The sequence below is a fragment of the Paroedura picta genome, chromosome 15 (genome assembly GCF_049243985.1).
Source record: "Paroedura picta isolate Pp20150507F chromosome 15, Ppicta_v3.0, whole genome shotgun sequence".
Lineage (NCBI taxonomy): Eukaryota > Metazoa > Chordata > Lepidosauria > Squamata > Gekkonidae > Paroedura > Paroedura picta.
Genome location: NC_135383.1, coordinates 29,854,513 through 30,133,370, shown reverse-complemented (window position 1 = coordinate 30,133,370; position 278,858 = coordinate 29,854,513). Strand labels below are relative to the sequence as shown.

The 278,858-nt window shown below is 49.0% G+C and overlaps 3 protein-coding genes across 13 annotated transcripts; 1 reads left to right on the top strand and 2 right to left on the bottom strand.

Annotated features, from left to right (window-relative positions):
* The first annotated feature begins 2,593 nt into the window (after positions 1 to 2,593).
* NOS2 (nitric oxide synthase 2) lies at positions 2,594 to 61,182 on the top strand. Of its 6 annotated transcripts, XM_077312409.1 has the most exons (28): positions 2,713 to 2,823; positions 8,888 to 8,961; positions 9,175 to 9,344; positions 11,525 to 11,606; positions 12,254 to 12,379; positions 13,198 to 13,346; positions 19,302 to 19,464; positions 22,466 to 22,557; positions 22,646 to 22,787; positions 23,339 to 23,478; positions 24,603 to 24,777; positions 25,813 to 25,914; positions 26,652 to 26,846; positions 28,166 to 28,248; positions 29,452 to 29,596; positions 30,217 to 30,321; positions 30,534 to 30,583; positions 36,835 to 37,009; positions 37,510 to 37,642; positions 38,433 to 38,511; positions 39,610 to 39,788; positions 41,967 to 42,130; positions 48,319 to 48,529; positions 48,930 to 49,017; positions 53,123 to 53,244; positions 54,294 to 54,442; positions 58,190 to 58,384; positions 60,777 to 61,182. In XM_077312409.1, the coding sequence occupies exons 3-28, from the start codon at positions 9,235 to 9,237 to the stop codon at positions 60,903 to 60,905; spliced, it is 3,483 nt and encodes a 1,160-aa protein (XP_077168524.1). In that variant the 5' UTR covers positions 2,713 to 2,823; positions 8,888 to 8,961; positions 9,175 to 9,234; the 3' UTR covers positions 60,906 to 61,182. The 6 variants fall into 6 exon arrangements, 5 of the variants coding, with proteins under 5 accessions (XP_077168526.1, XP_077168525.1, XP_077168524.1 ...); XM_077312410.1 differs by lacking the exon at positions 8,888 to 8,961 and having other exon boundaries at positions 2,703 to 2,823; XM_077312408.1 differs by lacking the exon at positions 2,713 to 2,823 and having other exon boundaries at positions 8,830 to 8,961.
* A 1,476-nt stretch (positions 61,183 to 62,658) lies between these two features.
* Positions 62,659 to 98,592, bottom strand: LGALS9 (galectin 9). 6 transcript variants are annotated; one of them, XM_077311312.1, is made up of 10 exons: positions 98,158 to 98,592; positions 88,267 to 88,355; positions 86,527 to 86,737; positions 82,893 to 83,012; positions 81,683 to 81,718; positions 79,793 to 79,828; positions 71,712 to 71,759; positions 70,463 to 70,551; positions 68,531 to 68,693; positions 62,659 to 65,553 (listed from the first exon to the last, which is right to left on the bottom strand). In XM_077311312.1, the coding sequence occupies exons 1-10, from the start codon at positions 98,185 to 98,187 to the stop codon at positions 65,407 to 65,409; spliced, it is 969 nt and encodes a 322-aa protein (XP_077167427.1). In that variant the 5' UTR covers positions 98,188 to 98,592; the 3' UTR covers positions 62,659 to 65,406. The 6 variants fall into 6 exon arrangements, with proteins under 6 accessions (XP_077167427.1, XP_077167426.1, XP_077167422.1 ...); XM_077311311.1 differs by lacking the exon at positions 98,158 to 98,592 and adding an exon at positions 93,477 to 94,269; XM_077311307.1 differs by lacking the exon at positions 98,158 to 98,592 and adding an exon at positions 91,698 to 93,037.
* Positions 98,593 to 109,940: 11,348 nt separating this feature from the next.
* On the bottom strand, positions 109,941 to 278,291 carry KSR1 (kinase suppressor of ras 1). Its single transcript, XM_077311439.1, has 20 exons — positions 277,976 to 278,291; positions 239,901 to 240,041; positions 163,738 to 163,885; positions 161,329 to 161,794; positions 157,240 to 157,244; positions 152,913 to 152,973; positions 151,084 to 151,167; positions 148,077 to 148,138; positions 147,863 to 147,972; positions 144,095 to 144,263; positions 142,288 to 142,329; positions 140,873 to 140,927; positions 138,124 to 138,172; positions 133,178 to 133,560; positions 129,726 to 129,822; positions 126,906 to 127,039; positions 120,772 to 120,903; positions 119,183 to 119,318; positions 118,351 to 118,484; positions 109,941 to 114,283 (listed from the first exon to the last, which is right to left on the bottom strand). Exons 1-20 carry the CDS (start codon positions 278,114 to 278,116, stop codon positions 114,205 to 114,207), a joined length of 2,628 nt encoding a protein of 875 aa, XP_077167554.1. The 5' UTR covers positions 278,117 to 278,291; the 3' UTR covers positions 109,941 to 114,204.
* Between the last annotated feature and the right edge of the window lie 567 nt (positions 278,292 to 278,858).

Genomic DNA, 278,858 nt, shown 5'->3' with positions numbered 1-278,858 from the left:
GACAAACAGAACTGGAGCTGAGGTGGGGGCAGTGGACGGACGGATGAATCCTTGCTTGAGGTTTTTTTCCAGGAACTCCTGAAGCACCTGCCGTTCTGGTTCAGAGAGTGCATACAACCTCTTGACTGGTAAAGCAGCCCCTGGTTTGAGGTCGATCCCACAGTCATAGTCTCTATGCGGGGGAAGACGATCTGCTCCTTTCTCCTCAAACACATCCACATAATGTGTTCGAGGAAGGATGACCCGGGAAACTACAGACCTCCGCTATTTGCAAAGCTTCCTCAGACAGCCATTTTGCTTTCTTGCATTTCTTTTTCTTTGGGATGGTTTTAGTTGTTACCTCTTGTACAATGTTGCAGACCTCCATCCATAGTTCTTCAGGCACTCTGTCTATCAGATCTAATTCCTTAAATCTTTTTGTCACCTCTACTGTAGATTTGTTAGGGATATGATTTAGTTCATACCTGAGTGGCTTATTTCTGGCCCTATTTTCTTCAATTTGAGCCTAAATTTTGCAACAAAAATCTGATGATCTGAACCACAATCGGCTCCTGGTCTTGTTTTTACTGACTGTATAGAACGTCTCCATCTTTGGCTGCAGAGCACATATTCAATCTGATTTCTGTGTTGACCGTCTGGTGATGTCCATGTGTAGAGTCATCTCTTGGATTGTTGGAAAAGAGTGTTTGCTATGACCATTGAATTCTCTTGACAAAATTCTACCAGCCTGTGCCCTGCTTCATTTTGTACTCCAAGGCCAAACTTGCCTGTTATCCTGGTTATCTTTTGGCTTCCTACTTTAGCATTCCAATCCCCCACGATGATAAGCACATCATTTTTTGGCGTTGCTTCTAGAAGGTGTTGTAGGGCTTCATAGAACTGGTCAACTTCATCCTCTTCAGCAGCAGTGGTTGGGGCATAGACCTGGATTACTGTGATGTTGAATGGTTTGCCTTGGATTCGAACTGAATAAAATAATTAAATTAAATTAAATTTTATAAATGGAAAATTTGGGCGTATTCTGAAAAGCAACTCCTATGCAATGTTTCCCCTTTTTGAGTAAGAAAAACCTTATCCTACAAAGTCTTTTAATTTACTGCAGAACTTGTTTTCTACCTCACTTTTTGTATTTTCCTACCTCTCAGGTGGCAAAAGTTTAAAATACCTGTTATATTATAGCAGTGGGGTGCAGCATTTTCTACATCTTTCTCAAGGTCTGGGTCTATTTCCAATTTTCCTTATAGAAAATTATATTGATAAATGTTAAATAGTACAATTTTATACGCTGACTACAGCTTCAATATTTATTGAAAGGTTACATTTCTCCCCTCTCCACATGGACACAATCCAATCCCAGGCATGCCAGGGAAGTGAAAATGCCTTTCCCCGTCTTAGTTGCCATAAATGGTCTCTATAGCTGGATGAAGGGGCTGCCCCGGCCCTGGCCAAGCGGACCCCCCTGCCCCTCTTGCTTGGGATGGTCCTGACTCCTCCTCTCCCCTTCCTCTTCGCTGCCTTGTCCTCTCCAATAATGCTCCCTGATTCCCACCACAAAGATTCCACGCATAAGCCTGGGCTGGTCTTAAAGGTGCCTCAATGGGATTCAGACTTTGTCCCGCTGCCTTAGACCAATCTGGCTACCCCCCACCCCCGTCTGCCCTCTTCGTGGTCCTCCTCCCTCCTCTCCCCTTCTGTAGCCAGGATGTTGACGGGAGGGGGTTGTAGGACCATCTGTCTCCAGACCCAGTTCAAGGTGTTGCTCTTGACCTTCAAAGCTGTGCATGGTTTGGAACCCTCAGTACAGGAGATAATCCTGCCAGAAAATGTCATATAGATGTGCTTATTGGTTGTGAAAGTTATGTTCTGTGACAGTGATTATGTGACTGGGCCCTGTAATCCCTCTGGAACCTCGTAAGAGGAAGAGTTGGTTCTTATATGCCGCTTTTCTCTATCCAAAGGAGGTCTCCCCAGCAAGCTATTTGATCTTTTAGGCTAGCCGTCCTGCCTCAGATCTTAGGTATGAAGAAGAGAAGATGAAGAAGAGTTGGTTCTTAGATGTCACTTTTCCCTACCCGAAGGAGGCTCAAAGAGGTTTCCAGTCGCCTTCCCATTCCTCTCCCCACAACAGACACCCTGTGAGGGGGTGAGGCTGAGAGAGCCCTGATATCACTGCCCGGTCAGAACAGCTTTATCAGTGCTGCGGCCAGCCCAAGCCCAGTAATCAAACCTGGCTGGCCAGATTAGCTGTTGGCGCTCCTAACCACTACACCAAGCTGGCTCACTAAGCAGCCAGTCTCCTTCGCTTTCCTCTTTGACTGGCAACTCACCAGATCAGGGCATTCCTGTGATTCCTGTCATCATTCAGAAGGACCCATCTCCCCCCCCCCCGGTTGTTTCCTTTAGCACTGCTTTGGCACTGGCTGCCTTCTAGGGCACTCTGCACAAACCAGCTGCATGGCACAACTCAGGCACAACTCCTGTAGACCTGTTCTCCAAAAGAGGATCACCCTGCAGAATTTCCTGGGTTGCTCAAGGGAGGCTTGGGGAGGGAGGAGGAGTTGTAGGATCTGTGTGTCTCTGTTGTTCCCCCCAGCGTCACATCAGGAACTGCAGCAGGCCGGCCGGCCAGCCCGTTGCTTAAATCATTAAAGAAGGGGCTACCCCTCCCCGCACCCATGCGTCTTCTCTGCCTGCCACCCTGCACCAGAGTATAAAAATGCACCTTTGCCGGAGGAACCGAGCGCAGCCAGAATTCAGGAGTCAGACACTTGGGTTGCCAAAGAACTTCTTCTCTCCCTGGGGAAAAGTTGCCATCCAAGCAAGGTAAGGAGCGTTTCCCCTCCGGCTGCCAGCTCAGCTCTTCTTCCAACTGGGGCAAGAGGGTAATTCCAGAGGCCGGCCTGCGTTGCCAGGCAGGAGAAAGCTGAGCTATGGATCTCTCTCCTTTAACGCCTGCCTTTCAAATGTTGCCACAGTCTCTGAGGGCTTCCTGGCCTGTCCCACAAAGTCCCAGATGTGCTCCGGTTGTTAAAAGCGGCACCCGGACTGCCGGGGGCTCCCTCCTAGGGGCAGACTGGCTTTGGGAAGCCTCGGACTGTCTCTTTCCGCGCAGGTAACTCAAGGAAGGGCTAGGAGTGCAGGGTGGGGAGGGGGGCCTCTCCGCAGACGCTGACCTGTGGCCACTGGGTGGACCTTCCAGACAAAGCCCTGGGATCACCAGCCAGAGGGAGGCATTTGTGGAGCGCTTTGGGCAGGTGCTTTGTGTGCTGCATTTGCAAGCAGTGTCCTCCACAGGATTACTCTTGAGCAGATGTGCTGAGCATCACATTGTGTGCTGCTTTACTTTGACTGGGTCTTGCCTGGAATCAGTGGAGCCCAGGGACAGAGCAGTGTGGGCTGGATGGTCCTGGGAAGGGGGGTGGGAGGGTCCATTGCTGCCTGTGGTTTCAGTTAATCCAACCTTGAATAAAACTTCGTTGGTCTGAAAAGTATTACTTTTATTGTCGATCTGATTAATACCATTTTGACCACAGCATTTAAAATATGTTAGCTTTAATAATATATATATATGCTTCTGCTAAATGCAGTCTCCATTCACTTGAACATGCTTATTCATTAGTGGATTAAATTATAACCCTGTATTTTAATTTCTTTTATATTTAGTAATCCATGAACACACAGTACAACATAGCTTTATCCTTGGTAGGTTTTTTTCCCTTTCAAATAATATAGACTCTTTGCTCCAACCTCGGCTCAGCACATGTGCGCACACACACACACACACACACACACACACACACAGAGCAGAGGGAAAAGAATTTTAAGCATGTACTTCATCCAGAATCATGTAATTATAATGAGTGAAAGAAGAGGAATTTGATGAACGATTGCAAAGGAACTGGGCCCTTCTTTTGATGTTTTCAGAATGTTTGGATGCATGGTCTTCCTTTCTCCCACCGGAATCAGTGAGGCCGACAATGTCCAGATTCGTACATGTAAGACCAGAAGCCCTGAGGGGCCTTGTCCACTTGCCTGTTTCCAGCAGTGAGGAGCCCAGCAGGCTTCTGGGAAGCCCCACGAGTTGGTCAGAAGGACAACAAACTCCCCCTGCTCCAGTAGGGCCTCCGGGCAGCTGCCGTTCGGGGACCTGCCCTCCTTGAATATACAGCTTCTGGATGAATCTCTTAAATATGGTTTAAACCTGGATTGTTTAAAATGCAAAAATAATTCTTGTTTGACTTTGTCTGCTCCATCCTATGAAGTCATTTTGAACAGAACTGTTAAACTTTATCATTTCCCATTTCCCCTCTGCTGCAGAAGAAGCTCAGTTTTAATCCCATTCATCTAGGAGGGGTCTTTTTTGCCAATTTGACCAGAGCGGCAGGAGCAAAGAGGGCATTAATCCCCCATTTCCAAGTCAAAATCATTCTGACCCTGAGACAAGCACCAGCCTGGAGGCGGATAATTTTGATCCTGGGGGAAAGTGGTATGGAGGAAAGGGCTGCAGGGCTCCCCCCCTGCCTCTGACCCCCAGGTGGAACGGTCCGCCCCGTCCGACTTCGTAGCACAAAAACAGGCCCTGAATTCCCCAGTTAGCTCAACTATTTGATTGATTGATTGATTGATTGATTGATTGATTGATTGATTGATTGATTGATTGATTGATTGATTGATTGATTGATTGATTGATTGATTGATTGATTGACCGCCCACCTCGAGGGCTCAGGGCGGTTTGCAGAAAACAGGAAAGGATAAAATTAACATATGGTAACAGGTAACAGTAACAGTACTAATATTATAACAATAATAACAAGATCATAATAATAGCATTATAAAATAGAAATTGCGAGAGCCTCAGCTCAGCTCTTACTGGGACCCAGTGGGTTAAACCGATTAGTGTTGGTTGTTGGGGGGGAGCTTGGGTACCAACTGGAAGTGGTGGTTTGGGTCGCTCTCAACCAAATGCCTGGCGGAGGAGCTCCCTTTTGCAGGCCCTGTGGAACTGTTTGGGTTCTGTCAGGGCCCTGATCTCCTCTGGGAGCTCCTTCTACCAGGTGGGGGCAGAATGGAGAAAGCTCTGGCCCTGGTTGAGGTCAAGCGGGCTTCCTTGGGGCCAGGGACCACCAGGAGGTTGGATGTAGTAGAGCGCAGGGCTCTCTGAGGAGTGTAGGTGGAGAGGCGGTCCCTCAGGTATCCTGGGCCCAGACCGTGTATGGCCTTAAACTAGACATTGTCCTTGTTGCATTGCATCGTTGCATCTCCCCCCACCCCAATATCCCAATTTCTCCAATGGTTTGTCCAAAGTGGTATTTCACCAGATTTCATTTTGGGTAAGCAAACAAATCAAACCAACAACATTTTACTCAAGGTGCTGTTGCCAAAACGGGCTTGGACAGGGGTGGCAGGCAGGAGGGCTCCCACAGAGCTTGGTGGCCACTGGGGTCAGGGTGGTATTGCAGGCTGTGGCCAGCTGGCCTCCCCTCACTCCCTGGTGAGCAGGAGGCCCGTGAGCATGCTAGCCTAGTCATAGGGGCCAGGGGACTTGAGAGTGTGCCGGGCTGCCAGGGCCAGCACTACACCCATGGCAAAGCAGGTGGCCAGGAACCTTGGGAGCTGGGCCACCAGGGTCTGCACTGCGCCTGTGGTGAACTGCAGCTGGCCGCCTTCCCTGCTCTCCAGCTGCCAGGAGGTTTGGGAATGTGGACAGCCAGTGAGCTTGGCTGCCAGGACCAGTGCAGAAGGTCACCTCCTCCCCTTCCTGTCTTACCTTCCTCTTCCTCCTCCAAAGCTCTTCCTCCTCCAAAGTGCCCAGAAGAGGCATAGAGGAGGAGGATAGGATGGAGAAACCCCATGATTAACGTTCTGTAGGGGAGTGCCCTCTCCCTGTTGGGGGCTTATCTCCCACTAAGGGCTCATGGTTCAGTTTATGCATCATTTGCACACCACCCCAGCATCATCTTAGCTAAAGATAAGCTTTCATGTGCATGCACACTTCTTCAGATATGTTGAAACTAGAAATTAAGCCCGCTGTGCTGTAAATACAGCGGGCGCTAGCTGGTGTAGTGTGGGGGTTCGGGCGACTCTCCGCCAGGGCGTGGGTGCCCCCGCAGCAGCCAGTCCCTTTGGGGACTTCCTCCCCTGTTCCCTGGCCATACTCCCGTGGGCGAGGCTTGCTGGCTGTGGTCGCCGTTCCCTCCGGTCGGCACCAGTGCCGCGGCCAGGCCACGGGGGGCGCGTGGGCAGCAGGGCAACGGCGGGCGCAAGCAGGCCAGGGCGGAAGTGCGCACATGTGTGGTGGGCGCTGGTGCCAGCGCTCCACCTCTGGCGCGTTGGGGGCCGCAGCCAGCACTTGTGGGCAATGCAGCGGCCAGGCCTCGGGGGGCCACGTGGGCGGCAGCGCGACGGCGCAGGGAAATCCGCACATGCGTGGTTGGGGCTGCCATCGTGGCGGCAGCGACGCGGCCCTCGCAGCCTGGCCAATGCAGCCGAAACAGCAAAGCATAAGTAGGGGCAGGGAGAAGGCTTCAGGGGCACCCCAAGGGACGGGGGGGTCGGGGGGGAAGCACGCAGTCGGCTGCGGTCGGTGAGGCGGCTGGGGAGGAGCAGCGGGGGTAGCGGCCAGGTCCCTGGGCGGGCAAGGGCTGTTGGTGGGTGGAGAGAAAGCAGCTTTCCCTGAGTCCAGCGGTGTGGGGCGACCCTCCTCCCCGGCGGCCATCCCGGTCCTCAGCCAAAGTCTTCGGGCGACTCACCGTCTGGAGGGCACAGCGGTGAGGATGGCGGGTTGGGAGCGCGGTGTTCAGAAGACAGACCAAGTAGCTAATGCCACTCTGAGGCTCCTTTGCGGCTCCTGATTCGCTCCTCCGAGTTTTTATTCCGGACAGCGCCCGCCCACTCTCCTCCCACTTAGCCCTTAGCCTTTTATTTAATACTGCGGAGCGGTTTACAGATGGAAGTTACCAGTCCTTACATATAGGTAGAGGGTGAGCAGCAAATTAGCATACAACATAATGGAGATGTTTAGCAGAGTTAAGAATTGGGTGCTGATTTGTTGCTCACCTTCTAACTTTATGTATGGACAGGTAATTTCCATTTCATTGTATCTGCAGAAGAGTGTGTGGACCCAAAAGCATGTCATTGGGGTAGAACTTGGTTGGTCTTAAAGGGGCCCCTGCAGGACTCAGACCTTGTTCTGCTGCCTCAGACCAGCTTGGCTGCCTCTGAAGTCCTTGCTGGGTGGCATGGCTGACCAGAAAACAGACAAAATGGGATCATTTCAGCATTTCGTGAAAAGTTGAAATACAGTTTTTCAGAGTAAATACATTTGATGTGCCTGGAGATCTCAACAGTGTTATAATTTTGCCTCTCTTCTCATTTCTTTCAAATTAAGAACCAAATTGGTGATGCTAATTTTCATGGAGCTTTTTATGCTGTTTCTAAATTTTGTAATCAATCAATCAATCAATCAGTCAAATAAACAGATCTCTTGCATTATTTGGATGCTTTTTTCACTCCATGTAATCTGCCTTGCATCTCAGAAACAGAAAGAAATTTCCAAGCTGGCGATGGCAAAAAGCTTTATTCAGAACTATCTTATAAATGACCTTTATGGACCTTTGATACTAATAGACCCAAATTATATTACTTAAAATATAAAATTTAAGGTATATAAAATATAAGAATTAGGTTGAAGACTTTGTTTGTATCCCTGAAAAAAAACCCAATTCAGAAATATGTTTACCCAAATAAGTTTGGGTCATCTCTGCTTGCATCTCATAAAGGCAGCCATAACATTTAAAATAATAAATAATGAAATTGACTTTAAAATTTCTGTATGAAGTTTAGTGAGTTAGATCCTTGGGATTTGTTCCACTAAGAGCGATTGTGCACGGCACTGGTTTCTTCCAGTGGGACAGCCACTGGTTTCTTCGGTTTCTTCCAGTGGGACAGCATGCCCCGCTGGCTCCCATGTACTAATGGAGGAAACCCTGAGGTTGTACCTGAGCACGCCCAGCTCCAGGGTCTGCTGAGCCTCATCGTGGTGGTGGCAGGAGGGGGGGGTTCACAGCACAAAGGTGGGATAGCGTGTTTCTTCATCGTGAGGGTGAAAAAACACCCCCATTCAACTCTGTGGCACCACAAAGTGCCGTGGAACCGAATGGGGCATTTTGTGTCCCTGCTGGGACATCGTAGGCGGGAGGGGTGGGGGGGCCAGGGCCCACTTCTGAACAGAACTGTTAAACTTTCTGCTGATACAAGAGGATCCGCTGGAGGAAGGCCCTTTGTCCCCTTGGCAGGACCCACCTGTGACCTCCTCCAACTCCCTCTGTGGGAACAGGAGGCAGGCGTTGGCTTGGGGAGGTCCTTGGCTCGTCTGAAATCACTCGAGAGGCATGAGTCGAATAGCAAAAAACCTTGCGGGGTAGGGGGGACCACACCCGGTGACTTCATGAAGCGTTCCATTTTGTAAACGGAAATAGGGACATGCATAGGAAACCCTTTATTCCCATATCAAACAGGATAGTGTAGTGCCCCCCACCCCACGCCACCTTTCCCACAGACACAAGGGGATATTGGCTGGCTGAGTTTGTTTCCTCTTCTGTCCCTTCCCCCAAATTCCTTTTATTTTAGGGGCAGAACAATGTAAGCTGCAGACTGATCCACACAGCCAGTGCGAGGCTTGTGCAAGGGCTGGTTCTCCAGGGATCCATTCTGAGGGAGTGAGGGGATGTGCTAATCCACCTTCCCCAGAACAGCCTCAGTGGCTGGAGCCCACACAAAGGATGAGGCTGGGTTTATTTCCTTCATTGATATTCCATCTCTCTCTCCAAAAAGGCTTACATTGTGCTCTGCTCTTCCTTTTTGTCCTCACAACAACCCTGTGAGGTAGGCTGAAAGAGAGAGTGGCTGGCCCAGGATCCAGACCCCTACCTCCTGCGGGCCCTCATCTTCAGGCAGCCAAAGGCAAGCTCTTCCTCTGCTGGGGGGCAGTGGGCAACTTTGATGGAGGGGCGAGTCCAAAGCCAGAGACTTGGGGTGCGTTTCCATTCCGGTCCTTGGCTGGGACTCTTTGTGTTGGTTCCAGAGCAGCCTTGCTGCTGAGACTGAAGCATTTGGGGGAGGGGGGGGACAGACATTTCACCGGCATAAATGTAATCCTCCCCCTCCCCCCTTCAGGATTTCTACCCCACGTACGGCCAGTCGGGGAGCAGTAACAGCCCACCTGAGAGTCAGGCAATGACCAGCCCCTGGGCATTCTTTTCTAACCCCGGCAGACATGGGCGTGAAGGAGGGAAAGAGATTAACAATAACACAAATATGGAGAAACCAGAAGTGAACGTTCCCAGGTACGTTTTTTCTACTTCAACAAAGTGTGTTGCTTGGTTCAGGCTTGAAGCATTTTAAATGGAGATTTGACCAATTTGTGGAGAAGGGATCCGTCAGCAGGAATTGGCCACAAGAACTCAATGGAGCCTCCCTGTCCAGAGGCAGCTTCGGAATCCTACTTGGTGGCTTCTTGGCTGTCTGATGGCAATTGGAAGCAGGGCTCTAGTCTAGACAGACCCTTTGTCCGGTTAAGCAAGCCTGTTCTGATCTTAACTCTGCAGGCCCTCCTTGGGAGAGAAATCCTTTCTGAGAGCCCTTGAAAGCCCAAGCAAGCTCGATTGGTGGGCAGCCCCCACCCCGTCACAATTACCCTTTGAACCCCCAGCTCCATCCTCTTCTCCTCGTTTAGCAGCACAGTTGCTGATCCTATTCTCTGAGAAATCTCTCTGTTAGTCTCAAGGGCATCCCCAGGCATGGAGCACCCACTCCATCCGGAAGATCCCTCCTGAATGCAGGAGCTGAAGGGAGCTGCTCAATCGCATCCACCTGACAGTTGCAAAATAATACCCCGCCACGGGCTCCTGAACCTGCTCTCAGTCAGGCGGCATGTTGTGCCATGTGCCTTAATGCGTGACTTGTGGGGCAGCCTAGAGGAAGCATTTTGGGGGCATAGGAGGCTCTGGTTGAATGGTGTGGGGGTGCCCATTGCAGGGGAGGGTGCTAATTGGGGCAGGCACCCTGGGTCCTGAGCTGCTCGGGGTCCCGTGGGCATGGTGGCTACAGCAGGAGGGACTTTTTTTTGGCTCAGAATGGGAGCTGATGGGCCACTGGCACTTTGGGCCTTTTCAAGGGGGTGTTCCTGTGCTGGAAGCACTTAGGGAGCCACCTAACTGCCCCCCCCACACTTCCTGCACACCCCATTTTCCACTGCTGCAAGGATTTCCACCCGAGAGCTATCGGTGTGCTGCAGCGGTGCAGCTGTGGGGTGCTAGTGAGGTAAGGTGACCAGATTTTAACATTGGTAAAGCAGGACACCATTGAGCAGGGGGTTCTTGATTAAAAATTTGGTCTACACGGAGCTCCTGACCCTGACCAAGTAGACACTTTCCTCATTCCTGGATTTGAAAAAAGAGGATCAGATGGGTGGCGATTCTCTGGTTCGTGAGCTGGATGCTCTTGTTGCTTCACTCATGTAGAAACTGTAATGGCCGATTACATGGATGAAGTCTTGTGTAGACTGGGAAAATGGTGAGTTCTCTTATTGTCAGTAGATGTTTGTTTGTCACTATAGTAACACATCTCCTAGCTGAATAAACTGAGTAACTATAGTTTGACTTGACACAAAAATATGTATTAACAGATTGCTATTTAAGTTTCATTGGATTGGTCAGTCCTTAGATGTTGCATCTATTTCTGAAAATACAAGCATGTTAACAAGCCTTGTTTTCAATAAGATTTTTGTGAAGCACAAGTTGGAGGGTCCACAGTGTGGAGATATATTGAATGTGTCCGAATCGTCTGCTCTTTCATTGTCTGCTCAGAGCCAGAGTACCTTGAAATGAGTTCCAGGAAGAATGGAATGTCCCCAGTTTGGACCTCCCAGTATGGGCAGTGCCAAGGTGCACGAAGGGCGAGCCAGTCCTGGCTCCATGGAAGGAGATATCGGGCTTTTCTGCACTGGTGCTTTCCTGGGCTTTCACAGTGCACCACTGTCCATTTTTCTCCCTGTTCTGCATTTCCCTTGCTTTCACGGAGCACCTTTGTTGGGTTTAATTTTGTATTCTGCATTGATTTCTCTCCCTTCAGCCCTTGGTTTATTTTCTGTTTGCTATTTCTCCTGGTTCTTTTCCAGTGATTTTGCAGCAGTTTTCCCCTTTGCCTTTAAAAGTATAAAGATTTCCTCAGATTCCCCCATCCACCTTTTTTTGCCCCTTGGAGGCCACTCCACCATCCACATTGTGTGGTGACAGTGGTCTCTCCAGGATGGACATGTTTTTTAAAAAAGGAGACTCAATTGACCAACCATGAGCTTGCATTCATGAGCTTCATCCCACTGTCCTTTATTCTCTTTGCAAAAGCTTCCCCTTCTTCTTTTGCCCTCCGTGGCTCCCAGCATTAGGCTCTTCTTGTTTTGCTGAATCCAAGCAAAATTGATGCTGTACAAAATAAATGTTTTTTTCTTACTCCCGTTTCCTTCTAGTGCAGTTAAGCAGGAAAGAGCTGTGTTAAATACCCATAGCAAGAAGCCAGATGAGATGACGCATGATGCAACTTCCAGAGAAGTAAGTCGAGGTTTGGGTGCAATCCTAAACAGAGTTATTCCCTGAGCTCAAAAAGATCCAGCTCTGCATAAGACTGAATGGCCGGGCACTCCCAGAGCATGATTTTAGAAGAAGACTTGCTCCTGACTTGCTCCTTTAGACTTGCTCCTAAATGAAGCAACCCTTAGCTGCATGTCCATTTTCCTGATGATGCACCATTATGGCCGTAGAAGCAGCTCTGGGGGTATCAGTGGGTGTGGTGTCCAGAAAAGTGGGATAATCAAGAATCCTGTCTCTTTTACTCCCACTCAAATCCCACTTCCTTGATTTCTTTGAATGTGGGGAAGACATGGACTTGTGATAAACTTGTTAAACCTAGTTTAAATCTGGTCTCAAACCAGTTTAGATTTGCATCACACTTTATTTGAAATCTCTCTTTTGCATCTTAGCAAGCTTGACTACACTATAATTTGTTTATACAAGAGAATCAGTGGGCAGGTTCAGATCTCTGGAAGGCCGTGAGCAAATCACTATTTGGCCTAATTCACAGGGTCATAGCATAGATAAAATGACAAAACCTCACTACCATCTCTAGCAGAAGGGCAAGAACTAGATCCCAAGGTGAGAAGTAGATAAATAATTGGTATTTTGGTTTCTTGTTGGCTCAGAAACCTCCTCGAAATGGTATCATCAAGCCAAAGAACCAGATTTCTGGGTGTCCAAGATACTTAACCATTAAAAACTGGGGAAATGGAACAAGCCTACAAGACACGCTGCATCACCAGGCCAAAGAGGTAAGAGCAAGTGAGTCTTCCTGGTCCCCTTTGGCTTCTGAATATGCGAACATATAAAGGGCTCATTTGGAGTCTGCCTCATACTGAATCAGATCATTGGCCCATCAAACTCCGTTTTGCCTACTCAGACTGGCAGCGGATTTTGCTCAGAAGAGGAGCCCCCCTCCGGGAAATAATCGATCTCTCCCTCTGAACAGGAGAATTCCCGGAGGGATTAACAGAGGCAGTGTTATGTTCGTTGCTCAAAGAACCATCCTTGGCTCTGCAGGAGCCTGCCCACTACCGCCTCTTCTTGCATCTGGGGAGGTTAGCTGGAAGGGTTGCTGCAGACCAAATACCAGCATTCCTGGAGGAAACTTTAGCCCTTGACCCATTTCAGTCGGGTTTCTCACCTGGACATGAGTAGAGACAGCGCTAGTCTCCCCAAAGTGATCAGGGCCCTTCTGCAGGGCCTGCAAAAGGGAGCTCTTCCACCAGGTATTTTGGGGCCAACGGCCCCAAAACATCTACAGGTGAAGAGGTCGAACCTACCGAGGGAGTGTCAGAGTTACTGTCGTTGTAATGTTGTTCTTGTTATTCTAGTTGGTATGTTATCATTATTGTTATATTGATATTGATATTGTTCTATGTAAACATTCTAAAATGTTTTATGTAAAACGCCCAGAGCTGTAGGGAAGGGCAGTATAAAAATCTAAACAAACAAACAAACAAATAAATAAAGAGGAAAAACAGAAAGGCTCGGAACACAGGTCAGTTTTAGACCCTGCTCACTGCTGACACCAGCCATGGTTATCCGTCTCTCTCACATTCCCCCATAGGCTCTTAACTGCAAGACAAAAGTTTGCCAGGGATCCCTCATGAACCCGAAAGGGTTGGTCAGAGGCCCTCGAGATGGATTCACCCCTCCAGATGAACTCTTACCTCAAGCAATTGAATTCATCAGTCAGTTCTACCGTTCCTGCAAACAGTGAGTTTGATTCATGCTTCCTTTGAACTTTTCCTCCACATTAAGTTTTGTTACTGCAAGGTCCAGTAGATGAAAGCCTCACTCATCAGAGAGGAGGCCTTGGTGGCTGGTGACCCTGGGGGTCACCTGGGGGCATGGCTCAGACAGACTCTCATGTTGAAGCTCAGCCCGGGACCTCCAGGACTGATTAAGACCATTAACTGCCTAGTTACCTTGACATGCTACTACATGGAAGAACAGATGGTATTCAGCCAGAAGAGTTTGACTCTACAACACCTTCATGTCTTCATCACGAGACATTGGAGGAAACATCTCAGGCCTTGGAAAGTAGCTACTAGTGGTGTAGACAATACTAGAAACACCCAATGTCTGTCTCAAAATATTCATGAGACTAGGGTAGAGTCTGCACTTACTTTGTTTATTCCATTGTCAAGCCTGTTGAATTCAGATCACTTTGAACTTGGTCTTCCTCTTTCCGCTCTTCCCATTGAAAAGGGGGGGGAGCCAAGCCTCTTTCTTTCTTTTCTTGAAGGGGGGGAGAAGAGCCAAGCAGGGAGCCTCTTTATTTTTTTGGAGGGGGGGGGCGGGAGAGGATCGAAAAAGGCAGAGAAGGGAGAAAAAATCCAGGACCCACAGAAGTTGAGAGAAATTAGTTGCTTCTCCTTTAAGGAAAGCTTGTCACATGACCAGGTGTGACCTATCAGAGGTTCTCTACCATGGAGCTTTCTTTCCCAATCCGGATTTGAAAAATATTGAGTATTAAAAGCACTCTAAGATATTGCACAATAAAGGTAGGGTCACTCCGGATCAATCCTTCTTGCTGCAGAAGGAAAATTTAAATCGCCCAAAATCCAAACGGAAATCGCATTCTGTGTAGAGGGCAGGGACTGAATCGACCTGGGACTGGAATAAAAGCTCCGTGCAGTTTACACCCAGGTTTGCTTTCCTTTGCTTTTTTAATGACAATTTTATGTTGTTTTGTAGTCAAAGGCTCATTATGCACGGTGGTAGCTACTCCGCACTGCTGCCGTGCCATTCCCCGTGTACGTACGGGGGCTGGGCGTGCAGGGCTGCCCTAGTGTAGCGTGTGCACACGTGTGTTGCGCCAGAGCCAGGAAGCCTGGGATGCTGCCAGCCACAGTAAGCGGCAGCAGCCAGGGAGGGGAGGTGGAGAGGGGCCGGGGGAGAATGGGGGGGGGCTGGGCCCCCTCCATACGCTATGGCGGAGGCAGGGGATAGCCCCTGCCGGCTCTGCAGCTCCACAGAGCCCACAGGGGCGTGTGGTATCCCTGTAGGGACACTGTAGGTCGGGGCTGGGCAGGCCGAAAGGCCCAGCGCTGTCCATTATGCACAGTGCTGGCCCGCCTCAGCCCCTGCCATCGCCCAGCGTATCCAGGAAGCTGCGGAAGTTCCCGCGTTTGCATCACATGGGCCTTCCGTAGCCCTGGGCCAGGACACACCCGCACTGGTGGGGGGGGGCGGAGAGCATTATCGGGAATTTCCCCCTAAGTACTGCCGCCTCCAGCGCGGGCGTTCTTCCCTGTGCATAATGAGTCAAACTGCCTCAAGGAGAACTCTGGGGAGGGGGCAGAAAAATCTCAATAAACAATTGTGCATCTCCTGAGATGGCCTAGGGGGCAGCTGCAAGGGGTAGGGGGTGGTGGCAAGCAAACATTCTCATGTGGACTCAAGCATCCCATTCCTGTCCCGCACTGCAGGGGCTGAAAGTAACAGAATCCAGGAAATGGGGTGGAATCCTGTATCCGTTTTAGTTAGGGGCACAGATGTCTCAAATGGGGGGAGGCAGGGGTGAATCCAGGGAATGAGTGGGGCCAAAGGCCAAGATTCAAAGACTGCTTAAATATGAATCACGAAACAAGCCTTTAACACTTAGGAATAAACCTATCACAGCTGACTAGCTTATTAATTGGAAGAAATACTTATAGCTAACTAATTAATTAGGAAAAAGCATCATAGCTAACTAGTTTATCCATTAGGAAAAGTGCTGTCTATGTGGCTGGGGGGGAGGGGGGGCTGAGGCATGAGGTCACAGACAACTTCCTGTGGCATGGCATCAGTTCCTAAAAAACTCTGGAATTGACTCTAGGAACTGCCAAAAACACTATAGTAAAACAGTAACACCAGTTGGTCACCAACTTTTCTTCAGGAAGTGATGTGATTCTTCAAAGTAGGCTAGCAATGGTTAGCCCAGGGTCATCGAGGGCAATTCTGCACTAGCCGTTTCTCTCCAGGATGCCGCCGGTGCGTCTCTTTCGGTGTCCCCCCATTTTGGTGGTGGACCCAATCCACCCCAGATCTGTGCATTCCGACAGACACAGCCGGGGTGTAAAGGTTCTGCTTTGGGGGAGGGGCGGTGTTTGCATTATCTCAATCCCACTTTCCTGCAAATTAAAAAATGCTATTTTCGTTGTCTTCCTCTGGAACCTTCATTTGGAATGCACACCTAGAAACCATTAGGTTCTCTGCACTGAGGTTAGTTGGGTTTATTCTCAAATTCTACTGCAGAAAGGGAGGACATCTTATAGACCCAGCCCTGAGACTATTTAGTAGCCCTGAGACTATTTTGTACGGTGCCAAAATCTGGGGTTGGAAGGAAGAGCATTACGCTCTGCCACTGCCAACTGGCTGGTGATCCCTGGCCCCAAACAAGCACATCAGTCCTCAATGAGGGCCAGAGCTTTTTCCGTCCTGGCCCCCACCTGGTGGACAAGCTCCCTGCAGAGATCAGGGCCCTGCCCGAACTCCCAGAGTTCCGCAGGGCCTGCAAAAGGGAGCTCCTCCACCAGGCATTTGCCTGAAACCGACCAGAGGTCCCCCCCACCTCTGACATCCCCTCCATGGCCTGAACCAGTCTGGCCTCTCTAGGGGGTTTAGCTACGTTTCTGTTCTTGTCATGTTGTTATTGTTGGGATCACTGAAGTTGTGTTGTTTAGAACCACTATTGGATTGTTATTGTTGCATATTGACTGTGTTGTATGTTGACTCGTTCCATGTATCCACCTATGATGTTGTATGTAAACTGCCCTGAGCCATATGGAAGGGCAGTATAGGAAGGGCGGTATAGGAATCAAAGAGAGCCAGTTTGGTGTAGTGGTTAGGAGTGCGGACTTCTAATCTGGCATGCCGGGTTCGATTCTGCGCTCCCCTACATGCAACCAGCTGGGTGACCTTGGGCTCGCCATGGCACTGATAAAACTGTTCTGACCGGGCAGTGATATCAGGGCTCTCTCAGCCTCACCCACCTCACAGGGTGTCTGTTGTGGGGAGAGGAAGGGAAGGTGACTGTAAGCCACTTTGAGCCTCCTTCGGGTAGGGAAAAGCGGCATATAAGAACCAACTCTTCTTCTTCTTCATACAAACAAACAAACAAACAATTTCCAGCCTAGAAACTATTCAAAGTCTTTTTCTTAGGCCTATCTTAGTCCTTCCAACTGGGACATCAGCAGCTCTTATGAGAGCAGAACCTAGCCTGCCCTCAATTAGGGCTCGCATCCATCTGGCCATTGTAAAAGCATGGAGGAAATGGAATCATGGAATATCAAGTTCAAATCTACCTAGGATTCTCTGGAACTCTACCGAGGAGAACACAGGAACACAGCAGACACACTGGCTTTCTGAGGGGAAATGTACAGTTCATCCAGCAAATAGTTTCTGAGGCAGTTCAAACAATTACCTATGTATCTATTAACAAGAAATGTTATAAAGTTTAAAAAAACCCTCAGCAGCCTCTCTAGGAGTCTGTATCCCATGGCTAAATGTGGCTTCATGTTCAGGGGTGGGTGGGATGCTCAAATAGCCTGTATGGGAGGGGGCAGAGCAGGATGAAAGGGGTTCTTAGGGGGGCAGTGGGCAGTCCCTGCATGTTCCCACCCACACCCCCACACCCAGTTTCCCATTAGCACCCACACCCTGCCCCACATCCTCAGGGCCTTTTCTGGGTTTTCTGTACAAATCAGCCACTGAATAAATGTGGCTCCCAATTTCTAACTTTCTGGGCACAATCTGGATGCAGTGAGTGCCTCAGACAGGCTGGCTTTCTCTGCCTTAATCCCACCTCCTTTGACCTCTTGTGGGCTCATCCTAATTTAACCAGCTGAAAGACAAACAAGCTTTGCTGTCTCTGCCACAAGAACCATGTCATAATCTTTTGTCTCCTGTTGTGTCTACCCTAGGGGATCTGGCCTTTACAGGCAGCTTGTTTTGGGCCAGGGGCCTTGCAGTCCCACAGGGATGAAGGTAGCTTGGTGGCAGCGATCTCTGCTGCCGTTCCTGTCCAGCCTGAAGGCGGCTGTCCTGGAGCATCCATGCGAGGCTTCCCCCACCGTCCTCTGTCCCCCCCTCAAAGCTGCTGGCACCGGAGGGCTTTTGCCCACTCAAAAGTAAAACCAAGAGGAGAGACCTCTCTACAGCAGGGCAGCCAAGACTGCTGTAAAGACAAACAAACAAACAACCAAGCCAGCAGAAGCCCTCCAGTTGCCCCAAGGGTGTGCCTGTGAGCGTGGGGGTGGCGACTGCAAAAAGATGGTAACGCACCACTGTCGGGAGGGATTTAGAAATTCTGCACATGGCATGAAACCTGCTACTAAAACATTTTAAAAATGAAAAATCTATTTTCAAAAGATACTGTTAAAAATGTATGAAACACTTGTTCGAAAAAGTATATATATACACTCTCTCTACCTCTGTTGGAAGACCAGCTCGTCTAAAAATGAAAAGTCCAATAAATTCTTGACTTGTCTTGCTGACAACTTCATTTCCCAGAAAGTGGAAGGGGCAACCAGGGAATCTGCTGTTTTAGACTTAAAGGTAAAGGTAAAGGTATCCCCTGTGCAAGCACCGAGTCATGTCTGACCCTTGGGGTGACGCCCTCTAGCGTTTTCATGGCAGACTCAATACGGGGTGGTTTGCCAGTGCCTTCCCCAGTCATGACCGTTTACCCCCCAGCAGCAATCTGGGTACTCATTTTACCGACCTCGGAAGGATGGAAGGCTGAGTCAACCTTAAGCCGGCTGCTGGGATTGAACTCCCAGCCTCATGGGCAAAGCTTTCAGACGGCTGCCTTACCACTCTGCGCCACAAGAGGCTCTGTTTTAGACTTAATTCTCACCAATAGGGAAGAACTGGTTGACGAGGTAAAAGTTGTGGGTGTGCTTGGTAGGAGTGACCATGTGATTTTGGACTTTATGATCCTGGGGAATAGGAAAGCCGTAAATAGTCACACATACAGGCTGGACTTCAGGAGAGCAAATTCTAGCAGAGTAGAATCTGTGGTACCATTTGAACATCTGAAAAATCTATCACAGATTATCAAAAGAGGTTATGTCTCCACATGAACTATATTTTAAGGCAAATGAATAATTTAAAGATTTATTGGCTCATATAAATTATTATATTCAAAGGTTAGCACACACAAGGTGTCTACACCACATGCAGAAGAGTCACAGACTCTGCAAAAGTAGAGGGTAAGGCATTCATGCATACCTACAGAGAGGAACTGGACTGATATTCTGTATAATCCACCTGGGATCCTAGTGGGAAAGGCAGACTATAAGTAAGGAAAATAAAATTTAAAACCACCCTAGAGCCTTTGGGAAGGGCAGGAGAGAGAGAGAGAGAGAGACATCTTAATGATCTCTAATGCAGCAGTTTCCTATTGGAGAACTGGCAGTACTGGGTCTGATTGGCTGCTAATCTAAGGTTCTTCTCAAAATGTCCCATCTTTAAAATGCAGTTAGGATGCTCCCCAGCATGTGCCCCACACCACTGGATGTGCTTGCCTTCTAATGGACAATGCTGAAGGTCTATTTGGTACTTCATCCACTGTCCCATCAGTGCATCCACCTGATTGTTCTGGTCATTGCTTTTGAGAATGATACCAGCCTGACTAGTCAGACACTGCTCATCAGCACCTGTTGGTTCTTTTTTTGTCCCCAGATCCCAGTCAAAGAAGCACCTATCCCGCCAGGAAGCCGTAGCCAAGGAGATTGAAACAACAGGGACCTACCAGCTGACTGTGGAGGAGCTTAACTTTGCAACCAGGGAAGCCTGGAGAAATGCCCCAAGATGCATTGGGAGAATCCAGTGGTCCAATTTACAGGTGACTGACAGTTGAAACAACGGGTCAATTTGACATTGTATTGAACGGAGTGGAATGGACTGTGAAGGTGCTGGTCACAAGTGCATGGGTTATGTCTGAGACATAAATGTGCTCTACCCAATAATTAAGGCAAAGCATGAGAGGCAGTAGAAAGTGCCACCTAATCACAGCTGACTTCTGGTGACCCTGTAGGGCTTCCAATGCAAAAGACATTCAGAGGTCGTTTGCCATTGTCTGCTGTTGCATGGAGACCCTGGTCTTCCTTGGTGGTCTTCCATCCCAGTTCTAGCCAGGATGGCCACTGAACACCTGTGAAACTGCCTTGTAGTCACTCAGACCACTGGATTATCAAGGTCAGTGTTGTCTACTCTGACTAGTAGCAGCTCTCCAGGATCTCAGGTAGAGTTCTTCATAACCCCCACTTCCTGTTCCTTTTAAAGGCAGGTGTTGAGGTCTGAGCCTAGAACCTACTGCATACAGATCAGATACTCTACCACTGAGACACAACCTCTCCCCTAATGTCCTCCAGGAAATGTCTTTAAATCCTTCACAGTATCCTGTTGGCACTGGGTTAATTATGCCTTGTGTGAAGAAGTCCATCTTTTTGTCTCTCTAGAATCTAATATCAACTTTCTAAGATGCCTCTGAGTTCCAGTGGTTTGAGAGTGGGAGCGTGTCCACTTACTCAGCACCATATATAATTTTATTAACATCTATCACAACTCCAGGTTATGGAACTTCTTAGAGAAGGGGTCACTTCATAGAATCATAGAATCATAAAAGAGTTGGGAGGGACCTCATGGGTCATCTAATCAAACCCCCTGCACTATGCAAGACACTCACATCCCAATCGCTCATCTACTGTAACCTGCCACCCTTTTGCCTTCACAAAATCAGCCTCTCTGTCAGATGGCTATCTAGCCTCTGTTTAAAAATTTCCAAAGATGGAGAACCTACCACCTCCCGAGGAAGCCTGTTCCACTGAGAAACCGCTCTAACTGTCAGGAACTTCTGGATGTTTAGATGGAATTTCTTTTGAATTAATTTCATCCGATTCATTCTGGTCTGTCCCTCTGGGGCAAGAGAGAACAATTCTGCCTCATCCTCCATATGGCACCCTTTTAATTACTTGGATGGTGATCAGAGCCCCTCTCAGTTGTCTCCTCTCCAGGCTAAACAGACCAAGCTCCCCCAATCATTTCTCATACGTCTTGGTCTCCAAACCCCTCACCATCTTTGTTGCCCTCCTCTGGACACGTTGTAGTTTGTCTACATCCCTCTTCAACTGGGGTGACCAAAACTGAACACAGGACTCCAAGTGCGGCCGAACCAGAGCAGAGTAAAGCGGTACCATCACCTCCCATGATCTGGACATGATACTCCGTTTGATACAGCCCAAAATCCCATTTGTCTTTTTATCCACCGAGTCACACTGCTGACTCATGTTCAATGTATGGTCTACTAAGACTCCTAGATCCTTTTCGCACATGCTACTGCCAAGACAAGTCTCCCTCATCTTATATTGGTGTATTTGGTTTTTCCTACCTAAATGCAGAACTTTACATTTGTCCCTATTGAACTTCACTTTATTCGGTTTAGCCCACTTCTCAAGCCTATCAAGATTATCCTGTATTCTGTTGCTGTCTTCAGTTGTGTTTGCTTTCTCTCCCAGTTTAGTATCATTTGCAAATTTAATAAGTATCCCCTCTAATCCCTCATCGAAATCATTTATAAATATGTTGAACAACACAGGCCCCAGAACAAATCCTTGGGGTTCTCCACTTGTCATTCTCACCTGACAGAATTAGGATCCATACCACATTTTACCAACTTGTCAACATGAATATCATGTGGAACCTTATCAAAAGCTTTACTGAAATCCAGATATATGTCCACAGCATTCCCCTGATCCAACAAGGTAGTCACTTTCTCAGCTTGGAGAAAAGGAGGTTGAGAGGGGACATGGTAGCCCTCTTTAAGTGTTTGAAAGGTTTTCACTTGGAGGAGGGCAGGATGCTGTTCCCATTGGCTGCAGAGGAGAGGACATGCAGTAATGGGTTTAAACTTCAAGTACAACGATATAGGCTAGATATCAGGAAAAATTATTTCACAGTCAGAGTAGTTCAGCCGTGGAATAGGCTGCCTAAGGAGGTGGTGAACTTCCCCTCACTGGCAGTCTTCAAGCAAAGGTTGGATACACACTTTTCTTGGATGCTTTAGGATGCTTAGGGCTGATCCTGCGTTGAGCAGGGGGTTGGACTAGATGGCCTGTATGGCCCCTTCCAACTCTATGATTCTATTTGATTTGATTATATTCGATTCTAGATAAGGTTGGTATGACACGTTCTTGCGAAACCCGTGCTGAGTCTTAGAAATCACAGCTCTCAGTTCCAGCTGCTCAAGGACCGAGTGTTTGATTATTTATTCCAAAGTTTTGCCAGCTACAGATGTCAAGCTGATGGGTCGATAATTACCCAGATCCTCCTTTTCCCCTTTCTTGAAGAGGGGGACAACATTTGCCCGCCTCCAATCGTCTGGCACCTCACCTGTTCTCTAAGAAGTGTCAAAAATAATGGACAGAGGTTCAGAGATGACATCTGCAAGTTCTTTTAGTACTTATCTGAAACATTTTAATTCAATAAATAAGGGCTTGCCTACCAAAGTTTATACCAGAATAAATGACAATGACATCATGAGTAGAGTCACACCTTTCTAAAAACCCATCAGTGGATTTAGAATTGTGTAATTCTATTTAGGATTGCATTAAGGGTCATTTAAGAGCTGGCACATGCTGGATCCACATGTGGAGCATCATATCAATGGTTTCCAATGGGATTACGTTAACCACACTAGAAAACCAATTAATATGGCATAACAGTAGCACAACAGCCTAACAAATTTGGATGAACCCATGGTATTCTTTCTGTTCCTGAACAGCCTATTAGTTACTCTCCTTGATGCTGACCCCAACCTGGAACTAACATTTTGCTCCCCATCTTAGGTATTCGATGCTCGTAGCTGCGTTACTGCCAAAGAGATGTTTGAGCACCTCTGTCGACACTTGGAGTATTCAACCAATGGTGGGAATATACGGTAGGTGAACTCCTTTATCCCACATATCCATGCTCTAGGACCATGAGCATGGATTTGTAGCATTCCTGCCCTCTCTCTCTCAAAACAGGTCCACCATCACTGTCTTTCCCCAGAGGACTGATGGGAAGCATGACTTTCGTATATGGAATATCCAACTCATCCGTTATGCCGGCTACCGAATGACCGATGGGTCCATTGTGGGAGATCCAGCCAATGTGGAGTTCACACAAGTGAGTATTAAAACAAAGAACAACAGAAATAAAAGCCCATGAAAAAAATGGGCTACATCCCTGGGGACAGTTTGTAGTAGCCAGCCAGACCCTACATTTGAATCTCCTAGTATCCCAGGGGACTTGCACAGAAGCAAAGAGTGTGTGTGTGTGTGTGTGGGGGGGTGATAACTGGCTGTTGTCCCCAGTTCCTTGGAGTTTGGAAACCCCCTTCCTGTTCCTACAGCTAGAACAGGGTTCACAGTCGAGGGATGATGTCAGCTTGCATCCTTGTTGCCACGAAAACCAGCCCCGCTCTAGCCATTCATGCAGCCCACTGGTTCTGGCTCCCCCATGTGACCACTGCCATCCATGATGGCTCCTCCCATCCTCCCTCCCATTCAGGGACAGCACAAGTTGTTCCCAACTGAGTGTGGAAGATGGATCTAGAGACAGGCGTTGAGCAAGGATCTGTATAAATGCCCCACTTGGGAGCCCCCAAGGAGTGAAGATTCTTCTGCCTCCAGCCAGAGGGAAGCAACAACTGGTTACTCCCCCTTCTCTGCTCTCAGTTATGCATCCAGCTTGGTTGGAAGCCCAAATATGGCCGCTTTGATGTGCTTCCATTGATTCTGCAAGCCAGCGGCCAAGATCCAGAGCTATTTGAGCTGCCGCCAGAGCTCGTCCTTGAGGTGTCGATGGAGCATCCCAGGTAAGTCGCTTGGCTTCAGATGACAGCAACTGCCCCTCCCCCACTGGCTGGACCAAGATGAGGATCCTGGCTCCTCCAACCCATTTGCTTTGTTGCCTGTAGCCAGGGCAAAACTAGGTCAATTTAGTCTTGGAGGTCAAATTGAGCTGAAATTAGCCCAAGTGCAGGAATGCTGTGCTGTGAAATGTAGACCCAAAGAGCTGCTGGCTTTCCTTGCCCTGAAGTCCTGGCGGGCACCGACTGCGCACTCTTGCGCTCCTGCCTCCCGGTTCCTGTGGTGGAGAGATCAGCCAGACTTATTTATTTATTATATTTACTTCTTCCTCCTCCCCTCCTCACGCAGTTCCCCCTCCAGTCACTAGCCCTGCTGAAGAGGCCTGTAGATTTCCTCCGTGAGCGTTAGAAGCCCCTTGACCCCTGTGCTCTTTGGGAGATGGGTGTCGTTTCTGGCTCATGCCAGCGAAGGGTGACCCAGCTGACCGTGTGGAGTTTATTTTTATGTTACCCAGGTTTTTGCCCCCTGCCTGTGCTTGGTGGCTCCAGGCAGCTTACGACTCTGCATTTTAAACATCCCAGGTAGAATCCCCCATGCCTGTGGCCGGGAGGGCATCGCAGCCCCGGCAGGTGAAATGCCCTGTCAGTGCCTTCTTAACACTTCCAGGGATGGTGCCCTGCTGGCGTCCTTAGGCACCCACCCTGGAAGAGGCACAGGCAGGCTGCCTGGCTAGCTGCCTCAAGGGGTGGCGCCCGAGGACCGGGACTGGCGCACAAGGCCTGGGGGAAGAGGCAGTCCTTGCCATGACCTTGCATTGGCTTCAGAAACACACCCGGAGCCAGCAAAGTGTCTTTCAAGACAGGCCTTCACAACAGGGAGCTGCAACCTGGCACAGCTGCAGGCCTTGGGTTGGAGAGCCCGTTGCACTAATCCCTTTGAGTCCATGCTGTCCGTTCTCACATCCTGCAAGACCCTGCTCCCAGCTCTGCTTCATTGGTCTGCGAGATGGGGGGCTGAAAAGTGACAGCATCGGAGCAGGCCAGTGCAGGAAGGGGGGTCTGCGGGGGGTGGGGGACGACCCCAAAGGATGATCCGGCACCAATGCCCTTGGGTGTGATTCTTCGGCCAGGTACGAGTGGTTTAAAGAGCTGGGCCTGAAGTGGTCTGCCGTGCCAGTGGTCTCAAACATGCTCCTTGAGGCTGGCGGCTTGGAGTTTACAGCCTGCCCGTTCAACGGCTGGTACTTGGGGACTGAAATCGGGGTCCGGGATTACTGTGATGCTCAGCGCTACAATATACTCCAGGTAACTTGTTGGTTCTGAAGACTAAAAGAGAGCATGAGACCAGGACACGTTGGCACATCCTGGGCAGGGTCCTGTTTCACAGGGTGGTTTCACAGAGGGCAACAAACGGAGCATCGATCTTGACTCTGGGCACTGGCATTTGGGAGCCGACTGCTGCTGTCCCCCGGGGGGGGGGGCCTTGAGTCTCCATGTCTTGCGGCCCCCGACAGGCCTGCCCTCCGCGGATCAGCCCATCCCGCCCCCGAAGCTGCCCCTGCTCAGAGCCAGCACTACAGCCACGAGCTCCTGCCTGGGGGGCCACACGTTCAGCCCTGGGGAGGAAAGAAGTGTTGGGACCGATGCCCACCCCCTTGCCTGGGAGCTCTGGCAGGCTCCTGCTGCAGAAAAGGGGAAAGGCTGCTCTGGGCACCCAGAAGGTCCCCCTGGTTACAGCCCCCCTCAGGCCCAAGAGGGACAACCGCCAACACCAAAGGCTGGAAAACCGCCAAAGTCTAATTGGCCCCAACCCAACTCGTGATGCAGGACTGACCTCAAAAGAGCTGGGGGGGAGGGGGGCCTCTTCTTCCTTCCTGTCTCCTCTGTGCTCTTCTGCTGGCAAAGAGGGATGGGGGGAGGTTGTCAATTCCAGGTGTCTCCCCCCCCCCCGCCCCCACATCCAGGGTTCCTGGTCTCTGGAAAAGATGTGTTATGGTGATGCATGTCTTTCATCCGTTGGCTGCTTTGGTGTTCCTGATGAGGACAGAAGGGGGGGGGGGTTGCATGCAGGCAGGCAGACAGACAAAGAGCTCCTGGGCTGTTATTGTTTTGGGTTGTTGGATCCTCCCCCTCCCCCTCCCCCTCCCCTATGCTCTGGACTGGAGCATCAATGTGCCATGAGTCAGGAAAAAGGGGCCCATTTCATAGCTGATGTCACGGAATGTTCTGTAACATCACAGAGGCAGGGGCTGGAAGCAGCATTTGGGGCCTGGATGCCTTTTCTTTTGTGGTGTGCTGCTGGCCCTTGAGAAACAAGGTCTTGCTTGTTGTCCTTTGCAGGAAGTGGGGAGGAGGATGGGCGTGGAAACAAGCAATCTCTCCTCCCTCTGGAAAGACAGAGCCGTCCTTGAGGTGAATGTTGCCGTCCTGCATAGCTTCCAGGTAAGGGGGAGTGGAGACGAGGGCCCTGGGCTGCTCAGAGGCAGAGCACAGGCTTTGCCTCTGGAAAGTCATAGAATCAGAGAGTTGGGAGGGACCTCCGGGATCATCTAGTCCAATTCCAGACAGAATGCAGAAACTCACAACTACCTGCCCACCCACATTGATCCCAATTCCAGGTTTCCCCCCCCAAAACAAACAAACAAACAAACAAACAAAAACAGAATCCCTGACCAGTCTGGCCTGGAGGAAATTTGTTTCCTGGCCCTCAAGTGGTGATTGGCATTTCCCTGGGCATGCAAGAAAGAACCTCAAGAGCCAGGCTTAATCCCCAACCTCACCAGTCAAAAGATCTCATATTGCAGGCTGCTATGAGGACTGATCCTGCGTTGAGCAGGGGGTTGGACTAGATGGCCTGTATGGCCCCTTCCCACTCTAGGATTCTGTGATTCTATTCCTCTGGGATCTAGGAAGCTGTAGCCAGGATCAGTATTTGTCAGGTACCTTTGTAGAAGACACCTTTTTGGAAAAGGAATTCCCTCTTTCATGTGCAAGGTGAGGTTGTACCTTTTAGAAGTGTGGGATTGGTGCAGTTATTTAACTATGAATCAGTTAAAAGTTTTAGCCAGTACATTCAAATGTGGGTGTGGTCAGGAGAAACCTGGGAAGTTGCCCTTCCAGTAACGACTTGAGTAGATTTGCATTAGCTTGGCCTCCACACCTCCTGTGCCTTCTTCCAGAAACAAAATGTCACCATAACAGACCACCATTCTGCCTCCGAATCCTTCATGACGTACATGCGGAACGAGTACCGGGTGCGTGGCGGGTGCCCGGCGGACTGGGTGTGGCTTGTCCCACCCACCTCAGGCAGCATCACCCCTATATTCCACCAGGAGATGTTGAACTACGTCCTCTCCCCTTTCTATTACTATCAGGTGAGCAAAGAGTAGTCCGGTTTCAAGGGGATGTTCCTTCTTGGGAGGGATCAGTTCAGGCTGGTAACTTCAGGGGCAATCCTGGGGACGAAATGGATTGTTCTATGTAGATTTGTGAAGGTTGTTTTAGACCTTTGGGGACAGAGTCCAGCACAGGCCAGGTTGGTGCTGTCAGTCAATAGATCTCCAAGGAAATCTGGGGGAGCTCTGGGGAATGGCTGTGGGGTCCCAGGGGACTCTCGGGCTCCTGTGGGGGGATCTCTCATTTCCCTGCTGAGGCAATGCCTGGAAGAGGCAGGAGAATGCTCTGCTTTGGGACCAGCTTCCTGCATTGCTGCCAGGCCTTTCTAGAATCACAGAATCCTAGAATCCTAGAGTTGGAAGGGACCTCCTGGGTCATCTAGTCCAACCCCCTGCACTGGGCAGGACACTCACAACCCTCTCGCTCATCCACTGTCACCTGCCACCCCCTTGAGCCTTCACAGTATCAGCCTCTCCATTAGATGGCTCTCCAGCCTCTGTTTAGAAATCTCAAAAGATGGAGAACCCACCTGTTCCACTGAGAAACTAACTGACAGGAACTTTTTCCTGATGTTTAGACGGAATTTCTTATTAAGTAATTTCATCCCATTGGTTCTGGTCCGTCCCTCCGGGGCAAGAGAGAACTCTGCTCCATCCTCTCCATGGCAGCCTTTTAAATACTTGAAGATGGTTCTCAGATCCCCTCTCAGTGGTCTCCTCTCCAGGCTAAACAGACCAAGCTCCCCCAGCCTTTCTTCATATGTCCTGGTCTCCAAACCCCTCACCCTCTTGGTTGCCTCCTCTGGACACGCTCCAGTTTCTCTCCTGGTGGGGTTGGCAAGGCATCCGGCATCTCCAGGCGGGGCAGGCCCTGTTGGGCCCAGGGATTTGACAGCCACCCAACGACCACCTGTCCTTATAGTTTCCCCAAAGGCTTTCTTTTGTCACAAAGGCCCCTTTGGGCTGCCTGCACCAAGTGTGGTTGGCGTCTTTTGGCGTCCAGCTTTTTGAACCAGTGAGCTGACCAGAGAAGTGTGAGGCCCCTCCTGCTCTGGTAGAGCCCCCCCCCCCGTTTTCACACCTGGCTGTGAATTGTGACGGGCCCTTCCTGTCTAACTGAGTCTGCAACCTTTTCAAGACGACCCATCTGTAGCAAGCAGGAGCCCAGGTGGAGGCAACCCCAAGGCCTGGGGGAACGGGAGGAGGCAGACCAGAGAAGCCCCAGTGCTGGGCTCAGGGGCAAGGCAGAAGTCAAGGGCGGGGCCTGAAACGGCATCTGACTCCCCTTCCATCCCAAGGTGGATGCCTGGAAAACGCACATCTGGAAAGATGAGGAACGGAAGCCGAAGAAAAAAGAGATCAAGTTTTGCATATGGGCGAAGTAAGTTTCCAGAATGGCCTGCACAGTAAGTTCAGCAGGGCCAAGTTCGGCGGGGTGGGGGTGGGGAATCAGTACACTTTGGCCTGGGCCAGGGGAACCGGTGCTGGACTCCAGGCTCACTTCCTGCTGGGACTGATGTCTGGCATTTCAGAAACATTCTCTGTCCAGGGCTTATGTGATCAGGATTGAGAAGGACCCAGTTCAGGGGCCATTCCAGAGAATTGCTACCTGAGCCCTGCAATCCAGAAGCAAGTTAAGTGCAACGATTTGCATTTAAGATGATTCAGTCTGGGATGCTCAAAATGGCCGTCTCCTGCGACTGGGTTCCAGCTGTGGTCTGAGGCCTGCCACCTCTGGGCAGGGGGCTCACAGATTCGGAGGGGTCGAGTCTGCCTCTGGGATTAGGTCAACGTATCACTTGCAGCAGCATCAATAGATACTCCCTGTAGTTGCTAAAAAATACACTTCATGTTCAGAGGCTCTGATTACCTCTGATTATGGCTCCAAGGATAATGTTGCATGTCCATTGGAGAGGTTGGTCTGCAGTCCCTGTCCAGGATCCCCTTCAGATGAAAGTTGCAGGTTCTCCTCCGTTCTTGTTTGTGCAGCGCCTGATTCGGACCTTGGTCTGCACAGAGAAACAAGACGAAACCATCAAAAACAAGCCCCTCAGAACAAGGGAGAGGGTGAAACCACATAAAACATGCATCCAACAGTTTAAAACAGTGCTGATAACAACGAGCCGCAAGGGAGTGGCGGGCTATAAATATAATAATAATAATAATAACAACAACAACAACAACTGTCTTCACAGAATGACAGAATCCTAGAGTTGGAAGGGGCCATACAGGCCATCTAGTCCAACCCCCTGCTCAACGCAGGATCCGCCCCGAGCATCCTAAAGCCAAAGAGAAAACTATAAAAGCGCCAAAAGAGATTTTTCTGCGATGGTTGTGTCCACACAGCCTCACTGTGGAGACGGCTGTTGAATGCAGAACTTCTCACCCTTCCGGTAGGAGTGGGACGCAGCAGCTCAGGCTGGGCCCCCAAGGAAGCCTCACTCTCAGCCCTTTCCCTAAGCGGCTCAGACCTCGAACGCTTCTCTTTAAAGATCAGAAGAACACTAGCTTCCTTTTTACAAAGACTCAACTAGGATTTCTCCCCATGATAAATGACCAGGCCTTTCTGCCTCTTCTTTCCCAGGGCTGTGCTTTTTGCTTCCTCGCTGATGCAGAGGGCCACAGCTGCAAGGAGGGAAGTGACCGTCCTCTATGCCACAGAGATGGGGAAATCTGAAACCCTGGCCCACCATCTGGGTGATCTGTTCAGCTGTGCCTTCAATTCCAAGGTAACTGGACTCTTTCTCCGAGACAGTAAGGACAGGGAACACACAAACCCTTGACACCTTTTGTATTTTGGAGGGGGGGGGGGATAGAATCCCAGTTGATGGCCCTATTCTCAACCCTGATGCATTGGCCAGGATTTCTGGACAGAACAAAATACATACTGAGCCTTCAGGGAGGGCGGTATATAAATGTGAATAAATAAACAAACAAACAAACAAACACATGTCCAATCAATGTATGACTTTCCTTGGTAGTTGGAAAACTGGTTCATCTAGCAGGCCATGGATCTGTGGCCTGGAGCATAGAAGCGTTTTCCACCACCTGAGCTTGTTGGCACAGAGAAGCCCGGGATTGAACCTCGCGAGGTCTGCATGCCAAGCAGGTGCTCTGCCATGGAGCGAAGGCCTCTCTTTTCTGCAGAGTGTTGGCCAGTCTGGCTCCGTCTGCCCTCGTCTTATTCGCAGTGGCTCTCCAAGGTCTTGGGCAACATCTGACCTCTGGAATGGGGGATGCAAAGGAAGGACTGAATCTGGGACCTTCTGCCCCCTGTCCAAAGAGTACCTGCTGTTCTAAAGTCTCTGGGATGGGATCCACTCCTTATGAAGCCTGTCTGTTCTTCTAGGTCATCTGTATGGATCATTACAATTCAAGTGACCTGGAGAAAGAAACTCTGCTTCTGGTAGTGACCAGCACTTTTGGAAATGGCGATTCACCAAGCAACGGAAAAGTAACGTTTTCCATACATATAGGGATGTGCAGTTTGGTTCGGTTCAGCTGCTTCCGCGGTCATTGAAGCCCGAGGCATCGCGTAGGAGGCCAGCGAACCGAGCCAAGGCAGCCGAACCAAGCCGAACCGCACACCCCTAGATTCATTTTGCTTCTTGTTGTCAACGAGGACTATCAATTCAGCTTAAACAAATCTCTTTATTTCTGTTTCAGAAACTGAAGAATGCTCTGTTGACTATGAAACAACTGAGTAACAAATTCAGGTAACTTTGGAGGGTCTTACATTTATGATGAGATAATTTGGGGGGGAGATTGCTCCAAAAATTGTTTTTGGAAGACGTTTTTCTTCTCGAGGAGGCTTTATATATTTATATAACATGCAAAATTTATAAAGTATAAATATCATTAAATGTTTAGCTATAAATACACAATATTTAAATATTTTCCTACAGTCTACTATAGAATCATAGAGCGGTGAGGGTGCATACTGGCCATCTAGTCCAACCCCCTACCTAAAGCATCCAGGATAAGTATCTGTCTACCTGTTGCTTAAAGACTGCAGGGGGACCATGAGGGGGGGCTCAACACCTCCTTAGGCAGTCGATTCCGCTGCTGAACTACTCTGACTGCGAAAATTTACTGTGGGTCCTATTCCCAGCTGCCAAGAGGACCTTCCCTGCCCTCTCCTAAATGACAACCATTCAAATACTTAAAGAGGGCTATCATGTCCCCTCTCAACCTCCTTTTCTCCAGGCTGAACATTCTCAAATCCCTCAGCCTTTCCTTATAGGGCTTGGTCCCCAGGCCCCGGATTCTCATCGCTCTCCTCTGAACTCTCAGTTTTGTCCACGTCCTTTTTGAAATGAGACCTCCAGAACTGCACACAGGACTCCAGGGGCTCCAGGTGTGGTCTGACCAATGCAGAATACTGTGAGATTATAACATCTTGCAGTTTTAATGTGATGCCTCTGTTGGTGCAGCGCAAAACTACATTCACCTTCTTTACTGCTCTATCACACTGTCTGCTCATATTTAACCCAAGTAACCCAGGATCTTGTTCACACAAGCTGCTCTCCCATCCAGTAGTCATGCCTCTCATTTTTGGAATTGCATCTTGTTCTCATTTGCCCACCTTTCCAGCGTGTTCAGGTCTCGTCGAACTCTATATCTTCTGGGGTGGCCACGACTCCTCCACAATTTGGTGTCCTCTACAAACTTAATGAATGGTCTCTCCAGCCCCTCATCCAGATAACTGATAAAAATATTGAAAAGTACTGGCCCCAGTACTGAGCCCTGTGGCACACTCACTTCCCTCCAATATGATGGATTACCATTGACATCCACTCTGGGTGTGGTTTTCTAACCAATTTCCTATCCGCCTAACCAACTGAACGTCCAGTCTGCAGTCCTCCATTTTACCCATCATAACATCATAGGGAACCTTGTCAAAAGCTTTACTGAAATCCAGGTAAACAACATCCACTGAGGTTTCACAATCTAGTAAGCCTGTCACTTGGCAAAGAAGGAAAGCAGGTTGGTCGGACAGGACCTGTTGGAGAACCTGTTGTTGACTACCCTGGATGAATGAATTGTTGTTCAGATCAGTGGTCCCCAACCCGCAGCCCGTGGCCCGCGGCCCAGTGGCGGGCCGCGAAAGCCTCGGCACCGGGCCGCGCCTCCTTCTTCCCTCCCCCCCCGAAGCGAGAAGCTCGCCAGGCCGCGAGCAAATCGGCCGCCAAAGCAGCCCGGCAAGCTTCTCGCTTTGGGAGGGAAGAGAAGCTTGCCGAGCCGCAAGCTAATCGGCCGCTTTAGCGGCCGATTTGCTCACGGCCCGGAGGGGCTGGGAGGGGAAGCCATGGCCGCCGGCATGGCGGCGGCGCAAACGCGCGTACGCGGACTGCCACCCACGCGCGTTTGCACCCCTGTTGGGTGCAAACGCACGTGTGCGACAGTCCGCGCATGCGTGTTTGCGCTGGGGCTGCCGCGCGTGCGCGGGCCCCCAGGCCGCCCTCTCCCACCACTTCGCCGCAGCAGTCCGCGGCAAGCAGAAGCTTGCGGACCGCTGGTTCAGATGATCTCCCCCTTTAAAATCTGCTCCATTATATTCCCTGTAATTGAGGTCAGACTCACTGGCCTGTAGTTTCCCAGGTCATCTCGCCTCCCTTTTTGAAGACTGGGATAACATTCACTCTCCTCCAGTCTTCTGGCACCTCTCCAATCCTCCAAGAGGTCTTACAGATGATGGACAAGAGTTCTGCAAGTTCTCTAGAAAGTTGTTTGAGCACTCTCAGGTTGAACTCATCCAGTGCAGCCAGGTGCCTCTCGGCAACCACTCTGTCCGTGTCAACCCTGACACTACTTTGCCTATTACCATCCCTAGATGTGCCCATATTCATCTGGGAAAACACAGAGTTTCTGCTTTTTCTCAGTCCCCTGTCAAATCTCTCCATCTTCACTCAACAGCAGGCCTGTTGCTTCATTTACCTTAAGTTTGCTCCTCGTATATCTGAAGAAGCTTTTCTTGTTCAACCGAATTTCCACGATCCAGCAAACCTGTTACTTGGTCAAAAAAGTAAACCAGGTTGGTCTGACAGGACCTGTTGGAGACAAATCCATGCTGACTTCCTTGGATCACCAAATTGTCCTCCAGATGTTTGCAGATTGCTCCCTTTAATATCTGCTCCATTATCTTCCCCACAACAGAGGTCAGACTCACTGGTCTGTAGTTTCCCGGGTCATCCTTCCTCCCTTTTTTGTAGATCGGAATAACATTTGCTCTCTTCCAGTCCTCTGGGACATCTCCAGTCCTTAAAGAGGTTCCGAAGATGATGGACAAGGGCTGTGCAAGTTCTCTGGAAAGTTCTTTGAGTACTCTCGGGTGCATTTCATCCGGACCAGGGGATTTGAACTCATCCAGTGCAGCTAAATGCCTCTCAACAACCTCTCTATCCTTGTTAACCTGCCACCCAGACACTATCCTTTGGCTACGGCCACCTCTTGATGTGCCTAAACACTTTGACCTGTGGGAAAAAACAGATGTAAAATAGGCGCGCCTGAACCTTCTTACCCTTGTTTCCATTTGACCCATCCTTCCCAGTTGGGGCATTGCTCTTTATTCTCCTCCATGAGAAGCCTTGCATTGGATGTCCCCTTCACCTTGTAGCTTCAGTTTCAATCAATCATACTTTATTACAGTCATTGGCCAAATTAAAAATAAACCTTTAAAAACACATTACTTAAAAAACTCAGTGATACAATAAAATCTGATCCACAACATTAAAATTAGTACAAAACGATAATATATTGCCACATGTGTTCCCAAAGCCCTTTTCGGATTCGACAGATCAGCCATACATTCTTGGCAACCTTCCATGTGAGCTTCTGATTTTTATCAGATAACATGATTGACAAAAGAGTCCTACTTTGACCAAGATAAGAAGCAAGGATGGCATTAATAAGAGCTTCTCTGATCGTATGATAGAGCCTACAATCAAAGAAAACAAGCTTTAGGGATTATATTATTTGATTTTTAGCTCACCACTCTTGGCAACGACTGATGATGGGTTACAACAGTGTACATAACCCCCCCCCCAAAAAAAAACCAACAACAACAACATTAAAACTACAAATCCAACAAAAGGAGTGGCAAAATAGCAACCGTCCACTTCGAGGTTCACTGGTGTTCTAGCGCTGCCTGAGAGGGGCCCTCACTCTTCCTGGGTCTGGGCTCAACCCAACACCTGGTAAACGAGCTCTGTTTTACAGACCCCACGGACCTTTGACAGCTCCACCAGGGCCTTTAGCTCTCCCAGGAGCTCATTCCACCAGGTCAGGGCCAGGATCAAAAGGCCTGGTCAAAGCCAGATACGCTTCCCTTGGTTGAGGGATCACCAACAGGTTAGTACCTGCAGAGTGAAGGATCCAGCGGGGGACATAAGAAGACAGGCAGTCCCTCAGATAGCTGTCACTCCACCAGGATCTTCCTGCCATGATTTATCTATAAATGTATTTATTTATATATGTTTAAACCACTCCTGGAACTACCGGCTCGTGGTGGTTTACATGAATCTAAAAACCCATATCACAATAAGATCCTGATAGAGCCCCAAGCTGATGGTAAAAACACAACAATGGGATCACAAATCCCCCAGGGTACAGTTACAGATATATCCCGGGGGCTTTATGGGCTGACACAGGGAGGGAGCAGTTCTTCCTAACCCAGCCTCAACCGAACACATGGTGGAGTCTTGCAGGCCCTGCGGAATTTTGAAAGTTCTGAGAGGGCCCTTAGCATTTCCAGGAGCATTTCCAGGAGCTCATTTCACCAGGTTGGGGCCAAGATCAAAAAGGCCCTAGCCCTGGTCAAGGCCAGGTACACTTCTCTGGGACCAGGGACAACCAGCAAATTCCTACCCACAGAACAAAGAACCTTGAGACAAGCGGTCCCTCGGATAAGTGGGGCCCAGGCCACGGATAGCCCTGAAGTGAAGTACCAAAACCTTGAACCAGATCAAGAAGGTGATTGGCAACCAATGCAGCTGTTTCAGCATAGGCTAGACATGGGCCCTCCAAGATGACTTTGTGAAGAACCTAGCAGCTGCATTTTGCAACAGCTGTAATTTCCAGATCAGAGACAAGGGAAGGCCTACTTAGATTGAGTTACAGGAGTCTAGCCTGGAACTGACCATTGCATGGTTCACCATGGCCAGGTGGTTCGTGGACACCTGGTAGTAGCTGATCTTGGCCTAGGTGGAAAAATGCCACTTGGGCTACCTTCGTGATCTGAGCCTCCATAGGTAGGGAGGCATCAAAGATCTCACACACACACACACCAGTTCCTGGCCGCAGGTACAGCCACAGGCAGGGGAGAGGAGGGAGGCAGGGCAGGGGAGATGTGCTTCCTGGTCCTGATTTATACAGAAAGGGAACTGGAGACCCCCTGGCCAGATTACATTTGATGGCTTCAGGCAGCTCTCAGAGACAGAAGTGGACAAGTTGCTGGGATCAGTGTGGGTGACCACTTGCCCCCTTGATCCCTGCCCATCTTGGCTGCTCCAGACGGGTGACCAGAGGATAAGAGGCCCTCTGGAAGAGATTGTCAACCTTTCCCTGACTACTGGGGAGCTCCCAGAGGTGCTGAAGGGGGCAGTGGTTCACCCTTTAATGAAGAAACCATTGCTGGGTTTGCAACAATCATCTCCAGACTAGACGTCTTTAACTCAGTCTATGTAGGCCTACACTTGTCCCTGGCCCAGAAACTGCAGCTGCTGCAAAATGCAGCTACAAGGGTCCTCACGGAAATATCATGGAGGACCCATATCCAGCCTCTGCTGAGGCCTTTGTTGCCAGTTGTGGCCCAGATCACTTTCAAGGTTCTGATGTTAACCTTTAAGGCCATTGGTGGTCTGGGCCCCTCATACAGTCAGTCCTTGAGCAGCTGGAACAGGGAGCTGAGATTTCAGCATGCGTTTGACAAGAACAATTCATGTCAGACCAACCTTACCTCTTTTTTCGATAAAATGACTACCTTGCTGGATCAGGAGAATGCTGTGGACATAGTTTTTCTGGATTTCAGTAAAGCTTTTGATAAGGTTCCACGTGATATTCTTCTTGACAAATTGGTAAAATGCGGTATAGATTCTAATTCGGTCAGGTGGATCGATAACTGGTTGACAGATCATACCCAAAGGGTACTTGTTAATAGTTTAGCGTCCTCTTGGAGAAGAATTACAAGTGGCATACCCCAAGGATCTCTCCTGGGGCCTGTGTTGTTCAACATATTTATAAATGATTTGAATGAGGGATTACAGTGAGTACTTATTAAATTTGCAGGCGATACTAAACACAACAGAAGACAGAATCAGAATACAGGATGATCTTGATAGGCTTGAGAAGTGGGCTAAACTAAATAAAATTAAATTCAATAGGGACAAATGTAAAGTTCTGCATTTAGGTAGGAAAAACCAGATAGGGCCAAAAGAGACAAACACTGGCACATGACTTGAGAAAGCAATGTTGATTCTTAGTAATTATAGCCATCTGCTCTAGCTGCTCAAGTACCAAATGTATGATGATTTGTTCTAGAATTTTGCCAGCTATAGACCTCAAGATAATGGATTAGTAGTTACCCGGATCCTCCTTTCCCCCCTTTTTGAAGATGGGGACAACATTTGTCCACCTCCAATCTTCTGGTACTTTCCCTGTTCTCCAAGAATTGCCAAAAATTCTGAAGGCTGTGAAATTACATCTGCAATTACATCCTCATTTTTGTCCTCTGTATCCTCTTAATTTTGTCCCCATCCTTTTTGAACTGAGGTTTCCAGAACAACTATCTATGGTTTGTCTTAAGTGTCTCCCATTGTGACCCTACTTAGAGTATAAGCTAGTTTTTAGCTGTATAGTACTTTAAATGTTATGGCTCCTGACCAAGGAATTTTGGGAATGATTGTGCTCTTGTTGTATCATCACCTTCTTTTGATTCCTCCTGTCAATGCCTTTTTTTCTTTTGGAACAGATATGCTGTATTTGGCTTGGGGTCAAGCATGTATCCAGAGTTTTGTGCCTTTGCCCATGCTGTTGACCGAAAGCTTGCACAGCTGGGGGCCTCTCCAGTCACCCTGATAGGAGAAGGAGATGAACTTAATGGACAGGAGGAAGCATTTCGTACCTGGGCAGTTAATACATTCCAGGTAACTACAATAACCATGACGCAGTGCCCATTGCCAGTTCATGCAGACATAGGACTGGAAGAAACCAGCAAGTCATGAGGTCTAGTGATTTTAGGGGTGAAGTCCTGGGACATTGTTTGTGCTCCAGAAAGGATTTGTGTAGCATTGACCCCCACTGAGTGAAAGTGAAGCACTTGTCAAAAATTTTAAAACCTGCCTTTTTGTTCTTATGGCATTAAAAATGGTGTTAAAATGTTGTAAAACAAACAAATAAACAGTTAACTACATTAATGAAAATGGCAGAAACAACATGTGAAAAAAGAAGCTAAAAGGTACATATTTGCATGTCGCTGCTTGTGCCCAGCTTCCCCTGGGTTAGGCCTGAAAGGGATGAATTGGGACATCACCTGCCCCAGCAACAATATGGGGTTGTTAGTAGATGGTAGAGAACACTATTAGTAAAAACAGCAGCTTATTAATATGCATTTTGACTCCCATCATCTCCTCTGGTGTCTTAAAAGAATGCCTGTGAAATTTTCAACATCCGTGGAAGACTCAGCATCCAGATACCCAGAGGGTTTACTTGCAATGAAACCTGGGATCCCAGAGATTTTAGGACTGTGCATGACTCTCAGCCACTGGATTTGGGGAAAGGTATGTTCTCCTTCACACATATACAAACACTCCTTTTTCCCAGGGTTCGTTTTTTGGTTTCAACCAATGTGAGGAGCACAAAGGGGAGACTTTTATTCAGGCTGTACCCTGGCTTTAGAACAGCCAGCCATTGGGCCCCACTCCTGCAAAGACTGCAGCGCCTGCTCACACTCGTATATTGTTCAAGATTTCTATAAAAACAGCATCCCTTTAGGACCTTCTTTTCCCTAAAAGAAGTTGTTTTTTATACACTGCTTTTCTCTACCTGAAGGAGTCTCAAAGCAGCCTCCCCTTTCCTCTCCCCACAACAGACCCCCCGTGAGGGAGGGGAGGCCGAGAGAGCCCGGAGATTCCTGCCCGGTCAGAACAGTTTTATCAGTGCCGTGGGGAGCCCAAAGTCACCCAGCCCAAGGTCACCCAGCTGGCTGCATGTGGGGGAGGAGTGGGGAATCAAACCCAGCTTGCCGGATTAGAAGTCCACCCTCCTAACCACGACACCGAGCTGGTCCCTGAAAAGCTGTCCTGAACATGACTACAGGAAAGGGGAAAGGATCTGATTAACTGACCCCCATCTGATGGATGCACGGGGTTGTGAGCATGATAAACTCAGTCCCAGATTCACATTTCCACCACTAATCAGGGAGACCTAATTTGGGCCTGCATTTCTTGGGCCCCACCCATGCGATTGCAACCAACGGGGAACACACTTGTGCCTATGAACTCGCAACTGCAGGAGGTCATTTCGGTGATCATTTAAGGTTCAAATAATGTGTTGTGTTTTTCTTCCTAGCACTTGGTGACATACATGGGAAAAATATTATTCTCACAAAACTCAAATTTCGGCACAATCTACATAGTTTACAGTCCAGGTATGCCACCTTTTAGGATCTTTACCTACGGGTCATCTTGGGGGACATACTGGATGTTTTGCACAGGCCAGCTTGACTTACAAGCTCCTGTTTCTTACATGTCTCCTCCCTTCTTGGGACGGAACTGTGATGATGCCTTTCCCTGACTCAGCTGGCAAAATATAATGGAAATATTACCTGAAGTGGTGGTGCCTGGTATAAATAGCCACAAAAGAAATAAACCCTCAGTGAAAAGGCTCCTTCCCAAGGGCTCAGAATGACCTGAAAGGGGAACCCAAAAGGGCCTCTGAGAGCATGCCCAGAGGGAGGCTGAGCAGCCCTGCCCTAGGACTCCCAGGCGCGAGGAAAGCACTGGAGGGTTTAAAAACAACAGAGGCATTTAGCAGTGGCTCCAGTTGACTGTAATCAATATGATGTATTTTGGATTGCCGTTAAATGTGTAGGGCTGGATCCACATGTGCACACAGAGGTTTTCAACTCTGGCAGCTCAGAGGGCATTTTGCGCTGCTGCAGGAGTGAGGAAGTAGGGGGTGGTTTATGTGGAGTTTAGATATGAGGAAACCCACACAAATAATCTATGGGGTCTGTAGTAGCCGGTGCTTCCTGTCAGTTGCTCCCTGGCTGAAGAGGCCCCTGTCTCCTGCCCCTGCACTGTGTCTTCCAGCTCTTTTGCATCCCCATTCAGCCACCTCTGTTTGCACTTTCAAGAAAATGCTCATTTTTAAAGGGGAGGGAAATTTGAGTACAGAAATAACTGAGTCCACTTACAGTCAAAGACTGTGTAAAATGAAGCAAAATTGTATACAACTTTGAAACTTTTGAGGGCGAGTTATGATATTCCCAAGGACTCCATTGGTCTCCATTTAAGGTTCTGCATGTTCAATGGTCTCCTTCATTCCAATGAAAGATCTAGTTAAAATGGAGATATAGCTGGCCACATTTTCCATAAATGGTCCAGAAGCCTTCAGAAAAGCTGAGTCTCTGATTCTCTCCTCCAGTCCTAATTCTTGAAAAAATGCATCCTGGCCCTTGGTCTCCAAAGGATATCTGGAAGCAGTTCAGGACTGGGTGTGTCAGGTTTTCTCCTTGTCTTTTCAGCCGGGCAACCCTCTTAGTTGAGCTTTCCTGCAAGACTAATCAGGAAATCCACTATCACCCTGGAGACCATCTTGGGATCTTCCCTAGCAACCAAAAGGCCCTTGTTGATGGGATCTTGGCCTGTGTTACAGATGCCCCTCCACCTGACCAGATCATCAGACTGGAAACACGCTGTGATGGTACGTTGGGGCAAGACTCTAGGGAGGGAGGGGTTCGTGGCCAGTGTCCCTTTGTGTCCCTTGGGAGATTCAATACTGGCTTGCCGAGCAGGAGGGGGAGGTACGGTTCAGGGTGATTGGCACAACTGGCGACGAGACACTGCGGACAGGATGGACCCAGCATGTTTGTTTATTAAAACGTTTATTCCTCGCCATCCCTCGAGGTGCATGGCTGTTGAAATGATGGAGCATCTGAGCCCCATTTCATTTGCTGGGGAGACTGAAAAGGGGACAGAGGTCTGTGCAGTGGGCAAAGTGAAAGAGTGTCACTCCCTTTGGGAAGCCAGAGCTGCCAGCAGTGCTCTGTGCCTCTCAAACACCCATTCCCAGTGAAGGCCGCATTTTAGCATTGCTCTCGCTCTGAAGGGGCTTTGTGTTCCACCCTGACTTCGTCTGGGAGCCAGAGCTGCAAGGCTAAGGGTGTGTTATCATTATACTGGTGTGTGTGTGTTGCTGGGACAGCAATGGCAAACAAGTCCTGCAGCTTATTAAGGTCAATGTGAACAACAAGGAAAAGCCCCCGTCAGTTCCCCCCAAAGCACCCTTTCACCTTGGAAATATTTGCAGGGGAATGTTCCGTATGGCCCTAACAGCTTCTGAGAAGACAGGCTGTGCTCCACTCAGCCCGCCCACCCTCTCTGGGGTGGTTTTGGACCTGTGGAGAACAGTGGAGAAAATACCCCAGCCCAGATCTCTGCCAGGGAAGCTTGCTGGGTGACCCATCCGTCCCACAGGGGTCTTGTGCAAGTTATATTGGGTCAAGGAGGGATGCCATAAGCAGCTCTGGGAGGTATAAATCAAATAAATAAATGCCAGAGAATGTTTTATTGGGCAATTTTTTATTATACTCAAAAAAGAAAAAGAAAAACTACAAAAGCACCTCTCCTGTTCAGCCAGGTCTGGGGCTGAAGTTGACTGGAATTAGCAGTTGGGATCAGTGCAATAGGGGAACCGGAAAGTCCCAAGAAAAGCACCTGGCTTGTTAACAATTTGGCTTTGCTCAGTGCAAAATCTCTCTCTTGTGAGGTTCTGTCAATTACTACCTAGAAGCAGGCTTCATTGAATAAAAATATAGTCAATATATTTATTATCTGCCATCTTGATATTGTGTTTTAACTATGTTTTTAATGGGTTTTTAGGGGATTTTACTGTTTCCATGGATTTTTGTAAACCGCTGCAAAACATTCGAGAACGGTGGTATATAAATGTTCAGCCTGGAATGTTCAGCCTGGAGAAAAGGAGGTTGAGAGGGGACATGATAGCCCTCTTTAAGTATTTGAAAGGTTGTCACTTGGAGGAGGGCAGGATGCTGTTCCCATTGGCTGCAGAGGAGAGGACACGCAGTAATGGGTTTAAACTACAAGTACAACGATATAGGCTAGATATCAGGAAAACGTTTTTCACAGTCAGAGTAGTTCAGCAGTGGAATAGGCTGCCTAAGGAGGTGGTGAGCTCCCCCTCACTGGCAGTCTTCAAGCAAAGGCTGGATACACACTTTTCTTGGATGCTTTAGGATGCTTAGGGCTGATCCTGCGTTGAACAGGGGGTTGGACTAGATGGCCTGTATGGCCCCTTCCAACTCTATGATTCAATGATTCAATGATTCAATGATTCAATGATTCAATTATTCAATTCTATTAAATATGAATATGAATATGAATATATAACCTCTTTATTGAAAGAATAGTGAATTGGTCATCAGGAGGCTCTTTCTAAGACTAAAGATAATATCTCTACAGCCCCCTTTATCTACCCTCCACCCCACGGTTTTGGCTTGAAGGCATTTTCCTGACCAAATGGCTGGGACAGATGCAGGTGCCAGAAAAGTACCAAAGATGGTGGGAAAGATGGTTGTTTCCACATTATCAAGCATGAGACCCCCATAAAACTCTAGGCTGGCTACCTACATTCACACCTATGCTAATCAATCAGCAATGGATCAAATGCTTATACAAGATTAAAAGCCACAGAGATATTCAGATAGGACAGGAAACAACCTACAGCAAGGCAGGTCAAGCAATACAGGCAATACATGGTAAAAGCATGTAGAAGCATACGGTTTGACATCCCCAACTGTCTTCCTGTTTGGGAAACCCTTCCTTTTTTTAAAGTCCATCTCTGGTCCCCCTTCACTTCCAGGTGGCTACTGGACTGCTGACAAGAGGTTTCCAGCCTGCACCTTCTCTCAGGCCTTGACGTTCTTCCTGGATGTCACGACTCCTCCATCGCAGCAGATGCTCAGAAGGTTTTCCCAGGTGGCAGGAGAAGAAGGGGACAAGGCCAGGCTGGGCATCCTCTGCCAGGTGAATTGGGATAGAGCAGACAGGGCCCCAGACCTTTGGCTGTTTTCAGTGACTAATGGAGAAACTAGAGTTTGGTGCTTAATTAGAAGACTTTGCTTTCAAAGCACTTCTTGTGGCTGATTCTTCAGTCCATACAACAAACCTGGTCAGTAGGCCAGTGCTGTTCTCTCTGTACTGCTGGTGTGGTGGTGGCTGAGGCTGATGGGAAAAGAAGGCGGCTTGCCATCTGCCCAAGGCCTGGCAGGGACGAGATGTGTGATGCAGCGGTAAAAAAGGTGAATGCCATTTTGGGCTGTATCAACAGGAGCATCACATCAAAATCACAAGATGTCATAGTCCCATTGTATACGGCACTGGTCAGACCACACCTGGAGTACTGTGTGCAGTTCTGGAGGCCTCATTTCAAGAAGGATGTAGATAAAATTGAAAGGTTACAGAGGAGAGCGACGAAGATGATCTGGGGCCAAGGGACCAAGCCCTATGAAGATAGGTTGAGGGACTTGGGAATGTTCAGCCTGGAGAAAAGGAGGTTGAGAGGGGACATGATAGCCCTCTTTAAGTATTTGAGAGGTTGTCACGTGGAGGAGGGCAGGATGCTGTTTCCGTTGGCTGCAGAGGGGAGGACACGCAGTAATGGGTTTAAACTTCAAGTACAATGATATAGGCTAGATATCAGGGGGGGAAATTTCACAGTCAGGGTAGTTCAACAGTGGAATAGGCTGCCTAAGGAGGTGGTGAGCTCCCCCTCCCTGGCAGTCTTCAAGCCAAGGCTGGATACATACTTTTCTTGGATGCTTTAGGATGCTTTGGGCTGATCCTGCGTTGAGCAGGGGGTTGGACTAGATGGCCTGTATGGCCCCTTCCAACTCTAGGATTCTAGGATTCCATGAGATCTGAACCAGAGACCAGGTAGGTCACAGCTCACCCTGTGAACTGGAACACTACATGATCTTGCAGTTAAACCCGTTTAGTGTCAGTCACATTCCTTTGTCTATTAAAAACTCAAAAGAAAAGGTGTCCCTCAGTTGGGCCACATATTTTTTCCAAGCTCATCACTTAAATATTTTCAAATGAGTAGTCGTGTTGGTTTGAAGTAGCACAATAAAATCAGAGTCCAGGAGCACCTTTACGACCAACAAAGCACCTGTGTGACGAAGAGTGCTTGCACTCGAAAGCTCACGCCTTGATTAAATCTTTGTTGGTCTTAAAGGTGGTACTTAAATATTTGTGTGTTTTCTTAGGGCCCCCCCAGGTCCCAAGGACGGCAATAAGAACAGAACAAATCAAGCCACGCATTGCTCAGGAATAACAACACTAAAACAAGAACAAAGTAACAGTTTAAAAACCATTTTTCAGGAAACTACAGAGTCAATGAAGCAATACTAAAAACAGAAGCCTGTCAATAAGTCTAAATACATATAATATAGATAATCATATCATAAACCCTGCCAGAGTAATCATTAAATGTATTTATAAATATAATTCACTTCAGTAATTGTAACTGTATCTTAGTAACTAAGAGCCTCTTGTGGCGCAGAGTGGGAGGCAGACGACATGCTGTCTGAAGCTCTGACCATGAGGCTGGGAGTTCAATCAGCCTGCCTGACCATGAGGCTGGGAGTTCAAGCCGGCTCAAGGTCGACTCAGCCTTCCATCCTTCTGAGGTCGGTAAAATGAGTACCCAACTTGCTGGGGGGTAAACGGTAATGACTGGGGAAGGCACTGGCAAACCACCCCGTATTGAGTCTGCCATGAAAACGCTGGAGGGCATCACCCCAAGGGTCAGACATGGCTCGGTGCTTGCACAGGGGATACCTTTACCTTTATCTTGGTAACTGATGCTGCATACTTTCCCCTTTGTATTGTGATCAGTATTTGTCAGGAAGACAAGTAATTTGTTTTGCCTTGATCCATGCAGTATGGATCTTAATTCTGTCAGGTGGATCGATAACTGGTTGACAAATCGTATCCAGAGGGTCCTTGTTAATGGTTCAGCATCCTCTTGGAGAAGAGTGACAAATGGAGTACCCCAGGGGTCTGTCCTGGGGCCTGTGTTGTTCAACATATTTATAAATGATTTAGATGAGGGATTAGAGGAGATACTTATTAAATTTGCAGATGATACTAAACTGGGAGGGGAGCAAACACAACTGAAGACAGCAACAGAATACAGGATGATCTTGATAGGCTCGAGAAGTGGGCTAAACTGAGGGGCTTTTCGCACGCCTTCAAAATCGCACAATGGTTGCCAATTGAAAACGCTATTGATTTGCCGTTATGCACAACGTCGTTGACAATCTGCCACACACCTGAAACCGATCCGCAAAAAGCGCTTCGTTGTAGCGCCTTCAGGGAAATCCCCAAAAGTGGATTCACCCTCCGGAAAGCGATACACTCCTGCAACCAATCTGCAACACTAGCGAAAAAGACCTGTGCGTTAACATTGTTGTGGTTTCTACAAAGTCCCTCCCCCTGGCTCTCTCCTCTGATCTTCCGGCGAAGCGATCGCCATTTTTTTTTTCTCCGAGCGAGCGGGGATAAACGCACCAGCGAGCCTCTTTCTGTTTAGAGGCTTCCCCGGCTTCAGTCCCTCCCCAGAGTCACTAAGCACAAACACAGAGAAGCCCGTTTGCTGATGTATTTTCCCTTTATTTTTTACACTTTTTTCGGCCAAAAATCGGGCCCATGAGGGGGGGGGGAATTTTTTTTTCACTCGGAGGGAGTGTGGCAACGATGAAATGACAGCTCAAACACACCAGGCAGCTGGATGGGTCTCTCCGTTGCAACGAATCAACACAGATTCGTTGCAATGGGTGTTTTTTTTTTAAACTTTCTTAAAGGGAAAGGGGCTGTTTGGGAGCATGCTAACGGCCACCCATTGGCTGCGTCTCCCCCCCCCCCACTCAGGTGTATCCACCCCTTCTGGATCGCGCTCCGATTTTTCCCTGCCGCCCTCCTTCCCCGTGAATGGAAGCGGCTGGCTTGTGGCTACTGCTGCCTCCCGGACGGTCCCTGCCAGTGTGCAAAGAGCGAGCTTCCCTCCGAGCATCGTTGCTGGAGGTTCCTGGCTGTGTGGCCGCGGAGGCAGCGGCGGAGGGCTCCGGGAGGAACGAGGCGGCGAGCTTCTGGCCCGCTTCCCACCTCCTCGAGTCGCCTAACCTTTTGCATCCGCCACGCCTGGGCGAGACTGCCGGCCGAGGTGCCCCCGGCAAGAGGACCGTACGAGCCGGTGCTTTGGCGCGGGGGAGCCGGAGCCCTGCCGCCCTGGGCCCGACGCTCGGACGCTAAGGAGTCTGCAGAACGCCGCGAGGTGGCGGCCCGGCCTGGAGGGGGGGCGGAGAAGCGGAGGAAAGGAGAGGCGAGCAGGCAGACGGAGCCCCCACCCCGCCGCCGCCGCCAGCGCGCGCACGCGTGGGTGTGGGTGTGTGCGCGCGCGATTGGGGGGTGGATCTTGAGTTGCTCGCATCCACCATCTCCAAAATGCCCGGACTGCCTTCCACAGATGGATATATTTTGAGACTTCCTTTCGCAGCGCAAGGCAAGGCGGTTCGCCTGCTGGAGGCGGCCGCCAGTGACATCTCCTCGGGGGAAGGAGGGCTCTGAGTGGAGGGCTCTGCTTGACGGCCAGGGGCGGGACGAGCTTGGCAATAGCGCTTCCTGGCTAGCGATTTTTGCCGAGACCGGAAGCCTGTGGGAAACGCTACAAAACGCAACTGGATTCCACTACAAAGGCAGGTATGCATAACGACGAATTCCACTATTTTAAATGGCGATTTTTCATTCAGCAACCGATTTGCTACAAAGATCCCGGTGCGGAAAGCCCCTGAATAAAATGAAGTTCAATTGGGACAAATGTAAAGTTCTGCATTTAGGCAGGAAAAACCAAAAACAGCAATATAAGATGGGGGAGGCTTGTCTTGGCAGTAGCATGTGCGAAAAAGATCTAGGAGTCTTAGCAGACCATACATTGAACATGAGTCAGCAATGTGACTTGGTGGCTAAAAAGGCAAATGGAATTAGGGGTTGTATAAAATGGAGTATCGTGTCCAGAGCACAGGAGGTGATGGTACCGCTTTACTCTGCTCTGGTTCGGCCTCACTTGGAGTCCTGTGTTCAGTTTTGGGCACCGCAGTTGAAGAGTGATATAGACAAACTGGAACATGTCCAGAGGAGAGCAACAAAGATGGTGAGGGGTTTGGAGACCAAGATATATGGGGAAAGGTTGGGGGAGCTTAGTCTGTTTAGCCTGGAGAGGAGACGACTGAGAGGGGATCTGATAACCATCTTCAACTAATTAAAAGGCTGCCATGTAGAGGATGGAGCAGAATTGATCTCTCTTGCCCCAGAACAACAGACCAGAACCAATGGGATGAAATTAATTCAAAAGAAATTCCATGTAAACATCCGGAAGACGTTCCTGACAGTTAGAGCGGTTTCTCAGTGGAACAGGCTTCCTCGGGAGGTGGTGGGTTCTCCATCTTTGGGAATCTTTAGCAGAGGCTGGAGAGACATCTGAGAGGCTGATTCTGTGAAGTCTCAAGGGGGTGGCAGGTGACAGTGGATGAGTGATAGGGCTGTGAGTGTCTTGCATAGTGCAGGGGGCTTAACACTAACATCTATATGTGCCCTAGAGGGTTATGGACTGGGATGTCACCAGTTTACGGATGACACCCAGCTCTACTTCCTAATGGATCCCCCCCCCCCGGATACATTTGCCAGCTGTTTGGAACCAGTGGCTAGATAGCTCAGGGAGGGTCACCTGAAACTCAACCCCTCCAAGATGGAGGTCCTGTGGCTGGGAAGAAGAGAGCAGGATCAGGAAGCGCATCTCCCATGTCTAGACAGGGTGCAATTAATACTTGCACCAGTTGCTAGGAATTTGAGTTTGACATTTGATGCCTCCCTTTCTAAGGAGGCTCAAGTCACTAAAGTAACTCGGACTGCTTTTTTCCATCTTCGCCCTACCAGCGCCCTACCTGTCCTTGGAACACTTCCAGATTAGCCTTCTGTAACTCGCTGCACACGGGCCTGCCTTTGTCTTTAATCTGGAAGTTACAGCTAGTACAAAATGTGGCTGCCAAGGTCCTCACTAGGACAACTTGGAGGGCCCATATTCAGACGGTGCTTTGTCATCTGCACTGGTTACCAATCTGTTTCTGGGTAAAGTTCAAGGTATTGGTATTAACCTTTAAGGCCATACATGGCCTGGGTCCCACCTACCTGCCGGACCTCTTGGTTGCTTATGGCCCCCGCAGGGCCCTTCGCTCTGCAGGTATGAATTTAGTGGTTATCCCGGGCCCCCGGGATGTTCATCTGGCCTCAACCTGGGCCAGAGCCTTTTTGGTCCTGGCCCCAACCTGGTGGAATGAGCTCCCAGAAGAGCTGAGGGCACTGCCCAAGTTGTCAGGGCCTGCAAGACGGAGTTGTTCTGCCAGGCATATGGTTGAGGTCAGGACAGAGTCTCGGTATTCCAACTAAGGATTCCACCCATGGTCTATTAGATCAACTCCCACTCTCACTGGGAAAGAACTCGGCCACTGGTCTGAACAAGGTGGGATAGAGTGGGGCTAAGAGAAGGTGTTCACGTCCGCCTTTCTTGTTGCTTTGTTGTTGTTACATTTGGGAAGCTTTTATTGGGGTTTTATACATTTTAATGTTTTATTATGTAAACTCCTGCGAGATCATTTGGGGAACGGCTGTAAATAAACAAATGAATGAATGAATGAATGAATGAATGAATGAATGAATGAATAGATGACCCAGCTCTTTGATTCAATGATTCTATGATTCCTTGGAAAACATTGTAAAATATTTCTATGGAACTTCTCCAGAACAGTTCCAGATCTTGGGTATGGAAACATAACTTGAGCCAGATCTTCAATGGATTTGTGGACATGGGAGCAGTGCAGTCGGCCAGTGGGTTCTTCACTGCTGCCAGTTGTAAATATCCCTTTGAACCCTACTTAAATGCTTTTCTATGTTCTACGACCATTAAGTCACCAAGATATATCTTAGAAGTTAAAAATAGCAAGATACAAATAATTATTAGAGCTTGATAATTAATAGAGTAATTGAAAAGATCAACTTAATAGCCATTCTCTGTCACACAAGACGGGGATGCCTCTTCTAGGATGGCATCTTCTTTGAAACTGTAGAAGTATTGCCCATGACTACGTTTTGCCCTGCAGAGCTTGGAGGAATATAACAAATGGAAATTTCACAACAGCCCTACCATCTTGGAAGTCCTGGAGGAGTTTCCATCCATTGAGATCTCCACATCTTTCTTGCTGTCTCAGCTGCCTTTGCTAAAACCCAGGTACTACTCAATCAGTTCCTCACCGGACTGGAAACCCAGGGAGGTTCATCTGACGGTTGCTGTGGTCACCTACAGGACCAGAGGTAATTGGCCCTTCTTACAGGGAGGTGCTCCTTCAACAGCTGTGTTTCTTGACCAGGGTTGCCATTCTCCAGGTGCCAATCTCCAGACAACCAAGGTCAGCTTCCCTAGAGAAATGGCTGCTTTGCAGGGGGGACTCTATGGGATTGTGCTCTACTCGGCTTCCCTCCTTCCCCAGACCCCCTCCTTGCCAGCCCTCAAATCCCCAGGAATTTCCCAGATCGGAGCCAGCAAACCTGGGTGTCTCCAGACATGGGTTGGAAGGACACAAGCTCATGTTGGGACGCTGAGAGAATGACAGAAATCACCTGGTCAGTTTTTTGTCCTGATAGGGCCATGGATTTAGGATTTAGCTGATATTTCAGGAAGATGTGAAACTCAGATTCTGTCTTCTCCTCTCAGGCGGGAAGGGTCCTGTGCACCATGGGGTCTGCAGCACCTGGCTGAACACTGCCAACCTGAAGGAAACAGTCCCTTGTTTTGTGCGCAGGTAAGAAACTAGGGAGGAAGTGACCAGAAAACCTATCCAGGCCCCCATAATATAATATCATTTGACTGTGCTCTGCTTTAAATACAGGCCTTTGAATTATTTATTTAGTGGCTTTATAAGGTGCTTCTCCAGGGCCCTGCCCAAGTCAGCATCCAAATAAAACGACATCATGAATTACAAACAAAAGAAGCCAGTGGCTTAAAATAACTACTGAACACCCCCAAAATATCCACAAAATAGACTTTAAGCTAGAAGGAGACCTTAAAACCATAATTCTTATTAGCCTTCCTCCAAGTTCATGTATTTTTATGTTCTATTTAATTGCCTTAAATGTTTTTATATATTTCAGTGCTATTTAATATTTTAGTGTTCACTGTCTTGGGAACCTAAATTGGGTGGAATCACAGCATAGAATGGTTTTAAATAAGTACATACTGTATTTGCCGGCGTATAAGACGACTGGGCGTATAAGACAACCCCCCAACATTTCCACTCAAAATATAGAGTTTGTTACATTACATTACAGAACATGTCATTGTCACCATTGTACGGCCGCAGCACCTCCGCCCCGCCCCTGCATCTCCCTGTGACCAGCACTAGTGCGCAAGTGCGCATGTGCAAGCTCTGCATAGACAAGGGGCGGGCCGGAGCGCCACTGCTTCCCGCCGAGCAGAACCCGGCGTATAGGACGACCCCCCCACTTGGAGGCAAGTTTTTCAGGGGGGGAAAGTAGTCTTATACGCCAGCAAATGCTGTAAATAAAAGCGTAAAAAATCAAGCTGCTTACATAAAAGTCTGAGAAAAATAAATGTTTTGGCCTAAAAATTCATAAGGGAGGTGTCAGGTGAGCTTTGTGACTGTGGCTGGAGGGGGGGTGGGACGTCAATATGAACAGAAGGCCCAAGGGGTCTGCATACAGAGTCCTGGAGCCCCTTCACCTGGCCCATGGGGGTTGTCCCCAATTCCTTACGCTTTTTGCCTGCAGTTGAGCTGTCATCATTGTCAGGAAAAGCGGCTTAGAAGCGCTCAGCTGTGTGGTTTCTGAAGCTTCCTTGGGCCAACGCCTTGCCCTCAGTGGCAAGACTGATGGGGGGGGGGGCATGTTGGTCCAAAGCAGCAGGAGAAATTCAGAGTCCAGGGGCATCTTTAAGACCAACAAAGTTTTATTCAAGGTATGAGCTTTCGTGTGCAGGCACGCTTCCTCCCTCAGATACAGTGTCATGGAATGAAAGTAATCAGTTCAAATTTATAGGTAGAGTGTGAGAGTAAGTTAACATACAGCATAATAAAAATGCTTAGCAGGTTCCAGAGATAAACAGGAAAAAATCAGTTATTTGGATTTAGAATCATAGAATCATAAAGTTGGAAGGGATCTCCAGGGTTTTCTAGTCCAACCCCCTGCTCAGTGCAGGATCCCACAACTGCCTGCCGACCACAGTGACCCCAGTTTCATGCCCCATTGATCCCCAAGTATTTGTATTAACTTGAGATTGGATTGCATGGGCAACATTTGGTCACAATAAAAATGTAAATGTCTACATCCGTTCCACATAATCTACTTCTGGAGCGTGTCCTCCCCCTCCTTGGAGGAGGAGCGTATCTCATGGCTTAAGTGCCACTCAGTGGCAGCTGCCCCGCCCCTGAGTGCCTCCTCCTTCAACCGGCTTGCTTGTCTGTCCAGCAGCCAGCCTTCTGTCCCCCACCCCTGACCACCCCTCCTCCTTCTACTACCCTCTGAGGCCTGGAGGCTGCAGATCCCTGCCATGGGAGAGCTGCCCCTGCCAGTGAGTTCCCTTTCTGGGGGCCTCCAGCTTGCAGCCTTTACAGGCCTTGGGGGGAGGGAGAGGCCATCTGCGAGTTCTTGCACCCCGCCCCCCCCCCTCAATTTGGCGCCTGTTGTATTCCTGAATGCAACGGCCTTGGCCCCTAGTCTGTAACCGCTCCTACGGAACCCTAATGGCTAAGAGGGAGGAGAAAGGGGCGGGTCCTGTCGGTGATAAAAACTCGGAGGGGCCAATTAGGAGCCGCAAAGCTCGCAGTGCGCCTCCCCATTAGCCACTTCGCCCGTCCTGGACTGGCTGCGCATATGGTTCGCCACTGGGAAAGGAGCAGGGTCTGTGACGCGGCGACCCTGCTCCTTTCCAGGCGGCAAACCAGGGACCTTGCCTGGGGAGGGGGATGTCAGGAAAGGAGCAGGGCTGCTCCTTTCTGGCCGCTGGGGCAGGAGCCTTGCCGGGGGGGGGCTTTCCGAGCCTCCCCACCAGCCTTCCCCCCAGGCCGCGATTGCGGCCCTCGCCGCCACTACCGCTACCAGCTGCCCACCATCGCCGGCCTCCTTGCGCCCCTGCCCAGACAGCCAGGACAAGGTAAGCCCCCCCGCGGCACTCCCCCCACACCCACACACCCACCCTTCCTGCTCTTTGACCTCCCCACTGGCCCTCCCGAACCATCGCTGCTCCGCACCAGTTTCCCCCCTCCCAACAACCTGGCCACCCACAGAACTCGCTGCCACGCTCCCCCCCACAGCTGCCGACCCACCCGTCACTGTCTTCCCCCCCCACCGCTCAAAACCTGCCACCCCCATGGATCCACCCACCCATCGCCGTCTTCTCCCGACCCCCCCCCACAGGTGCCCCGCCCTCCACCCACTCTCCGCCATGCACTCCTCATGCTCCCCCCACTCCATCGCAGAACCCTTGCCCCACTCACTCATTTCCGGAGGCTTCGGCAGACCGCTGGGACAGCCTCAGCCCGTCATTGCTGCGGCCAGGCTGCGCCTAGGGCCGCCAGGACGTCCCTGCGACATCCGCGGCATCTGGAGCCTTCTGGCGGGCCCTGGCACAGCCCTGTCCTACACGTGGTGGGGCTGTCCCTGGCCATGCCAGAAGGTCAGGGCAGCCTCGAGAGCCAGCCACTGCAGCATACTGCCGGGCCCACGGACAGCCTCACCACATCCAGGACACGCCGACGCTGCCTCTAGGCCTGCCAGAGCGCCGCAGGGACCTGTGCTGCCAGCCGCAGCACAGGGGACTGTCCCTGGGCCTGCCAGAACCCACAACGTGATTGAGCGCCCGGCTGCAAGCTTCTGGCAGACCCAGAGGCAGCCCCGACGCGTCCTCGCCGCACCAGGGTGGTCCCTGGCCCCCGCAGAAGCCCACAGGAGCCTGCACAGCTGCCCAAAGGCCCAGCCTTCTACCTGGCACAGGGACAGGCTTGCTGCGTCATAGATGCCCCGGCCGAAGTCCCCCGGACGCTGTGAAGATGGCCGGCCTTAAGGGGAAAGTGCATTGTCTTGGGCTGGGCAAGTGCCACAGGCATTTCCCCCTGGCCGTGGCCACCTCAGCACAGCTCAGAGCCAAACCAGCCCTCCCTGCCCCGTATGGTCGCCAACTCTAGGTTAGGTAGTCCCTGGAGACCTGGGGGAAGACCAGGGAAGGGAGGGAGCTCTGTTGGGGGCTTAATAGACTAATATAGCCCTTCTGCTCCTAATTTATACTGATTTCCCTGCCGTTGCTCACAGGCCAGGTTCTGGCCCCCTGGGCCATACGTTTTGTCATGTCCGGGCTAGAGGTTTGTGGGTTTTTTCATAATGAGGCTGGGAATTCATATCCTATGCTGAACAGGGTTGTTGCTATGGTCTGTTATCATCACCCAAAGACAAAAGGGCAGCAGCAGAGGGGATGGTCTGGCAAGGAGGACCCTAGAAAAGTGGGCAGGGGGCGGGGCAAGACAAAGCAGACTGGCAGAAATGTTATGCACAAGGGAAAAGGTGGCGCCAGGCAGGCTTCCAGAGAACAGGTGGGGGTAAAAGTGGTCTCGAAAGAACTGGGGGGGGGGTGAGGGGGGGGATGCAACAGAACAAAAATTGTATGCAGAAATCAGGGGACAATATGGGGCCTTTTCCTTACAGGAAAAACCCATGCAGGAAAAGCCCCTCTGGCAGCCCTGCTCCCCCAGGGCACATGTGGCTCCCAGACCCCAGGGCATCCATGCGGTGAACCTGTGAGTGTGTCTCGTGCAGTGCGGCCCAGCTTAAGCCCTCCCTCATTCCCACGCCCTGAGCAGCTCACGGGTTCTCCGCTTTCTCTGGTTTTCATATTGGCAGTGCAAATGGATTCCGGCTTCCAGAAGATCCAGACCAACCCTGCCTCCTGATAGGCCCCGGCACAGGGATCGCTCCCTTCCGAAGCTTCTGGCAGCAACGTCTCTACGACCTGGAACAGAAGGGTAAGGGGCACCTCTTGTTGGGCTTGATGGTGGCCCAGTGAAGCCCAGGTTTGTCAGTAGGGGCCAGCGCACCTGGGACTGGGGCTGAAATAAATCAGTATTTAAACCAGTAAACTCTGACTTAGAACCCCATTGAGGTCCCTGTCTTCTCAAAGCTCTGGCCCCCAGTTTACCAACCTGGGACTGGCAACTCCACCCCCACCCCACCGTGGGCGAGGAGGGATCTGGCAACCCTGTTTAGAACTCATTTCTTAGCACAATCCAGACTGGGACTGGCCTACCAAGGGTGGGCTGGTTTTGCTACTCATAGCAGTTGGGACCAGGAAAATGGCCTCCCTTCCCCTCCACACCCTCCATCCTGATCTGAGCCGGGGTACCCTGAGCCTGGTAATGAAGTTGGAAACGTTGTGGTGAACCTGTAACTCTGGTGCCCGTCCCTTCCACCTCTGAGTCCGAACACCGGCCTGTTCAGTTTGCTACTCCAGCTGGCTGAAAATCCCCGGCTCACAGGCTCAAGAGGGGTCCTCTTGGCCACTCAGATCCTCTAACCAGCCATGCCAGGGAGTGTGAGGCAGGCCCACTGACCCTCATCCCTTCCAAGTGGGGTCAGCTGGATGTATTTAAAGGGCCAGGGTATTTTCTGCTGCACACTCCGGAAGGTCTTCATTTAATGCCCCACTCTGCCAGCCTCCTCGTTTGGAGATGACTGGGGTGCTGGGCCTTTTCTGTTGTGACTTTGGGACACCCTTCCTTTCTAGATGTTCACCTTGCACTGGTTGACATTCTAGACACTGCGTGAAAACCTATTTATTTTCCTCAAGTTGTGGGTTTTGTTTTCCCACTCTCTGATCCTGAATAAAATTATTTTATCTGTTGTTGCTTGGTTTTAGATTTGCTTAAAGTTTTCATTTTTCTGCTTTAAATAAATTGCCTTTTGGCTTGCCAGAATTTTACTGTTTTGGATTTATTGTGTTCGAATTGCTTATAGAAGCTGCCTGGTTGATGGGTGGGATAGAAATGCTTAGAAGGAACAATGCTGCCTGTTTTAGGTCTCAAAGGGAGAGGCATGATTCTCCTGTTCGGCTGTCGGCGCTCCAGCCTAGATCACCTGTACAAGGAAGAAACCCGGGAAATGAAGAGGAAAGGAGTCCTCCAAGAGGTCCACACAGCTTACTCCAGAGAAGGTGGCCAGCCGAAGGTGATGCTCATTTCATGTTCCTTTTACGGAAAGGTATCAGCGCCCAGGAGCAAAAAAACATGTCTTGTGTTTCCTAAGAAGAGCCCTGCTGGGTTGGCCCAGGGATCCATCTAGACCAGCGTCCTTTTCCACACAGTGGCCCCCTAGTTCAGCTGGAGGGTCAAGAGGAGTGGTCCTCAGCCTTCCTAATGCCGCGACCTTTTGATACAGTTCCTCATGTTTTGGTGACCCCCAACCATAAAATTAGGCAAGTGTTCTTTCACAGAAATTAAGCCAAAGCTGACCAATGGCGTGAAGATCCATTGATCATGATTGTATATAAATTGGGTTTTTCCCGGGGTTTCTCAGTTCAGTTCTGCCTCTTGTCCCACCATGCGGATCTCGCTCTTTTCCGCTGTACCAGGCAGATGAATGCTCTGTCTTGATCTACCAAGAGAGCCAGTTTCGCGTATTGGTTAGGAGTGCGGACTTCTAATCTGGCGAGCCAGGTTCGATTCTGCGCTCCCCCACACGCAACCAGCTGGGTGACCTTGGGCTTGCCACGGCGCAGATAAAACTGTTCTGACCAAGCAGTGATATCAGGGCTCTCTCAGCCTCACCCACCCCACAGGGTGTCTGTTGTGGGGAGAGGAATGGGAAGGCAAATGAGCCTCCTTTGGGTAGGGAAAAGCAGCATATAAGAACCACCTCTTCTTCTTCTTCTTCTTCTTCTTCTTCTTCTTCTTCTTCTTCTTCTTCTTCTTCTTCTTCTTCTTCTTCTTCTTCTTCTACCCTGCAAGGCTGTTGTATGGATGGACCCCCCCCAGCCAAGCTGCTTGCCCTGCTGCAACCTCTGTGAAAGGGTTGTTTGACTCCCAAAGAGGTCCCGACCCCCAGGTTGAGAACCACTGGTCAAGAGGCTGGGCCTCCCCTGGGTGTGGCCTCCTGGGTGCCAGCTCCTATCTTGTATGAGGAACCTGCCAGCCCTTGGGGATGGGATAGGGTTGCTAGCTCTAGGGCAGGAAAACCCTAGAGATTTTCTCTAGGGAGCTGATCTCTGTAGCCTGGAGATGAGCTGTAATTCTGGGGGAGCTCCAGCTCCCCCCCCCCCCCCGAAGGCTGACTTCCCCAGTGAGCTGAGAGTGTTGCTTGGTTTATGCACAAGGCAGGGCAAGATTAGGAAAAGGACAAGAGGCCTTGAAGAGCTCTCAGTTGGGCGCTCCTCCTGTGGGGCGGCTGTGACCAGAGAGCCACTTTGCAGACAGCCAGTTGGTTGACCCCCCCCCCCCCCCCGCTTCTGCGCTTTCCTCCCTAACTGTCCCACACAGCAAGCAGCTCCGGGGTGTCCTGCGGCCCCACCCGTGGGAGTCCTGCCTCCCCGGCCCTCTCCTTGGTGTGCCAGCAGGCTCAGCCCACCCTGGGTCGTATCAGTGTCACAAATACGTGCTGTGCTTTGCAATCCCACCGCGTCCTCTGTGGTGATGCCGGCACCCGCTGAGAGGTTTGGATGGGCAGCGTTTTTGTGCATGCCCATTTCTGAAAAACTCTGACACCCACATGCTCCAGCGGCCTTCAAGGGATTCAGGCAGGGCATCTGGCTAGTCTGATTGCCACAGTTGAGCAACCCCCAGTCAGTCGCGAAATGTAGGTGGGGGAGACGACACCTGGCATCCACTGATGCCTCCTGCAAACGTCCACACAGCAGCCAATGGCCCTGGCCCTGGGAGTCCTTTGGCAGCCCTGCCCGGAAGCCTCACCCTGCGGAGGGGCAGGGAAGAGGGCCACGGAGAGACTGCTCAGGCAGTGCTCTTGGCTGTCCATCCCCCGCGGCCCCAAGCTTTTAGCGAGAGGCAGGACAGGAGACACATGCCAAGCTGGCCCAGGCCTTCCAAAGGCTCGAGGGAGGAGTCCAAGGAGGACAGAGCAGCCCTGGCTCTTGCAAAGGCCCCCTGCTTCTCTGGCTGGCTGATTCCTTCACTCAGAGATATTTAAAATCATGTTTGTGGTTTGTCCTGATGCTTTTAGCAACCCGCTCCTCAAAATCTTTCTGCATGCCTAATTATTGACTTGCCCTTCTTTTGCCAGAGCTTGTGGTCCCTCCTCTTCAGCTTCCCCTCTTGACTTTTCTTAGCTTCTTTGACTTGGCAATGCCTTTCCTAGCCTGGACTCAATTAGTAGGCTGCCTAAGGAGGTGGTGAGCTCCCCCTCACTGGCCGTCTTCAAGCAAAGGTTGGATACACACTTTTCTTGGATGCTTTAGGATGCTTTGGGCTGATCCTGCGTTGAGCAGGGGGTTGGACTAGATGGCCTGCATGGCCCCTTCCCACTCTAGGATTCTATGATTCTATTCTATGATTCCAGTGCGGTGTTAAAGCGTCCTCTGTGGATTTAACTCCCCTGTATTTACCTTCCTGTTTCCTTTCAATGATTTCTCACATTTTTGCAAAGACCTTCTGCTTCTTGTTTGCTTTTAAGCCCCTTGCTGGTGTGCCAGAAGTCAATGGGTGGCACTTTACACACACACACACTTCCTGAGCTGGCAGGGGCTGGACTAGATACCCCGCATGATCTCTTTCTAAAACTGAGACTAAATGAACTTTCAAGAACCCGCAAGATCCATAGAATCCCGTTTGAAAACGAACACCTGCAGAATCAATCCTGGTATTTGTTTTATCTTCAAAGGTGTAACCAGTTTCTTGAGGATTATCAAGGCAGACTATAGAATTAAACTGGTTCGAAACAGTAAGCAAGAGGTGTTCTGTCCAGCCGGGCAGCTTTTTGCTGGAGTGCTGAGAAACAGGAACTATTCTCCCCCGTCCCTTTAAGAGAGAGGATGCTGGGAATTGTAGTAAGCTAGCTCTTTCCTTTGTTCCCCAAAAGAGATTGGAAGATAAGCCCAATATCCTGGCTAACAGCCAAGGTGGGAAAACGCCCCTTCCCCTTTCTGTCCAAACTCTGTTGTTAGTCTTCAGCCATCCACAGCAGATGGACACCCCCTCTCTTTCACCAGTGCAAACTGGGAGAACTCCTGCCGTCATGTAAGTCTGCTACTGAGATACCCAAGTAAAGGGATCTAAATGTTTGTGTTGCGTTGAACACTTTCTGCCAGCATGTGAGCTGTGGGGCAGAAAAAGAGGCATGGGAGGCCCCCCTGCTCCAGAAAAGGTCACCTGTGGAAGGTGAGCTGTTGAGCCTCTTGTGGAATGACACGGATGTGCCACTTTCTCTTAAACTCAGGGGAAAACGTCCTGTTATCTGGGGCTTTATTTTGTGTATTTAAAATTGTATTGTTAAGTTGCGATCTATATGTTGCTTTGAGGCATGGGGGAAAGAGAGAGAGAAGTATTTTAATCAAAACAGCAGTCAAAATGTGGGCAGCCTCAGCCCAGGGGGAATTGGTGGGTGTCTGTGGCCTTCTGCACATTCGCCCTCTCCAGCCCTTCTAGGAGCAGTTTTGCTAATTAAAAACAAAAAAGTGGGGAGGGGGGATGAGGAGGTTACAGAGAACTGAGTAGAGGACCAGGGGTGTTATTGGAGGAGCAGAAGAGCAGAGTCAAGGCACTTCTCTAAGAGCAGCCAAAAAATGCAGACCTCTGTTGATCTGTAAACATGTCTGAATGTGCACCTACTTAGACAAGGCTGCTTTAAAAAATTCCAACCATCAGGCTGTTGGCATGTCAAGAATTTGGGGTCTTGGCCAGGAAGGGTCATGGCAGCTCAACACTGCTCCCCTCAGATAATGCAGCCTGGGTTGCTCCTCTTTTCCAGGTCTACGTCCAAGACCTTCTTCGGAGCAGACTTGAGATGGAGATCCACAGGCTGTTGTACAAAGAGGAAGGCCACCTCTATGTCTGTGGAGATGTCTGCATGGCCAGGGATGTGGCACGGACTTTGAAGGAGATGTTTGCGGAGCAGCTGGGCCTGACGGATGAGCAAGCGGAAGACCACCTTCTTCAGCTGAAGGTACATTGTTCTGATTGCTACCAAATCTAACCCAGCAGACATTTCAGTTGAAGATGTGGAGTTCCAGTGTCTGACATCACAACCCTGTTTTAAGGCAGGGCCACCCAGTGCTTGATTTCTGTGAGACTCTGGGCCATTCCGCACCAGGATCTATGTACCAAATTGGTTGCGGGACGAAAAACCGCCATTTTAAATTGTGGAATTTGTCGTTATGCATACCTGGCTTTGTAGTGGAATCCATTTGCGTTTCTATTTTTTCCCACAGGTTTCCGGTCTCGGCAAAAATCGCTAGCCAGGAAGCGATATTGCCAAGCTTTGTCCCACCCCTGGCCATAAAGCAGCCAGTGGGCGGCCTTTATCATGATCCCCAAAAGCCCCTTTCCCTTTAAGGAAGTTTAAAAAAAAACACATACACACACATTGCAACGAATCTGCGTTGATTCGTTGCAACAGAGAGACCCATCTAGGTAGCAGGTGGTGTTTGAGCTGCCATTTCATCGTTGCCACGCTCCCCCCTGAGTGAAAAAAAAATACCCCCCCCCCCTGTCATGGGCACAATTTTCGGCCGAAAATACAGTAAAAAATAAAGGGAAAATAAACCAGCCAACGGGGCTGTGTGTTGTTTCGTGCTTGGTGACTTAAAACAGCTCTGCAGCCAGGGAAACCTCGCTGGGTAAACGAAGGCTCACCGGTGCGTTGATCTCCGTTCGCTCGGAGAAAAAAAAATGGCGATCACTTCGCCGGAAGATCAGAGGAGAGAGCTGGGGGAGGGACTTTGCAGAAACTGCAACAATGGTAACGCACAAAACTTTCCCGCTAGTGTTGCAGATTGGTTGCAAGAGTGTAGCGCTTTCCGGAGGGTGAATCCACTTTTTGGGATTTCCCTGAAAGCGCTACAATGAAGCGCTTTTTGCGGATCGGTTTCAGGAGTGTTGCTGATTGTCAACGATGTTGTGCATAACAGCAAAACAGTAGCGATTTCAATTTGTAACCATTGTGCTATTTTGGACTTGTGCGGAATGGCCCTCTTTGTTCACTCCAAGAAAAGCAAGCCTTCCTAGTAAAGTTTCTTTATTAGAGCAAAGCAAGCTGCTGCACTTAAAGCATAGTTAGAACTAACATACGGAGTACCAGAAGGCACATACAGGGTTCAGGGGTGGCATCCGCCTTCCTGCGAACGTAAAACAGATTCCCTGGCAAGGAAGTCACAACAACCAAAGGGACATGGGAGGGAGGAGGAAGGTGAGGAATGTTAGGGCATCTGGCTTGCTTGGGAAACTACAAAGGGAATTCGGCCTTGGGTGTTAGCTGGGCCTGGGCAATAAATCTGGACAGGACCACATGCTTTTAAATCGTGGCTGAAATACATGTGGGATTCTGACCATTTCCCCCTCTTTTGAGGACGTGCCCTCCATCATGTGTGCCCTGCACAGGACTCCATGCAGTGTGGTTCAAGCAGGGATCCACAACCATTTGGAGTCTGTGGAATTTTGCGTCATGGTGGTGGGCACTTTTACAAAATGGCTGCCGCAGGAGATGTGGTCAACACACACACACACACACACACACACGAAGAAAGGGGATAGGAAATTTAATCGCACACAGAGAAAGCCCAAAGGGGAAAGAACACATGCGCAGAAGAGGGCCAGCAGAGGCAAAGGAGGATGGAATGCAGAGAGAAGACGCCTGTGGGGAGAGGGGCTGTGGGGCTCGAAGCTAATCCATAGATCCTGTTTCTAAGCTCTTGGCTCCTTCTCCAGAGCAGAGGGGAGGAGTCAAGTGGAAAGTACGTCATTTGCACGAGGGCAGACAGTCGTTATGACATGTGCAGGGGCAGACGAATGAGCCTGAGAAAGTGTCGTTGATGTGGTGAGGTCTGGTGATCTGGGTGCATGTGGTGGCAAAGTTGGCATCTGGGTCTACTGCAAGCTCTGGTACCAGTGTCCATTTTCAGATTAGATGTTGCATTATTGTGGGTGAGTTGTTGTTTGAGATTTGGAGACTGTCTGTGTGTAAGAAAAAGTTTTCCTCCTGGCACTTGGGAAAGAGAGCAGTCATTCTCCAGGAGAGGAGGTTGCAAGGGGCTAAGGATGCACTGAGAGCTGCCTGTGGCCACCTCTGGCCTTCTGTGTGCAAATGTCTCTTTGGGGCCTGTCTGGTCACCGGTTTTCTCTGGATACCATTCTGGCTTTGTTAATGTGTTTCCTGCCTTCATCAGGTTTTACTTTCCAAAAGATTTGTTGTGGTGAGAATCTCTGTCGGTGGGACTGGAGCAGGTGCGGCTGGAGCAGAGAGCCTGGCTGTACATAACAGACCGTTAAGGACGGGGGCGGGAGGATGACGGAAGCAGGTGTGGGAAGGTTCTTTTTAAAGCCTTGGCTTGTTTTTACAGAGACAGAAACGCTATCACGAAGATATTTTTGGGGCTGTGTTTCGGCATGAGAACAACGCTGACTCCGAAGAATCAAAATCCAACTTCAACACAACCATTACAAAATCCCAATCACAGCTAACCTTTTAGCCATACATTTTGAACGTGAATTCTTGTTTTATACTTTGGAAGGCCAAATTCTGCTTTCCTTCCAAGATTAGTTGCCTATATGGAATGAATAAGCAGGATTTGGCCTTTTAAAGAAAGTATACCTTATGTTATTTAATTCTATTTATTCTGTACATTCCCTCTAGTGTCTGTGTATTTTAATAGAAGTTTAATAGTTAAATTTACTTTAAAAATGTGTATTCTTGGATACAGTATTGTAAATTTATTCCTTTACTAAAAATTGAATTGTTAGCTGAAATCAGATTTCTGTTTTTTTGGAATAAGGAAAGTCTTATGCGGAATATTGATACTGGTCTTGCACTGTGCAGAGTGGTGTTGGGATGCCATGAATCCAGGGCTCTTCAAGGCTCTAGCCCGATGCGCATCAAATGCCATCACCTCCACTGTATTACCCCCCTTAAGACTTTCACCAGGATAAAATAATGGCTCCTGCTGCATCCTGTAGGGCCATTTCTTTTCTTCCAGCTCATACCAAGAAAATAAGGAACCTTCAGCGTTGGCACATCAGAAGCAATTCCAAGTGTTCAGCCTCCCCTCCTCCCAAACGACAAACCTGAACTGCTTTTCTCTGGCATGAACCGGCCCACTCCACGTGGTTCCCATCCATCTCCTTGCACAGCTGGAGGACCTAGTCTCTAGGACCATCCTGAACAAAATCAAAGTGGAGCATTAACAGGCCAGACCAGAAACCAGAGTCCTCAGTATCTGTGCTGCCCTCCCTCCCCCTGCCCCTCTTTTTCCCTGCTATTCAAGAACCCCTGAGGGTCTCGAGGTCTACGTAATCTGTACCCCTTCGCAAGTTGCTGCTTCAGAGAGAGGCACCCTTTCATCTCAGCATTTGTGTCAAGAACATGGACAGAGATAGCCTAACACCTACGTATAGATGGGCAGTTGAGGCAATGGAAATTGTTTTGCACAATGCATAAGTAGCCCGTGGAACTCACATCTACAAGGTGTAGTGATGGCCACCAGTTTAGGAGATCTTCAAAAGGGGGTTCAAAATTCATGGAGCATCAGTTCTTCTGTGACTATGATGGCTCAGGGGAACCTCCACATTCAGAGACAGAATATCCATGTACCAGTTACTGGAGTTAACAAGAGGGGGCAGCCGGTAGGCTTTCTGGGACCCCTGCTTTAGCCCGTGTGGGAAAGAGGATGCTGGATCAGATGGGGATTTGGTCTGGCCCTGCAGAACTTCAGCTTGTTTGCTGCCTGGTTCCATTTCTGTCTCACTCTTCCTCCAAGACGTTCTGCTCAAATTGAGCCCCACGTCTCCTCTTCTCTGTGACACACAGTCTGGCTGGTGGCAGAGTGTGATTTCTTGGCCATGGAAATGGTTTCCCCTCGCTCTTGCCCAGCACAATTGTTTACGGTAGTTCGGTCTCTGACTGCCCTCAAGGACAGGCACCAACATTTTAGTAAATTGGATTTTAACTGTCCGGCGTTAGCAAGCCTTTTTGTGGATAAAGTCCTGTTGCTCCGCTGGGTCCTTCCCGCCACAGTTGATACAGGAAGGGGACTGGAGGCCGCCTTTGGAGGCGACGTTTGATGGCTTCAGGCGGCTCTCTCTATCCGAAGTGGGTAAGTTGCTGGGCTCAGTGAGGGCGACCCCTTGCCCCCTGGACCCCTGTCCTGTCCGTCTTGGCTGCTCAAAGGGGGCAGTGTCATGTTCCATGACCAGCACCACGCGATGGATGAGGTACAACAAGCCAAGGAAATTTAGAAACCCATACGTAAGTATTTATTGTAAATCCCTACGATAGCTAGACTAGTATACACAAACAGTCCAAGACAAGGGGTACAGGCCATTACATGAGTTTTTATACTAGTAGACTTCACCTAAAAACAGGTCAATTGACCAAGGAACACATCAGGGTTACATCCGGAATAAGGTGGAGCAAACAGCATCCATGCCTTTTATGCAAATGAATACAGCCAGCGCCATCTGGCATGACAGCATCCTCACACTATTTAAAACAATGATCCATGAGACATAACAGGCCTTGAGGACCATGGCAGGAACTTTATCACATCAAAGATTACCTTAGTTTCTAAGCAAGTGGGCAGCTGGCATTCCTAGGATTAATACAGGATTGTAGCAAAGCGTTTCCAAACATAATAAAAAGGTTAACAGCCTTAGCATAATGACAGGATTACAATCGGTAGGCACTTACCTAAGAGCCATGAAGAATGAGACATTTCAGAAGTTTAGCTACAATAATCAGTCCAGGAGTTCTCCAGAGGAAAACTATCCAATTCAAGGTCTGCAGAGGGCTCTCTTTAATCACAGACAAACAGACAATTCAAACAATCTTGCCTTGGGACAAGATTTACAACTAGCAGGCAGTTAATTCAAAAGGTCAATTTACACATCAAACAGGCTTCACTTATCAGACCACATTACTACATTCCAACAGATGGTTTATAACAAATGAATTCCTAGGGATGAAGGGAAGTACAGATAACGGTTTAAGTAATCTACAGACTCGGAGGGAACAGAACTCCTCCGAAAAGCAGTTAAATTTCAAAACAAAACATCAATGACTGTATAGTTCCAGGAGAGAACTGGAGAAAATGGCATAGACATGACTGGCGGCCAGTGGATAGGGGTATTATCAATATCAGGGATATTATCAATATATCCCTGTCGATTGGGGAGTTCCCAGAGTCCCTGAAGCAGGCACTGGTTCGTTGCATCTGCAGGACCCGTCCAGCTACCATCCAATCTTGCATCTTGTGTTTCTGGGGAAGGTGGATGAAAGAGCCGCTGCAGACCAGCTCCTGGCTTTCTTGGAGGAAACTTCGGTGCTTAACCCATACCAGGCTTGCCCTTGTCTCTGGCCCGGAAATTGCCGCTGGTGCAAAATGCAGCTGCTCAGGTCCTCACAGGAACATCTTAGAGGGCCCATATCCAGCCTGTGCTGAGGAAGCTGCATTGGTTACCAGTTCCAGCCCAGATCAGGTTCAAGGTTCTGGTTCTGACCTTGAAGACCCTTCTCATGCTGGGACCCACATATCCTACATATCCATGGGACTGCCTGCCACCCTATGCCCCCCTCGGCTTTATGCTCTGCAGGCACTGACTAGTTGGTTGTATCCAGCCCCCAAGAGGTCTACCTGGCCTCAACCAGGGCCAAAGCCAGGGCCTTTTTGGTCCTGGCCCCAACCTGGTGAGATGAGCTCCCAGAAGACCTGAGGGCCCTGTGGGAGCTTTCTGCATTCTGCAGGGCCTGAAAAATGGAGCTCTTCCGCCAGGTCTATGGTTGAGGCCAGGGAAGATCAAATGAGGCATTTGGGCCAGACTATCACCTGGTGGTGGGCCACCAACATCCGTAAATTGCCCCTGTGGTGCAGAGAGGAAGCTAGTTGTTTGGGGTGGGAGGATAGGTTTTTTCACTGGGGTATATAATTTTAATGGGAGATTATAATAGTATGTATTTTATGTGTGGTTATGTAACCCACCACAAGATGGTTTTGCTGATAGCAGCGGGCAATACATTTAATAATATAATAATAATATATAAATTCAGATCTGCAGTCCATCACCAAGACCTCTAAAATCCAGCTATTCCGATGTTAAGCCCCATAATCCAGCCAAATAAACTCTCAGTTTGAAACTGGTAAAGAATATTCAGATGGTAGCTTCTGATCTATAAGAGATATGTGCCAGAGCACCTGTTCAGGAATAAAAGGATAGGTGTGGGCTGAGTATATGTGTTGTGTATGTTGTGTTCCCTGCAAGGAACAAGCTGTGGAAATAGCACAGCCACAGATGAGTGGGGCAACCAAACCCTGGAACATCCCCCTGACACAGCATTGCCAAAACTGGTCAATGAGAGGCTGGAAAAAATTACTAGTTCTGCTAAGACTACAGGATTACCCAATGCAGGGGGGATGGTCTCCCACATTAAAAAAAATCTTGTCCAGTCATCTCTAGGGCATTCCAGTTTCTGCAGGCAGGGCCGGGCTTTCCTAGAGGCTAACTGGGCTTGGCCGAGGGCCTCAAGATCAAGAGGGGCCTGGATTCCACGTTTTTTATAAAGGTTGGTACCAATCACAACATTTTTCATTTAACATATTGATATATATCACAGTAATGATGTATTTTATTATCTCTCATGTAATTTACAAACTTCAAAATGGGAGGTGAAAGGGCCCTTTCCTAAGTGGAATAGCCGAGGGCCTCTTTTCATGTAAATCTGCCCCTGCCTACAGGAAGGGTGGAAGAGAGGAGGGAAACTCTCAGTCTCCATGATGGGCAGCCTAAAATTTATCCTGGGAGACGGTCCTCTCGAGGCCGATGAGGCCCTACTGGCAGCAACACTTTGCCAAGAGCAGGTATCTTTCGGGTACAGAAAGCGAAGCATCAATCCATCCTATTTCACAGGGCATACAAACACCACCACCACCACCACCAACAACAACAACAACAACAACCCTCTCTCGAGGGAGAATGGATCACTTAAGCCCGGACTTCACTCAGCAGAACATCCCCCTCAATTTCCAGCCGGTCTATCTGCTGGAGGTTGGCAGCTCGGTGGTAGTAATCAAACTGATGCTGCCCATTCACAGCCACTCGGAAACACTGCTGTTCACACTGGATCCAGATCTGAAAAGAGGAAAGGGGGAAGAATTGCACTGCATTTGAATCATAGAATCATAGAGTGGGAAGGAGCCATTCAGGCCATCTAGTCCAACCCCCTGCTCAACACAGGATCAGCCCTAAGCATCCTAAAGCATCCAAGAAAAGTGTGTATCCAACCTTTGCTTGAAGACTGCCAGTGAGGGGGAGCTCACCACCTCCTTAGGCAGCCTATTCCACTGCTGAACTATTCTGACTGTGAAAAACTTTTTCCTGATATCTAGCCTGTATCGTTGTACTTGTAGTTTAAACCTATTACTGTGTGTCCTTTCCTCTGCAGCCAATGGGAACAGCATCCTGCCCTCCTCCAAATGAAAACCTTTCAAATACTTAAAGAGGGCTATCATGTCCCCTCTCAACCTCCTTTTCTCCAGGCTGAACATTCCCAAGTCCCTCAACCTATCTTCATAGGGCTTGGTCCCTTGGCCCCAGATCATCCTCGTCGCTCTCCTCTGTACCCTTTCAATTTTATCTACGTCCTTCTTGAAGTGAGGCCTCCAGAACTGCACACAGTACTCCAGGTGTGGTCTGACCAGTGCCGTATACAATGGGACTATGACATCTTGTGATTTTGACGTGATGCCCCTGTTGATACAGCCCAAAATGGCATTTGCCTTTTTTACCGCTGCATCACACTGCCTGCTCATGTTTAGTTTACAATCCACAAGTACCCCAAGGTCTCGTTCACACACAGTGTTACCTAGAAGTGTATCCCCCATCCAGTAGGCATACTTTTCATTTTTCTGACCCAGATGCAGAACTTTACACTTATCTTTATTAAACTGCATCTTGTTCTCATTTGCCCATTTTTCCATTGTGTTCAGATCTCGTTGAACTCTGTCTCTATCTTCCGGAGTATTTGCCAGTCCTCCCAATTTGGTGTCATCTGCAAAACTGATGAGTAGTCCCTCCACCCCCTCATCTAGATAATTAATAAATATGTTAAAAAGTACCGGGCCGAGCACCAAGCCCTGAGGTACCCCACTACTCACCTCTCTCCAGTCTGATGAAACACCATTGACAACAACTCTTTGAGTGCGGTTCTCTAACCAATTCCCTATCCACCAAACTATCTGAAAATCCAGATTGCAGTCCTTCAACTTATCCATCAGAACATCATGGGGAACCTTAACAAAAGCTTTACTAAAATCCAAGTAAACGGCATCAACCGAATTTCCACAATCCAGCAAGCCTGTCACTTGGTCAAAAAAGGAAACCAGGTTGGTCTGACAGGACCTGTTGGAGACAAATCCATGCTGACTTCCTTGGGTCACCAAATTGTCCTCCAGATGTTTGCAAATCGCTCCCTTTAATATCTGCTCCATTATCTTCCCCACAACAGAGGTCAGACTCACTGGTCTGTAGTTTCCCGGGTCATCCTTCCTCCCTTTTTTGAAGATCGGAATAACGTTTGCTCTCTTCCAGTCCTCCGGGACATCTCCAGTCCTTAAAGAGGTCCCAAAGATGTTGGACAAGGGTTGTGCAAGTTCTCTGGAAAGTTCTTTGAGCACTCTCGGGTGCATTTCATCCGGCCCAGGGGATTTGAACTCATCTAGTGTAGCTAAATGCCTCTCAACAACCTCTCTGTCCATGTCAACCTGCCACCCAGACACTATCTCTTGGCTACTGCCATCTCTAGATGTGCCTAAACCCTTTGACCTTTGGGAAAAAACAAAGGTTTTTTCCCAAAGGTCAAAAATAGGCGCTGAGCCTTTCTGCTTTCTCTGTATCCTCTGTTAGAGTTTGTCCATCCGCACCCAACAGTGGGCCTATTGCCTCCTTTACTTTACGTTTGCTCCTCACATAACTGAAAAATCTTTTCTTGTTACAGTGGGCTTCCCTGGCCAATCTTAGCTCACTCTCAGCTTAGGCCTTTCTGATGATTGATCTACAGTGCCTAGTAACCTGTAGGTACACTTCTTTAGAGCTCTGTCCTTCCCTCCATTTCCTGAACATTTTCCTTTTCTTTCTTAGTTCCTCTTGAAGTTCTCTGTTCATCCAAATAGGCTTCTTAGAGCTCCTGCAGTGTTTTCGTATTTCTGGGATAGTCATTGATTGAGCATGCAATAGCTCTTGTTTGAGTAGCGCCCACCCTTCACATGCCCTTCCAGCATTCTCGGCCATGGTATGACACTCATCATGTCTCTGAGTTTATTAAAGCTTGCCCTACGAAAATCCAACATCTGCATCTGGCTACAAGCTTCCTTGGCTCCCCATCTCAAAAGGAATTCTATGAGGACATGGTCACTTCCCCCTAGGGTCCCCACCTCCTTCACCTCATCCACCAACTCTTGCCTGTTGGTCAGTATTAAGTCCAGTATGGCTGAACCTCTTGTGGGTTCATCTACCATTTGATAAATGAAATTGTCAGCCAGGCAGGTCAGAAAGTTGCATGACTGAGGACGCTTCGCAGAGTTTGTTTCCCAGCACATTTGGACTTCATGCACTGGTCAGCTGAGCTGTCATCCCTTCCCCCAAGATTTAATCTTGTCTAGGACTTCTAATAAAATACTTGGTATTAAACAAACACTTGTATCCTGCTTGCCTTGAAGTATCAACTCCAGTGTAACAACCTTGAGCTGCATTTATCGAGTCTTGCAGGAGCATTTCCCAAGCCACTTTCCCACATGACATTCAGAAGCATTTTTTACCCCTTTTGCTGTTGCTCTTGGTGCATATGCAGGGAAAATGGAGAGGCATGGGTTAGCGCATGTGCAAGGTGGGAAATCTCCTGTGGGAAATCTCTGCTGTTGGAAGAAGTCTCCCACGTGAGCTGCAGGCTCAACTCCCCACCCCATCTCAGCCCAATGTAGCAGTAGGGGGAAATACAGTCTAAAAACAAAAGAAAGCATGCACAAATTAAAACCTGCGATGAAATGTAGATGGGCATTTGCAATTTCCCGGAGAAGTAAGTAGAAGTAAGGAAAAGGGTTTCCCCACGTACTGTGAACGCCTGCTCCGGGTGTAAAGGCATGCTCCCCCGCAGGTGGCGCTCCTCCGGCCCCCAGCGGCCACTGAACTGGGAGTTCCGCACGATCACCTTCTCCTTGAATCGGGGGTTCAGGTGGAATGCCGTGTCTTGGCCCATCTTCAGATTGATGTGGAACCTAGGCGACACGAGGAGAGAGTGTCGGGGTTGGGGGGCACACGGGGTTGGGGGGCACAAGAGAGACCCTTCAAGAAAAGTAGAAAGAGACAGACTTTGGGCACAGAGTAACACATTACGACATGCCAGGTCTACTCTCATGGATCATGGAATACACAGGAGTTAGCTAGGTTCCCTGGTAAGAGTACTCTGGCCTTAAAAGACTGAACTTGGCAAATCTCCAGTGAATGCGTAACTGCCAGATCCTCACTCTGTCTGGGTCAGTCTCGTCTACTTAGGCCATCAACTGCTCTCCAGGGTCCACCGTATGAATGAGACACTGAAGATTTCCTCGATCTCCCCCTCCCCCAGCAGCCCTCGACTCTTGCTGTGTAGGCAGCAGGGGGGAGAAGCTCTGCAAAAATGGTCAGTGCTCTGACATCATGACATCACTTCCAGCGCAAACTTGAAAGTGACTTCTGGCCACTGGAGCCATGGACACCTCGATGTTTCTGCCCACCCAAGCCTCCTAGGGCAGTGGTTCTCAACCTTCCTAATACCACGACCCTTTAATACAGTTTCTCATGTTGTGGGAACCATACAATTATGCAAGTGTTCTTTCACAGAAATTAAACCAAAACTGACCAATGGCATGAAGATCCATTGTTCGTGATTGTTCGTGATTGTATAGAATTTTTTTTCCGGGGTTAGAATCATAGAATCATGGAGTTGGAAGGGGCCATTCAGGACATCTAGTCCAACCCCCTGCTCAACGCAGGATCAGCCCTAAGCATCCTAAAGCATCCAAGAAAAGTGTGTATCCAACCTTTGCTTGAAGACTGCCAGTGAGGGGGAGCTCACCACCTCCTTGGGCAGACGAACGCTCTGTTTCGATCTGCCCCACAAGGCTGTTGTGTAGATGGTGCCCCCCCCAGCCAAACTGACTGCCCTGCCACGACCCCTGTGAAAGGGTCATTCGACCCCCCAAAGGGTCAGAACCCCAGGTTGAGAACCACTGCCCTAGGATCTTCTGGCAACAGACTGGAAGTACCAACCATAGTTCAATATGTCAGTTTAGAAGGAAGAGAACAAACCATATTTCATTTTATCTAGTTGGGATGTGATGAAAACTGATGGTATCTCAGTCATCAGGATGACTCCAAGAGGAAAGGGGTGAGGAAGCCGCGTATCCTGCAGCCATGGCTTACCTGCTCTCAGGAGCCAGAAACCCTGCTGGGTTCATGAGGACTGAATGATGTTTCTTTCTTAAGGGTTTGCTGGATTCTTGATGTGAAACACATCTCCTGGCGCACCTCCTCAAACGACCCATGGAGCACGCCAGAAGATGGGGAGGGCCCAGCCAGTGGCTGCTCCAGACCTGGGGGCCGAGCAAGCCGCTGTGCAACCAGTGAGGGATGAGGCAGCAGCGGAGGCCTAAGAGGAAGCAGGAAGAGGAAGGGGGGAAATGGAGTGTGTGCGTGTGTGTATGTGTGTTTGTTTGGGGGGGAGGGAGGGAGGTTGGGAAAGCAACAGGAGGGGGGAAGGGAAGCGATTCTGTGTGTGTTTTTGGGAGTGAGGGAAGGGGGAGGAGGTTGGGAAACCAACAGGTAAGTGAGGAAATGGGGGGGGAAGGGAGTCTCTGAATGTCTGCGTGTGCGTGTGAGTGAGGGTGGAGGCAGGAACCAAGGAGGAGGTTGGTGGCAGGGAAGGGAGGGAGGGTCCCTCACCCAGGGCTGCTATGGGTTCCACATGCCCTCTGACCGCCAGACTTTTACGAGAATTTTTTTTTACCTGCTAGCTCTGGCAAGGACAGTTCCTGACACTATAACAGATCTGGATGGGAAAAGGCCTCCGAAGAGCGAAGCTTGATACGGCAAAGACTGTTGGAAGAGGAGAGGCAACAACTTAGATCAAATTTTTCATTTGTTTCCATTTCAGCCACCCCGGCCTGAGGCTTTTTATTCAGACTGAGAAAATTTGAAAAAACTTAGGCAACCAATCAGTTTTGAGTAATCATAAATGTATAAACTATATTAATAAAACATTTGAAGAAAAAGAACAAAGTTTATAAATGACCATGACCATGATGCTGTGCTACAAGGATTTAATGTGCACAATAAGATTACAAAATAATTCAGCAATATAATTACAATAAACGTTTAAGGATACAAAACTGTTGCCATAAGCAGCCACTATTATCCAAAAAAAAGCATTGTACATTTCAGAAATTTGTGATAGGAGCAGTAAAAATATTCATAGTAACATACACCAGACAGGCATCTCGAATAAACACCTGTTCTGTTTCTTCTTCTTCAGCCACACCTTGCTCAGGCCAAACTGATACAGACAAGCCGTATTCACACGGAGCAATGCTAGTTGCCAAGCTAACCACTTTGAGCCAGTACAGGTGTGAGGTTAGCTTGGCATTCTACATATGCTCCTGCCTGTTGAAAAAGGAAACTTTATGTCTGTGGCTGCTTATACCAACAGCTTTACACAAAGGCATGCTGGCATCATTCTGTCTTGCACGCCCTACGGAGTTATATTGGGAGAGGCAGTCCTTCGGGTATGCCAGTCACAGAGCAATTAGGGCATTAAAGGTTATAACCAGCACCCTGAACCTAATCAGGAAGCAAATTGGCAACCAGTGCAGCTGCCTTAAGAACGGCCGTGGATGGGCAGATCAAGATAAGCCAGTCAACAGCATTCTGGATTGCTTGTCATTTCCAAAGCACAGCCAAGGGCAGCCCTGCACAGAGCCCATTGCAGTAGTCCAGCCTGGAGGTAACCATGGTATGACATAGAAAAGGAAACACTGACCTCGGCGCTGTGGAAACCTGTTTGTCCAACAGAAGCGAGGGGCCAAGTCGCACCCCCAGGCACACAGAGTGTCCCGGACTTTTATTCACCGTTAGTGCCACTGGCTGTAAAAGATTCACCATGATCTAGAATTCTCTCTGTCGCCACCAACCATTCCAAATGCACCTCCTACAGACCTGGCTCACATCATCACACTGTTGGCAGGATGCAGATCACTTACATAAATTTGTGGCTGAAAATATGGCCCAGGTGGGAAACCAGCACCCTGCTGTTAACAGAAGAGAGATAATGTTTCTTAAAATCTTTTATAAAACTTTTCTACTTAACAGTATCCTTAGCAAAAACCATGTACTGTTCCAAAATTTGCAATGTCCCCCACCTTTTAACTTTTCAGCAAGCTCTTCTTAACTGCCAGTGTTAGTTGCTCTATTTTTGCTTGGAGGCCAATCAGGCGTTTCAAGAGATTTGTTTGTTTGTTTGTTTGTTTGTTTTATATACCGCCGCTCCCCAACAGGTCTTGCAGCAGTTCACATGATAAAACATTAAAATACAACAAAACCCAATAAATTACCCAATTAACAATTAAACAGTAAGGCAGATGTGGTCGATTCCTCTGCACCCAATCCTAACCCGCCTCGTTCAGCCAGAGGCCACGTTCTCTTCCCGTGAGAGTGGGGCTGGTCTGGTCCCTTGGGGATCCCAGTTGGACTCCCGGGACTCTGCCCTGGCCTCAACCGTACGCCTGGAGGAAGAGCTCCGACTTGCAGGCTCTGTAGAAAGTTGGTCACTCCAGCAGGGCCTGCAGCTCTTCTGGGAGCTCATTCCACCGGTTTGGGGCCAGGACCAAAAAGGCCCTGGCTTGGGTCGAGGCCAGGCAAACGTCCCGGGGGCCCGGGACAACCAGTAAATTCATACCCATAGAGTGAAGAGCTCTGCAGCGGGCATAAGCAACCAAATTGTCCCGCAGGTAGGCAGGACCCAGGCTGCATACGGCCTTGAAGGTTAATACCAGTCCCTTAAACTTGTCCCGGAAACAGACTGGTAACCAGTGAAGATGGTGAAGCACTGGCTGAATATGGGCCATCGAAGGTGTTCTAGTGAGGACCCTAGCAGCCGCATTTTGTACCAGCTGTAACTTCCGGATCAAAGTCAAGGGTAGGCCTGCATAGAGCAAGAAGTCCAATCTGGAAGCGTCCAATCTGGTTGCATGGATCACTGTAGCCAAGTGTTCTGAGGACAGGTCAGGCGCTAGTAGCCTGGTTTGGCGAAGATGGAAAAAAGCTGTCAGGGCTACTTTTGTGATCTGAGCCTCCATAGAAAGGAAGGCGTCAAAGGTCATTCCCAAGTCCCTGGCAACTAGTGCAGGTGTTAATTGTACCCCATCCAGGCATGGGAGGCATGCTTCCTGCTCCTGTCCTCTTCTTCCCAGCCACAGGACCTCCGTCTTGAAGGGGTTGAGTTTCAGGTGACCGTGCCTGTGTCATCCAGCTACTGTTTCCAAACATATCCAGGGGGGAGTCTGGTCAGCCATCCATTAGGAAGTAGAGTTGGGTGTCATCCGCATATTGGTGACATCCCAGCCCGTAGCCCCGAACCAGCTGGGCTAGAGGGCGCATACAGATGTTAAAAAGCGTGGGAGAAAGTATCGCCCCCTGCGGAACTCTGCAAAGGAGCTCACAGGGATCCAACAAATCCCCCACAACAACCCTCCGTGTCCGGTTCCGGAAGAAGGAGGCTAGTCCCCTAATCCCAGTCCTGGAGAGGCGTTGACCCAATAGCTTGTAGTTGACCACATCAAATGTGGCTAAAAGCACAACAGCGGAACCGCCTCAGTCCAGCTGGGGCCGGATACCATCCATCAAGGCAACCCACGCAGTCTCCACCCCATGGAAGCTAGACTGGCAAGGGCTGAGGGCTGAAATTCCTCCAAGAATACTAGGGGCTGGTCTGCTGCGGCCCGCTCTACCACCTTACCCAGAAACACAAGATGCAAGACCGGGTGGTGGCTGGTGGGGTCCCGCGCGTCCAACGATGGTTTTTTTCACTAAAGTTTTTTCATCTGAGCAATTGTCTGAGCAATTGTTTGCTTCCCATGGTACACATTGGTGTTCTCTTGCTGCCTCTGGTCAAATAGGCTAGGAGGTTTATTTAAAAAGCCAAAAACTCTAGGATTCCGTGGTAATCATCTATCCGCAGCCATCCCTTGAAAGAGATTCGCATTCCATAACACACGGTCACCATTAAGGTGGCACTAGCCTAATAAGCCCAAACTGCTCCCTGCAGCTCATTTTGTCTTTATTTTGGATGGAAGGGGTAACAAAGGGGTCTGCTATTTTAGACTAGATTTGTACTAATAGGGAAGAACTGGTTGACAAGGCAAAAGTTGTGGGTGTGCTTGGTAGGAGTGACCATGTGATTTTGGACTTTATGATCTTGGGGAAGAGAAAAGCTGTATGTAGTCACACATACAGGCTGGACTTCAGGAGAGCAAATTTGAATAAACTTAAAGTTATGTTGGGTAGAATCCTGTGGTCAGAAAAACTTAAGGAGATGGAAGTCCAAGAAGGTTGGAAGTTTCACAAAAGTGAAATACTGAAGGCACAATAGCAGATAGTTCCCTTGAGAAGGAAAACGGGGAGGAAATTTTAAAAAACAGGATGGTTCCACAAACAGCTTTTAAAGGAATTGAATAACAAAAAGGCTTATTTAGGAAATGGAAGGAGAACCAAGGAGAACCAAGGCTTGTAGGGAGAGTGTTAGAAAAGTTAAAGCTCAGTATGAGCTTTGTCTAGCAAGAAACGCTAAAAAGCAACAAGAAAGGGTTCTTTAGTTATATTCAAAGTAAGAAAAAGAATAGGGACATGGTAGGACCATTGCAGGGACCAGAAAGGGTCATTGTAACAGGTGATGAAGAAGGGAAGGGGGAACCCCCATATTGCCTACCCTATGCTTTGTGAGTCAGTTCTGACTATGCCTTCAAAGTGGATGCTTATATTTCTAATAAAGAAACTTTAATTCAAAGAGTTCACTTATTTAGAGTTTGAAGTCTCTTGAAGTGAGGTGGTAGTCTGCACTCAGGGACCCGTGAAGGATAAGAAAAAGAAAAAGGAGAAACATCCCATGCCACGGTTGTCAGGGACAGCAAAGGAACTGGGCACACCGGTCTGGTGTGATGTGAAGGACGTCCAACGGCTGGTCATCCGCAGGCATGAACAGTGTACCTGGATGTGTAGACGATGGTTGGTCATAGCGCCCAGGTTATAGGAGAAGCTGGATGCTACCACAGACCTACTTGCTACGATGTGTTTGGGAAAAGGCAAGAAGGTGCCAGAGGCCAGTCAGTGGTTCCTGGGGGGGGGGGACTCTGCAAGGAGTGGGACAAGGAGTCCTGGTAGAGCTCAGAACCAGAATCTTCCAAGCCTGAAATCTCAACCCCTTGGAAGGACACCGGGAAGTCAACCGCAGGAGCGGAACAATCCGCATCGCCGGACGTTGCCTCAGGATTGAGCTCAAGAACAGGAGCGTTGGAGAGGGCAAGGGCGCACCATCAGGGTCAAGATGGGACGGGGGCACCCCAGGACCTTCTGGCCCAATCACAGGTTCAGTGCGGGGAGACCAGAAAGCTTCATGCTGTTTCTGACGGATCTGTTGACAAGTTGGCTTCTTTCAGCCATACTGGACTTAATACTGACCAACAGGGAAGAGTTGGTGGATGAGGTGAAGGAGGTGGGGACCCTAGGGGGAAGTGACCATGTCCTCATAGAATTCCTTTTGAGATGGGGAGCCAAGGAAGCTTGTAGCCAGACGCGGATGTTGGATTTTCTTTGGGCAAACTTTAATAAACTCAGAGACATGATAAATGCCATACCATGGACGAGAATGCTGGAAGGGAAGGGAGCATGTGAAGGGTGAGCGCTACTCAAACAAGAGCTATTGCATGCTCAATCAATGACTATCCCAGAAAGACGAAAACACTGCAGGAGCTCTAAGAAGCCTATTTGGATGAACAGAGAACTTCAAGAGGAACTAAGAAAGAAAAGGAAAATGTTCAGGAAATGGAGGGAAGGACAGAGCTCTAAAGAAGAGTACCTACAGGTTACTAGGCACTGTAGATCAATCATCAGAAAGGCCAAAGCTGAGAGTGAGCTAAGATTGGCCAGGGAAGCCCACTGTAACAATAAAAGATTTTTCAGTTATGTGAGGAGCAAACGTAAAGTAAAGGAGGCAATAGGCCCACTGTTGGGTGCGGATGGACAAACTCTAATGGAAGATGCAGAGAAAGCAGAAAGGCTCAGCGCCTATTTTACATCTGTTTTTCCCCACAGGTCAAAGGGTTTAGGTACATCTAGAGATGGCAGTAGCCAAGAGATAGTGTCTGGGTGGCAGGTTGACATGGATAGAGAGGTTGTCGAGAGGCATTTAGCTGCACTGGATGAGTTTAAATCCCCTGGGCTGGATGAAATGCACCCGAGAGTGCTCAAAGAACTTTCCGGAGAACTTGCACAGCCCATGTCCATCATCTTCGGGACCTCTTTAAGGACTGGCGATGTCCCAGAGGACTGGAAGAGAGCAAATGTTATTCTGATCTTCAAAAAAGGGAGGAAGGATGACCTGGGAAACTACAGACCAGTGAGTCTGGCCTCTGTTGTGGGGAAGATAATGGAGCAGATATTAAAGGGAGCAATCTGCAAACATCTGGAGGACCATTTGGTGATCCAAGGAAGTCAGCATGGATTTGTCTCCAACAGGTCCTGCCAGACCAATCTGGTTTCCTTTTTTGACCAAGTAAAAGGTTTGCTGGATCGTGGAAATTCGGTTGATGTTGTTTACTTGGATTTTAGTAAAGCTTTTGATAAGGTTCCCCATGATGTTCTGATGGATAAATTGAAGGACTGCAATCTGGATTTTCAGATAGTTAGGTGGATAGGGAATTGGTTAGAGAACCGCACTCAAAGAGTTGTTGTCAATGGTGTTTCATCAGACTGGAGGGAGGTGAGTAGCGGGGTACCTCAGGGCTCGGTGCTCGGCCTGGTACTTTTTAACATATTTATTAATGATCTAGATGAGGGGGTGGAGGGACTACTCATCAAGTTTGCAGATGACACCAAATTGGGAGGACTGGCAAATACTCCGGAAGATAGAGACAGAGTTCAACGAGATCTGAACACAATGGAAAAATGGGCAAATGAGAACAAGATGTAATTTAATAAAGATAAGTGTAAAGTTCTGCATCTGGGTCAGAAAAATTAAAAGCATGTCTACTGGATGGGGGATACGCTTCTAGGTAACACTGTGTGTGAACGAGACCTTGAGGTACTTGTGGATTGTAAGCTAAACATGAGCAGGCAGTGTGATGCAGTGGTAAAAAAGGCATATGTCATTTTGGGCTGTATCAACAGGGGCATCACATCAAAATCACAAGATGTCATAGTCCCATTGTATACGGCACTGGTCAGACCACACCTGGAGTACTGTGTGCAGTTCTGGAGGCCTCACTACAAGAAGGACGTAGATAAAATTGAAAGGGTACAGAGGAGAGCAACGAAGATGATCTGGGGCCAAGGGACCAAGCCCTATGAAGATAGGTTGAGGGACTTGGGAATGTTCAGCCTGGAGAAAAGGAGGTTGAGAGGGGACATGATAGCCCTCTTTAAGTATTTGAAAGGTTGTCACTTGGAGGAGGGCAGGATGCTGTTTCTGCTAGCTGCAGAGGAGAGGACGTGCAGTAATGGGTTAAAACTACAAGTACAATGATATAGGCTAGATATCAGGAAAAAATTCTCACAGTCAGCTTGTGGTTCAGCAGTGGAATAGGCTGCCTAAGGAGGTGGTGAGCTCCCCCTCACTGGCAGTCTTCAAGCAAAGGTTGGATGCAGACTCTTCTTGGATGCTTTAGGATGCTTAGGGCTAATCCTGAGTTGAGCATGGGGTTGGACTAGATGGCCTGTATGGCCCCTTCCAACTCTATGATTCTATGATTCTTGGTTCAAGTCCACGCAGACATGATCGACTGTGGACACCTCTACACCAACAGGGCAGAGAGAGCGCCCCATGTCAGGACCTTCCTTGAAAAGGAGGTGTCTGAATGGTATGGGGGGCTGTTCGACATGGAGGCACCGGAACTGCTGGAGTATGAGTTGTTCATGCAAGCTCGGCGTGCCCACTTTGAAGACCTGCTGCAGGCGGATGTGGCCCTGGAGCAACTCCAGAGCCTGGGCCAGGGAACCAAGACCATCTCCCAGTATGCCAGCAAATTGCCTCATCTCTCAGAAAAAGTCTATGAATGGAAAGAGGCATCTAAAGTGCAATTTTTCTGAGAGGGTCTGTGCAAGGACTTGCTGCGACAGTGTTTGGGTCAGTTGTCCCTGGCGACTCTGTTGGTTTGCGCCCGCCTGGCAGGCAGTCAAGCCCCACCTGTGCATCCTGGAGACGGTGGACGCCCGGGATGAATAAATGATTGGGATGAAGGAATAGAGGGGTGCTTATTAAATCTGCAGATACTAGACTGGGAGAAGGAGCAAACACACCAGAAGACAGAATCAGGATACAGGACAGGCTGGAAAACTGAGCGAATTTTAATAGTGAAAAATGTAAAGTGCTGTATTTAGGTAGGAAAAATCAAATGCATCATTATAGGATGGGTGAGACTACACCCATTGTCTTGGTAGTAGTATATGTGAAAAGGATCTGGGGGTCTTAGTAGACCATACATTGAACATGAGTCAGCAGTGCGACTGTAGCTAAAAAGGCAAATGGGATTTTTGGCTGTATTAAAAGAGGTACCGTGTCCAGATTACATGAGGTAATGTTACCACTTTGCTATGGCTAGACCTCACTTGGAGGACTGTGTTCAGTTTTGGGCACCAGAACTGAAGAAAGATGTAGAGAAACTGGAGCATGTCAAGAGGAGGGCAACAAAGATGGTGAGGGGTTTGAAGAACAAGATGTATGAGGAAAGGTTGAGAGAGCTTGGTCTGTTTAGCCTGGAGAGAAGGTAACTAAGAGGTAATATGATTTGTTGTTGTTGTTAGTTGCGAAGTCATGTCCGACCCATCATGACAACCATCTTGAAGTGCTGTCATAGAGAAGATGGAGCAGAGTTGTTCTTTGTTGCCCCAGAGGATCAGACAAGAACCAACGGGTTAAAATTAATTCAAAAGAATTTTCGGCTAAACATCCGGAAGAAGTTCCTGACAGTTAGAGCAGTTCCTTAGTGGAATGGGCTTCCTCGGGAGGTGGTGGGTTCTCCTTTTTTGGAAGTTTTTAAGCAGAGGCTGGATAGTCACCTGACAGAAATGCTGATTTTATGAACTTAGGCAGATGGTGAGTGGGAGGACAGGAAGGGATGTGCCAGTGTGGGTCTTTTGTGGCCCTTCCTTGCATACCCAGGGAATTGCTGATTGCCACTGTGGGATGGTAGGCGAATTTCCTACAGACCAGGCTGGATTCTGAAGATTTTGGGTGTGTGGGAGAGTCACTTGGACATAAAATTGGAGTCACTGTGGGTGGTCAGGTAGTTGTGAGTTCCTTCCTGCATTGTGCAGGGGATTGGATTAGATGACCCTGGAGGTCCCTTCCAACTCTAGGATTCTATGATTGAGAAGAACCAGACAAGAGGATCAGACATTGGGTGCTGCAGACTGTGTCTTGCCCAGGATGTCCCTGTTCCTAAAGCCACCCTCACAGACCCCGGGTCTACTGTCTGTACGTCCATCCCTGCAGGAGGGAACATAATCTGTAAACCGCTCCGGGAGCGGTATAAATAAAGCAGTAAGGGGGGTTGGGGTGGGGCCAGTCCGGGATGGGGAAAGGCAGCCATTGGCCCTTGGCCCCAGACTGACAAGCGCAGGGGCCAATCGGGAGGCACAAAGTGCCTCCTGATTGGTCCCTCCAATTGTCAGTCCGGGGCCAAGGAGCCAATTGGGAGGTGCGCGCAGGCTCCCAATCCAACCACACCCTGCCGGACATGCAGGTATGGAGGAGGGGGGTGGGGAAGGCGGATGGGGAGGAGGCATCGGTGGGAACGGGGGCCGGGGGCTAAAGGCTTCAGAGAGGGCAAAGGAGCACGGCCACTGTGTCGGAGACGTCCGCCAGTGCTCCTTTGCCTTCCCCGAAGTCTGCGAAATGGCAGGGAGGGGTCCGGGGGCCAAAGGCTTCAGCCGGGGCAAGCCAGGAACACAGCCAGGAGGGGGCCAGGGAGAGAAGCTGCTAGCGCCTGCTGTATTTAGCCTACAGCGGGCTTAACTTCTAGTAATTGTATAAGGCAAATCTGAAAGGAGCAAAAGAAATTGAGCAACTCACATTATAAGGCATTCCCAGCGGGAAAGCAGCATTGGTCTGAAAAGATGAAAAGAAATCTGCATCAGCAAATGCCAGCGCCATGGCGAACCCACTAGATGGCGGAAGCAACAGACAAAAAGGAAAAGCTTGCAGTATTAAGCACAATGTTGCCGGCAGGAACACGTTTTTTTTTCTTTTTGCACACCTCTGAGCAAACTGTGATTTCTTTGTACACTTTATGCACTTCTAGGCCCACCACATACCATGCACCAGCTGCATCAGAAGTGGTTATTTTAAGAGAGAGAGAGATTCTTTTGGATCAATTCCTGTACATCATGCCTTCCCTTGATAAATCATCTTTAACATATACTCATCTTTTTCACCTATTCTGAAAAGCCCCCAATGCTATTTTCCCCAGGGTGTTCCAGGCCCTTGTTTGAACACATGAATCTAGACAGAATCAGACCACCAGTCAAAGGCCAGTGTTGCCATGGCAGAGGCTCTGCAGACCCTTCGGCTGGCTGGCTGGCATGCCACCTCCTTTCTAATCTTTTTAACAGGGGATGCTGCTGGGGATGGTATTTAGGGGCAATTCCACAGCTGATAAATATAGTGTAATCCTTACCTTAGGTAGTCATTATATTCTGGACACTCTGCACGACGTCGCCAACACCCAGCATCCAAGCAGCCAACTGCTCGCTACATCCGTCATTTTAAAGCAGCAGTTGGGGAACTGCATAAAGTGGATTCCCCAACCTCAGTAGCATGAGCTACAGGAGAGCAACCAGCAGGTCACCAGCCAAAGAAATGTATGGAGGTGAAGAAGCACTATCTCCGCCTCCAATGGCCTCATACCTGCCCCCCTCTCCCTTATTCCGGAGATGGGAGTTTTGTATTTTTTAAGTGAACTGCATGGAGCAATGAATAGGTGTACAAGCGTGCAAGCAAAGCTAAAAATAATTTTTCCCAAAGTTGTCACACAAAGCTTGCCTCTGTAAAGTGCCCCCCCCCCGAAAAAATGAGGAATGAGATTATTTTTCAGTTTCAAGACTCATGATTCCATAATGGGTGGCATTCAAAAAGCACTATGCATCTATGATTAGATGCATAAGTGTTTCAATTGAGAAGGTTAATTTTTTTTTTAATTAGAGGTCATCGCAGGCCCTTTAAAACACTGAGAAAGGGGATTGGTTGCCTGGCTTGATTGACAAGCGGGAGAGAGTCGTGCGTAAGGCACATTGTTCTCTTCTGCCGTTTCAAGCAGGCATGGGGCGTATAAGAAGCGTGAAAAGGCGGCAGACGGAAGTGATACAGGAAGGTCAGGAATGGCTGGAGGTGTGCTAATTTTTAGCGCTGCACCATTTTGCTGGCATAACGCTATTTTTTTAGATGTGTGGAAATACCCTAGGTTTTCCTGCAAGCCAAGCAGATGCTCTGCCACAGAGTCATGGCCCTCACCCTCTTCTGCCCTGGACCCCCCTCTTTCCTAAGTCATCTCTAGTATCCAGTTTGCCTCCCCCTCCCCTGCTGGGTCAGTCCTATACATTTTTAACTCTTGAAACCGCAGTGATCCATGCGACGGTCACCTCCAGATTAGACTTCGGTAACTCGCTCGATGCAGGCCATCCTTTGCCCCTGCAGGGGGTATCTGTTTTATCCTTGCTTTATTGTCCTTTTGTAAACCGCCACGAGACGGCATGGTCTAGGAGTGGCAGTCAATAAATTGAAATAAAAATAAACAAACAAGCACGTTCAGAGTTACATTACTCCTATAAGGCTGGTCACTGCTGCTCCCATTTTACAGACAGGACCCTGAAAGCTGGAGGTAGTTAATGATGCAAGAATACAGGAGAGCCATGCAAAAGGACAAGAGGGAAAGGGCAGATTAAGAGGGGGGAAAGAGACCCTTACCATTGCTGCTGCTTGTGCAGTCCAAAGGGCTGGAGCCTGATAAATATGAAATAAAAATATGTTATGCAATTTCAAATATGTGTGTGTGTGTGTGTGTGTGTGAAATTAAGAGTGTGTTTGGTTTTTAATGCCACAATTGACAGGAAGTTAATAAGACCCCCTATGGTTCTTCCCTCACTGGCACACTACTTTTTAAACATTTATTTAAAAATGTATACCCCATTCTTCCCGTCCAGGATAGCTTGCAACCTCTCATCCGTTCCTCTTAAATAAAACAGTAAGGCCACTGTAGGTCATACGTGTCCGGGATCAGGGCCAACGCTGATTGGCCCCTCACCTGAACTGACAGGCATTCCAGCCAGTCAGGTGATGGGCCAATCACCAGCCATGAAGCGCCTAGCGATTCACCCCTCACTTGACTGCCTGGTACTGGCAGTGTGCGCCTCCCAGCCCGCACGACACATGCCGCCACCCTCCCAAGATGGGACACCCTGCGAGGAGAACCAAGGCCTGCCACCCACCACACTCAGCAGCCGCAAACCGCCTGCCCCCCCAAGACCCACACTGCCCCGCCCCAGAGCCTCCAGCCTGCGACGTCACTTGCCTCCCGAACTGCCCCCCCACCCCCCCAAAAGAGAGTCGCTGCAATGCCCTGGAGCCGCCAAGACACCCCCCAACCCACGACCGGCAGCCACGGCCCCGAGCTGAAATCACTGAGGTACCTCCTCGTGGGGGGGCGGGCCCACGAGGACTGGGGAACACTGCCGCACCCTCCTGCAGCACACCCGCCGCCTCGCCGAGACTGCAAGCCCACTCCACAGGGCCTCCAACACTACGAAAATCCGCCTCCCAAGCCGCGGGGAGGGGCTCGGGGAATGCTCCCAAGACCCCACGGGACGCTACGCAGCCCCTGCGGAGTGGCGCCGAGCTGCGGGGTCTCCTAAGGGGGGGCTGCCATGGGGAGCCCTGCCAGGAGCCCTGTTAGCGCCCGCTGTATTTTCACTACAGTGGGCTTATACTCTAGTAAAACCAATTAAAAAAACTGCAATACCAAATACAAGAAATACAAGATGAATTTTCCCCTGAAGCATCTCCGAATACAAACACAAAGTGCCAGGGGCAGAAAGAGAGGCAAGGGATAACGGCAAAGTACTCCACCCCACCCCGCATCCCACGCCACCCTCTCTGCACCTATGAAACCATTACTTACAGCAGGGCCTTGGAAGGTAATGGAAGCCACCTCCAGGTCCCCAGAGACAGAAATGGTGTCCACTCTGGAAATAGGGATTCTGTGCTTAAATTCCAAATAATGTTTCCCATTCACAGCAACCTACAACGTATAGGAAAGGGAAAGGAAGAGCAGGCTGCTTACTGCATGCATAGAAAAAAGACTAATGGAACAAGCAGAGTGCAGTCTCTTGGAGATTCACAGGGTTTTTTTTGGGGGGGGGGAGCATCCTTCCAGAAAGAAGATTCACTGAGCATTGTTCTCCTATTTTCCCTTGCAAATGTGATCTGTACAGACGCATTCAGCTTCAAGAACTTCTGCTGCCAACAGCAGCCTCCTGGGCCTCCTTCAGGGACCTCCACCACAACTGGGTCACAACAGCTGCTTCCCTGTCCCACTCCAATGGCAGACGGGATTCCCCACTGCTCCCTATTCACACACACTCACTGCTCCCTTTCACAGCTGCCCCCACCTCCTGCCATCTGCCCCCTTAGCAGTTTGGTGCCCAGAAGAGCAGCAAAACAATTCAGCTCTGGTAACGTTGGCCACAGCAAGGCAGGTAGGCTGGAGTCAAGGCTGGGTTCCAATCCCCACTCAGCCATGAAACTTGTTGGGTGGCCTTGGACCCACTTAGTCTAACCCAACTCACAGGGATGCTAATCAAAGTTTGTGCCCAGGGGCCCCTTCAAGACCAACAAAGTTTTATTCAAAGTACTAGAGACCGAGGCCACTGCATCCAGGAATACAGCGGGCGCTAGAGCTTGGTGGTGGGAAGAGGAAGGGGAGGGCTTGTCCAGTCTGTAAGGGTTGAATGTGTGTGTTGTGTGGGAGGTTGTGGTGGCAGGGTGGCAAATGGGTGTGGAGAGATGGGTGTCAAGAACCTGTGGTTTGGAATGTTAGTTGAGTGTGGGAGAGGACTGACCTTTGGGAATTGTGGCATAGTGGTTACAGATGAGCTTTCTGATGAGCCATGTCTTCAGATATGTGGAGGTAAAATCAGACTGGAGATTACATGGCAACCAATTCCTCCCAGTTCTGCATTCAACATCATTTCCCTTCTTGTGTGAATTAGGCTACAGACACTGAAATGCCCCTCTGCCCTAATACACCTGGGGTAGTCACTGTACACAGGTGTCCGCCCTGCTCCTTCTGTCTCCATTTTTTTACTGTTGATAAAATGTTATGTGTCCACATGCTTCTCCATGGTTGCTCCTTAGAATAAGAGATTTTTGTACTCTGCTGTTTACTCCCCAAAGGAGTCTCAAAGCGGTTTATAAAACCTTTTCCCTTCCTCTCACCACAATAGACAACCTGTGAGGGATGTGGGGCTGTGAGTGGTCTGAGAGAAGTGGGAATGCCCCACAGTCACCCAGAAAGCCTCAGGTGTCTCAAAGCAGTTTCCAATCACTTTCCCTTCCTCTCCCCATAGCAAACTCCCCAGGAGGGAGGTGGGGTAGAGAGCCTCACTTGGAAGATGGCTACCCTAAGAGGAGGTCTCACTGTGCAATGAAGTATTGCCCTTAATCAGGTTTATGTACACCTAGGTAGTGTGGAATTCCAGAAAAATGAACACCTAGGAATTCCAGAAAAATGAACACCTAGGTAGTGTGGAATTCCAGAAAAATGAACCTACACCAGTCTGGCAACCTTACCTCCTCTCTGCAATGTTTTCTTGACCTGAAATAGATCAGGGGGTGTTAGGTTGCTGTGGGGCCATTACACACTTTTGAGGCCCCACTTCCAAACTTCAAGGAATATGTTTAGACCATGGACAGCCAACCTCCAGGTGGGGCCTGGAGATCTCCTGGAATTGCTGTTGATCTCCAGACTATAAAGATCAGCTCACCAAGCAAAATGGCTGCTTTGGAGGGGTGACTCTGCAGCACTGAATCCCACTGAGGTTTAGGGAAGCCAGCCTCCAGGTGGGGGTCTGAGAATTTCCTGGAAGTACAGCTCATCTCCAGGAAGTTTGGCTAAAAGGAAAGCTCTCTCCCCTCACATGCATCCCTTCAAAAGGAATGCATGTGGTCCCAGACACACCTTGTCTAGGACAGTCTGTTGCTTGGCTGGTTATGTCTGCCCTTCTGAAGCCTGAGGACTACTGCTTGCAACTGCAATCCCTGTTGTTGTCTGCAAGGCCAAGTCATTGCCTAATAAAAGTGGATCACCTGATTTCCCCCCAAGTCCCATTGTCTACTTTCCTGTCAAGCTAACTCCGCTTGAAATTCTGGACCACTTATGCCTTTGTGTTCATAGGACCTTCCTGTTTTTTATTTATCAGGCCAAGATTGAAAAAAGTCACTTCATTTCCCATGTCTCTCCAGCCATTTACTTGTTCACTATTTACAGTTTCAGGCTGTAAATATTCTTTATTTACATCTTCCTGAACTTTCCGGACTCTCAGGGCCAATGCTGGTCTGTCTGTCTGCGCTCCAAAATACAAACAGGGCTGGTAAGGGCTGACCAGGCGGGATACACACGCATCACTCCAACCCTATCTCAGCCTCTACAATTTTCTCTAGATAGCTGCTCATCTATAGATTATAATGATCAGCTCTGCAGGCAAAAATGGCTACTTTGCAGTTTGTTGTGGAATTGAAACACTTGAAGCCTACTGAACAGGGTTGTTTTGCAGATGAAACAGGAGACAAATGAACCTCTGCAACAGCATCCAGTTTTGTCTGCACAACAACCATGTGCAGTAGGCCTCAAATCTGCAGAGAGTCACGAAGAAGAAATAGACATGGCTTGGCTGTTTCTTCCCTCCAGCAGTGAGGCTGGCCAGAGCACTATTTTAAGTGAGAAGCGGCTTTTCTGTCAGCTAACTGTTTAGCAGAAGGGGAAAGCTTCACCACCCCTCAAAAGAAAAGCACAAGTCCCCCCACAGACTCCTATGAGTTGCTCTCGAAAATGCATCCCTCCCCTCAGTTGGAGGCTATCAGAGGCTCCTTCACAGCAGGCCTGAAGGGAGGGAGGGAGGGAGGGGGGAGGGAGTACACTCAGCAGTCACCTGCCAGCTTTGTCAGCTGTCTGAGGCAAAGTGAGGGAAGTTGTTGGACGTGTCAGTTAGGACAGCCCTGTGGCGAAAAGGGCTGGCACATCACGTCCAAGCCTCTGTTTCACCCCCCCCAGCAGCCCTACTGACCTCCTCTCCCGATGGTGGTCAGGGGTAGACTGGCAGCGATTGCGCCAGATTGCCCCTGGTCGGGCTGTTGCGGGCGGGGACCAGACTTTGGGCCAATCAGGACATGCTGCGTGCGTCCTGATTGGCCAGAAGTCTGTAAAGTCTCTGCCCACTCTCTGCCCACCTACCCCTTGCTCAATTATTTTAACAGTGCAAGCTGCTACAGATAAGCTTTCATGGACATGCACGCTTCTTCCATATAAACTCAGCTTGTTATCTCTGTTTGCTCCTTGAATGTGTTAAACAGCTTCACTCTGCAGTATGCTAATTTACTGCTCACTATATATATGGACTCGCTTATCCTTTGAAAAAAACTCTGTTAGTCTCCCAGGTGCTCCTGTACTCAAACTTTGTTCTGCTGCTTCAGACCGACCTGAATCTTTCTGAGAGAGAAAGAGAGATATGCTATTGATTGCGTTCTTTCATTACTACCATGTAGGAGCTGCTTTTGACCAAGAAGCGGATCTCGAATGGATGGCCCTTGTGGAAGGGCATGCTGGACTGGCGTTCCTCATGTTGCCAAGATCCCCTTTCAAACGAATTCCAGACCATGCAGCCACCCTCATCAAATCGAGGGTTGAAATGGAAAGCAATGTCCGGTTGAGGCACCTTAGCAGAACCACACTGGAAGTTGATTTGGAATCTGCACCAGAGAAAAGGAGCTGCATTAAAATTGGTCAGTTCATTCATGGCAGAGAACACAGGTTGAGATCGAGGTCCCCACTCTGTGCACTGTGTAAAAACACCCACAAATCTGAATTTTGAAAAGCATCTGCGTCCTGCAATTTCCTTTACATAGATCTGCCCTTGGAGACTATTCAGAAATGTGGCAGCCCAGGTTGTTGATGGGTGCTTCAGTTTCCCTTGCTGCATGGCTGGCGTCCAGGCCAAACAGCCAAAGAGCCTCTTCAGCGATGGCCCCTCCAGTCTGGAGCACCTTCCCCACGGCTGCTTGCCTGGCGTCAGGAGAGTCCGATGAGTGCACAGCTCACTGCTTCCCCCCCCCCTCCCGGTCACCTTTCTGATCCACCCTGAAAGTTCCCAGTCTAGACTGATTTTACTGTTGCTCTGGTTATGAAGGATCTGCTTATTTTCCTTTATTCGGATATACCTGGGACCCCACGTTCATCCGAATGCAGTTCTCTTTTACACAGCAGTGAGTTTAGAAATTAAACTCGGATCGAGAAATAAAATGGACCATGGAAGAAAACGTGTGTAATTGATTCTATACAGCATTGTCCACAACCTAGCTGAATGCGCATACAAGTTAAATAGGTAAGGCGACAGTATACAGCAAGGTGAGAGTATACTTTCTCAATTTTGAACCAGTCAGTGATTCCATGCCTGGTTCTCACTCTTGCTTCTTGACCTGCATAGAGGTTTCTCAAGAGACAAATAAGATGCTCTGGTATTCCCATCTCTTTAAGAACTTGCCACAATTTGTTGTGCTCCACACAATCACTTGGAGGAGGGCAGGATGTTGTTCCCGTTGGCTGCAGAGGAAAGGACGCACAGTAATGGGTTTAAACTACAAGTACAACGATATAGGCTAGATATCAGGAAAAAAAATTTCACAGTCAGAGTAGTTCAGCAGTGGAATAGGCTGCCTAAGGAGGTGGTGAGCTCCCCCTCACTGGAAGTCTTCAAGGAAAGGTTGGATACACACTTTTCTTGGATGCTTTAGGATGCTTTGGGCTGATCCTGCATTGAGCAGGGGGTTGGACTAGATGGCCTGTATGGCCCCTTCCAACTCTATGATTCTGTGATTCTGTGATTCTGTTCTACTGGAACTCCCTAGCTTTCTCCATGATCCAGCGTATGTTGGCAATTTGATCTCTAGTTCCTCTGCCTCTTCGAACTCCTGCATGTACTTCTGGAAGTTCTCGGTCCACATATTGCTCGAGCCTATCTTGTAGGATTTTGAGCATAACTTTGCTAGCATGAGAAATGTGCAATGGTACGGTAGTTTGAACATTCTTTGGCGTTGCCCTTCTTTGGGATTGGAATGTAAACTGACCTTTTCCTATCCTGTGGCCACTATTGAGTTTTCCAGATTTGCTGGCATATTGAGTGTAGCACTTTTACTGCATTGTCTTTTAAGATGTTGAAGAGTTCCACTGGAATGCTGCCTGTGGGTGGGGGGACACAAATGTGAACACGCCGACTGCCTACCTGGTACAAAGATGAAGGACACTTCCGGTGACTGTCACGATGAGCCCCTCACAGAGGCCACCACAGATGGGTCCCGTAAATGGGATGGGCTAGTGAAAGGGAGGGAAAGGCACAGAGCGTTACACTCTCCAAATTAAAGGCAGCCACACCCCCTCCATACCCCACCTCAGTCCTTACTGCATCGCCATGTTGATTGTTCCACTTATATCCCTTAAATTCTCAGAGTGGGAAGATTCACAGACACCACCACAGTGTATTTGGGGTGTGTGTAAGCATTAACTTGTTTCTTCAAATGGACACTGAAATCTGGTTTCTCCCTTATCCACGTAGCTTCCCTAAGTCTTCCCACCACATTTGCAATAGATAGAAGACCTCAGGCAATCTGCTTTTTCAGGAGCCTGTTTTGCAGAAAATGTGGTGCAGCAGTTAGAGCGCCGGCCTCTCTGGAATACCTTGATTCAAATCCTCACTGTCATGGGAGCTTGCGTAGTGAGCCACACCATCTCAGTCTAGCCTGCCCACCCCCTGGGTTGTCAGGAGGAGAAAATGGAGGAGAGTCCCTTTGGGTCCCACTGGGGAGAGAGATTCGGTATAATAATCCTTAACACTATTTTGCTCCCTTATATATTTGGGAACCAGCCTCCTAGGAGGAGACTGTCCGGGGCCTTGTCCGCCCAGGTCCACCCTGATTGGCCCTCCCCCTCCAGCTCCCGCCCTCCCTCCTTGCCTGCTAGAAGCCTTGTGGCTGCAGCCTCCATTGTCCCCCACGAGGAGACAATGGGCTTTTAAAATGGGCTTTGATACTAGAATATATATAAATACTTTCTCCAGGCCTCAGGTAGCCTCTTAAATCCCATTAAGTGCAGGAGCTATTTTGGTAAAAAACTGGAAAATTGTTTTGGGGAGGAGCCAGTTAATGATCTCACAATTTCCAGCTAATCTGTCAGTTAAAGGTACATCCAATTTAAACAGTTTTTTTTTCTAATGCTGAGGCATTGGTTCTTAGCCAATCAGTGCTGTGCAAAGTCAGTTAATTGTGCACCCAATTAAAATTCAGGACCTATTTGAGAGACCTTCTGCCTCCTTCTGCCCCCCACAGGGCTCTTTGCTCTGTGGGAGCTAATCTGTTGGAGATCCCTTCAGCATCATGCTTCAAAGCCCAGGCTCACAGCAAGCGTGTTGAAGCCAACACCCACTGCACAGGTGGACTGATCACCCCACCAACCCACCTGGCCCACCTTCCCGGCACTTCCCTTTCCTTCCCACAACAACCCTGTGAAGTCAGTCAAGCGGAGAATCTCTAACAGAATCCCAGCACAGGAAAGCTGAGCTAGCAAAGGCTCAAAGCGAAACGGTTGTGAGCAATGCAAGTTCTCATGGATAAAGATGTTGTTGTCTAGTCAGGTTAAGAAGTTTACTGGATCGCTTTGTATGACGCAAGTGCCCCGTGCTTTGGCTCTGAGCCGAAAGGGAGGGTGGCAGATAAATACGATGCAACACAATGCAACACATAAATGAAAATACAATAACTGGCCAGGGTGGAGCAGATCTCTGTGGTTGCGTCAGTTGGCCGGCTGGGGGAGGATGATAGGGGGTTGTCATTCCAGCAGCCTTCAAGGAGTCCCCCCCCCCGCTTGACCCCATTCTGAGAAGACTCATCCCCCATTGCAGGGTTAATGGTTAAGCACTGCTTCTTTGACTTTTTATTATTATTATTTAATTTTTAGACCGCCCTTCTCCCAATAGGTCTCAGGGCAGTTTACAACATAAATAGTTAAAACACAATAAAATCCCCATAAAAACCCCAATTAACTTCAGCAAAAGTTACATATAACATATAGCGGCGGTGGTCACAATTCTGATCTTAGTTCAGCCTGGTAGAGAGAATAATATTCAGAAGAGGGTGGCACCAATACAATAGATCGAACCATGATCTCGATGTTAGAGATCTCAATATTGGAGGGGATCCTCTGATGGATTAGTGGGAGAGCTGCCCTGGCCTCAACCATATGCCTGGCGGAAGAGCTCCGTCTTACAGGCCCTGCGGAAAGCTGGTAGATCCTGCAGGGCCCTTAGCTCTTCTGAGAGCTCATTCCACCAGGTTGGGGCCAGGACTGAAAAGGCCCTGGCCCGGGACAACCAGTAAATTCATACCCGCAGAGCGGAGTGCCCTGCGGGGGGCATAAGCAACCAAGCGGTCCCGCAGGTAGACGGGACCCAGGCCGCGTATAGCCTTAAAGGTCAATACCAATACCTTGAATCTGATTCGGAAACAGACTGGTAACCAGTGCAGATGACGAAGCACCGGCTGAATGTGGGCCCTCAAAGGTGTTCTAGTGAGGACCCCGGCAGCCGCATTTTGGACCAGCTGTAACTTCCGAGACAAAGACAAGGGAAGGCCCGCGTAGAGCGAGTTACAGAAGTCTAATCTGGAAGTGACCGTTGCATGGATCACTGTGGCCAGGTGTTCCGACAGGTAGGGTGCTAGTAGCCGGGCTTGGCGAAGATGGAAAAATGCCGTCCGAGCTACATTGGTGACCTGAGCCTGCATAAAGAGGGAGGCATCAAATGTCACTCCCAAATTCCTGGCAACTGGTGCAGGTGTTAATTGCACCCTGTTCAGGCATGGGAGGCGCGCTTCCTGGTCCTGCCCTCTTCTGCCCAGCCACAGGACCTCCGTCTTGGAGGGGTTGCGTTTCAGGCGACTCTGCTTGAGCCATCCAGCTACCGCTTCCAAACAGCTGGCAAATGTATCCGGGGTGGAGTCCGGCCGGCCGTCCATTAGGAAGTAGAGCTGGGTGTCATCCGCATATTGGTGGCAACCCAGCCCATAGCCCAGGACCAGCTGGGCTAGAGGGCGCATATAGATGTTAAAAAGTGTGGGGGAGAGTATCGCCCCCTGCGGAACCCCACAAGGGAGCTCACAAGGGCTCCCTTGTGGGGTCCGCCGTGGCCCGCTCTATCGCCTTACCCAGAAACGCCAAGTGCGAAACTGGGCGGTAACTGGCGGGGTTCCGCGGGTCCAATGATGGCTTTTTCAGTAAGGGACATACCACTGCTTCCTTGAGCCCCTTGGGAAACTCTACAGATGTTAAGGAGAGGTTGACAATCTCCCTCAAGGGGCCTCCTATCCGCTGGTCGCCCGATTTGAGCGACCAGGATGGACAGGGATCCAAGGGGCAAGTGGTCGCCCTCACTGAACCCAGTAACTTGTCCACTTCTGTTACAGAAGGCCGCCTGAAGCCATCAAACACTAACCCCCTTGACGGCCACGGAGCTTCCAGTTCACTAACTGTATCAATCGTGGCAGGTAGGTCGCAGTGGAGAGACAGGACTTTGTCCGCAAAATAGCTCGATAATGCCACACAGCTCAATTCTGATTCCCTTATCGTTTGTCGCCCTTCTTCGAGGGCGGTAAGTGATCTAATTACCTTAAATAATTGTGCTGGGCGAGAGCTTGCGAACGCGATTTCTGCGGCGTAGAGGTCTCGTTTCGCCGCTTTCACCGCATTCTCATACGCCTTCATAAGCGTGCAATGAGATGTCCTTGTAGCTTTGTCACGAGTCTTCCTCCACACTCGCTCGAGCCGTCTCACTGCCTTCTTCCTCTCCCGAAGCTCCTGAGAGTACCATGGAGCCTGTTTGAGGCGAAGGCGGAGAGGGCGCCTAGGAGCAATCTTGTCAATGGCGGCCATAAGGCGGGACTGCCAGTCCTCCACCAAGGCCGTCAACGAGGTGCCGGAGGGCATCGGGTCCTGCAGGGCATTCAGGAATCTTTCGGATTCCATGAGTCTCTGCAGGCGGACTAGAATACGTCCGTCACCCAAACGGAGAGGGGGTGGTATCCTCAGTCGAGGCTTCAGGGCATGGTGGTCTGACCATGGAACGATGTTATTTGCCACCAGATCTACCACTACACCTGCGCCAAAGATCAATCGAGGGTGTGACCAGCCTGATGGGTGGGACCAGCAACAATCTGCGAGAACCCTAGTGTCTCCATGGCTGACACTAGATCCAGGCCAAGTCCTGAAGACGGCGCATCCGCATGAACATTGAAGTCCCCAAAACTAAAAGTTTTGGGAACTGCAACGTCCAGGCAGCCACCGCCTCCAGCAGGCCTGGCAGGGAATCTGGAGGTGCAGTGGGTGATCGATACACCAACCAGATCGCCACGTTCTCGACTGATTCCCACCCAAGACCGACACACTCAATCCCCAGAATCGTTGGCGCAGGGAGAGCCCTGAAGTAGAAGGTCTCTCTGACCAGAATTGCCACCCCCCCTCCCCTCCCATGGAGCCGGGGTTGATGCAGGACGGAAAACCCAGGCGGTGCCAGATCTTTCAAGGCGACAGTCTCGCTTTCGCGCACCCAGCTTTCCGTCACGCAAGCCAGGTCAGCCTCATGCCTTACGAAGTAATCCCGCAGGGTTGAGGACTTGTTGTTTATTGACCTGGCATTGCATAGGATCAACACCGGTTCCACCCTAGCCCTCTCCCCCATGAACCTGGGGATGGGACGAAGATTTGAAGGGCAATGTCCATATCGACCAGGCCACCGTCCATGGAAATTCCACGGTCGGGGCCTTCTTGGACCTACGTACGTCGTTGCCCCCCTATTATTGAATCTCCTCCCACCACTATGTTTGCCATGGCCCAGAAGAACTGGAATTATAGTCCCGGGCTGGATCCCCATCTCAATGGCCACACTCTCTTCCCTAGGCCACCATGTAGGGCAGTCCTTCATCTAACGATCTAATAGCTGTCTAAAAACCTCCCAACCCAATCCGTCCCGTCCCAAACCCTCCCTCAAAAACCCTCCCTCAAAACCCACCCTCGACTAACTACAGCTATACTGGTCCCACCCACTAGCTATCCAGGGTGTTATACCGAGGATCCAGCTGAGTACCCAGCTGCTCTCCTCTGGCCGTCCACCCCTACCTAACACTCTGGAAAAATAAAATCCCGTCCCCCAACTGAATAGAACTTAGTCAGAGCAGTTCTGTCAACATCCAGGAGGTGGCGCAGGGGGGGTAGCTTGCGACAGTCTCCTTCTTCTCCTACTCTTCGGATGTTGCCGTTGCACTTTGTAGCAGCAGGGGCTCCGATCTTGATTGCTCCAGCGGGAAATGCGTGGAATGCAGGGGTCCGTTCTGCTCTCAACAGCTCTGCCACAGCTGAGTGAGACAGACAAGGTTCCACACTGCAACCAACCTTCCAGGCTGAATCCTCCCAGGCTCCGAGTTGGGGGAAGCTGTTTTCTGTGCCAACACCTGCTGGATGGATCAAAGGTGTGCAATCCTTGCAGCAAGAGCTCCCACTTGTGCTCCAGAAAGGGGGGCAGTGAGAGGGGGCGGGGGGAAAGGGGGAGTAGCAGGAGAGCGAGCCATGCAGCGTTAAAGTGACCGCAGAGCATTCTTCCATTCCAATGATGTGGGAAAACTCTCTCGGCGACGCCAGCTAAACACAGCACAACGCGGCTCCTGCTGCTCTCAGGCCAGCTACTAAATTGTGCTGGTCCTCCGCACACAGTAAGCTCCACGTAGCTCAAATGTTAACTATTAGCTCAGCATTAACCGCTCCGGCTTTTCTGCTCAAAAGCTCTCCGACTCCTTCCCAGTTCCTTGTTCTTCAACTCTCCCAGTCTCTCACTTTCTCCTCTCAGTCCCCCTCCACTTGCCCTCTTCGTCTCCAGCCGGCTCGTCTGCTGTCTCTCGGCCACTGTCTCTCGGCCGCTCCGCTCCCCTTGGCACTCCCTGCAGCTTTCTTCCCAGCTTTCTCAGACGTTCACACCCCCCCCCCCACTCCTTCTTCACTCGTCCTGGTCTCGGTCTCAGTCTTTAGAAACTGCTCTTCTGGTTAAACAGTTGGAGTGGTCTCTGCCCTACACGGTTGACAAGTTTGGGGCTGAACAATGAAAAAAGAAACCCTAAAAATTCACCAGGACGGAGGAGCTAATGCCTTCCATCCGCCCCGGTGGCCATCTTGCCGCCCACTGGAGGAGGAGAAGATCGAGCAGGCGCTCTCGGCCGCCCGCAAGCACGGCACCAAGAACAAGCGCTGCACTTCAGGCACTAAAGCGAAAGAAGAGGCATGAGAAGCAGCTTGCGCAAATAGACGGCACGTTGTCCACGATCGAATTCCTACCGAATTTGTACCACACTTCAACGGACAGCTTCTGCAGGTTCTTTGGGGGTCTGTCAGCCTGATGACCGGAACCTGGCCTTGGGCTAGAACAGGGCAGACTGCCAAGTGGGGGGGGGAGGTTCTGCTGGTACTTCCAGCTGGGAGCCCTGCTGAGGTTCAGCCTGCTCTTGCTGCTCAATTCCTCCCCTGAGGAGTCGCCCTCCTCCCTGGTCTGAGGGTGGCTTAGGACCATCTCCCCGATCCTGGAGGGTTCTTGGCCTGAGGGGTGTGTTTATGGGGGGGGGGCTGGGTTCTTAATGCCAGGCATCGGAACAAGGAAGGGGGCAGCCTGGTTTCAAACAGGAGCACACTTTGGTAAGTTCACTTCCTCCTCAATCTGCCACTCCTCCCTTCCTTCCTGCTCTTGCCTGGGCTGAAGGGACTGAGGTGTCACAAGGGTGGGGAGTCTCCTTTCTGCCCCCAAGGAAGATCACAACACAGGGCTGGCAGAAGCCACATGTCAGACCCACTCATGGTTCAAGGTACACCTTGCGGCAAAGCAAGAGTGTGTGCAGCTGCCAGTGTGTGCAGCTGCCAAAGCACTGCACTCTGACCATCACCCCCAGGCCCGAAAGAACCCAACTTCCTCTCTTGCACTTTCTCTTTTGACTCCACCAGCCAAAGGAAGGCCATTTCCTGTGCAAGAGACCGCAGACTTCCCCAAACTCCTTTCTCTGCAGGCATCAGCAAAGCTCCCCTCCCCTCCTTGCCCCCAGGTGTTAGAGAAGCGGATGCATCTTAACGGGCCCTCAACTTCCAGTTGTGCCCATTCTTCACTGGCAGGGGCTCTTGGCAAAGAAAGGTCTTCCTGCCAACTCCCAGCGACGCCAGGGACAGAACCAGGGATGTTCTGCATGCCGAGGGGCAGTTCTATGCAGCCTCTGTGCTCGCGACCGCTCCAGTCGAATCACCTCCACAGCAGGGCTGCTTCGGACACAAATTGACCCATTGACAGGCAGAGCCAAAGTGCGGCTGTGCGAAGCACGCGTTGGTGCCTCCCGATGCTTTGGCCAGCGGCCCCTTAAATTTTAAATGGAAACAGGCAGGGATGCAGAGCTCCTTCCCACTCTGCCTTTCCCGCCTTTGCGTAGGCTCCTCCAGGGGAAAGGGGAGGGGGAGGGTTATCAGATCCCCTCTCTCCTCTCCAGGCGAAACTGACCAAGATCCCCCAATCTTTCCTCCTACATCTTCGTCTCCAAACCCCTCCCCATCATTGTTGCCCTCCTCTCCAGTTTGTCAACATCCCTCTTCATCTGGGGTGCCCAAAACTGAACACAGGACTCCAAGTGAGGCCGTACCAGAGCAGAGTAAAGCGGTACCATCACCTCCCGTGATCTGGACACGATACTGCCTTTGATACAGCCCAAAATCCCATTTGCCTTTTTAGCCACCGCGTCACACTGCTGACTCATGTTCAATGTATGGTCTACTAAGACTCTTAAATCCTTTTCACACATGCTACTGCCAAGACAAGTCTCCCCCACCTTATATTGCTGTTTTTGGTTTTTCCTACCTAAATGCAGAACTTTACATTTGTCCCTATTGAACTTCATTTTATTCAGTTTAGCCCACTTGCCGGCGTATAAGACGACTAAGACGACCCCCCAACATTTCCTCTCAAAATACAGTACTATGGGCCACTGTGGGCAGCTCTGTCTATCCCAACTGAAGTGCACCCGGCGTATAGGACGACCCCCCCACTTGGAGGCATGTTTTTCAGGGGGGAAAAGTAGTGTTATACGCCAGCAAATACTGTACTTGGATCCTCCTTTGTCCCCTTCTTGAAGATGGGGACAGCATTTGCCCACCTCCAATCTTCTGTCACTTCATCTGTTCTCCAAGAAGTGTCAAAAAAGGGACAGGGGCTCAGAAATTGCATCCACAAGTTCTTATAGTACCCTTGGATGCAATTCATCAGGCCCAGAGCTGTGGTTTCATTTAAAGAGACTCGGTGTTTGTGGACTGCTCCAACAGTGAGCCTAGGCCACAACTCCCAGCCCCCCGCACATATCGTAATTTTGCCATGCTGAACACTCTTCCTCTCACAAGAAAAGACTAAGGAGAAGCAGGAATGGAGCACTTCAGCCCTCTCTTCATATTCTGTTATCACACTGCCATGTTCTGGTCCCCACAATGGTCCTACCATGTCCCTATTCTTTTTCTTACTTTAAACAACCCTTTCTTGTTGCTTTTTAGCATTTCTTGCTAGCCTAAGCTCATACGGAGCTTTAGATTTTCTAACACTCTTCCTACAAGCCTTGGCTATTTGTTTATACTCCTCCTTGGTTATCAGGCCCTCCTTCCATTTCCTAAATGAGTCTTTTTTATTACTCAGTTCTTTTGAAGCCTGTTTATGGAGCCACCCTTGTTTCCTTAGGCTCCTCCCATTTTTCCTTAAGGGAACTGCTTGTACTTGTGCCTTTAGAACTTCACTTTTGAGAAACTCCTATTCCTCTTTAACTGCCATCTCCTTACATTTTTCTAACCACTGGATTCTACCCAGTGCAACTTTCAGTTTGTTAAAATTTGCTCTCCTGAAGTCCAGCCTGTATGTGTATATACTTTTCTCACTCTATTTTGGAAGAGCTTGGAGTAGTGTACCCACCCCAGCATTATCCTCACAACAGTCCTGTGAGGTGGGCTATGCTCTAGTGGGACAGACCATTTCATGGTTCAGCGAGGATTTGGGAAGAGAAAGGAAAGGTAGGGAGGTCAGCAAAAATCCGAAAGTTATCTAATACAAAAGATACAAAAAGGCCAAATAGATCCAGTGGTTTGAAACAAATGCACAAAATAATTGCTTGGCATTGATAACAGGCCTTAGAACTTCCCTGTTATATTGTTTGTTTGGGGATTGGAACCCAGATCTCTGTCGCTCTTATGTGACCCCACATAATTGTGTTCAGTGTCTCCATGGACCAATTAATCAATATTTTTGTTTGTTTGTTTGTCTATTTGTTTATTTTTAATTTTATTCCCTAGTCAGCTCAGGGCAGGTAATAGTAAGCTTTAAAAAGTCAAGACTATATAAAAAACATGCATCAATTTTAAATTTAGGTTTAAGTTTTAAAATTGTCTTAAAAGCCACTTCTTCAATTAAAATCATTTCTCTGGAGAGTTAGACAGTGTTGGATGGATTGTATTGGGCAGATGGGTTCTCAAGCAAGGAGGCCAGGATCCACTGGTATTATTCCCTGGCATCAACTGTAGGCCCTGCAGTCTAAACCGAGTGGCCTGTGAAGCAAGAGAGCTGAACAGGAGGCTGAGGAGGATTCAGTCAGATTTCAGCCCCAGCTAGGAAAAATTGGGGACCGACAGTTTGGGAATCCAGCCCTGAATGAGATAAGTTTGACACAGGCAGGAGAACCGAGGAAAGTTGGCAAGGACCAGCGGGTAGTTAGGCAGGGACTCCCATTCAAGAACCTGCCCTGGCCAGTCAAAGGGAGAGCCGGCCGTAGGCAGGACCAGCCTCTGGGGACCCCCAAGTCAGAGGCGACACAAAGCAAGTACTGGGGGCAGAGACGGGAACAGAAAGACTTAGGGGCGCCGAAAGCTCCGCGGCAAGCGGCCTCTGCGCAGGTCCCCGCCCGCACTTGGAGCCTTTGGATGCGCGCCCCGCCGGCCGGCCGCGCCCCAGGGGGAGCTCCAGGGGGCTGAGCGGGAAGGGGGCGACCCCCCGCCTCCCCACCCACCCCCTGGCTGCACTCACCGGGCGGCAGTAGGGCGCCTGGCGAGCCATGCGGGCGGCGGTGCGAAAGGGAAAGCGAAAGGCGCCGCCAGAAGCGCCCGCGCGAGGAAGGCGCCGCCCCAACTCCGGCTCGGGACGCTCGGGGAGCGCCTGCAGGGGGGAGTCCCGCTCCGCTCGGCCTCGCTGCGCCTTCGGGCTGCTCGGGCTCCGCGCCCCCCGGGGCCACCCACGGCCGCCCTGCTCGACCCTGCCCTGCCCGGCCCGGCGCTCGCTCGCTCGCTCGGCGGAGGCAGAGGCGGAGGCGCGTCGAGGCAGGAGACGGGGGAGCGGCGGCGGCGGCGGTTCCGCAGCCTGGGCAGCCTTCTCCCGCCACTATTGGCCCCCGGGGCCCCGAGGAAGCGCGAGGACAGCTCCAGGGCCCGCCAGAGGGCTCGTCCTTTGCCCAGCCCAGCCCAGCCCAGCCCGGGGGGCTCCGGGGGCGGCCTGCCTCTGGCCATCGCCGGGACTGCGCCCGTGGGCAGGATGCGAGACCCTCCGGCCTCTTCGGAGCAGCGGGCGGGGGAGATGAAGGGGGAGTTCCGCCCTTCGGGGCCTTGGCGGGGGCCGGCGGAGGTCGCCCTCTTGGCCGCCAGCTCCGAGGAGCGGTTGGGTGATGCCGGGGGGGGGGTGGGGGGGCAGCACCCGTTGCAGGCCGGCCGGATCCCACGGGCCCAATCCCCGCTTTGGAGGCGACCCCCTCGCACCTGGTGGCTCCCGCGATGACCTCCCCATAGGCGGGAACTTGGCTCAAGGCAGCCCCTTCTTCTTCACAGGACCAGAAAGGCCTGGCTCCTTTCCTTTCCTGTCCTCGCAGGGGAGACATTTCGGGGGGCCCATCTAGGTGGTTTCATTTTAGCTCAGAAGTTGCCCAAGGCCACCTCCACTCTCCCCCTCCATCCTCTCTCCTCCAGCATCAGGGGGTCTAAGGGTTGTTTCTTTTTAAAATATCCATTTTTTTAAATGTCCGTTCTCCCCTCCCTTGGAATCTGTTAAGCTTTATTGGGGAAAAGCACACAGAGAAGTACTTAATTACCATTTCTTTAGCTTCTTTCTGAAGACTTCTTTGCATGTATAAAGTTATCCAATTGTAGTTATCAGATTGGTTTCAGCAGGAAAACAAGGCCCACCCTGTGGCACAGCTGCCACCTTGACCCCTGATCCTGCACCGCCTCCCTCAGCCCTGCAATGTTCTGGCCAGGATCCATCCCAATCGCTCAACCACCGGCCTGGTTTCCTGACCAAAACTAAGGAAGGCCTGGAACAGCTGATCAAAAGGTCAATGAAGCAAGCAAGAAGCCTGGCCTTTTCTTAAGCACTAAAAAGACAAAAATAAGGACCACTGCTAAAAGCAGACATGTCACAATAACAATGGATGGTGAAGAGATCAAATGCGTTCAAGAGTTCATTTTCCTCGGGTCACAAATTGATGTGAGTGGCAACTGCAGTCTGGAAATCAAACGCCGGATTGCTCTGGGTCGCTTGAGCTGAACCTGGAAAGGCAGGGACAGAAGCCTGACCTCCAAAAGTAGATTAGTTAGATCTATCCTATTTTGAGTAGGCTCTTATGGCCATGAAAGCTGGACGATGAAAAACTCAGGTGAGAATCGATTCCTTTGAGAGAAGGCTTCTGCGGGCTTCATGGGTGGCAAAAGTCACAAACAGGGAGATGCCACACGGCATAAACCCTCATCCGTGACTGGTAGGCAAAATCACGGAACTCCTCCTCACTTACTTTGGCCAAACCATGTGATCCTACTCAGTGGAGAAAGCAGTGAGCTGGGATTGGCCAGTGGAAAAAGGAAACCAGGCCGGTTGGGGATGACCGAAGGTTATTTAGATTCCTTCCTCCAATCTTAATTCCAGTGTCTGATTCTCTGAGTTGTCTCTCTTATAATGATCTCAGAATACAAGCTAAACAGCAAGGGGGAAAGAATACAACCTTGGCACACGCTTTTCTCTATTTTGAACCAGTCAGTGTCACTAGATGGTGTACGTACAGAGGCTTCTTGGTTGCATAGACAGGCTGCATCAGTTTGATCAAATGCACTGGCACACCCAAATCTTTCAGGGCTTCTCACAAGTTGGCAACATTTAGTTGTTTTAAAACATTTACTTGCTTTAGTCAGGCTGAGAAAGTTTCCCAAACAGACCAAAGTTTGAATCCAGTCTAATTTTGGGTCTACATTTTTGTGTGCCTGCTTTGCTCTCTTGCTTCAGACCCCCTCGAACCCCCTCCTGAATCTATCCCCAATGAGGGCAGAAATGGCTTTTAATGGCCGGGAGCTGCAGGACGTCCCTTCAGCAGCCAGGCCAGCTCTGCTGTTACGTTGCTCATTCACCACTAAGGAGGATTGGGAACCTGGCTAGGAAAGAAGGGAGAGTTTGGGCTTTAGCAGCTGCTGTGATTCAGCTCCTGGGACCACATCTGGCCATTTGGTCTCACTGTACAAATGGAGAGAGATCCAGATGTGTCTGTCTGTAGTCAGAGTCTAGGAGCCAGAGTCTAGGAGCCCCGTGCAGAATAACAAGCTTTGTAGCAGGGGAGAACCTTCCGTGAGTCACTGCTCATTTCTTTGAAGCGATATCTGCACACAGAAGCTGCTAGCCTAACGCAGGCACCGCTGCACTCAAAGGCCATGCTGGTGTTTCAGACCAACAAGGCAGCCCGAGACGGGCAGCCCTGTCCGTAGCTCTCCTGAGTCACTGCAGCCACTCATTGAAGCCCTTTCCCCTGCAAACGGCTACCAGGAGGCCCTTCCAGCCATGGCTATCACGAGGCAGGTATCACAAGACTCCTCCTTCTCAGGGAAGGAAACAGATCCTGCATCAGCTCATCCTGAAACTTGTGACCAGACAGAGAACTGATGAACCACAAAACAGTTTCTTGTTCTCAGTTCTTAGAAACAGGATTAAAAGCATTTCTTTCCCAAAACGTTTGGAAGACTCTCATTGTCTGCATCTCCCACCCCTAATATTCTTGCTGGGCTGAACACGTCCAGAGCATCCCACTTGTGCAAGCAGAACATGGCGGCTAAGAGGAAAGGTGAGCCGGCAGCAATCCCAAGTTCAGATTTCTCATCCATCCTGGTCTCATGAAGTGTCTTCGAGAAAGCGTCTTAGTTCAGCTCCCCATCTCCAATATGGGAATAATACCAACCTAATTTACAGGGATAGCATATGGACTACCAAGATAACACATAGAGCATTATAAAACATTGTTCTCTACCTAAAATTATACATTTCGGATACTAAAGGCTAGTGACTAACTGACGTATGAAGCACCCCACAGGTCTACACTAACATCCAGTTCTACTAATAGCCACTATAGGAGCAAGCTGAAGTCAGCCTGTCTAGAAGAAAGTCCCACTTTATTCACTGAGGCTTACTTACAAGGAAGTGTTCTTAGGACTACAGCTGATAGGCACATCTCCAAGTTCTCTGCCTACTCAGCTCCCCATAACTGGAAGCCTCCCAGACAACTACAGTCCACTAAACTCCCAGGAAGAGTTGCTGGGGAGACAATGGGGGCACTGATGCACTGATGCACGATCTCAAATTATGAGCTTTCCTCTTTCAAAGACAAACAAGGACCCCCCCCCCATCTACCCAAACACCACCATTTGGAACAGCTCAGCTAGACGACTGTCTGCAGATGTGAGCCAGGACTGGAAAACAGGAAACTACTGCTGTATTTTTCTGTGGGAAAGATTCCACCCTACATATCTAAATACAGTCTGTTTATCTAAATTAAAATAATACAGGCCATCCAGTCCCACCCGCTGCTCAAGTCAGGATCAGCATCCAGCATCCAGGAGAAGGATCTGTCCAGCCGCTGCTTGAAGACCACCAGTGAGGGGGAGCTCCCCACCTCCTTAGGCAGCCCATTCCATGGCTGAACTAGACTCATACAATCCTAGAGTGGGAAGGGGCCATCCAGGCCATCTTGTCCCACCCCCTGCTGAGTGGGATCAGCCTTAAGCATCCAGGAGAAGGATCTGTCCATCAGGGGGAGTTCCCCACCTCCTTAGGCAGCCCCTTCCACTGCTGAACTGGACTCATAGAATCCTAGAGTGGGAAGGGGCCATCTAGGCTATCTAGTCCCCCCTGCCCTCCATGCAGGATCAACCTCAAGCATCCAGGAGAAGGATCTGTCCAGCTGCTGCTTGAAGACCATCAGTGAGGGGGAGTTCCCCACCTCCTTAGGCAGCCCCTTCCACTGCTGAACTGGACTCATAGAATCCTAGAGTGGAAAGGGGCCATCCAGGCTATCTAGTCCCCCCCCCCCGCCCTCCATGCAGGATCAGCCTCAAGCATCCAGGAGAAAGATCTGTCCAGCTAGCGCTTGAAGACCATTAGTGAGGGGGAGCTCCCCACCTCCTTAGGCAGCACATTCCATGGCTGAACTAGACTCATACAATCCTAGAGTGGGAAGGGGACATCCAGGCCATCTTGTCCCACCCCCTGCTGAGTGGGATCAGCCTTAAACATCCAGGAGAAGGATCTGTCCAGCTGCTGCTTGAAGACCATCACTGAGGGGGAGTTCCCCACCTCCTTAGGCAGCCCCTTCCACTGTTGAACTGGACTCATAGAATCCTAGAGTGGAAAGGGGCCATCCAGGCTATCTAGTCCCCCCCGCCCTCCATGCAGGATCAGCCTCAAGCATCCAGGAGAAAGATCTGTCCAGCTAGCGCTTGAAGACCATTAGTGAGGGGGAGCTCCCCACCTCCTTAGGCAGCCCAGTCTACTGTTGAACTCCTCAGATTGTGACAGTTATCTAGAATGTTATGCTGAAGATTAGTCCTGCTACATGGACGCAAGATCTGAATAGCACACAAACCTCAGTGCTTGGTGGGGAAGTCTTTTTGCCTTAGAATCATAGAATAATAGAGTTGGAGGGGACTTCATGGCTCATCTAGTCCAACCCCCCGCACTATGCAGGACACTCACAACCCTCTCGCTCACCCACTGTCACCTGCCACCCCCTTGAGCCTTCACAGCATCAGCCTCTCTGTCAAATGGCTATCTAGCTTCTATTTTAAAATTTCCAAAGATGGAGAACCCACCACCTCCCGAGGAAGCCTGTTCCACTGAGAAACCGCTCTAGCTGTCAGGAACTTCTTCCTGATGTTGAGACGGAATTTCTTTTGAATTAATTCCATCCCATTCGTCCTGGTCTGTCCCTCTGGGGCAAGAGAGAACAATTCTGCACCATGCTCCATATGGCACCCTTTTAATTACTTGAAGATGGTTATCAGATCCCTGGCCTCCAAGATCACTGGGCTCCAAGATCACTGCAGATGGGGATTCCAGCAAAGAAATTAAAAGACGCTTGCTCCTGGGGACCCTGCCAATGAAAGTGCATTTAGTCAAGGCTATGGTCTTCCCAGTAGCAACGTATGGTTGTGAAAGTTGGACCATATGGAAGGCCGAGCGTCAAAGAATTTAGGCTTTTGAACTCTGGTGCTGGAGAAGACTCTTGCGAGTCCCTTGGACTGCAAGGCGAACAAACCAGTAAGTCCTAGAGGAGATCAGCCCTGACTGCTCTTTAGAAGGTCAGATCCTGAAGATGAATCTCAAATACTTTGGCCACCTCATGAGAAGGAAGGACTCCCTGGAGAAGAACCTAATGCTGGGAGCGATCGAGGGCAAAAGAAGAAGGGGACGACAGAGAATGAGGTGGCTGGATGGAGTTACTGAAGCAGTTGGTGCAAACTTAAATGGACTCCGGGGAATGGTAGAGGACAGGAAGGCCTGGAGGATCATTGTCCATGGGGTCGCGATGGGCTGGACATGACTTCTCAACCAGAGCAGAGTAAAGCGGTACCATCACCTCCTGTGATCTGGACACGATACTCCATTTGATACAGCCCCAAATCCCATTTGCCTTTTTAGCCACTGAGTCACACTGCTTACTTCAATGTGTGGTCTACTAAGACTCCTAGATCCTTTTTGCATATGCTGCTGCCCAGACAAGTCTATGCTGTCCTATACTGATGTATTTGGTTTTTCCTACGTAAATGCAGAATTTTACATTTGTCCCTATTGAACTTCATTTTATTTAAGTTTAGCCCAGTTCTCGAGACTATCAAGATCATCCTGTATTCTGTTGCTGTCTTCAGTTGTGTTTGCTGCCCCTCCCAGTTTAGTATTGTCTGCAAATTTAATAAGTATCCCCTCTAATCCCTCATCCAAATCATTTATAAATATGTTGAACAACACAGGCCCCAGGACAGATCCTTGGGGTACTCCAATTGTCACTCTTTTCCAAGAGGATGCTGAACCATTAACAAGCACCCGTTGGGTACGATCTGTCAACCGGTTATTGATCCACCTGACAGAATTAGGATCCATACCGCATTTTACCAACCTGTCAACAAGAATATCATGTGGAACCTTATCAAAGGTTTACTTAAATCCAGATAAACTATGTCCACGGCATTCCCGATCCAGCAAGGTAGTCACTTTCTCGAAAAAAGAGATAAGGTTGTTCTGACATGACTTGTTCTTGCGAAACCCATGCTAAGTGTTAGAACTCACAGCTCTCAGTTTCAGTGGAGTGTTTATTTGTTCCAGAATTTTGCCAGCTACAGATGTCAAGCTGACGAGTCGATAATTACCCGGATCCTCCTTTTTCCCTTTCTTGAAGATGGGGACAGCATTTGCCCGCCTCCAATCATCTGGCATCTCACCTGTTCTCCAAGAAGTGTCAAAAATAATGGACAGAGGCTCAGAGATGACATCTGCAAGTTCTTTTAGTACCCTTGGATGCAGTTCATCTGGCCCAGAAGACTTTGTTTCATTTAAAGAAACTAGGTGTTTGTGGACTGCTCTAACAGTGATCCTAAACCACCATTCCCGTCCCCCGTGTTGTGTTACGTTTTTGCCACATTGATCTCTATTTCCCTCACAAGAGAAGACTGGGGAGAAATAGGAGTTAAGCAGTTCAGCCCTCTCTTCATCATCTGTACACCGCCCGTGGCGCCGCGGGCGCCACGGACTAAATAAAACAGTAAGCCCTTCTGGGGCGGGATGAGGAAGGGTCCGGATTGGACCCTTCCTCATGACAGACAATCGGAGGGAGCAATCGGCAGGCGCGAAGCGCCTGCCGATTGGTCCCTCTGATTCCCAGCCCCAGCAACTGCGCAGTTGCTCCCGCAGTTGCTCCCGGCAGTTGCTCCCGGCGAAGCACCTCTCGCCGCGTCAGGCCGCCGCCCGAGGAAACCCCGAGGCCTCCCTACCTGCCTCCCGGCTGAATGAAGAGGAGCTGAGCCTGGCGCCGACTCCCTGTCCGGCGGACTGACGGAGACCCTCCCGCGATCCAACATGGCCGCCAGTTGCTCCCGGCCTGACGCGGCGAGAGGCGCAAAGCGCCTCTCGCCGCGTCAGGCCGCCGCCTGAGGGAGCCCCCGGCAGTCGCGCAGAGCGCGGCTGCCCGGGCCTCCCTACCCGCCTCCCGCCTGAAAGAAGAGAAGCTGAGCCTGGCGGGGACTCCCTGTCTGGCGGACTGATGCGTTGAGAGGCGTGAAGCGCCTCTCAACGCGTCAGGCCGCCGGACAGGGAGCCCCTGCCAGCCGCGCGCAGCGCAGCTGACGGGGACTACCATCCACAGCGACGTTGGAGCGCCCAGACACCCTCCCGCGATCCAACATGGCCGGACAAGACCTCACGATGACCCGAGGACGCCCCGCCGACGACGACCGCCCTCAACGACGCCTAAGGTGACCTTAATTCCCGTGCGCTGCCCTGTCCCTCTCTCTGCTCGATCCTCCGACCCCTTCCCACTGCCCCCCTCCCCCCTCGATCACACGATCCCCGCCAACCGCCTCTTGAGCCGCCACCCTCCCGGCCCCACCCCCAACGTCCCTTTCCCAGTTCCGTCCCTATGACCCAACTCACCTTGACGCCGTCCTCCGCTTCCCTGGCCCTTTTCTCCCCTTGCCGTAGCGCCGCGCCTCGCATAGGCCATGATGCGCCTTGCCTAGGCCGCGCCTCGTCTACCCAGCGTGCCCTGCGCCACCTCCACCATGGCGCTGGACTGAAACGCCCATGCGCGGACTCCCGCGCATGCCTGCTCGCACTCGCCGTCGCCCCAACCCTCGCACACCAGCCCCAGCCGGCCTGCGTCCCCGCCGCCGCGTCTCCTACATGGTGCACCTCGCAAGCAGCTCTGGTAAGCTGCCCGGATGACCGCCCGCCCTTCTCCCACCCCCATACCAGCCTTCCCGAGCCGTGGCTGCACTGAGCCGCGTGGCTGCCCACCTACCCTGCGGCCTTCTCCCCACATCGGCGACGCCTGCCTGCGCAGAGCCCAGCCCCGGGAAGCCTTCGCCCTCCAAAGGCTTCCCCGCCCAGCGCTTGCTAGCGCCCATTTTATTCAAGGATAAAATGGGCTTTTTTTACTAGTTTGTTATAATTTCACTTTCTTGTGGTCCTTCAGTGACCCAATTCTTTTTCTTGCTTGAAATATAACTAAAGAAGCCTTTTTTGTTATGTTTAGCATTTCTTGCTAGCCTAAACTCATATTTAGCTTTTCTAACACTCCCCCTTCAATTATTGGGTATTTGTTTATCCTTGGTAAGAAGGCCTTCCTTCCATTTCCTAAATGACTCTTTTTTAATCTTTTGACAGCTGCTTATGGAGCCAACTTGGCTTCCTTAGGCTCTTTCCATCTTTTCTTCTCAAGGGAATTGTTTGTGATTGAGCCTTTAGTATTTCACTTTTAAGATACTCCCAGCCCTCTCGGACTCCCGTCTCTTTAAGTCTTTCTGACCACGGGACTCTACGCAACATAAGTTTGTTAAAATCTGCTTTCCTGAAGTCCAGTCTGTACGTACGACTACGTAAAGGTTTTCTCTTTCCCACAATTGAAAATTCCAAAAGCACATGGTCACTACTGCCAAGTGTTCCCACTACTTCCACCTCATCTACCAGTTCTTCCCTATTGATGAGAATCAAGTCTAAAATAGCAGAGCCCCTGGTTCCCCTCTCTACTTTCTGGGAAATGAAGCTGTCGGCAAGACAAGTTAAGAATTTAACAGAATTTGCATTTTTAGCAGAGTTTGTCTTCCAATTGATATCTGGGTAACTGAAGTCACTCATGACCACTGTTTTCCCATTTTTCTAAAATTGTGTAATTTGGTCTAGCAGTATCTCATTCAAGTCCTCTGACTGGCTTGGTGGTCTATAGCAGACGCCCTCAATAATACCACTCTAATTTCCTACTCCTTTTATATTTACCCAAACACACTCACTGAACCTTCATGTTCGGGTACCTGTATTTCTTCACAAGTATAAAGATTCCTAACATATATTGCTACACCTCCCCCCTTCTTTACTTATCTGTCCCTTCTGAATAGATTGTACCCCTCAATTTTAGTATTCCAATTGTATTATCCCACCATGTTTCTGTGATTCCTATTAGGTCATAGCCCCCTTCCTCTATTATGACTACTAGTTCCTCCTGCTTGTTTCCCATACTCTGTGCATTGGTGTAGAGACATCATAATCCATCCTTTGTGTGCCTCATGGTTTTGGGTTTTGAACTTCCTTGTAAGCTAGGAGTTCCCTACTTATGTAACATTCCCTGTAGATTTGAGATCTTCTCATCTTCATATCTTGCCATCACACCAAGTTCTGAATTTATGTCTCATTCCCCCTTTGTGTCTAGTTTAAAGCCCTCTTCACCAGGTGTGCAAGGGTCCCCCCCCAAATACTTTTTCCGTCCCCAGTGAGGTGCACACCGTCTTCTGATAATAGCCCCTCATATTGACATCGTTGACCATGATCCAGAAATCCAAATTGTTCCCATCAACACCATTGACGTAGCCAGTCAGTGGCTAATTTCAAATTGAAATTACTTAAATGTGAACTGGGAGGTTTCCCCAGAGAACCTCCACCACTGCTGTGGAGGAAACCAAGGCAGTGCAGAGTCATCCAGCTTTGGTTGTATTTGCCCTGTGTTTTCCTCCACCGGTGGTTTGTTGGCCAACGCTATTCATTGCTTCCAACTAATTCCAAATCAACAACTCTACTGGCCTATATTTTAATGTAAGTAAGAAGACAAATGAAGATGGAATCTGTCAGGTCTTAAGTTCATGGTACCAAGCAACTACTTGCAAAAAATTTCACCAACCTGTCAGTTGTATCAGGATCCTGAAGGGAAAGAAAAAGTGATACCAAACGGTTCTCTCACCAGCCATTCAATTTAACTGGGCGTGCACTGAGGACGTTGGCGTGGATAGGGTCATATATTTTGGATAGGAAAATATGTCCCATTTCCATACAGCCTGAGGGGGAGGAGCCGTGCCCTGGAGGCCTGGCTTGTCTCTAATGCACAGGCCTGGCCTTGGCTGCCGCAGCAAGAAAGGGAACGCGGGAGAATCCATGAACCCTTGCCATGGCGGCCACCAGAGGCCCTAAAGTGGGCCTAGGCCAGGAGTCCCAGCATCATGCACAAGCTGTCACGCAGGTGACGACCTGCCCTTTCCTGCCCATGCATCATTGGTCGCTGTGCACTAAATTCTCTGCTGCACCTTGAAACTGGGATATGGAGGACAGGATTGAGATTTCTTCCATCCTGCTATGGCATGGACTGAGTTATAAAGTGGATGGCCCATCACCTCTGATCTTAAGGGAGGACTTCCTGTGATCACGGAGAGTGGGCATGATAAACAAGCTGATGAGGTTGCGGTTCTCTCCACAATGTGTCCTTGAGCCAGGTTTTGGCCTAGTAATACAGCTGACTGAGAGTCAAGGATATTGGACATCCTTCAGATTCAGAGAGGTCCCCTACCTTTCTATCCTCTGACAAGTTTAGAAATATTTTGGAACCAGCAGCATCTCGCCTAAGTTTAAAGCCAAATAGCCCTAGAAGAGTGTCATCCTTGCCAGGGGCTCTGCATGCCCAATGGCCATGCTTGAAGGCCGTGACCAAAATATCCCTCTCTCTCGATTCCGTCCGTGTGGAACTAGACAGCTTAAAATCATAGAACATGATTTATTGCGCTGTTCTTTTAACAGTGATATCCTTTTAAAATTAACACTCCTGTGTTTAAAATGTTTTCTAGCTGTTCTGACTCTGTGCTGGTAAAAACACTGTAAAAACGTCAGCTGTTACAGCAAAGTTTTGTGCTACTACCTGTAAAGCCCGTCATCTCGTGGCAGGGTAAGATTTCTGTGAAATGTGTATATTGGGATTGTCCTGTTTTATTCCAGTTTTATGGATAAGAGTTTGTTTCCCCCCTCCTCTTTTATTCTATTTGTTTCTATGTTGTGTTTTATGTTGCTCTGGTTAAGACCATTTAAATAAAATTGATTGGAGACCTGGGTCGTTTTGATGTTCTGCGGGGCTTTGCTTGGAACCACAACTGCATCTGGGAGGTAGAAATCAGTCATTCCAACTGGGCCCCCTTCAAACACGGATTCCTATCGATAAAGGTAAAGGTATCCCCTGTGCAAGCACCGGGTCATGTCTGGCCCTTGGGGTGACGCCCTCTAGCGTTTTCATGGCAGACTCAATACGGGGTGGTTTGCCAGTGCCTTCCCCAGTCATTACCGTTTACCCCCCAGCAGCAAGCTGGGTACTCATTTTACCGACCTCGGAAGGGTGGAAGGCTGAGTCAACCTTGAGCTGGCTGCTGGGATGGAACTCCCAGCCTCATGGGCAGAGCTTTCAGACTGCATGCCTGCTGCCTTACCACTCTGTGACACAAGTGGCTCTTTGATAAAGCTAGAAAGGTTTAAAAAAATAAAAGCCATAACTTCCATTTGTTTCATCCAGAGCAAAGGTTTATTCTCTTTAAAGGACCCTCAAGTATTTAGAATTTCATCAGCATGTCTCTTACATTTTTTTGCCAGATGCGTGAACTAATACAGAACTCTTGGTTAATACGAATATTTTTAAATTAAATTAATAGCTGTTCTGGAAGACAAACTTGATAGAAAATATATTTATATATTTATATATATTTACTGTACAAAGTTTACATTACATTTGAAAAGAAAATAAATGTCAAATTTCACTAATATGACAGACTTCATTTTACACACACGGCTGAAGTTGTGGCTAAGAAAATCTCTTTCACAATCCAGCCGCGCTTCTTCACATTTTCTCTTTCTCTCCCATGGGGGTTCTGGTCTTGCACAACGCCCTCCCCTTCCGTCACCACAAGGGCAGCAAGACAGGGCGGCGGCGGGGGGGGGGGTCCCAGGCAGCCTCCCTCTCATTAGCACAGCTGGGAAAATTATTTAAACCAGCGTAAACAAAGGAGGATCAATATTCGCTGCTTGTCAACAGTTTCTGAAGAGACATCCATTTTTAAAATCCAGGGAACAGTAAAAAAGGGCATTAGACAAAATCTGTGGAGGGACTCATGGAAGCTCAAGCAGGCCCTCCCCGTCCAGGTCCAGACGGGTGGCCCTGTGAGCCTGTCAGCTGCAGCAGCAGAGTCCAGGAGCACCTTCAGGGAGGACGAGGTCTGTGGCAGGGGAGGAACTTCTGGGGGAGAGCCACAGATATGGTCACGACTGAAGGTGCTCCTGGACACTGCTCTTTCCTACTCCATGTACAGAAGTAGCCTACCTGAGCATCAGAGGCCGGGATGATGAGCAGTCGTAAGTATCAGGATGCCAGTTGGTAGGAGCAGAATGCTGGATCCAGGGAGTCTGGCTTCATCCAGCATGGGCAATCCACCCCCCACCCCATTTCCCTCTCCCTTCTCCTCAAGGAAATCTTGGCAGCCATTGTGTGGCATCCTGCCTACCAAGGAGGAGACTGCCTGGCAACACAGGGCCCTTGCTCCCGAGGAGGAGGGGGTGGAAAGCCACAGCTGGCCATTGCCATATGGCTATGCTGTGGGAATGCTCTGCAGCGTGGCTCCCTGTGCCTGCAAGACCATCCCAAGGCGAGGGATTGCAGTGCTGTGCGGTCCAGCAGAGAGCTGCCAACTGGTCAGAACGGCAAAGCAGCCCACGCTCTCCACCAGGACTGGGGGCTCCCTCTGGCTTTTGCCTCACAGAAGGGGCAGTTAGAGAACTACCATGGCAGAGGCTCGACAGAAAGCTCGCTTGCCTTCTGTAGGTCATCAATTTGAACCAAGCTAACAAACCTGGAAGGAATTTTTCAGGTCAAGAAGCTGAGGAGGCCACTTACCCAAACCCAGCACAGTTAGGGCTGTTTCCGGAGGACAGCGGGGGCTTCTAATCATGTGACCCCCTCTTCTAAAACAATCAGATCTGCCAACTCCAGAGGGGCAGGCAGTTGTCTAAAGCCACTTCCCCTGCTGAGGTACCAACAGAGAGTCTGCCAAAACGCCTGTCAACTCTAATGCTGCCATCATGCCTGTTCTTCTACAGTAAGCAACTAGCTGCACCAAAGGACACTTAGAAAAGGGGCACACTTAGAAAAGGGGCACTGGACAATGCCTGTGAGGTGACTACTAATTAGTTTATTTATTCAATTTATACACTGCCCGCCCAGCAAGCCAGCTCCGGGTGGTGCTTCTTCTAATGTTAAAAAGGAGAAGAATAATTTAGGGGGGAAAGGAAGAACAGTGTATTGATTCCTCTTTCAGATATGCCACACCATGAAGAGACAGGATTTAAAACTGCAAACAGAGCAGCTTAACAAATTGTCCTTTAAGGTCACAATTACCTTTGACACCCAACTCAAGAAATATAACCCTCCCCCTGTCTCTCTGCTTACCAGAAGCTACAGAGGTGGGGGGAAGAAGACCCCGCAGTCTCACAGGCCACCCCTGTCACTTCCTTTTCCTCCTGGATCATTTCAGGGGGGTCTATAGAGGGATGCACTTGATCCAGACCCACTGTCAGGCTCACAAGTAAAATCGTAACATGCTCCTGGAAGATCTGCATTTAAAAAGCCATTTAAATTGAATTCATATTCCTACAAAAATCAGCAACCAGTTAGCTTTAAAAATTTGCACCTGGAATTATGTCAAACCAGCAAACTGGCATAAATCTTATGTTTGTAAAGATGCATCTTTCAGCAACTGAATCTCCTAATTCCTACATGGTGGGAGGAGAGCACAAGTGAAGGCAGCCCAGGGAGGCGGGAAGGTCAGCTAGGAGGGAGTGCGGGAGAATGGCACACCCTGCCTTTGGCTCGCCCCTTTCACCTGGTCCTTTATAGTCAGTCCACATTCCCTCCAAAGACTCATGATCTTTGAAACAAAAAATGTAATATTACAATTCTACAAAAGCGTTGTGTAACTGTAGGGATGCCACAATCCAAATGTGGGACCAGCAAAGACTGCCAGGAGAAACCTGTGAAAATTAAACTGAAGTTTAGCGAACTAAAAACTTCACTGAACGAGTGTTTGGAGGTCTCTAGATAACATCCATATCCTAGTAGAAATCTTCTTGGTTCTACAAAAATACAAGGAATGATGTGTCATTTCTTGTATTTTTGTAGAAACAAGATTTCCACAGAGACATAAATCTTACCTAGGGGCCTCTAGGCTAAAATGTTTTTGGTTGGGGAAGCATCAGTTTAATTTTCACGTTTCTTATTAACATTTGGTACTTACCGTATTTGCTGGCATATAAGATGACTGGGCGTATAAGACGACCCCCCAACATTTCCACTCAAAATACAGAGTTTGTTATATACCCGGCACACCCCTGCATCTCCCTGTGACCGGCACTAGTGCGCAAGTGCGCATGTGCGAGCTCTGCGTAGACAAGGGGCGTGCTGGAGCGCCACTGCTTCCCGCCGAGCAGAACGGGCCGGTCACGCCGAAAAGGCTGGCTCCCCTGTCTCGCTACTGATGCTCACCGTGGCCGCGCTGATGACCCGCCACGGCCGTGCTGGATCCCGCGCGATCCTGGATGGTACGTAGGATGAGGTGGGCGGGCATCGGGAGGCCACTGTGGGCAGCTCTGTCTATCCCAACTGAAGGGCACCCGGCGTAGAGGACGACCCCCCCACTTGGAGGCATGTTTTTCAGGGGGGGAAAGTATACGCCAGCAAATACAGTATGTATACATGGCTGCTGTTATTCTGTATTTATTGTACATTTGGATTTATGTTATAATTGTCGAGGTTCACTGAGGCAGCAGCTGCAAGCGAAACGCAGGCTATATCGGACCCGCGTCCGGATTCCAGTGGCATCCCTCCAGTTGCGCACTTCTGTAGAACTGCAGGCGTTATGTTTGTTCTCTTGAAGTATTGGACAAACTTTTTCTATATTGTAGAAATTCTTATCAAGAAGAGTTGTCATCACCCAATTTTTTTTCTGTTTTGCACAGCAAGGGTACACTGTGTCTTTGGTCCTTGAGGCAAAAAAAACAGCAGCCAAAATGCTGGTTTCTATGCCAAAGTCTAGATTCAGTGCTTGCAGGGATACCATCACAGGCCAGTCACCTCCGAGCGAGGAATTCACCAGGAGCGCTGGCCACAGAAAAAAACCACCCTCCTTTCCAGCTCTGCAGTTGTAGTGCGGTTCTCAAGGGCTGGGAAATGTGAAGGCATGCTGCAGATGGAGCCCCACCAGAGGGACAGGTCCCTGCAATCAAGGCGGGGGTGGGGGTGGCGTAGTCAAGCCAGGGCCTTGAACTCAGTCCCACTCTGGATTAAACTGTAGCGCAGATATCCTGTGTGGGACACGCAATGCACCACCTCAAATGGCTCGGCATAAATTCAGACCACAGATAATTCACTGATGAAATAGTTTGTTTTTACAGTGCTACTTAAACATTTGCAAAATAAGAGCGCATTTTTTAAATAAAAAAGCTTTATGTCACATTTATAATTAACCATTAAAATTCACACAGGAAAAAAATCAGAATGTAAACATTTTTTAAAAAGTAAAGTTGCTGATGCTGCACCAGAACTCAGAGGCAAGCATGAGAGTGTGGATGAAATAGTGCTGGGTGCCCCTGGGGGGGGGAGGCAGGCCTTGCACACCCCCCCCCCTCCTGTTATTTGGGAAGATGCCATGAAGATTTACCCACAGAAATGTTCAGGTGATGCAGGCAGAAAGTGTGAATAAGGACCATAAAGAGACCGGACTAAATCTTTTGACTGCTCGACTCCAAATCTCCCAAGGCAAACCGTTCGAATCGGATGACCCCTTTGCTATTGTTGATGCTAAAGAAAAAGGGGTGGGGGAGAAACGAAGGAAAAATAAATCAAGTGGTTACACTCTGAATCACTGTGCGAAGGGGGAAGAAGAGGGGTTGGGGGGCAGGAGCCGGGTCTGGCCGAGGAAACCCAAAAAGCTCCCCTGGGGAAGGCTCAGGGCTCTTTCATCCAGGAGGCTCGTCTCCCTTGGAGGAAACCCCCAACAGTGTTTGGAGCCTCTGTCGTGCCTGGCAGGAGAAGTGACTCCCCACCCCCACCCCAAAATAATATTTCGTAGACCTTGTAAAATACAAACAAAAGGAAAAGGAAAAGACAGAAATAAAGAGGCTTCCAGTCTTATTGATGTGATAGAAACCAAACTGCCGTCACACAGTACAGACAACATTTAAAACCACTTTCCCCTTATAGGTTTCCAACTAATTACAAATACTATAGTTATTTTCTAGTTAAAATAGAAAATTTGGATACTTGAAGTGAAGATAAAATCTGCCCCCCCCCCCCCGCTCTGGCTGAAAAAGCAAAAAAGTCCATTTCTTATTGGCCAGAAAGAAATCAGGCATCAGAGATGGGTGTGGTTTATCTTTTGACTTCCTTTTTATCTAGGTAAATAAATTCAGCTGTGAGAAACCCATGGTCTTCAATCACATTCACATTGCTCTTCTTCCGAAACAAGAGGCCTACAACCAGCCATGGAGGGACACGGGAAGTCCACCCGCTGACTCCTGAGCAAGTGCAGGAAACAGACGCCCCCATCGATGGCCTGAGGCCACCCCACGGGCTGCACGGCACCCTCTCCCCTTGGCCGAGCTCCAACCATTCCTCTTCAGAAGAGCCTTTTTTGTCCACAGAAGTCAACCTGGGCTGAAGGTAGGTTTCAAACCGGGCTGAGCAGCATAAACCTTCTAGGATAACTTAGGAAACAAGTCATACAGCAATTCTCTGGCACATATTATTTATTGGAGGGACAAAAACTCTGAGGCCTGCCTCACTGTGGGCCATTTCTGCCCCACAATCACCCGACCACTGCTAACAGCAACCCCAAACTCACGGCTTCACCTTCCATCTTGAAAAGGGTGCTTCCAAGACTCTGATCACACCTCCAAGGATCTAGCCCTTTTTGAAAATGCCCTTTCTCCAAGAAGCCATCATTCTCCATTGCTCTATTTCTCCTCACAACAACCCTTCAAGGTGGGTTAGGCTAGGAGAGAAAGTCACCCAGAGTAGTTCAAGGCTGTTTCAGCATCTGAACTCAGGTCTTCCACCAGAGCTACTGCAATAGCTAAACCACCTTGGATGGTTCCCCCCAGCAGGGAGCAACGGCAGGGCCAGGGCCGGTCCTGGAAACGCCCGCAGCACCTCTGTCAACAGGAGACCTCCCTGCACACAGTGGGGGAAGGCTGGGCGAGTTCCTGGGGCTTGGTCCCTCCCATGCCCCCCGGCCAGAGGCAGCAAGAAACAGCTCAGTCTCCAGTGGGGCATCTGGCCTGTGCCCACGGTGCCAAGGCCTGACTTGCTGGGCTGACTTGGGAAAAGAACTGGCCCGAGTGCTGGCATGGCAGAACCACCCTGTGCTGAATCGGGAAGGGAGGAAATGCACACGAGGAGGAGGAGGAGGAAGGCCTACGAGGCCCTCCCACCCTGGCTTCCCCTTGCCACCATGTATGTCTCCCAGTTCCTTTCCTAGAGGTCATCTCCAGAGAATAAGAACATCAGGGATGAAACAGCCCTCTGGGGAAGCGTTTTTGCTTCATCCCAATGGCCAGATTTCAGTCCCCTCTGTGCTGGGGGGGGGGGGGGTAGGACAGTTGGCAGGAACTTTGGAAACATTTCCAATGTTGCCAGGAAGACATAGATGGGAATAATAAAATAAGGTTGAGAAATTGAGTCAGCGGGCTAGACTAGCCAATTAAACACACAACTCTGGCAACTCAAAAGCTACCCCTGATTTCTTCTTTTTTTGGAAAGCTGCACCAGAAACTCATCCTGCTCTCAGGCAGGCAGGCAGGCAGGCCTTCTGCTGGGAGGTGTGCCTTTTGGCCCCAGGGAGACTGGCCTGCCTCCTCCTGTCACACACGCCAGAGGAACTGCCTCTCCCAAGTCCAACCCCAGCAGCCAAACTGTGGCTCTCCAGATGTCCGTGGACTACAATTCCTGTGAGCCCCTACCAGCATTTCTTTCCAAGGGCTCATGGGAATTGTAGTCCATGGGCATCTGGAGAGACACAGTTTGGCCGCCCCTGCCCTATGCAAAGGGCCCACATTCGGAAGAGGCATTTCTTTCTCAGGGAGAGGGAATGCTTTCCAGCTCTGGGCATCTCCTGAAAACTAACCCTGAATTCTTTTAAACAAGCTATTCTACAAATTCATGCTGTGACAAATTCATCAATCCAAGCAACCAAAGCCCACATGATTAAGCAACTGCATTTCTGTGTGTGTGTGTGTGTGTGTGTGTGTGTGTGTTTTGTTTTTCACCACTTACTTCTGGGAGGGGAGAAAAGGACCCAGACGCACCAGTCGTTTTCTCAGCTGAAGCTACATTTTTACAACTGAGCAACTTGTGATGTTCTTTTGACCAGACACACAAATGTACATTGACCACACTGTTGTTGTTGTTTTTTAAATCTCATCCAAAATGCAAGCACAGAATGCTGTCTGGTCTTGCTTATTATTTTGGTAGTAAAAATGTGAGAAATCACCACTGGGGTCACTCCAAGAGAAGAGAAAAGGGACGAGAAAGAGCAGCACAGCTTCTAATTGGTTGGAAAAACTTCAGCCAGAGGAGGGCAACACTGGAGCCCCGTTCTTGTTAGGAGAGCAACAGAGTCCTTGCTGACAGGAAACCATTATGACAAACCAGCAGAGGCAGGAGCAGAGGGGAGTCACAGAAGCCTCGGGGGCCCTCCTGGGGCCTAAAGAGGGGCAGCACTGTGCAAGTGGTGCGTGCACACGTGTGTGGGGCAAGGGGGGCTGTCCCAGCTGCTGAGTAGGTTAGGAGACAAGGAAGCATGCAAGCCAGTTATTGTCCTGTAGCTACAACCTACAAGAGAGGACGGAAGGCAAGAAAGAGACAAGAAAACAGTGTTAGTAATTCACAGGTGCAGTTAAAAGAAGAGCAGGGCTCAGACAAACACCAGAGAGAGGCCTGTGACCGGGGGGGCGAGGGGTGGAGGGAGGCGGGGGGCTGCGACAGCTTAGGGATCTCACTGGCCCTTGCCCCGATCATGCCGCTCTGTGGACGGGAGACATCCCTGCACTGGAGATGTCCCTGGGAGAACCGTCAGCACTGGACTCATTGGGCCCCTGGGTCCTCTGCAACGCTTCTGTCAGGGCCAGGGGGGTGAAGCGAGGCACTCGGGAGACCCCATCCCAGCAGGATTTGGCCAGTTGTTTTCATTCTTTCTTCTAGAATGATGTGTTCTGATTTTATGGTTGGGACTCACTTTGGGCTCTGGTTATTTGTCAGTGTTTTAAGTAGCTGAATGTAAGTGAGGAGAATGAGGCTGGCTGGGGAAGTCTGGGCCAGCTGCTTTCCCTGAGCTTCCTGAAGCTGGCCTTCCTATGAGGCCACCTGGGACTCCTTGGCAGAAGGGCAGAGGTCAAAAGGAAATGTCGCTGGTCCTCTTGGGCCCCACATTTACACATGCCCCCAAGTGGGAACAGAAGAAGGCTGGCCCTCTGCAGCAGGAGGGAGATCGAGCTAAGCGCCAGCCCTGTTGGAGAAGAGGGAAGCAGGAAGCTTCTGAAAGAGTCACCGGGGCACACGAAACGCCACAGCAGACGTGCCCAATGAGGTGGCCAGGGAGATTCCTCCTCAGGCCTCCCTTCTCCCAGCCCAACATCACTCTATCGGTCCTATGCATGTTTACTCAGATTATGAGAACCACCGACATCAGTGGGACAGACTTCTGGGGAAATGTGCACACACTTGTTGGGGGGTATTTGTTAAATTCAAGTCTTGGGAACCTGCCCAGGTTTTTGCCCTGCAGGTGGCTCCCTTCACTGGTCATGGGCAGACAATGAAACGTGGTCCCCTTCAAGCCCCAGCCGAGCACACCAGGACCAGGCAATACGTACTCGGCGGACTTCCAGAAGTGTCCTGGGTGGGAGAGCCTCCGGTTGAGCTTTGGCAGTTTTTCAAGCATTTCCATCAGGAGCGTGAAGCTGGGCCGTTCACTGAAGTCGAAAGACCAGCATGCGGAGAGGATTTCCTGGAAGGCGACAACATTGTCTGTTACCTGGATGCTGAACTAGGCAACACTAACATCTTTGCGAAAGCTCTGACTTAATGCGGACCGGATGGTTCGGATTCTGCAGCGAGACCCCAGGAAGCGGTGAAAGGAGGAAGCAGAGTTTGCTGGGCAACCACTGGGTTATTGTGTAGAGAGCCAGCTTGGTGGAGTGGTTAGGAGTGGGGACTTCTAATCTGGCATGCCGGGTTCGATTCTGCGCTCCCCCACATGCAGCCAGCTGGGTGACCTTGGGCTCCCCACAGCACTGATAAAACTGTTCTGACCGGGCAGTGATATCAGTGCTCTCTCAGCCTCACCCACCTCACAGGGTGTCTGTTGTGGGGAGAGGAATGGGAAGGGTAAGCCGCTTTGAGCCTCTTTCGGGTAGAGAAAAGCGGCATATAAGAACAAACTCTTCTTCTTCCTCTTCTTGTCATCACATCTTTGTGAGTTATGCTCTTTGACAGAGCACCGAATGGGCTTCATGGCTGCTTGGGAATTCTAACGCGAGACAAAGAGGAGACAGGGAACCACTGCTGGGAGAAGAATGTGAAAGAAATTCTAGGTACAGCAATAATGGACTTGGAGATTGGGAGAGGAAGGCAGAAGGGGTAGATTAAATGGAAGGGTGTTCTGTGCTAGAGCCACCAATGTCAGAAGGACACGCATCCACTTACGCCAACTTCTTTCCCCAATCCGCTTGTGGAGAGGACCTGCTTCATCCCCTCCCCGCTCCCAATCTGCCAAATCAAGGCTTCAGCTGGCTGGTTCTTGAACGGCCACTCTCGGGCCTGGAGCTCATACCACACAGTCCTGGGAAAACAAGGATTGAGAAAGAGAGAATGAATGAATGAATCCCCAGCTCAGGGTCCCACAGTAAATGTCATGGTCAATCTGTGTCTCCCCAGCCCAAGATTCACATGAGTTCTATTTGTCAGGGATTTGGAGTTTTCCCAATACAGTATTAGGGGCCACACAGTCTACAAGAAAGAAAGAAAGAAAGAAAGAAAGAAAGAAAGAAAGAAAGAAAGAAAGAAAGAAAGAAAGAAAGAAAGGAAGGAAGGAAGGAAGGAAGGAAGGAAGGAAGGAAGGAAGGAAGGAAGGAAGGAAGGAAGGAAGGAAGGAAGGAAGGAAGGAAGGAAGGAAGGAAGGAAGGAAGGAAGGAAGGAAGGAAGCAAAGGAAGCAAGGAAATCCAAAGCAAAATATCTAATCTAAAATTGCAGCAAAGGACTGTCCAGTGACTCCAGGACCAGGAGAGTCTCAATCGTGGACTTTCAGGTCTCAAACTGTGAGGCGGAATCCTAACTGGGGTCTTGACATCTTTGAATGGTGATGCCATGAGACGTCTGGTTTTTCTATTCTCCGCTGCAGTGTTGTGCCTGTGGAATATTTCAGACTTGCCCATCCATCCCTGCAGCTGGATGGGAGCAACAACTGCTTGTTCACCCTCTGCTGTGGCTCCTGCCTTGCGGAATGGCCTGTCAGAGGTGGCCACTTCCATGGGAAAACCTCACCGTTAAGGAGGCATTTTTATCAATGGGATGAGACGGCTGGGGGGGGGGGGCTGTTGTATCATTTTCCTTTGGCCACCCTGTCTTCTACTTTTGCATTCCTCTTTCTGCACATTTCATGCAGCTCAGCTATTTGCATTGTGTTTGTGTTGCTTGCCTGTAATCCCAGTCCTACCACATTTTTATTGCAGATCTTTGCTGTTTGTTTGAACTGCCTTTTATGTTTGGTAAGCTGCCTTGAGAGTCTCAGTGAAAAAGGTGGACTATAAAGAAACAGATGTCACCTGACACATGCTATGAAAACCGTCCTGGGGCTCTTTCCCTGGAGAATTAACAGGTGTCTTCGGCAGTCTTGTGAAGGCACGGGAGTCATGGGGGGTTTTTCAAGGGCTGGAACCTTTGGTCGAGGATCTGGGGATGGCTTGTAGATGCAGAAGTTTAAGCTAGAAAAAATCAGCACATCCTAGAAGCCAGTTCCTCACAAGGAGCTCCAAAGGTCTTGAGGCTGTCATGTAAAACGCCATCTCTTGTGCCTTCTGCCTCATACCTCTGACGGCAGAACAGAGGGAGACATCTGTTGATCACCTGGAAGTGGATCCTTGAACTCTCCTGGTCCCCAACCACTCTGAGCACGGGTGGTCCAAAGCAGCCTAGTGAACAGGATCCCGAGAGCAAGTGCCAGGCACCTCTCCCACCCGTTTTGTGTCTCTCTGGTCCCCTACAGCGGAGCTTCAGCCAGGGGCTGCATCCTTACCCAAAGGCATAGATGTCGGCAGCCTTAGAGAAGGGCAGCTTGTCCTCCCCCTTCCCCGGAGCCATCTCGCGCACAATCTCCGGGGCCAAGTAGCACAGCCAGTCGTGGGGGAGCTCCAGCTCGTTCTCACGCCTGATACCAAGAAAAGGAATGTGACAAGATCTGTTCTCCTGTGACTGACAACTTACGACTTAGGAGCAAGAAACAAGGTCAGAACAACTTTGCTCCTGTGCATTTTCTGCCAGAACAAACAGAACTTGAGCTGGAATGCATGCGCCCACGGAGAAGACCTTGTGTGGAATCACATCTCGTTCCTATCCTGTCCGCCATTACATTTTCCAGAAATACCTCTTTATTCATACCTCAAAAACCTTGTAATGATGCACTGGGGACCAACTAAGGCACTTGGTGCTGATTTCCCAAAATTACGCAAACATGTACTCCACTGTACTCTACTCTGGTTCAGCCTCACTTGGAGTCCTGTGTTCAGTTTTGGGCACCCCAGTTGAAGAGGGATGTTGACAAACTGGTGTGTGACCAGAGGAGGGCAACAAAGATGGTGAGGGGTTTGGAGACCAAGACATATGAAGAAAGGTTGGGGGAGCTTGATCTGTTTAGCCTGGAGAGGACTGAGGGGGGTTCTGATAACCATCTTCAAGTATTTTAAAAGCTGCCATATTAAGGATGGAGCAGAGTTTGTTCTCTCTTGCCCCGGAAGGACGGACCAGAACCAATGGGATTAAATTAATTCAAAAGAAATTCCATCTAAACATCCGGAAGAAGTTCCTGACAGTTAGAGCGGTTTCTCAGTGGAACAGGCTTCCTCGGGAGGTGGTGGGTTCTCCATCTTTGGAAATTTTAAAACACAGCCATCTGACGGAGAGGCTGATTCTGTGAATGCTCAAGGGGGTGGCAGGTTAAAGTAGATGAGCGATTGGGATGTGAGTGTCCTGCATAGTGCAGGGGGTTGGACTAGATGACCCATGAGGACCCTTCCGACTCTATGATTCTATGGACATGGTCAGGCCCTTTAATGGGAGACCTTCAGGAGCCCTACGTAAGATTAAGATCTAGGTGTGCTAAGGGGAAAAGCACATGCATGGCACAAGTATGGTTCCTGAGTCAGGCCTTGCATGATGGCCAAAAACATCTCTCAGTCTCATTTGTACTGAGACCGTTTGCCTGTTTGCCAGCTCAAATTTTTAGACTGCCACTCCTAGAAACACTAGCTTGTGGCCATTTACAGAAATCTAAAAACCCATACACAATATGATCCCAATAAAAACCCAAGATGGTGATAAAAACACAACAACAGGATGAAACCACTAGACCGTACCCACCCCCGGCCCCCACATCTAACAGTCACAAATCCCCCATGGTGCAGCAGCTTTCTGGGTCCCCAAGGAGCAGTTCTTCCTAACTTGGTCTCAACTGAAGACCTGGTGGAAGAGCTCCATTTCGCAGGCCCCGCGGAAAGCGGAAAGCTCTTACATGGCCCTTAGCTCTTCCGGGAGCTCATTCCACCAGGTTGAGGCCAAGATCAAAAAGGCCCTGGCCCTGGTCAGAGAAGAGAGCAAACGTTATTCCGATCTTCAAAAAAGGGAGGAAGGAAGACCCGGGAAACTACAGACCAATGAGTCTGACCTCTGTTGTGGGGAAGATAATGGAGCAGATATTAAAGGGAGCGATCTGCAAACATCTGGAGGACAATTTGGGGATCCAAGGAAGTCAGCATGGATTTGTCTCCAACAGGTGCTGTCAGACCAACCTGGTTTCCTTCTTTGACCAAGTGACAGGTTTGCTGGATCGTGAAAATTAGGTTGATGTCATTTTAGTAAAGCTTTTGATACGGTTCCCAATGATGTTCTGATGGATAAATTGAAAGACTGCAATCTGGATTTTCAGATAGTTAGGTGGATAGGGAATTGGTTAGAGAACCGCACTCAAAGAGCTGTTGTCAATGGTGTTTCATCAGACTGGAGGGAGGTGAGTAGCGGGGTACTTCAGGGCTCGGTGCTCGGCCTGGTACTTTTTAACATATTTATTAATGATCTAGATGAGGGGGTGGAGGGACTACTCATCAGTTTTGCAGATGACACCAAATTGGGAGGACTGGCAAATACTCCAGAAGATAGAGACAGAGTTCAACAATATCTGAACACAATGGAAAAATGGGCAAATGAGAACAAGATGCAGTAGGCAGTTTAATAAAGATAAGAGTAAAGTTCTGCATCTGGGTCAGAAAAATGAAAAGCATGCCTACTGGATGGGGGATACGCTTCTAGGTAACACTGTGTGTGAACAAGACCTTGGGGTACTTGTGGATTGTAAGCTAAGCATGAGCAGGCAGTGTGATGCAGCGGTAAAAAAGGCAAATGCCATTTTGGGCTGTATCAACAGGGGCATCACATCAAAATCACAAGATGCCATAGTCCCATTGTATACGGCAGTGGTCCCCAACCTTTCCGAGGCTGGGGACCGGCAGGGCATCGGGCCACGCCCACGGATCGGGCCGCGCCCGCGGGCCGCGCCCGAGCCGCGCCCGCGGGCCGCGCCCGAGCCGCGCCCGGGCCGCGCCCACGGATCGGGCCGCGCCCACGGGCCGCGCCCGCTGATCGGGCCGAGCGGGCGTGGCCGGCACAGGCGCGGCCCGGCCCTGATTCCCTCTCCCCGCCTCCCGCAGTAAGAAGCTTCCCGGGCCGCAAGCTTGCAGCCTGGGAAGTTTTTTACTGCGGGGGCGGGGCGGGGAGAGGGAGCCGCGGCCCGGTGCCATGGCCTTTGCGGCCCGGCACCGGGCCGCGGCCCGCAGGTTGGGGACCACTGGTATACGGCACTGGTCAGACCACACCTGGAGTACTGTGTGCAGTTCTGGAGGCCTCACTTCAAGAAGGACGTAGATAAAATTGAAAGGGTACAGAGGAGAGTGACGAAGATGATCTGGGGCCAAGGGACCAAGCCCTATGAAGATAGGTTGAGGGACTTGGGAATGTTCAGCCTGGAGAAAAGGAGGTTGAGAGGGGACATGATAGCCCTCTTTAAGTATTTGAAAGGTTGTCACTTGGAGGAGGGCAGGATGCTGTTTCTGTTGGCTGCAGAGGAGAGGACACGCAGTAATGGGTTTAAACTTCAAGTACAACGATACAGGCTAGATATCAGGAAAAAATTTTTCACAGTCAGAGTAGTTCAGCAGTGGAATAGGCTGCCTAAGGAGGTGGTGAGCTCCCCCTCACTGGCAGTCTTCAAGCAAAAGTTGGATACACACTTTTCTTGGATGCTTTAGGATGCTTAGGGCTGATCCTGCGTTGAGCAGAGGCTTGGACTAGATGGCCTGCATGGCCCCTTCCAACTCTATGATTCTATGATTCTGATTCTATGATCGAGGCCAGGCACACCTCCCAGGGACCAGAAAAAACCCTCAATTTCTTACCCACTGAGTGAAGAGCCTGCGAGGGGCATAAGGAGACAAGCGGTCCCTCAGACCTAGACTGTTCTGCTATTCTTCATAGAATCATAGAATCATAGAACATCATGGGGAACCTTGTCAAAAGCTTTACTAAAATCCAAGTAAATGACATCAACCGAATTTCCCCCATCCAGCAAACCTGTTACTTGGTCAAAAAAGGAAACCAGGTTGGTCTGGCAGGACCTGTTGGAGACCATTCCATGCTGACTTCCTTGGATCACCAAATTGTCCTCCAGATGTTTGCAGATCGCTTCCTTTAATATCTGCTCCATTATCTTCCCCACAACAGAGGTCAGACTCACTGGTCTGTAGTCTTTCTTAGTTCCTCTTGAAGTTCTCTGTTCATCCAAATAGGCTTCTTAGAGCTCCTGCAGTGTTTTCGTCTTTCTGGGATAGTCATTGATTGAGCATGCAATAGCTCCTGTTTGAGTAGCGCCCACCCTTCACATGCTCCCTTCCCTTCCAGCATTCTCGTCCATGGTATGACACTCATCATGTTTCTGAGTTTATTAAAGTTTGCCCTACGAAAATCCAACATCCGCGCCTGGCTACAAGCTTCCTTGGCTCCCCATTTCAAAAGGAATTCTATGAGGACATGGTCACTTCCCCCTAGGGTCCCCACCTCCTTCACCTCATCCACCAACTCTTGCCTGTTGGTCAGTATTAAGTCCAGTATGGCTGAACCTCTTGTGGGTTCATCTACCATTTGATAAATGAAATTGTCAGCCAGGCAGGTCAGAAAGTTGCATGACTGAGGACGCTTCGCAGAGTTTGTTTCCCAGCACACATCTGGGAAATTGAAGTCACCCATGCTGACAAGGTCCTGCCGCTTGGATATTTTCTTAAGCTGCTCACAAAGTGCAGCATCCACATCCTCTCGTTGGTCAGGCGGTCGGTAGCAGACACCAACCACCACGCTGTTTGTTTTTCCCTCGCTTATTTTCACCCAGATGCTTTCCACTGTAGATATGCTCTCCTTCACTAGAATTTCCTGACAGGTAAGCCCTTTCCTCACATACAGTGCCACTCCTCCACCTCTTCGATCTATTCTGTTTTTTCTGAACAGTTCATATCCATCCACCATTACATTCCAGTCATGAGAATCATTCCACCAAGTTTCTGTGATGCCTACTAGATCATACCTTTCCATCAGCATGAGAAGTTCCAGCTCTTCCTTTTTATTGCCCATGCTTCGGGCGTTAGTATAAAGACATCTGAATCCTTTTACTTTTGGTTCCCTATGAGCTGGCCTTGCCGGTTGGGCTGCCTCCGATAGTTTTCCTTCCATACACTCCCTATGTTGATCGTCTCCTTCCCCTAGTGGCTTCAGTTTAAAGCTCTCCTGATGAATCTCCCCAGGTTCCTGCCAAACACATTCTTCCCCAGTTTCGATAAGTGCAGTCCATCAGGTGCTAGTAGGCCTTCCTCAAGAAAGCCTATCCCATGGTCCCAGAAACCAAATCTCTCCTGCCGGCACCAACTACGCAGCCACTGATTCACCTCCATTATCTTCCTCTCCTGACACATTCCTCTTCCCTTGACAGGCAAGATTGAAGAGAATACCACTTGTGCCCCCATTTTCAAGGATCCCTCTCCCCCCCCCGCTCTCCCCCCTTCCTCCCGGAACTCCACCAGAGCGCTCTGGACCTGTTGTGCCATTGCACTGTTGCATTGTTGTACTGTTATATTATATTGTTATACTGTTATATTATACTGTTATACTGTAACAACCACTGTTATTATTGTATGATTATTAACAAAGACTGTTTCATGTATTGTTTATAAGTTCAAAGTAAACCGCCGTGAGCCTCCGGGGAGGGCGGTATATAAATATAATAAATAAATATAATAAATAAATATAATAAATAAATAATACATGTAATTTTCCCTTTAAGATGGACACAGCCCAGTTTCCAGTCACAAAACTGTGGGGAGGCTGAACGGTTAAACTCCCTCCCCACTCTTTTTATAGCCTGATGATGCAAACTGAGGCTTCAGAATTTGCATTTCCTAGAGAGGGAGAGTTTTATCTCTGTTTCTGTCCTTGGGTAGCAGAAGGTGCACATTAATTAACGCCAGTTTCAAATTTGCTCCTCTGCCTCCTGCTCTGAGAGTGGTTTCTTCTAATCAAAAATTAAGCACAGCTTCACCGCAAGAAAAAAATGAAACATATGACAACTTTGGCTGGAAGACACCCAGTGCAATATTTCCTACACTGTATGCATAAAGTAAGAAACAGTAATAGGGAGAGGCTGTTAATTCTCCAGCTGTCCCCAAAGGAACTGGACATTGTGTCACAACAAAATCCAGTGGCCTTGAAGACCCACAAAGATTTCTTCAGGACGTGAGCTTTCGAGGGCAAGCTCTCTTCCTCAGACTGTGATCTCCATACATGACAGGGAATATATAGCAACGATCAGTTCTGTTACATCAGTAGACTCAACCAAATACAGCCAATGATAATCCTTTGTCCAAACAGCCAAACAATCCCCTGGGCATTGTGTCGTGAGGCTTCTAAGTGAAGACCCCGTTTTCGTGACTCTAAAGTGCTATTACATTAATGTCTCTATATGAATAATATTTTCCACGTGTGCATGAACTGATGATTCTGCAGGCAGTGACTGTCCTAATACTTGGGAAGGGCAAGAAGGGAAAGACAATCCCCACTTACCTTCCTTCCTGAACCACACCGGAGATCCCGAACAGGCCAAAGTCTGTGATTACCACTTTGCCATTGTCGTAGAAAACATTCTTGGACTTCAGGTCCTTATGCACAATCCCTTTTGCGTGAAGGTACCCCATGCCCTGGGAAACAAAGGATTCAAGTCACTAGTTTCCAGAGTGGATCTGTCTCTCCCCATCTCTACCACTCAAAGCGTACCTTTTGCATGTTCACCCCTTCCCTGACTCACAGTCATCATTCCCATTTCACTGGGAAGGAAGGAAGACTACCTAGAGAGGGATTTGTCCCAAGACAAAAAATCCACTGCAAAGGAATCAAGGTCCCACGTGGACGTTTTGGCAACAGACAGGTGAATAGACGAGCTGACTCCAATGAAAACAATCCTGCAAGGAGTTAGTTAGAGACAGCCAAGAAATTCCCATTGGTGCCACTGGACCTGGGATGAGCGACACCAAGTCATTCGTGGGCGTCTCTGAACAAGCCGCAGCCTGCCCACCAGGCCCTCAGAACAGGCAGCCCTGCAGAGCCCTGGCCTCAGCCGCACGACCCCGGATGGCCCCAACCTCATGCCCTATCCTCCGGCCATCACTGGATGGCTCTAGTTGTTCTGTCTTGGCGGGGGAGGGGGGGAAGCACAGCAAGGCCAGTTTTAGAAGACAGGACAGGAGAGCGGATTGGCTTTACTCCAATGCAATTTGCTCTCAGTGCCACTCAAATGCCTGCTCCTCCTCTTCCTCCTTTGCTCATGCAACACATCGGAAGGTGTCATCAAACAATTGCAAAATCACGGCAGGTAGCACTGAGCATGCTCAGCAGCTACAGGGCAGAGAGGTCCAAGATGGCAGCCACAGGCCATCAGCACATGAGAACAACTAGCACTGGGCCAATATAATAAAAACCAACAACCTCCAGGGCTGGGAGGGAGGGGAGGATGACAGAGACACGGAATGCCAGGAACAGCAATTCATCACATGCTCCTTTGGCAGAACTTGCTCTATAAAGGTCTCCTGAGTCCATCGACTTCGCAGTTCAGGGGAGGCACTGTGGCTCTGCAGAGAGAAGACCCCGGGTCCAAGCCCACCCCAGGCTCACCCCCCATTGAAATGCCTTTGCAGTCATGCTGGATGACAGGACTCAGTCCAATGGCCATAAATGACAGAAAAAGAGGTGCAGCCAGATTTGAGAAAGAATTTCCTGAGGGTGAGGTGTGTTCGACACTGAAACAATCTCCCCTGTGAAGGACCAATTGGACATCTACTTGTCAAGGATATTATAACTGTAATTCCCATGTTGGCAGGGGGCTGGACTGGATGATCCCATCCACTGCTGAGAATAAGTAAACTAAATTAATAATGGGTCCAGGTAGCAGGTGATTTGAGGAACCTCTGGAGAGCTGCTGCCAGTCTGAGCAAACGCTACTACCCTTCAGGGGGCCACGGTCCGGTTCAGCATGAGGCAGCTCCCTGTGTGTCCATGTGTAAGAATATCCTCTAAGGAGCAGAGGTCTTTCTTTGCCCTACAGGCAGGACTCCCCCCACGGAAGACTAGGGGGGTGAAAGGTGGCTGGAGCAAGAGGGGACATGGCTAATAAGGAAGTTCACGTCCTTTCCCCTCCTAGGAGAAGAAGACATTCCTGCCAGGAACCACAGTCCCCTTCCTGCCCCCCACGGGAGAAGGAATAGATTTCCCGCATCCCTCAGTGCTTCAACAAGTACAAACTGGGCTGAATGTCAAGGAAAGCCAGAAGACTCTGCCCAAGAGAAATGGCTTGTCTGGCCCATCAAGAATTGTGGATTTTACCCACGGTCTGTCTCCCCCCCACACACACACACCCACGCACACCCACAGTGTCTACAAAATCATGACTTGGATTGCGACTATGACACGAGTGGAGAAGGGAATTATTTGGCCCACTGAGGAACCTCCCCTGTGCAGTTGTGGATTTCCCCAGCAGAGCTGCCCAAACTCATTTCAGGTCAGGAAAATGGTCCTGGAGAAGGCTGAAGCGCCTCCTGCAGCCACTCCGCAACCCAGAACTGCAGCAGCCCTTGGGGAAAACCTGTCACTCATTTCTGACTGCTGCACAGGATGGGCAGAAGCCACCCCTAAGAAAGCATTTCCCAAAGACCCCAAGGGGCCACACTCTGGTGAATTCAGGTCCCCCTTTCTCCTGGCTGCAGTGAGGGGCCTCTGGAAAGGGACCTCCCTCCCACCTCCCTCCCAGCCACAGCTCACTGGGCCTAAGAGGAAGAGGGGGAAGCCCAGGAAGGGTTAAATGGCAGTCAGCTTTGCTTCCCTGAGGAGTTTAACCACTTGCAATTAACCCTTTGAAGGGGAGAGTGAAATGGAGAGGTTTAATGGTTCACTGGTCCTTAAACCTAACAGCTGACTGGTGGACCCTGCAGCACTCAGCTGGCAGGTTTAAATGGCTGGCCCTGAATTGCCACACGGAACTGGCCATCAGCCCAGCGCCTTCCCTGAACACAAATTCCAAACTGGCCAAAGTTTGGGTTGAATTTTGTTTGGCACCCATCCCTCCACAGGACCCAGACCCACCTTGTGTACGCTTTATTACTGCTGCTTCGGCCCCCGGAATCGGTTTCCCAGCAAACCGTTCCATGAGAAATTATCCATGAGCTCCATCGAATACACAAGACAGCCTTCCTACCCGCCAGCGTTCTGAACAGAGACACAGGGTGGGTTCACTGCACCTCTCTGGGAAGGAACCCCACAACAGAAAATGTCTGGCATGAAGTAGGCGGGCCCTGAACTTACACCAGGTCAGTCTTTACACAGAATGCTTCTCACCTTGATGATCTCTTGAGCTATCTGCCTTGTCTTGTTAATATCCAAAGATATTTTGGGGTCCCTGACGAAGGAGTGAAGTGTCCTTCCTTTGCAGAAGCTAAAACAGATGGGAAGACCAAACAATCATTAAGGCAGGACCAATAAAGCTGACTCTTGTTGCTTTTTACACCCCCACCAGGTCTGAATAACAGCAGCGGGCAGAAATAAAGGTTGAAATCGACCCCCAAAAGTGGTCCGTATGAGGTCACTACCAGCACCTGAAGACTTTTGCCTGTGATGCTATCAGAAGGGCATAAATACAGAGTCTCCCAACAGCCCACTCAAAGAGCTGGCTTTTCGCACTGCTTTCTAACTTTGTTTCTCATATCTCTTCCTTGTCAGGAAATCTGGGTGGCTTTTGCTGCTTCTTTCCTTTTAAAGTGATGGTATTGCTGGTTGCTGTTCATTCCCCAACAGGCTGACCTTCAGGTAGCCGGGGGGGGGGGGGGGGGGGAGAGACCATGAAGACAATCAGTGTAGCGATTAGCACTGTGATCCTCCACGTCCCTGCTGCTGTGCTTCCTTCTTCCCTGAAGCCGAGGGCCAACCTGTGCTTCCTCCATCGTGCTGGTGCAGGAAGCACAAGACAAAAGCCTTGGGAGCCTCTGCTTTGTACCTGCAGGGAGTTTCCCCTCTGGAAGCAGCTGCCTCCCTCTTAGGAAGTGGCAAGGCACCTCCAACGACTTTCTGTGAGAGTGTGTGTGTGTGAGTGTGTGTGAACGACAACTGAACCCAAAGTCCTGAATGGCTTTTCTAGCAAAGCATTATCATACTGCACATTTGGACTTCTGATGCTGTTTACTAATTTGCTACCAATTTACTTTCTGCTTATATCTGTAGGAAGGGAGGAAGGATGACCCGGGAAACTACAGACCAGTGAGTCTGATCTCTGTTGTGGGGAAGATAATGGAGCAGATATTAAAGGGAGCGATCTGCAAACATCTGGAGGACCATTTGGTGATCCAAGGAAGTCAGCATGGATTTGTCTCCAACAGGTCCTGCCAGACCAACCTAGTTTCCTTTTTTGACCAAGTAACAGGTTTGCTGGATTGGGGAAATTTGGTTGATGTCATTTACTTGGATTTTAGTAAAGCTTTTGACAAGGTTCCCCATGATGTTCTGATGGATAAGTTGAAGGACTGCAATCTGGATTTTCAGATAGTTAAGTGGATAGGAAATTGGTTAGAGAACCGCACTCAAAGAGTTGTTGTCAATGGTGTTTCATCAGACTGGAGGGAGGTGAGTAGCGGGGTACTTCAGGGCTCGGTGCTCGGCCCGGTACTTTTTAACATATTTATTAATGATCTAGATGAGGGGGTGGAGGGACTACTCATCAAGTTTGCAGATGACACCAAATTGGGAGGACTGGCAAATACTCCAGAAGATAGAGACAGAGTTCAACGAGATCTGAACACAATGGAAAAATGGGCAAATGAGAACAAGATGCAATTTAATAAAGATAAGTGTAAGGTTCTACATCTGGATCAGAAAAATGAAAAGCATGTCTACTGGATGGGGGATACGTTTCTAGGTAACACTGTGTGTGAACGAGACCTTGGGGCAGTGGTCCCCAACCTGCCGGGCCGCAAAGGCCATGGCTCCGGGCCGTGGCTCCCTCTCCCCGTCCCCCCCCCCACAGTAAAAAACTTCCCAGGCCGCAAGCTTGCAGCCCGGGAAGCTTCTTACTGTGGGAGGGCGGGGAGAGGGAATCAGGGCCGGGCCGCGCATCCCGCGGGCGCGGCCCGATGCCCTGCCGGTCCCCAGCCTCAGAAAGGTTGGGGACCACTGCCTTGGGGTATTTGTGGATTGTAAACTAAACATGAGCAGGCAGTGTGATGCAGCGGTAAAAAAGGCAAATGCCATTTTGTGCTGTATCAACAGGGGCATCACATCAAAATCACAAGATGTCATAGTCCCATTGTAAACGGCACTGGTCAGACCACACCTGGAATACTGTGTGCAGTTCTGGAGGCCTCACTTCAAGAAGGATTGAAAGGGTACAGAGGAGAGTACTTTGGGCTGATCCTGCGTTGAGCAGGGGGTTGGACTAGATGGCCTGTATGGCCCCTTCGAACTCCATGATTCTATGAGAATGATATGGGACCAAGGGACCAAGCCCTATGAAGATAGGTTGAGGGACTTGGGAATGTTCAGCCTGAAGAAAAGGAGGTTGAGAGGGGACATGATCGCCCTCTTTAAGTATTTGAAAGGTTGTCTCTTGGAGGAGGGCAGGATGCTGTTTCCGTTGGCTGCAGAGGAAAGGATGTGCAGTAATGGGTTTAAACTACAAGTACAATATAGGATAGATATCAGGAAAAAAATGTTCACAGTCAGAGTAGTTCAGCAGTGGAATAGGCTGCCTAAGGAGGTGGTGAGCTCCCCCTCACTGGCAGTCTTCAAGCAAAGGTTGGATACACACTTTTCTTGGATGCTTCAGGATGCTCTGGGCTGATCCTGCGTTGAGCAGGGGGTTGGACTAGATGGCCTGTATGGCCCCTTCCAACTCTATGATTCTGTGATTGATCCCTGTTCCATTGTCTGAGTAAGAGTGCATGCACACGAAATGTCACGCCTTGAATAAATCTTTGTTGGTCTTAAAGGTGTGATTTTGTTGTTGTCAGACTACTCTGTGACTCAAGACATCTTTATTGGCCTAACTCAACAACTTTGTGACCGGCCCCAACCTCTGGGCAGCTGCCCTGTGGGTGGCTGCACAACCCACTCACCCGGCTCCCAGTATGCTCCCTCCAAGTTTGCAGAATTCTAGAAGTGCCCCCGGACTCAACAGTGTTGAGCCCCCCCCCCCCGGAGGTCGGGGGTGGGGGTAGAGTTAGAGACCACAGTTCCCTGTGAGTCTTCCCAGGATCTTGGGTTGTTCAGCTGCTTATAAATGACAGTGAATCAAACGGAATTGCCTATTTGGAGGAATGGGAAGTGATTGCTGACAAAAATATTTTTTTACAGGAAAGCAAGGTTGCCAAGATCCTGGGAATCTGCCAGCAAATTCTTCATCTACAGTGCTATAAAAGTAGACATCAAGGAGTAAAGGAAAGGTCTGAGGACATCTTTGCAGCGAGAGGAAAGATGATTTTCTTTTCTGCAGCCATTAGCTTTTAACAGTATAATGCATTTGGCAAAAGACACACGTGAAATGTTTAACAGTTTGTGGAATTTGCCTTTTCTTGGTCCAGGGAATGGAGGAACAACGGACTTTCCCCCCATTTTTCTAAACAATGGAGTATGGTTATGGAGTATCCAGTTTCCACTATTCCAAGAGCTACTGAGATGCAATTTTAAATGGTTGAACATGTTAAGAAATTTCTTAAAAATGAAAAATAGGAAAAGAAGATTCTGGGAAGAATGGACATTAGATACGTACACAAGAATGGACATTAGATAATTAAGGTCCTTACCTAGTAATAATTGCTAGGTGAGGAGGGTTCATACAAGCCCCCATGAAAAGCACCACATTCTCGTGTCTGGTCTGCCTGTAATTCATCACCTCCTTCTTGAAGAGTTTCAGGTGGTCCTGATTGTTCCCGTCAATTTCCAGCAACCGGATGGCCACCTCCCCATGCCACCTCCCCCGGTAAACCTTGCCCCAGCGCCCTTGGCCAATGGGTTCGCCCAGTTCTATCTGCTCAAAGGGAATGTCCCATTCCTGCAGGTAGACGCTCGTTTGGCTGGCCTTGCGGGAGATCATCCCTCGCCAGCGAGTTGGCCCACTCCGCAGGTCATCAATCTCATCATCGTCATCTTCGGCCTCAGATTTGTTTGGCTCTTGGTCTTCTGCTTGCTGGGGAGAGAAAAAGGCAATAAGATGTTGTGACTGATGGAGGAGCAACTCCTGCATTCTGGGTCTCTAACAGCATTTCCCCTTGCCCCACATGCAACCAATCTCTCCCTCTTGGCTACATTTATTTATTGCATTTCTAGCCTGCCTTTCTTCCAATGCAGAACTCAATATGGTGTAGTAGACCATTCCCCAGGAGTTGTCTGGACCCTGACCAGACCTAGGCCAGCTAAGGGGGCCGCATCATGCCCCCCCCCAGATCCTCTGCCATGTCCCTTCCACCTTCACACACCTCTTTGCCCCCTTGTCATTTATGCAATTCTATATGCAAGGAATTTTATTAATGTCATATCTTTCTCACTGAGTCCAACTGCATTGCTAAGTTAGATTCCTTCAAGGATTGCAGAGTAGCTCCCAGAGCTCTCTGCTCCACTAGAGTCAGCTTGGTGTAGTGGCTTTGCAGCAAATTACAGCACTGACTGGCCTGGAACTGATGCAATCACCAACCCATCCTCCCTTTTCTTTCAAAAACTGACTGTAAAGTAGGGAGGGGATCAATATCCCCTCCCAGACCCTGCCCAACTGATCCCTCTGGTTTGGATGTCCCGGAAGTGATGGATGCCCCTTGCTTGGACAGCAGAGCACCTTGAGGTGGTCCCACCTGGACTGTGGATGTACAAACAGGCCTGCTGGTTGGTTTTCATTTGTTTATTTCATTAATTTATTGACATTATTAATAGTCTGTCTTTCTCACAGGGACTGAAGAAGGATTATGCAGAGTGAGTCAAAATACAATGAACAAAATGGATCACTCAATAAAAAATGCAACAGAGAGAGCCATCATGGTGTCGTCATTAAGAGTGGTGGCAACGAATCTGGTAAACTGGGTTTGTCTCCCTCCACATGCGGCCAGCTGCGAGACCTTGGCCTTGCCATAGCCCTGTTATAGCTGTTCTCTCAGAGCTTGCTCAACCCCATCTACCTCACACAGTGTCTGTTGTGGGGAGAGGAAGGGAAGATGGTTGTAAGCTGCTGTGAGTCTCATCTGAGTAGTGAAAAGTGGGGTACAAAACCCAGCTCTTCTTATTTTTGCATAACAACCCTCAAGGAAATCTGAGGCTGTAAATAAATGGTTCCAAATACATATACAGCCCAATAATTTCTTTTCCATAACTTTAATTTTCAAATATGGCAATCAAAACGAGATCCTCAGTATTTCATTCACCCGCTTTCCCTTCTTCTTCAGTGATTCTGTAATATATAATATACTAGAAATGATTACGAGCCTCTTGTGGCGCAGAGTGGTAAGGCAGCCGTCTGAAAGCTTTGCCCATGAGGCTGGGAGTTTGATCCCAGCAGCCGGCTCAAGGTTGACTCAGCCTTCCATCCTTCCGAGGTCGGTAAAATGAGGACCCAGCTTGCTGCTGGGGGGTAAACGGTCATGACTGGGGAAGGCACTGGCAAACCACCCCGTATTGAGTCTGCCATGAAAACTCTAGAGGGCGTCACCCCAAGGGTCAGACATGACTCGGTGCTTGCCTTTACCTTTACCTTTACCTAGAAATTATGCCTGCTGTAAACATAATACATAATACAAAAAACAAAAGCCCCCCCGCTCCCCGGGTCGCAGCCATTCCCAGGCGGGCGGGCAGGACGATCGGTGGCTCTCTGAGCCGGCGATCGCAATGGCCGGCCAGCTGGGAAGGGCTTTCTCCCCCCACCTCCCCGAGCAGTTGCCTTTCCCAGCTGGCCGGGCAGGGCGATCGGCGGCTGTCTGAGCCAGCGATTGGCCTGGCCAGCCAGCTGGGAAGGGCTTTCTCTACCCCCGCTCCCTGGGCAGGTGAGGAGCCTGCTTCAGGGCCAGGGAAGAGTCAGGGCCGGCTCGCTTCCTCCCCGCCCACCTCCCAGCCAAGGCTCACGACCTACCTGCTGTGTTGGCGGGTAGGCGGGTAATGGTGGCCGTGGGCCGAAGGGGGCTGTCGTTGGGGGGTGGGTGGGCGGGTTGGGAGGCGCTTCGTGCCTCCTGATTCGTCAGACCGGGGGCAAGGGACCAATTGCGGGCCGCTTTGCGCCTGCCAGTTGGGCCCTCCATTTGTCAGTCCGGGGGAAAGGGCCAAAGGGCATACTTCCTCATCCCGGACAGGGCCCACCCTAAGGGCCCTTACTCTTTAATCATACCGCTCCCATGGAGCAGTTAAAGATGACTAGCTTCAAAACCCGTTCCTAAGAACGGGCCTAGAAAGGGTCCCCTTGTCTGGCCCCTGGCCAGGCAGCTTAAGGTGGCCTTTGGCAGCAACTCTCAGCCAGATCAAGTAGGGTGGGTAGGGGCTGGGCACCTTGTTAGCAGGGCAAGGACAGAGCTCCCTAACAGTCAGCTAGTCAGCTCCTTAGCAGTCTTTAATGAGCAGTCAGCAGGCCGGGAGGCCCTCGTCAGCAGGCCCAGCCTAGCAGTCCAAGAGGCCTTTGTTAGGAGGCCCTCCACCACGTTCCTTTGCCCAGGGCCTCTCCCCTTACCTGCTGCTGGCTCCAGGCACTGAGGCATCTGAGAGCAAAGAGGCTTGAGTCCAGGGACAGAGGGAGGGAGATGCAGGGGCAGGGCCAATCAGGGCAAAGCTGGCTGCACCCTGATTGGCCCTATTCCACTTGGACAGCCAGACATGTCCCACCCCCCAGGCTGTTTCATAAATATATAGAGGAACAACAATGGATAAGGATAATCTACATAATGACACATTTCAATAACATACTTGTAACATTATGTAAGTATTAAAATGAACAATTTTTTCAACCATACCTCAATCTGGAGAGCTTTTTCCAAAATCAAATGTATAGGATATCACATTGCTATATGCTCATCCATTATGGGTTGTCCTCAGACGTGTCCAAGGAACACTCAATCATGCTTGTATTTAAATATTGAAATATATCATTATTTAGATTGTATATTGCAAAACCAATAGGAGCAATCACTGAAGAAGAAGCACGTCAGACCTCCACCAGGGCCAGAGACTTCTCGGTCCTGGCCCCCCACCTGGTGCAATGAGCCCCCTGAAGAGATCAGGGCCCTTCCTGAACATCCACAATTCTGCAGGGCGTGCAAAAGGGAGCTCCTCGACCAGACATTTGCTTGAGGCCGACCAACTTAAAACAACTCCAGGTCCCCCCCTCCCCCCCTCAGACTGAAATATCAAACCTACCCAGGGATTGCCAATGTTATATTCTGTTAAAATACGGTTCTGGTTGGCATGTCATGATTGTTGTCTGTTATATTGTTAAATGTTCTATGTAAGTGGTCCCCAACCTTTTTTCGGCTGGGGACCGGCAGGGCAACTGCCCCGCCCACGCATGCGCGGCACTTTCGTGCATGCGCACCTGAAGTGCAGCGCGCTTGTTCTTGGTGCCATTCTTGCGGGCGGCCGAGAGCTCCTGCTCGATCTTCTTCTCTAGGAACTCCTGCTTCTTGCTCAGCATCTCCTCCATGTCGCGGAGCCTCTGGATGGCCTCCTGCGGAGAAGGCCCCTTCCCGGTGCCCTTCCCGCCCGGGCCCGTCCCGAACAGCTTGTCCAGCAGCCCTGACATGGCCGGGCCGCACTGGGAGCCGAGTGCGGAGCGGCAGCGGCGGCGGCAGGGCCGAGGCGAGAGGCACAGGACGACGGAGCCTGGAGGCAGGCAAGGCAGCGGCCCCCTCGGGCTGGGCTCCCGGCAAAGGCCCCGTCCCTCCGGTGACCCCTCCCGGACACCCCGATTCCCTCTCCCCCCCCTCCCGCAGTAAGAAGCTTCCCGGGCCGCAAGCTTGCGGCCTGGGAGGTTTTTTACTGCGGGGGGGGGGCGGGGGGGACCGCGGCCCGGCGCCATGGCCTTCCGGGCCGCGGACCGCAGGTTGGGGACCACTGTTCTATGTAACTGTTCTACAACGTTTTATGTAAACCACCCAGAGCCACATGGAAGGGCGGTATAAAAATCTAAATAAATAAAAAACAAATAAATAAATAATAAAATAAAATAAATAAGAAGGGAAAGTGGGTGAATGAAATATCAAGGAAATGAAATACCCATTTTGATTGGCAAAGTTATTTGAAAACTAAAGTTTTCGAAAATAAATTATTGGGACTATATATGGATTTGGAACCATTTATTCACAGCATCAGATTCCCCTGAGTTTCTGTGCTGATTTCATGTGAGGCATCTATGGTTCATTGTTGCTTGGCAGGCAGACCAGTCCAAGCATGACTGGCTCAGGGTTACCCGAGGAACTTCACAGCTTAGTGAGGATCGGTGCCCCCTTATAGCACTTTAACCACTGTGCTACCCTGGAGCTTTTAAGAGACCCCCCCCCCCAATACATATGGCTACTCTCCTCCAGCCACATTCCCTTGTTCTGGATTCAGCTGGATCTGTGGCCATCCTCTTATTCCCACTTTTATCCCCTCCCACATTCTAGACTAGCCAAAGGCTGTGAAGGGGGAGGTACTTAGTTGCTTTTTTGCTTATATTACCTTTCAAGGTGCCACATTCAGAAACAAGAAAAACTTACCCTAATTAGGACAAATCGAACAGAAAACTCACCTCTGTGTCATGTTCTTCAACTCCATCGATCTCTGGATGTTCATCAACTCTGCTTGATAAAGAGGGGAGTCGTGAGACACCATTGCAAGCATGCTATGACGAGTTATGCCTCGGTTACTTACAGTATTGTCTCTACTGCTGCCCCCATCAAGGGTACTGGCTTAGTGCCTGTGACTTCTTCAGGTGGAAAACTGAACTACTGAGGAAGATGGAATCTTATCAGGTTCAACTGCCTACAGTTTTTTTGGGCAGAGGGGTGCCCTGGGACGTATGGGTGTATGTGACCATACATAAATGGCTCAGTCCATCTGCCTCCTCCACTCCTCAGAGAATCCTACAGTTGGAAGGGACCTCCAGGGTCCTCTAGTCCAACCCCTGCACAAGGCAGGAACTCCTGGCACCAATTCCCAGACACAGAGTCTGTTTTTCCAGGCAGAGTCTGCTCTATATTCACCCAGGGTCAAAAGCATAATGGATTAAAATCTGGAGTGGGATTTATTCTACAGCAACTCTCCCCTGAGAGACGCTTAGTTGGTTCTGCCCTCTCTGAGGTTTAGATGAACCCACCCATCTTTGGCAGCATTTAATTTTCAGTATTGGGTGCATTAGAGCCTCTTGTGGCGCAGAATGGTAAGGCAGCCGCCTGAAAGCTTTGCCCATGAGGTTGGGAGTTCGATCCCAGCAGCCGGCTCAAGGTTGACTCAGCCTTCCACCCTTCCGAGGTCGGTAAAATGAGTACCCAGCTTGCTGCTGGGGGGTAAACGGTAATGACTGGGGAAGGCACTGGCAAACCACCCCGTATTGAGTCTGCCATGAAAACGCTGGAGGGCGTCACCCCAAGGGTCAGACATGACTCGGTGCTTGCACAGGGGATACCTTTACCTTTACCTTTATTGGGTGCATTATTTTTACACTTGATTCCCACAGCTTTGGAAATGTTTTGTTTCTTGAATCATTTTTAGGGTATATGGGAGTCTACATGTTGCTTTAAAATATAATAATAAATAATAATAAATAATGTTAGTTTTAACCTGCCATTCCAGTGTTGCTCAAGGTGCGTAACTACATTATAAAACCCCAGACCAGGAGTCATCAACTCCCGGTCCGCAGCCCGGTATCGTGCCGTGAAGGCCATGGTACCGGGCTGCCGGCAGCCGCACCTGCCTCCCCCCACACACAGCAAGAAGGAAGGGAAAAGGCAGGCGCGGCCACCGGCGCCGCAAATGCGCATGCGCACAGTTGCCGTTGCACCCCCTGGTGGCGAAAACACGCATGTGGGTTAGCGCCACCTGGTGGCAAAAACGTACATGCATTGCAACTGCGCGCGCGCATGCGCGTGCAGCTGCCGCTCATGTGTGCGGCACCCGGGCTGTCGGCTCTCCCCTTACCCCTGGAGGCGGTCCCTGACCTCAGAAAGGTTGGGGACCGCTGCTCCAGACAATTAATTAAAAACATAATTAAACTAACTAAATGCCCCCAACTGAAATTTCCAGATAGGGGTCTTGGTATCAGCCTTCCATCTCTCTGAGTGGTGGGGGCCAGCAGTAACTGGGGGCTGTTATTTTGGGCCTGGCCATACGTCGGGTGGAACAGGTTTGGCTGCAGGCCCTGAGAAAGTGAGGAAGGTCCCAACGGGCCCTGATCTCCCTCAGGAGCAGATCCCACCAGGCCAGGGCCAGGGTCGAAAAGGTCTCCTTGGAGCCGGGGATCCTTGGTCTGAAGATCTTCATGCTCTTGGGGGGAATATATTTTTGTTTACCATTTCCTGGTTTAAGAGCCATTCGGACAAAAAGTAGGTAAGAAATGTTGAAATAAAACCAAACCAAACAAATGCAGAGAACTTCTGCAAGGAAATGTGCTTAGTATATTACATTCAAGATGTTCACCAGTTGACACTCGCAATTGAGGCAAGTGAGTGGACTTAGAAGCAACTGCGCATTCTACGTGAACCATCCTGAGCTTAGGGGAGGGCGGCATACAAATAAAATGAATAAATGAAATAAAATAGATAAACTTGACTGGCTTTGAAGAAAAAATAAAACAGAAGGGGGCAAACTGCCCTACAGGTAAGTGCACAAGCTGAGCTGCCAGACTAAATCGTGCATTTTCTAGAATATTCTATAAAGACAGTTGGCTCTAGCTCCTGCTTTGGGGCTTTTTCTCCCCAGAGCTCACAGATTTCACTGAGAGATGGAGTTGCGTAGTAGTTCTGGGAGATCCGAGTTTGAGTTCTTTTCCCACAGTGAGAGCTTGTGGGGCAGCCTTGGACCTGCTCTTAGGGGGGTTGTGAGGATAAAATAGAGGTGAGAGGAGGATAATGATGTGGTCATCAGGGGGAAAGGTGGAGTATAAAAATACAGATAGACAGATCTAGTATGTATGAATGTATTTAATTACTTACTTATATTACATGCTGCCTCTCCAGGGACCCGCTCAGGGTGGATTGCATTTGCATGCTGCCTTTCCTCTGGAGTGCGGATTTGAACCCGGGTCGCCGAGATTCTAGTACAGTTCTCTGCCCAACCCTGGGTCTCCTGTTCTGCCTCAGTCTTAAACGGCATGGGCTCTGCACCAGCTAGCCACAACCCAGTTTCTCTGACTCCCAGGCTACCACCAGAATGTTGCAGGAATCCAAGAATTGTGGCCAACAGTCTTGATAATGCCTCAAAGTCATAATTTTGATTTAGCTTTTCTTTTGCAATTCTGTCATAAGAACCAGGGGCATTACTGGAAATAAACACAAACTTACTTAGCATTTTCTGCTGTTTCAGGCGGCTGTGTGACTTGTGAGGGATGGGGGGTTTCTATGGAAAAAGACGGAAGAGATTGACATTTGAATGCTTCCCTACAGCTATGAGGGGTTTTTCCCCTTGGATAATCCCAGTAACATTTTTTTAGTACAAGGGGTACAATGAAGCATGTAATTCCTGACCCTAAAACACCCCAGTACCACGAATCTCGTTCTGCATTCTGAACTCAGAGATCACCTCTTTGAGGAATGGAAAATTTGTGCCAAGATGACTTTGGCCTGTTTTTCTCCTTAATGAGTCATTTGAATTTAGGATGAATACAGACATGTGTAATTCCAGTGTGCACAAATGTAACTAAAGAAATAATCCATTGTTTTTTTCAGCAGTGGACGTACCACAGCCTCTTTCAATACCTCCGGGAATTCCCCTGTTGTGAGAGATAGGTTGATTCTCTCCCAGAGATAATTATCCTTATCTCAGCTGTTTTTAGAAGCCACAATGGGCAGGGGTCCAGTGGGCATGTGGTTGGCCTTGCTGTTGCTAGCATCCTGTCCACTTCAGTCAGCGTGAGTCATCTGAAGTTACTCGGAGTTTCTTCCAAAGAGGGCCAAGGGGCCTCTAGTTCACCTTCTGTATCTAAGGTTGGAGGGAGGTTGTGGCGGTCGAGATTTTATCCGCAAAATGACTCGCAAATGCCTCACAGCTGATGTCCAATTGGCTACTGTTTTGTTGCCCTTCAACCAGGGCAGTGAGCGATCGAACTACCTTAAACAATTGAGCCGGGCGTGAGTCTGCAGATGCGATGGTAGCCGATTAAAAATTGCGTTTTACTGACTTCACCGCCATCTCACAGGCCTTCATCTGCATTCTATAAGATGTTCTCGAGGCTTCATCACGAGTCTTCCTCCAAACTCGCTCTAGCCGTCTCAGTTCCCGTTTCTTGCTGCGAAGCTCCTCGGTGTACCAGGGGGCCCGCTTGAGACGGGGGCAGAGAGGGCGTCGGGGAGCTCTCTCATCAATGGCAGTCAGCAGTCTGTCATGCCAGTTGCTGACCAGGCCATTGTCGGGAGGCATTGGGTCCCGCAGAGCATTCAGGAATCCACTTGGATGCATAAGTCTCCGCGGGCGAGCTAAAATCTGCTCGACGTCCAACTGGGGAGGGGGCAGCAGCCTTAGCCGAGGCTTCAGGGCATGGTGGTCTGATCACTTTTGTCCATTTCATGGGTTTTGCAGCTGTATTTGATGCCAGGTAAGCACAATAGATATTGAATTAACACTGTATAAGAAGCAAAAGGAAGGTGTGATTTGTTCATACAGACAGAAGCATAGTTTTGTGCAACATGCAGAAAAAGTTCAGTTTTGTTGAGATTGTGTGTATCAGCAGAAGTAGCACCTGCATGTAAGAAGAACTCACCTGGGAAGATAAACTGTTGTCTATGCTGAATGTAGTAGGCAGCTTTTAAAAAAACAGAAATAAGAGAATAGCAAAAAAATAAAATAACGAGATTAACATGTGAGGAGATTATGGCAGCCCTTGCCCCTATAAATCAAGCAAATTAATTCCAAACCATTGTTAGTAAATTATTATCAAGCAACCCAGAAGCAGCTGGATGCATAAGTACATGCATATGTAGAAGGCTCCAGCCAGATCAGAAAATACATTTGATGTCTTCATAGGAAGAAAAGCAGAAAAGAAACTGTCTTTGCATCAGCCCAATAAACCTCACCCTGCTCCCCATGAACCTGCACCACTTCTCCGGTTCTTTGCGCTATAACTGGGCTGCTCCAAACGCCAGCAGTCAAACAGGCTCTCTCTACCCATCATGCCACCTCTGCGTCTCTCCCTCCAACACTGTCCTCAAAACCCACTTAGTTGAAAGTGATACATGCAATTTTTTCAATTAAACTAAAAACATCTGATATCAAGTCCAGCTATGCATGTGCATCCCTGCTCACACTATTTTCCAGGGATTGGTCATTACTTTCAGGTGCCTGTCTGGCCTTCACTTTTAGCTTCTGGAGTATGTTTTGTCAAAAAAAAAATGTTCACATGTGTCAGGATAGTTCTTCTTAAGTGAGATCTGGATTCCAGGCCAGCCATGATCTTGTTTGGAGAATATGAAGGTATAGATATGAAGGTATAGATCATATACGGGGTGAATGTGGTTTGGTGCATTAACATTCCTGTTTTCAGACACACCATGGAGTTGGTTACACAGCATGGAAGTTGGAGGAGTACCCGAAGGGCGGTGAGTCTCAAACAGCGAGGTCGGCCTACAAAATTGTGTTGCAAGTCTCTATTAGAAGGATTGCAAGTCCAGGAAGGAGGCTAAGTGAGATGGGAAAGGAGCTCTGGTGGCAAATTGGGTTTGCTTTGGTGTGCAAAACAGTCATGCCTATTGCTCCAAAATGCTACAGCATCATGGAATCCTAAAGTTGGAAGGCCCCATACTGAAGCCATCTAGTCCAATCCTCTGCTCAATGCAGGATCAGCCTCCAGCATCCAGGAGAAGGATCTGTCCAGCTGCCACTTGGAGACTGCCAGGGAGGGGGAGCTCCCCACCTCCTTAGGCAGCCTATCCCACTGATGAACTAGACTCATGGACTCCTAGAGTGGGAAGGGGCCATCGTGTCCATCCCCTGCTCAATGCAGGATCAGTCTCAAGTATCAAAGTATCCAGCTGTCCAGCCGCTGCTTGAAGACTGACAAGGAGGTGCAGCTCACTATCTACGCTAAATCTGAAAAAATACAAGTGTGATCAGTATGAATCTCCTGCATTTTAGTTAGGGACATGGGAAAGTAGAATGGAGTTAGCTTCCAAGTGGGTCCCCCAAAACAGGATTAATTTAGTAGTGGGTCCCACTTCAGAGAGTTTGAGAAACATTGGTTTAAGGTGCTGCTCTACATGAATTTGATGTGTCCTTCACCCTTTTGTAAGATCTATTGTGAGATCTACTCTTTAACGCCTTTGAATCTTCCTTGTTCCTGACTAATGGTGTCCTTCCAGCCTCCCTCCCACCACTCCTGGTACATCAGCATTCTCGGACTATAAATGAAAATCACACCAACTCCCCAGCAATCCCTTGCAACAAGGAGACTACAGAAAAAAGGCAAACATTAAATACGGAGATCCCCTGCAAATGTCTTCCTGCCCGTTTCTCCATCAGCAAGCAAGACCTCTTCCTCAGGTGTGCCTCCAAGCTTCCCCACAGCCAATTACCTGGGAAGTGGAACCGGCTATCCCGTTGCCCCATGGGAGATGGGTTTGGGGGTGGCGTTGCACTAGGAGGGTTGGAAGACTGAAAGGGAGCTGGAGAAGACGGCGTGGAGGAGGTGGTGGACGATGGGTTGCTGCTGGAATCAAGGTGGTTCATTGCTGGTGGATGGTCCTAAAATACATCAAAGGGAGGCAAAATGTGATCTCTTAATAAACCAGCATAATGACCAACATGGTGGCCAGTGTCATCAGTTATATTGGCCAAAACATTATTGAAACACCACATTTAAATATTAAATTATGAGCTACTGACCAATATTACCACCCAAAACTGACTAATTTTCAAGTTTATCTTTTAAAGAAGGAAGAATTAAGAAAAAAGAACAGGAGGAAAGAAGTGAGTGGAGAGAAATGGGATGCTGAAGCGTTGAGCCGCCGACTTGTTTGCTGATTGCTGGCTGCTGGTGAGGAAGGAGGGGAGAGGCAGGAGAGGGGTGGACTCAGTCTTCGTCAGGACTTTCGTTTTTCTCACAGGGCCCCTGCCTCTGGTGAACAGCAGCCTCAGGTCTAGATGATCAAGAGTGGGGGTTGTGGTCCCGGAGGTCCAGCTACTGTGCAGCATCGCTGTGGCTGCTACCCCCTCCGAGTTCAGCCCTGCGGTCTTGGATACACTGGGCTACAGCAACTGCTGTCATTCCCACCAGCTGGGTTTGGGGTGCAGGTCTGTGAACTGCAGTGGGTCTTTGTGGCCTCAGTTCTGCCATGCTTGTTGTGAGCTGATCCTTGCTACCACGCACGGCTGGTCTTTGGGCAGAGCATCATGGCATGCAATCTGGCGCAGCGGTGATGGGCTACGGGCCAGGTCTTCTACGGCCTGCTCCCTGGTCATGGCCTCTGCAGCCTCTGGGTCGCTGCACCCACTGCAGTCCTGGCCACTGGCGCTCTGTGACTTCGCTCGCTATGTCATCACAGCTGTCAGTGACCCGGCTCCTCCAACCCGGCAGTTTTAGTATTATATGATCATCATCATTCGTACTGTTTGATTTATTACCCACCACTCTTGGCACGCCAGCTCGTGGTGGGTTACATACAAAATTCAATACAATAATACCGTCCCCCATTAAACCCCCCATTAAAACCCCATGATATCACAGAAATACAAAACCATATGGAGGAACCAATAGCAATCCAACTTAACGATCCACCCTAACAGCCAGGGTGGCTAGAGGAGGGGTGTGACAACCAGCCACGCCAACAGATGGACCGGCGTGGGGGCTTCCAGCTGCGGGGGGGGGCCACCATGACTGCCAATGAACCAAACCACCGGCTACGGGCCCTAGCTGCACCTGCAGCTGTATACTTTGGACTACTGGCACTCCACTAGCTGGCTATTAGCAATTATCAATGGCTGCTATGGGTTACGGCTGTTTCTTGGCATGCTGGCTGCTGCTACCATCAAGGCTATCTGGGCCTCCGCTTCTTGCCTTCTGTGCCTGTTGCTGAGTCTCAGGGCATCCTCCCTTCTGGACGTAGATTAGGCCTCTATTGATCGCTGCCCCTCCCAGAACATGAGTTTACAGGGTTGCCAACCTGCATGCCATGCTGAGATGGTGGAAGACCGGCAGGATCACGGAAGTTAAAATTGAAGCTTCCTTTGGAAGGGGGGAATATTGGGTAGAACTGTTAGTGTAGCTTTTGTAGGGTTATTTATTGTAGCTGTGAGGTGGGAGGGGAAGGAATGGGGGAGGACAGGGGGTAGAGGAATAAGGGCAAGTCCAGCCAGGAGCTGGGGATCCCAGTAATCGTGAGTGAGGGGAAATATAGCAGTGGGAGGAAGTGTAGGGGTGGAAGAGACAGAAATGCTCACTCTTCTTGTAACCTTCATCCCATCCTGAGACACAAGGATGGCAGGGCTCAGAAAAATGACCTTTCTCTGACACTGGTGCTGTGTAACATCAGGCCCATAAACAATAAGAATGCTGCTCTACAGAACTTTCTCTTAGGGCAGGATGTGGACCTGGTGGGTGCAAGAGGGCGAGAGCGTCGTTCTGGAAGAACTGGCTCCATCCAGGATCTCAGTCCTACACCAATCCCGGAGGAAAGACTGGTCTGAGAATCTTTTTCCTTTAGGGCAACCCCATACAAACAATCCCAGGAACTGAATGTGTGGGCCTAATGTGGGATGCAGAAGCGAGTCTGCCATAGAGTGCCCAAGGTCAGTTGTGTGTCAGACTTGCCAGGCTTCTGCCATAATTCTTAGCAACTGTCAGATGTGTGGATGTTAGGGAAGCATGCCTATGTTAATGGCTGTTATGGCCCATTCTGTTTCCTTTAGTTTTCACACCTTCACCCCCATCCATCCATCCATCCATCCATCCATCCTCCCACCCACCCACCCACCCATCCATCCATGCATCCATCCATCCATCCATCCATCCATCCATCCATCCATCCATCCATCCTCCCATCCATCCATCCTCCCATCCATGCATGCATCCATCCATGCATCCATCCTCCCATCCATCCATCCATCCATCCATCCATCCATCCATCCTCCCATCCATCCATCCACCCATCCATCCTCCCATCCATCCATCCATCCATCCATCCATCCATCCATCCATCCATCCATCCATCCATCCATCCATCCATCCATCCATCCATCCATCCATCCATCCATCCATCCATTACCACTTGCAGTCCATTGGGCTGCATCGCTATCAGGACTTTGTTTGGGCTGTGTAGATTTCCTGTGTTTTCCGGTTCTCACAGGAGGGGGGCTGACTGCGGGGGTTATATGCTGAACCTGCTTCGTTGTAGCTCAGCTCCAACAAGGTATTGTTTAGGTTAATTTGCTTGCTCTGAATAAACTCGATCTTTAGCACCAAGTCAAGTATTTGTGTATCAGACAAACCTGTCATGGAAGGAAGAGCTGGGCCTATTCTGCACACAATAGATAATGCACTTTCAATGCACTTTAGAAGTAGATTTTCCTGTTCTGCACAGGAAAACCCAGCTGCCAAAGCACATTGAAAGTGCATTATCCTATGTGTGCAGAATGGGCCCTAGACACGGAGGTGATGCCCTCTTGGAGGCGTTGGGCAGAGCTGGCAAGATACGGTTAGGGTCTGGGCACAACTTCACACAATCTGAGAAGCTGTCAGAGTCCTCCATTGAGCTACTCTCTTCCGCTATCTTCTGTCTGTGGCTTCTCATTCTCTGCCACCTTGGCATCCTTCCATTTCCTGGCTCTTACGTAGCCCCTGGGCTTTCCACCGTCTTGCTCTCCTCATCTGTCTGCTTCCTTTTCTCTCTCAGTGTCTTCTCTGCTCTGAACACCCACCACCTGTGCTTTTTCCCTGCCTCCCTTTAGCCTTCCCCTCCTCTCAGCTCCTCCTCCCAGTTATCACCACGAGAGGTTATTTTAACCTCACCCTCCTGCTCAGCATCCTGGTTCCCTGCTTCTGACTTTCTCTTAGAATCAGAGAATCCTAGAGTGGGAAGGGGCCCTCAAGGCCACCTAGTCCCAGCCCCTGCTCAATGCAGGATCAGCCTCAAGCAGCCAGGAGGAGCATCTGTCCAGATGCTGCTTGAAGACGGCCTCCAGGCTGCCAGCCAGGAACGTTGTTCCAGAGGTCTTGCTGTCCCTGGTCCCTCCTACCAGCCTGGCAACCCCAATGAACACCCCCACCCTGCCACCCCCCACTGTGTTCTTCGTCCTGATGAGGTGTGAAGCAAAAAGAGAGCTCTGTATCTTTTGGTTTAAAATACCTTTTTAGTTAGTGCTTTGGGAAGAGTCCCGAACTGTGGTTCTGAAGGTCTGTCCACTGGATTATTGATATCAGAAGGGACAGATTCTGTTCGCCTTAATCTTGGTACCACTGGAGACAGGTGGAAAAGAAGAGTGAGAAAGTCTGTAGTCTGGATTTTATCACTGCAATACAATGGCTATGGATTTGGGGGTGGAGGGAAACACCAAACTTACCAGGCATGAAAGATATTCTACAGGGAGGAGCTTCTTTTGTACATTTGTTATGACACTTTAATCTGCAAAAAAAGAGGGGGAGAGAAGAGACGCATTAGACCAAATGTACACTGAGCAGGCCTTGGGAGGCTGACTGTGACCACTCACGTGAAGTCCCACAGAGGAAGTCAGGAAACACTGGCAAGGTGTTCCTGGCTCAACGGGTTCCCCAGCCCCTTAACCCCAGCCCCAGTTTGCAGACTCTGCAAGGCCAACCCTGCAGGAAGGCTGTGTGAAGCAAAGAGGCAAGGCTGCCAGCCAAGCAGGGGAGGGTCCTGAAGAACCGAGGGTCGCAAGCAGGATGACCGGACTGAAGGTGGTGAGGCAGGAGCTGTCTTGTGCCTGCAGTGCCCAGAGCCACCTGGGCCCTTCCTATAGCCTCTACACTTTTCCTGAAGAGGCTTTGATAGGGGACTCTCAGGGACGGGAGGCACGTGCTCAGCATCTTTCCACTGGGTCTCATGAAGAGTGTTTCCTCCTCGGATGAGTGGGGTTTGGGGACCATGAGGACTTCAGTGGCAAGGGGGACTTCAGGCTCCTGGCTAATGTGTTTGCTCCCAGGCCTGATGCCTCTGCAAGGCACAGAGGCTGACTTCTTGCTTTGCATGCAGAAGGTCGCAGAGTCAGTCCGCAGCATCTTAAGTTAAAAGAAGGATCAGATAGTAAGTGATACGAAAGTCTGGAGTCCCTAGAAAGGAGACCTTGATAGGCTGACTGCCTCAGCGCCATGCACCCTCCCTCCACCCGAGATGCTCCACATCCTATCCTCCTGCGCATTCTGGGGTCATGACATCTGGACTTAAGCAAGACCTCACATGTGTGGCTGAAGCGGCTTATATAGAATCATAGAGTTGGAAGGGCCACACAGCCAACTAGTCTAACCCCCTGTTCAATGCAGGATCAGCCCAAAGCATCCTAAAGCATCCAAGAAAAGTGTGTATCCGACCTTTGCTTGAAGATGGCCAGGGAACTCATCCAGTGCAGCTAAATGCCTCTCGACAACCTCTCTGTCCATGTCAACCTGCCACCCAGACGCTATCCCTTGGCTACTGCCATCTCTAGATGTGCCTAAACCCTTTGGCCTGTGTATAATTTGAGTTCACCTGTTTTCCCCCTCACTCATTTCTGAATTTCTTGGAATCACTCTCAACTCAGGCCAGAGGGCTGCTGGGATAGCAACTCCCCCTCCCCAGTCTCCATACAACAATACAATTCTTAGATACAGCCGAAAATGTGGCTCCAGAGCCCCAATGCACTGGATGAGTTCAAATCACCTGGGCTGGATGAAATGCACGCAAGAGTGCTCAAAGAACTTTCCGGAGAACTTGCAGAACCCTTGTCCATCATGTTCGGGATCTCTTTAAGGACTGGAGATGTCCCGGAGGACTGGAAGAGAGCAAATGTTATTCCGATCTTCAAAAAAGGGAGGAAGGATGACCCGGGAAACTACAGACCAGTGAGTCTGACCTCTGTTGTGGGGAAGATAATGGAGCAGATATTAAAGGGAGCGACCTGCAAACATCTGGAGGACAATTTGGTGATCCAGGGAAGTCAGCATGGATTTGTCTCCAACAGGTCCTGTCAGACCAACCTGGTTTCCTTTTTTGACTAAGTAACAGGTTTGCTGGATCGTGGAGATTCGGTTGATGTTGTTTACTTGGATTTTAGTAAAGCTTTTGATAAGGTTCCCCATGATGTTCTGATGGATAAATTGAAGGACTGCAATCTTGATTTTCAGATAGTTAGGTGGATAGGGAATTGGTTAGAGAACCGCACTCAAAGAGTTGTTGTCAATGGTGTTTCATCAGACTGGAGTGAGGTGAGTAGCGGGGTACTTCAGGGCTCGGGGCTCGGCCCGGTACTTTTTAACATATTTATTAATGATCTAGATGAGGGGCTGGAGGGACTACTCATCAAGTTTGCAGATGACACCAAATAGGGAGGACTGGCAAATACTCCGGAAGATAGAGACAGAGTTCAACGAGATCTGAACACAATGGAAAAATGGGCAAATGAGAACAAGATGCAATTAAATAAAGATAAGTGTAAAGTTCTGCATCTGGGTCAGAAAAATGAAAAGCATGCCTACTGGATGGGGGATACGCTTCTAGGTAACACTGTGTGTGAACGAGACCTTGCTTTAGGACTCTTAGGGCTAATCCTGCGTTGAGCAGGGGGTTGGACTAGATGGCCTGTATGGCCCCTTCCAACTCTATGATTCTGTGATTCTGTGATACTTGTGGATTGTGAGCTAAACATGAGCAGGCAGTGTGATGCAGCGATAAAAATGCCATTTTGGGCTGTATCAACAGGGGCATCACATCAAAATCACAAGATGTCATAGTCCCATTGTATACGGCACTGGTCAGACCACACCTAGAGTACTGTGTGCAGTTCTGGAGGCCTCACTTCAAGAAGGACATAGATAAAATTGAAAGGGTACGGAGGAGAGCGACGAGGATGATCTGGGGCCAAGGGACCAAGCCCTATGAAGATAGGTTGAGGGACTTGGGAATGTTCAGCCTGGAGAAAAGGAGGTTGAGAGGGGACATGATAGCCCTCTTCAAGTATTTGAAAGGTTGTCACTTGGAGGAGGGCAGGATGCTGTTTCTGTTGGCTGCAGAGGAAAGGACATGCAGTAATGGGTTTAAACTACAAGTGCAACGATATAGGCTAGATATCAGGAAAAAGTTTTTCACAGTCAGAGTAGTTCAGCAGTGGAATAGGCTGCCTAAGGAGGTGGTGAGCTCCCCCCTCACTGGCAGTCTTCAAGCAAAGGTTGGATACACACTCTTCTTGGATGCTTTAGGATGCTTTGGGCTGATCCTGCGTTGAGGAGGGGTTGGACTAGATGGCCTGTATGGCCCCTTCCAACTCTATGATTCTGTGATTCTATGTACACCATCACATTGCACACAACTAGGCACACATATTCCATACAACGGAACCAACATTTCGGCAAACTCACCTGCAGTGTTTACACTTCACTCCAAACATCATGCTTTTTTGACACACCTGGCATACCTGAGACAGCCAAGATTTAGTAGAAAATCTAAGGAAGATAAAAAGGGGCAGGGGAGTGTAAGGAGGAGGAAAAGGCATGCCACTGAATTACAAAAATATAAGAGATACATGGGTTTGACACTTGTCTATATCCTTGTAAGGAATGTGTCTTCTCCCATCTTGCAGTCACCCAAAAGAGCAGCCCTTTAGGGGAAGGGCTTTAGCTCTGCTGTAGAGCCCTTGCCTTACATGCAGAAGACCCAGGTTCAATTCTTGAAATCGTCCATTAAAAATTATCTCAATAGCACATGTTAGGAAATGCCCCTTTCTGCCTGAGACCCAAAGGAACTGGACAAAACCTCAAGACCCTTGCATCATTTGGAGGTGGCATAGCAGTCCCAGGTATTTCCTGAAGGCTGTGAAAAGCGGCTGGACAGCTGAGAAGACCATGCGAAGCCTAGAGACAGGGCTTTTTCAGTAGTGCCACCTTCCCCTGGAGACTTGCTTGGAGCCTTCACTGCTTTCCTTTAGGTGCCAGGCCAAAACACGTCTGCTCACCCAAACTTTTAAATCAAGGTGTTGAACCTGTTTGGAGCCTGTAACTTAAGCTATTGGCGGTCTGTTTTGATGGTTTTATGCTGGTTTTTCAATGGCAGATTTTAATGAGTATCTTTTAACATCTTGTTTCTATTACATTTATTTGGTTGCCTTGGGGAGGTTCCAGGAGAGACAACATAAAAAATTTCTAATGAGTAAGCAATAAGTGTAATCCTGGACTAGCCAGTGGTCTTACTCAAAGGAAGGCAGATTGGTGGAATGTCTGCTCAGTGGTTGCCGGTTCCCAGCTGGGACTTCCAACACAGGGCAGATCTAGATTTGTACAGAATCAGCTGGATTGCTGATAAGCTTGATTTAACTCCAGAGGGAGTCTAAACCCTCCCAGAATTACCACACTCTCCAGATTGCAGAGGGCAGCACCCCTGGAGGCAACAGCAGTTCTGCAAGGACTTTTTGGCCTCCCATTCCCTCCCAGGCATCGGCCCCCAGTCTGGAGTCAGCAATCCGGCTGTTGGTCCCAACCACCAGTTCCCCTGATACCACCACGCAGGCCACTTGTGTGGAGGGGGGGCATCACAGTCTATTTGTTTTCTAACCAGGGACCCCTCTCCACAATTGGGCTTTAGCCAGTTTGCCTCAGAGAGGCAAAGAACTACAAGTAGGAGCAAATTCATAGTTGTTTTTCCCCCTGGGAAATGGGTCACATTAAGAAGGCCTATGAGAATAGGAGGGAAAGTCCACCAATCAAAGGAAAATGTTGGAAACTCCGTGTCCTGCCAGACAGATTCTAAGACGGTCCTTGAAATATGATTTTTGTTCTTGTTTTTTTGTTTTTGCTTTTAGCAGACCTGGCTTTTCACGTATGCCCCAGAATCCTGTGCATTGTTGGGGCAGGTTGGGGCCGGAGTGCATGGTCCACCTTCTGTTCACAGAAGCACCATCTCTATAAAGCATTCAAGCTAGAAGGTCCTTTGCAATGAAGGTATCCAGTGTTGCCACACACACCCCCACACACACACACACACAGGTCCCCTGGGATGCAACATAAATGCTCCTGCTGGCCTAGTTTAATCCCCACTAACATGCCAACAATAGGAGATGGGTATCAATGCTCCCTGCGTTGCCGTGCAGGCCAATTGGGACGGTTCTAATCTCAGCCTAGAATTGCAAACAGGCATGAACCACAGAATCATATCTGATCCCCTTTTTTTGAGATGAGTATTTTGGGTTATTTACCTGTGTGTAACAGACAGACCGATATCTCTTCGTACCGTTTGAGGAGAACCATGGGGAAGATCTAAGAAACCAAAATAGAGTCAATACCAAAGAAACCAAAATAAATCAGGGGTGCTTTGCAAACTGGAATGCAATGCTGCCTCGAGAAGCCAAGCTGGCGAGATGCCCCCTCCAGCCCACCACTGAAGCTTGTGGCCAGAGCACACCTGCCCTTTGCCACCCCAAGGCACCTCGCCGGCTGGGCTTCTCAAGGCAGCATCACATTCCAGGAGGTGGGTGTGCTGAATGCCCTTGGCCTGCCTCTCGAAGATGCCTCATGGGTGCTTTTGGGCCCTGGCTGACAGCTAGCCAGCAGCGCTGCCACGGCACCCAGGACTTGCATACGTTGGGAGGAGGGTGGCCGGTCAGCTGTTCCAGCCTCCTCCTCCTCCTCCCCCACTCCCCCTGCTAGCCCTGCCATGGCTCTTCTCCTGTGCCTCCCCGAGCAGAGACTGAAGGCAGCGGTGCAGGCAAGCAGTACATGCACTGAATGAATAAATAAAATAAACAAATGAAGTGGCACCTGCTTTCGCCTCAGGTCCCTTGCTGATAGCCCATGCCAATCAGCCAGAGCATGGTCATGGCCTCCAGCAGGAGCCATCACCCCGCCAGTCCCTGCCACTTTCACTGTGCCTAAATATTAAAAAAGCAATCTTTCGCATTACAATGCAGTAGCATTGTAACTTGATAATCTTGTTGTTCCCCCTCCCCCCCAAAAATAACGCCTGGTAGGGAAGGGGGGGAGGCGATTGAGGGCATTGAATTGTGAAATGAAGAGGAACAATCAAAAGAAAGGTACAATCAGGCACCATTTCGCACAAACAAAAAAAAACCCTTTTGGAAACAGGAGAAGGGAGCAAAGCATCATGGGAAACTGCCTACTTCCAATAGTGCAAAAAACGTAGTTGTGAATTCCTGTGAAAGGTAGTTGTGAATTCCTGCATTGTGCTGCATTGGGTTGGACTAGATGACCCTGGAGGTCCCTTCCAACTCTATGATTCTATTCTATTCTAATCAACATTGCTGTACACCAAAATTTAGTACAGCATTTCAGTGTAAGACAAGAAGTAACACTCACATTAATGCTCACAATGTGTACAGTGCTTAACAGGGTTCAAGGCAACAGGCTCCTATTGGTTTTAACCTTTAAGGCTTTATGCAGGTTGGGACCCACATACCTGTGGGACCACCTATCGCCCTAGGTCCCCCGCAGGACCTTACACTCTGCGGGGGAAAACCTACTGGTCGTTCCCGGCCCCAGGGAAACGCGCTTAGCCTCAACCAGGGCCAGGGCCTTCTTTGTCCTGGCCCCCACCTGGTGGAATGAGCTCCTGGGTGAGCTGCGGGCCCTGCGGGATTTGTCAACGTTCCACAGGGCCTGTAAAACGGAGCTCTTCCGCCAGGTCTATGGTTGAGGCTGGGGTCGGTAGAATAGGTCTACTGCCCTCCCCTCGAGAGGTCAAGGGACATTATCCTTGCTCCTTTCCTCAATGCTTTGTTGTAGCTGTGGAAGAGAGAGGGGGGAGTAGGTTGTGTGTCCGCCATGTTATGAGTTTTTAGTGTTTAATGGGAAGTTTTAATGCGATTTTTAACACTGTTGTTACCCTGCGGCGAGTGGCGGGATATAAATCAAAATAATAAATAAATAAGGGGACTGCAATCTAAATTTTGAGGCAAGGGAAACAAGGCAGGAAGGGAAGGGGAAAGAAAGCTAAAAGGAAGGGGGGCTAAGAGGGTCCTGCCAAAGGCTTCATGGGGAGGATGACCAAAGAAAGGCAGCATCATGCCACTGTTTTGGGAGGCACAGAAGGCAGCAAAGGAGAAAGAGGAAGGCCACTGATACAACTCCATGAAGGAATGGAAATGCCACATAACCTTCTCGTACAGCCTGCCAACATTCCAAGCCATAAGAATCACCCATGACACAACATACCCGCAGATCAATAAACAACAACCACCCTTCATGTTTAAAGCGACAGTAATTTGCCCCCAAGCATCAAACTGGTTATAGAAAACAGAGGTTTCAGTTCAAGCCAACGTTGCTAACTGGGCAGTCCTCCCCTTCATATAAAATACCCTCAAAACTTCTTCACCTTGACTAATTTTAAAAGATCTCTAGCCAAATGAAACATGAGCCCATTTATCCATTTGGCTTGGCACGACTGCTACTCCAGCCCCGAGACCTCAGAATCCTAATTAGAAGCCACTGTCCTTTCTGGGTCTTAATTCCTCTTAAAAACTGGCCGACCAAGAGTCAATGTCAGAATGAGGGAAAAAGGGGTTAAAGGGCAGATCTGTAGCTATTAATAAGATTTCGTTCCCGGCCCTAGGGAAGCACGCCTAGCCTCGACCAGGGCCAGGGCCTTTTCGGTCCTGGCCCCCACCTGGTGGAATGAGCTCCCGGGAGAGCTGCGGGCCCTGCGGGACCCTTTAACGTTCCGCAGGGCCTGCAAGACGGAGCTCTTCCACCAGGTCTATGGTTGAGGCTGGGGCTGCCGGGGTACATCGACTGCTCTCCCCCGGGCTTCTTGAACATCGTTGACCTCCTTCTCCTCCACCCCCCCCTTTTTAGGAATGGGGGTAGGAAGGGGATCTTATTATTGTGCTGCCATGTTGTGACATTTTAAAGTCTTTTAATGGGAGTTTTAATGGGTTTTTTAAGACATTGTAACCCGCCGCGAGCCATTTGGGAGTGGCGGGAAATAAATCGAAATAATAATAATAATAATAATAATAATAATAATAATAATAATAATAATAATAATAATAATAATATCCTCAAATCATAACTTAAGATGGGTTGGCTACCTCTCCAGTGCTTGCCTCACCCCCCCCCCCCCCGGCTGAACCCCAGTTCCAAAATAACGCTCTGCTCTGAGGAGGAATGCTTACAACAACGGCAAGGGGTCAGCACAGGGAACTGCTGTGAGCCCGCTGGCCCAATAGTAAACTAATAATAAACAAACAAACAAACAAAATAAATAATTAATAAAGGGCTCATCTTCTCCCTTATAAATGTTCTTCTGGATCTGAAACAGGACACTGTCAAATCCTCTTTTCTCAAGTTTTGTAAATGAGAGAAACAAACCTGAGGCTAAGCACAGCTGTGTCTGCCGTGGGCTCCATGCACGGCTGCTCAAGCTAAGCTGATGCTGTCTTCTGGCTGGCTTCAGATACTTCAGATACAGACAGTCAGTCACAAAAGATCAGCTCTGCTAAACCAGACAAGACCAGGCCTGCCTAGTTCCTCATCCTATTCCTCACACTGGGTGGCAAAAGCTTCTAGAGAAGCCAAAACCAGGTCTAGAAATACAACTGACCCCACTCGCCACCCACCCTTTTGGCTCTTACCCCCACAACTGATGTCCAAGATACAGAACCTCTGAATATGGAGGTTCCATTAAGCCATCATGGAAAACAGTCACTGTTAAAGCTCTTTGGTCTAGTCCAGTGGTTCTCAACCTGGGGGTTGGGATCCCTTCTGGGGACGAACGACCCTTTCCCAGGAGTCGTGGCAGGGCAAGCAGCTTGGCCGGGGGGGGGGGGTATTATCCACACAACAGCCTTGTGGGATAGATCAAGATAGAGCATTCATCTGTCTGGAGCAGCAGAAAAGAGCAAGATCAGCCTGGTGGGACAAGAGGCAGAACTGAACTGAGAAACCCCGGAAAAAAACCCAATTTATATACAATCACGAACAATGGATCTTCATGCCATTGGTCAGTTTTGGTTTAATTTCTGTGAAAGAACCCTTGCCTAGTTTTATAGTTGGGGGTCCCCACAACGTGAGGAACTGTATTTAAGGGTCGTGGCAATAGGGAGGGTGAGAACCACTCGTCTAGTTCCTTCCATGGATATCTGCCTTCACTACATGTTGTGGCAGAGTTTTATTTTATATTACTTATGTAGAATCATAGAATCATGTATGAGTTGTAGAATACGATGTATTCATTATGGGATTTATATTCTGCTCTGTCTTCAGAAACTCATGAGTTCCATACATTGGTTGTGCGTTGTGTCGGAGGGAGATCCCAAAGTTTCCAAATTCCAACAGATATTAAGGTATGTGAATGTGTGTGTGTGTGCGTGCGAGCGTGCGCATGGGGGGCTAACTATAGATTTGACTGGATCCATAAAAATATCATCCATTCTCATTCTCTCCCAGCCTTCTAAGAAACTTGGCAAGATTTGATAGCAGTTTAGTCCGACTGTTCTGAGACAAACTCTGGATGAAGATAAGCCTTGGCCAAGGACATGAAGATGGTGGTCAATACAGTATGTCACTTACCAAATCTAAAAGACAAAAAGAGAGAGAGGAGGGAAGGAAACAATCAGTTGTACATCTTGCACAGAGTCATACTGCTGTTCTGCTCTGTCAAGGAATCCTTTCCCAGGGTCACTCCCTTCCAACAGCCTGAGAGGCTTGAACAAGACATGTGGAGGACTGAACTTGGGACTTTACAAAACATGTGGCATACCACCAAGTCTCAAGTTTTATAGAGCAGCAAGATTTCTGCGTACTGGATCTGAAACCTTCTGGAATAAACCCCAGAGTTTCTTGGCACTGCCAGTCTAATGAAGAAAATGTAGTACGTTGCTAGCGTCAAAGGAAGGAGCTGTTACTAGATGTGGCTTTCTCTTCCAAATGTATTGGATTTATAGAGCGGGATGAAAATATGGGAATCGCTGCCAGAGCATGAAGGGATGGCCAACAAGGGATTAGACCAGGGGGAGTCAAACTGCGACCCGCCAGATGTCTATGGACTACAATTCCCATGAGCCCCTGCCAGCGAACGCTGGCAGGGGCTCATGGGAGTTGTAGTCCATGGACATTTGGAGAGCCGCAGTTTGACTACCCCTGGATTAGACTATGCTTTCATAACCAGGGTTTTGTGATACCCTGGGGTTTCTTGACAGCTCTTGAAGGGTTTCCTGAATGGGTGGGAGTTAATTTTGTATATATATTTTAAAGTTGTTAAACATTTATCAGGTGATATGGCCATATATGGTCATGTTGACCCCCCCCTTCCCCAAACGGCCAGTGATGGGCCTGAAGGGGTGGGAAGAGCAGGGTCCTTGGGTGGGAATGTACACAGCTATGCTTCCCACCAATGTTCTATGTAGGAATGACAATGAGACCACTTAAGATTACAATTTAGGAACACTGCTCCCGTATTCCTAATCAAGTTATGGAAGCACCATTGACACAACACTGGTTGGAAAAGGGACGTAGCAGATTTGGGATTTTTTTGTGATGCATCTATTCAAACAGAACACAATATAGCCAAGAGATCCTAAAAGAACACTTTTGCAATTAAAATCTAGATATATCTAACTTTTACATTCAGTAGAACCCTGTGGATTCTTTTCTACATCTATTATGTTTTTTGAGAGTTTTTTTATTTTGATGATTGACATTAGTCTTGTAAGTTTTGGCAGGATCAGACTGCCTTTCTTTCATTTTGTATATTTACTTCTATACCAGTAATGAGTTTTACAGGTCATTAGGAACTTTTGTACTCTTTCTAAGAAACACTTTATAGGTATTTCCTAAGCTTTGAATGGGTAAGTTTTCTTTTTTATTCCATGTGAGTACTGTTACATGAACCTTTTAGTAGATTTCCATTGTAAAAAGGAAGCTTTTACAAATTATGTTTATCCTTAGAATATTTTGAACGGGGTGAAGGAAGGCTTAGTCTTCCTGTTGGTGAGTGACATGATTACGACCATTTACACTGGTTATCATTTGGGACCAGACTGGCGGCTTGATGGAATCAAGGAAGGTTTACTCCTCCTGCTGAGTGGCTTCAAAAAGAATCCTTGAAACTGAGTGATTTCTATAGCTGCCCCTCCATTGCCATCCAGGGCCATCAGCAGCCTCGTTCTTCAACAACTGTCCTTCTCAGCTTCTTCAATCAAAAGAATGTTGGGAGAATCACTGAAATTAAAGGACTTTGGTTGTTCACTTTAACGTTTAATTTCTGAATATAAAAATTGCTTGTAGGAATATTTTGAATTATAATACAGGAACGGCTTTGTAAAATTACAGTGTTTTTGATAAAATCAGAGTCCAGTACCACCTTTAAAACCAACAAAGATTTATTCAAGGCGTGAGCTTTCAAGTGCAAGCACCCTTCGCCAGACTATGATCTTCTTGCTTAGATGCAGACTTTCTTTTGTACACTACCCTCTTTTTTCATTTTTTCAAATAACTCGGGCAAAGGGTCTGGGGTCATGCCCTTTTGGGGCATCCTCCCTTTACTGCGGTCAGAGGAATGCTTCACATGCATTAAAGGACTGGATCTATCCTTCTACCTATTTCCTTTGATCAGTCAGACAGTAGATTCCCTGGATGGAGGAACCACCCTGCATTGGGGGGGAAGGGGAGGGGAGGTAACTGGAAGCTGATTGATAAAAATGAGCAATTCCTTCCCTCAAAGTCTGCCCAATAAGGGAAAAGAACTCTGGTAGATGGTTGAAGGTCCCAGGAGCACTTGCATTCCCTGATCAGCATCAACAACACTGTCACAGCTGATGATCTAGATGAGGGGGTGGAGGGACGACTCATCAAGTTTGCAGATGACACCAAATTGGGAGGACTGGCAAATACTCCGGAAGATAGAGACAGAGTTCAACGAGATCTGAATACAGTCTCCTTGTATACAGCACCTGGAGTACTGTGTGCAGTTCTGGAGGCCTCACTGCAAGAAGGACGTAGATAAAATTGAAAGGGTACAGAGGAGAGCGACGATGATGATCTGGGGCCAAGGGACCAAGCCCTATGAAGATAGGTTGAGGGACTTAGGAATGTTCAGCCTGGAGAAAAGGAGGTTGAGAGGGGACATGATAGCCCTCTTTAAGTATTTGAATTTCCCACACCTGGGAAATTCAAATGCCTGCTCCTATTTAAAAAGCTGCCAGCCCCACCCCAATTCATGACAGGAAGCCCTCCAACTGCAAGCCTTGGCTCTCTTGCTTGGCCTGTCCGGCTCCACATCGATGCCTTCTCCTCTAGATCTCTATATCTCTCTCTTTGGTTGTGGGCTGAACTGAACTTCTGTGCAGGCTCCCTGCTCCTGAGATCTTGGGCTACCCCGATATCTGCTAGCCTCTGTCCAATTTGCTGCTGTTCTTCTCCACTGACCCAATACTCTGTCTTTGGACTTAAACACTGCATGAGTGTGAGTGGGCATAATAACATATAGCATCTCTTTTTCACATTTTGTTAATTGGGGCTACAGTTACAACCCATATTAGCCCAATTACATAAATGTGTTTTGATATATCACTCAATAAAAACATACCTCATCAGTTCACCATACTCTAGTCTCATGTTTGATCTGGTTTACTTGTCTATAGCAGGATTTCTCAACCAGGGTCTCATGAAACCCTGGGGTTTCTTGATGGCCCGGGAAGAGTTTGCCAAATGGGTGGGATTTAATTAATTTTGTATATATATATATATATATATATATATATATATATATATATATATATATATATATATATATATATATATATATATATATATATATATATATATATATATATATATATATATTTAAGTGTTAAACATTTATCAGGTGCTATGACCATATATGGTCACGTTTCTCCACTCCCACAATGTCCAATGATGGGTCTGGAGGGGGTGGGAAGGGTAGGGGCCCCAGGTGGGTGTGTACAAAGCTAAACTTCCCAACCATATTTTGCACCATTGTGCCGCTTCTGGGGTTTCTCAAAGACCGAATGTTTCCGGGGTTTCCAAATGGTAAAAAGTGAGATACTGGTCAATGACCGTAATAAATAATCAATCAATCAATCATTGAGAAAGGTGACAAAGGTGGTCAATAGCAACAGACCACCTTGAGAATATTTTGTCCAAGGGGATGGAACACTCATTTCGGAGATTCATCTCAGAGTAGCCTAGCTATTTTGACAGCCTGTGAGATAGGCTGGCAGATGGGAGGAAGAGGCTTCAGGTTAGGCAGTGCGCCCTAAGACAGAACCCAAGCCTCCCCGGTCTTAGTTCAATACCCCAACCACTGTGCTGTTTTGGAGGTCATACCACGGGTGCTGTCCACTGGAGAACAATGCTATGGAGATGGATAATCAAGGCATTTGGAAGGGAACCCAGCCTTTTCGATGCATACCGGTTATCCTCTTCACTTTTTACTAGGATTTTTAAAATTGGGACTCAAACAATTTTGCATTTTATTCCCTGCTACACCTTGCAAACTTGTACTAAGAAACATTTTTCAGTATTATTAATTAAATATTGGGCTTAAATGAACCAATATTCTGACTTGGTGCAAGGCAGCATCTTATTAACAAACCACAACACTGACAGGCCCAGAAACCACAGAGAAAGGACACTTACTTTATGGGAGGTCCTTCGTCTATTCTGTTGCCAAGCTGTGACTCGTGAGATTTGCTTCTAGTGAGCGTTGGGAAGTTGGGCAGCAACTGGAAAACCTTCCGGCTTGGTGGGGGCGGAGTCCGTGGGGGCTTTCTCCTCTTGAGCTGGGGGGTGGTGGGGGGTGTGATGGTGATGCTATGGGGAGTCCTAAGATTCCGTCCCCCACAATGTGTAGGGAAGGCAAAAGATTCCAGGGGGTTATCCACACTGACTGGAGGTTCCTGGCTCGAGGGAGAGTTGTCTGAAGAGAGAACTGTAGACACAGAAACACAGCGAGGCTGCTGGCCATTTCCCTTGGAAGAGGAAAGGGTGCCATGCATCCACATGACTCCTGTGGGGCACGGGGAGAGTTCCGAAGGGGGCATCAAATGGTTCTCCTGGCGCATGTCTGATGAATTCCACATCAAATCGTCCTTGCATTCACCACCTGCATGGATAGAGAACACCTTCGGTATGGGCAGAGAGCATAATGGCCAAGGGAGTGGGACACACAGGCATGCTGCCCCAGAGGTTGTATCTTGTGGGCAGCCAAAGTCCAGATTTTGAATCTTAGTACCACCTGCTACTTGTGTCTGCCTCTTCAGACCATGGGCTTCAGAAGCAAGTCTCCACTACTCCACAGCATGGTGCATCGCGAGTTCAAATCTGCCCCCAGCCCTGGTGGCCTGAGGCAAACCACCAGCCCCTCAGCCTCCAATATGCTCAGGGTGCCGACTGGGCTGTACCAGACAGGCCTGGTTTGTTCACTGCGGGAAGGGCTTTCCCTGCAGCAGCAGCAGCAGCATCCAGTATCGATGGGCCTGGCGGACCAAGGCAGAGGAGAATCAATGCCAAGATAATGAAGCTCTTTGGACAGAGTTGGGGGTGGGGGTGGGGGGAGCCTGACCTCGCCTTCCTTTTGCTCCCCCCACAACAGACACCCCTTGAGGTGGGTGAGGATGAGAGAGCCTTGATATTCTTGTTTGGTCAGAACAGCTTTATCACCCTGGCGAGCTCAAGGTCACCCAGCTGGTTGCATGTGGGGAAGCGCGGAATCAAAACTGGCTCGCCAGATTAGAAGTCCGCACTCCTAACCACTACACCAAACTGGCTCACAGCTGTCCACACAGCTCTGGATAAGAAGAGAACACATGATGTGGATGAGAGGGGTTGTGTTCCTAGCTAAGAAGAGTCAGAACTTAAATCAAGCATGTGAAGGGAGTCCAGAAACACACAGCTTGATTAGAGCTTTTAAAGCGTCCCAGATCAGACACACTTCTCTTACATCAGAAGCCCCCAAAAGTCACCACAGAAAAAAGGGACAGGGACTCAGCTACAATACCAAGTTTGTAACTGGTCAAATTATTTCAGAACTTTTGCATGCTCATTGTCTCCACCATCTGACTGTGGGGCCCCAATGCCTTTCCCATCTCCTGCTGCCCACAACTATCACAGTTGCAGATGCCGGGTATGAACCCGGACACATTCGGCAAGCAAAGGAGACACTCTGCCAAGAGCGGAAATCCATGCTAGGAACTGCCGATTCCCACTTTATATCCTTGCTTGACTAATGGGGACAAGCTCAGGGTATGAGGGGCTGTTCCTTATTGACTATGAAATACTTCTAAGACATGCTCTTTCTTACATTTATAGGCCACCTTTCTTACATTATGGAGCTGAGAGTGGCTTGCATGGGGAATGCAGAAGACCCCCACCAAAGCACTGCTGGCCATTTCCCTTGGAAGATGAAAGGGTGCCATGCATCCACATGACATCTAGATGTGCTTTGCTTCAGCAAGGCTTCCAGCAGCGTACAAACAACAAGGCCACAAAGGGGATGTCTTTTGCTCTGTGGCTGAGCATATGCTTGGCATGCAGAAGACCCCAAAATCAATCCTTCTCTGACATCTCCATGAAGGGATCTCAGCGTGGGAAACATGGACAAAGCTTCTCTGCCTGAGACCCTGGAATGAGCCTCTACAAGTCAGAGCAGTCACATCTGTGATAGAGAAACCTGACATGGGAGGCATCATATGGACCCCATGCAGGTCACTGGGCACTTTTAACTGAATTTCCTATATTTGCATTCTGTCCCTTTCCCCAAGGATCTTGAGGCAGTGGACAGCTGTCCTCCCTCCGCGATGCCATCCCCAAAACATGTGTGACTCGCCAAAGGTCACCCAATAGGCCTCATGGTGAAGTGGGAATTTGGAGCTGGTCTCCCTGTTTCTAGTCCAGCCATTTAACCCCTACACCAAGCTAACCTTTTTAAAAACAAGGATGAGTAGGTTGCAATAATACACAAAATAAAGCCTGCTTGAGAATACCCACCAGAAAAAATGATCACAGAGACAGGCCAGTTCCCTCAAACAGGGAAAGGGTCACATTTACCTGTCCGGACAACCTGCCTCAAGCAGGCCAAGGCCCCGTTGAGACGGGAGCACTCCTCTGCACGGGCCCCACAGCGCTTCAGGGTGTCCTTCACCTTCGACTCGTTCATCTCCAGTAAGGCATCAAGAGTCAGGTCCTCCGGGATCCGCTGCAGAGAAAATTCAAAAATGCCTATGGCTTATTTGTTCTGGAAAGGTTTCAGGATAAGCCATCCCAGCATCTGACACTGGCATTTTGGGAATCACTCATTGTGGCACTTGTAACTTGTTCAAGAAAAAGATCACCAGGTCAGGAAGGAGTGAGCTACACTGCTCAACTGGCAGCCTCTGACAGCTCCTTCAGCAAGAGCACCGCAAGGCATTTTTTGTATAAGGGAAACAAGGAAACCACCAGAAATTTGTCTCCCATTGGATGGCCTGATCCCTCTGCTTTAGATAAGGAGAGTGATGAGGCAGATGCAGCTCATGTGTTTTCCCCAAGAGCATTCTGCACCAGTATATCCTGGAAGAGCTGACGTGCCAAAACACATACTCTGACCCAAAATTACATATATAGGCCCCCCTAAATACTGTAGGAGTTAGAAGCGGCAAAGTAACCATCACTGGACATGTAACTGTTGGGCTGGCTGCCATCTTTCTTCATGGCTCCCACCTGTTGTAGCCATTTTGTGACCAGCACCCACTATATTTTTTCAAAATTCCCAAAGCGCCCACAGGGTCAACATAATTGGGTAATACCAGAAAACATAAAAAGGGAGAAGTCACATGTGCATTCCTGGTTTCAGCACTTATGTTAATGTCCACATTCCCCACCCCCGCTCTGCAAAATGCTCTACATTTTGTAGTTCTGGACACAACATTAAGCCTATGAGCCAGGTCCAAGGCCTTTGACTTTGAGAGCAGAGGCACAGATCTTGACTTCTGCACACCGCACTGAAAGCAGAGCACAAACAACAGAGACATGCTGGGAGAGGAGAAGTTGATAGAAAGCCAGATCACAACCCAAGAGACTCACAAAGTGTTCTAGAGTTTCATTTCAACACCAGATGATAGAAGGATATGGTAACTCACATTCAGGCAAGACACCTGTTTCATTTAGGGTAGTTTCCAAAGTATTTTTAAAAAACAATATTTAAACAGACACACAATAGAAGCCTCAAGTGGATCCATACCAGCAAAGCGCATAGGCTCAATGGCTGCCAGTCACTTAACCTTCCCTGGGTGATCCCCCCCTCCATTAAAGGGGGAACTGAACTAGAAATTCTGGTCCAATTGGAGGGCCACCCCAAACTCAAACCCGGAGAATGTTTCAGGGGTTTCTCAATGGTGAAAAGGTTGAGAAGGCTGCTCCAGAGGAATTTGTTAGCTCTTGTGTGAGACAGGATGCTGGACTAGGTGGGCCTCACTGGTCCGCTCCAGCACAGCTCTTCTTGTGTTCTTATCCGGGAAAGGCCTTGGCTTCTCTGCCCTGTTGTTGTCCCTCCAAAGAAACTGGTTGGCTCCTGTGCAAGACAGAATGCTGGACAGTTGTCCCACTCTATCTGAGCATCCCAGGACTATAATTACAATTTAGATTCCATAACATTCTGGCTGGATTCAGTAGAGTTGGGTTGGGGTAGATTATTTTCCACCATCTTAAGTTATATCACACCATTCCCCACAGGCTCCCCGCAGGGTAACAACAGTCTTAAAAATCCCATTAAAAACTCCCCATTAAATGACTAAAATCTCGTAACATGGCGGACACACAACCCTCTCTCCCCCACCCCTGTTGTGTTTTGTACACAACAATTAATTTGTTTGAAATGTGTTTGAAATGACCAATGGCTGATCAATAAACTGAACTGAACTATGGCTTTTGGCTCCACTTCTCTAACTCCCCTCCTCGTGTGACTCAGAGACAAAACTTGGGCCACCAGGATTCAAGATGGTAGCCAGAGCAGTCAGACAAAACAGACTGCTCCTAAATAAGATGGGTCTAAAGTCAAACTAGACAGCCCTAAAATTTTATGTTCCATGTAAACTGCCCTGAACCTCTAATGCCCCTGTTAAATGTATGGTTCTTAAAAAAAAAATTGTATTATGCATTAACAAAACCAGAACAAATTAATTCACTTAATAAAAAACATAAATTAGAATGCAGACATAACAAAGAAAAATGTTACATGAATCAGGGAAACTAGACTTCTCCCCTAACCCAGTCAAGTGAAGAAATAAAGCACAGTTTTAAAATGACGTTTCTTAAATTCCTTCAGAGATTCTTTAAACTTTTAAAAATCCCCCTCAATCTGTCTAATTTTATGGCCAAATGTGTCCTTAGTAAGATCTGATTGTAAATTACCCTGAATCAAGTTCTACATCAATTTTCTTAATCTCTGTTGACAACTGTTCAACAATCAAAAGCATAATAAGGTCAAGTGAACAATTAGTAAGAATCGCAGCCCACTTATCTTTAAAACTATAATTGTTTACAAAAATTGAGGGGAACTTAGGAAACCTTTGCCCTTGAAGGATTCTGTTACATTTCAAACATTCATTTAAGTATATGGAATGTAGATGAATTTTCATTTTTTTCCAGTGGAAAAAAATAAATTAGTTCCAATCACCCAATTCTATCCCATTACCCAAGTCCACGGGAGGAAGATCCTTATCCTTATCTGCTTTGCTAAAGGCAAAATGCTACATAAGCAATGTCGAAAACAAGGTAATAACAAAAAGGAATGACCAGTCAGGGTGGCAAATAGGCAAAAAATGAAAAGAAGCAGACTAAAGAGGTGGAATCTAAAGAAGTTGTTGTTGTTGTTAGGTGCGAAGTCGTGTCCGACCCATCGCGACCCCATGGATAATGATCCTCCAGGCCTTCCTGTCCTCTACCATTCCCTGGAGTCCATTTAAATTTGCACCTACTGCTTCAGCGACTCCATCCAGCCACCTCATTCTCTGTCGTCCCCTTCTTCTTTTGCCCTCAATCACTCCCAGCATGAGGCTCTTCTCCAGGGAGTCCTTCCTTCTCATGAGGTGGCCAAAGTATTTGAGTTTCATCTTCAGGATCTGGCCTTCTAAGGAGCAATCAGGGCTGATCTCCTCTAGGACTGACTGGTTTGTTCGCCTTGCAGTCCAAGGGACTCGCAAGAGTCTTCTCCAGCACCAGAATTCAAAAGCCTCAGTTCTTTGATGTTCGGCCTTCCTTATGGTCCAACATTCGCAGCCATACATTGCAACTGGCAATACCATAGCCTTGACTAAACGCACTTTTGTTGGCAGGGTGATGTCTCTGCTTTTTAGGATGCTGTCTAGATTTGCCATAGCTTTCCTCCCCAGGAGCAAGCATCTTTTAATTTCTTTGCTGCAGTCCCCATCTGCAGTGATCTTGGAGCCCAGGAAAATAAAATCTGTCACTATCTCCATTTCTTCCCCATCTATTTGCCAGGAATTGAGAGGGCCGGATGCCATGATCATTGTTTTCTTGATGTTGAGTTTCAAGCCAACTTTTGCACTCTCCTCCTTCACCCGTATCAACAGGCTCGTTAGTTCCTCTTCACTTTGACCCATTATGCACGGGCGTTTTAACGCACATTCGGGGTGGAATGGCGGCGACTAAAATCACCGATAACGCACGGTGCCGGCGGCAACGGGCTGCAGATTCGACGCACGCCGCCGGAAAAGTCGCGTTAGCAGAACGCGGAAGAAACCGCAGCTTCCTTAACAACCAGGGTCCAATCAGACGTGGCGCCGAAGCCGCCACGTGCATAATCGGGGAGTTCCGGGTTCAGCCTCCAGAGTCACAATCGAAGCGGCTGCTGGAAAGCGGCGGAGGGCACCAAAGGGAACGGGGACAGAAAGGCGGCCGGAGGTCACAAACAGGAGGGGAAGCAGGGGAGCCCTGTGGAGGCAACGGGCCGGGGCGCTGAGCTCCAGCGGGGGAGAGGGGCAGCATGTCCTTTGAGGGACGGCACAGAGGCCACCCAAGAACCCACCAATCCCCGAACCCTCCCACAACCACAAACGACACCAGAGACGAGGGTGCGGGTGAAACATACAAACTTTATAAAATAGTTAAAAAACAGTATAAAAGTGCAGATAAAAAACAGTGAAAGTACAGTGCAAACCGGGGGGTGACGAGAAAACAGGACACGCGAGGGGGGAAACAGTGCGAAAGGGGACGACCTAGGGGACGGACGGACCGGGGCAGCAAACAAGGGGAGGGGCGAACTGGGAGGCAACTAAGGGGACACCCGAACCCCCCCAAAGTCCAGCTTCAGGGCAGCGGGAGGTCGCCGGCGGCAGCTCACGTGGGCGGCGAGGAGGGTACGGCAGCAGAGCAGTCCGTTGAAGCATCCCCTGCAAGTAGGGAAGAAAGGCACCCGGTGAGAGCGGTACCGGTACCAGAGGTCCCTACAGGGCCATGACGGCAAGGGAGCGCAGAACGGCCAGGCATGTGGCCCAGGTCCGTACAGTCGCCCGTTGCCGTCATACACACCCTCCTGCTGGCGTAGGATCCATAGGGGAGCCCCACCCTCCGCCCACATCAGGTCGAGGACGTCTGCGTGGGGCGGAGGTGGTCCTGGGGTGCCAGCAGCTATGGCTCTCAGAGCCTGAAAGAAGGCGGCCCTCAGCCGCTCGAATTTCTCCCGGCACTGGCGGGGTGTCCGGGAGTATCCGGCGGCCTCGAGGTACTCCGAGGCCGCCCGGAAGAGGTTGTAGCAATTGACCAGCTGCGCACTGGTCATGAGGCGGCGTGACGCGCCCATGGCCAGGCAGTGGAGCAAAAAAAGCTCCACGGCCCGGCATTGCCAGCGCGCGCCGTCACGCCACTCCCTCCACGTACGCAGCATGGTCGAAAGTGACCAGCCCCTCCCAGGGACCGCCCCTTCCCACCACGCCCCCCTGGCGTCCGGCCGACAGTATCGCGAGGGGGACGGGGACCGCCCCCGACGTTCCTGGGAAGCCGGCATCCCCCGGACGCACCGACGCGTGTCACGACCGCCTATCGCCGGCCACGCTGCCCGTGCTCCCTGGCCACGCCGTGTAGACCCCGTTGCCGGCCACCTGGTTAGTGCAAGAGCACGCGGCCATAGCGAGCAGGGAGGCCATGGCAGCGCGCCGTCCACGGACCCCTGCCCCAGCGCCCGAGGGGCCACCTGCCCCAGCGGACGACTACCCGACCCCTAGCTCGTCGGCATCGGCAAGCACGGGCGAGCAGGGGGGACGGGGCCGTAGCTGGAGGGAGCATGAGGTCGTGGCTCTGCTGGAGGTCTGGGGCGCCCCGGACATCCAGGAGGCCCTGCACGCGTCCCACAGGAACCGGGAGGTGTTCGAACGGGTCTCCAGGGACCTCCGGGAACGAGGGGTCGTTCGCAGCGCCTTGGAATGCCGGACGAAGACCAAGGCGCTGCGGCAGGAGTACTACCGTGTCCGCGAGCATAACGACCGGACGGGAGCCGAGCCAGCCACATGCCCGCACTACCGGAGGCTGGCTGATATTTTGGGCACGCGCGGCAGTGGGCGGCCGCGACGGGTGGCACGGAGCCTCAGTGTGCGCCGTGTTCCCCGCCCGCCCGAAGTGGTGGAGGCTGAGTGGGCGGGCCGGGGACGTCCACCGAAGAGACCGGCATCCGCCGGTGGGGCTCCGCCGGCTCCACGTGTGCCCTCTAGGCAGCGGGAGCCACGGCCAGGTAATGGCCTCGGGTGGGCGGGCGCCCGGCCAGTAGGGTGGGGGGCCACGCCACAGCCACCGAACCCACCCCCTGTCTCTGACCCCCACCAGGGCCATCAACGGCGCCGGTGTCGCCTGGGGGGGACAGCGACCATGCCGGACAGACAGACGAGGAGTCAGCCGGGACCCAGGAGACCACGGGTACCATGGGTTGGCAAGCGGGTGGGATGGGTGGTGTGGGAGCCGTGGGAAGGGCTGGCCAGCAGCCGGCTCCCCAGGTGTTTTGGCCCGAAGGCGGACTGCCACCCCGGGCCAAGGCGCCGCCCTTCATGTCGCCCGTAGGTGCAGCATGGGGGGATGCCCCGGACAGAAGCCCAGTGTCCCCGGACGTGGCCTCCGAGTCCGAGCGACAGGGGGAGGACTCTGCAGGTGCGTGCGATGGCGCAGAGGGACAGAGGGGGCGCTGGGACGGCCGTTCCCCACCACAACACACCTATTCACATGCAGGTGGAGGCGGTGGGGACGGCGATGGCGGCGAGGAAGGGGAGGGGCCGGCCCTGGACCTCAGGGCGCTCTCTGCCGAGGAGCGGCTACAACGGGAACGCAGGCGCCGCCACCGCGTCGCCCTCCTCACCACTGTGGGGGAACGGCTTCTGGAGCAGGGGGAGGAGGACTTGGACGAGCGTCGCCAGTTGCAGACCACGCTGCTGGAGCTCGGGAGGGCGGAGGGCGAGCGGGACCGCCAGGAGTGGGCAGAGTTCCGGGACCTGCACCGGGAGACGATGGCCGGGCCAGCTGCCACCTTCGCGACAGCAACAGGAGTCCTGGACCGCATCGCGACAGCCCTGGAGCGGATGACTTCCATGGATGGCGCCCCTGGCCCCGCCGCTGTCATGCCACCGGCCGAGCCACCCCTTGCAGCTCCCATTGCAGGGCTCGTGGAGGCTCCCGTCGCCATGGCACAGGGGGAGGGGGCGGCGAACGGGATAGACGGCGTCGAGGACACCCCTCCACGCCGCGGTGCGCGGGGGCGAGCCAGGGGCGCTGCCACGGGGGGCCGACGCCGGCCCCGGGGAGGCCGCAGGCCCCGGTGCTTGTAAACCGGTGACAAATAAATGGCCGTCCCGTCAGTGGGGTGGCCCTTACCTTCCCCTGTGTCACGTGTCCATCATTCACCTGGCGCCCCTCCGTGGCCGGCGGTCGAACATGTAGGCGGCCACTGCGTCCCTGACGCGTTGCTCCTGCTGCCGTGTGCGCAGCCGCTCCCGCCGACTGGGCAGCCCTTCCTCCTCGACCTCAATGGTGTCCCTGGGCGGCATCTCCAGACGGAGTTCATGGCCGTGTGCCTCGCAGATGTTGTGCAGGATGACACAGGCTATGATCACCGGGGTCACGTTCACTATGGCGGCCTGGAGGGTGGACAGCAGGCATCGCCAGCGTCCTTTCAGACGGCCGAACGCCCGTTCCACCACATTGCGTGCCCGGCAAAGACGGCCATTGAAGTACGCCTCCACCGCATTCCGTGGGGGGGCATAGGGCTTCATGAGCCACCGGCGTTGGGGATATGCCCCATCGGCAACTATGAGGGCTGGCACGCGAACCCCCTGCATCGTCACGGTGGGGTTCCCCGGGACGTACGCTCCAGCGTCCATGGCAACGCGTAGGTTAGACTGCTGGAAAACGAAGGCGTCGTTCCGCCGACCACCCCAGCCTGCCTCCGCATCAATGAAACGGCCTGTGTGATCCACCGTCCCCTGGAGGATGACCGAACAGAAGCCCTTCCTGTTCCCGTATTCGTCGTAGCGCCTCCCGGGGGCACGGATGGGGATGTGGCAGCCATCCACGGCCCCGATGCAGTGGGGGAACCCTAGGCGGCCAAACCCATCCATGATCTGTGGATGAAAGGGGGAGTTAGGCTGCGAGGATAGCGCCCCTTGGTCCCCTGGCCGCCACTGTGCCCTGCCTTGTCTACCTACCTCGCCGACCCCGTCTCCCAGACACACTACCGTCCGGTACAGCTCCGCTTCCATCGCCAGGCACACCTCCCGTATAATCTCCCCCGCCGTGGCGACCCCAACACCAAACTGGTGGGCGACGTCTCGATATGTGTCCCCTGTCGCCAAGTACCATAGAGCGATAGCGACCCGTTTCTCCATGGGGATGAGCATCCTCATGTTGGTGGCTTGTCTCTCCAGCCGCCCCTGTAGGGCTGTCACGATCTCCTGGAATGTGCTCCGCGTCATGCGGAAGTTATCGATCCAGTGGTCGTCGCTCCAGCTGGCTGTCACATAGTTCTCCCACCAGTCTCGGCTCCGCCGTTCAGCCCAGCGGACCCTCGGGAACCGCATTGCGGACAGGACGTGCCACCGGCGGATGGCACCTCGCCTCCAGGACAGAGAGGCACCCCACCATGTTCCCCATCTGCGCCATGAGTGCACCCCGTTCCGTCGCACCCCGTTCCGTGCATAACCGGTATGCGTCACGTCTTCCCCCTCCGCGTTTTCCATGTGACCCGAAATCGCCGTTTCGGCGGCCGTGCATAATGGGCCTTTCTGCCATTAGAGTGGTATCATCTGCATATCTGAGGTTGTTGATATTTCTCCCTGCAATCTTGATCCCAATTTGTGACTCCTTTAATCCCGCCTTTCTCATCATATGCTCCGCATAGAAGTTAAATAGGCAAGGCGACAGTATACAGCCTTGCCGAACTCCTTTCTCAATTTTGAACCAATCAGTGATTCCATGTTCAGTTCTCACTGTTGCTTCTTGACCTGCATATAAGTTTCTCAAGAGACAAATAAGATGCTCTGGTATTCCCATCTCTTTAAGAACTTGCCACAATTTGTTGTGCTCCACACAATCAAAGGCTTTAGCATAGACAATGAAGCAGAAGTAGATGTTCTTCTGGAACTCCCTAGCTTTCTCCATGATCCAGCGTATGTTGGCAATTTGATCTCTAGTTCCTCTGCCTCTTCGAAATTCTGCCTGTACTTCTGGAAGTTCTCAATCCACATACTGCTGGAGCCAAGCTTGTAGGATTTTGAGCATAACTTTGGTAGCATGAGAAATGAGTGCAATGGTGCGGTAGTTTGAACATTCTTTGGCATTGCCCTTCTTTGGGATTGGAATGTAAACTCACCTTTCCCAATCCTGTGGCCATTGTTGAGTTTTCCAAATTTACTGACATATTGAGTGTAGCACTTTTACGGCATCGTCTTTTAAGATTTTGAATAGTTCAACTGGAATGCTGTCACCACCACTAGCTTTATTGTTGCTCAGACTTCCTAAGGCCCATTTGACTTCACATTCCAGGATGGCTGGCTCCAGGTCAGTAACTACCCCATTGTGGTCATCAGGGATGTTAAGCTCGCTCTTGTATAGTTCTTCTGTATAATTTTGCTAACTTTTTTTTTAATCTCTTCTGCTTCTGTGAGGTCCCTACCATTTTGGTCCCTTATTATACCCATCTTTGCATGAAACGTTCTCTTCATATCTCCAATTTTCTTGAAAAGATCTCTGGTCCTCCCCATTCTATTGTTTTCTTCTATTTGTTTGCACTGTTCATTTAAGAAGACATTCTTATCTCTTCTAGCTTTTCTCTGGAATTCTGCATTCAGTTGGGTGTTTCTTTCTCTTTCTCCCTTGCCTTTTACTTCCCTTCTCTCCTTAGCTATTTGTAAAGCTTCCTCAGATAGCCATTTTGATTTCTTGCACTTCTTTTTCTTTGGGATGGTTTTAGTTACTACGTCTTGTACAATGTTGCGAACCTCCGTCCATAGTTCTTCAGGCACTCTATCAGATCTAATTCCTTAAATCTATTTGTCACCTCTACTGTGTATTCGTCAGGGATATGATTTAGTTCATACCTGAATGGCCTAGTGCTTTTCCCTACTTTCTTCAGTTTAAGCCTAAATTTTGCAACAAGAAGCTGATGATCTGAATCGCAATCAGCTCCTGGTCTTGTTTTTATTGACTGTATAGAACTTCTCCATCTTTGGCTGCAGAGCACATAGTCAATCTGATTTCTATGTTGACCGTCTGGTGATGTCCATGTGTAGAGTCATCACTTGGGTTGCTGAAAAAGAGTGTTTGCTATGACAAAATTCTACCAGCCTGTGCCCTCCTTCATTTTGTACTCCAAGGCCAAACTTGCCTGTTATCCTGGTTATCTTTTGGCTTCCTACTTTAGCATTCCAATCCCCCATGATGATAAGCACATCATTTTTTGGCATTGCTTCTAGAAGGTGTTGTAGGGCTTCATAGAACTGGTCAACTTCATCCTCTTCAGCAGCAGTTGTTGGGGCATAGACCTGGATTACTGTGATGTTGAAAGGTTTGCCTTGGATTCTAACTGTCATTTTGGGGATTGTATCCCAAGACTGCTTTTCCTATTCTCTTATTGATTATGAAGGCTACTCCATTTCTTCTGCAAGATTCTTGTCCACAGTAGTATACCTGATGGTCATCTGAATTAAATTCACCCATTCCTGTCCATTTTAGTTCACTGATTCCTAAAATGTCGATGTTCAGTCTTGTCATTTCTTGTTTAACCACGTCCAGCTTGCCTTGTTTCATGGATCTGACGTTCCAGGTTTCTATGGAATAAAAATCTTCACAGCATCGGACTGTCTTTTCACCACCAGTTACTTCCACAACTGAGCGTCCTTTCGGCTTTGGCCCAGTCGCTTCATTCATTCTGGCGCTACTTGTACTAGCCGTCTGCTCATCCCCAGTAGAATATTGGACACCTTCCGACTTGAGGGGCTCATCTTCCAGCGTCATATCGTTTTGCCTTTTGAACTTGTCCATTGGGTTTTCATGGCAAAGATACTGGAGTGGTTTGCCATTTCCTTCTCCAGTGGATCACCTTTTGTCAGAGCTCTCAGCTATGACCTGTCCGTCTTGGGTGGCCCTGCACGGCATAGCTCATAGCATCACTGAGCTACGCAAGCCCCCTTGCCACAACAAGGCAGCGATCCTTGAAGGGGGGTCTAAAGAAGATACATCTTTAATTCAAAATTGATTATAGCACAGCCAAAATGCGAACTGGTTATAACCACATTTTCAAATAATTTCCTCAGTGGCATAACTGATAACAGAGAACAAAGATTTCAAAGAACAACAATCTCATAATAATAGTATCAATGATCTCCAAGTGAGAGATCAAATCTCCAAGAGAAAAAGGATGTATATGAAGGTAGACTATATGGCATTTTAAAGCTGACTTCATATTGAAATAAACTGAAACTGAAGCCTTCTTTCATGTGCTGAGGAGAAAACAGTAACAAAAAGGAAAATATTATTTACACAACAGCATAAACGAGGACAGCAGATCACAAAAGGAATTAACACTGACAAAAATGAGAAATCCCTAAGGGGCTAGCAACCCTAAGGACATTTTGGCACATCTATCACAGGGGGACTTTATTTTTGGCTTTGCGTGCAAACTTGTATGCCTATTTGTTGCTCCAGGCAGTTCTCTTAAAAATATGTCCCATCCTCAGGAGAAGGAAGAGGGAAGCGGGTGCAAGGGTGGGACATTGAAGGCGGAGAAGCGCTTCTTCACCTCCATACATTTCTTGGGCATGTTGTATGCTGGTTCTTCAGTGGGGGAAGCGCTTTTTAGGTTGGTGAATCCACTTTTGGGGATTCACCAACTTGCACTTTAAAATGGCAGATTTAGTAGGAAATCTGCTGGCCAGACATGGGAGGTTGGCAACGTCATGCAGAGCGCCCAGACTATAGCGTCTTTGGGGGGGTTAGTATCACGCTAAATTTATGGCTTGCAGAAAGGCCCTAAGTCTTACACTGGAATAGAACACTGAAGACAGACTAGAAGATGGGACAGACGAAAGAGAAAGAAAGAGAACACACATTCCATAGGAGTACATTGTTTGCTTCAATAGGAGACGAGCACTAACAGATTTATTTATAACTAGAATTAAAGCCTGTTGTAGCTGATACAACAGGTGCTATCGGGAGGGGGAAGGAAAATAGCAAAGAGAGAGGGAGGTAGAAAGGAAGAGAGTGATTAAGATAGAGAGAGCTTGGCAATGGGAAGAGCAAGGGGAGGGGGTCGACTCTGTAAGGGCATGAGATTGAATATGTGTGTTGTGAGGGGGGTTGTGGTGGCGTGCTGACAAATGAGGGTATGGGTGTGGAGAGCTGGCTGTGAAGAACCTTGGAATGTTAGTTGAGTTTGGGAGAGAAATGACCTTTGGGAATTGTGGCACAGTAGCTACAGATGAGCTTTCCAGAGCCATGTCTTCAGATATGTGAAGGGAAAATCAGATTGGGGACTATTCTTAGGGGAAGATTACTGTCAAAGGCAGACAGACTAACAACTAGACTTCTGGTTTAATAGAAAGCTTTATTGCTAGAAGTTCTGAACACTCCGACGTCTGTAGTCGATTCTAATCGATACATGGAAAGCAAGCAATTATCAATGGTTCAATTCCGCCCACATGCCCCCTCTTTTCCAGGAGTAGAATTACCCCCCTCTCACAGGTGCCATCCTGGACTTCCTGCCAGACCCTCGACAGCCCGTCAGGCTTTCAGATAATAAAGCACAGAGCAACATTTGCAAGAATGAGACACAGTATGAAAGGATACACAAAGCAATGACAAATAGTTCAGGGTTGTAAAAGGGTTATAAAAGGTTCTTCAAACAGCACACATCAACCAACATGGAGTCTCTCAAGTCAATCACAATTCATGGCAGAGATCAGAGGGACTGATCCCGACAATTACATGACAACCAATTCTTCCCAGCTCTCTGGCCCTACTCCTTCTGTCTCCTTTTTTTTACTGTTGATATAATGCTATTATTATTATTTATTATTATTATTTATTTGATTTGTTAGATCGCCACTCTTGGAAGCCAGATGGAAGAGCTCCATTTGGTAGGCCCTGTGGAACTCAGAGAGCTCCGACAGGGCCCGCCGTTCTTCAGAGAGCTCATTCCACCAGGTAAATGCCCGGATCGAAAAGGACCTTTCCCTTGTCGAGGCCAGGCGTGCCTCACGGGGTCCTGGAACATCAGCAGATTCTTACCCGCAGAGTGAAGTGCCCTGGGGGGGGGCATAAGGAAGTAGGTGGCCCCTTAAGTATGTGCCCACTTGCTTCTTTCACTGTTGCCCCTTAGAAGAAGAGGTGGATTTTTGTACCCTGCTGTTTATTACCAAAAGAAGTCACAAAGCAGTTTATCTTTTCCCTTCATCTCCCCACAATAGACAACTTGTGAGGGATGTGGGGATGTGAGAGGTCTGAGAGAGCTGAGAATAGCCTGGTCACCCAGCAAGCCTTAGGTGTCTCTAAGCAGTTTAAAAGTGCCTTCCCTTCCACTCCCCATAACAGATAACCTGTGAGGGAAGTGGGGATGAGAGCTCTGAGAGAACTGGGAATGGCCCACAGTCACCCAGCAGGCCTCAGGTGTCTCTAAGCAGTTTAAAATTGCCTTCCCTTCCTCTCCCCTGTGAGGGAGGCGAGTGTAGGGGCCGGCCCAATCAGGGTGCAGCCAGCACAAGGCCCATATTCAACTTGGACACCTCCTCCCACAGGGGCGTTTCACAAATATATAGAGGAAACAAGGGAGTGGCTAAAGATGGCGTCCTGAAAGGATTGCAGTGCAATCTCTGAAGCTTGACAGGGGTCAATTGTGGAAGCAATTGGCAGAAAAGAGGAGGGGTACGCAAACCCCACCACACCTTTCTACCCAGGAAGCTCTAGGGAATTCTTGGGGCCGTCTCCAATCCTTTAGGGAGTATATCTCCCTGGATTACAGGCTGTCAGCGTTTCGGGCCAAGAGGACGCCTGCCATATTCTGGACTTTTCTTTCTTTCTTCCTTCAAGAATTTACTTTGACCCTACTACGATTTACTGCAAATGAATGCTGTGAACTGAGGTGAGGACATCTGCCAAATTCCAAGATATCAAGACATCAATCAACGCACAGAGACGCAAGTATTTCTCCGTTTCTCTTCCCCCCCCCTTTTTTTGGCTCTGCCTGAAGCCACCTCGATATGAGGCAGGCTAATTCTCTTCCCTAAGCAGAAGAAGGACTTAAATCAACTCAAACTAATTAGTAATAGCTTTTACTGCATTTGTTTTGGTTTTCAGAGATAAGAGATAAGAGCCATGGGTGGGAGGATCTCGCGAGAATTCTGTTCCAGTACGAGACACTGCTTTATTGACTTCAATACGTCACATGTCAGTGTCAATGCCAGGAACGTCGGAGATCAAAACAGACTGTTGCTTTCGTTAGGACTCTGTAGGACCTCTACTGGCTATTCGCAAAATTGCCTGAGATTAGTTGACTTGCAAGCCTAAAACATGTCTATGCTAAAAAGAATGGCTCATCTAATAGAGAAACAAACCCAAGATCTGAAAGCATTTACAGAAGGCCTGTTTAAAAATATTTTCAAGGAGATCCAAGACGGCAAGGAAGAAGTCTCTAACAGGAATGATGGATCAATAACAGTGGCTGATGATAGCTCTAAACAAGGTGGAAAACTATCAGCAGAAGAGAAATTTGAAACGTTTTGCAGGGCCTGCAAGACGGAGCTCTTCCGCCAGGTCTATGGTTGAGGCTGGGGCTGCTGGGGTACATAGACTGCTCTCCCCCGGGCTTCTTCTTTAACATCGTTGACCTCCCTCTCCTCCACCCCCCCTTTTTTAGGAATGGGGGTAGGAAGAGGATCTTATTATTGTGCCGCCATGTTGTGACATTTTAGTCTTTTAATGGGAGTTTTAATGGGGTTTTTAAGACACTGTAACCCGCCACGAGCCATTTGGGAGTGGCGGGAAATAAATCGAAATAATAATAATAATAATAATAATAATAATAATAATAATAATAATAATAATAATAATAATAAAACTATGGAGATGGAACAGGGGATGTCGGAGCCTTGCACCCTAGATAAGGACACCCTTCTTAAAAAGACACACAGCCACTCCAAAGCAACAGTACACAAGAACCAATCAAAAGATATATGGATCTGCTGTGAAAGTAATCAATTTAAAGGAGCTTCCCGGAAAAAAAAAACTGTACTGATATTGGAGACCAGGAGGTACAACTGCCTCAAGATTCACCAATGCATATTCTGAGGGAAAGACTACAACTGCACTTTCTATGCCAAAGGCCAACTGGACAGAACACAAGTCAACAGGAACAACAAGATGCAGCAAGCCTCGATATGAGACCCCCTTAAGAAGACTGGGGAACGGAAAGGAGAAGCAGTGGCTGAAATTCTTTCTCTCCTTTTTCTTTTCTTCTGTAGCCACACAGGCAATATAATCAGTTAAGAAGTTAATGTGGGGTCTAAGATCTTCTAAGTAAGCTGAATCTGTATTATAAAATCTATCTTCGCAGTGTTTCCCAGCTCAAAATTAAAGCTTAACTAAAAGGAGACACCTAATGGAGTGGGTTTAAGAATAACAGATGAAGACTATATTTTACTGCTCATTGTAAGTCTATACTATTATGTAAGTGTGGGGTCTTAGATTTCCTATGCTAGCTGAATTTGTATTATAAAACATATCTCCGCAGTGATTCCCAGTTTAAACTTAAAGCATAACTAAAAGGAGGCACCTAATCGAGGAGGTGTAAATGTAACCAACGATGACTTTATTTTATTATTTTTTGTATTAACAACTTATACTTATATAACTTATATAACAACTTATATATATTTCTCTTGCAGACAAATATCTTCATACAGGTAGGAGGAAACTCTATGTAGCTTTTATTGACCTCAAGGGTGCATTCGATTCTATCTCCAGGTGTTTACTATGGAGAAAATTGCAAGATCTTAATATTGATTCGCGCCTATTACTACTTCTAATGAACCTGCATTCAAACAATACCTGTCAGGTTAAATTTACTGAAAAGGGTCATTTAACAAATCAAATCCCCATCATGAGAGGAGTTAAACAAGGCTGTGTCCTTGCTCCTCACTTATTCAACCTCTTTTTACATGATCTTCCAAAAACCCTAAGACTCACAAATGGTCATCCACCCAAACTAGATAAATTGCCAATCCCACTTCTTCTATATGCTGATGACACCGTCTTGCTTTCCTATTCCAGAATTGGTCTGATTAGATACCTGAATGCTTTCCATAAATATTGCCAACTCAATGACCTATCGATAAACTTCAAAAAAACCAAAGTGATGATCTTTGCACAGAAGTGGTCTCCCTCAAACTGGCGCATTGGTGGTCATAAAATCGAGGAGGTCAAATGTTTCAGATACTTAGGAATCACCTTCCAACATAATTTGCATTGGACCAAACATAGAAATAGGATTACTTTGCAGGCTAACTGTTCCATTACCCATCTAAACCGGTTTTTCTTTCTTAAAAGCAATCAGTTTGTCCCAGCTGTCTGTCGTGTGTTTGACTCTAAAATTATCCCCCAAATTTTATATGGCATCCCTCTGTGGATCTCAGGTTTTAACAAAAACATGGAGAGGTTACAGTCTGCCTTTTTCTGGCAGATTTTGAAAACTCCAAATTGCGTCCCTTACTCCTCTTTATGTCTTGAAACTGGACATAATCTTCTTGAAACTAAGGCCTGGATTTTCACCTTTAAATATTGGCTAAAACTGCATTTTAGGGTTCGATCAGATAGCCTATTGGCCTGTTTACTGAGAGACTCTTTTAAATTTAAATGGTTCTCTACCATCCTGACTACACTCCAACAAATTGGCATTGACTACGATTACATCCTATCTCTGAATGAACCTTCCATTATGTGCCAAATCAAACAAAGGCTACTTGATCACGAATTCCAAAAAATCTATCCCACTGTCCCAGCAATTTGCTCTCCCCGTGCGCTTGGTCTCCAAGTGAAGCATGGGATAATGCCGACTTATTTCCATAACTTGGCAAATCCCCTCTATCGCAGAGCGTTTTCGCTTGCTTGGCTTAACGCCTTTCCATCCAAAGTATTATAAGGGAGATTTGCCAAGATCCCCTTCGAAAACAGACTATGCACCTGTGAATCAAGTTCTCCTGACACCATCCAACATATCATACTGGATTGCCCCTTGTTCACTCAACAGAGAAGGCATATCATACCTCTTATACCAAAATGGAGAAACCATTCAAGAGACTTGGTTTGCCAATTTTTACTGAGTGATAAGGATGCCGATGTCAATTTTATTATGGCTAAATTTCTGTCCTCAGTTTTTAAACTTAAACTGTCCGATGTATCTTGACTATCTTTGTGTAGCCTCCTAATCTGCTTTATGCCAATAAAGGTATTGTATTGTATTGTATATATTTTTCTTCTGTACAACTAAGTAGGCCTCTTTTCCTAAATGTGGTGGAAATGTGGATGGCTCTAAGATTGTGTTAAGTATAAATTGTTTTATAGGTGTTGTTTTTATGTTGTTATGTGCGAAGTCGTGTCCGACCCATCGCGACCCCATGGACAATGATCCTCCAGGCCTTCCTGTCCTCTACCATTCCCTGGAGTCCTTTTAAGTTTGCACCTACTGCTTCAGTGACTCCATCCATCCACCTCATTCTCTGTCGTCCCCTTCTTCTTTTGCCCTCGATCACTCCCAGCATTAGGCTCTTCTCCAGGGAGTCCTTCCTTCTCATGAGGTGGCCAAAGTATTTGAGTTTCATCTTCAGGATCTGGCCTTCTAAAGAGCAGTCAGGGCTGATCTCCTCTAGGACTGACCGGTTTGTTCGCCTTGCAGTCCAAGGGACTCGCAAGAGTCTTCTCCAGCACCAGAGTTCAAAAGCCTCAATTCTTTGACGCTCGGCCTTCCTTATGGTCCAACTTTCGCAGCCATACATTGCAACTGGGAATACCATAGCCTTGATTAAACGCACTTTTGTTGGTAGGGTGATGTCTCTGCTTTTTAGGATGCTGTCTAGATTTGCCATAGCTTTCCTCCCTAGGAGCAAGCGTCTTTTTTTATTTTTTTTTTATAGGTGTTATGGGGCACCAAAAATGACCGTTAAAATTGTTAAAAACTATGAGCCTAGGAGGTACAACTGCCTCAAGATTCACCAATGCATATTCTGAGGGAAAGAGTACAAGTGCATTTTCTACGCCAAAGGACAGAACACAAGTCTACGGGAACAACAAGATGCAGCAAGCCTCGACATGAGACCCCCTTAAGAAGACTGGGGCTTTTCTTTAGTTAAAGTGGGGTCTAAGATCTTCTAAGCAAGCTGAATCTGTAAATATATCTTCGCAGTGCCTTCTAGTCCAAAATTAAAGCTTAACTAAAAGGAGGCATCTAATGGAGTGGGTTTAAGAATAACAGATGAAGATTATATTTTACTGCTCACTGTAAGTCTATACTATTATGTAAGTGTGGAGGCACCTAATCGAGGAGGTGTAACTAACGAAGACTTTATTTTACTATTTTTTGTATTAACAACTTACACTTATATAACTTATACTCATATAACAACCTATATATTTTTCTTCTGTACAACTAAGTAGGCTTCTTTTCCTAAATGTGGTGGGAATGTGGATGGCTCTAAGATTGTGTTAAGTATAAATTGTTTCATAGGTGTTATGGGACACCAAAAATGACCATTAAAATTGTTAAAAACTATGCAAACAAATGCTGGAAAGATGGTAACAAAGTAGGCTTCTCCTTCTAAATGTGGTGGAAACATGAAAAAGTTTATAAGCTTTGGGCAAAAGTTCATACCATTGTGTAAAAGGGGATTGAAACGGGGAATTAAGTGTATTAAATGAAGAGCACAATCTATTTTTTTCTGTATCAATAATGTAGATTACTTGTATTGTACTATCTTTAATCTTGGAAAATAAAACAAAAACTTTGAAAAATAAAAAATATATATATATAGAGAGAGAGAGGAACCATGGATAAGGATTGTTGTTGATAGGTGCGAAGTTGTGTCCGATCCATCGCAACCCCATTGACAATGATCCTCCAGGCCTTCCTGTCCTCTACCATTCCCTGGAGTCCATTTAAACTCACACCATCTGCTTCAGTGACTCCATCCAGCCACCTCATTCTCTGTCGTCCCCTTCTTCTTTTGCCCTCAATCGCTCCCAGCATTAGGCTCTTCTCCAGGGAGTCCTTCCTTCTCATGAGGTGGCCAAAGTATGTGAGTTTCATCTTCAGGATCTGGCCTTCTACAGAGCAGTCAGGGCTGATCTCCTCTAGGACTGACTGGTTTGTTCACCTTGCAGTCCAAGGGACTCGCAAGAGTCTTCTCCAGTACCAGAGTTCAAAAGCCTCAATTCTTTGACACTCAGGTACAAAAATTTCTGGTACAAACATATATTTTACAAAAATTGTAAGCTTCGGCACAAAAATTGTCTACCTGTTTAGACGTCAGTATTTTCTCCTAAAAGGAGCATCTTGATTTTTGATGTGGAAACACATCTAATGGTGTACCCCCTGAAACAGAAATTACTACGAAAATGACGTCCACTTGTCCCACCTAAGGGAGTGATCCAGTAGATGGGTGGAAGCAGCTGGCCACGTCCTGCACTAAGTCCCACTTGCTGCGCCACCTCCACCGCGCATCTTCCATGGCTGGTTCTGCCATCAGGAGTGTAGGCCCAGCCTCAGAAGATGGGTGGCAGACATGGAGGTGACACAGAGAGCGGGGCTCAGCGGCAGGCCTCACCAGCTGACCCCGCATCCATTTCTTCCCCAGACACAGAAGATGGGCGGCAGAGGCGGCACCTGGCAGGGCCTGGCTCTGAGCCCCACTCACTCTGCCACCACCACATATCTTGAATGGATGGCCCTGCTGTCAGGAGTGTGGGGCAGGAGTGCAAAAGATGGGCAGTGGAGGCGGCACAGCAAGCAGGGCTCAGCACCAGCCCTGCCTAGCTGTCGCCTCCACTGCCTCTCTTTCATGTCCCGCCCTGCTCTACTTCTAAAATCAGTTTGTTAATCTGCAACAATCTGATTCTCAGAAAAAATTCTTCCGCTGATATTCTTAAATGTTTTACTAGACTCCTACTAAAATTGTATTTCCTCAGCTTTTATACTGATTGTTCTATTAATGTTTGGAAGCAGTGATGGTATGGCTCAGGGAAAGCAGGCTGAACCCTTCCAACACAAAAGTTCGGTAAGAAAGGGCTGGATCAGGAAGCCCGCTTGCTCAACCTAGATAGAGTGCGACTGAAGATCTTGTTCTCCAAGAATCTGGGCGTAATTCTTGCTGCTGCCCTTTCAATGGAGGCTCAGGTCACCACAGTAGGCCAATTGGTACTTTTCGAACTATACCAGGTAAAGCTACTAGTGTCCTATCTGGCCCTGGAACACCTTGCCACAGTGATCCATGCAAAGGTCATCTCCAGGTTGGATTTCTGCAACTTGCTCTACACAGTCCTTCCCTTGGCTTTGACCCAGAGATTACAGCTGGTACAAAGTGCAGCTGCTAGGGTTCTTACTAGAACACTGTGGGAGCCGATGTCCAGCCAGTGCTGAGGCAGCTGCAATGGTTTCCAGTAGAATACCAGATCAAGTTCAAAGTTTTGGTTTTAACTTTCAAGGCCATTTGTAGCCTTAGCCCAGTATACCTGAGGGACTGTCTATCTTCTTATGCATTCCGCAGGGCTCTTTGCTTTGTGGGTTTACATAGGCTGGTGATCCCTGGCCCGCATGCAGTCTGCCTGGTCTCGACCTTTTCAGTCCTGCCCCCTGCCTGGCGGAATAAGCTCCCAGAAGTGATAAGGGCCCTGGCCGAAATAACTCAGTTACACAGGGCTCTCCCACCAGCAATCGATTGAGGCTGGGCTGCCACTCCTCTGGTGTCCCCTACACATAACATCATCCCTGGAGATTTGACAAATTGGGGGAGGGAGGTTGAGGTTTGGGTTGCTGGGATTGCGGAATAGTGTGGTTTTAGATATTTTATCTGTACAGTGTTTTATCTGTTATTAGACGCTGCAAGCCAGCAGGCCAGGAATGGTGGCCTATAAATTAAATAAGCAAACAAGTAATAAAGCCTGTGTTGTTCACCACCCCAAGGTGCCCAATCATGAGGGAGTGATGTAAAAGTAACATAATAAACTAGTAAAAAAGGCCATTGTATCCGAAATACAATGGGCGCTAGCAGACTGGGGCAGAATAAAAGGTGGCTTACCGTTGAGCGGGTGGGTTCCCTGGCGGTGTCTTCTGGCTGGCGGCCATTTTCTTTACGGAGGCGGCGTGTGCCGGGCCGCTAGGGGCCTGGAGAGCTGTTTTCTCCCCCCCCCCCCGTTGCGAAAAAAAGCTCCCCAGGCCCCGGGGAAGGCGCTCCGTGGCTCTGCGAGCTGCGGAGCGCCTTCCCCGGGGCTTGGGGAGCCTTTTTCCTTCCCCCCATTGCGAAAAAAAGCTCCCCAGGCCCCGGGGAAGGTGCTCCGCGGCCGGGATAAGGCGGCCAGGCCCACCCGCCCCCCGAGGCTGTCCCAAGCCTTCTCCCGGCCGGCGGAGCGGCCTCGCAGCGTCATAGACGCCACAAGGCTACTCCGCCGGCCAGGAGAAGGCTGCGCGGCTGACCGCTCACCCGTGGCTGTCTGTGCGGCTCGGCTGAAGCAGGCAATGGGGAGCCGCGCGAATTGCCTGCTTGGGGCGGGATGGACACTTGGAGGGGCCAATCATGAGCCGCTTCACGGATCCTGATTGGCCCCTCCGAGTTTTTATCCCGGACAGGGCCCGCCCTAACTCCTCCCACAGTGCCCTTACTGCTTTATTCAGTCCGTGGCGCTCCGCGCCACGGGGCTGTTTAAAGATAAGTAAACAAGAATGGAGAATCCAAGGCTCGCAATTTTACTTTATGTAAGCTGATGCCATCTACATTTAAAACTGCTGTCTAATATATTATGGGCAGATCTCTCTCCAAAGTTAGCAGCATATCTGCAATGTACCAATTTGGAGCAGGAAGACTGGAGGGCAGCCTCAAATATCTGAAGCTATTCACCTGTTCTAATCTCTTCCCTACTAACTGGTAGTGTACTGACAGCTTCACAGACTTCCAGCAGAACATGACTCCAAATTCAGTGAATTACCTTAAGATATCAGGCGTACTGTAACAGAGGTCCAGAGGAAAGGAAATGCCTTCCACTTTCAGTTCTAGTTTAAAGTCTCTATGCTGGTTTCAGACTGGGTCTTAAAAGGTGCAAGAAACAGGATTGCTAGCCCCTGGACAAAGATTCCTTCTAAGCTCCTCACAAATTCTCAGTGCTGACCAAACAACCACGAACAAAAATCAATTTGGTTATGGCAGATGTTTGATTAGAAGGTAGGTGGGCATGACACAATTTGGGGCAGGGAGGGCAAAGGAGGAAAAGGAGGAAAACTACACAACTAAACAACCTGGACACTTTTGCAACAGAGGTGTGTCAGAAGAAGAGGCAAGCAGGGTGTTTGTCTGTTTTTAAGGGGTGGAGTAATGCTGCAGGGAACTTGCAGTTGAAAGTGCCGTTGAGAGCCTTGGAGGTAGAGTTGCACCTCTCTGTTCAGTGCTGGAAAAAACTGGCACTCCCCATTTTGTTCTGCCATTTTTTCACATAACCTGGTGTCTGATTTAGATTTCAGAACATGCAGTTAACTCTCATGTATAGGCTGGCTGGCTCCCAGAACCGAGAGAAAAGCCTGCTGTTGTGTGAGGAAAACATAGCTAAGGAAAATTTTTATCTTCAAGACCGAGCTTGTAGATGAGGTACGGAAGCACTCATTTTTTTTAGAAAAGGAAGCAGACATCAAGCTGCTTTGGGTACACAAGAGTAGTGCAAGAGTCTGCAAAAGCCACTTCATGCAGACACTCAGGCCGATCTACCTCACTGCAGGGTCAGGCTATGTCAGAGATGATGGGAACTGAATGAGTTAACACAACACACAGATACTGACCACCAGGTTACATACGTGAGTGAATCCCTCAAGTCAGCAGGGATTAAGATATGTGGATAGCTCTGGTCCTTGTGTACTTTTCTGGGCAAACAGTGAGGACACTGGCCAGCTGTGATAAGAGTGTGTAATCAAAATGTACTGAATAAAGGCTGGGGTCCGGAGAACCCCTGGAGAAAGAGAGGGGGGGGGAGAAGAAGAAGAAGATTCCAGATACCTGTGTCGTGTGTGTCCTTTCATTCCTACAGGAAAAACTGCCCAAGTGATCTGTGCCCCTAGGCAGCTTCAGAGAGGCCGGTGTCTCTTGAAATGCAAACCATAGGGTAGCCCTGTTGGCCCTTTGGAGAGAGAGGCAGGGGCCTAGCTCTGCTTTCCTCTCCTAGCCTCTGATGGTTCCCTCAGTCAGCAGCAAGCATCAGGAGAGAGGTGGATTTGGAAAATGCCAGTCAGCAAGACCCAGACCCTTCTGATGCACTTTCAAGTGGGGTCAGTCGTAGGGTTGCCTTTTCTGGATACAGAAATTCCCTGAGATTTGAGGGTAGCCCTTAGGGAGGACTAACAGAGTGCAATGCTCTCCATCCTCCAAAGCTGCCATTTTCTCCAGGTGAACTGACCTGCATCATCTAGACAGCAGCTATAACTCCCAGAGGTCTCCAGTTCCCAAAAGACTGGGGAAGGAGGGGGAATGCTGGTCTTTACACGAAGCCTTGTATATGGGGGGAGGGAGGTGGGCAGAAGAGAAGATTCAGGTGTCAGAATTTCTGGACCTTGTCAAAACTCTCATTGCAAGCCTGGAAGGATCTGGCTCCTTAATCAGGTTTTATCCAGCGCGTGCCATACTGCTTATAAGATTTATGAAGCTTATCACAGGGGAGGGGGTGCTGCTATGGTACCAGCAGGCACGACAAACCACAAGGCTGAGCAACACAAAGCCTGAGATGGCCACAGCCACTGCTGAGGTGACAGAAGCGGAAAGGAGTGCAAGCTCACAGGGGACCAAGCATACTGCGGTCTGGCCGTCCCTCAGCCGGCCAGTGGCCTCCACATGTGACAGGACGTTTATGCTCTTGCTGCATTACTGGCGAGCCATTGCAATAATTCACAAGTGGGTTTTCTGGAGGAGACAAGACCACCCAGCTGAGAACTTCTGCTACAGCTCAGGGCACACGACATGGGGTCTGCCAATCGCCTCTAGAAAATGGGTGTGGCTAAGTGGCTTCTGTCCAGCAAGACTTATAACTGGCCACTGGCTGGCTGTGGAAGGGAAAGCACTGCTGTTTCAGTGGCAGCTTCCATCCGTCTCCTCTTCTCTCATTCATCTTTCCCAACAGAGTCTTCGGGGCGACTCCTCCTGTCCCCTGCACGTGGACTGTCCTGGTGTGTGGCCTCGCCTCTCATGGGGGCCATCAGTGGCTGCACTCACCACCTGGCATCAGGCAACAACAGACTGGGGCCCTTGCTGCAGCACAGCATAAGGCAACATCCAACCAGATGTGGACTTGTCACTGGGCTGAGTTGCACTGCTTCAGGGGACACATCCCTAAATGGTCCTCCATAAGGCAACATTTCTTGTGCTCAGAAAAACCAGGGTGTCAGAGAAGTGTTGTAGGCTAGACTTGTCCTTGACACACTACTTTTCTAGGAAGAGAGGTTTGTGTTTGTTTTTGATTTAAAATACAAGGGCAGACAACCATATCACTTCCAAACAATAAAGCAGACAAAGGTCAACCTCCACCACAAAAACTGGCCCAAGATTTCCCCTATTCCCCCCTCCAGGAGTTTAATTTTAGAATGAATGCTGGAGTAACAAGTTAGAATCATAGAATCATAGAATCACAGAGTTGGAAGGGGCCACACAGGCCATCTAGTCCAACCCCCTGATCAACGTAGGATCAGCCCAAAGCATCCTAAAGCATCCAAGAAAAGTGTGTATCCAACCTTTGCTTGAAGACTGCCAGTGAGGGGGAGCTCACCACCTCCTTAGGCAGCCTATTCCACTGCTGAACTACTCTGACTGCAAATTTTTTTTTTGCTGATATCTAGCCTATATCGTTGTACTTGTAGTTTAAGCCCATTACTGTGTGTCCTTTCCTCTGCAGCCAATGGGAAGACATTCCTCCCCTCCTCCTAGAGACAACCTTTCAAATACTTAAAGAGGGCTATCATGTCCCCTCTCAACCTCCTTTCCTCCAGGCCGAACATTCCCAAGTCCCTCAACCTATCTTCATAGGGCTTGGTCCCTTGGCCCCAGATCATCTTCGTCACTCTCCTCTGTACCCTTTCAATTTTATCTACGTCCTTGTTGAAGTGAGGCCTCCAGAACTGCACACAGTAGAATCATAGAATCATAGAGTTGGAAGGGGCGACACAGGTCATCTAGTCCAACCCCCTGCTCAACGCAGGATCAGCCCTAAGCATCCTAAAGCATCCAAGAAAAGTGTGTATCCAACCTTTGCTTGAAGACTGCCAGTGAGGGGGAGCTCACCACCACCTTAGGCAGCCTATTCCACTGCTGAACTACTTTGACTGTGAAAATTTTTTCCCAGATATCTAGCCTATATCGTTGTACTTGAAGTTTAAACCCATTACTGCGTGTCCTCTCCTCTGCAGCCAACAGAAACAGCATCCTTCCCTCCTCCGTGACAACCTTTCAAATACTTAAAGAGGGCTATCATGTCCCCTCTCAACCTCCTTTTCTTCAGGCTGAACATTCCCAAGTCCCTCAACCTATCTTCATAGGACTTGGTCCCTTGGCCCCAGATGATCTTCGTCACTCTCCTCTGTACCCTTTTAATTTTATCTACGTCCTTCTTGAAGTGAGGCCTCCAGAACTGCACACAGTACTCCAGGTGTGGTCTGACCAGTGCCGTATACTATGGGACTATTACATCTTGTGATTTTGATATGATGCTCCTGTTGATACAGCCCAAAATGGCATTCGCCTTTTTTACCGCTGCATCACATTGCCTGCTCATGTTTAGTTTACAATCCACAAGTATCCCAAGATCTCGTTCACACACAGTGTTACCTAGAAGTGTATCCCCCATCCAGTAGGCATGCTTTTCATTTTTCTGACCCAGATGCAGAACTTTACACATCTTTATTAAATTGCATCTTGTTCTCATTTGCCCATTTTTCCATTGTGTTCAGGTCTCGTTGAACTCTGTCTCTATCTTCCAGAGTATTTGCCAGTCCTCCCAATTTGGTGTCATCTGCAAATTTGATTAGTCCCTCCACCCCTTCATCTAGATCATTAATAAATATGTTAATAAGTACCGGGCCGAGCACCGAGCCCTGAGGTACCCCGCTACTCACCTCTCTCCAGTCTGATGAAACACCATTGACAACAACTCTTTGAGTGCAGTTCTCTAATCAATTCCCTATCCACTTAACTATCTGAAAATCCAGATTGCAGTCCTTCAACTTATCCATCAGAACATCATGGGGAACCTTGTCAAAAGCTTTACTAAAATCCAAGTAAATGGCATCAACCAAATTTCCCCGATCCAGCAAACCTGTTACTAGGTCAAAAAAGGAAACCAGGTTAGTCTGACAGGACCTGTTGGAGACAAATCCATGCTGACTTCCCTGGATCACCAAATTGACCTCCAGATGTTTGCAGGTCGCTCCCTTTAATATCTGCTCCATTATCTTCCCCACAACAGAGGTCAGACTCACTGGTCTGTAGTTTCCCGGGTCATCCTTCCTCCCTTTTTTGAAGATAGGAATAACGTTTGCTCTCTTCCAGTCCTCCGGGACATCTCCAGTCCTTAAAGAGGTCCCAAACATGATGGACAAGGGTTCTGCAAGTTCTCCGGAAAGTTCTTTGAGTACTCTCAGGTGCATTTCATCCAGCCCAGGTGATTTGAACTCATCCAGTGCTTTGGGGCTCTGGAGCCACATTTTCGGCTGTATCTAAGAATAGTATTGTTGTATGGAGACTGGGGAGGGGGAGTTGCTATCCCAGCAGCCCTCTGGCCTGAGTTGAGAGTGATTCCAAGAAATTCAGAAATGAGTGAGGGGGAAAACAGGTGAACTCAAATTATACACAGGCCAAAGGGTTTAGGCACATCTAGAGATGGCAGTAGCCAAGGGATAGCGTCTGGGTGGCAGGTTGACATGGACAGAGAGGTTGTTGAGAGGCATTTAGCTGCACTGGATGAGTTCACTGGCCGTCTTCAAGCAAAGGTTGGATACACACTTTTCTTGGATGCTTTAGGATGCTTTGGGCTGATCCTGCATTGAACATGGGGTTGGACTAGATGGCCTTTGTGGCCCCTTCCAACTCTATGATTTTATATAAGCCGCTTCAGCCACACATGTGAGGTCTTGCTTAAGTCCAGATGTCATGACCCCCAGAATGCGCAGGAGGAAAGGATGTGGAGCATCTCGGGTGGAGGGAGGGTGCATGGCGCTGAGGCAGTCAGCCTATCAAGGTCTCCTTTCTAGGGACTCCAGACTTTCGTATCACTTACTATCTGATGATGGGCAAGGGTTCTGCAAGTTCTCCGGAAAGTGCTTTGAGCACTCTCATCCGGCCCAGGGGATTTGATTTCATCCAGTGGAGCTCTTGACAACCTCTCTGTCCATGTCAACCTGCCACCCAGACACTATCCCTTGGCTACTGCCATCTCTAGATGTGGCTAAACCCTTTGACCTGTGGGAAAAAACAGATGTAAAATAGGCGCATAACTCACATGACTGAAAAATCTTTTCTTGTTACAGTGGGCTTCCCTGGCCAATCTTAGCTCACTCTCAGCTTTGGCCTTTTCTGATGATTGATTTACAGTGCCTAGTAACCTTTTGAGCTCTGTCCTTCCCTACATTTCCTGAACATTTCCCTTTTCTTTCTTAGTTCCTCTTGAAGTTCTCTGTTCATCCAAATAGGCTTCTTAGAGCTCCTGCAGTGTTTTCGTTTTTCTGGGATAGTCATGGATTGAGCAATAGCTCTTGTTTGAGTAGCGCCCACCCTTCACATGCTCCCTTCCCTTCCAGCATTCTTGTCCATGGTATGACACTCTTCATGTCTCTGAGTTTATTAAAGTTTGCCCTACGAAAATCCAACATCTGTGTCTGGCTACAAGCTTCCTTGCCCCCCCCCATCTCAAAAGGAATTCTATGAGGACATGGTCACTTCCTCCTAGGGTCCCCACCTCCTTCACCTCATCCACCAACTCTTGCCTGTTGGTCAGTATTAAGTCCAATGCCAAAAAATGATGTTCTTATCATCATGGGGGATTGGAATGCTAAAGTAGGAAGCCAAAAGATAACCGGGATAACAGGCAAGTTTGGCCTTGGAGTACAAAATGAAGTAGGCCACAGGCTGGTAGAATTTTGTCAAGAGAATACAATGGTCATAACAAACACTCTTTTCCAGCAACCCAAGAGACGACTCTACACATCGACATCACGAGACGGTCAACATAGAAATCAGATTGACTATGTGCTCTGCAGCCAAAGATGGAGAAGTTCTATACAGTCAGTAAAAACAAGACCAGGGGCTGATTGTGGTTCAGATCATCAGCTTCTTGTTGCAAAATTTAGGCTTAAATTGAAGAAAATAGGGAAAAGTACTAGGCCATTCAGGTATGAACTAAATCATATTCCCGACGAATGTACAGTAGAGGTGACAAATAGATTTAAGGAATTAGATCTGATAGACAGAGTGCCTGAAGAACTATGGACGGAGGTTCGCAACATTGCACAAGAGGTAGCAACTAAAACCATCCCAAAGAAAAAGAAATGCAAGAAATCAATATGGCTGTCTGAAGAAGCTTTACAAATAGCTAAGGAGAGAAGGGAAGTGAAAGGCAAGGGAGAAAGAGAAAGTAACACCCAACTGAATGCAGAATTCCAGAGAAAAGCTAGAAGAGATAAGAATGCCTTCTTAAATGAACAGTGCAAACAAATAGAAGAAAACAATAGAATGGGGAGGACCAGAGATCTTTTCAAGTCCATCAGGTGCTAGTAGGACTTCCTCAAGAAAGCCTATCCCATGGTCCCAGAAACCAAATCCCTCCTGCCGGCACCAACTACGCAGCCAGTGATTCACCTCCATTATCTTCCTCTCCCAACGCATTCCTGTTCCCTTGACAGGCAAGACTGAAGAGAATACCACTTATGCCCCCATTTGCTTGAGCTTCCTCCCCAGATCTTGATAGTTTGTTTTAATAGGAGCGATGGTATTCAGGGACATGTCATTTGTTCCCACGTGGACCATCACAAATGGGTAGCGATCCGTAGATTTTAGGAGTTTGGGCAGCCGTTCTGAAATGTCTTTAATTTTCACCCCTGGCAAGCAATACAACTCTAGGGTTAGAGGGTTGGGCCCAGCCACATGGCGATCCATTCCTCTTAGTAGGGGTAAGTTGTAAAAGAATAACAAGTTGAAAAAGAATAAGCACAGAACAGGAGATTATAGTTAACAGTCTCAAAAACCTTGCATAGGAAGAGCTCAGCAGGATTTCCAGCCCCACTGCCAGCCCCCATGACAAGCAAAGCCACAGGTTATGCCCAGCAGGAAGAGAAAAGAAGTAGCAACAATTTAAGAGGCTTTCTGTAAGCAGCCACTTGTGTAGCAGCTTAATACTTAAAAGCACATCCAGTCAGACAGGTGGTTCGTTTCTGTCAACACACCCAAGACACTGTCTGCCACTACTTCGAGCAAGACCCAAAGGGTCTTAAGAACAAGAATAAGAACAGATCTCATGCCTGGGAGGGTTTGGTGAGAAAGGGCTACATCAGAAGGCCCAGTTTATTGGTTTTGTAGGTGGCATAATTTAAGAACCAAAGAACCAAAATAATGACAAACCAAAATAAAGTTTTAAAGGTAGCTTCCTTTAAGGCACTGGTCCCCAACCCCCAGTCCGGGGACCGGGACCGGTCCGTGGATCATTCGGTACCAGGCTGTACCTGGTGATAAAAAGGTTGGGAACCACTGCTTTAAGGGACACACCATCATGGGCTGAAAGAGTACCTTCCCTAAGGCTCTCAACATTGTACTGAGATTCCAGGTCACAAAGCAATGCAGCTGTGAAGGATTAATGAAGGATAGGCGTTTGCCCTCTTTGCGTCCCTAACAGGTGCAATGGGAGTATGGAGGCCCTTATTCAGCCCTTCCTGCAAAAAGACTGAAATCTCTGCTACTTTGTCTGAAAGAGGACCTAAATCTCTGCCCTCACATGAGGTCCTGACGACTTGCCAGGCATTGTTATACAACCTATTTGTGGAAGCCTTCCTGGGAGCAACTGGAGTCTCTATCACTCTCTCATGGCAACCCAACTCTCTGAGCCTATCCTGCTCAACCTCCAAACAGTGAGAAGGCTTGGGTTTCTATGCAGAACCGGCCCCTGGGACAAGAGGTCCTGCCAGACAAGAGGTCGCTAGAACAACCTCTTCAGGTCCTGAAACCATGCCCCCTGCAGCCAAAATGGTGCCACCAAGACCACTTCTGCTTGTAAGTCGATCATCCTTTGGACCACTCTTGGGATAATTTAAACTGGAGGAAAAGCATACAGGAACCCTTTTGGCCAAATGTAACTCGGTGCATTGACTCCCAACGCCAGTGGAGACTGGATAGAAACACTGGAAGCTAATGGTTGAGTTTGGACACAAAGAGATCCATTCTTGGTTGTCCAAACCTGTGACAGATTTCCATGAAAACTTTCTTTTGCAGCATCCACTCTGATTGGTCCAGTCTTTGTTGACAGAGCCAGTCTGCCCCCGTATTGTCCATTCCCGCTAGATGAACCAACTTGATGGACCAAAGATGGACCAAAGATGGATCACTGTCCAGGAAAACAATTTCCTACTTCATGTTTGAGCGTCTTGGACCTCATATCCCCTTGCCCTCCTGAAGTCCAGCCTGTATGTATGACTACTTACAGCTTTCCTCTTCTCCAAGATCATAAAGTCCAAAATCACATGGTCATTCCTACCAAGCATACCCACAACTTTTACCTCGTCAACCAGTTCTTCCCTATTAGTACAAATCTAGTCTAAAATAGCAGATCCCTTTGTTGCCCCTTCCACTATCTGGGAAATTAAGTTGTCAGCAAGACAAGACAAGGATTTATTGGACCTTTCATTTTTAGCAGAGATGGTCTTCCAACAGATATCTGGGTAGCTGAAATCTCCCATGACCACTAGGCCCTGTCTCTCTGAGAACTTCGTAATCTGGTCTAGGAGCATCTCATCCAAGTCCTCCACCTGGCCTGGTAGTCTTTTGCAGCCCCTACTAAATTCATGTTAATCTTCCCAAATCAGATTAAGGTGAGAGGAGGGCTTGTGCCCTCACCACAGGCACTGCTAGGAGCAGGCATCATCAGGCAGGTACCAAGGTCCCACTGCTCACTCCTGACTTACAGCAGCTGCCCCCCCCAACTTTGGCACTGTGTGGGGGTGCAGGTTTGGCCCCCTCTGACTTGCTCAAACAGCTAGGGGGATGAAGAGAAACAGCTCCTCTCCATGCCGGTTGCTCATCTGCTCAAGGACCACTGGTTAGGAGAAGATGCAAACACTCTAATCTGCTGTTTGTTTCTGTGTGGACAAGAAGGACACAAAAGAAGACTGAAGATGACAAGGCAACCACGGGGCACGTTACAGTGCAGGTCCATCATAGAACCCTCACTTGGAGGCCTCTTAGGGACTTTGTCCCCTGGTTCTTTAGGAAATCCTGAACTTTTTCCCCCCTGAATTTTATTTGTTATTTGATTGATTTATAACTTGCCACCTGTGCAGGACAGCTCATGGCAGGTAACAGTTATAAAAACCCCGCAATAAAATCCCCTTAAGCCTTTTACTCCAGCATATCCTGGTGGCTGTAAGATCCCTCTCCCCTCCCCGCTAAACAGGCAGCATTTCGCCTCAGGGGCCAATGGGGAGGAACCTGAAATACCAGTTGACTCAAGGAGGGACTCTAGATCTTATTTGCTCTGGCCAACAGAAGACCAGGTGGAAGAGCACTATTCTACAGGCTCTGCGGAACTGTGACAGCTCCGTCAGGGCCCCCACCCCTCCCAGGAGCTCATTCCACCAGGTTAGGGCTAGGACCGAAAAGGCCCTGGTTGAGACCAGAACTTGTCTCCAACTTTAAAACAGAATCATCAACTTAAATCATTTGCTTTTATTTAGAGTAGCACTGTAGAAATTGAACATTTGGCACCCATGCTCTGAGCATTAAGGTTTAGGACGCGTGCTGGGCAGATGCTCCACAAAACACCTATTAAAGAGCTTTCCATTTATGCCAGCCAGCCAGCCCTACTGATCACATTTACCAACAACAATTCCCCCTCATCCAACCGCCAGCCAGGAAACAGGCCCCTCCTGGCAGAGGAAAGTGTCATTTAGTTATCTGAGCTGCATCCCAGCGATATACAGGCAGCCTGTTTCAGAAGCCAAACGGTAGTGGCTGTCCCTGTAGGAGGCGACAAAGAGGGGGAGGAAAGAGGTGAATTTAGGGCCTTGCTCTGCCCTGAATACTGTGACTGAGGCCCGTCTGTCCAGGTCTCTATGACTCCCTGACAGAAGCCACTGCTGCTCACCATCACGCTTGTGAGGCGGTCTTGTGTGGAAGTCCTCCCTTCCACAATGTCTGTCAGCCCATCATTACACTGTACAGTTCTACACTCCACAACGTTTGCTGCTACTGTGAGATCCATTGAAAATTCTCTTTTCTTTTTTTTTGGGGGGGGAGGGGTAAAACCGCCATTTCAAAAAGATATTTTGATACATTTCTTTTAGGAATTTGTATAACATTTATATATTTCATTTTCCAGCTTAGTTCTTTTGGACCTTTTTTCAATGTAAAACTACTACAATTTATTTATTATTTGATGTGGTCAATCACCAGTTATTCGCCACCGCCTTGCCGGAACCAGGATTAGAGGGACTGTGCTGCAATGGCTGGTCTCCCTCCGGAACCGGACGCCAAGAGTTGCTGTGGGGAATGAGTTGTATGGTGCCACAAGGGGCGATACTCTCCCCCATACTTTTTAACATCTATATGCACCCTGTAGCCCAGCTGGTCTGGGGTACGGGCTGGGATGTCACCAATATGCTGATGACATCCAGCTCTACTTCCTAATGGACTGACAGACGGATCCCCCCCCCCCCGGATACATTTGCCAGATTTTGGAAGCAGTGGCTGGATAGCTCAGGCAGAATCGCCTGAAACTCAACCCCTACAAGATGGAGGTCCTGTGGTTAGTAAGAAGAGAGCAGGATCAGGAAGTATGCCTCCCATGCCTGGATGGGGTACAATTAACACCTGCACCATCTGCCAGAAACTTGGGAGTGACTTCTGATGCCTCCCTTTCTATGAAATCAGAGTCCAGGAGCACCTTTAAGACCAACAAAGATTTATTCAAGGTTTGTTGTTTGTTTAAAGGGGCTACTGGATTCTATTGTGCTACTTCAGACCAACATGGCTACCCATTTGAATCTATCCCTTTCTATAGAGGCTCAGGTCACTAAAGTAGCCCAGACAGCATTTTTTCCATCTTCGCCAAACCAGGCTACTAGCGCCCGACCTGTCCTCAGATCACTTGGCCACAGTGATACATGCAACGATCACTTCCAGGCTAGACGTCTGTAACTTGCTCTAACAGGCCTGCCCTTGTCTTTGATCTGGAACTTACAGCTGGCACAAAACGTGGCTGCTAGGGTCCTCACCAGGACACCATGGAGGACCCATATTCAGCCGGTGCTCCGACATCTGCTTTGGTTATCAGTCTGTTTCTGGGTCAAGTTCAAGGTTTTGGTATTGACCTTTAAGACTATATGTGGTTTGGGTCCCACTTATCTGCAGGACTGCTTGGTTGCTTATGCCCCCCACAGTGCTCTTTGCTTTGCGGGTATGAACCTACAGGTTGTCCCGGGCCCTCAGGACGTTCACCTGGCCTCGACCCAAGCCAGGGCCTTTTTGGTCCTGGTCCTAACCTGGTGGAATGAGCTCCTGGAAGGGCTAAGGCCCCTGTTGGGATTGTCAGCTTTCCGTAGGGCCTGAAAGATGGAGCTCTTCCACCAGGCGTATGGTTGAGGCCAGGATGGGGTCCCAATGTTTGATCTAAATATCCCCTATGACAGAGGTAGTTAACCTGTGGTCCTCCAGATGTCTATGGACTACAATTTCCATGAGCCCCTGCCAGCGTTTGCTGGAGGACCACAGGTTAATTACCCCTGCCCTATGGTACTAAGATATCTGGCACCTCACTCCCAAGGGTAGAAGGCTTGGCTTCTGGCTAGACGAGAAGGGTGGGATAACTGGAGGATTTATTTATTGCCTGCCACCTTAGTTGCTGGTTGTAATAAGGGAAGTCTTATGGGCCTTTTATTGTGTTTTAGTCTTTTAGTATTGTAAACCGCCGTGAGCCCACCAGGGAATGGCGGTATATAAATTGAAATATAAATAAATAAATTATTTGATTTATATTCCAGTTTGGTTTGATCAAGTATTACCATATCATGGCTCATGGCAGGTTACAATCATAAATATGCATCTTATGTTCTGGGCAAGGTGGTTGAGAGGGCCGCAGCGGACCAGCTCTTGGCATTCTTGGAGGAATCTTTGGCCTTCAACCCATACCAGTCTGGCTTCCGTCCTGGCCATGGGGTGGAAACCATGCTGGTCGCTCTGATGGATGATCTCCGGCGCCAACTGAACTGGGGTGGGTCAGCAATTCTATCGGCCGCATTTGTTGTGGTTGACCACAAATTATTGGTACGCTACCTCGTTGATTGGAGAAACAACTTTAAATTGGCTGACCTCCTTTCTTACAAACTGGTCACAGAGAGTTGCAGTGGGGGAAGAGTTATCAGACCCCTTCGTACTTCCTTGTGGGTAACCACAGGGGGCAATACTCTCCCCTACACTTTTCAACATCTATATGCACCCTCTGGCCCAGCTGCTCCGGAGTTATGGGCTGGAGTGTCACCAGTATGCGGATGACACCCAGCTCTATCTCCTGATGGGCAGCCCCTCCCATGATACATTTGCCAGTTGCTTGGAAGCTGTAGCTGGATGGATCAGGCAGAGTCATCTGAAACTCAACCCCTCCAATACAAAGGTCCTGTGGCTGGATAGAAGGGGAAGTGTTCTTTCCCTGCCTGGATGGGGTGCAACTTACATCTTCACCAATGGCCAGGAATTTGGGAGTGAAGGTAATGGTATCCCCTGTACAAGCACTGAGTCATGTCTGACCTTTGGGGTGACGCCCTCCAGCGTTTTCATGGCAGACTCAATACAGGGTGGTTTGCCATTCCCTTCCCCAGTCATTACCTAGGCCACAGAGTCCAAAAATAGATACCTTTTCCTCGTATCCCCTGATGTGAAGCAATGGCAACCATTGAGGGTTTTATTTCCTGTAGAGTTTTGCTGCTTTTGCCTATGGATACAGCAGCAGGATAGAGCAGTCCTGTGCCTCAGCTGCCAGTGTACCTATGAGCCCCTCCAAAGTTACACTTGATCTTAGCCAAAAGGCTGAGAAGTTTACGCCCCTGCTTAGAGAGCCAGTTTGGTGTAGTGTTAGGAGTGCAGACTTCTAATCTGGCGAGCCGGGTTTGATTCCCTGCTCCTCCACATGCTGGGTGACCCCGGGCTCACCACAGCACTGATAAAGCTGTTCTGACCAAGCAGTAATATTGGGTGTCTCTCAGCCTCACCTCCCTCACAGGAAGGAAAGGGAAGGCGATTGTCAGCCGCTTTGAGACTCCTTCGGAAAACAGCATACAAGAACCTACATAGTGCAAAAGTCCACCTCTGTTTGTTCTCCATGTGAACTGCCATGCCAGGTCCAAGCATGCAAAGAAAAATTGCATCAGCAGTGATAATCAGGTCAGAATTAAAGCTAATTTAAACATAATTTAATTTAAACATAAAAGATCCTCTCTTGTATGCTTGCCATCATCAAAGCTTCTGATCCCCTTATGTAACAGATTCGCTCCTCTCCAGCCTCTGGGTTTTTGCCTTCCCAGCATTCACAAGACCCAGTTTAGGTTCTTGTGGGGACAACTGCAGATAGGAAGGGTGAGGAGGGGGTCAAGCTGACTTTGTCAAGAGCTGGGTGGAAGAGCTTAAAATCTGTGGAAACACCTTGCTAGCTTATCAAATTAATGTGTAACACAGGCAGGAAAGTGCACACATCACAACCCCAAGGAAGCACTGGAAAAGCTGTGGATGGTGGCACTTCCAGGCAGAATTCAGCTCTCTCAACACCATGCAAGATCAAGTAGCTAGTCCAAGAATCAGCAGCCCATTATCATTACAAAGTCAAACTGCAAAGTCAAAATTCAGAGCAATATATAGACAAAAAGACAGTATAATAAGGCCTGTTTGCTTAGCTTAATATTGCTGGTCATTGAATGTCGATCAATAACCACATAACATTTCTGCAGTCCATCGTTGTTTTGAACCCTTTATCAGGGCCCATACAAGGTCTCATAATAAGCAACAAATATACCAGGATCACCCTGCATGAGTATATCGACTAAAATCTGAAATCAAGGTAACCATTTCCACAGCATTCCCATGATCTATCAAGGTAGTAACTTTCTAAAAAAAGAGAGCTGTTAGTTTGCCATAACTTATTCTTGAGAAAGCCATGCTGATTCTTAATAATTACAGCCATCCCCTCTAGCTGCTCAAGGACCCATTGTTTGATTATTTGTTCTAAAATTTTGCCAGCTATAGACGTCAGGCTGACGGGTTGGTAGTTACCCCGATCTTCCTTTGCTCAAATGAAATAATTTTGCCATGTTGAGCACTATTCCTCTCACAAGAGAAAACTGAGGAGAAGTAGGAATTGAGCAATTCAGCCCTCTCTTCATCAATGCCACTTTCTGCCCTCCGCAATGGTCCTACCATATCCCTATTCTTTTTCTTTATAACCAAAAAACCCTTTTTTGTTGTTTAGCATTTCTTGTGTTATGTTTAACATAAAGTCCAAAATCACATGGTCACTACTACCAAGCGTTCCCACAACTTTTACCTTGTCAACCAGTTCTTCCCCATTGGTAAGAAGTCTAAAATAGCAGACCCCCTTCTTGGCCCTTTCACTTTCTGGGAAATGACGTTGTCAGCAAGACAATTCAAGAATTTATTGGACTTATCATTTTTAGCAGAGTTGGTCTTCCAACATATATCTGGGTAGCTGAAATCTCCCATGACCACTAGGTCCTGTCTCTGAGAACTTTGTAATTTGGTCTAGGAGCATCTCAACCAAGTCCTCAGCCAGGCCTGGTGGCTTATAGCAGACCCCCACCATAATACCACTATTATTTCCTACATTTTAATCCAAAGACTCTCAACTGAACTCTCATGCTCAGACACCTGTATTTCCTCACAAGTATATATATTCTTAACATATAGTGCTATTCCTTCCCCCCTTATTTGTCTGTCCTTTTAAAATAAGTGTACCCTATTATTCTAGTTGTGAGAGTTATCCCACCAGATTTCGGCATGTCACCCAGCAGGCTGAACAGGGAGGAGTGGAGAATCATATCTGGAACTCCAAATTATCAGCCGCTGCTCTTAATAATTACACCAGAAGAAGAGATGTTCAATAAGATTCTCACTGTCAACATGGCAGAGATTCAGAACATGTGGTCAAAATGTTCAGCATTTGGTCTTATCGTTCCTCCTTCATAATTTGCTAAGGGGTAAGTGGGAAGAAAGTGGGCTGGACCAATCCGGGTGAGAGGCCAATCGGAAGATGCAAAGCACCTTCCGATTGGCCCCTCACCCGGAGAAACAAAGGCTCCAGCCAGTTGGGTGACGGGCCAATCTGAAGGAGTTCCCACCAGTCGGGAGGCGTGAAGCGCCTCCCAACCCGCCCGCCCACCCCCACCACCCAAGGGAGCGTTGTGTGCAACGAGCCTTGTGGCTCAGGCAGCAGGACCGTCGCCCACCACCTCACTCCTCGCCGCGGTCAAAGGGGACATCTCGGCCTCTGACTCCTATGTAAGCGCCCAGCCCACGCTTCAACCCACTCGGGAGGCACCAAGCGCCTCCCGACACCCCCCCACACCTCGTCCCTCGCCTCCACTGACCTCCACCCCCCCGCCTACTGGCTGCATTTTAAAATGCAAAGGCGGCAGGGGCATTCCGCGGGCCCAGGACCAGCAGCCGCATCGTTGGGGGTGGAGAGGGGAGGGGATGGCTTCCCCCCCCCGCGCCCCCCTTTCAAACCCCGCTCTTACAAGCAGCCTTTAAAGCCTAGTCTTTAAACCGCCCATGGCGCCATGGGCGCCACGGACTAAATAAATGGTTAAGCCGTTCTGAGGCGGGATGTGTCCGTGATGAGGAAGGGTCCGAATTGGACCCTTCCTCAGGACAGCCAATCGGAGGGACCAATCGGCAGGCGCTTTGCGCCTGCCGATTGGTCCCTCCGATTCCCAGCCCCAGCAACTTTGAGCCGCGCGCAGCCCGAGGGAGCCCCCGGCAGTCGCCCCGTCGGCCCACGACCAGCACGGAGGTTGCCCACTTGCCGCGGCTGAACACAGCTCTCGGGAGTTGGGGATAACTAATCCCCTGCAGCCCCCGTGGAAGTCTCCTGATTCCGAGCAGATGCGCCGGCCGGGAAGGACCGCTCTCCCCTGCCGTCCTTCGCCTCGCTTCGCCAGGACCCTCAGGAGACGCCGCCAACAAAAGAGCAGCACTCCAGCCGCTCGCCAGCCGCTCGCCGAAAGACCAAGACTCCAGCCGCTCGCCAGCTGAAAAGGTAGTCCCCCCCCCATACCCACTCTCACTCCAGGGGGCTGCTAGAGCCCATTTTTGCTTGCAATGGGCTTTTTGGCTAGTACTTAATATAAAAGGATTTATTAAAACACGCATTTAGAGTTGCTTGTTATAAAAAACCTCTGCCTCATAGTAAAATAACATCAAAGGTCTTTGTCATAGTTTTATACTGCTGGTCCCGATAAATAACTCCAAAAGGCATACATGGATCCCTCTTCCTAAATTTTGTCCTCACAACAACACTGTCAGGCTGACAAAAGGTGCCTGGCCCAAAGTCACCCGTTGAACTTCCGTGGCAGAGAGGAGATTTGAATCTGGGTCTGCCAACACAACAGTCAACTGCCGCATGGGAACTGACCAGTGTGCAGCACACTCAGAAAGACAGGTGGATTTTAGCATATGTCCACATTCTACTGGAAGTCCAAGAAATGTCCGTTTTTAAATATGTCTCACCATATGCATGTGGCTCTGTGTTCAGTCTTGTTATTCTATATTTGCACCTTTGAAACAAGAGCAAGGGTGAATCAAAGAGATAATGGAGCTTCCCCCAACAAATGTCTTGTTCTGCCACAGAAAAAAATCTCCTTGCAACTGGACTCCCTCCTGTGCAGCAGTGTCTGATGCCTACGCAGGAAAGAATTAAATACTGTAAAAGATAAGCAAAAGATAAAGAAAGGGCTACCTATAAAAGGGTGGCTCTCCCCACTTCAAGGACCAGTTTTAAAAGGTTTCCACCTCTAAGAGATCAGGGGACACAGATAAGGGCTTCAGTTTAAAATAGCAACGTGAACTTTGACTCTTGAAAGTTCATGCGCAGAAGGTCTTTTTGGTCCTGAAGGTGCTAATGGGCTCAAATCAACATGGCCACCTTCTAAACCTGTCTTCATTTTAAAAGAAGAGCTTTAGTCGCTCAGTCTTGACCAACAGTCATTCTTTATTGAAACACCTGCTGCCTAATCTCAGTGAAGTATAGCGAGCCACAGGGCTGGCAGCCAACCAGTTATAAAAAAGGCTTTCAGTACATGTTCCAAGGATCCAAGGATCTCTCATTTCACACATCCCGGGACTGACCCCATGTGCCAGAATTGCATTCCAGGACAGAGATGCAGCAAGTATGCACTGCAAAATTAGTCCAGTGGCAAGTTAGTTTCATTTTGAAAGGCAACACACAAGTACTGTGAACAAAATAGGACTAAAAGCCAGCACTTACTTGGATGCACTGAACATTCCCGCACACAAAAAACAAGGTAGTAGTGGCGGGGGGGGGGGGGGAGAGAAATCAAAGAATCTACCAGCTTGGGGCATACTCAAGAACTGTCAGAACTTCTGGCATCACACCCAAGCATTGTAGGAGCGCTTTAACTGCCACCAATGTCCATTTTGTGGACCACAACCTCACGCAATGAGCTCCCAGATTACTCTGAGCTCCCAGCCACAGAACGCTAAAAACAGGCTGAATTTGATTGACTAGAGCCCCTGCTCCGGAAGAGCTTGACTGGCTGAGACATGCCTTGAAGAAAAGCAGCTCTTAAAACTGGTTTGAAATCTGTCACCAAAAAACAGATAGGGAAGCCAAAGAGGGGGAGAGGCATTTTCCTGCATTGCTTAAGAGAAGAATGCTTTGTTTTTGTATTTTTAACAAGAAATTTCCAATAGCTACTCTTCTTTAGAAACAAAATATTTATAACCTGGCCTTATCTCCTCAGAATCAAGGAAGCAAAAAGCAGGCCTAACAGACACCTTGTAACAAGTCAGAACCAACACTTGGGGCCATTCTGCACAACAGGCAATGTTGCTAAATCTGAGCGCTATTGAAAAGCGCTGCAATCAAAAGCAGGAGGTCTCAGTAACGCACACGGCCGTTTCTATCGAAAAAAAGGCTCTCCCACTAGCGCTGTTCTCGTAATGCACAAGTTTCCGGTCTCGCCAAAATCGCAACAAAGGAGGCGATATTTTTCCATGCTCCCTCCTGCCCCTGGCCGTCAATCTTTGTGCTTCCCTTTAAAAACTGTAAAAAAAAAAAAAACGAAACCCCCTGTAGCAAAGCATATTCGTTCATTCTATGTATCAGAAAGACCTTTTTCACTGGCATAGGAGCTGGCACTTAATCGTTTACACGTGCTTAAAGTTAAACACACACACACCCCATGCAATTTCTGGCCAAAATTACGGGCAGTGTCGAACAGGGGGCTGTATTGTGCTGGGAAACTTTACAGACAATTGCTTGTGGAGGGATTTCAGGCAAAGAAGCATCGATTATTCGTTGCTTTTGCCGGTTTAAGGGGGGGGAATGGCCATCGCAACACCGGAAGCTCGGGTGCGAGAGCTTAGGGAGGGACATACTTGCTACCGCTACACTGAGAACTCACATGTCTTTTTCGGATGTGTTGCAGGTTGCTCTCAAGAGTCTAGCGTTTTTTTTAGGGGGAATCCACTTTTCTTGTAGCGCTTTTCGGGGAATCCACTTTTGTGGATTCCCCGAAAAGCGCTACAACAAAGCAATTTTTACGGGAGTGTTGCAGGAGTGTTGCAGATTGTGTACAACGTCGTAAATAACAAAAAATAAATAGCATTACACAACAGTAAAACTTCAACAACATTAACGCTATGCGGAATGGCCCTCAGTTAAAACCCACCATTTCATCACAAAGCCAAAATATGCATTGAAGTAGCACAGGAAATAAATCTCCCAAATTCATACTGTCTGTGGCTACAGGAAATGGTTTTTATACCACCTCTACAGCCTCCTTTTTAATGTCAACCATTCAACGATTTCAATGAATTTCAACTGGCTCTATTTTTGCTGTCTGTCACTTGGCAAATAATTGCCCCAGGGCTCTACGCTCTGCGGGGGAGAATCTCCTGGTCGTTCCTGGCCTTTTTGGTCCTGGCCCCTACCTGGTGGAACGAGCTCCCGGGTGAGCTGCGGGCCCTGTGGGATTTACCAGCTTTCCGCAGGGCCTGCAAGACGGAGCTCTTTCGCCAGGTTTTTGGTTGAGGCCGGGGCCAGCGAATGAGATTCAGTATTCCCCTCCCCCCTGGACCTAGTAGGTTAGATCTCCTCCCCATCCTCCCTGCCGCTCTGATAGCAGGGGTGGGAATAATGAGAGCTTCCGCCATGCTGGGATTGTTTTAAAGTCTTTTAATGGGTATTTTAATGGGGACAAGACTACTGTGATTTGCCACGAGCCTATGGGGATTGGTGGGAAATAGTAGTAGTAGTAGTAGTAGTAGTAGTAGTAGTAGTAGTAGTAGTAGTATACTGTACTCAGGCTCATTATGCTCATAAGTGTGAAGTAGGGATGGGTGATTCGGCTTGGATAAGTGCTGATCTGGGTACTTTTTGGACTAACTGGAGATGCCCAAATTAATTCGGGCTTGATTCGGCTGCTTTGATTCAGCATTGAGAAGAAGGACCCTGCCGGAGAACGACTGAAGATGGCGCCGTGCTAGCGTGGTTTGTGCCAGGCTCTTGAGCCATGCAGAGGGTCAGGAGCAAATGCAGACCTGAGCAGATACGCAAATCTTGCTCGCCGGTCGCCCCAGGAACCGGGAACGGCATCCTGAGGGTCCTACAGATCCGTGGAGACTGAGTTCTCCAGATCGCTGCTGAATGTGCTCAAGGTCATGACGGTGCCCTTGTCGTAAATATCCTTCTAAGCCTGAAACGACCAGCTGACCCTGCATTCTTCCCAGATCATCTCTTACCAGACTGACAGGAGCTGGAGTCTGCAAAAGTAAAGACTGTGAGTTTTCTGGGGTTTTTTCCCCACAAGCTCTCCTCCCCCTCCTCAACCAATTTACAAGGGAATCCTTTCTTCAAACAGGAGGCAAGCCAGATAAATACACTCATTAATCAAACAAAGAGAGAGCTTAAAAAAAAGAGAGACTTTAAAGATTTGTTGGAGAGAGTTCAGTGGGGGACGCTGACTTGATACGGAGATCGACAAACTGATAATTTTGGATCGCTCGAACTCCCGCGAGACCTCACGAGACTTTCTGTTTATAATCTGTGACTGTCTAGAACTATGGAAAAATTAACTAAGGCACAACTTTTTCATTTGTTATGCGAAGGGAACTCAGAGATACTGAAAGCAGTCAACAAGGTGTTAAAGGAAATCCAAAAGACTAAGAAAGAGCTCTTAGACAGAACCAACGGTTTGAAAAAAACAGCTGATGAAAACACAACTCAGCCAACAATACATTAAACGAGAATTCAATGTCTGGAAGTTAATCAACAGGAGTGGGAGAGAGCTAGGGACGTAAAAATCAAAAGCACCTTGGAAGAACTTGGGAAAACAGATTTAAGGAAGGAAAGCACCGAAAACCTGGAAGTCTATTTAGAGCAGGAAGTGATTCATAGAATCATAGAATCATAGAATCATAGAGTTGGAAGGGGCCATACAGGCCATCTAGTCCAACCCCCTGCTCAACGCAGGATCAGCCCAAAGCATCCTAAAGCATCCAAGAAAAGTGTGTATCCAACCTTTGCTTGAAGACTTCCAGTGAGGGGGCACTCACCACCTCCTTAGGCAGCCTATTCCACTGCTGAACGACTCTGACTGAGAAAAACTTTTTCCTGATATCTAGCCTATATCGTTGTACTTGAAGTTTAAACCCATTACTGCGTGTCCTCTCCTCTGCAGCCAGCAGAAACAGCATCCTGCCCTCCTCCAAGTGACAACCTTTCAAATACTTAAAGAGGGCTATCATGTCCCCTCTCAACCTCCTTTTCTCCAGGCTGAACATTCCCAAGTCCCTCAACCTATCTTCATAGGGCTTGGTCCCTTGGCCCCAGATCATCTTTGTCGCTCTCCTCTGTACCCTTTCAATTTTATCGATGTCCTTCTTGAAGTGAGGCCTCCAGAACTGCACACAGTACTCCAGGTGTGGTCTGACCAGTGCCGTATACAATGGGACTATGACATCTTGTGATTTTGATGTGATGCCTCTGTTGATACAGCCCAAAATGGCATTTGCCTTTTTTACCGCTGCATCACACTGCCTGCTCATGTTTAGTTTACAATCCACAAGTACCCCAAGGTCTCGTTCACACACAGTGCTACCTAGAAGCGTATCCCCCATCCAGTAGGCATGCTTTTCATTTTTCTGACCCAGATGCAGAACTTTACACTTATCTTTATTAAATTGCATCTTGTTCTCATTTGCCCATTTTTCCATTGTGTTCAGATCTCGTTGAACTCTGTCTCTATCTTCCGGAGTATTTGCCAGTCCTCCCAATTTGGTGTCATCTGCAAACTTGATGAGTAGTCCCTCCACCCCCTCATCTAGATCATTAATAAATATGTTAAAAAGTACCGGGCCGAGCACCGAACCCTGAGGTACCCCGCTACTCACCTCTCTCCAGTCTGATGAAACACCATTGACAACAACTCTTTGAGTGCGGTTCTCTAACCAATTCCCTATCCACCTAACGATCTGAAAATCCAGATTGCAGTCCTTCAACTTATCCATCAGAACATCATGGGGAACCTTGTCAAAAGCTTTACTAAAATCCAAGTAAATGACATCAACCAAATTTCCCCGTTCCAGCAAACCTGTTACTTGGTCAAAAAAGGAAACTAGGTTGGTCTGGCAGGACCTGTTGGAGACAAATCCATGCTGACTTCCTTGGATCACCAAATTGTCCTCCAGATGTTTGCAGATCGCTCCCTTTAATATCTGCTCCATTATCTTCCCCACAACACAGGTCAGACTCACTGGTCTGTAGTTTCCCGGGTCATCCTTCCTCCCTTTTTTGAAGATTGGAATAACGTTTGCTCTTTTCCAGTCCTCCGGGACATCTCCAGTCCTTAAAGAGGTTCCGAAGATGATGGACAAGGGCTGTGCAAGTTCTCTGGAAAGTTCTTTGAGTACTCTCGGGTGCATTTCATCTGGACCAGGGGATTTGAACTCATCCAGTGCAGCTAAATGCCTCTCGACCACCTCTCTATCCATGTTAACCTGCCACCCAGACACTATCCTTTGGCTACAGCCATCTCTAGATGTGCCTAAACACTTAGACCTGTGGGAAAAAACAGATGTAAAATAGGCACTAAGCCTTTCTGCTTTCTCTGCATCTTTCGTTAGAGTTTGTCCATCCGCACCCAACAGCGGGCCTATTGCCTCCTTTACTTTACGTTTGCTCCTCACGTAACTGAAAAATCTTTTCTTGTTACAATGGGCTTCCCTGGCCAATCTTAGCTCACTCTCAGCTTTGGCCTTTCGGATCAACAAAATAAACAGAGTCTATTCAAAGGCGACAGCATGCAGGAAGCTATCAGGAGATATCCCTGTGCGAACTGATAAGATAGAAACACTAACATTTCAAGACCTGCTGGCAGATACATCATGGAAAAGAACACAATTTCACCTTTTGCGACCACCTGAAGAATGTGATGAACAGTGGAGCAATTACTTGGTCTCTCTTAGGAAAGGCAGCAGTAACCTTTAGGTTAAAGCCGATATACAATGGAAACTGACTATATATTCTTTGGGAAAATAATAGACTGTACCCTTATAAGTATTAATTACTTGGCTATTTTCTTTCTTTTCTTTTTTTTCTCTCTTCTTTAAGATAATAACAGACTATACCTTTACATGTATCAATAATTACTAGCTCAGCTGGTTGTTTCTTTTTCTCTTTCTTTCTGTAAACGCTATATATACAACAAAAATAAAAATATTAACAGAGAAGGATCCTGCCAAACAGCTGATCATGAAGAGACAAAGAGATCAGTTGTTTGTCAGTTTTTAAATGCCTCCTGGGAAGGTCTACAGAAAGCTCTCTGCAGCCTAGGAAGGAAGGCTCTTTAAATGCCTCCCACTCACATCCAGAACCTTCCCAGGCAGCAGAGGCTCAATCTCTGCTGCCTGGAAAGGGCCTGTAGAAGAGCCACCTGCCCCAACCCAGTAAGAGGCAGCGGCCAGCAAGGATCAGGCAGGGTGGGAATGGACATTTTTTTATTTAATTGTCTTTAATTTGTATGTATACTTGCTGTCTTGGGGCAGTGAACAGCATAATCATAATATGTTACAATATAATTACATGTTGTTACAATTTAAAATCCATAAAATAATTTAAAAGTTGTAAAATTGTACTTACTAGCTTTTAGTACCATTTAGTATATACTTCTGGCAGTGTTATGTACAGTGAACAGTGTGAGGGGTTGAAAGGGAGACTGCAGGTCCCATGAAGGATTCGGGAATCTCTCTGCATCCATAAGGCCTAGTGCCTGATCACGGCATCGCATTAGTTGCTATCAGATCCACCTCTAGTCCCATGCCAAAGATCAAGTCCGAGGTATGGCCTGCTTGATGGATGGAACTAATATTTTAGACTTGATTCTCATCAATGGGGAAGAACTGGTTAATGAGGTACAAGTTCTGGGTCCACTTGGTAGTAGAGACCATGTGGTTTTAGACTTTATAACCTTGGGGAACAGAATAGCTGTGCATAGTCACACATACAAGTTGGACTTCAGGAGAACATTTTTAACAAACTTATGTTGGGTAGAATACAGTGTTCAGACAAAATTAAGGAGATGGAATTCCAAGAGGGTTGAGAGTTTATCAAAAGTGCAATACTGAAGGCACAATCACAGAAAATTCCCGTGATAAGGAAAACTGGGAGGACCCTAAAAAAAACCAGGATGGCTCCATAATAATCTAATAATAAATCTAAATAAATCTAAATAAATAAATAAATAAATAAATAAATAAAAAGCTTTCAAAAGAATCTTTAACCGCTCCTGCGGAGCGGATTAAATAAAGGAGTAAAGGCTAAAGGGGAGGAAATAGGGCGGACTCTGTCCGGGATAAAAACTCGGAGGGCCCAATCAGGAGCCGCGAAGGCCTGATTGGGCCCTCCGAGTGTCAATCGAGGGCCAAGCAGCCTATGGAGAGCCGCACAAAGCGCGGCTTCCCATTGGCTGGTTGGCCCGGCCTCTCCTGGGCCGGCCCGGGAGTTGCCGCTCAGAAGAAGAAGCCTTCCCCAGCGGTAAGTCCTCCGGCTGGCTTCCTCTGGCCCAGGGAGCCTTCTGCCGGGCCCTGGGACAGGCTCGCCTGCCCCTGGGCCCGGCAGAAGGCCACAAAACCCGTCCCCGCCGGCCCGAGCCTTCTACCGGGCCTTGGGGCAGCCAAGCCTGTACCTGGGCCTGGCAGGTGGCCGCAAAGTACACCGCCCCCGTCCAGAGCCTTCTGCCGGGCCCTGAGGCAGCTGGGCCTGCCCCTGGGCCTGGCAGAAGGCCGCAAAGTCCCCTTTCAGGCCACCTACCTTACTCTGTACCTGCCTTCCTCCCAGCATTCCCTTTATCCTTCCCTTCCTTCCAGCATTCCCTTTATCCTTCTCTTCCTCCCAGCATTCCCTTTGTTTTTCCCTTTCTTCCTTCCTCTCTCTCTCCCATCTGCCTCTTTCTCGCTACCTGTTTCTCTCCCTCTTCTTCTGTCTCTATCTTCCTCCCTTTCTTTCTGTCTTTCTCTCTGTCTCTCTTTCTCCTTTTCCTCCTTCCTTCGCCCCATCCCTCCACCCACTCATCATGCTAGGGCCCGCTGTATTTTGCCCACAGCGGGCTTAATATCTAGTGGAATAATAAAAAGGACATTTAGGAAATGGAAAGAGGACCTGATAACCTAGGAGGAATATAAACACATAACCCATGCTTGTAGGAAGAGAAGCTAAAGGTTAGTATGAGCTTAGACTAGAAAGAAATGCTAAAAACATTCAAATTTAAAATATTCAAAATAAGAAAAATAGGGACATGGAAGCACTATTGAGGGGACCAGAAAGTGACATTGTAACAAGCGATAAAGGGAGGCTGAATTGCTCAATTCCAACTTCTTCTCAGTCTTCTCTTGCAAGGGGAACTGTGTGCAACATGACAAAATAATTTTATGTGATGAGGGCTGGGAGTTGTGGCCTAGGATCACTGTAAGATTAGTCCATAAATACCCAGTTTCCTTAAATGAAACCAAATCTTCTGGGCCTGATGAATTGCACCCAAAGTACTAAAAGAACTTGCAAATGTAATTTCTGAGCCTCTGTCCATTATTTTTGACACTTCTTGGAGAACAGGTGAGGTGCCAAAAAATGGGAGGTGGGCAAATTCCCCCCCCCCATCTTCAAGAAGGGGAAAAAGGAGGGTCAGCTTGATGTCTATAGCTGTATTGATGTCTATAGCTATAATTTTAGAACAAATAATCAAACAGTGGGTCATTGAGCAGCTAGAGGGGATGGCTGTATTTACGAAGAGTCAGCATGGCTTTCTCAAAAAACAAGTCATGGCAGACTAACCTTATCTCTCTTTTTGGAGACACTTATTACCTTGATAGATCAGGGGAACGCTGTGGACATTGTTTATCTTGATTTCAATAAGGCTTTTGATACGGTTCCACATGATATTCGTATTGGCATGTTAGTAAAATGCGGTATGGATCTTATTACTGTTAACTTGACTGAACGACTAACATCATGCTCCCCACCACCCAGGGGGGAGAGGAGGAGAGCAGCTTACGTTGTACTCCATTTTACCCTCTCGTAAACCAGGTGCAATAAGTTACGGTCTGTGACTGGCATGACCACCCAGCTAGCTTCCATGGTACATTCTGTTTAGCAAGCCTTAAATATAGCATCTTGGTTTTATATCATACAAGTAGAACCACGGGAAAATAGTGCTGAAATAGTGTGAAAATAGTCCTGAATGTGTTAAGTGGACACTGCACCTACTTGTCACTGTAAGACACTGTACACAGAAACCAAACAATTAAAAGAAACCGGCCAACTGCATCAAGAAATGAATTTGCGGGCAGGGGATGGCTCCAAACTTGTTTTTAATGACCGCATATATAAGAAAAACATAGAATCATAGAGTTGGAAGGGGCCATACAGGCCATCTAGTCCAACCCCCTGCTCAACGCAGGATCAGCCCTAAGCATCCTAAAGCATCCAAGAAAAGTGTGTATCCAACTTTTGCTTGAAGACTGCCAGTGAGGGGGAGTTCACCACTTCCTTAGGCAGCCTATTCCACTGCTGAACTATTCTGACTGTGTAGTTTAAACCCATTACTGCGTGTCCTCTCCTCTGGGCTTGGTCCCTTGGCCCCAGATCATCTTCGTCGCTCTCCTCTGTACCCTTCCAATTTTATCTACGTCCTTCTTGAAGTGAGGCCTCCAGAACTGCGCACAGTACTCCAGGTGTGGTCAGACCAGTGCCGTATACAATGGGACTATGACATCTTGTGATTTTGATGTGATGCCCCTGTTGATACAACCCAAAATGGCATTCACCTTTTTTACCGCTGCATCACACTGCCTGCTCATGTTTAGTTTACAATCCACAAGTACCTCAAGGTCTCGTTCACACACAGTGTTACCTAGAAGCGTGTCCCCCATCCAGTAGGCACGCTTTTCATTTTTCTGACCCAGATGCAGAACTTTACACTTATCTTTATTAAATTGCATCTTGTTCTCATTTGCCCATTTTTCCATTGTGTTCAGATCTCGTTGAACTCTGTCTCTATCTTCCGGAGTATTTGCCAGTCCTCCCAATGTGGTGTCATCTGCGAACTTGATGAGTAGTCCCTCCACTCCCTCATCTAGATCATTAATAAATATGTTAAAAAGTATCGGGCCGAGCACCGAGCCCTGAGGTACCCCGCTACTCACCTCTCTCCAGTCTAATGAAGCACCATTGACAACAACTCTTTGAGTGCGGTTCTCCAACCAATTCCCTATCCACCTAACTATCTGAAAATCCAGATTGCAGTCCTTCAACTTATCCATCCGAAGATCATGGAGAACCTTGTCAAAAGCTTTACTGAAATCCAAGTAAACGACATCAACCAAATTTCTACGATCCAGCAAACCTGTTACTTGGTCAAAAAAGGAAACCAGGTTGGTCTGGCAAGACCTGTTGGAGACAAATCCATGCTGACTTCGTTTGATCACCAAATTGTCCTCCAGATGTTTGCAGATCGCTCCCTTTAATATCTGCTCCATTATCTTCCCCACAACAGAGGTCAGACTCACTGGTCTGTAGTTTCCCAGGTCATCCTTCCTCCCTTTTTTGAAGATCGGAATAATGTTTGCTCTCTTCCAGTCCCCGGGACATCTCCAGTCCTTAAAGAGGCCCCAAAAATGATGGACAAGGGCTGTGCAAGTTCTCTGGAAAGTTCTTTGAGCATTCTCGGGTGCATTTCATCCGGACCAGGGGATTTGAACTCATCCAGTGCAGATAAATGCCTCTCAACAACCTCTCTATCCGTGTTAACCTGCCACCCAGACGCTATCCGTTGGCTTCTGCCATCTCTAGATGTGCCTAAACCCTTTGATCTCTGGGAAAAAACAGATGTAAAATAGGCACTAAGCCTTTCTGCTTTGTCTGCGTCTTCCGTTAGAGTTTGTCCATCCGCACCCAACAGCGGGCCTATTGCCTCCTTTACTTTACGTTTGCTCCTCACATAACTGAAAAATCTTTTCTTGTTACAATGGGCCTCCCTGGCCAATCTTAGCTCACTCTCAGCTTTGGCCTTTCTGATGATTGATCTGCAGTGACTAGTAACCTGTAGATACTCTTCTTTAGAGCTCTGTCCTTCCCTCCATTTCCTGAACATTTTCCTTTTCTTTCTTAGTTCCTCTTGAAGTTCTCTGTTCATCCAAATAGGCTTCTTAGAGCTCCTGCAGTGTTTTCGTCTTTCTGGGATAGTCATTGATTGAGCATGCAATAGCTCTTGTTTGAGTAGCGCCCACCCTTCACATGCTCCCTTCCCTTCCAGCATTCTCGTCCATGGTATGACACTCATCATGTCTCTGAGTTTATTAAAGTTTGCCCTACGAAAATCCAACATCCGCGTCTAGCTAAAAGCTTCCTTGGCTCCCCATCTCAAAAGGAATTCTATGAGGACATGGTCACTTCCCCCTAGGGTCCCCACTTCCTTCACCTCATCCACCAACTCTTGCCTGTTGGTCAGTATTAAGTCCAGTATGGCTGAACCTCTGTTTTTATATAATGTTTTTCCTCGAGAGGTGGTGGGTTCTCCTCCTTTGGAAGTTTTTAAGCAAAGGCTGGATAGCCATCTGACAGAAATGCTGCTTTTATGAACTTAGGAAGGGATGTGCTGTTTGTCTCTTGTGGCCCTTCCTTGCATAGCCAGGGAGTAGCCACTGTGGGATGGTAGGTTAAATTCCTTCAGGCCAGGATAGATTCTGGAGATTTTTGGTGGGGTATGAAACTGGGATCACTGTGGTAGGCAGGTAATTATGAGTTCCTGCATTATGCAAGGGGTTGGACTAGATGACCCTGCAGATCCCTTCCAAATCTATGAGTTTGATTCTATTCAGAACTGGCATTGATAAAGTAGGACACATGCCGTTATACAATGAGCAGATCAGCTCCTAAAGCAAACAGTCTGGTTCTTCCATCACAAAACATCCAGCTTTACCCTTCCATTCAAAACTCACGTCATAATTAAATCAGTTGGCCTTAAACCACCAACCCGTTCTCCGGTCATTCAAATGCCCCTCTTCTTCATGCCTCTACGCATGACATAGTTGTGGATGTCCCCTGTGCTCAGTGAGGCCCAATTCACAACCAAACAGTTAGTCCTGCCACTTACCTATGAGTTTTCAGCCAAATGAGTTTCCTCCAGGTGAATTTCCTCCAGGCTGGATTCTGGAGATTGTGGGGGGGGGGGTCACCTTGGAATGAAATTGGGGTCACTCGGGTGAGCAGATAGTTGAGAATTCCTTCATTGTCCAGTGGATTTGACTAGATGTCTTTTAGGGGTTTTTAATTGGGGTTTTTAAGACTGCTGTTACCCACCATGAGCCTATCTAGGCAGTGGCGGAAAATAAATCAAATGATGATGATTTATTATTTATTTATTATATTTATATACTGCCCTCCCCGGGGGCTCAGGGCGGTTTACATAAGAACAAACAACAAAACATAAAACCATCTATAAACATGTGAATAACTTTACAATAATAACTAATGGTTGTAACCGTATAACAATGTAACAGTATAAATAATATAGAAATACAACTGTGCAACAATACAAACAGGTCCAGAGAATGTTGGTGGAATTCTGAGGGGGGTGCAGGGGGCAGCAGGGGCTTTTCAGTCATTGTTGATTGCGTCTGGTCTCAACCAAATGCCTGGCGAAAGAGCTCCTTTTTGCAGGCCCTGCGGAACTGTTTCTCCTCCGGGAGCATGTTCCACCAGGTGGGGGCCAGAACAGAGAAGGCTCTGGCCCTGGTCGAGACCAGGCGGACTTCTTTAGGGACAGGGATCCTTAGCTGGTTGGTGGCAGCAGAACGCAGAGCTCTTTTGGGGGCATAGGCGGGGAGGCGATCCCTCAGGTACACTGGGCCCTGACCGCGTATGGTTTTGAAGGTAATTACCAGAACTTTTAGTCTGATTCGGAATTCAACTGGCAACCATTGCAGCTGGTGGAGAATGGGCCAGATGTGAGACCTCCACGGTGTTGCTGCGAGGATCCTGGCCGCTGCATTTTGAGCCAGCTGTAGTTTCCGGGTCAAGGCTAAGGGCAGGCCTGCATAGAGCGAGTTACAAAAGTCCAGTTTAGAGGTGAGAGTCTCATGGATCACTGTGGCTAGGTGTTCCGGGGCCAGGTAGGGCGCTAGTAGTTTGGCTTGGCAGAGATGGTAGAATGCCAGCTGCGCTACCTTTGTGATCTGGGCTTCCATTGTGAGAGATGCGTCCAGAATCACGGCTAGATTCCTGGCGGAGTGAGCCGTAGAGCCATCCAGGGCAGGCAGATGCGCTTCCTCGCATGGACCCTTCCTACTCAGCCACAGAACCTCCATCTTTGAAGGATTGAGCTTCAGACGACTCTGCTTGAGCCATCTCGTCACTGCTTCCAGGCAGCTGGCTAATGTTTCTGGGGGAGAGTCAGGGCGGCCATCCATCAGGAGGAAGAGCTGGGTGTCATCTGCATATTGATGGCAACCCAGCCCAAACTTCCGTACCAGTTGTGCGAGAGGGCGCATGAAGATGTTGAATAGGATAGGAGAGAGAACCGCTCCTTGGGGGACGCCACAAGTAAGTTGCCGGCAGTCTGATGTTTTCTCTCCTATTGCAACCCTCTGTCCATGATCCCGATGATGATGATGATGATGATGATGATGATGATGATGATGATGATGATGACTACGACGACAACAACACTAATGGTCCCTTCCAACTCTGATTCTATGAAATGCTGAAACAGCACACTTCATGCATACAAAATGTATGTCAATGGAATCTGTCTCAGTTATGTTCTAAAATCAGTGTATAGAATAGAAGGGGAGTGGGTTTGGGTGTCCCGGCCCAGCACATCTTGCGTACATCTTCCCAAACTTGGGCATAGCTCCAAGTACTCTGCATACATGATGAAATCAGTAAATGTACAGTCACTGTTTCCAGGAATACTGGAAATGCAACATTCTTGATCACAAAGATGGTCCATATTTCTAAAAGAAGACTTGGCTTTTATACTCCACTTTTCACTACCTGAAAGAGTCTCAAAGAAGAAGAAGAGTTGGTTCTTATTTTCTGCTTTTCTCTACCTGGAGTAGTCTCAAAGCAGCTTACAATCGCCTTCCCTTTCCTCTCCCCATAACAGACACCCTGTGAGGGGGGTGAGGCTGAAGGAGCCTTGATATTATTGCTCGGTCAGAACAGCTTTATCAGTGCCATGGTGAGCCCAAGGTCACCCAGCTGGCTGCATGTGGAGGAGGAGTAGAGAATCAAACCCGGCTCACCAGATTAGAAGTCCCAACTCCTAACCACTACACCAGACTGGCTCTCGATCCCAGATCTCACAGAGATGGTCAGTCTGCCAGCCAGCATTTGAGACTGTGAGGGCAGAGAAGTAGCCAAGAGGTCTCGCAGCAGTACACAGTAAAACAGGGGTAGTCACCCTGTGGTCCTCCAGATGTCCGTGGACTACAATTCCTATGAGCTCCTGCCAGCAAACGCTGGCAGGGGCTCATGGGAATTGTAGTCCATGGACATCTTGAGGACCAACTGGTTGACTACCCCTGCAGTAAAACATTAAAACCACAATAAAAGCCGCATAGTCCCCATTTTACAAAAATACAAACAATGATGGCATTCTAGCTATTAACCCCACTTGTTCAGCCACAGACCATACCATCAATTCCATGAGAGAAGGAGCTAACTGATGAATCTTGTGGATCTAAGATGGAACCTGGGGCTCTACCCTGGCCTCAACCATATGCCTGCTGGAAGAGCTCCGCCTTGCAGGCCCTGCGAAAAACTGGTAATTCCTGCAGGGCCCTCGGCTCTACCGGGAGTTCATTCCACCAGGTTGGGGCCAGGCCTGAGAAGGCCCTGGCCCGTGTCGAGGCCAGGCGAACCTCCCGGGGGCCCGGGACAGCCAGTAAGTTCAGACCCGCAGAACCCTGCCAGGGACACGAGCAACCAAGCAGTCCCGCAGGTAGGCAGGGCCCAGGCCACGTATGGCCTTAAAGGTTAATACCAATACCTTAAACATGACCCGGAAACAGACTGGTAACCAATGTAGATGACGAAGTACCGATGAAGTAACGTTATTACCTATGGAGCAAGACCCCGTCCCCTGCCGTACTTATTTCCTTTAGACAGGGATTTGCATTTCTTTGCACTGGGCAACCATCCATCATGACAGCCCACATATAGGTTTGGAGGGGGGATTCTATACATTGCATAAAAGGAGATGGCAGGGGGAAGGCAGCATGTATTCAGGAAGCAGGTGAAAACACCCCCCCCCCCATTAAAAAGGGTCCCTACATATAGCAAATTAGCACAGAAGCAAGGCATTATCCCAACATGTTACCAAGCTTGGTTATGGGCTTACATTTACGAAGCAACTAAAAATGACACACACAGCCACATCCCACCCTCCTGTTCTGCATCACATGCATCACCTTCCAGCCCCCATGTCCCCAACTGTAATCAACCCACCCTTAGTCCAAACCCTGACTGCCTCTCCCCAATTTAGTCCATCTACCCAATTTCCTTCTGTAATAGAAACCCCCCAAATAGATTACCCTCTTACCTACCGAAGGAACCTCGGCCTCCGAATAGAGGACGCTTCGCACGCTGCACAACATGACTGGCTGGCTGCTGGCTGCACTGGCAGGCATTTTAGCTGTTGCCCAACTCCACAAACACTGCATTGTTACGACAGTAATCTCTTCCCTGAACTTAAAGGATTTCACAAGATGTCATTCGTTCCCTCTTAAACACAGGCTTTCAAGGGTTTAAAATTAATAAACAAAAAACAGGACACAACCAGAAAGCAGTTTTCAGAGAAGGATCCCGGACAGAAATAGGAAAGTCCTGGAGCACACCACAGCTTCCTCGGCAGATTGGAGGAGTCAGCAGATATTTTGAATAGTAGCAGAGAGGCTATTTCTGAAAGGGGGGATTGGGAGGGCCTAGGGGCTTTCCAATCTACTCTGCCTGGCAGGTTTTATTTTCGGATTTGGCAGAAGCACAGAAAAGCAACCCAACTTTAAATGACTAAGCAGTGGGAGGGAGGAATCCAAATCCAGGGTGGAAAGAGGCCATGAGAGAAAAGAATCCAGACCCTCCAACTACTCACAGATTGTGCTTAAAAAAAACAAAGGCACCTGGAACACTCCAGATTCCTTCAACAAAGACAATGTCCACATAGACAGGCCTGTACTCAGATGCCTCTGAAAGATACCTCCCATTTAGATCATGGGATGTTCACAGCTCATCTTGAATTCAATTAAAAACACGGTGCTGTACTTCTTTGGTTGAAAGGTTTATGCTTCCATAGAAATTGTCTTAGCCAATCACAATTTGCAACCAACAGGCCTGGTTCCCATGTCTATACCCATGCTTTGCCCTGTCCTGGATGGGCCATGCTGGACCAAACTTCTCAGATCGTGGAAACTAAGCAAAGTCAACCCTGGTTAATATTTAGATGCAAGATCTCCAAGGAGCATGAGGATCTCTATGAAGAGCTGGCAATGGCAGACAGTTCCCACAGGGCTCTTGCCTTAAGTCAGCTGTGACATGCAGCCAGCTGGGTGACTTTGGGCTCGCCACGGCACTGATAAAACTGTTCTGACCGAGCAATGATATCAGGGCTCTCTCAGCCTTACCCACCCCACAGGGTGTCTGTTGTGGGGAGAGGAATGAGAAGGCGACTATAAGCCGCTTTGAGCCTCCTTCTCACAAGGTAGGGGAAAGCGGCATATAAGAACCAACTCTTCTTCTTCTTCTTCTTCAGAATGCAGGGAGGGAGAGGAGGTCAGGGTGAGGACTGCCCACCATAGACACTAACAAGACTCCTGATTGTAAAATCAGAGAGCCATTCCGCACCCAGAAAATATAGTGAAAGGCTGACCTTTTGCTGACACCATATTTTTGGCGTTTCGAACAACGTTGTTAGCATCCAGTGTCCCAGCAGCAAACCAGCAGCGACATCCTCCATTTTAAAGCGTTAGTTCCCCCAACTATGTAGCGCGAGCAAGAGGAGAGCAACCAGCAACCACACACTAAGGAAATGTGTGGAGCTGAACTATAGCTAACTCTGCCTCCAGTGCCCGCCCTTGCACCCACCTCCCTCTCCCTTCTCCCGGGGATGGGGCTTTTTGGGTTTTTTGAAGCAAGCTGCCTGCAGCAACGAATATGCGCTACATCGTCCAGGTAGAGCAAAAAAAAACAATTTCCCCACCAGTTAACACACAAAGCATGCTTCTCTAATCCCCACTCCCCCCCAAAAAATTGGGAACAAGGTTACTTTTTTAAAGCTTCAAGCTCATAATTCCAAAAGTGGCAGTAAAATAAGCACAATGCATCCATGATTAGATGCATAGGCACAGCAACAAAGTTTTATTTTTTAAAAAAACACCTTGTTTCACAGGCCCTTTAAAACATGGAGAAAGGTGATTGGCTGCCCGGCTTGACTGACAGGCGGAGGAGAGTCGGATATATAGCAGGTTCCTCTCTTCTGCCATTTCATAGAATCATAGAATCATAGAGTTGGACGGGCCATACAGGCCATCTAGTCCAACCCCCTGCTCAACGCAGGATTAGCCCAAAGCATCCTAAAGCATCCAAGAAAAGTGTGTATCCAACCTTTGCTTGAAGACTGCCAGTGAGGGGGAGCTCACCACCTCCTTAGGCAGCCTATTCCACTGCTGAACTACTCTGACTGTGAAAATTTTTTTCCTGATATCTAGCCTATATCGTTGTACTTGAAGTTTAAACCCATTACTGCGTGTCCTCTCCTCTGCAGCCAGCAGAAACAGCATCCTGCCCTCCTCCAAGTGACAACCTTTCAAATACTTAAAGAGGGCTATCATGTCCCCTCTCAACCTCCTTTTCTCCAGGCTGAACATTCCCAAGTCCCTCAACCTATCTTCATAGGGCTTGGTCCCTTGGCCCCAGATCATCTTCGTCGCTTTCCTCTGTACCCTTTCAATTTTATCTACGTCCTTCTTGAAGTGAGGCCTCCAGAACTGCACACAGTACTCCAGGTGTGGTCTGACCAGTGCCGTATACAATGGGACTATGACATCTTGTGATTTTGAAGCAAGCGTGTGGAATGCTAAGAAGCATGAGAAGGTGGCAGAGGAAAGCAAGACATCCAGGAGGTGAGGAATGGCCGGAGGCGTGATTTTTTTATACCGTTATGCCATTGTGCTGGTGTAACACTATTTTTTTTTGATGTATGGAATAGCCCAGACTTCTTTCTGAGGCAGCATTGAAGTAGCAAAAACACACTTTTTGCTTGAACTGGGTTGGGGTCCCCAGTTCAGGTCCTATACTGATTTTTGGATTGCCAGCCCCCCCCTCCCCACAAGGTAATGCTTTGCCTTAAATTGCAAATGGTCATGGGCAAGGGTATGGCTGCCTCGTAGGGTAGTGACAGAATCAGACTAGGACAGGAGTGAACACTATGAAATTCCCTCTGCGACCTTAGGCCAGTCTCTTTCTCTCTACCTCACTGGGTTGTATGAACTCAAAGGAAAGAAGACAGAATGAAATACTGGCAATCTCCACACAAAAGTAAAAAAGCATTACGCCAGTGGCATGACGTAACGCTAAATATAATCGCGCCTCCCAGGCCCTTCTCACCTTTTTGTGGCCTCGCTCTTCTCTGCCACCATTTCGCATTTCTCCCCCTCCACAAATGCTGCTGGAAATCGTGGAAGAGAGCAATGCGATTTATACGTGACTCTCTTCCATCTGTCAATCAATCCAGGCAGCCAATCCCCTTTCTCCATGTTTTAAAGGGCCTGTAATTTTTTTTAATTCAATACTTCTCCATTGCTATGCCTATGCATCTAACCATAGCTGCATAGTGCTTTTTGAACGCCACCCCTTATGGGATCACGAGCTAGCAATTGCAAGGCTTGCAAATAATCTGTAAACTGCTCCGCGGTATTAAATAAAAGGCTAAGGGTTAAGGGGGAGGAGAGTGGGCGTGCGCTGTCTGGGATGAAAACTCAGAGGAGCGAATCAGGAGCCGCAAAGCGGCTCCTGATTCGCTCCTCTGAGTAGCACTCCAGGGCCAAGTGGCCAATTGCAAGGCATGCAAAGCGCCCCTTCCCATTGGCTACTTGGCCCGTCCTACGAATGGGACGCTGCCTACTCACCACTCCTTCCAGGTAGCCATCCTCAATGCTTGGCCCTCCAGATTGCAAGTCCTCTTTGCGAGGAAAAGAGCAGGGCCGCTGCATCTTTGCTGCCGCGGCCCTGCTCTTTTCCCACCGGCCGACGACGAGCTTCGCCCAACCACGGGGATGGCCACCGGTGAGGAAGGTCGCGCCATGCCGCTGCGCACAGGGAAAGCAGCAGCGCCGCTGCTGCTTTCCCTCCGCCCAGAGACAGCCCTTGCCTGCCAAGATACCTACCCTCTCCGCACCTCCCCAGCCACCTCTCCGATCACTGCCGCCTGCGCGCTTCCCAACCTCAATGCACCCGTCCCGTCGGGGGCCCCCGAAGCGTTCTCCAAGCCCCTACTTACCTTTCCTTGCTTCTCCGGCCTTGCTGGCCATTCCCTCCTTTCGCCCAGGCCACAAGAGCCGCGAGAGGCTCCTAGGCTGCAACAACCTCCCGTGGATGCGCCGAGCTCGGCGCATGCGTCACTTTACCCCCCTTCGCCTTGCCGCCCCCCCAGCCCCCGGCCCTGCCTGCGCTGCTCTCCGCGAGCGGAGGATGCACCCACCGAAGCCGCCGAGCCCCAGAGCCGCCAGCGCTGCCCCCAGAACGCCAGGCCTGCGTCCCCGCCGCCAAAAATGCTGCCCCTACCACGGAGGCGCGGAGTTCCACGACTGTGTGCTTGCGCGCCCCATCCTACCGCCGCCCCGCCGCAGCCCCGCACAAAACCTACACCGCCCCCTACAAGCGGTGCCAGCTGCTGCCACAGCGCCCCAGCTGGCCCGCCGCCAGCATCGATCATGGACTTCTGCAACGGCTTGTTCGCACCCGACATGGCCCTGCCGCTCGCGCGGCCCCTGAGCCCTGCCCGCGCCACTGCTGACGCGCGGAGACAACGCCGAAGACAGCCAGCAAGCCTCCCCATGTAAGTACGACCCGGCTACACAGCGTCAGGCCCCCAGAGCCATCAACTTGGCCCATGTCCATGTTCTGCCTATTTTTATAAATGGGATTGACATCTAGTCATAATAATAAAGTCCCATCATTTGGGCTTCCCACCAACATGGGGCGGGAGGAATACCAGTACTGTATTACATCAAGCAATTGCTGCAAAAATCACAACATGAGCAGGTTGAAGTAAAAAGCCCCCCCTTCCTCCTCCCACCCCCTTTTTGTCTCCAGAGAAAGCAAAGCAAAGCAAAGCAGAACAAGGAAGTAACTGGCTCACACAGCGGTCCCCAACCTCCAGGTCAGGATGGTCCCCCTAAGATTCTTTCATGCCACTTAACCCTGCCCTACACAATGCTGGAATTAACAACTACCTGCCTAGCCATAGTAACCCTAATTTCATGACCAAGTGGTCCCACCACCACCAAAAATCTCCAGAATCCAACCTAGGAGAAATTCACCTACCATCCCACGGTGGCAATTCCCTGGGTATGCAACGAGGGGGCACAAAAGACAAACACTGGAACATCCCATCCTGCCCACCCATTCACCATCTGCCTAAGTTCATAACACCAGCATTTCTGTCAGATGACTATCCAGCCTCTACTTAAAAACTTCCAAAGGAGGAGTACCCACCACCTCCCGAGGAAGCCTGTTCCACTGAGGAACCGCTCTAATTGTCAGGAACTTCTTCCGGATGTTTAGCTAAAAGTTCTTTTGAATTAATTTCCACCCATTGGTTCTTGTCCAACCCTCTGGGGCAACAGAAAACAACTCTGCTCCATCTTGTCTTTAACAGCCCTTCAAGTATTTGAAGATGGTTATCATATGACCTCTTAGTTGTCTTCTCTCCAGGCTAAACAGACCAAGCTCCCTCAACCTTTCCTCTGGTTTTTAGAATTTCTTATTTATTTATTTACTAGCTAGAAAGCCCATTGCAACCAGGAATGCATTGGGCGCCAAGACCCAGGGGACACTGGCAGGCGCAGATCCTCTCTCTCACTCTCTCTCTCTCTCTCACTCCCCCTCTCCCCCCCCACCTCCGTGGCAGCAGGAGCAATCAGGGCTCCTTTGCATTTTGGAGCGGCTCTCTGACCCCCCCCCCCCTCAGCAGAAGCCATAGCGGGTAATTAGGGCTCGTTCATTGGTGGTTTGGCAGGGCTCTCCGTGTCTCTCTCTCACACGCTAGCTCCTGCAGTGCCTGAGAGCAAAGAGGCTAGAGTCCAGGGATGGAGGGTGGGAGCTTTGCTGGCTGCACCCTGATTGGCACTACTTCAACTCGGATGCCCCGAACTTGTTCCACCCCCAGGCTGTTTCATAAATATTAAGAGGAGCAATGGATAAAGATTTGTTTGTTTGTTTGGATTTTTATACCGCCCATTCTTTACAGCTCTGGGCGGTTTACATGGAACATTCAAAAAATTTACATGGAACATTATAACAATCTATACATTATATAATATAAAATTTCAATAGCACATCACAACAATCTATCAAGTAACAATTCACAACATGCTAGCCTAAGCTTATACTGACACTTTCCCTGTAATCATTGGTTATTTGTTTATATTCCTCCTTAGTTATAAGGCCCTCATTCCATTTCCTGATTACATTTTTATGAAGCCTCCCTCGTTTCTTTATGGTCCTCCCAGTTTTCCTTCTCTGCGCTTGAGAAACTAGTTTTTTTGTCCACAGGATTCTACCCAACATAACTTTAAATTCATTAAATTTGCTCTCCTGAAGTCCAACTTGTATGTGTGACTGCACACTTTTTTTCTTCCCCTAAGATCATAAAGTCCAAAGATCATAAATTCATTACTACCAAGAGCACCCACAACTAGGAAATGAAGTTGTCAGCTAGGCAAGTCAAGAATTTAGTGGACTTTTCATTTTTAGCAGAGCTGGTCTTCAAACAGATAGACAGATAGATTAAAAACTAAGTAAATAAAACAAATTAAGAAGACTCAATTTCTCTTCATATGTAGAATCACAGAACCATAGAGTTGGAAGGGGCCATACAGGCCATCTAGTCCAACCCCCTGCTCAATGCAGGATCAGCTCAAAGCATCCTGAAGCATCCAAGGAAAGTGTGTATCCAACCTTTGCTTGAAGACTGCCAGTGAGGGGGAGCTCATCACCTCCTGTAAAACAGGGGTCTTCAACCCCCGGTCCGCGGCCTGGTACTGGGCCGCACCTGCCTTCCCCCCCCCCGCAGCAAGAGGAGGGGAAGAGGCAGGCACGGCCGCTGGCACGCCAGTGATGCAAACGTGCACGCGCGGAGCCACCGCGCATGCGTGTTTGCGCCCCCTGCTGGCGAAAACGCGCATGTGCGGCTGTTCTGCGCATGCGCATTAGCGCCACCTAGTGGCGAAAACACGCATGTGCGGCAACTGCGAGTGCGCGTTTGCGTGCAGCTGCTGTGGCCGGGCCGCCGGCTCTCTCCCACCCTCGGAGGCGGTCCCTGACTACAAGAAGGTTGGGGACCGCTGCTGTAAAACCTTTCCATCCTGGTGTATGAGCACCATAGGGATACTTCCAAAATAAGCACTGGAATGAATCTCTCTCCAAATCTGCCTCAGTCAGACATGACTTTATCTCCTGCCGGGTCAATCTTACCGTCATTAGACAACAGTTGTTCCAGGTCATAATGCACACACACAGGCTACTTTCCCCTTGTGTTCTGCTACAACACAACAAGGGAGTAGGGCCTCTTCTTTTCTGAAGCAATTCTAGAAACCCCCAATTGTGTCCGTCAACAATGCCATTAACACAAGACATTCACCACCATTGCTACAAGACTTGTGGAAAACTACTGGCTGTGCACAACGAAGCAGAAACATTTCAGTTCTAATTTTGGAAGAGGGAAGAAAAAAACCAAACCAACCTTCCCTGCAAATAATAGTGCTACTGCTTACCAGAAACAGTAATTAGGTGCGTGGATAGAAGACATCAAGAGGCAAGAGATCTCATACTAATCTGGCAGGAGGAGCTGTTCCGTCCCCAAGTCCTCCAGGTTCCACGTTATTTCTCAAATTGGATGACCTTCTAAAGCCTGAGACGCCTGACTTCCAGGATTTCTTTCAGGATGGTCCCCCTAAGATTCTTTCATGCCACTTAACCCTAACTGAAATGATTACTTGTGACGTGTTACTTATCCAGCACCATTTTATTTGAGTCAGCTCGGTGTAGTGGTTCGGAGTGCGGACTTCTAAGCTGACGAGCCGGGTTTGATTCCTCGCTCCCCCACACGCAGCCAGCTGGGTGACCTTGGGCTCCCTACGGGACTGATAAAACTGTTCTGACCGAGCAGGAATCTCAGGGCTCTCTCAGCCTCACCCATCTCACAGGGTGTCTGTCGTGGGGAGAGGAAAGGGAAGGCGACTTTGAGACTCCTTCGGGTAGAGAGGAGCGCCGTATAAGAACCAACTCTTCTTCAGTAATATCAGGGCTCTCTAAGCCTCACACACCTCACAGGGCATCTGTTGTGGGAAGAGGAAAGGGAAGGCGATTTTAAGCCGCTTTGAGACTCCTTTGGGTAGAGAAAAGTGGCACATAAGAACCAACTCTTCTTCTTCTTCAATAATCTCAGGGCTCTCTCAGCCTCACCCACCTCACAGGGTGTCTGTTGTGGCCCTCAATCTGAAGACAGTGCAACATGGAGAGCATGACTTGAATGTGGGCTCTCCTTTGGGTCATAGAGAGGACCCTTACAACCATGTTCTGGACCAGTAGGAGCTTTCTGAGCAGCTTCAAGGCTAGCCTTATTTAGAATGAGACATAGAATCATAGAGTTGGAAGGCCCCTCCAAAGCCATCCGAATTTCATGCCCAAGTGCTCCCCCACAAAAAATCTCCAGGCTAAACAGGACCCCTTCTATTCCTTCATCCAAATCATTTATGTATATGTTGATGAATAACACAGAACCCAGGACAGATCCCACAGGCACTCCACTCATCACTCCTCTCCAAGAAGATGATAAACCACTTACAAGCACCTTTTGGGATTCATCTGTCAACCAGATCTCAATCCACCTAACAGCAATAGGATCCATACCACATTTTACCAACAAGCCAATTAGAATATCATGGGGAGCCTTATCAAAAGCCTTACTGAAATCAAGGTAAACTATGTACACAGCATTCCCCTGATCTAGTAAGGTAGTAACTTTCTCAAAAAAAGAGATAAGGTTAGTAATTACAGCCATCCCCGCTAGCTGCTTAAGGACCCACTTTTTGATAATCTGTTATAAAATTTTGCCAGCTATAGACATTGGTAGCTACCGGGATCCTCCTTTTCCACCTTCTTGAAGGGGCAACATTTTCCAACCACCAGTTTTCTGGCACTTCACCTGTTTTCCAAAAATTGTCAAAAATAATGGGACAGAGATTGTCAGAAATTACACCTGCAAGTTCTTTTAAGAGTTGCAGTAATGTGGCTGGTAGATCCCCATTGCATGTATCATGGTCAGATATGGACAAGTAGGGTGCCAACTTCCACACCGGGCAAAAATGTTAAAAGGGCTGGCAGGCAACCTTTGTGACCTGGGCCTCCATTAATAATAAGGTATCCAGAGCCAAACCTACAATTGTTAGACTCTGTCAAGAGTCAGGAGTTGTAGTGGCCCAGCTGGGGCATATCAACCCAGCCAAAGGACCTCCATCTTACTCGGATTTAACTTCAGCCAACTCCATTTGAACCATAAACCAGTAGCATCTTTAAGACCAACAAAGATTTATTCACGGCGTGGGCTTCCAAATGAAAGCACTCTTCATCTGATTATGATCTCCTTCCTCTGATTTTGTTGTGCTATTTCAGACAAACATGGCTACCCATATGAATCTATCCATTTGAACCAATTCACCACAGCCTCTGGAAAAATCTGCCTAAGAATCTGGGGCTGGGGAAGGATGGCCATCTATCACGAGATATAACTTGGTGTCATCGGTTTATTGTAACACCCTATCCCTACACTCCAGATCCATTTGGCAAGGGGGTGCATATAGATGTTAAAGAGCATCAAAAGCCAAAGCTGAGAGTCAGCTATGATTGGCCCAGGGAAGCCCAATGTAAAAAGAAAAGATTTTTCAGTTAGTTGAGGAGCACACACAAAGTAAAGGAGGCAATAGGAGGTTGAGGAGGGACATGATTGCCCAGTATTTGGAAGGTTGTCATATGGAGGAGGGCAGGATGCTGTTCCCACTGTTTCATCAGACTGGAGAGAGGTGAGTAGCGGGGTACCTCAGGGTTCGGTGCTTGGCCCGGTACTTTTTAACATATTTATTAATGATCTAGATGAGGGGGTGGAGGGACTACTCATCAAGTTTGCAGATGACACCAAATTGGGAGGACTGGCAAATACTCCGGAAGATAGAGACAGAGTTCAACGAGATCTGAACACAATGGAAAAATGGGCAAATGAGAACAAGATGCAATTTAATAAAGATAAGTGTAAAGTTCTGCATCTGGGTCAGAAAAATGAAAAGCATGCCTACTGGATGGGGGATACGCTTCTAGGTAGCACTGTGTGTGAACGAGACCTTGGGGTACTTGTGGATTGTAAACTAAACATGAGCAGGCAGTGTGATGCAGCGGTAAAAAAGGCAAATGCCATTTTGGGCTGTATCAACAGGGGCATCACATCAAAATCACAAGATGTCATAGTCCCATTGTATACGGCACTGGTCAGACCACACCTGGAGTACTGTGTGCAGTTCTGGAGGCCTCACTTCAAGAAGGACATAGATAAAATTGAAAGGGTACAGAGGAGAGCGACGAAGATGATCTGGGGCCAAGAGACCAAGCCCTATGAAGATAGGTTGAGGGACTTGGGAATGTTCAGCCTGGAGAAAAGGAGGTTGAGAGGGGACATGATAGCCCTCTTTAAGTATTTGAAAGGTTGTCACTTGGAGGAGGGCAGGATGCTGTTTCTACTGGCTGCAGAGGAGAGGACACGCAGTAATGGGTTTAAACTTCAAGTACAACAATATAGGCTAGATATCAGGAAAAAGTTTTTCACAGTCAGAGTAGTTCAGCAGTGGAATAGGCTGCCTAAGGAGGTGGTGAGCGCCCCCTCACTGGAAGTCTTCAAGCAAAGGTTGGATACACACTTTTCTTGGATGCTTTAGGATGCTTAGGGCTAATCCTGCGTTGAGCAGGGGGTTGGACTAGATGGCCTGTACGGCCCCTTCCAACTCTATGATTCTATGATTCTATGATTCTATGATTGGCTGCAGAGGAAAGGACATGCAGTAATGGGTTTAAACTACAAGTACAACGATACAATGATGGTGAGCTCACCCTCACTGGCAGTCTCCAAGAAAAGGTCGGATACACACTTTTCTTGGATGCTTTCGGCTGATCCTGCGTTGAGCAGGGGATTGGACTAGATGGCCTGTATGGCCCCTATGATTCTATGGTTCTATAATTCTAATAGCCCCACTTTTCGGTGCGGATGGACAAACTCTAACGGAGGATGCAGAGAAAGCAGAAAGGCTCAGTGCCTATTTTACATCTGTTTTTTTCCCACAGATCAAAGTGTTTAGGCATATCTAGAGATGGCAATAGCCAAGAGATAGTGTCTGGGTGGCAGGTTGACATGGACTAGTGTCTGGGTGGCAGGTTGTCGAGAGGCATTTAGCTGTACTGGATGAGTTCAAATCCCCTGGCCCAGATGAAATGCACCATCATCTCCGGGACCTCTTTAAGGACTGGAGATGTCCCAGGGGACTGGAACGTTGTTCCGATCTTCAAAAAAGGGAGGAAGGATGACCCAGGAAACTACAGACCAGTGAGTCTGACCTCTGTTGTGGGGAAGATAATGGAGCAGATATTAAAGGGAGTGATCTGCAAACATCTGGAGGACAATCCAAGGAATTCAGCATGGATTTGTCTCCAACAGGTCCTGTCAGACCAACCTGGTTTTCTTTTTTGACCAAGTAACAGGTTTGCTGGATCGTGGAAATTTGGTTGATGTCGCTTACTTGGATTTTAGTAAAGCTTTTGATAAGGTTCCCCATGATGTTCTGATGGATAAATTGAAGGACTGCAATCTGAATTTTCAGATAGTTTGGTGGATAGGGAATTGGTTAGAGAACCGCACTCAAAGAGTTGTTGTCAAAGGTATTTCATCAGACTGGAGGTAGGTGAGTAGCGGGGTACCTCAGGGCTCGGGGCTCGGTCCAGTATTTTTTAACATATTTATTAATGATCTAGATGAGGGGGTGGTGGGACTACTCATCAAGTTTGCAGATGACACCAAATTGGGAGGACTGGCAGATACTCCAGAAGATAGAGACAGAGTTCAACGAGATCTGAACACAATGGAAAATTGGGCAAATGAGAACAAGATGCAATTTAATAAAGATAAGTGTAAAGTTCTGCATCTGGGTCAGAAAAATGAAAAGCATACCTACTGGATGGGGAATAGCCCACTTTAAGTATTTGAAAGGTTGTCATTTGGAGGAGGGCAAGATGCTGTTCCCATTGGTTGCAGAGGAAAGGACACACAGTAATGGGTTTAAACTACAAGTACAACGATATAGGCTAGATATCAGGGGAAAATTCTCACAGTCAGAGTAGTTCAGCAGTGGAATAGGCTGCCTAAGGAGGTGGTGAGCTCCCCCTCACTGGCAGTCTTCAAGCAAAGGTTGGATACACACTTTTCTTGGATGCTTTAGGATGCTTTGGGCTGATCCTGCGTTGAACAGGGGGTTGGACTAGATGGCCTGTATGGCCCCTTCCAACTCTATGATTCTATGATTCTATGATCAAAGAAAGAACAACTCCCTGGCATCTCCAGTTGAAAGGACCAAGTAGGAGGTGATGTGAAGGACCTGAGTCTCTGGAGAGCCACCACCAATTTGAGTTGACCTTGATGGACCCAGAATCTGATTCAATAGAAGGCACCTTCACGTGTTCATACCAAGTTCCAGATACAACATCCATCAAGGTAAGTGTTTGTCTAAGATTAGTCGAGATAAGACTGCCTGGTGCACAAACAGATGGCAGAATTTTCTTCCTTTTGGACTTTCAGAACACTTGTGCAATCTATGGCATTCATAGAATAATAGAGTTGGAAGGGACTCCCTGTACTATGCAGAATATTCACAACTATGCAGGATATTCACAACTATATCGCTGTTCCACTGTAACCTGCCACCCCCTTATCCTCACAAAATCAGCCTCTCTGTCAGATGGCTATCTAGCCTCTGTTTAAAAATTCCCAAAGATAAAGAACCCACCACCTCCCAAGGAAGCCTGTCCCACTGAGAAACCACTCTGTCAGGAACATCTTCTGGATGTTGAGACGGAATTTCTTTTGAATTAATTTCATCCCATTCATTCTGGTCTGTCACTCCAGGGCAAGAGAGAACAACTCTGCTCCATCCTCTATAGGGCACCCTTTTAAATACTTGAAGATGGTGATCAGATCCCCCCTCAGTCGTCGCCTCTCCAGATTAAACAGACCAAGCTCCCCCAACCTTTCTTCATATCTCTTGGTCTCCAAACGCCTCACCTTCTTTGTTGCCCTCCTCTGGACATGCTCCAACTACAAATGGGTTCGAAGGGTTTGATCGGCTGGTTTGGCAGAGAGTTATCACATGGCTGTGTTTGAATGTTATGACACAGTTTACTAATGTAACAAGATTAACTTTTGCTTATGTATTCCTACTGTTATGATGGTCAGTTCTTAGTCTGACGAAGAGTACTTGCACTCGAAAGCTCATGCCTTGAATAAATCTTTGTTGGTCTTAAAGGTGCTACTGGATTCTGATTTTATTGGACACGCTCCAGTTTGTCTATATCAGTGGTCCCCAACCTGCGAGCCGCGGCCCGGTGCCAGGCCGCGAAGGCCACGGCGCCGGGCTGCGGCTCCCTCAACCCGCCCCCCCTCGCAGTAAAAAACTTCCCAGGCCGCAAGCTTGCGGCCCGGGAAGCTTCTTACTGCAGGAGGGCGGGGAGAGGGAATCAGGGCTGGGCCGCGCATCGCGCATGCGCGGCCCATACGGGCGCGGCCCGATGCGCGGGTGCGGCCCACGGGCGCGGCCCGATGCGTGGGTGCGGCCCACGGACACAGCCCGATGCGCGGCCGTGGTCCGCACGGGCGCGGCCCGATGCCCTGCCGGTCCCCAGCCTCAGAAAGGTTGGGGACCACTGGTCTACATCACTCTTCAACTAGGGTGCCCAAAACTGAACACAGGACTCCAAGTGAGGCCGAAACAGACCAGAGTAAAGCGGTACCATCACCTCCCGTGATCTGGACACGATACTCCATTTGATACAGCCCAAAATCCCATTTGCCTTTTTAGCCACCGTGTCACACTGCTGACTCATGTTCAATGTATGGTCTAGTAAGACTCCTAGATCCTTTTTCCGCATGCTACAAGTCTCCCCCATCTTATATTGGTGTATTTGGTTTTTCCTACCTAAATGCAGAACTTTACATTTGTCCCAATTGAACTTCATTTTATTCAGTTTAGCCCACTTCTCGAGCCTATCAAGATCATCCTATATTCTGTTGCTGTCTTCGGTTGTGATTGCTACCCCTCCCAGTTTAGTATCGTCTGCAAATTTAATAAGTATCCCCTCTAAACCCTCATCCAAATCATTTATAAATATGTTGAACAACACAGGCCCCAGAACAGATCCTTGGGGTACTCCACTTGTCACTCTTCTCCAAGAGGATGCTGAACCATTAACAACGCATTTTACCAACTTGTGAACAAGAATATCTTGTGGAACCTTATCAAAAGCTTTACTGAAATCCAGATAAACTATGTCCACAGCATTCCCGATCCAGTAAAGTAGTCACTTTCTCGAAAAAAGAGATAAGGTTGGTCTGACATGATTTGTTCTTGTGAAACCCATGTTGAGTCTTAGAAATCACATCTCTCTAGTCCAGCTGTTCAAGGACTGACTGTTCGATGATTTGTTCCAAAATTTTGCCAGCTACAGATGTCAAGATGACAGGTTGATAGTTACCCGGATCCTCTTTTTTCCCTTTCTTGAAGATGGGGACAGCATTTGCCCGCCTCTAATCATCTGGCACCTCACCTATTCTCCAAGAAGTGTCAAAAATAATGGACAGAGGTTCAGAGATGACATCTGCAAGTTCTTTTAGTACTCTTGGATGCAATTCATCTGGCCCAAAAGACTTTGTCTCATTTAAAGAAACTAGGTGTTTGTGGACTGCCACAGCATTCGTTGTTGTCATTCCAACCTAACCTGCAATTATTTCATTTTATGTTGACAAGTCACAATCTTTACAGCTGAAAGGAAGGACAGAATCTTATTTACAAAATATCATGGGAGTTCCAGGGGGAAAGGGGGAAGTTAATTATACAGTCCACTTCTATGTCTTCCAGATGAAAGAATTAGATGAAGTGCAGTATGCCAGAGACAATGAGCAGGCAATCTCTTTGCCAAATTTTGTTTCCTATGGGTGGAGACAGAGGCCTGATCTTGGCAGGCTTTTAATCTTGGGATGAGGGTTAAAAGGTGACTGTTCTGCTAGGCAATAACCATTAATATTTTTCAATGTCTAATGGGACTGAGGAGTTCTCCACCCCACAGAATGAATTCTTTTCCGTGGGCTACAGCCAAATGTGGCTCAGTCAGTTTGAAAACTAAGCAAACCGGTAAATAAGCATTACTGCCTTTATGCCAAAACATGCAACATCGATAAACGCCTGTTTCTGATGCGTGAACTGCACTCAGGCACCCACACAAAAATCAGGGTAGGTGCTTCAGGCACTCTAAGTAATGAAATTGCAGTAAGGAAAGGGGTAAAACAGGGGTGTATACTAACCCCTCTGATTTTACATGAATGATATAGTGCAAAGACTATCGGGCACAGAATTTGTACCCCGTTCTGTTGGTCAGCAAAAGGTTTCTATTCTGCCTTATGCAGATGACATGGTCCTGGTTTCCCTTACAAGAGTTGGTCTGAAAAAGCTACTTAACGACTTGGGTACTTATTGTAAGATGAAGAGTCCCTCTCCATCAAGATGAAGAATCCCTCTCCATCAACTACGCAAAAACAAGAGTTATGGCTTTCAGGAAAAGACCTAAAAATTTCTTTGTGGAGTATATAGAACATCCCTATAGAACAGTATAGTACATTTAAATATCTTGGAATCACTTACAGTGAGACCCTAAACTGGAATGCCCACCTTGCAATTATAAAGGCCTCTGGTCTAAAAAGCATTGGAGCCATTCTGAGATTTTACTACACCATGGGAGGGTTTCTAGTTGATCCAGCTCTAAACCTCTTTGCAGCCAAGGTCATGCCTCAATATGGCATTGACATCTGGGGCTGGAAAGAACAAAGAGCTTGGAACCCATTCAGAACTTTTTTTTCAAATGTATCCTGGCTCTTCCAAAAGGGTCTCCTACAGCCCTGATGAGGGCAGAGCTTGGTTTTCCCTTGCTCAAAGCCCATGCCCACTTAGCCATTCTGAAATCTTGGAAGAAAGACATCACAACCAAATCAGATTCTTTAAGCCATCAAAGTTTTAAGCTCTTACTGAGCAAAGACAGGACTCAGTCTGATTTTTTTAACTCCATTCTTTCATGCTATACCATACCAGATGACTTACTGCATATATCAGCCAATATTTCTGATGTACGTGATTGGGTGTTCACAGCTGATTCACTGATTGATCACTTTTCAATTCTGCTATCACAATCAGCCCCATGGTATAAAACAATTTAAAAAGACCACTCCAGAGCATCATATTTTGTAAACATAACACGTAATCTTAGAATGGCCCTAACATCTCTGTTGTTTGAAAAGATGCCATCAGCCATGCTCTCTGGGCGATATCTCCAAATACCCACAGCCCAGCGCCTGTGTATATGTGGAAATTCATCCTTGGAGGACCTGCCCCACTATGTTTTGACTTGACCCCTGTACTCCGAACCCAGGGGCAAATTCCTTGCCAAGTTCTACTGAACTCATAACCTATTTCTGATTGTGACAAAGTCAACTACCTGTTATCAGATGTCGACCCCTATATTTCATATAGGGTGACACTTTTCACTCTGACCACCAGGAAGGTCCAAGCCAAAGCATTTTTAAAGGCGTCTCCACCTTGATAAACCATTTTTTATTCTTATTGTAATTCAGTAGCCCATGCTAACAATTTTATGTATGCAATACTGGAGAAATATTGTTTAATTCGTATTTGTACCATATTGTTTTAATTGTGCTTTGTAATGGCCCTTGGCTATATACAATAAATGTTATCGTATCGTATCGCCAAAACATACTCCCCCCTTTAAAAAATGCTTCCCATCTGAACTAGAACTCCACAACAATGTCATATTGCATTACATTTCACGATGGGAGAACAATGCAGAATATAAAAAAACACAGAGCCTTTGCTTTTAAGAGGCTCTAACCCTCCTGGGTATTTATTTCCTTCATTTAGAACCCACTTTCCTTACCAATGGGGGCCCAAAGCATCTTTCTCCTCCCAGATCCTGCTCCACCTTTCTAATTGCTACACCAGATTGTCTCTTATGAAGGAGATGGAGTGAGGGTGGGGAGGGAACTTTTGTTACAAGTTTAGTTGAAAAAGAGGAGAGAGAGGGGGCTTCCAGTAGGATCACTGGAGCAGCAACTATTTAGCACTGTGATGTATTGTCCCTCTGCCCTTTCAACAGTTCCTGGTTTACACATAAGAAAACACAGCCGAAGGCCCAGAGAATAGAGGCAGAAGCGAAACCTCACAGGCGGCACCAGCCCTCGCGTTCTCTGCTACGGTTGGGTGCTTTGGCGCCCGAAGTAGCCGGTCGCTACCTCCCCTTCCCCCCTGCGACATGGCACTGGCTGCGTCGGGAGCGACCGGCCGCTTCGGGCGCCAAAGCACCCAACCCTATGTACGCTTCCTGTTCTCCCCGCCCCACCCCGAAACTGCTTAACAAGACTTCATCTAGCCAGAGCGGACCAGCCTTCAGAGGACAGAACTAGTCTCCACTGCCTTGGGGCTGGTTAGATTTCACTCCAAATCCGTTTTAAAAACTGACCTGTATGATTCTTGGTATGTACAAAATATCAAGCAATTATAAATCGTGCACAACTCTACTGCGAGTTGGCAAGTTATATGAGCAACTATTACAACACCGAGAGAATATCTGTGTTCTCATGGAGGTGAAGGTGCTTCTGAGCACATGCAGAGATTCTTTCCAAGTCAATACAGTCCCATCAGTCCCATCTTGGCCAGTTTTATAGCATAAGAACTGGATAATTGCTCCTATCCAGTTTTCCATTAAATTAAATTAAACAGGAAGACAAGCAGGAAGTCCATATGGAGCAATCTGTTTAAGGGCAGTGGCATAACATACTGTTGACTAAACACTTTCCCATATAAAAAGAGCACCCTAGGAAAAAAGACTGTAACAAGAAGCTTCTCGCTGACAAGTCCTATAGTCAGGGTACGTTTAATGTAAAGTAGGTTTGTCTGTTCTCTAATTTCCCATCTGCAGTATAAAACAGTCCAATCCAAAGACTTCTTCATTGGGACCAGCTGCCCACTGGTTTTAACTTTAACTCAAAATTTATTATTTATTTTATTATTATATTTATATACCGCCCACCCTGGAGGCTCAGGGTGGTTTACATAAGAACAAAGAACAACACATGAAACAATCTATAACATGTGAATAATCTTACAATATTAACTAATAGTTGTAACCATATAACAATATAAGTATAAACAATATAAACAATGCAACAGTGCAACAATGCAAACAGGTCCAGAGTATACTGTTGGAGTTCTGAGGGGAGGCGGGGGGGGGAGCAGGGGGGGAACAGGGGGCCTTCAGTCGCCGTTGGTTGTGTCTGGTCTCAGCCAAATGCCTGGCGGAAGAGCTCCTTTTTGCAGGCCCTGCAGAACTGTTTAAGCTCCGTCAGGGCCCTGATCTCCTCCGGGAGCTCGTTACACCAGGTGGGGGCCAGAACAGAGATTGCTCTGGTCCTGGTCGAGACCAGGCGGACTTCTTTAGGGCCAGGGATCCTTAGCTGGTTAGTAGCGGTGGAGCGTAGAGCTCTTTTGGGGGCATAGGCGGGGAGATGATCCCTCAGGTACACTGGGCCCTGACCGCATATGGCCTTGAAGGTAATTACCAGAACCTTTAGTCTGATCCAGAATTCAACTGGCAACCATTGCAGCTGGTGGAGAATGGGCCAGATATGGGACCTCCACGGTGTTGCAGTGAGGATCCTGGCCACAGCATTTTGAACCAGGTGTAGTTTCCGGGTCAAGGCTAAGGGCAGGCCTGCATAGAGCGAGTTACAAAAGTCCAGTTTAGAGGTGAGAGTCTCATGGATCACTGTGGCTAGGTGTTCCGGGGCCAGGTAGGGCGCTAGTAGTTTGGCTTGGCAGAGATGGTAGAATGCCAGCCATGCTACCTTTGTGATCTGGGCTTACATTGTGAGGGAAGCGTCCAGAATCACGGCTAGATTCCTGGCAGAGTGAGCCGTAGAAAGCTGCACACCATCCAGGGTAGGCAGACGCGCTTCCTCGCATGGGCCCTTCCTTCCCAGCCACAGGACCTCCGTCTTTGAAGGATTGAGCTTCAGACGACTCTGCTTGAGCCATCTCACTAATGCTTCTGGGGGAGAGTGAGGGCAGCCATCCATCAGGAGGAAGAGCTGGGTGTCATCTGCATATTGATGATAACCCAACCCAAACCTCCGTACCAGTTGTGCGAGAGGGCGCATGAAGATGTTGAATAGAATAGGAGAGAAGACCGCTCCCTGTGGGACTCCACAAGTAAGTTGCCGGTGGTCTGATGTTCTCTCTCCTATTGCAACCCTCTGTCCACGATCCCGGAGGAAGGAAATCAGCCATTGAAGGGCTGTCCCTCGTATTCTGGAATCGATGAGGCAGTGAGCTAGAAGCTCATGATCGACTGTGTCAAACGCTGCTGAGAGGTCTAATAATATCAGCAGTGCTGATCCACCTTGGTCCAACTGGCAACGGAGGTCGTCCGTCAGGGCGACTAGCGCTGTCTCTACCCCATGGCCAGGCCAGAAACCTGACTGGGATGGGTCTAGGACCGAAGCTTCTTCCAAGTATTCTGTCAGTTGGTTTGTAACTGCCCTTTATGAAATGAAATGAAAAATGATGAAAGAGAATCCCAAACTGGGAAGTGCTGGAGGGGGGGGGGGAAGTAGAGGAAATTTCCATCCTTCTGAGGTCGGTAAAATGAGTACCCAGCTTGCTGGGGGGTAAACGGTCATGACTGGGGAAGGCACTGGCAAACCACCCCGTATTGAGTCTGCCATGAAAACGCTAGAGGGCGTCACCCCAAGGGTCAGACATGACTTGGTGCTTGCACAGGGGATACAGACTCAATACGGGGTGGTTTGCCAGTGCCTTCCCCAGTCATGACCGTTTACCCCCCAGCAAGCTGGGTACTCATTTTACCGACCTCGGAAGGATGGAAGGCTGAAACAATATCTAAAAATAATTAACTGCCACCCATTTGGGAAACCCTTTCAGGGCTGTCAAGAAATCCCAGGGTTTCACAGAACCCTGCTTGAGAAAGCCTGGACTGTCCTAATGTCAATGTAGTGGGTGAGCTGCAACCCAGTAGAAGAGCACCTGAATGACAGAATGAAAGAATCAGAAGACACCTCCAAGGTCACCTAGTCCAAACCCCTGCCCAATGCAGGAACTCACAACTACCTGCCTACCCACAAGGACCCCAATTTCCAGTGATCCACCCACCAAAAATCTCCAGAATCCAGCCTGGCCTGAAATAAATTCACCCACCATCCCATGGTGGCAATCAGCAATTCCCTGGGCATATAGGGAAGGAACACAAGAGACAAACCCTGGCACATCCCTTCCTGCCTTCACTCACAATCTGCCTAAGTTCAGAAAATAAGCATTTCAGTCAGATGGCTATCTAGCCTCTGCTTTAAAACTTCCAAAGGGGAACCCACCACCTCCCAAGGAAGCCTGTTCCACTGAGGAGCCGCTCTAAATGTCAGGAACTTCTTCCGGATGTTTAACCAAAAATTCTTTTGAATTAGTTTCAACCCATTGGTTCTGGTCCGACCCTCTGGGGCCACATAAAACAACTCTGCTCCATATGACAGCCCTTCAAGCATATCACCTCTTAGTTGTCTTCTCACCAGGCTAAACAGACCAAGTTCCCACAGTACTGCAAGTGAGGTCTTACCAGAGTAGAGTAAAGTGATAACATTACCTCACATGATCTGGAAACAATACTTCTTTTAATACAGCCCAAAGTCCCGTTTGCCTTTTTAGCTACCGAGTCACACTGCTGACTTGTGTTCACAGTCAGGTCTTCACACGTATTTCTGCCAAGACAACTCTTGTCCATCCTATAGTGATGCATTTGGTATTTCCTACCTAAATGAAGAACCTAAGATTTATCAATACTGAAATTCATTTTAATACAGTTTTCTAGCCTGTCAATATCATCCTGTATCCTGATTCTGTCTTCTGCTGTCTTTTCAGTTTAGTGTCATCTGCAAATTTAATGGGGACCCCCTCTATTCCTTCGTCCAAATCATTTATAAATATATTAAACAACACAGAGCCCAGGACAGATCACTGAGCCACTTCACTCGTCACTCCTCTCCAAGACGATGACGAACCTTTTACAATCACCCATTGGGTGCGATCTGTCAACCAGTTCTTGATCCACTTAACAGTAATAGGATCCATACCACATTTTACCAACTTGTCAATAAGAATATCATGTGAAAGCAGTGGGCCCTGGATTGGTCCCATGTATATCCAATTAAAAGAATCAAGTAGGAGGTGGTATAAAAATTGTCAATGAAAATTCCAGTACTATTTGTATGTTTTTAAAAACTTGTCCTGATAGAGCCTCTTGTGGCGCAGAGTGGTAAGGCAGCCGCCTGAAAGCTTTGCCCGTGAGGTTGGGAGTTCGATCCCAGCAGCCGGCTCAAGGTTGACTCAGCCTTCCATCCTTCCGAGGTCGGTAAAATGAGTACCCAGCTTGCTGCTGGGGGGTAAACGGTCATGACTGGGGAAGGCACTGGCAAACCACCCCGTATTGTGTCTGCCATGGAAACGCTAGAGGGCGTCAGACATGACTCGGTGCTTGCACAGGGGAGTCAGACATGACTCGGTGCTTGCACAGGGGATACCTTTACCTTTACCTTTAAAAACTTGCCCACTTGTACTTGGCTGCTGACTAATGCGACTCATTCCATAGCCATCAAAAAACCAGAAATACAGAGCCAAGTCACACACTGTTTCCAGGGAGCACCCAACTCCCCTACTGTCTGTGAGGAGGCCCATTATGAGACATACCGCCAAAAGCCTTACCTGTATGACATCTCTCCTCACATTAACGAGGTACAGCCAATCACCGAACCTTGGGTAGCTGTTCAGCTCAACTGTTCTGTCATTCACAGGAACGTTCAGCTTGCACTGCAGTTGGCTACCGATATAGCGTACAAGTTTCACCTGTCAAAATAGGAATAAAAATATTACAGTGGTGCAGAGCAAGGGCCAAGAGTGCTCACTGATAGCCAGTCAACGACTGGTTCAAAATCCCTTTTCTCCCATGAATCCACCAAGGCAGACTTCAGCAAAATGCAATTCTCAAGATCTACAAAGTTCAGGGATAATATATCCCCATCACTTCCCCTGCAATAATATATTATTGATCTCCTATGCAGGGCTGTTGTAATGACTGCAGAAACAGATATAGTTCTGGAGTGTTTTGTATATCAGAATATATATATTGCTACTAAATTATACAAATAATTGAATAATTATTCATTCTCTTTTTTGCATTCTGAATTCTTCAAATACTGCAGTCATAAAACTGAATAAGACAATAAATCATTGATTTTATAAGTGGCTAATGGCCATAAATAATACCAACAATCATTCACCATTGACTGAAACCAGCACATTCCTCCACCATACAGCATTTTCTGACAGTTGCTCCAATCCAATATTGTTAGATAAGGTTTCCTTTTCTAAATAATCAGAGTGTCCAAGTCAGAAATAATGCAGAGCAATACAGTTTTATATACTGCATCTATAAACCATCTTTCTGCTATGGAACTCAAGAAAACTTATTTTATCTCCTTGGAGATTCCTCTCTCCTATTACAGACTAGGACACTGTATGTACTCAGATATGGTATATTGTACTTTTTGCCCCAATGGGGACTCAAATCAGCTTCCATTATCTTCCTTATATTATCCCTTCAACAGCCCTGTGATGTAGGTTAGGCTGATAGCCAATTCACCCAGCAAGCTTCCATGGCACAGGGGGGATTGGAACCTGGGTCTCCCATACCTACACAGCAGTGGTTCTATAAGGGTTGTATTAAAATTAATTTAGAACTGCTACATTACTCATGTTGCTGTTCCGTTTTGGTTAGTATTACTTCATGACTGTCTAATATAAATTTCAAAAGAGAGAGAGAGAGAGAGAGAGAGAGAGAGAGAGAGAGAGAGAGAGAGAGAGAGAGAGAGAGAGAGAGAGAGAGTTTATATTCATGCTACCCCTCCAGGACACTAATAGAATCTTAACACAGGACTAAATAAAACGGTAAAGGTTTGGGAGGCGGGATGTGTGCGGGATGAGGAAGGGTGCCGATTGGGCCCCTTCCTTTGAACAGACTATTGGAGGGACCAATCGGCAGGCGCTTTGCGCCTGCCGATTAGTCCCTCCGATTCCCCGCCGGAGCAACTGCGAGCCGCGCACAGCGCGGCTCGCAGTTGCTCCTTTGCTGGCGGCCTGACGCGTCTGGAGCCGCAAAGCGTCAGGCCGCCGAGCAGGGAGCCCCCCGCAGCCGCCCTGAGCGCGGCTGGCGGGGACTCCCTTGCCTAGTGATGACGGAGCACCGCACTAGCCCGCCCGCAGGCGAAGATGGCCGTCCACCAGAAGGAGCCGCTGAGGATACGCCGCCGCCGCACACAGCACCAGGCCGCCTGGGAGCCGCCGCCCGAAGCCACGGCCTCCCTTCTCCATTCCTTTCTCGGCCCGCCACAGAAACAAGGACGCCCCGCCGCCGCCGCCCGCCCTTGATAACGCGTCCTCTTTCAGGTGCGCTTCCTTCCCACGCGCTGCCCTCCCCTGTCCCTCTGTCCCCATCTTCTAGCGCCCATTGTATTTTTCATACAATGGGCTTTTTTCCTAGTCATAGAATAATAGCGTTGGAAGGGACCTCCTGGGTCATCTAGTCAAATCCCCTGCACTATGCAGAACACTCACATCCCAATTGCTCATCCACTGTCACCTGCCACTCTCTTGAACCTTCGCAGAATCAGCCTCTCTGTCAGATGGCTGTCCAGCCTCTGTTTAAAAATCTCCAAGGATGGAGAACCCACCAGCTCTCGAGGAAGCCTGTTCCACTGAGAAACCACTCTGACTGTCAAGAACTTAATCTGGATGTTTAGACAGAATTTATTTTGAATTAATTTCATCCTATTGGTTCTGGTTCGTCCCTCCGGGGCAAGAGAGAACAACTCTTCTCCATCCTCTATATTAGTGATCCCCAAACTGTGGGCCGTGGACCACATGTGGTCCTTCGACTAATTGGAGGTGGGTCCCGAAGGACGCCTTCTCCACCACCCCCCGGCCCTTTACTTCATCCCCCCCAGCCCTTTACAACACACTTTGGGTGTCATTGTCTCCCATCACTCCCAGATGGAACTATCTCGTTGCAGAGAAACAAGCTCAGGGTTCCCATTGATCTGTCATGGTCATGAGTTAAAATTTCCATGAAAATAAAATGTTCCCTATGTTCATTGTTGTGGCGTGTCTGTATCTTATTTTGAAGGGATGTTTAAACATTACCATAGCAGAGCGTTAGGGCAGTGGTTGAGAGTAGAGGAGTAAACTACCCCCCCCACCGGGCCTCAGTAAAAGGCGTTGAGTGGTCCCCGGCGTTGAGTGGTCCCCGGTGATAAAAAGGTTAGGGACCACTGCTCTATATGGCAGCCTTTTAATTACTTGAAGATGGTTATCAGATCCCCTCTCAGTCGTCTCCTCTCCAGGCTAAACAGACCATGCTCCCCCAACCTTTCTTCATAAGTCTTGGTCTCCAAACCCCTCACCATCTTTGTTTCCCTCCTCTGGACACGCTCCAGTTTCTCTACATCCTTCTTCAACTGGGGTGCCCAAAACTGAACACAGAACTCCAAGTGAGGCCAAACCAGAGCAAAGCCTCTCGTGATCTGGACTCGATGCTCCATTTGATACAGCCCAAAATACCATTCACCTTTTTAGCGACCAAGTCACACTGCTGACTCATGTTCAATGTATGGTCTACTAAGACTCCTAGATCCTTTTCGCACATGCTACTCCCCCATCCTATATTGGTGTAAATAGTTTTTCCTACCTAAATGCAGAACTTTACATTTGTCCCTATTGAATTTTATTTTATTATTATTATATTTATTTATTATCATTACATTTATTCCCCACCACTCCCAGAGCCAGCTTGTTGCGGGTTACAGATGTTCGATTAAAACCCATTAAAATCCCCATTAAAAGGACGCTAAAATTCAAGACATACATCACAATAGAAATGAGATAATGGCAGACTATTACCCTACCTGACCCTAATTCTAGAGGGGGAAGGAAGGAGGGTTAAGATTACTCAAGGTGTTGCTTAAGGCTGGAGGGGGGATCCCCTCAATCTTCCTCACTGACCTCAGCCTCAACCATAGACCTAGTGGAAGTGCTCCATTTTCCAGGCCTTGCGGAACGCCGGGAGTTTTCACAGGGCCTGCAGATCACCCAGGAGCTCATTCCACAAGGTCAGGACCAGGACTAAAAAGACTCCAGACCAGGTCAAGGCCAGGCAGCCAGGCATGATTGGGGGGGGGGGGGATCTGGGCAGCCACCCATTAGGAGATAGAGCTGGGTGTCATCCACATATCGGTGTCATCCCAGTCTCCAACTCTGGATCAGCTGGGCCGGAGGGCGCATAAAGATGTTAAACAGTGTAGGGGAGAGTATTCTTCCCTGTGAGACTCCACAAGGAAGTTGGTAGGGATGGAAATCTCACTGGTATGCAGATTCTCTTCTTTAGAGGCCTGTCCTTCCCTCCATTTCTTGAACATTTTCTTTTTTCTTCCTTAGCTCCTCCTGAAGTTCTCTGTTTGTCCAAATAGGCTTTTTGGATCCCTTGCCATGTTTCCATCTTGCTGGAACAGTCATGGCTTGAGCACGCGATGGCTCGTTTAAGGAGAGCCCACCCGACACTTGCTCCTTTCTCTTCCAGCATTCTGGTCCATGGGATGACACTCGTCATGTCTCTGAGTTTATTAAAGTCTGCCCTACAAAAGTCTAACAGACACGTCTGACTACAAACCTCCTTAGCTCCCCATCTTATACAAAATCTGGGAGGACATGGTCACTCCCTCCTGTCAGGATCAGTGCCTGCTCTCGGCCATGATTTTTCTATAAACAGGGGTCATTCCATCTTGCCTGTATTTCACTGCTCTTTTCCTTGGTTTCCATGTAACCCAAGCCTGTTCTCTGTTCCCATGTTATCATGCTTTGTAGTGTCCACTCGGAATTGTTTGTGCTTTGATCTCTGCCTGCTCGCTCTGCATATTGTAACAGCAACAGTGTATCTTGTCACTGGCGCCGGCCAGACCAAGGACCTGCGAATGGTAGCACCTCTGGCAGGAAGCCAGGGATGGCACCTGGGGAAGAGGACACCCCTCCCCTTGGGAACATTCAAGTTTTGGGTGGGAGAATTGGATTGAAAAGGGTTTGCAATTCTATTGTTGGGCAGATTTGACTTCTTGAGTTATAGTGACTAGAGTAAACTTCCATTAAAGCTTTCTTATTATAGAAGTTTTGTTGTGAGTTCTTTTAGCGCTTGACACCTCCCCCCAGGTCCCCACCTCCTTCACCTCATCCACAGCTCTTGCCTGTTGGTCAGTATTAAGTCGAGTACGGCCAAGCCTCTCATAGGTTCTTCCACCATTGGATGAATGAAATTGTCAGCCAGGCAGGTCAGAAAGTTGCCCAACTCTGGGTGCTTAGCAGAGCTTGTTCCCCAGCACATCTCAGGGAAATTGAAGTCACGTGTAATTACAAGGTCCTGTTGCCCAGACAATCTATCAAGCTGTTTAAAGAGGGCAGCACCCACATCTTGACCTGGTTAGGTGGTCTGAGACAGACAGCAACCACAATACTCTTTGTTTCTCCCTTCCTTATTTTCACCCAGATACTTACCAATGAAGTGTCACTCTACTTCTCTAGACAGGCAAGCCCTCTCTTGACATACAGCCCTCTCCTCAGGTTGATATAGACTGCATGCTGTTACTCTGCAAAACCCTGTCTAATGCAGATGAAAACCCAGGAGGGCATTTGTTTTGGGGTTAAAGCAGCCTTTCTGAATTTTTCTACCATTGAGAAACCCCCCAATATTCTTCAGGCTTCAAGAAACCCAAGATGTGGGGTGACCATGCAGAATAAGGTTGGGAAGCATAGCTGTAGACCCGCCTCCCTGGTCCTCCTCCCCTCCCCACCCCTTCCAGGCCCATCAATGGGAGGGGAGGGGGTGGGTTGGCATGACCATGTGTAGTCATATAATTCAATTAATGTTTAACAAACGTTATAAATATATAAATAAAATTACCTCCTACCCATTTGGGAAACCCTTCCACGGCAGTCAAGAAAACCTGGGTTAAAGATACATGACAAGTAAATAATGCAAGTGTCCTTCACTAGGTTAGCCTCAAGCCTCCACCTACTTCATCAGCCGTAGGGTGTTAAATGTTATATTCAAGTCCAGAAGCACTTTAGGGACCAACAAGATTTTCAGAGTAGAAGCTGTTGAGAATCGCAACTCCTTTGTCAGATCTTTGTATCTGACACTGTTCTGCTACACCCTCTGAATAATCTTCGGGGTGTGAAATATGCCTTACGGTTCATGCATCCACATGTCTTGAAGACATAAGAAGTGTCCTCTGGAGCAGTGGTCCCCAACCTTGATATCACCGGGGACCGGTCAACGCTTGACCATTTTACTGAGGCCCGGTAGGGGGGGTAGTCTTTTGCCGAGGGACACCAAAACCAGAGCCCCTGCTCCACTTGCTTTCCCGCCGGGGCCCCTGACTTCCTGCCGCCCACTGGGGGGCGTTGCCAGCAGCAGCTGCACAGTGTCACGACGAGGGGGAGCCCCAGACATGGCGGCCGCCGGAGAGCAGCAAAGGTGAGCCAGCAGCAGAGTGGCAGGGCAGCCCCCGAGGCAGCAGCTGGGGAGGAGGACGAGGAGCAGCTGCAGCCCGGTACCGACTGATCTACGGACCAGTACCAGTCCCCAGCCCAGGGGTTGGGGACTGGAGGGTGGCTTCTATAGCGATATACACCACTAAAGTCCTTGTCCTCCCCAGGCTCCAACTCCAAATCTCCAGGATTTTCCCAATCCAGGTCTTGCAATCTTTCCCCCCAGTGGTAGCCACTTGTGGCTGGTTTCACTTCCTGCACAGCCTTTTTGTGACCGCACCCACTGTGCTCTGCCAGACGTCCAGAGGTACCCACAGGCTCAGAAAGGCTGCAGACCCCTGATCCATGAGAAGACCTACAGACAAATCTCTGTCGAGGAGGGAAGATGAAACTACGAGAAAGCAAGGGAGAGGGCCAACCACCAATGAATGGAAGTATGAGCACAAACATCAGTGACCTGTTATAATTCAAACTACATCAACAGTCAAAGCCAGAGATCAAACACAAGCTAGAATAAGCACGTTTATTTGCATAATTGCAAATGTACATTTCCAGACACATTTCCAGACACCCCACCCCTTCCCAGTGGGGTTCCAGCAGCGAACCAGGGGAAGGGGGAGAACCCTCGCCCCTCACCAGGCCACCAAGGAGGATGACACGATAACGACAGAGCCAAGACAAGCACCAGCGAAAGGAGGACCCCCAGGAGGCGCAGTGTAGCATCCAGAGCTGCATGCCAGCCCCAGGACCAGTGCTGCCGGCTGCCTACAGGCCGACATGTGGGAGTGCGGAGGCGAGGAGGCATTGCCAGGGGTGCATGGGGACTGGGTGCTGTTGATGCCTGGAGGGGCGAGGAATGCGGCAAAGCCATGATGGCTGGGAGGGAGCAGGGAGGGACATCACTGCCGTCAGCTCCCCAACCCATGACTTACCAAGCCAGCAGGCAGGACCCGTGAGGCAGGGAGCCGCTGCCGGACCAGCCCATGGCCAGACACGCACCCCGTGGCAGCCTGCTTGGTGGAGATGGGAGGGAGATGCTGGGAAAGTTGGCAAGGTCCAAGTCACCTCACCCGGGGGGGGGGGGGGGAGACACAGGGAAAAGAAAGGATAAAAGGCCAGTTAGGAAATGGTCAGGGGCAGTGAACTGGGAGAGTAGACAAGAAGGAAAAGTGCTGAGGGAGTTGAGGAAGAAAGAAAGGAGGAAGTAAAGGAGCTGCCGGGCAAGGACCAGAAGCAGTGGACGGGACATGGAGAGACCTTGCTGACGGCCCCGGGGGCGAAGGGGACTCCAGTGACTCAGGGTCAGAGTGTGCAGGAGCGCCCACAGAGGGCCGCCCCCCCCCCCGTGAATGTTATTCAACTGCAATAAATCTCTGCGAGGCAGACTCTGTATCTCACCAATCTCCAAGCCCAGTATCTTCTGAATAAGGGGGATGGCTGGAGCTCCCGCGGGCAAGAGGGGGATCTACCCCTCATACACATTACTAAAAATTGTCGTGCACTCATCATCTGCAGTATCTACAGTCCAAACAATGGGTGTTATGAGCCCTTTGTTAGGAAGGGGCACACAAGATTTAAGTCATAAATACACACAGAAGCACCCTGCGCATTTGTTTTAATACACTGGTTTCCTTCTAGAATTCCCTTTCTGTAAAGGCATTTGTAAGAAGCCCTTTTTGTCTGTCTTTTGCTTAAGAGTTATTCCAACATCCCATGTAAACAAAAGTGATTACAAGGCATATTCCTACTGTGACTCCAGAGGCACAGAAAGCAGATCCCTTGCTCCAGGGACTATACAAAACTGTAAACAGGTTAAAAACAAAATCAGAATGGAACGGGGACATGAACTGACCAGGAAAGGGACTAGAAAATAGGTTGCTGCCGTTCATTAAAGCAGGGAGGTGAATTTCCTCCAGGCCAGACTGGCCATCGATTCGGGGCGTTGGGGGGACGTGGAATTAGGGCCACTGTGGGTGAGCAGCAGTTGTGAGTTTCCTGCATTTTGCAGTGGGTTGGACCCTTCCAACTCCATGGTTTGAGGACTCTAGGGTCCCCAACCTTTTTGAGAAATTCTGACACGGCCACAAAATGGCTGCTGCAGAGGATATAGCCACAAAATGATTGCCACAGCTTACCTCCAGTCACTCAGTGCGGAAGATCCTTGTGGCATAGTGGCAGCTGCTGGCAAAACAACATTTTAAAACATCTGCACAACCAATTAGATCTCCAGTAGCCAATCAGCAGCCTTGCTGGGCAAAAGCCCTCCCTAGCCTTGCCAAATCCTCCCTAAAAATACTCAGCAGGCACCATGAAAAGCACTGTGGGTGCCATGACATCCATGGGCATAGAGGGAGCTGGCTTTTATTCAGAAGTAAGCAAGAGGGACTCTGTGTATGCTCAGAAATCCTAATTATTTTTCAGTTCTGAAGCTGGTCCTGAAAACATTCCAGAGCTGTTGAGACCGAGGGCCTTATTCTGAGGAGAAAAAGCAAGGCCCAAGACACGTGGCTAGGGATCTCAGCCAAGGCTGGTATTATTGGTTGTCTATTTTTACCCTAACTAGCTGAACCTCCCGGGACACAAGCCTGCCTTTTCTTTCTTTCTTTTGTTTTTAAACCATGACGTCAAACTAACAGTTGGGAGCTTCAGAAAAACAACACTCACAGAGACAACTGTAGAAAATCGCTGAGCAGACAGAAGACAAGAAAGCTGCCCAGCACAGAAACAAACAGCTTCTTAAAAAGATTATTCCCCAGCATCCTAACGCAAAGGCGCCGTATTTTTTAAAATTTATTTTCCTGCCAGGTTTTGCTTTGTTTTTAAGTCAAAGATCACTGGAATTCAGAGCACTGCAATGAATGTGAAGCCTCCCCTTCAGCCCCTGCCACAGAGATGGAAAACAAAACACAATCTATGGAAAACCAGCGCCTGAACTGCTGATCACCCAGACCCAACCGGCATGTATTGGCCCCCAAGGAGTACAATTTCTTTTCTTCTGGTTTGCTCCAAACTGGAAGGGTTGGGCCTCATCTAGGCTTTGTTCAAACAATGCTTGAAGACCCACCTGCAAGAAACCCCAAATTCCTCCATTTCCTGGCTCTTTGAAACCTTAGACTGTTCTACTCCCATCTACTGACACCAAAGGACTTTGTACAATTTCCAAAAACCTCTTTCAGAGTTAGCACTTCAGGTGCTCCAGAACACCCCACACTTCCCAAGGTTCATCCCCTTCGTGGCCGCCTGCACCTTCTGCTCTGCTCTAACAATGTAGGCTTAATTATCACTTCCAGATAAAAACAACCCCCATGATTAAAACCTGCTGAGTGCCAGCACACCAGGGAGGGGGCTGGCTTTTGGTGTTAGCTTCTGACCAGGCGCCAGCCATCAAGAGAGTTCGGCTGTGGGGATACAGCAGAGGGGAGGGGGTGTACAGACCAGGGGAAGAGAAGAACTCTGCTAATAAAAGGTTCATTACTTTTTAGAATGAAACCATCAGCATACTCCAGGCTAAAAACGGTGCAGGAGAACTTTTCCTGTATTCCTGCATCAGAATATAAAAATAGTGACCTGGGACAAGGTAAAGGCTAACAGATCTATTGTGGAACAAGGTTTCCTGGGCAACTGAGCCCCCCAATCATATGCATGGTCCACACTATGACCTTAAGGAGTGTGGTTTGTGATTTAAAAATCAACCTTCCTCAAACCCATCTGAAAACAACAGCAGTCAGGTCACGGCTTTTATTAGAAGTGGTCTGGTTAGCTAATATAGCGATCCCCAACCTGTGGGCTGCGGACCACATGTGGTCCTTCGACTAATTGGAGGTGGGCCCCGAAGGACGCCTTCTTCCCCCCCCCCCAGCCCTTTACTGCATCCCCCTCAGCTCTTTACAACACACTTCATTGTTGTGGAGTGTCTGTATCTTATTTTGAAGGGATGTTTAAACATTACCATAGCGATCAGAGAGCGTTAGGGCAGTGGTTGAGAGTAGAGGAGTAAACCATCCCTCCCACCGGGCCTCAGTAAAAGGCGTTGAGTGGTCCCCGGTGAGTGGTCCCCGGCATTGAGTGGTCCCCGGTGATAAAAAGGTTGGGGACCACTGAGCTAATATGTTTACACTAGGGGCCAAGCCCATTGCATTCAGGAATACAATGGTTCTAGACTGGGGGGGGGGATAATTCTGCGGACGACCTCCCCCTCCCTCCAGGGCCTGGAAAGGCTGCAGGCAGCTGTTAGGGCGGCGTGTCAGCGGCAGAGGCCGCGGCCGGGCGACTCAGTCATCTGGGGCGAGGCACCCTCCCAAGGAGCCCCCAACAGTTGAGAAAGGCTGCCTAGGAGAAAGCAAGAGAACCCCACTGGGCCAAAAATGGCGTCCACCTCTCCCTGGTCCATCCCCCCACCCCCCTCACTTTGGAGGTTGGCACGGGGCCATCCAAATGAGAAGATGGTGGTCAGAACAACAGACCAGCCTTCAAAGCCCTCCTCTGCTTGGCCCAGCCTCCCTCGCTCTCTGCTGAACCTGTTGAAACCTCATTTCCAAAAAATTCTGCCTCAGACTACACTCAGGACATTTTTATCCTTGAGGTGCCCTGAGGAAACGCAGGACAAAAGAGCACTCTGTGGATGAACAGGGTAGACCAACGTGGGGGTCAGAATACCCCTCTGTGATCTGGGAGGCCAGGAATCATCCTGGCTGACCTTAGGCCAGTCACCATTTCCCAGTCTAACCTACCTCACAGGGTAGTTATGAGGATGGAGGAAGATATTGGCTGAACATGGCTTGAATGCTTGGAACATATGGAATTGGCAGAACACCAGTCAGATCACTGGTCCCTCTTGCACTCCCTCGGGAGGAGCTGTCTGATGGCTTCAGATGTCTCTCTTTACCAAAGTGGACACGATGCTGGGTGCAGTAAGGGCGACCACGTAACCCCTTGACCCTGTCCTTCTTGGCTCCTTAAAGGGGCCTTTGGAGGATAGTGGGCCCCTTCATGGACATTGTCAACCTCTCCCTGTCATTGGGAGAGTTTCCAGAGGAGTTGAAGGAGGCAGTGGTTTGACCCCTGATCAAAAACCCATTGCATGGTTGGTGTGGGCAAAGCACTGGAAGGCGACTGAGACTCCAACTATCTCTACATGGCTTGACAAATTAGTGGACTTAGCAAAAATGGCAAGACTCACTAACATGGTTAAGAAGAAACCACCGGAAGAATATGATGAACAGTGGAGTGATTATCTGGACTTTCTTAAGAAAGACAGCAGTAACTGTTAGGTTAGGACCAATATGCAATGGGAACTGACTGTATATTTCTTGAGATAATATTAGACTACACTAAGTATGGTATACTTGTATAGACGATGTATAGACAATGAAATAATTACTTATCAGCTGGTCGCTTTTTTCTCTTTTACCTTTCTGTAAATGCTTTATATAATAACAAATAATAAAATTATTAAAAAAATAAAAATAAAAACCCATTGCTTGATCTTCAAGACCCAATCAACTCCCACTCCATCTCATATCTTGCATTTCTGCAGAAGGTGGTTGAGTGGTCACCATGGATCAGCTCCTGACATACCTGGAGGAAGATTCAGTGTTTGACCCATTCCAATCTGGCTTCTGACTGGCCACAGGGTGGAGACAGTCCTAGTCGCCCTTTAGCAAGCTCCTTTGGAGATAAAGCCTTGTTGCTCAGCCATGACCTTACTGCCATGGTTGACATAGATTGCGAACTGCAGGCCCCGTGGCTGTCGAGAGGGACCAGGTTTGTGGCTCTCTTTATCTAAAGTATACAAATTGCTGGGGTCAGTGAGGGCAACCACTTGCCCCCTTGAACCCTGTCTGTCATGGCGACTCAAATCGGGCGACCAGCGAATAGTTGTTACTCTGAGAGAAATTGTCAACTTCTCCCTCACATCAGAAGAGTTTCGTGACAGGCTCCCCGCTAGGTCATCTTGGAGGACCCAAGTCCATCCATCGTTGAGACAGCTGCATTAGTTGCCATTCTGCTTCCGAATCAAGTTCAAGGTATTGGTTTTGACCTCTAAGGCTATACACGGCTTGGGTCCTACCTACCTGCAGAACAGCCTCCTTATGCCTCCCACTGGGCGCTTTGCCACTCGGTGGGTATGAATCTGCTAGTGGTCCTGGGCTCCTGGGAAGTACACCTGGCCTCAGCCAGGTCCAGGGCCTTTTTGGTCCTGGCCTCTACCTGGTGGAATGAGCTCCTGGATGAGCTGGAGGCCCTGTCGGAGCTTGCTGGGTTCTGAAGGGCCTGCAAAACGGAGCTCTTCTGACAGGCTTTTTTTTTTTTTTTGAGGCCTGGTGGAATGACCAGGGTGATAAGATCAGGCTGCTCTCCTCCCCCTGGGATCAGAACTATGTATTAGACTATGTCTGTCCCCTTTTAATACTCTGTCTCCCTCTTTTTTGACATCAGCAGTGATGGTAGGCTGTGTTTTACAGAAACCAGGCTCAGTGAAGCATTATGGGGTAGCGTTATTATACCACCATTGTTATAGATTGGAACTGTTATTAATTAACTGGGGTTACGGTTTTATTCATAGAATCATAGAATCATAGAGTTGGAAGGGACCTCATAGGTCATCTAGTCCAACCCTCTGCACTATGCAGGACACTCACATCCCAATCGTTCATCTACTGTAACCTGCCACCCTTTTGCCTTCACAAAATCAGCCTCTCTGTCAGATTGCAATCTAGCCTCTGTTTAAAAATTTCAAAAGATGGAGAACCCACCACCTTCCGAGGAAGCCTGTTCCACTGAGAAACCGCTCTAACTGTCAGGAACTTATTCTGGATGTTTAGACGGAATTTATTTTGAATTAATTTCATCCTTTTGGTTCTGGTTCATCCCTCCAGGGCAAGAGTGAACAATTCTGCTCCATCCTCCATATGGCTCCCTTTTAAATACTTGAAGGTGGTTATCAGATCCCCTCTCCTCTAGGCTAAACAGACCAAGCTCCCCCAACCTCTCTTCATACATCTTGGTCTCCAAACCCCTCCCCATCTTTGTTGCCCTCCTCTGGACACGTTCCAGTTTGTTTACATCCCTCTTCAACTGGGGTGCCCAAAACTGAACACAGGACTCCAAGTGAGGCCAAACCAGAGCAGAGTAAAGCGGCACCATCACCTCCCATGATCTGGACACGATACTTCATTTGATATGATGTTTTTTCTATTATATATATGTATGTATGTAAACCTCCACGAGCCAGCATTGCTGGTAGTGGCGGTATATAAATACAGTAAATAAATAAATCACTGTGGTGCAGAATTGAGCAGAGTGGGGATTTGACCCTGGATCTCCCAGATACCAGCCTGACACTCTTAACCATTACTCCACACTGGCTCTCTGATGAAGAAGGTTCACATCTACATTTGCAGGGATCACTTGGGTATGAGATTGGGGTCACCATGGGTGGACAAGTAGCTGTGAGTTCCTGCATTGTACAGGGGTTTGGTCTAGATGACCCTGTAGGTCCCCCTAACTCTATGGTTCTATGAATCTACACAAGAGCAGCAACATGAATCCATTGACGTTGACAGAGGGGTGGTACCACCCACAACCAAGCAGTCACAAACTACTGAACACATAACATTAAGCTCAATCACATCCCAGTGTTCAGCAGGAAGACAATGCAATAGACAGGCATGACTTTCTGCATAGATCAAGGTCCTAGGGCAAACCAGTCAGCTTTGGGAAGGGCAGAGATGGCACCTTCTTCTTCCTCCCTGATCCTCCATTCCCTCATCAAGGAAGCATCAGAACCCATCTCCCCTGGGACATGTAGAAGGTGGTCTGGAGGGCATGAAGCCCACCTCTACCTGAAATCTGCAGGAATTCTCCTACCCTGCACTGGCAACCCAAGCCTCAAGGTTCTTCTCCCTGTGTGCCAGTTCCCATGCACCCAAGGACTTCGGCTTGAACAGGAAAATCCCACAGGATCCCACACTCAACAGGATCTGGCAACAGCAGATTGTGCAGCTGGGCTTTGACATGCTTTTGTTCTCATCTCAATGTTCACAGACTGCAGGCTGGTCTGCCAAGCAGACAGAATCCTCAACTCCAGGCCCAGGGCTCCCCTTGAGTGCCCCCCCCAACAGCAAGTGCAACAGTTTACCCCCCCCCCAAGGGATTTTCTTGCAAGCAAGCAGAGGGACAGAGATGGCAAGTGGGCCTCCAGCTCTGCTCCACCCTCAGCAGCCCAGCTCATTCGCTTATCTTCCCCACATGCACATGTACACGCACACACACACACACACCGGGGGTGGGGGAGGGACATCAGTGAGGAGGCAGCAACACCAGCATGGGCTATTTTTAGGAGCAGGCGCACAGATGAGCATCACAAGCTGTGTGGTCACCTTCCTTTCCCTTCTTCTGTGGCGCCACAACGGTGCCTGCACTCTCTCCCTCTCTGAGCCACTGCGGGGGGGGGGGGGGAGGAGGAAGAGTGATGGATGAAAACAGCCTCTGGCTGCGAGGAGGAAGCTGTTCCCTTAAGGGGTTCGTATTTGTCAGCTGCTGGCACCCAGACAGATGCACGAGGCTTAACAGCTGGTGCTTTCCTTAAACATTTTTGGACATCAACCTCAACTATTGCCAAGCCAGAACTCAATTCACTCAACTGAGTAAGATGAAGGTTTCCTCTCAGAGAAAGAGGACTGGAAGGCCGGACAATCCAGCTCCACGCTGACTAGGACCCTGCAGGATCCCAGTTGGCCTCAGTCTCTCGTCTCTATGCTCCTCTGTGCGCTTTGCAACCACTCGTCCTCCTCACTGCAGAAGATGAGACATGACTGAAGAGTCTGGAGCAGAGAGGAGAAGGATAAGATAGCCGGCTGGTGGGGGGGTGTGGAGATACTAGATGGTTTATAAAATTATGTTTGGTGCAGACAAAATGGTTCCAAAAACTCTTCCAGTAGGATCAATAAGCAGCCCATAACATCTACTGCCCCCCCCCCGAATGAGAGATCGAACCTGCTGAGGGAGTGTCAAAGTTATTGTTGAAGTGCTGTTCTAGTTGTTCTAGTTGGTGAGTTGTTTATTGTTATACTGTTATATTGATTTTGATAGTGTTCTATGTACATTTTCCAAAATGTTTTATGTACACCATCCAGAGCTGTAGGGAAGGGCGGAATAAAAATCTAAATAAATAAAATAAATAAATCCCTTAAAATAGCATCATACAATCATAGAGTGGGAAGGGGCCATGCGGGCCATCTAGTCCCACCCCCTGTCAATGCAGGACCAGCCTCAAGCATCCAGGAGAAGGATCTGTCCAGCTAGCGTTTGAAGACCACCAGTGAGGGGGAGGTCCCCACCTCCTTAGGCAGCCCCTTCCACTGCTGAACTAGACTCATAAGAATTCTAGAGTGGGAAGGGGCCATGTAGGCCATCTAGTCCCACCTGTCAGGATTGTAGAATCTCTGTCATAAATTAGCTCGAGTTCCTCCATGTCAGTTATATTGTTTTATATTGCTTGGCGCCTGCTTGCTCCAGGCCCTGTATCCTTGCTAGCCATAAAAGTGAATAGTTTGTTATGTTAACCTTATCACATGTTGTGGGCTCTTGCCTGGGCCTGGGATTGTTGACACCTCCTCAAGGTTGTGTGAATGTATCTTTGTTTTTCTTACACATATGTCTTTTCTCTGACTCCCCTCCCTTGGGAACTGTCAAGTTTTGAGCGGGAGAATTGTATTGATAAGCAGAGGCAAATCTGTACTCTGGTCAGATTTGACTTTTCAGTCCCTAGCGTATAGAACTTTCCAATAAAGCTTTCTTTCATTAAGAAGCCTGTTGTGAGTTTTCTGTACGTTTGACATTAAGTCAAATCTCACAACCCCTTTCGCCTGCCAACATGCAGGACGAAGGAAATACCTATACGGAACAGGGAGAGGGCCTGGACTGGGACCTCTCCCAGAGCGACGGAGCCGGTGTGGGTCCGTACAGTTCGGGCATGATCAGGGCCGTGGAAGGAGCGACTCCTGGTCCTGCCGAATTCTTGGAAAGGCACATCACCGAGCGCAGGCGTTTGTCGAAATATGACCGCCTGACGGGGGATGAGCAGTGGCCGGATCAGCTGGTGATGCCTAGCTACGGGTCGGAGCCCGCCGGCAAGACGCGTGACCTGCAGCACAAGTTGGACAAGGTGACCAATTGGCTACAGGACCTCTCGGGCCGGCTGGATCCAGAGGAGCAGCGAGAGACGCGGCGCCTGCTGCGAGAGGTGCACGGAGGCGTCCGCGAGCCCAGTGGTCGGAGATCGGGGGATCTACCCACCCTGCGAGAACGCAAGGAGGCGGCAATGCAGGCGGCAGCCGAGGCCGAGGCCGCAGCCTTGGCGAGAGCGCGACGGGAGGAAGAAGAAGGCGACCTCGAGGGCGCAGGTGGGGCTGGTGCGGCTGAAGGCGCCGGGGCGGCCGAAGGCGCCGGGGCGGCGGCGGGAGCGGCTGCGGCGGGAGCAGCAGCGGACGTGGCCGGAGCGGCGGCGGCAGCGGCGGCGCAAGAGGCGGCGGCGGCGCGAGCCGCGGCAGCTGCGCGAGCCGCGGCGGCGGCGCGAGCAGCGGTAGGAGTCGGTCGAGGCATGGGCCGCGGAGCGAGGGCCCCGGTGGATTGGGGCCAGCGACGACTGCCTCCCCATCTCCGGGGAGTGGAAATGCGCAGCACCTACAAATTCAAAGCTAAATTCTCATCGACCTTCCCTTCGTTCCTGGTGCACCTCCAAGCCTACATGATGGACATGGGATTCACCTTCCATGATGATGCCGAGCGCGTGCGCTTTGTGGGTGAGTCCCTGGAAGGGAAGGCAGCAAAATGGTTCATGGACTTGTACCGTTACAACCCAAGAGCTATCCGCAATTACAACCACTTCCTGAGAATCATGCGCCAGATGTACGTGGAGCCGTTCGAGAAGGAGACGGCGGAGAAGAAACTCAAAGCCCTGAAGCAAGGGAAACTGACCGTGGCCGAATATGCCAGGGAATTCAAGGAGCTTTCCTCAGCGGTGCCGGACTGGACCGAGCCCCAACGTGTGCACGCGTTCATGGGGGGTCTCTCTGGGGACTTGTCCAGCAAGTGCCTCCTTCTGGAGGACCCCCTCACGGTGGCCGGGTGGGTCCAGCTGGCTGGGGAAATGGAGAGTCGCCTGGAAAGGGCTGCCGAGTATCAGGGAATTGCAGGGAAGGCAGGGGCAAAAACCTCTACGCCCGTGAAAGCCAAGCCAAAGGCGAAACTGGAACCGAACGAGCGCACTCGGCGCATGGAGAAGGGATTGTGCTTGGGCTGCGGTCAGGCTGGCCACTTCCTCGCACAATGCCCATCGAAGACGGTGCCTAGCGCCAAAGCACCGGGAGGTACCCCCCCTAAAGCTTCTCCTGCCAAGAAGACGGTCCCGAAGAAAAGTGCCAAGTCTTTGCTGGTCCCAGCCGGTGCTGCAGCGATTGTGGAAGAATCGGAGGAGGGCAGTGGCCAAGACAGAGAAGATCAAGCGGAAGAGCAGTCGGGAAACGAAGACGGTCTGCTGTAAAGGCGCCCCGCCAGCAGGCCTCCGGCAGGGGCAAACGAGTGGTGAGTGATTCCCCCCTGATACTCTTGCCTGCAACTCTCACCGACCCCAAGTCCGGGCGGAAAGTGGGGGTTCGCTGCATTGTGGACTCAGGGTGTACCCAGACTTCAGTAAGCCCAGCACTGGCCGAGACTTTGGGGGTGGGCAAGGTGCCGTTGGCTGAACCCCTACCCATCACTCAGCTGGATGGGCAATGCGCTCCAGGGGGGGAGGCTACCGTAAAGATGCGCCCAATGGACTTGGACGTGGAAAAACATTGGGAGCAGATTCAACCCCTGGTAGCACCCCACTCAGCATTCCCGTGTGTCCTGGGGCTGGATTGGTTGAGGGAGCATGATCCCACGGTGAAGTGGAAAAAGGGGACAGTGAAGTTTTCCTCGCCCAGTTGTAAGCAGCATGTTCGGCCCCAGCTCCCCCAAAACGACCGAGTCGTGGCCACGGTGGGGTCCGCCGGGGGAGCGGCCCTCCCACAGGAGTATCGAGACTTTGCAGATGTGTTCGCTGAAGCTGAGTGCAATCAGCTTCCCCCCCACCGTAAAACTGACTGTGCCATCGAGTTAAAGGAAGGGGAGCCCCTTCCTAAAGCCAAACTTTATTCGATGAGCCCGAGGGAGATGAAGGAACTCAGGGAGTTTTTGGACAAAAACCTAGCCCGGGGGTTCATCAGACCCGCCACTTCGCCCCTGGCGGCCCCGGTCCTGTTTGTGAAAAAGAAAGACGGGTCTTTGCGCCTCTGCACGGACTACAGAGGGCTGAACGCTGTTTCCACGTGCAATGCCTACCCGCTGCCTTTGATTAAGGACTTGCTGGGTCACTTGGGGAAGGCGCGGATTTTTACAAAATTGGACTTGAGGGAAGCCTATTACCGGGTCCGGATAAAAAAGGGGCACGAATATTTGACTGCGTTTAACACCCCCCTGGGCCAATTTGAGTACACCGTCATGCCGTTCGGCCTCGCCGGCGCTCCGGGCGTGTTCATGAACATGATAAATGAAATTATGCATGATTTATTGTATCAGGGGGTGTTGGTGTACATTGATGATATTTTGGTGTATTCTGAGGATGTGGGCAAGCACGCCAAATTGGTCCGCGAGGTGCTCCGCCGCCTGCGGAAGCATCAGTTGTTTGCTAAACTTTCAAAATGTGAATTTCACCGGGATGCGGTGGAATTTCTGGGTTTCAGGGTCTCCCTAGCGGGGATTGAGATGGACCCAGGCAAGGTGCGGGATTTGCTGTCCTGGGAACCACCCCGCACGCATAGACAGCTGCAAAGTTTCTTAGGATTTGCAAACTTCTACAGAACCTTCATCCCCAATTTTGCCAAAGTGGCACTGCCTCTCACTGACTTGTTAAAAACAAAAGAAGGGGGGAAAGCGGCAAGCCGCCCAGGTGCCCCACTCCAGTGGACTCCCCAGTGTCAGGAAGCTTTTGATAATCTGAAGCTCCTGTTTACCTCTGAGCCCGTGCTGGCCCATGCCGACCCCGCTAAGCAATTCACAGTGCAAGTAGATTCCTCGGATGTAGCAATGGGGGCCGTGATCCTACAAGAGGGGGAGGATGGGAAATTGCACCCGTTGGCCTATTTGTCAAAGAAATTCTCCGGGGCTGAAAGGAACTGGGCGATTTGGGAGAAAGAGGCGGCTGCGATAAAATTGGCCTTAGCCACTTGGAGGCATTGGTTAGAAGGGTCCGCCGTCCCCTACGTAGTCTGGACAGACCATAAGAACCTTCAGGCGCTCAAGCAGCCCCGCTCGCTCTCGGCGAAACAAATGCGGTGGGCGGAGTTTTTCTCTCGCTTCAACTTCTCTCTTAAGCATCTGCCGGGCAAAATGAACTTTCTGGCGGACGCTCTTTCCCGCTTGCCCCAGTATAATAGCAAGCGCGACCCATTGGTGGACACAGTTTTTACTCCCGCCCAACTGGGAATGGCCGCAGTGACGCGCAGTCACACCAAGCAGGGAAATTCGATCCCGGGAGGGTGGGTTCAGAAGGAGGTGTCACTGGACACGGAGTTTGGCTCCCTCCGCCCCGACTTGATCGAGAAGGGGGGCCTCTTTTTTAAGGGGGAGCGTCTCTACGTCCCGGCGGCGGCGCGCGGGGACGTTTTGAAACTTTGCCACGATGCGAAAACCGCAGGACACTTTGGTTTTGTAAAAACTCTGCATCTGGTCAGGAGACATTATTGGTGGCCGACTTTACGCTCTGATGTGGAGAAGTACGTACAGGGTTGCCCCACATGCATCGTCTCCAAACCTGCTGGCGGGAAGAAAAGGGGGTTGCTGCAGCCTCTGCCCACTCCCTCCCGCCCGTGGTCCGATGTCACCATGGATTTTATCACGGACTTACCGCCCAGCCAGGGGAAAACTGTCATCTGGGTAGTAGTGGATGCATTTTCCAAGCAAGCCCACTTTATCCCTTGTGCTGGCCTACCTTCAGCGGCCAAATTGGCCTCGTTGTTTGTGACCCACATAATACGCCTACATGGGATCCTGAGGCGCCTGCTCACGGATCGGGGCCCCCAGTTCGTTGCCAAGTTCTGGCGGGAGCTCTTGAGACTGTTAGGGGTGGAGCAAGCCTTAAAATCTGGCTACCATCCTGAATCAAATGGCCAAACTGAGAGGGTGAACCAAATTCTGGAACAATACTTGCGCTGTTTCATCAACCATCAACAGGATGACTGGGTTGCCCTTTTGCCGCTTGCGGAATTTGCCTATAACAATGGGGCGCATGCCTCCACGGGGGTGTCACCTTTTAAGGTGGTGTATGGGACAGATTTGGTGGCTGCTCCCACCTGGGAGCTAAATTCGACCGAAGCCCCTGAAGTCACCAAATGGGCAGCAACCATTAGTGCTGGTTGGCCTGTTATCGTTTCGAGCCTCAAGGAGGCTAAACAGGCTTACAAAACCCAGGCTGACAAGAAACGGGCACCAGCGCCCGCGTGGAAAGTGGGGGACCTGGCTTATTTGTCCACCAAGAACCTGCGCTGCCAGCAGAAGTCCAAGAAACTTGGTCCTAAATATGTGGGGCCCTTCCCTATTGTGAAACTTATCAATGCTGTAACTGTAGAACTGTCCTTGCCTAAAACTTATAGGAATGTACATCCGGTTTTTCATTCCAGCCTGCTGCGGAGAGCTCCTGTTCCGGATGTGTGGCACCCCCCGCTATCTACACCTGTGCCGGTCTACATCGATAAAGACACTCACTACGAAGTGAACCAAATCTTAGACTCTCGTGTGCACAAGGGTCGCCTCCAATATTTGGTAGATTGGAAGGATTTCCCTTCAGGGGACAAGGAGTGGGTAGAGGCAGAGAACGTGAAAGCACCTCGCCTCCTCCGGGCTTTCCACCGGGCATTCCCTGATTGCCCCCGCCCAGTCGATGCAGGCTAGGGTGGGGGGAGGTCCTTTTAGTGTGGAGGGATGTCAGGATTGTAGAATCTCTGTCATAAATTAGCTCGAGTTCCTCCATGTCAGTTATATTGTTTTATATTGCTTGGCGCCTGCTTGCTCCAGGCCCTGTATCCTTGCTAGCCATAAAAGTGAATAGTTTGTTATGTTAACCTTATCACATGTTGTGGGCTCTTGCCTGGGCCTGTCCAGCTAGCATTTGATCTCCTGACCTCCTTAGGCAGTTGATTTCCCTGCTGCACTACTATGACTGGGAAATCATTTTTCCTGACTGTTCTGCACGTAGTTTAAACCCATTCCTGCAGGTATGCTGCCAGCAGGAACCATTCACTTCCCTCTACCAAGTGATAAAAACCTTTCAGAGACAGCAATCATGTCCCCTCTCAACCTCCTTTTCTCCAGGCTGAACATTTCCAAGTCCCTCAACCTATCTTCATAGGGCTTGGTCCCAGGCCCCGGATCATCCCCCTCGCTCTCCTCTGCACCTTCCCAATTTTGTCCATGTCTTTTTTGAAGTGAGGCCTCCAAAACTGCACACAGGTCTCCAGGTAGGGTCTGACCAATGCAGTATACTGTGACATCTTGTGATTTTGATGTGATGCCTCTGTTGATACAGCCCAAGACTGCATTCACCTTCTTTACAGTTTCATCATACTGTCTGATATTTCGATTACAGGCCACAAGTATCCCAAGATCTCATTGGCACACCCTGCTACCCAGAGGTGTCTCTCCCATCCAGTAGGCATGCATCTCATTTTTGTGGCCTAGCTGCAGAATTCTGCACTTCTCTTTATTGAATCGCTTTTTCAGCGTGTTCAGATCTGTTGAACTCTATATCTTCTGGGGTGTTCGCTATCCCTCCCAATTTGGTGTCATCCACAAATTTAATGAGGAACCCCTCTTCCCCCTCATCCAGATCATTGAAAAAAATGTTGAAAAGTACTAGATCCAGCCCTGAACCCTGGGGCCCCTGCAATCTGATGAAATTCCATTGACAACTACTCTTTGAGTGGGTTTTCTAACAAGTTAGCCATCCAGTCTGCAGTCCCCCCCATCAGACCATCATGGGGAACCTTGCCAAAAGCCTTACTGAAATCCAGGTAAACAACATCCACTGTGTTTCCCATCATTATGTCAAAGAAGGAGTTCTTCATCTTTGGAAATTTTTAAACAGAGGCTGGATAGCCATCTGATGGAGAGGCTGATTCTGTGAAGGCTCAAGGGGGTGGCAGGTGACAGTGGGTGAGCGAGAGGGTTGTGAGTGTCCTGCACAGTGCAGGGGGCTGAACTAGATGACCAGGAGGTCCCTTCCAACTCTATGATTCTGTGATTCTAAGGAAACCAGCTTGGTTTAGCAGGACCTGATGGAGACAAATCTGTGCTGACTTCCCTGGATAAACAAACCGTTCTTCATATGTTTGCAGATCACCCCCTTGAAAATCTGCTCCATTGTCTTCCTTGCAACTGCAGTCAGACTCACTGGCCTGTAGTTCCCCGGGTTGTATCTCCTCCCTTTTTCAAGGAAGCCTGCTGGGTGATCCTGGGCCAATCACACCTTCTCAGCCCAACTTACCTCACAAGGTTACTGGGAGGATAAAACGGAAAATGAGGAAAGCCACTGGGTAGAGAAGGAGGAGGTAAAATATTTTTTGAAGATAAAAATATTTTATTAAGTTATCTCCATTCTGCAAAACACTATATACATATACATATACATATACATATACATATACATATACATATACATATACATATACATATACATATACATATACATATACATATACATATACATATACATATACATATACATATACATATACATATACATATACATATACATCTGTAAACCGCCCGTGGCGCCGCAGGCACCACGGACTAAATAAAACCGTAAGGGGTCCTGGGGCGGGATGTGACAGACAATCGGAGGGACCAATCGGCAGGCGCGAAGCGCCTGCCGATTGGTCCCTCTGATTCCCAGCCCCAGGAACTGCGAGCTGCGCACAGCGCGGCTCGCAGTTGCTCCTGGCCTGACGCAGCAAGAGGCGTGAAGCGGAGCGTGGCTGCCGGGGGCTCCCTGCCTGGCGGCCTGACGCCACAAGAGGCGCAAATCGCCTCTCGCCGCATCAGTCTGCCGCCGCCGCAACCCCAGGACTGCTCCAAGAAACAGGACTCCGCCGCCGCTTCTCAGCCTTTTGGCTAAAATCAAGTGTAGGATTCCGCCGCCGCAACCCCAGGACTCCAGGGACACATGCAGCCGCTCGCCGCCCGCTCGCCGCCGCCGCAAGACCCGCCGAAAGACTGCAGGTAGTCCCCCCCCCCATACCCACTCTCACTGCTAGCGCCCATTGCATTTCAATCTGCAATGGGCTGTATTTCTAGTATATATATAAAGCTGATTTTGCAAAACATAGAAAACACTTTTTATATACAAATATTTCAAAAACTGTGACTTAGATTAACAAAATTCAACATTATCATCTTCAAAAATTATAAATTACAAGATTCCAATTTACATCAACCACAATCAGTACTCCAAAAATTAAATGTTTATACAAAAACAACCTCAAATACTATTTACAACCCCCCTTTTATCCAGTATAATTTATGCATACTGTCCCCCACCTCCTTTCACAGCCCTTCAGCCCCAGCCACCATCTGCACCAAGCTTGTACTGGTTTCCATTCTTTGTCGTATGCAGACAGGCTTTTTAACCGGTGCATTATGTTCCCTACTGTCCTGTCTGCTGTTCCTGTTTTCATGCCTTTCATTTACTGAAACGTAAGAATTGTACAGTGCACACTACCACCGTTCATGATTCGTGTGGTGACCCATGGCACTCTCCTAGCCCTTTTCCTAGTCTGTCGGTCTGCTCTAACTTGTTCGGCCCTTTTCTCGTGTTCCCTCAGAAGAACTCATTTTAGCAAGGTGCGGTTCCTTTCTCTTTCTTTTTCTTGCACAGGCCTTGGTCTTGGTTCTGTGGTTCTATTCCAGAAATAACCATCTCCCAGAGGAGGAGGAGAAAACAACAACAAGAGATGAGGAGGAGGGATACAAATAAAGGAAATAAATGCAGAATATTGGTGCAGTTTTCTGCAACAAGAGTAAAGAACAGAAATTCACTTTTCAATAAAATTGGTCTTTTCACACTTGCCATTATTTAGAAAAAGAAGAGTTGGTCTTAATATCCCACTTTTCACTACCCAAAGGAGTCTTAAAACAGCTTCCAATCGCTTTCCTTTCCTCTCCCCACAACAGACACCCTGTGAGGGAGGTGAGGCTGAGAGAACTGCTGTGTGAATAGCTCTAACAGAACTGTGATTAGTCCAAGGTCACCCACCGAACTGGTTGCATGCAGAGGAGTGGGGAATGAAACCTAGCTCATCAGATTAAAAGCTGCCGCCATTAACCACTACACTAAGATGGCTCTTTATTTATTTTGTTGCAGGAGAATAAGTTTGTTCAGAAATGAAAACAACAGGGGAGTCAAGGGGAAAAGATGGCTGGAAACTATTAACACAGAACACTGAAATAAGGAGAGGCATCCACTGCAAAAACCCCACACCACTAATACAACATAGAATCATAGAATTATAGAGTTGGAAGGGTAATCTAGTCCAACCCCCTGCACTATGCAGGACACTCACATCCCAATCGCTCCTCCACTGTCACCTGCCACCCCCTTGAACCTTCACAGAATCAGCCTTTCCGTCAGAAGGCTCTCCAGCCTCTGTTTAAAAATCTCCAAAGATGGAGAACCCACTACCTCCCGAGGAAGCCTGTTCCATTGAGAAACCACTCTGACTGTCAGGAACTTCTTCCGGGTGTCTAGACGGAATTTCTTTTGAATTAATTTCATCCCATTGGACCTGGTCTGTCCCTCCAGAGCGAAAGAGAACTACTCTGCTCCATCCTCTTTATGGAAAAAACCCTTCTTATCAAGAACACTCCATCATCAGACCAGGAACTTCAAAGTTAGGGTCAAATTCAAGCACCTTGCAGCAGGCGGCAGTTTCTATATGTTTCAAGCAGGGGGGAACTCTTGGGTGATAGCAGCCATGTTATAACTGAGGCTTAGCAGCAGGGCATTTCAAGCAGAAGGGCCCAGGTCCCACCCCTGGCCCCTCCAGTTAAAAGCAGCTGGACATGGGGGATGTGAAGACCTCCGCCTGAGCCACTGCCCATCAGAAAACACCATGAGAGACCCATGGCCTGAATCCATGAGCAGACAGAAGGAAAAGTTCAGCAGTGGAATAGGCTGCCTAAGGAGGTGGTGAGCGCCCCCTCACTGGAAATCTTCAAGCAAAGGTTGGATACACACTTTTCTTGGATGCTTTAGGATGCTTAGGGCTAATCCTGTGTTGAGCAGGGGGTTGGACTAGATGGCCTGTATGGCCCCTTCCAACTCTATGATTCTATGATTCTAAAAGCATGAGCAAACAGGCCTCACCTGTGCGCAATTGCCAAGGTACTTACTTAAAAAAAACAACATTTACAAAATATCTCATTCTGCCAATTTTTGTCCAGTACCTGTAGACAGCTAAACCCTCAACTAGCAACACATACCGACTCCTTTTTAAAATTTCATTTTCAGGTTAACAATGACAATCTACAGTAAAGAAATCTACAAAATGGAGAACAAAAAGCAAAGCCTCTGCTACCACTGAGATATGTGCTCTGTTGGCTGCATTAAAGAACATACCGTTTGATGGGACAATTTGGTCTAACCAAAAAGAACTCTTATGTGGCAGCTGGCCTTCAGCCTCCAAAATTCTGTTTCTGAATGAATTAAAGATGTTCTGTTCAAAATTAAATGAAGAAAAGATGTTCTCTTCAAAATTAAAGGAACCTGGCTTCCCTGGTCATCAGTGTGATTCCTGAACACAAACATCCCTCTCTGAGCACATGACGAACGCATGATAATCTAAGCTCAGATCACCAAGACAGAACACGCAACTCCACAGAATGCAATCTCCTTCCAACGGTAAACCCTGCATCCATTATGCAGTCCTTTTCCCCTCCTTTTCTCTTTCCCAGAAAGGGCCACCCTGAATGTAAGACAATCTCCGTTATAATGTATATAGCTGGTGAGTGAATTTGCGATGGGCCCCCTTTGTCTTGGTGGCACATGGCAGGGGAACACAATGGGAGCCTGTGGTGCACTGGGTAAGAGCAGCTCTCTTAGGGCTGCTATCACAGAGCAGTTCTCTTAAAAGTCCTCTCAGCCCCACCGACCTCACAGGGTTTCTGAATGGCGAGAGGAAGGGAAGCGAAGGGTAAGTGGCTCTGAGGTTTCTTCAGGTAGTAAAAAGCGGGGTACACAAATACAGCTCCTCTTCTTCCTTTCAGGTAACTAGGGTGCTATTTGTTCATTTATTCAAAAAATATATATGTACTAGTTTCAAAGCCCCTTTATATGTACTAGTTTCAAAGCCCCTTTATATGTACTAGTTTCAAAGCCCCTTTATATGCTATTTGTTCATTTATTCAAAAAATATATATGTACTAGTTTCAAAGCCCCTTTATAAAAAAGGGGAGAAGGCGTCAGACCGGCAGGGAGGGAACCCCCAGCAGCCGCGCTTCGCACGACTGCTGGGGGTTCCCTCAGGCGGCGGTCTGACGCGGCGAGAGGTGTCAGTCCGGGAGCAACTGCGAGCCGCGCTGCGCGCGGCTCGCAGTTGCTCAGGCTGGGAATCAGAGGGACCAATCGGCAGGCGCTTTGCGCCTGCCGATTAGTCCCTCCGATTGTCTGTTGTGAGGAAGGGTCCAACCCGGACCCTTCCTCATCACGGACAAAGCCCACCTCTAGGGGGCTTAACGAATTATATAGTCCGTGGCGCCCGTGGCGCCACGGGCTGTTTAAAGATGTCAGGTTCTAACTAACGCCAAGCACCTTGCAGACAAGAGTTAACACAATTCACCTCAACAGCGCCAAAAAAACAAAGCCAGACTAAAAACCAGCTGAAGACTTGCTGCTCTCCATCCACAGAAGCCCTTTTGAATCACTCAAGCCTTATAGTGTCTTGACCTTCATAACCCTCTCAAGAAAGCCTCAGTCTGGGAAAGAGTGCACAAAAGAACTGTTGGAAGAAATTGCCAAGGTGACAGAACGGCCCACAGGGGTTCATATCAGGGGAGACTGTCCTTCAGACACGTAGCCCCTGAGAGGCCAACTAGACGGGGGAGGATACGCTTTCAAGAGTCTTGGCTCCCTTCATCAGGAGATCCTCCTCATCAGAGGAGTCCGACCTCCTAGGTCTGAACTTGGTTCTTTTCCTCGATGTCTTGGTAAGCCATTGTCCCTTTTGGGGTGTGTAGGGTTACTCATCTCCCCCGCCCTGGGCAAGGGCAAGGGGAAGGGGGAATGAGGAGGACGGCTTCTGGAACTCTGAGAACAGAAACCAACAATTTGCTCCTGGAAGGCTTTTTGAAAAGATGGCATAAAGGAAGGGCAGCACACTGGGCTGGGCTCCCAGCAAAGTCAGCACTCTTCGCTTCAGAAGGCATCTCCTGGCCCTCCGGGGCACCGTCGGAATGTGCCTGCATCATCCCAGGCTGAGATGGCTCCAATTCCTCAGGCCTTATACCAGCCGAATGGCAGCCATCATTATGGGAGCATTTATAACCAGCCGCTGTGTCATCCAGGTTTTGCTCACATCAAGTCTTCTTAGTCAGGGCTTCTTCCTGGGCTTTTTTGTCGGTTGAAAGCACTGACATAGCTCTGCACCCAACTCTGCCTGTCCGGCCTAATCCTTGGCTACCGCAACAGAAACCAATGTGGCCGCAGCCTCCCTGGGCTCTCCCAGCCCCTTGGAGGTCAAAGGTGCTCGAGGCTCCTTGTTGGATGGGAAAAAGCCATCTCACGGAGTTTATGCCAGGCTGCGGCAGCAAGAAAATGGCCACCGAGAGAAAAAAGGCAGCAGAAAGAGGGATAGAGAAAGGGTAGAGAGAACTGAAGAACTGAGGCAAAGTTAAGAAAAGAGGTTAGAATTAAAATTGAAAGAAAGGCAGGTAGGAGGTAGCCTAGCTGCTCTCCATCTGAAGGCAGGAAGAAAACTGAAGCTGGGTGCCTCTCACCAAAGTAAACAGGAAGTTAAGTTTGTTCCTGCCCCATCCAAAGAGTAGTGGGGAAAGCCCACTAAGGTGTCCTTCTGCATCCCCGAAAGAGTGTGAGGTCACCGATTGCTGATGTATTTTATAAGCAACATCAGAGGGTAACAGTCTAACATATTCTGAATCTGGGTGATCTGGGAAATTGGTAACAATGGAGGAAATAGTCCTAGAATTGCCTTCCACCACAGGAAATGCGATTCCACCCCTGCCTTGTTGGCCTTTAGACAGCAGGCAAAGACAGTTTGAGTGGAAATTATCTTCATACTCGCTTCTAAAAATAACTCCCACTCATCTGTTCTGTTCAAATGATTCCCTGGCATCTAGACTTTGCCTTTTGGCAACTCACCAGATCTTGCCCTGGTTAAAGAGTGCTAACAACGCGCGACATAGCACTTCGGTCCTGCCATGCGGCTGCTCAGAGATGATCAGCAACTAGAAAAATGTCCCATACAACATTTGTGCAAACGGAGGTTGCACACCCTTACTCCTGAGATATTCCAAGTTTACACAACAAAGAGCTCCCCAAGCAGACTAGTCCTGTGCAGAAAACATAGACCCAGAGTACACGGAAGGACACCAGGAACAAGCCCACTGGCCCGGCCATGCACCTCCCTACAGATGGTGCAGCTTCTCTGTGCACACCCCATCACCATGCTCAGCCACATTTGGAAAGCAGCAATGCTGATCATGGGAAGACATTTCCTCTGAGCGTGTGACCCACTCAGCCTTCCAGTATGAGTGAATAAGTGGAGGGGTCGCCCACAAAGTTTGCCTAGCAAAAGGGCTCTCCTACTGGCCTTTCCTTTTATCCAAAGTAGCACACAACAAGAAAAACATAAAAGAGGCGATAAAAACATCATCAACCAAGAGCAGTAAGAGAAGGACTGTAGCAGGATAAAATAATGGTAGCAAACAGATCTGTAGAAAATGAATAATGGAGATACAGGGAAAGGAAGAGGGGAATTTGCAGATGAAGATAGCTTTCATAATTCTCCCCTCCAAATCTCCTCCATGACCCTTAGGTACCTTGTAATCAATATTTGGTTCCTTTCTGGGTGGCCAGCTGTGGTGGGGTATTTGTCTACCTGTGGGGAAAATCTAAAATTGCAACAAAGGTCATGTGCAGGCAGAACCAGGGGAACAGAGGGGAAGTTACATAAGGTCTCTCATTCACCCTCACCAGCAACTAGCCCTTCAATAAAACAGGGAACATCCTTTGTTATCCTCGTATCTGGTTCCTCCTGGCAAGCTTTTTAAAAACATAACTTGGCATTTCCTGTTTATCCATCTTTAGCAAACAGTATGGCAAGAACCACTGTGTGCTGAAGGACACCACTGACACAGCAAGGCCATAACGCTACTTCTGGCACTGCTTCATCCCTATATTTGTGGTCCTTTAATTCCAAAGAATCATCATTGTCCACATAATGATGCACCTATGGACTTGCACTATGAGGGTGTCCATCATTGGGAGAGGGGGGCTTGTGAACTGTCAGGTGCCTCAGCACCCTCAGTAGGAAAGTCTGGCCTGGCTCACCCATACAGAAGAATGAAGGTGGCAGAAAGGAGACGGCAACACTGCCAGTGATAGATCCTGGATGCACCAGGGCAGAGGGGAGGGGTGGAATCCTTGTAAATAACAAGCCAACACCATGGGGACAGTTTTCTGCTTGCAGGGAAGGGAGCATTCCAAAAAGTAATTGGAACTAGCACTGTCCAATTTACCAACTTGGCATTTTACTACCATTCTCCTGAACATGCAAACTAGGCTTACAAAGCACCCCAAGTAATCAGGCATATATGGGGGGGATGAAAGGGGGAATTCATCCCCCTCAAGGCCACAAAGGACTCACCGAACACACGGGCACACACAGAAGAGACTGTCCCCTAGGCAGGCTGCTGCGAAGAACTTCAGATCTGTCATAATGTTCCAGAAGGCAACGCTGGCCACCCAGTTGGCACCAGTGGTACAATGCCAAGTTCTCAGTCCAAGAAAATGTTTAAAACTTCTGAGCAATGCTATAGTGATGTTTGCTAGAGACATTTCGCCCACCTTTGATTTACATAAACAATTACTTTTATGAAAGCAAGAAACATGTTTAACTCTGGCGCTGTCCTCAGAGCAATTTTTCATGGCCCACATTTGCTACAGCAAAACAGGGAATTCTTTTAAATAAACTGTTTTCCATTTATTGAGCCAAGTTTGGCACGTAAAAATATGCCAGCATAACCTCAAATGGAAGTGCCTTGGAAGGCGCACCTGGTCACTGAAACCACATCCTCCCCTCATTTCCATCCACTCCCTGAGCTCTGGGCTCCAGCTGCCTCCTCTCTAACCGAGTCCCAAAAGAGGCACCCTCAGCCACCAGCAGAGTTTGCAAAGTCAACCAGCCTTCCGCAGAAACACTTGTGGGTCTTTGGAAAGAGAGTTTAGAAAACCGCAAAGGCTGTTTATAGCATTTGCATAGGCACAGTAACTGGTGAAAAGCAGAACAAGTCGGAACCCAAGTAGAAGCAAGGAGCACTTGACATGAAAAAGCACTGAAGCTTCAGGAGAAAATAAGTAAGAAAGAACCAGAAGAAACCCCTCATCCACCCCAAAAAACTCACCTCCATAAACAGAGGGTGCTATCCAAATAGTGCGCGCACATATAATCCTTTGCTGTTTAAAGCAAACTGCACTTTCATCCATGCTCTCCCAAGAGCCTGAGGCAGAAAATCAAAATGGTACCTGCCTTCCATTTGACGAGGCAAACAAAGACCTGTCAGTCCCATGAAGATACCAAACAAAGAAATGGACTGATGTTTAGGTTGAATAATAATCTCTCTTTATTACTCAAAGTAGAAAGGGTCTGTTTCATTCTTATCAAACTGAGCCAAAACAAGCTCCAGATTTGTTCTCATTTTCAATAACGATAATTTTCTTCAGTGGCTCACTTACATACAGATATCATAAATTAATCCAATAACAAAAGTAACAAAAATAGTTGTCAGTACCAAAGAAAGTTGTCCAAAGAAGGCACTGGCAAACAGAATATGGGACATAAAACTATAATTCAGAAGTCACAATCAAAATTATAAATTATACACACGCACACACTCCTGTAGTAACCAAGTTTTACATTTAGGATCCCCAATGGTATTTTACTGACTCATGGTTTAAAAATATCTGCCCCAAATGGCAGGTCCAAGTTACATTAACAAATTAAAGGATAACATTAGAAGGTATGTAATAGGTGAGATTCTCTGGTTTTTACAATCACTTCTGTTATGATATTGGATCCGCTGAAGAAAACTATCTTTACTGAAAACGAGAACAAATTGAGCGCTCATTTCCACTCAACTTGATAAGAATGACATAGACACTTCATATCTTGAATAATAAAGAGAATTTATTTATCAACTTACACCGGTCCATTTCTTCATTTGGTGTCCCATTTGACAAGAGCACAATACGGATAAGAATAAACCAGCACATACATTTCTTGTGGTATAACTTGGGGAACAGAGTCCGGCAGTAACAGGTAAAAAGACCATCTTCCAACACCTGCCGCACTCATTTGTTTCCTACAGTGGAATCAGAACCCATTACATTTGAGACCTATCAAGATGGCTGTATAGCTTCCCAATGACTTCTAATTCTAATTTCCTGTGGGAGTCGCCCAGTGATATACTTTGGTGAAAGACTGGCAACAGATAAAGTAGCAGGAAAACACGTGCCTCTTTTTGTGTGCTATTTATCGACTGCCTTTCGCAGGGAGACGCAGGGTATTTTGCATGACACAGATCATTGCAACCAACAGAATGGGACCTCCGGTAAGTGATGCAAGATCAGGACTGCAAAAATCAGAACCCGAGCAGAAATCCAGGATGGAGTTAGAGCAAATAGCGTAAGAATTAACATGAGATGATCAACAATGCCACAAATCACATTACAGGATTTGCCACACAGCAACAGACTTCAGATTTCTCTTTGGCATGAGTGGTACTTGGGCAGGCAGGGAGGAGAAGGAGATCAGCAGAGATCTGATGCAACAAGAGTTCACCCTACAAAGCTCCCAATTCCTCCAGAAGAACTGATCTCTGGTCTGGAGATCAGCTGATCGCTGAAGAACTTTAGGCCCCACCTGCAGGCTGGTAACTCCTGTCCCAATAACTCCATTAGCTTTTAAAGTGAGGGCCCTCTAAATACACCGGCAGCGACGTCCCTCAGCAAAAGACTACCCCCCCCCACCGGGCCTCAGTAAAATTGTCAAGCATTGACCGGTCCTCGGCGATAAAAAGGTTGGGGACCACTGGTGTATAGTATGTGTGAAAGCACAACCCAAATTTGCTACCTGAAATGATTGCCTCATCTTCCCTTTTGACAGCATCCTGCCCTCTTCCTTGAGTTACCAGCCCTGTGCCTGCAAATGCCTGGAAAGTTGAGTTTCAGAAGAACATATTCAGAAGAACATTCAGAAGAACATGTTCAGAAGAACATCACTTCCAGATGACACTCTGGGAATTTCCTCATATCTTTTTGTTTAAAACCACGGAGATAAATGGAAATTCCTAGTGTATCACATTAATGCCATTCTCTGCCCCTATTTTTCCCCTGCTCCTCAAATTATCAAGAGCAAGGGGTTGCTTGCTGGCAGCAGTCAAATGGCAAATCTTCCTCCTCCTCCGTCTTCTCCTGGGCCCTGGACCATTTCACCCCCTCTTAGACACCAAAGAGCCTTTTGTGGCGCAGTGGTAAGGCAGCAGACATGCAGTCTGAAAGCTCTGCCCATGAGGCTGGGAATTCAATCCCAGCAGCTGGCTCAAGGTTGACTCAGCCTTCCATCCTTCCGAGGTCAGTGAAATGAGTACCCAGCTTGCTGGGGGGTAAATGGTAATGACTGGGGAAGGCACTGGCAAACCACCCCATATTGAGTCTGCCATGAAAACGCTGGAGGGCGTCACCCCAAGGGTCAGACATGACTCGGTGCTTGCACAGGGGATACCTTTACCTTTACATTAACCATCTGTTAGAGCCTCTTGTGGCGCAGAGTGGTAAGGCAGCGACATGCTGTCTGAAGCTCTGCCCATGAGGCTGGGAGTTCGATCCCAGCAGCCGGCTCAAGGTTGACTCAGCCTACCATCCTTCCAAGGTCGGTAAAATGAGGACCCAGCTTGCTGCTGGGAGGTAAACGGTCATGACTGGGGAAGGCACTGGCAAATCACCCCGTATTGAGTCTGCCATGAAAACGCTAGAGGGCGTCACCCCAAGGGTCAGACATGACTCGGTGCTTGCACAGGGGATACCTTTAGACACCAAAATCACAAATCCATATTAAGATTTAAACTACAGTGCAGTAATTAATCTGGGAAATAAATATGTTCTGTCCATTTGGCCATTTTGCAAGCACTGGATTTACATACAAATACACATAATGCTTTTCCCCTCAACGAAGGTTCAATGCAGCATCAACATCTATTCTCCATTTTATCCTTTTAATAACCACACTGAAAGGGAGATCACACTGTGAGGGGGTTAACTGGCCCAAGCTCACCCAGGACACTTTAATGGAAAGTGGAAATTTGAACCTGGGACTCCCAAATCCTTGACACTCTAGCCATGCTGGCTGTCTCAAGTGAGACGCTCCCCAAAATAAAGTGAGTTACCAGAGGGACTCCGCTCGCCACCTTTCACTTTCAAACTGCCTTGCAGATCCTTGACAAGGGCGCCAATCCAAAACAAGCTGGGTTACATGTCAGAACAACTCTCCAACTACCTTCTGCTGGGCACCTGGCACTCAGCAAGCAGAGTAGGTTCAGCAGCCCCGGGAGCTTTTGAGGGGCACAGACCGGGAAGGGAAACACAGCTTAATGCTCTAGGAATTCCCCCAATCCCTATGATAAAAAACACAGGGATTTGGGGGAAGCTCCTAGAGCTGCAGAGACATCATCAAAGCCCCCACCATCATTCCCTCCCACATTTTTCTCCTGCTGCTCCTTAAGTGAACATGTGGGAAACCGACCGCCCAGGCTGGGCAACTGGCAAGAATGTCTACTCTAGAAGTCACTCGTAACAACAATAGTCAGTCCCATCACCTCTGAAGGTGGTGGCAGTGGAGATTCAAAGAAGGCAACCCCCAATTTATCCTTGTGGCTCCTAGACCACTCCCCCACACGCTCTTGAACCAGAACAAGAACAAGACTGGACATCGCTCACAACAAACTTGGTCAGCAATGAACTGTTTTATGTAGGCGAAACACACATTTCTGTAGGCCTGAGTATGTGCTGCTATTCTCTCTCTCTCTCTCTTTTATTATTATTATTATTATTATTATTATTGTTGTTGTTGTTGTTGTTGTTATTATTATTTAATTTATATATCCCGCCTTTCCCCCCCCCCCTCTCTCAGCAGCATCCTCCTTTTCCTTCTGGGGAACCAGTAAAGATACCACTACCACAAGCAGCTGTGTGCTCTTCAGCGGCTGGGAAATAACACCCCTTGGGTTTAATGTTGATAGTGGGCATTTTCCGTTTATTCAGAGGGGTAGTCATGTTAGTCTCTTGCAGCACAATTAAAAGAAGTCCAGGGGCACCATAAAGTATCAGTTCACCTTTGATTTCCCAACTCCAGCTCATTTAAGAAAACAAAGGCCCACTGATTGTAGTTTGTAAGCTGCTGAAAACTGAGCCGTTTTTCCTCCTCCCAAAATGGTCAATGATGGGCCCCGGGTGGTGCTTCCCAACCATATTCTGCATGATTGCACCACTTCTGGGGTTTCTGAAAGCCTGAAAAATGTTTCAGGAGTTTCTCAAGGGTGAAAAGAATTGAGAAAAGCTGATCTAGAAGAAGGCGCTGATGAGACTTTCTATAGGTTCACAGTCCCCGTAAAACTCTCCTCCAACACCACATTTCAAGGGAATGCCCGTTCCTCCTGGCCATTTGTTTTGTTCTCTTACTTTCACCCCCGTGCCTAGCAATGAGGAACACCACAGGGGGAATTAACTTGATCTTAGTCACCAGCACCATAGCCCTGCACTTGAGAATCTTTTCTAGCTCCTTTCATCTGACCATGGGAGCACTAATAAAAAAGAAAATCCCATCCTTTACTTTTTTGTTTTGCTGTTTTATGGCTTGCTCCTGCTCTGAGCATTATGGGGGAATTTTATGCTCCTTGTTATTATGTCCCTGGGCTTCTTTCATTGTCTTGTTTTCCTATTGGCTATTATTTCAATTGTAAGATGCCTCGAATAAGACAGGAGAGTCAATATAAAAATCTCCTGAGGAAATAAATTAAAAAACCTCCAGAGGGTTTGTGACAAAAGGAAAGGGTGAGCCCAGAGGACAAGGGGAAACAACCAGAAACCCCATGAGCTGAAAAGGAGGGGGAAGGGAGTGATTTCCAGCTATTGTGAGGAAGAACAAAGGGGGGGGGGATCAGCCAGGCCTGGTCCCATGCAGGCCTTTGAAAGCGCACGCCAGGTCCTGAGCCTCAGCTGCCCCCCTCACCTTCCTCTGCAAGGGTAAGGCTAAGCCTGACATCTGCCCCCTGAATATGATACAGGGAGAGACCAGCTATAGCCTCACTGTGCAGCAGCAGCAGCAGCAGCAGCAGCAGCAGCAGGGAATTTTTTGCATTCTTCAGAACTTTTCTTCCAGATGGTTATTAAACAACACACACACAGACGGCAGAGATTGCTGCTGGGCCTGACAGGGAAGTCCCTGCTTTCATCTTATCCCAGTTGCACCTCAAGACTTCAGTCTGCAATATCTACTTACTTTATTTTTAATTTATAATTTGACTTATAGCCCGTCACTCCCATTGCCATCTCGTGGCGGGTAACAAAAAACAAAATATCATTTGGCAGAATGTGTGAAACAGAACTGGACAGGAGGTCATTTCAGTAAAAGGGTCAGACTATCACGAGGCAAATGTTTTTGTGGGGGGAGAAGGAGCAGCTTGTGAGACTCACAAACACACATCCCTTGGCTCCGGGGGGAGGGGGCAGAATCTTCTCCCACTCCTCCCCCACCTGCCCTGATGCCCCTCCAGGATTTATGTGGAGTTGTAGGAAGACCACGCCTTTCCCCTTCTCCTTTCCATTGTTCCGCACCTGCCCCCACCCCCACCCCAGCTGCCCTGCCCCCTATTCCCACCCCACCGCTCTGCAGGGAGCAGCACAGGGAGGGTGGCCGCTTCCATTCTTTCACATGCCTGGCCTCTCCTTCCCAATCTATCCACAACACTCTATGTGGCTCATGCAGCGGATGTCCATCCCCCTCCATTTTTGCAAACCTAGAGGAGATACCCCAAGTTTCTCAGAAGAATCTCCCTTCTTTCTACAAGGCCTCAATATTCAGATTTAAGTATATACAGATGAGTCTCTGTTCAGAATTAGATATACTGATAGGCTTGTGATTTATTGCAGTGTTTATTGCATCACTACATTGTCTTCTAAGTGAGCCAGTTTGGTGTAGTGGTTAGGAGTGCGGACTTCTAATCTGGCATGATGGGTTCGATTCTGCACTCCCCCACATTCAGCCAGCTGGGTGACCTTGGGCTCGCCACGACACTGATAAAACTGTTCTGACCGGGCAGTGATATCAGGGCTCTCTCAGCCTCACAGGGTGTTGGGAGAGGAAAGGGAAGGCGAATGTAAGCCGCTTTGAGCCTCCTTTGGATAGAGAAAAGTGGCATATAAGAACCAACTCTTCTTCTTCTTCTAACATTTGTAGCCCACTTGCTGCATTGTGGTATGTCATGCTTAAGCAATTTTTGTTGCCTTCATGTAATTCAGTTGTGCCAGGAGTGGTGGGATAGAAATTCAATAAATAAAAATTCTTCACAAAGATAGAGACCCTTGAATGACAAGATATTCCAAAAGATCTGATTGGTTAGCATCAGCTGAGTAGACAAAGACTTCTGAATGGGATGCTGAGGAGGATTCAGTCTGATTTCAGCCTCAGCTGAGAAGAATCAAGGACTGACAGTTTGGGAACTCAGCCCTGACTGAGAGAAGTTTAACACAAGACAGGAGAACTGGGGAAAGTTGGCAAGGACACGTAGGTAGTTAAGCAGAGACTCCCATTCAGGCCCAGGAAAGGGTGCAGAGAATAACATACCCTGCCCAGTCAAAGTGACGACTGGTATTTAAGAGTGCTGAGATCCCAGTCCTAGTGTGGGTAGGAAGTGCCTTAAGAGTCAGCTAAACGTACAAGATGAGTACTGGTGCTTCATGATACGGGGTTCAGGTACTGGAAAGCGCACACCAGCCTTCTGGAGACCAAAAAGTCAGAGATTGCGTAAAGAAAGTGTGTTGGTGTATTCGGGGGAAACACAGGAACAAAAGCCTCTCAATAGAAAGACTTTAAGGCACAGTGAAAAGCTCAACTCTAATTAGCTTGAAAGGTAAAAAAAAATAAAGTCTGTACGTACTGATTTTACCTCAGAAATGTTCAACTCCTGATTTCATCTGACCTTCCCTCTCTCTGTTAAATATTTTTATATTTTGAATTTCAAAACACCTCGAGTGACATTTAGCTTGAGTGAGAGGGGGTTCCAAATCCTTTCCTGGGGTCCTGGGCTGAGCCAGAAGACAAGATGTTGTCCTTTCCGCAGGCGGGGCGGCCAGAGTCCTTCAGCCGAGAAGTGGGCAGCCCCAGCCAGGAAAGGTGGGGAAATCTTGCCCCTGAGAAGGGGAACTCCGCGCCTCGCGCCGCTTTCCCTGCCCCGCACGCTTGGCCCCCGAGGGCGTGGGATGCGTCCGTGCTTTGAAGTGACCATCGGGGTCGAGCGCTGCGAGGGAGGCCGGCGAGCCCCCGACAGGCTCCGACCGGCGGCACCAGGAGGACCGAGACCGAGAGCGCCAAGCGAGGAGAGCGCCGGCCTCTCCACCCAGGCGTGCCGGGAGGGCTCGGCCCGGCCCGGCCCGGCCCGGCCCGGCCGCCATTGTTCTCCCTTGACGTCCCGCACCCGTCCGCGGCCCTCTCCGGCCCCCCGGGAAGCCCCTCGCGAGCCCCCCGGGACTGGGCCTGGGCCTGGGCCTGGGCCCCCCCTTCCCTCCCCCCCTTCCCTCCCCCCCCCCTCGGGCCCGGGGCGCCTACCTCGAGGGCGCGGATCTCGTGGCGGGCGAGGTCGCTGGAGGCGGCGCACTTGGTGCGGAGGCCGCGCAGGCTGGCCAGCGAGATGTCGATGAGGTCCTGCAGCTGCCCGCACCGCTGCGCCGCCCGCTGCGCCCGATCCATGCCTCGGCATCGCCCGCCCGCCCGGCAGCGGCAGCAGCAGCAGCAGGAGCAGCAGGAGGAGGAGCCTCAGGGGGCGGCGGACGCAGCGCCCCCCCGCCCGGCCACGGAGCCCCGCATCGCCCCGCCGGCCGCCCAGCACCACCACCACGACGACGACGACGACGAGGGGGGAGGGGGGAGGGGGGAGCCGGACCCGCCCCCCGCCCGCCCTCCCTCCCGCGGCCTGCCGGGAGCTGTAGTTTCCCGCCCCCCTGCCCGGCCCCGGCCCCGCGGTGTTTCTCGCCGGGTCGGGAGGCGCCCTGCGCGTTGAGCGGGGCTGGAGGCCGCACGGCAGCGCTCGTTCCCGCCGTGTCCCTGGCGCTCAGCGCGGCCCTTCCCCGGCCGGCCTGGCCGCCAGGCGCGCTTCCTGCGGGGACGTCCCGCGGGCGCTGCTTCTCCCTCCGTCCCTCCCTCCCTCCCGGGTCTCCTCGGCCGCAGGGTGGCCGCCCTCCCGACGTCCCGGGGTCAGTACGTGGCCCGCTCTGGTCAGCAGGAGTCTCCTGAGGGCGTCCCGTGGGACCGCCAAGGGCCTTTCCGGCCGTTTCTGTGTCAAAAGTTGGCAGAAAGAAGCTCACGGGAGAGCATTGAGACTTTACCTGGGGAAGAAGCCGCAGGTGCCTCACGGCGGATGCTGTCCAGTTTATCCCTGGTTTGGTCCCCTTTTCCGAGGGCGGCGAGTGACCCAGCTACCCTGAAGACTTGT

Bases quoted from the DNA above. Each gene is read 5' to 3' on its own strand.
- NOS2 (XM_077312410.1), top strand. From the start codon at position 9,235: ATGACCAGCCCCTGGGCATTCTTTTCTAACCCCGGCAGACATGGGCGT. The intron at 24,778-25,812 runs GTAACTTGTTGG...TGTCCTTTGCAG, and splicing joins AGCGCTACAATATACTCCAG to GAAGTGGGGAGGAGGATGGG. The intron at 49,018-53,122 runs GTAAGAAACTAG...TCATATTGGCAG, and splicing joins GTCCCTTGTTTTGTGCGCAG to TGCAAATGGATTCCGGCTTC.
- LGALS9 (XM_077311307.1), bottom strand. From the start codon at position 92,054: ATGGAATCCGAAAGATTCCTGAATGCCCTGCAGGACCCGATGCCCTCC. The intron at 88,356-91,697 runs GTAATTAGATCA...CCCTTTCACTAG, and splicing joins GCCCAGCACAATTATTTAAG to CCCATCCCATTTACGGGACC. The intron at 71,760-79,792 runs GTGAGTTGCTCA...TTCTGTTAACAG, and splicing joins CGCTGGGAATGCCTTATAAT to CAGGGTGCTGGTTTCCCACC.
- KSR1 (XM_077311439.1), bottom strand. From the start codon at position 278,116: ATGGATCGGGCGCAGCGGGCGGCGCAGCGGTGCGGGCAGCTGCAGGAC. The intron at 147,973-148,076 runs GTAAGTTTGGTG...ACCTGTCTCCAG, and splicing joins TAGAATATCTTTCATGCCTG to TGGTACCAAGATTAAGGCGA. The intron at 138,173-140,872 runs GTAAGTTTGTGT...TTTATCAAGCAG, and splicing joins GAAACAGCAGAAAATGCTAA to AGTTGATGAACATCCAGAGA.